Source organism: Macaca fascicularis, chromosome 11, assembly GCF_037993035.2.
Source record: "Macaca fascicularis isolate 582-1 chromosome 11, T2T-MFA8v1.1".
Lineage (NCBI taxonomy): Eukaryota > Metazoa > Chordata > Mammalia > Primates > Cercopithecidae > Macaca > Macaca fascicularis.
The window spans coordinates 20,305,802-20,594,159 of record NC_088385.1 but is presented as its reverse complement, the minus strand read 5'-3'; the positions used below and the strand labels follow the sequence as shown (position 1 = coordinate 20,594,159).

Below are 288,358 nucleotides of genomic sequence, written 5' to 3'. Positions count from 1 at the left end.
AATCAATGATGAAAGTGGGGTAGAGTAAGTACATTGCCCAGGGTCAGATCTTGTTTTGTATGAGTAAATCTCTTAGACACCTTTTAAACTGTAAAGAAGGGAAATGGAGCTCAGAGAAAAGCAGTGTCTCTCGATGGAAAAGAGAGAGAATGAAGATTGAGGCTGCTAGGATGGCTAAATCCCCATACAACTGCATAGGAGTTTACCCAGTCCTTGGCTAAATTCCAAACTGAACAAATCCAGGAAATCATTCTGTGAGAGATATCATGAGCATTTTGTGGCCATCTGAAATTTGAACAGAGAATTCCAAGGGAGACCATGGAGTTCCACCCTATCCAAGATAGATTGAACTTCAAGAAAAATATTCAGTGAGATGCCAGAAAGGCCCAGGGTTATGCATTAGGGATAACGTGTATGCTCTACGACAAAGGGAAAAACTGAGATAGACATCACCATAACATTTGTAAAATAAAGTGTGGTAAGATAAATACTAACTTTCAGTAAATAGACTGCCTGTCAGATCAAAACTCAAAGCTATTTAAAAGAAAATATCATCCAGAGTCTCAAAAATGTAATACCCCTGATGCTTAGTATATAAACAAATTACAAGACATACAAAGGAGTGGTCATGGAAACAGAAAATATGATAAAAGCACACTGTCACATGATTCTAACGTTAGAATTAGTAGGACTTTAAAAGAATTATTTTATATAGAAAGGCATGTTAAATAATTTGTATGTTATGAACAAAATAGATAAATATAAAATTTTGACAGAAAAATGAGTACTGATAAAAGGAAAAATCTGAATTCCAGATAATAATAATAGCCACACTGAAAAATTTTATTCAATGTTCTTAATAATAGACCAAACACAGCAGAAGGAAGGTTTAGTAAAATTGAGTCCTGATCAATGGAAATCAGCACCAATGAGAAAAATAATGAAAACAGAGAAAGACTGTCTTGAAACCTGTAGGGCAATATCAAACATCTAACATTCATCTAATTTAATTACCAGAAAGACAGAAAAGAGAGAATAAGACACAAAAAATATTTAAGAGATAATGGATAATTTTCTTCCAAAATTAGTGAAAAATATTACTTAGATATTCAAAAGGGCATGGATAAATTTTGACAGGTGATTGATATAACTCTTTTATATATTAATTATATAAGTTGATAGTTGCAAGACCAGAATGCATTTGTCAAAACCTTAAGAACTGTAAACCAAAAATGTTAAATTTTATTGCATTAAATGTTACCTTAATTGAAAATGAAAAAAAGTGAGAAACTTACTTTTCTGTTGATTGTGGAATAGGAGACCATAATTACCATTTTACTGTGATCAAATGAAACTTTATTCTAATTTAAGTAGAAAACAATTTTTTGAACAGATAAAGGCATTATTGGGCACTATGCATTTTTTCTGCCAGTAAGTGGACTTCTTGATACTGAAATCTTTCACAGCTTATGTAGGATCCCCGTAGATCTCTGTAAGATAGTGGAGTAGAACCCATAATCTCTATGGAGAGCTTGGATTCCAGAAGAAAGGGCAGAGCTACACATCCCCAGTGCTTCATGCTAATCTCACCAATCAAGTAAGATTTTTCTTTTGTCCAAGGATAGACTAAATGAGACTGCAAAAAAAAAAAAAAAAGTAAATTATAGACTTCCCTCTGCCAAGTGGTGTGAAATAAGTGTTCACCCCTAAAACACCATATTATTCTTTCTCTTGATGTTGTTTTATTATATAATGTTTTTGCATTTACTATTTTAGAAGTATACATCCTCTAGACTATGAGATTATAAAGATAAGATTATATTTATAATTTGTAACTTCAATATCTAACAGATCATTTCCAGCGGATAGATAAATGAATATATACACATCTGATTTGGAGGTAGGTACTGGTGCAACTGAATCAATGACTCACTGTTCTGTTTCTGATATTTTGGTACCTGTGTTAATCACTGGTAAGTATATTTTTATGTAAATGGTGAATGTAAACTCTTAGGAGCTAGCCTACTGAGACTCTGATAGTTTTACCTTTTCCAGAATGTAAAAGAAAAATGATATTAAATACATAGAATTAATATTCAACATTATTTTATTTGCTTTGACTCAATTTACACAGGAAAAAAATCCAAGTATTCCATTGCCTTTGATGAAAACTGTGTTAAGAATAGTAGAGTAAGTGTGTTTTGAAAATTTGCCATTTGTCCCAATAAACAGCAAAATATTAAAAAGAACACAACAACAGAATCTAAGGATTACAGAGGAATGATAGAGAATTTGGTCAAAATCCTTTTTTAAGTCCATGAATCTGTTCTACAACAGTGATGAAGAGCTCATAACGTTAGTAGGCTGATCATTCCATAAGTGATGTGCTCTATCATACGGTTGTATATTTAAGTAGAGGATAGCTCCTTTATACAATTCAAGATGCACGCTTGTTTTGTGTTTTATAGTAAAATAGGCAAAAAATGTACTTTGCTAGCAAATGATCTCTCTTAAGATGTTTGGAGATAATTGTCATCTTCCTCTCTGTGCCCTAAGTCTTCTTATCTATAGGCTAAACACTTCTGGTTTCTTCAACATTTCCACTTGAATTTCTTGTAGCTTAATTTCTGGAGATGCTACATCCAAGTCCAGTTCAAAAAGATGGAAAATATAAACCCTTAGATTTTTCATGCTCTGCCCCCTATTCTTCGCTCATAGTTTCAGAAATTTAAGCTCTTGAGTATAAAAAAGAACAAGTTTTACTCTGCTTTTACTTGTTTTTGAGGCAACAGGACTAAAATTTACTTATTTTCTTGTCAATCTCTTTCTTGGAGAGTCATAAACTACCAAATTCTGAAGACAAATTCTAATTACACAAGTAAAGGCTGACTGAGCTGCACAGTGTTCTCAAATGTTCAGAAGTAACTTGTAAAATAATCAGAAGACTGCTTGAGACACAGTGGCAATATATACAGTACATATTGTGGAGTGTGGAGATTTGGGTGTTTAGTATGTTAAAGATTTGAAAAATAGCAGAGAACTAAACAGTGAGTTGCAAGAACACAGATCTGCAAAACTACACTAGATCAAGTTTGTGTGTGTGTATATATATATACACACACGTATATACATATGTATATAAAATACATATGTAAGTGGTTTTGGAACTATGTAAATCAAACTTCACATTTTACTATAAGCAGCAAAAAGAAACCTGGTGGCACCATTAATGCTTCCTGGAAACGTTCTTAGCTTCATCATCCAGTTCACTGGATACATTTTCTATTTTCCACATTACGGCAGTAAACTGTGTTGCTGAATTTTCTGCCACTAAATAATCAGTATTCACATTCTTCTAGTTCCTAATAACAATTTCCTCACTTTCCTTTAAGTCCTCACTGACAGCCTCTTCAAAGTCCATCAGCTTTCTATTCAAAACATTAGTATTTCACTAGCTCTCTCGTAAGAGTCCTTGTAGCTTCTGATCATTGTCTAATTCTAAAATCCTCCCCCACATTTTAGTTTAGTAGTAGCTCTCCACTTCCAGATTTCCTAGATCTGTATTAGTTATGTATTGCTGAGTACTTTATTATCTTAAAATGTAACAGCCTATAAGAATATGAATTTATTATTTTACATATTTCTGGGTGGATCAGGAATCTTGTAATAGCTTTTCTGGGTGGTTTTAGCTCAAGGTTTCTCATAGATTGTAGTAAATATGTTGATTTAAGTTGAGCTTATCTGTTAGCTCAACTGAGATTGGAGTATCTGATTCAAACTTGGATCACTCGTATGGCTATTAACAAGAGATTTTGTATCCTCTTCACACGAGTCTCTCCACAGACTATCTTCATTTCTTTTATCTGGCTTCTCCCATTAAAGATTTTCAAAACAGCAAAAGGTAGAAATCACAATTTTTTAATGAAATAGCCTTGGAAGTCACACATAATAATTTTAACCATACTACAATGGCTGCATAGGTCAGTCCTACTCAATGTGAGAGATAAATACATCAGGGTGTGAGTACAAGAAGGAAGGGATCATTGGGGACCATTTTTGATGATAGCTTCCATATACAACTACTCTGTCTCAGTTCAATGTGTAAAAACAGCTGCCTCATATAATTTGTCAAGTTTTCTAGTTGTATGTTATAGGAGGATAAATCCCACAGGATGGGTGGAAGTGAAACGATGGTGCCATGTATTACTAAAAAGAACAGTATGGGTAGATCAGGTTATAGAAAGTAGAATGTTTGGACTCATACTTTTGAAATACTGTACAGACTTTCAAGTGAGCATTTTAAACTGTCTTTAAAATTTCAGATCTATAGTTCATATAAGAAGTTTGAAGTATATATGAAAATTTTGGACCCGTCAACATACTAACCATTATGCCTAGTGTTCCATTACTGGAAGACTAAGCATATGGGAGTTATTTATATCCTACTGCTCAAGGTCATCAGTAAGGTCTGATTTTTCACTCATGCAAAAATTTAAAAAAATGGCAACCTCCTGCATAATTGGGTTAATGGCCTTTAAAGCCATGGGTCTAAATGAGATCATTTTGAAAAGCAAAGAGATATGAAGATTGAGTTCCGAAGAATTCCAAAATTTACCACTGATGAGGAAGAGAAAGTTCTAGAAAGGATAGTGCAGAGTATCAACCAGTGAGGTAGGAAGAAAATAATGTTTGTGTGTAGTCCATGTAAATGTGAATAATTTTTTTTTTCAAAAAGAATAATCAGATGTGCAAATGCTGACAAGTAGGAAGAGGTCTGAGAATTGACTGTTGGATTTGAGAAGGAAACTCCTAGAAATCTTTTTATCCCAAAGCTGGGATCTGAAAAATGCATTTAAAATACCTGCTGAATGGTTGAAATGTACTGTTTAGCTGCATAATTTAATAGGTTAGTTTCCTTTCTCCCTTCTTCATAATTTCTCATTAAGGAATTGCACTTACCACCACGGTCCTCTAAACACCTTTCCATTCCAAGTGCTAACTTGGGGAGTCCATCTGCTGTCGCAGCTCGATGGTGCTAAAGTAAAGCTGGCAGGAGAACTGACAACCAGAGAGGCATATTCTGTATAATGTGCTTTTCTTCTGCTTTGGCAAAAATAGAATCTAAACTTTGGCAGGAAATTAAAGAAATTTTGCATTTTGGTTAGCATTTGTGCTTCTTACCTCAAAATATAAAGTAGGACACCCCCAGGTGTAGGTTGGAGGATCAAATACTTTGCAACACAGCCAATATTTTAAAATTCTTTAATTAAAAATAAGAAAGGAATGAATCTGAAATTATTCCTTGTAATGTCTTTAACACTAAAGCCAGAGGTATGCCCTTGTGTGAAAATTATGTGTACAGATGATTATCAGAATAATTCAAAAAATAATTAGGTTCATATAAATGTAGAATTGGGGAGAATGTGAAATAATATCTAAAAGGACATACATTAATGTTCTTATTTAAATCAAAGTTTATGTTATTCCAAGCTAATTTTCCAAACAACTATGCCATACTTATATGTGCCATTAAAATAAGTTTTAGAAATCCTAGTGTAAAATGTCATACAGCTGGAATCCACTGATACAGAATTCTAAGCTTTGCCTAAAACTATTCATGATGCAAAAGGGAGAAAAACAGAAGCTCACAGTTATATCTAATACTAAGACAATATAGCACCAAAATGTAGTTAGGAACCTCTATCTAAGAAAAGTACAGCCAGATAGAGAAAATTTACCTTTGACTTTGGCAGGTTGTTATTTTCTGGATTCTTCTATAAAGCAAAATCATTTGAAAAAACAGTGTGTACAGTTCTCATTTTTTCACTAATGATTTAGAGCATGAGGTTCTTGTACCAACTAAAGAATGAGATACCTCTCTATCTATTATATAGTTCTTTACCAAAAGTTGGAATCAATATCTTTGAGAGTAGGAATTAAAAATATACTTTCCTGCTCTTCCCTTGAAAGTTTCAATTAATATATCTGGAATTGGCTTAGGCATATAATTTGAAGGGAAAATAAAAACAAATCAATGTTAATTGGATTATTCTATGTATATCTAGTTTAAATCTGCTTTATCTCTTTAAAACGGCAGGAAATAAGAAAACTTTCACATTTTGTTTAGGCTTCTTCAAAATAGAAAGTAAAGGATAGTCAGAATACTGATCCATGTCACAAAATTCTATTCTGGCAGAGATTGCAAATTATAAAAACATTATTTGAAAGAAATATTATCGTACCATAATAGATTCTGGAAGTTGTAGGTCAAGTGAAGCAGAGTGAAAAACAAGTATTTCTAGAGGCAGTTTTAGCTTTTTAAGTTTTCTGTCAAATCAGATGAGAACAGAAACAGACACAGGGGACAGCAAAAAGATGACGCACATTGTACCAGAGGTGTTCTATGTGAAAGTCTTCTACCAGACCAGAAGTGATCTGAGATCTGTGTCATCAGCCTTCTCTCCACAGGATGATTTGAGAAGGGAATTAGATCTGCACAAAAAAATAACAGCCAACAAGGAAAACCATACATCATGCATGTTGAGTAATGCTGGCCAATAAAGAAACTTGCCTACCAACAAATAAAACTACAGGCTCAGTGAAGCTTTGTCAGTTATAAGCATCCAGGATAATGAGAGGAAGAAAATTCTTTTGAAAAATGTCTATTGCATTATCTAGAAGATAATTTTATAAGAATGTTTGAAATCTTTAAAGTGTGTAGTGCATAACATATAACTATAGATTTCTTTACAACAACAAAGTTTATGAAGATTAAATAGGAAATGGATGAGATGAAATGGAATTTGCATAGATAAAGATATTTGAAAAAAATAAAGACAAAATAGCAAAATTAAAATTTTGCTACTACATTAGGAGTTGCATATGAAAATGACCGAAAAAAAAATAAAAAGCAATGAGAGGAAAAGTATTATTCATAACAAAAGAGAATATGGTGACTATATGTGATAATTGATGTCCTTAAGAGGCCAGAATATAACAGTGACAATATTTAAGTGTCTCTTCATTTAAAATACTAGAAAGAATCATAGCAAGATGGCTGAATAGAATCATCTAATGATGATCCCCACAAAAGAACACCAAATTGAACAACTGTCAGTTCAGGAAGGCACCTTCAAAATCCGCCCCCCCACCCCCACCCCAGTAGCAAGTGAGCAATGAAAATACTTGGTTTTTTTTTGTTGTTGTTTGTTTGTTTTTAAACATAATAGTAAAAGACACATTGAAGAAGGTACAAAGAAAAACCTTGTATTCTCTATGCCACTTCTCCTCCAACCCCAGGCAGTGCAGCTCAAAGACAGCATCTGTGCACTTGGGGAAGAGATATGGTTTAGCTGTGTCCCCATGCAAATCTCTACTTGAATTGTATCTCCCAGAATTCCCATATGTTGTGGGAGGGACCCAGGGGGAGGTAATTGAGTCATGGGAGCCAGTCTTTCCCATGCTATTTTCCTGATAGTGAATAAGTGTCATGATATCTGATGGGTTTATCAGGGATTTCTGCCTTTGTTTTTTCCTCATTTTCTCTTGCCACCACCATGTGGGAAGTGCTTTTTGCCTCCCTCCACGATTCTGAGGCCTCCCAAGCCATATGGAATCGCAAGTTCAATTAAACCTCTTTTTCTTCCCAGTCTCGGGCATGTCTTTATCAGCTGTGTGAAAACGAACTAATACAGTAAATTGGTACCAGTAGAGTGAGGCATTGCTGAAAAGATCCTTGAAAATGTCAAAGTGATTTTGGATTGGTAATGGGCAGAGACTGGAACAGTTTGAAGGGCTCAGAAGAAGACAGGAAAATGTGGGAAAGTTTGGAACTTCCTAGAGAGTTGTTGAATGGCTTTTCCCAAAATGCTGATAGTGATATGGACGATAAGGTCCAGACTGAGGTGGTCTCAGATAGAGATGAGGAACTTGTTGGGAACTGGAGCAAAGGTGACTCATGTTATGTTTTAGCAAAGAGACTGGCAGCATTTTGCCCCTGCCCTAGATATTTGTGGAATTTGATCTTGAGAGAGATGATGTACAGTATTTGTTGGAAAAAATTTCTAAGCAGCAAAGCATCCAAGAGATGACTTGGGTGCTGTTAAAGGCATTCAGTTTTATAAAAGAAGCAGAGCATAAAAGTTTGGAAAGTTTTCAGCCTGACTATGCAATAGAAAAGAAAAACCAATTTTCGGGGGATAAATTCAAGCTGGCTGCAGAAATTAGCATAAATAGCAAGTAGCCTGAAGTGAATCCCCATGAACATGGGAAAAATGTCTCGAGGCCATGTCAGAGACCTTCACCACAGCCCCTCCCATTATAGGTCTGGAGGCCCGGGAGAAAAATATTGTTTCATGGGCTGCACCCAGGGTCCCCATCCTGCGTGCACCCTAGGGACTTAGTGTCCTGTGTCCCAGTTGCTCCAGCTGTGGCTAAAAGGGGCTAATGTACAGCTCAGTCTGTGACTTCAGAGGGTGCAAGCCCCAAACCTTGGCGGCTACCATGTGGTATTGAGCCTGTGGGTGCACAGAAGTCAAGAATTGAAGTTTGGGAGTCTCCGCCCAGATTTCAGAAGATATATGGAAATGCCTGGATGCCCAGGAAGAAGTTTGCAGCAGGGGTGGGGCCCTCATGGAGAATTTCTGCTAAGGCAGTGTGGAAGGAAAATGTGGGATTGGAGCTCCAACACAGAGTCCATACTGGGGCACTGCCCAGTGGAGCTGTGAGAAGATGGCCCCTGTCCTCCAGACTCCAGAATGGTAGACCCACTGACAGCTTGCACCGTGTGTCTGGAAAAGCCACAGACACTCAACGCCAGACCGTGAAAGCAGCAGGGAGGGAGGCTCTACCCTGCAAAGCTACAGGGGTGGTACTGCCCAAGACCATAGGAACCTACCTTTTGCATCAGTATGACCTGGATGTGAGACCTGGAGTCAAAGGACGTAATTTTGGAGCTTTAAAATTTGACTGCCCTGCTGGATTTCACACTTGCATGGGTGCTGTAACTCCTTTGTTTTGGCCACTTTCTCCCATTTAGAACAGGTGTATTTACCCAATACCTATACCTCCATTTTATCTAGGAAGTAACTAGCTTGCTTTTGATTTTACAGGCTCATTGGTGGAAGGGATTTGCCTTGTCTCAGATGAGTCTTTGGACTGTGGCCTTTTGGTTAATGCTGAAATGAGTTAAGACTTTGAAATGTGAGGACATGAGATTTCATTGTTTCTTTGTTTCTTAGTTTTGAAATGTGAGGACATGAGATTTGGAGGGGCCAGGGTTGGAATGATATGGTTTGGTTGTGTCCCCACCCAAATCTCAACTTGAATTGTATCTCTCAGAATCAAGGGACCCAAGGGGAGGTATTGAATCATGGAGCTCGTCTTTCTGTGCCATTCTCGTGATAGTGAGTAAGTCTCACAAGATCTAATGGGTTGGTCAGGAGTTTCCACTCCTGCTTCTTCCTCATTTTCTCTTATTGCTGCCATGTAAGAAGTGCTTTTTGCCTCCCACCATGATTTAAGGCCTCCCCAGTCATGTGGAACTCTAAGTGCAATTAAACCTCTTTTTCCTCCCAGTCTTGGGTATGTCTTTATCAGTTGTATGAAAATGAACTAATACAGGAAGGGAGAGTAAAGTGTGTGGAACTTTGCAATAGAATTCACTACTGCCCTGCCAAAATGAAACAAGACACTGGTCAGAACTCTGTGAGTGCTCATAGAAGGAGCATTTAGACTAGCCCTAGTCTAGAGGGGATTCTTCTGTCCAGTGTGAAGAAACCTAGTCCCAGCCCACTTCATCACCAGCTGACTATGGTGGCCTGGGGGCCCAAATAAATTTGAGTGCCAGCCAGGCCGTAATTGCTTCTATCCTTTAGAAAGTATTGACACTGCACTGATCTCAGAGACTGTGGGCCTGTAGTGAAAGATATACAGAAAACAGCAATAATTAGGGGATGGAGGGGGTGGAGTAAAAGTGTCAAGTTTGTAGTTTTAGTTTTGCAGTTTTAGTTTTGCTTGTATTTTTTATTCTTATTTGTGATTTGTAGAAATTTTATTCAAAGAAATAATAAGAGATAACTTTCTAAACCTAGAGAAATATATGAATATCCAGGCACAAGAAGGTTAAAGAATACCACGCAGGTTTTACCCAAATAAGCCTATCTCAAGGCATATAATAATCAAACTCTCTAAGGTCAAGGACAAAGAAGGAAACTTAAAAGTTGTAATTAGTTTAAATAATTGGTTATAAAATGTTTTTTGAAAGCCTCATGGTAATCACAACAAAAAACCTGTAAGAGATACACAGAAAATAAAAAGCAAAATATTAAAGCCTACTACCAGAAGACATCACATATACATATATATACACACACATATATATGTATATACATATATATGTGTATATATACACACACATATATATACCAGTCCACTTATCCATATACCAGCCCACCATATGCTATGCCACAAACAAGTCAAATTTTTTAAATGGAAATTAAGCATCTTTTCTGACCAAAATGAGATGAAACTATAAATCAACAAGAACAGCTACTTTAGAAACTGTAAAAATACATGGATGTCAAAAACATGCTCCTAAATGACCATTGGATCAATAAAGAAATTGAGAAAATTTTAAAGTTTATTTAAAACAAATGAAAAGAAAAATACAACATACCAAGACCTCTAGGATACAGCAGAACTAACACTAATACTAAGAGGGAAATTTATAGCAATAAATGTCTAGATCAAAAAAGCAGAAAAATTTCAAATAAACAAGTTTACGATTAATTTTAAAGAACCAGAAAAGCAAGAGCAAACTATGTCCATAGTGAGTAGAAGGAAATAAATAATAAACACAAAAGGGAACTAAGTAAAATTGAGACAAAAACATAGGAAAGATCAATAAAATCAATAATGAAAAGATACAATTGATAAATTTTAGCCAGACTAAGAAAAAAAGAGAAAAAATGCAAATAAATCAGAGGAAAGAAGAGAAACATTTATAAGTGATACAACAAAAATTTGAAGGATTATTTATTGGAGACTGTTATGCGTAACTACACATCGATAAATTCAAAAATCTAGAATACATTAATTTCAGATAATACCACCTACCAAGATTGAATGATGAAGAAATCCAAAACTTGAATAGACCACTAACAAATAATAAGATAGAAACAATAATAAAAAGCTTCTCATCAAAGAAAAACCCAGGCAGCCACTGATGGCTTCATCACTGAATTCTACCAAACATTTAAGGAAAAATTAATACCAATCTTAATCAAACTAGTCCAATAAATTGAACAGGAAAGAATAAAAACTCATTCTAGGGGCCGAGTGAGGTGGCTCACTCCTGTAATCCAAGCACTTTGGGAGGTTGAGGTGGGCGGATCACAAGGTCAGAAGTTCAAGACAAGCCTGACCAATATGGTGAAACCCCCATCTCTATTAAAAATACAAAAATTAGCCCAGAGTGGTGGCATGCACTTGTAGTCCCAGCTACTTGAGAGGCTGAGGCAGGAGAATCCCTTGAACCTGGGAGGTGGCAGTTGCAGTGAGCCAAGATCGAAACACTACACTCCAGCCTGGGTGACAGAGCGAGACTCTGTCTCTCAAAAAAACAAAAAACAAAACAAAAGAGTACCTCATTCTAGGATGCCAGCATTACCCTAATAACAAAACCAGACAAAAACAACAACAATAACAAAAACAACAGGGTGAAATCTCTGATGAATATCGTTTAACAAATTCTTTAAAAAAGCCTACCAGACTGGCAAACTAAATTCAATGAAATATTTAAAAGATCATTTGTCATAACCAAGTAAGATTTATCCCTGGGATGCAAGGATGGTTCAAAATACACAAATCAATAAGCATGATACATCACCTCAGCACAATGGACAAAAACCATGTGATAATTTTAATAAACAAAAAATTTGTTAAATTTGATTTATTCATTATAAAAACTATCAACAAACTGGGAATAGAAGGAACATACCTTAACACAATAGAGGTCATATGAAAGAAACCCAAACTAGTATTATCCTGAACAAGGAAAAACTGAAAGCCTTTTATCTTAGATCAGGAAGAGGACAAGGATGCTCACTTTCACCACTTTATTCAACATAGTACTAGAAGTACTAGCCAGAGCAATTAGACAAGAGAAAGAAAAAACAATATCCAAATTGGAAGGAGAGGAGCCAGATTATCTTGTTTGTGGATGATATGATGTTATAACTAGAAAAAACAAATGATTATTTCAAAAATTATTAGAACTGATAAATTCAGTAAGGTCGGGGATAGAAAATCAACATATAAAAATCAGTAGCATTTCTGTTTTTTTTATTTTTTATTTTACTTGAAGTTCTGGGACACATGTGCTGAATGTGCAGGTTTGTTACATAGGTATACATGTGCCATGGTGGTTTGCTGCACCTATCATCCCATTATCTAGGTTTTAAGCTCTGCATGCATTTAGGTATTTGGTCTAATTCTCTCTTTAACCTTTCCCCAACTCCTTGACAGGCCTCAGTGTTTAATGTCCCCCTCGCTGTGTTCTCATTGTTCAGCTCCCACTTATGAGTGAGAGCATGCAGCGTTTGGTTTTCTGTTCCTGTGTTTGCTGAGGATGATGGCTTCCAGCTTCATCCATGTCCCTGTAAACTACATGAATTATTTTTAATGGCTGCATAGTATTCCCTGGTGTTTATGTGCCACATTTTCTTTATTCCATCTGTCATTGAGGGGCACTTGGGTTGGTTCCAAGTCTTTGCTGTTGTAAATAGTGCTGCAATAAACATACATGTGCATTTATCTTTATAGTAGAAAGATTTATAATCCTTTAGGTATATACCCAATAATGGAATTGCTGGGTCAAATGGTATTTCTGGTTCTAGATACTTGAGGTATTGCCACATTGTCTTCCACAATCGTTGAACTAATTTACACTCCCACCAACAGTGTAAAAGTGTTCCTATTTCTCTGCATCCTTGCCATCATCTGTTGTTTCCTGACTTTTTAATGATTGCCATTCTAACTGGCATGAAATGGCATCTCATTGTGCTTTTGATTTGCATTTCTCTAATGACCAGTGATGATGAGCTTTTTTCATGTGTCTGTTGGCTGCATAAATGTCTTCTTTTGAGAAGTCTGTTCATATCCTTTGCCCACTTTTTGATGGGGTTGTTTGTATTTTTCTTGTAAATTTGTTTAAGTTCCTTGTAGATTCTATATATTAGCCCTTTGTTAGATGGATAGATTGCAAAAATTTTATCCCATTCTGTAGGTTGCCTGTTCACTCCGATGATAGTTTCTTTTGCTGAGCAGAAGCTCTTTAGTTTAATTAGACCCCATTTATCAATTTTGTCTTTTGTTGCAATTGCTTTTGGTGTTTTAGTTATAAGTTTTTATGACTTATATGTCTATGTCCTGAATGATATTGCTTAGGTTTTCTTCTGTGGTTTTTAGTTTTAGGTCTAACATTTAAGTCTTTAATCTATCTTGAGTTAATTTTTGTATAAAGTATAAGGAAGGGGTCTAGTTTCAGTTTTCTGCATATGGCTAGCCAGTTTTCTCAGCACCGTTTATTAAATAGGGAATCCTTTTCCCATTGCTTGTTTTTGTCAGAGTTGTCAAAAATCAGATGGTTGTAGGAGCGCTTTGTTCCGCTCCATTTGGTCTACAAATCTGTTTTGCTACAAGTGCCATGTTTTTTGGGTTACTGTAGCCTTGTAGTAGTTTGAAGTCAGGTAGCATGATGCCTCCAGCTTTGTTCTTTTTGCCTAGGATTTTCTTAGCTATATGGGCTCTTTTTTGGTTCCACATGAAATTTAAAGTAGATTTTTCTAGTTATCTGAAGAAGTCAATGGTAGCTTGATGGGAATAGCATTGAATCTATAAATTACTTTGGGAAGTACAGCCATTTTCACGATATTGACTCTTACTATCAATGAGAATGAAATGTTTTTCCATTTGTTTGTGTCCTCTCTTATTTCCTTGAGCAGTGGTTTGAAGTTCTCCTTGAAGAGGTCCTTCATGTCCCTTGTAAGTTGTATTCCTAGGTATTTTGTTTTGTTTGTAGCAATTGTGAATGGGAGTTCACTTATGATTTGGCTCTCTGCTTGTCTATTATTGGTGTATAGGAATGCTTGTGACTTTTGCACATTGATTGTATATCCTGAGACTTTGCTGAAGTTGTTTATCAGTTTAAGGAGTTTTTGTGCTGAGATTATGAGTTTTTCTAAATACACAATCATGCTGTCTGGAAACAGGACTTAAACTCAGCTCTGGACCAGGCATATCTGATAGATATCTACAGAACTTTCCACCTCAAATCAACAGAATATACATTGTTCTCAGCACCACATTGCACTTATCTTAAAATCGACCACATAATTGCAAGTAAAACACTCCTCAGCAAATGCAGAAGAACTGAGATTATAACACACAGCCTCTCAAACCACAGTGCAATCAAATTAGAACTCAGGATTAAGAAACTCACTCAAAACCTCACATCTGTATGCAAACTGAACAGTCTGCTCCTGAATGACTACTTGGCAAATAGCAAAATTAAGGCAGAAATAACAAAATTCTTCAAAACCAATGAGAACTAAGTGACAATGTACCAGAATCTCTGGTACAAAGCTAAAGCATTGTCTAGAGGGAAATTTATAGCACTAAATGTCCACATCAGAAAGCAGGAAAGTTCTAAAATTGACACCCTAATGTTACAATTAAAAGAACTAGGGAAGCAAGAGCAAAAAAATTCAAGAACTAGCAGAAGACAAGAAATAACTAATATCAGAGCAGAACTGAAAGGGATGGAGACACGAAAAGCCCTTTAAAAAAATCAATGAATCCAATAACTTGGTTTTTGAAAAGGTTAACAAATAGATACATTGCTAGCCAGATTAATAAGAAAAGAAAGAAGAATAAAATAAAAAATGATAAAGGGGATATCACCACTGATCCCACAGAAATACAAACTACCATCAGATAGTACTATAAACACCTCTATGTAAATAAACTAGAAAATCTAGAAAAAATAGATAAATTTCTGGATACATGCTCCCTCCGAAGACTAAATCGGGAAGAAGAAGTCAAATCCCTGAAGAGACCAGTAACAAGTTCTGAAATTGAGGCAATAATTAATAGCCTACGAACCAAAAAGCCCAGGACCAGATGGATTCACAGCTGAATCCATACAAAGAAGAGCTGGTACCATTCCTTCTGAAACTATTCCAAACAATAGAAAAAGAGGGACTCCTCTCTAACTTGTTTTATGAGGCCAGCATCATCCTAATTCTAAAACCTGGCAGAGACACATCAAAAAAAAAGAAAATTTCTGGCTAATATTGCTGATGAACATCGATGCAAAAATCCTCAATAAAATACTGGCAATCTGAATCCAGGAGCACATAAAAAGCTTATCCAATATGATCAAGTTGGCTTCATCTCTGGGATGCAAGGCTGGCTCAACATACACAATCAATAAACATAATCCATCACATAAACAGAACCAATGACAAAAACTGCATGATTATCTCAATAGGTGCAGAAAAACCCTATGATAAAATTAAACAAACACCTCTTCATGCTAAAAACTCTCATAAACTATGTATTGATAGAACATATCTCGAGATAGTAGGAGCTGTTTATGATAGACCTATAGGCAATATCATACTGAATGGGTAAAAGCTGGAAGCATTCCCTTTGAAAACTGGCACAAGACAAGGATGCCCTCTCTCCTCACTCCTATCAACATACTATTGGAAGTTCTGGCCAGAGAAATCAGGCAAGAGAAAGAAAGGGTATTCAAATAGGAAGAGAGGAAAAATCAGTATCATTTCTATATGTCAAGAGCAAACAATCTGAAAATGAAATCTTTTAGCTTTTATATAATTCCATGTACAATACCTACTAAGAATATGTAGGAATAACGTTAACTATAGAAGTTAAAGATCTCTACAATAAAAACTATAAAACATTCATGATGTAAATTGAAGAGGACATAAAAAATGAAAATATATCTCATGTTCATGAAGTGGAAGAATCAATATTTTAAAAATGTCTATACCACCCAAAACAATATACATATTCAATGCAATTGCTACTGATGGACCAAAGATGTTCTACACAGAAATATAAAATAATATTCCTAAAATTTATATGAAACCAAAAAGATCCAGAATAACCAAAGCCATCCTGAGCAAAATAATGAACCTGGAATCTTGACATTACATGACTTTATATTATAATGCAAAGCTATAGTAACTAAAACTGTTGTTACTGGCATAAAACCAGACACACAGAAAAATAGAATTGAGAGAATTCATAAATAAATTCATATATTCACAGTCACATCATTTTCAATAAAGGTGCCAAGAACATACAATGAGGGTAAGGACACTCTATTCAACAAATGATTTCGGTAAAACAAGATGTTTATATTCATAAGAATGAAAGTAGACCTGCATCTCTCACCATATTAAAAAATCAAATCAAAATGAACTTAAAACTGAAATATGACACAAGAAACTATAAAATTCCTCGAAGCAAACATTGGGAAAAGGCTTAAGGATCTTAGCATGGACAAAGATCCTTGATTAAGCATAGTCAATCAAAGCAAAAATAGACTAATGGGATCACATAAAGCTAAAAAGCTTCTGCACAGGAAAACAATAAAGTGAACAAATAACCTATAGAATAGGAGAAAATATTTGCAAATTATTCAACTGACAAGAAATTTGTCACCAGAATATATGGAAAACTCATACAACTCAATAGCAAAAAATATTCTGATTTAAAAAATGGATAAAATGTTTTAATAGACACTTCTCAAAAGAAGACATACAAATGACCAACAAGTATATTTTTAAATATTGCTCATCACTAATAATCAGAGAAATGCAAATTAAAATCACAATGAGAAATCATTTCCCCATACCTAAAATGGCTTTTATTATAAGGACACAAAATAACTGATGCTGGTGAGGATGTAGAGAAAAGGGAAGCCTTGTACACTCTTGGTAGGAACGTATATTAGTACAGCTACTATGAAGAACAGAATAGATGTCACTCAAAAACCTAAAAATAGAAGTGACATATGACTCAGCAATCCCACTGCTGGTCTGTATTCCTGTATTTATTACAGCAATATTCATAATAGCTAAGATATAAAATAAAACTATGTGTCCATCAATGATGACTGAATAAAGAAAATATGGTACATATAAACAACAGACTATTCATTATTTTATTAGAATGAAATTATATCATTTGCAACAATGTGAATGGAACTGGGGGATATTACCTTAAATCAAGTAAGCCAGGCATAGAAAAACAAGTATCATATGTTCTCATTCATGTGCAGTAGGTAAAAAGTTGATCTCATGATAGTACATGGTAGAATGGTGGTTAACAGAAGCACAGAAGGATAATGGGGAGGAAGGGATAAAGAAGGTTTGATTAATGGGTACAATAATACATAATTAGTGTATAGTGATAATTAACATTAATCAATTGTACAATTCCAAATAGCTAGAGGAGTGAATTTAGAATGTTTCTCACACAAAGAAATTCCAAACATTTGAGGTGATGGCTATCCCAATTACTCTGACTTGACCATTACACCTCTTATGCTTCCCTCTAAATATCACATGGATCCCATAAGTATAAACAACTATTATGTACCTTTATACATAAAAAATCTGAAAACCAAATAAATATGTTTTTAATATTCCTGACCTAAATTTTATGTTTGTTTTCAGCTCATTCTGTTATATTTTACTGAGTTCCCAATACCGTTTCATAGAGGCCAGGTTATTTTGCTTTCTTCTAATGATAAGTGTAAACTTTTCCAATGTTTCTGTCTAAATTACTTAGTAGGCAATTTTCCAAGGCTTGCTTAATTTCTTAATTTCTAAATCTTCAATATTGATGACATTTCAATTTACAGATAATTTTTCCATACATATTATATTTTTGCTTATTTATTGCTTATTTTGCAATGTATAAACTTCTCCTAAGAACCAATTAATTAACAGAAAATAAGATCCCACATCTTGCCTTGAAACTGTCCAGTGTACGTTTTGACTACCTGTGTGCGTGTGTTTGTGCGTGTGTTTGTGTATATTTAATAACTTTTTATATCTACCTTATAAACATTTTTCTTGGGAATATTTTGTTTTTCATAAAATTTTTCGTATTTATGGGGTATATGTGACATTTTGATACAAGCATACAATGTGTAGTGATAAGGTGATTGGGATAGTGATCATCTTAAACATTTGTCATATCTTTGTATTAGCAGCATTTCAATTTAACTCTTTTAATTATTTTGAAATACACAATATTGTTAACTCTAGTTGCCCTACGGCCCTATTAAACACTATATCTTATTTCTTCTAACCATATTTTTGTACTCATTAACTAACCCCTCTCTATTCCCCTCTCCACATTACGGGAAGAATACATTTTATGAAATGATTTTTGGTATATATAAAAATAAAATCAGATATGGATTATTTATTTAGCTTATTAAAATGATAAAGTATATATCCAAATGCCAATTCATCCTTACATTCAAATTTATACAGTCATGGATTTTTTTCTTCTTCATTCATACTGCAAGCCTGATTTTGTAATTGTGTATTTTGAATGCTTTAGTAGATATCTTCATTTATTTGAATATTTATAATACTTTATTTTTTATTTGTCTGCTTTCATTCTTACCAAGAAGGTATTGGCATATACCATCTATTTCTGACACACCTCTCCATAGTTCACCAACTTTTCATACCCAGAGAATTAGTGAGGCTTCAGTGTATTTGAATTTTTGAAAAGAGGGATATGATTTGTGTACCTATCATGGATGTTCCTCTTTAATCCAGACAAATGTAGTGCATTTATCTAAGATTCCTTTAGATTATAGGTTTTTAATAGTTTCTTTCCTTAATATATAGAGTGGATGCAAATTTCCTGTACTTGTAAATGTCTCAGTTTATTTCTTTCATAATTGTGTATGCATGCATTTACAATGGGAGGAAAAATGGGCAAAATACTGGACATCAAATCAGTGTCTCCTATCAGATTTTATTTCAATAAATCTTTGTTCATGTTTGTGATAATAGAAGTTTTACTCTTTTACTTAGTAAATTACATCTATTAAACTTATATCTCATATCTATTACTTTAAAAATATGTTACTTTAAAAACCCAGAGCTAAATAACAGAAACATTTTGAAAGTTTCCTCATTTCAATTGTTTAATACCTACGTATGATTATCCAATAATTTTGTACCTCTGGTCAAACATTTTAGAGAATCTTCTGACAAAAATATCCTTCTTAGGCTGACAAAATGCTTGTGTCTTTCCTTTAAATTCACACTTTTTACTACCTGAGTTAAAATCTTGGCCTCAGTTATGTGACCTTTGGCAAGTTATTTAGCCTCTTAGTGTCTTTGTTTTCATTTTCAAAGTGTGATACGAATCGTATCTATTGCCTAGGATTTCTATTAAGAGGAAATGAGATGAAAAATCTAAAACCCTCAGAAAACGTGGCACATAGTAAGCTGTTAAATAATATCAGTTGTTTATTGTTTGACCTTTAGTTAGAGTATTACAAACCCAACCACATGAGTTAGCACACCAATTATGAGGGATTTTTATGTAGTAAATATTTACGGGCCTATGTGTCTGTTACTGCACCCACTTCTCCCACATTCTTCTTAAACATTATTTCTTTATCCATATAGAAAATGTTTTTCTGTGCTCCCACGTGCCAATTCCTTTCCCTGGATTTTAAGAGTGGGGCCGAATGAGGCGAGACAGTCCTTTTCCCAGATATCAAAGTTGTAAGATGTAAAGATTGGAAGACTTTAAAGACCTGGTTTTATAACCGTGTCTAGAATGGAAAAGGTAACCATCATGCACAGAAAAAGCAAAGTCTAGAGAATGTGGGTCTTAATGGAGTCTGCACCTCTAGTGCATGTGTTTCTGAGGTTTAGCACACTGCTGTCCTTTTTTCAGCTTGGTGATTCCGTAAAATATTATATAATTATTCAACTCAGGTTTATCTTAGTTAACAAAAGTTGTCCATTTTTTTTTCTGTTGTTCTTAAGTAATCATAGTATTTATTTATTTATTTATTTATTTTGAGACGGAATCTCGCTCTGTTGCCCAGGCTGGAGTGCAGTGGCGCGATCTCAGCTCACTGCAAGCTCCGCCTCCCGGGTTCACACCATTCTCCTGCCTCAGCCTCCCAAGTAGCTGGGACTGAAGGCGCCCGCCAACACGCCCGGCTAATTGTTTTGTATTTTTAATAGAGACGGGGTTTCACCGTGTTAGCCAGGATGGTCTCGATCTCCTGACCTCGTGATCCGCCCGCCTCGGCCTCCCAAAGTGCTGGGATTACAGGCTTGAGCCACCGCGCCCGGGCAGTATTCTTTTCTACTTTTACACTGCTGTTGAATTTGTCTTCATTCGTCTTGGAGACCAGTGATCGATACAGCCTCTTCTTCAAGTGACTCTGCTTAAGCAAAAAGGAAGATTCACAGGTGCTTTAAGAACAGAGTGGTATCTTTTTTTTTTTTTTTTTTTTTGGTAAACATAGCATTTTATTAACAAAACGTTTACACCTTTCTTACAACAAAACAGTGATTTAGCATGTTATACTCTATAAAAGTGTATTATAGAATATTCAAGCCAAAACAATATTATTTAAAACTATGGCAAATCAACTTTCATTTGCAAACTATCTACTACGAGCATAGGTATGAAAACAAAAATCTTACAACAAAAACCAAAGGTCTAGTTTTCTTTTGTCAGCATCTAAAACAATACAGACATCATATGGTTTACACAAGCTTAGGTCCAGCCCAAGGTTAAGACTGCAAAAATAAAGTCTTCAAACATCCACAGAAGCTTGATAGCAACACTCGCCTGCCCAGAGTGGTATCTCTAGATAATTTCAGCCGTGGGAGTTGATTGTCTATCTTCTCTTTTCTCCTCTGTAGGTTTTTGAGGAAACTAAACTTGGTTTTATCTGCTTTGTGAAGAAACACATTCTTTCAGCTCCATTCCAGTGCAGCTCTGCTTAACTCTCTGGAACAATGACATTTAACTAGCTTTCATTCCTTTAGTCTCAGACAGACCTCTACCAAAACTAAACTTTCTTAATGACCTTCTAATTGTATCTGCCTTCACCTAATTGCCTGGGCTCTTTTAGTACCACTCCCTTCCTCACACATCATGGAACATCCAAATTAAATTGCCTTGAGGACCATGGATTTGTCAGGTTCTCTTTCCTTATTTGTTGAAAATAATATTAATATTTATGTGATAAATATATGTCCATTATTTATATGCTTGGTGTTAGTATCTTGGTTAGTAAATATTTCAATTATTTATATGGTTGATATTAGTATGGATAGTATTCTACATTTTGCCTTACATATTTTTACAAACCTCACCTATTTTGTGTTCCATATGTGTTTTACCTAGTGTACTTGTCAAAGATCAATACCAAGTTCTCATTGGGAAATTTTCTTTTAGTTTTTTTCCAACAAAGAGAAATTCTGAGGAAAGTTGAGACCAGATCTGGGTACTTCCTTCTCACATGCTTAGGCATGTTCAGGGGAAACTCAAAGCTGGCCTTATTTTTAATATTTTTTTTCTTATAAGTAAACAAGTAGCAATTTTATTGTACTCCACAACTTTCCAACATTTATTTCGTTTTTCTTGAGTTTTTAATTTTGCAGTCTCCTTGGGCTTATTAGTAACCTATGGAAAATTTTCTTATTATTTCCTCTTGGTAAATGGCAAGTATATTGAACTCCTTTCATAGTTTATATCATAAATTGTATAATTTTCTTTCTGTTTTCCAATCATTACCCTAAACCTACTAAAATTTAGATATAAGGTTTTTCTCTGGATTTTGTTTTTTTCCAGTAATATTTGACAGGATTATTTGAATCAAACTGCCAATGAAAAAAAAAGAATTTTTCTAGATAAAATATTAAAAACAGTTCTAAACAGCACTGAGTAGTTAAACTGATGATAGAAAGAGGCTAGACCACAACAAGAGGATAAACTTTACCTGGAGAGATAAGTATTAAATCAAAGAAATAAAGTATCTTTTGTCTTGAGGGCATTTACCCATAGTTTACATAAAAGTTCAAAGTGACACAAAAATTCAGCATCTTAGGAAACCCTCTTGACAATAACCTAGAAATAAAGTGACCACTCTTTTTTAAAGATGAGTAAGAATTAGATACTCTTATCTTATTATCTCAAACTTAAAATTACTAGAAGCTGAGCAAAACAGGTGAAATAAAATAAACAAACAACCTGTGGCACTACATATGAATGTACTAAATGTTCCAGTTTAATGACAAGCATACTCATATGGGGAAAAAAAATACCAACAACATGTTACTTACAAGAGACAAATATAAAATACAAAATACAAAATGAGTAAAAGTAACGGGATTAAAAATGGTATATTATGTAAACTGTATTTTCAAGCACTCATAGAAAATCTACCACAAATTGAATATATATATATAAGGACAGGGAAAAAATGGAACCCATATACCATTTTGGTGAATGGTGCCAGTCAATTTTGTCACTTTGGAAAATAGATTGGCATTATCAAGTATATTTGAAGTTGCACATACCCTATGGCCCAATAATTATATTCATAATATTAATAAGTATATATGCTTTTAAAATTCACTCACATGTGCATTTGGATGCCTATATGAGAAAATTTACAGCAGCAGTAAAATGACCAGAAACTTTAAACAGCTCAAACATTCATCAACAGTACAATAAGAAAAACAAATTATGGAATATTCATATAATGAAATATTAAAAGACAATGAAAGTGAACAAACTGCAAGTTAAATGATCATATTTCACAAACAAAAGTGAGAAAAACAAAAGCTAAAAACCAAAAATAGTAAAATTTTATTATGTTTATATAAAATTGAAAAGCAGAGAAAACCAAAGTAGAAATCAGAAACTATGGCCCCTGAATCAAATCTGGCCTTACATCTATTTCTGTAAATTGTTGTACTGAGTATAAATACATTCATACTTTTGCCTATCATTCTATGGCTATTTTTGTACTACAATGTCAGTGCTTACTGGCTGTTACAGAGACCCCATGACCTGCAATGACTAAAATATTTACTATCTGACATTTATGGAAAATATCATTCTCAGAACTAAACTATCATTTAGGAATGAAAATGTAAGTACTAATACGTAAGATAAAACAAAGAACATGGAAATAATAATCAAGTTTGATTTTTCCTTCTGGCATTTTATTAAAAAGGCTGGGATTACAAAAGGACACATAGACAGGCCGGGCTCGGTGGCTCAGTAATCACAGCACTTTGGGAGGCTGAGGTGGGCAGATCACTTTAGACCAGGAGTTGGACACTCGCCCGGCAAACATGGTGAAACCCCGTCTCTACTAAAAATACAAAAACTAGCGGGACGTGGTGGCGTACACCCGTGATCCCAGCTACTAGGTGGCTGAAGCACGAGAATCGCTTGCACCAGGTAGGCGGAAGTTGCGGTGAGCCTAGATCGTGCCACTTCACTGCAGCCTGGAAGACAGAGTGAGACTCTGTCTCAAAAAAAAAGGAAGGACACAGCAGCTCTGCACTGCTGCCAATGTTCTATTTCTGTACCTATGTTACAGGTACAAGCACATGAACAGATTGTTACATGAGCATTCATTTTATAAATGTCAAATTATGTGTATATTTTATGCATTGTTGGTAATTCTTTACAATTAATATCTTTAAAATATTTTAAAGAGAAACTAAACACATTTAAAAACTAAACCAAACCAAAACAAAAACATATATATAACATACCAAAGCCATATAATAGACATATATACTAGCTAGCATACATACTAATATGTATACACACACACACTAGCATATATGTGTGTGTGTGTATATGTGTACACTACTATATATGCTAGCATATTTGACAACAATACGACAATATGCTAGGACTTTTTCCAAATAATAACCCTGAATTTCATTTGATTGTTATTGGTTTTCCTGCCCTAATTCTGCACCTTCCACATTCTTCTTTCCAACAGGCAAGTAAAGAAATACATAGCCACCAATTAGTGCGTTTAACTTATCGAATAAAGCATGTATCGGACAGAAATTGAATCCTCTGCAAACTATTATAAATACTTATGTTTAGTAAAATATCCTGAGATGGTAAGACACCTTTTCTTCATTTTGTTATCCTGTTCTCTGCCTAGAAAATATAAATAAATTTTTGTTGAACTAGTGAAGCAAGCATCAGTCATTTATTTCTAATCTAAAGAGCTAGGTTTCTAAATATAGAGCAGACATTTGTATCCAGACAGCTCTATGTTTTTCTTATTTGCAAAATAGAGATAAATAAAGCTAACTACATTTACAAAGATATTTATTAATAAACATTGCAACACAGTCTATTAGACGTGTATGCAAGCAGGTCGATTTTTAAAATCTTTCCAGAATTTTTTTTTTTTTTCATTTTATAAACATTTTAATTGAGCCACTAGCATTGCATTAGAAAGACATGCTGGGTTGACATAAAGCTGGTTCCAAGTTTGCAGTGGATTGAAGATCGGAAGTTTTGTGGGAATGCTAACGTGCTGGTTCAGGGCTCCAAAACTTACATTTCTCCAGATGGAGCGTTGTTAATATTCTGGATTTGTGGCACTGCACTATTTTGAAACAAATAAAATGAAGCAGTAAAAAGTAAGTTTGTTTGCCATATGGCTGTTTATTTCTCTATGTAGAGCCTCACTGTGAAATATATGGCTCCGCAATATGGGACAGCCACATATTCACACCGGTGCACCTGCTTTTAGCATGAGGAAGCTTTCTTTTGATGACATTAAATTCATGATATCATGATTTGAAGAATTTTTCTCATCATTTCTCATCATTTTCTCATTATGGAGAGCGGTCTGTCTTATAAGACACGGAAAATGAGATTATACATTGGTAGGTTTTACCCTTTAAAATATATGTATTATTTAAATACGCAAAAAAGCTGTTTTAGGTAAATGAAAGACTACGATAGATAGAAACGGGACTGTGAATATTGTGAGAGAGGCTTGTGTTCCAATTCTACCTGTAACAGGGATTTCTAATGTAGCCCTGAGCAAGGAATGACATTTCTCTACCTAATCTATTCTACTTTTATAATTGGAATTTAAATAATAGAATTACAGAGTTATAGATTTCTCAAAATTTGATCTAGGTTTGCCTCCAGAAAAAATACAATGAGGATACCAAAAGAAGTATTTTCTTCCCTGAAAAGAAACAACTTCTGTTACTAATCAGTACAGTGATGTTTTCAGGGTCAGGGGTTAACCTGTTCTTTAGAACTTGCTTTCTCTTGTCCTACTTGAAAGTCGAGAAGAGAGTGACCTCTTACAAACCTACAGAGGATTTTAAAGTGCTGCTTTCAGGCCATAATAAGAGGTGAAGAGATTCTGCTAGGATAAACACTTTGCTTTGGTTTGGACCCAACACTCTCAGACAGTCACATACCTACAAACTCTTCTCAGATACAACTGTTTACAATTGTAAATGTGCTTTTCAATATCTTACTTACATCTTCCATCCTTTCTTTTATAAAAATGTCTGCTTTATTGCATACATTTTGCAATCCTTTTATAAGATTTCAACCTTAATACCTTTAAAACTTGAAAGTAGAAACAACTCATCAACAAGTATTAATTACTTGTATATATAATAGAAATCCTTGAAACAATAAAATACTTGAGTCTATAAAGTTAAACATCAAGCATATATTGTTTATTACTTAAGAGGAAAGTATGGTTAATATTTATAATATTACAATCTCTTAGTCTAGTATAGAAATAGGCTCAGGAGATTCTCCTGCTTCAGCCTCCCAAGTAGGTGGGACTATAGGCATGCACCACACCTGGCTAGTTTTTGTATTTTTAGTAGAGGCAGTGTTTTGCTCTGTTGGCCAGGTTGGTCTCGAACTCCTGACCTCAGGTGATCCACCTGCCTCTGCCTCCCAGAGTGGTGGGATTGCAGGTGTGAGCCACAGTGCCTGGCCAGTGGTTTTTTAAAATATTCTTTGACAGTCTCATTGTCATGTCAATTAGATCAATGCCTTTAAAAATATGTATATATACATCTCAAAAATAAAATAAAATAGTAAGCATTAAAAAAATAGAAACATAAGAAATAGAACTAATGTGTGAAAAAACGATTCAAAAAGAATACACTGTTGTAAAAAATAAGATCAATTTTCTTTTATGCTGTTTTTCATGTTATTAAAAATTCTTATGTAAATTTTGTTTTCCTTTACAATATTTCTAATACTTATCAGCTTCCATACTTCACCTTAATCAAACTGTTTCACTAGAAACTATATCAATGTGCCCATCTCTTGATGTTTTTGGATTTTATTGTCATGTAAGTGTCTTACTAAAGCATCTTAGGGTTTGTGCTATTTCCTGCTCAACAAGTCTGAGTAGCATGATCTCATTAAAAGAGTAAATCATCTTGAAATTCTGTGAGGTTGTGCATTAGTATCCTAGAGCTGAGATAGCAAAGTATCACAAAATGGTGACTTAAAACAATGGAAATGTATTGCCTCACACGTTTCAAAGCTACAAGTCAAGATGTCGGTAGAGGGTAGGGTTGGTTCCTTACAAGGGCACCAAGGGAAAATTTGGTCCATGCCTTTTTTTCTAGCTTCTGGTAATAGCTGGCACTCCTTGGGATTTCTGGGCTTACAAATGCATCACATCTCTGCCTCTATCTTCACATGAAGTTCTACCTGTGACTCTGTCTTCACATGGCTGTCTTCTTACAGGATACCAGTCGTATCGGCCAAGAGGACCACTTGACTTCAGTATAACCTCATCTTAACTAATTAACCTGCAACGATCTTATTTTCAAATAATATCACATTCTGTTGAACTGAGAACTGGTACTTCAACATATATTTTTCCAAGACATCAGTTAACCCATAATAGGTGTATATTCAGACATATCAAGTTAATATTATCAGAGAGCATGGATTCTGATAGAGCATGAATATATGTCATTGAAGGTGTAATATTAATTCCCCTACTTCACAACTGGTTTTTAAAAATTTGCTTAATAGCTAGAGAAATGAATTTGCTCCAATATATCAGTGACCTCCAGATTTCAGTTTACGCTGATCTTCATTGTCAAAGATCCATTTGGTTTTTGCACCTCTGAACAACAGCTTACATTATATTATTTGAATCCATATTCCTGCATCTTTCAAGTCTTTTTTAATGGTGCAAACTAGTGCAATTATCTCAAGAATGTGACACATATGGTTTGTTATTAGATAATAAGATGCTGTGATAAGAAGTTACCCTTAGTTTTTCTTGTCATCTATAGCCCTGATTGTCAGGTCAGGGGACCAATATGAGGATTCTGCAGGTTTCCAAATAACAATGTCAATGAGGCATTAATGAACTGAGATATATATATATATATATATAGTGGTTTGAGAATTTACTGGGCCTACTCTGAGATTCACCTGGGCCAAAATTCTACTTATCACTTCATCACTATAAGCCCTCTTATAATCTATAAATAATGAAAGAAAGATTTGCAGCATATAACATATATACCCCTTTTTCAAGAGAACTGAGTGCTCATTTCAATCACAGAAATCTCAGGTTGCCAAACAATGTGAGGAATCAAAGTTTGTATCCTGTTTGCAAGCTCACAATTTAAATTGCTAAAGTTTCATGAATGTTGGCAAAAGACAAGAGACTCCTGAATCAGAGACAAATAATTTTATCACTCAAAGATAGGCAGAAAACATAAGCTTAATATTTGCATTGGTTTCCCTTGCCCACAGTTCCCACCGGGCATTGCAGAGTCACCAACATAGATGCTTTGCCTGCAGTGGGTTTGCATCTCAATTAAGAAACACCAAACTTAAAATACCCCAGTCTTTCACAATGGGTTGCAAGCAAACCTGCTCAACCTTTGCCCCAGAAAAAAGATGTTATATTGCCAAAAAACGAGACACCCACGGAGAACTGTCCTTCAGCACAGTATGTGTTGAACTGTATTGTGTTGAACCAATGTATGAATTGGTTTAAGTCTGGAAAATGAGTGACAGATAATTACTTCCAATTGTAGTTACCCCAATGGGATTTTTGCTAACCAGACTCAAAAATTTTCCCATAATATAGGTAAGGAATTTTTTAAGCTGATGGTACTCCCAGATTAGTGTGTTTCTCAATGTAATTGTAAGGAAGAGTCCTCTGGGCCCTCTGGTTAGCAGAGTTAGCAGAAAGTGGCAGTGGGAGAGGATGAACAGGTACAACTTAATAACTCTAAATAGCATTCCTATTGTCTTAGTCTTTGGATTCTTTTTTTTTTTTCCACAATGGCAGAGAAGTCCTGGCATTTTGATCTAATTGACTACAGGCTACCATTGAATCTACATTTTTATTCAGACTGTTAGAGACATTTTCCACTATCTGAGCAAGCACATTCAAAGCCAAAATCCCTGGTAAGTGCATTTTTATGAATATATTAAGCCTGAAAATTCTTTTTCTTTTATTGGTGGCGGGGGGGCTACATTTCTTTTTTTTTTTTTTTTATACTTTAAGTTGTAGGGTACATGTGCACAACGTGCAGGTTACATATGTATACATGTGCCATGTTGGTGTGCTGCACCCATTAACTCGTCATTTACATTAGGTATATCTCCTAATGCTATCCCTCCCCCAAACCCCCTCCCAACAATAGGACCCGGTGTGTGATGATCCCCTTCCTATGTCCAACTGATCTCATTGTTCAATTCCCATCTATGAGTGAGAACATGCGGTATTTGGTTTTCTGTCTTGCGATAGTTTACTGAGAATGATGGTTTCCAGCTGCATCCATGTCCCTACAAAGACACGAACTCAACTTTTTTTATGGCTGCATAGTATTCCATGGTGTATATGTGCCCCATTTTCTTAATCCAGTCTGTCACTGATGGACATTTGGGTTGATTCCAAGTCTTTGCTATTGTGATTAGTGCTGCAATAAACATATGTGTGCATGTGTCTTAATAGCAGCATGATTTATAATCCTTTGGGTATATCTCCAGTAATGGGATGGCCGGATCAAATGGTATTTATAGTTCTATATCCTTGAGGAATCGCCACACTATTTTCCACAATGGTTGAACTAGTTTACAGTCCCACCAGCAGTGTAAAACTGTTCCTATTTCTCCATATCCTCTCCAGAAAATTCTTAAATCAGCATTAAGAATCAATTTCTACACTTCTTATATTCCTGCTTATGAACGTTAGCAAGATTTTGCAACATTTTTGACATCTAAGACATCTTAAAGATTCCTAGACATGAGACTGTCTCACTCAATGAATCTAGAAGCAACAAGGAGTATTGGGAATGGATCCTGAGAAGATGAATTTCCTTGTTAGGCAATTTGTGCATTGAAGGTTTGAGGATTCAACATTCTCAGATTTCTCTAAATCTGGTCTAAGTTTGCCAGTCCAAATCTTAGGTTCCCTCTCCTTTCCAAGTAATGCCCTAATCTTAACATCCGGTCAGACTGTGAATTTGACTTGCAACTTGCTCACATTATCCATGAACTTAATATTTGTTGTGTTCTTCAGATACTTTTTAAAAGAAAAATATGAGAGATTTTTAAAAAGATATAGGCACTGTGGTTCTATATTCTTTCCTTGAATGAGCAGTTGATGCCCCTGTGCTCATAATATACTTTACTTTTGGTAAACTTTTCCCAGTAAGATGGCACAACATCCCTTTAATCTTGTCTTCATGTCAATAGACTTGTAGGGTGCAGTAGCTGTTCATTTAATCAATACTTAATTCCAAAGCAAACCCATGTGATAATATTTGTGGTTATTATGCCACTGGTTTCCACAGATAATTGTTGTCCTATTTTCTGTTTCTATGAATGTTATCGCTGTGTTCAGTCTCTAGCAGGTGAGCAGTTGATTTCCATTCTCCATCTTGGAGGTCTGTTTCTTAAAATTACCTAGAATAAGAACTTCATCCGTCAGTGTTCAGTCAAGAAAAAAGAAACAATTCAAATTTTAAATAGATGCAAGTCAGTGCAAGGGATATTTTTAACAAAGTTAATACAGTTCCTGAGAACACTAATATGGAATGAGAGGAAATGTAATTGTAGCTTGATACATTGGCCAAGCAAAGCAATAATAAATAGCTACCTTCTTTTCAATCTCCAACCTCCTCTTAGTGACAACTAGTGGCTGAAACTAGCTTGAAATAATTTTTATTATTATTATTATACTTTAAGTTCTAGGGTACATGTGCATAACGTGCAGGTTTGTTACATATGTATACTTGTGCCATGTTGGGGTGCTGCACCCATCAACTCGTCATTTACATCAGGTATAACTCCCAATGCAATCCCTCCCCCCTCCCCCCTCCCCATGATAGGCCCCGGTGTTTGATGTTCCCCTTCCCGAGTCCAAGTGATCTCATTGTTCATTTCCCACCTATGAGTGAGAACATGTGGTGTTTGGTTTTCTGTTCTTGTGATAGTTTGCTAAGAATGATGGTTTCCAGCTGCATCCATGTCCCTACAAAGGACACAAACTCATCCTTTTTTATGGCTGCATAGTATTCCACGGTGTATATGTGGCCCATTTTCTTAATCCAGTCTGTCACTGATGGAAATTTGGGTTGATTCCAAGTCTTTGCTATTGTGAATAGTGCCGCAATAAACATACGTGTGCATGTGTCTCTATAGCAGCATGATTTATAATGCTTTGGGTATATACCCAGTAATGGGATGGCTGGGTCATATGGTACATCTAGTTCTAGATCCTTGAGGAATAGCCATACTATTTTCCATAATGGTTGAACTAGTTTACAATCCCATCAACAGTGTAAAAGTGTTCCTATTTCTCCACATCCTCTCCAGCACCTGTTGTTTCCTGACTTTTTAATGATCGCCATTCTAACTGGTGTGAGATGGTATCTCATTGTGGTTTTGATTTGCATTTCTCTGATGGCCAGTGATGATGAGCATTTTTTCATGTGTCTGTTGGCTGTATGAATGTCTTCTTTTGAGAAATGTCTGTTCATATCCTTTGCCCACTTTTTGATAGGGTTGTTTGTTTTTTTCTTGTAAATTTGTTTGAGTTCTTTGTAGGTTCTGGATATTAGCCCTTTGTCAGATAAGTAGATTGCAAAAATGTTCTCCCATTCTGTAGGTTGCCTGTTCACTCTGATGGTAGTTTCTTTTGCTGTGCAGAAGCTCTTTAGTTTAATGAGATCCCATTTGTCAATTTTGGCTTTTGCTGCTGTTGCTTTTGGTGTTTTAGACATGAAGTCTTTGCCCATGCCTATGTCCTGAATGGTACTACCTAGGTTTTCCTCTAGGATTTTTATGGTATTAGGTCTAACATTTAAGTCTCTAATCCATCTTGAATTAATTTTCGTATAAGGAGTAAGGAAAGGATCCAGTTTCAGCTTTCTACATATGGCTAGCCAATTTTCCCAGCACCATTTATTAAATAGGGAATCCTTTCCCCATTTCTTGTTTCTCTCAGGTTTGTCAAAGATCAGATGGCTGTAGATGTGTGGTATTATTTCTGAGGACTCTGTTCTGTTCCCTTGGTCTATATCTCTGTTTTGGTACCAGTACCATGCTGTTTTGGTTACTGTAGCCTTGTAGTATAGTTTGAAGTCAGGTAGCGTGATGCCTCCAGCTTTGTTCTTTTGACTTAGGATTGTCTTGGAGATGCGGGCTCTTTTTTGGTTCCATATGAACTTTAAAGCAGTTTTTTCCAATTCTGTGAAGAAACTCATAGGTAGCTTGATGGGGATGGCATTGAATCTATAAATAACCTTGGGCAGTATGGCCATCTTCACGATATTGATTCTTCCTATCCATAAGCATGGTATGTTCTTCCATTTTTTTTGTGTCCTCTTTTATTTCACTGAGCAGTGGTTTGTAGTTCTCCTTGAAGAGGTCCTTTACATCCCTTGTAAGTTGGATTCCTAGGTATTTTATTCTCTTTGAAGCAATTGTGAATGGAAGTTCATTCCTGATTTGGCTCTCTGTTTGTCTGTTACTGGTGTATACGAATGCTTGTGATTTTTGCACATTAATTTTGTATCCTGAGACTTTGCTGAAGTTGCTTATCAGCTTAAGGAGATTTTGGGCTGAGACAATGGGGTTTTCTAAATATACAATCATGTCATCTGCAAACAGGGAAAATTTGACTTCTTCTTTTCCTAACTGAATACCCTTGATTTCTTTCTCTTGCCTGATTGCCCTAGCCAGAACTTCCAACACTATGTTGAATAGGAGTGGTGAGAGAGGGCATCCCTGTCTTGTGCCAGTTTTCAAAGGGAATTTTTCCAGTTTTTGCCCATTCAGTATGATATTGGCTGTGGGTTTGTCATAAATAGCTCTTATTATTTTGAGGTACGTTCCATCAATACCAAATTTATTGAGCGTTTTTAGCATGAAGGGCTGTTGAATTTTGTCAAAAGCCTTTTCTGCATCTATTGAGATAATCATGTGGTTCTTGTCTTTGGTTCTGTTTATATGCTGGATTATGTTTATTGATTTGCGAATGTTGAACCAGCCTTGCATCCCAGGGATGAAGCCCACTTGATCATGGTGGATAAGCTTTTTGATGTGTTGCTGAATCCGGTTTGCCAGTATTTTATTGAGGATTTTTGCATCCATGTTCATCAGGGATATTGGTCTAAAATTCTCTTTTTTTGTTGTGTCTCTGCCAGGCTTTGGTATCAGGATGATGTTGGCCTCATAAAATGAGTTAGGGAGGATTCCCTCTTTTTCTATTGATTGGAATAGTTTCAGAAGGAATGGTACCAGCTCCTCCTTGTACCTCTGGTAGAATTCAGCTGTGAATCCATCTGGTCCTGGACTTTTTTTGGTTGGTAGGCTATTAATTATTGCCTCAATTTCAGAGCCTGCTATTGGTCTATTCAGGGATTCAACTTCTTCCTGGTTTAGTCTTGGAAGAGTATAAGTGTCCAGGAAATTATCCATTTCTTCTAGATTTTCCAGTTTATTTGCATAGAGGTGTTTATAGTATTCTCTGATGGTAGTTTGTATTTCTGTGGGGTCGGTGGTGATATCCCCTTTATCATTTTTTATTGCATCTATTTGATTCTTCTCTCTTTTCTTCTTTATTAGTCTTGCTAGCGGTCTGTCAATTTTGTTGATCTTTTCAAAAAACCAACTCCTGGATTCATTGATTTTTTGGAGGGTTTTTTGTGTCTCTATGTCCTTCGGTTCTGCTCTGATCTTAGTTATTTCTTGCCTTCTGCTAGCTTTCGAATGTGTTTGCTCTTGCTTCTCTAGTTCTTTTAATTGCGATGTTAGAGTGTCCATTTTAGATCTTTCCTGCTTTCTCTTGTGGGCATTTAGTGCTATAAATTTCCCTCTACACACTGTTTTAAATGTGTCCCAGAGATTCTGGTATGTTGTATCTTTGTTCTCATTGGTTTCAAAGAACATCTTTATTTCTGCCTTCATTTCGTTATGTACCCAGTAGTCATTCAGGAGCAGGTTGTTCAGTTTCCATGTAGTTGAGTGGTTTTGATTGAGTTTCTTAGTCCTGAGTTCTAGTTTGATTGCACTGTGGTCTGAGAGACAGTTTGTTATAATTTCTGTTCTTGTACATTTGCTGAGGAGTGCTTTACTTCCAATTATGTGGTCAATTTTGGAATAAGTATGAAGTGGTGCTAAGAAGAATGTATATTCTGTTGATTTGGGGTGGAGAGTTCTATAGATGTCTATTAGGTCTGCTTGCTGCAGAGATGAGTTCAATTCCTGGATATCCTTGTTAACTTTCTGTCTCGTTGATCTGTCTAATGTTGACAGTGGAGTGTTGAAGTCTCCCATTATTATTGTATGGGAGTCTAAGTCTCTTTGTAAGTCTCTAAGAACTTGCTTTATGAATCTGGGTGCTCCTGTATTGGATGCATATATATTTAGGATAGTTAGCTCTTCCTGTTGAATTGATCCCTTTACCATTATGTAATGGCCTTCTTTGTCTCTTTTGATCTTTGATGGTTTAAAGTCTGTTTTATCAGAGACTAGTATTGCAACCCCCGCTTTTTTTTGTTCTCCATTTGCTTGGTAAATCTTCCTCCATCCCTTTATTTTGAGCCTATGTATGTCTCTGCGTGTGAGATGGGTCTCCTGAATACAGCAGACTTATGGGTCTTGACTCTTTATCCAGTTTGCCAGTCTGTGTCTTTTAATTGGAGCATTTAGTCCATTTACATTTAAGGTTAATATTGTTATGTGTGAACCTGATCCTGCCATTATGATATTAACTGGTTATTTTGCTCGTTAGTTGATGCAGTTTCTTCCTAGCTTCGATGGTCTTTACATTTTGGCATGTTTTGGCAATGGCTGGTACCGGTTGTTCCTTTCCATGTTTAGTGCTTCCTTCAGGGTCTCTTGTAAGGCAGGCCTAGTGGTGACAAAATCTCTAAGCATTTGCTTATCTGTAAAGGATTTTATTTCTCCTTCACTTATGAAACTTAGTTTGGCTGGATATGAAATTCTGGGTTTAAAATTCTTTTCTTTAAGAATGTTGAATATCGGCCCCCACTCTCTTCTGGCTTGGAGAGTTTCTGCTGAGAGATCTGCTCTTAGTCTGATGGGCTTCCCTTTGTGGGTAACCCGACCTTTCTCTCTGGCTGCCCTTAAGATTTTTTCCTTCATTTCAACTTTGGTGAATCTGGCAATTATGTGTCTTGGAGTTGCTCTTCTCGAGGAGTATCTTTGTGGCGTTCTCTGTATTTCCTGGATTTGAATGTTGGCCTGCCCTACTAGGTTGGGGAAGTTCTCCTGGATGATATCCTGAAGAGTGTTTTCCAACTTGGTTCCATTTTCCCCCTCACTTTCAGGCACCCCAATCAGACGTAGATTTGGTCTTTTTACATAATCCCATACTTCTTGCAGGCTTTGTTAATTTTTTTTTCTTCTTTTTTCTTTTGGTTTCTCTTCTCGCTTCATTTCATTCATTTGATCCTCAATTGCTGATACTGTTTCTTCCAGTTGATCGAGTCAGTTACTGAAGCTTGTGCATTTGTCACGTATTTCTCGTGTCATGGTTTTCATCTCTTTCATTTCGTTTATGACCTTGTCTGCATTAATTACTCTAGCCATCAATTCTTCCACTTTTTTTCCCCAAGATTTTTAGTTTCTTTGCGCTGGGTACGTAATTCCTCCTTTAGCTCTGAGAAGTTTGATGGACTGAAGACTTCTTCTCTCATCTCATCAAAGTCATTCTCCGTCCAGCTTTGATCCGTTGCTGGCGATGAGCTGCGCTCCTTTGCCGGAGGAGATACGCTCTTATTTTTTGAATTTCCAGCTTTTCTGCCCTGCTTTTTCCCCATCTTTGTGGTTTTATCTGCCTCTGGTCTTTGATGATGGTGACGTACTGATGGGGTTTTGGTGTAGGTGTCCTTCCTGTTTGATAGTTTTCCTTCTAACAGTCAGGACCCTCAGCTGTAGGTCTGTTGGAGATTGCTTGAGGTCCACTCCAGACCCTGTTTGCCTGGGTATCAGCAGCAGAGGCTGTAGAAGATAGAATATTGCTGAACAGCGAGTGTACCTGTCTGATTCTTGCTTTGGAAGCTTCCTCTCAGGGGTGTACTCCACCCTGTGAGGTGTGGGGTGTCAGACTGGCCCTAGTGGGTTATGTCTCCCAGTTAGGCTACTCAGGGGTCAGGGACCCACTTGAGCAGGCAGTCTGTCCCTTCTCAGATCTCAACCTCCGTGTTGGGAGACCCACTGCTCTCTTCAAAGGTGTCAGAGTCGTTTGCGTCTGCAGAGGTTTCTGCTGCTCTTGTTATTGTTTACTCTGCCCTGTCCCCAGAGGTGGAGTCTACAGAGACAGGCAGGTTTCCTTGAGCTGCTGTGAGCCCCACCCAGTTCGAGCTTCCCAGCAGCTTTCTTTACCTACTTAAGCCTCAGCAATGGCAGGCGCCCCTCCCCCAGCCTCGCTGCTGCCTTGCCGGTAGATCACAGACTGCTGTGCTAGCAATGAGGGAGGCTCCGTGGGTGTGGGACCCTCCCGGCCAGGTGTGGGATATAATCTCCTGGTGTGCCTGTTTGCTTAAAGCGCAGTATTGGGGTAGGAGTTACCCGATTTTCCAGGTGTTGTGTGTCTCAGTTCCCCTGGCTAGGAAAAGGGATTCCCTTCCCCCTTGCGCTTCCCAGATGAGGCGATGCCTTGCCCTGCTTCAGCTCTCGCTGGGCTGCAACAGCTGACCAGCACCGATTGTCCGGCACTCCCTAGTGAGATGAACCCAGTACCTCAGTCGAAATGCAGAAATCACCAGTCTTCTGTGTCTCTCGCGCTGGGAGTTGGAGACTGGAGCTGTTCCGATTCGGCCATCTTGCTCCACCCCTCTAGCTTGAAATAATTTGCAAGGGAACAGAATTATGCTTGATTGCAGTGCAAAGCGGAATGTGGCAGATAGAATAGTATTCCTACCTTACCCCAAAGAGGTTCACATACTAAAATTCAGAACTTGTGAATATGTTATGTTTAATAGCAAAGGAGAATTAAGATTGCAGATGAAATTAATGTTTCTAATCAGCTGTCTTTAAAATAAGAAAAGTGTCTCTGTAGGGCTCAATATAATCACCAGGTTTCTTCAGATGTGTAAGAGTCATGCAGAAGAGTTAGAGTCAGAAAAGATACAAGGAAAGAAGCAAGTTTGAATTGAGCAAGTAGAGGTTCAACTCAACGTTGCTGGCTTTGAAGATGGAAAGAGGCCCACCAGGGCCAGGGATACAGACAGCCTCTAGAAGCTGGCAAAGTCAAGGAAACATAATCTCTTCTAGAGTCTTCAGAGGGAGCATAACCCTATAAACACACTGATTTTAGCCCAGTGTGATGACCATTTTAGCACAATAACCTCAAAAATTGCAAGATAACAAGTTTCTTTGTATTCGAAACCACTAAATTTGTGGTAATCTGTTAGAGTGACAATAGAAAACCAATACAAAGAGCAAGTAAAGGTATAGTATATGAGAACCAACAGGCAAATAACCCACACATCTAATACTTTTAATTCTTAGAGTATCAGCTCACAACATCTGTGCCTTGTGAAAGAACTGCCAAGTCCTTCTGTGTATGAACAGTAGGCTATGCATAAACCCTACTGGGACCAACCCCCTTTTTATCCACTCAAGTACATCACTGTAAAAGTAAAACTTTAGTAATAAATCTAGATTTATATTTTTAAAAGAAATACTTTAAAACAATTTATGTGGAATAATTCATACATACATATTTTATAAGACTGCTTTACAATAACTTTTCATCAAGAACATAAGGGCTACTTTCAAAATCATTATCAGAATCAACTATGGAAAGAGTACAGTGTGATAAGTAAGGAACAATTAGTAGAGAAAGCTCAGCTGAGGCAGCTGAATAATTTGGGGATAGCGTCAGATTAAGGGTCCAATTTGGTTCCTGTAGACTAGGAAATGTATAGTTTGTTTGTTTGTTTGTTTGTTTGTTTTGAGATGGAGTTTCACTCTTATTGCCCAGGCTGGAGTGCAATAGTGTGATCTTGTCTCACTGCAACCTCCACCTCCCAGGTTGAAGCGATTCTCCCAGCCTCCAGAGTAGCTGGGATTCCAGGCATGCACCACCATGCCCAGCTAATTTTGTATTTTTAGTAGAGATGGGGTTTCTCCATGTTGGTCAAGCTGGTCTTGAACTCCTGACCTCAGGTGATCCACCCACCTCGGCCTCCCAAAGTGCTGGGATTACAGGCCTGAGCCACTGAGCCCGGCCTGTATAGCTATTTTAATCGAGGTGGGTTAGCTTAGAACTTAGGCCATCAAGCCAGCCTACAACATATGGAGAGGATTCAGGATCAAGTTGAATGGACACTGTCATCATTTGCTTCAAAGGTATAATTTGTGCAGGAGAAGGCTCAAGCCAAGTTGGATGCTAAATATATAAGTTAAAAGTTATGTGCTCAGGATAATGGACCAGTGTCAGGTTGTAGATATCTAAACTGGAGGACATGAGAACACAGGCAGAAGTGGAGCACTCTTACACAAGCTCAGATAGATCCTTTTTTTTTTTTTTTTGAGATGGAGTCTTGCTCTGTTGCCCAGGCTGGAGCGCAGTGACGCAATCTCGGCTCACTACAAGCTCCGCCTCCCGGGTTCACGCCATTCTCCTGCCTCAGCCTCCCGATTAGCTGGGACCACAGGCGCCTGCCACCTCGCCCGGCTAGTTTTTTGTACAACCGCCCAAATAAACAAACAAACAAAAAAGGCAGTAATAGGAAATGAAATACAGAGTAGAAAACTAGACAACCAGACACAGCTTTTCAGGATCCCAAGAAATTAAGTGGTTTCTGTAATCAGCCCAGCTAGAATGATTGCTTTTTCTTCTGCTCTTAAGTAGTCTTGTTGTTGATAAAATGAGTTCACAGGGCAGGCTGTTTCTCAGAGCAAGGTAGGTACAAATATTTGTTGTAGAGAAACGAATCTCTTAATCTGGGAAGTAATTGTACTATTAATAAGAATTTATTTATTTTTTTCTTATTCCTGCAGTTAACAGATATTTAAAAATTGACACTATAGCCATTGAGCTACACACTAAAAATTTAAATTTAGCTCCTCTCTTCAAGAAATGTATTGTTGGTTAATTTAGGCATCTAGATTAGTTTAACCATCCTATAAATTGATTGTGTCTTTCATGGGCCTAAACGCTGACTGATATTCCTCATAGTTAAGTTTATTTAATTCTTATACTCTGTATAAAAAGCAAACAGCTGATCATTACTACCCAGACCATGTTCATGAAATACAGGAGAGGGTTTACATTTCTCTCAACATCATTCATCACCAGACATATTTTCTATTCTCAATTTTATTCTTTCTTTCTTTTTAATGAACCATCGGTGTTTTCCATGTCTCACTTGAGTTTTGGAACTTAAAATTGGATGTAAAGAAAATATGTTTATAGTGTATATTTTGATAATGACAGTCCAAATGTGTAAATACAGAACATGGGTCCTAGCTTATGTAAAAGGTGAAATAATGTATCTGGATTTCTGCTGATAAAACTTTCCAATATCTGTTGGAAAATAACATTGAAAACAGACTTGCAGGAAGCCTTAAAGTGCAAATCTGTAGGCTTTCTCAGATTTAGCAGGTTAAATCTAGAGTTAGTACTCCCTTGTGATACCTTGGCATTTTAGCATGTTAAAGATAAAGCACATTTAATGATCACAGGAGAGAGTGCAATTAAAAATGCAAGCTCATTTGCACTCCCTTCCTATTCTCTGGTTTAGCTAGAAAACTAGAGTAAACATCTGTGTATATAGTGCAATTTGAAGTGTAAGAGAAAATCATACTTCTAGATTAAATGATTCCAGTCCCAACTAGCTAGCCAGAAGCAGCATGAATGCAGCACTTCAAGTGTTGAATACTTCTATTTTACTTGTACTGGGTCATCTGAATAAAATCTGAACATGGCCAATTCAGTCAGAATAATCCAATTTAACTTTATACCTGATTGAAAATATGTTTCCTCTAAATTGTCTTAGTATTTACTAAACCAGGATTTTGTTGCTATGTAAATGTTTTCTGTCTGAAATATTTACATAAACTAACATAATTGAAGTAATTATACTAAAACCTTTATTAATTAAATCATGAAATTTCTATCTATCTTAACTCACTTTTGATACTAAAAAAAATACATAGATTTGCTATTTTGGCAAATTACCATATTTTGTCTTCCCATTTGTAATTATCAGAGCTAAGAAATTAAAATAATTTTTTTAACCCATAACAAAGTCACAGGAGAATTCCAGACAGATTCCTCTTGAGTTCTGCTGGAATTCTCCTGACATTTGCCCAAGAAAATGTAAAGATTGAAACCTGAATTTGGAACACTGAGCCTCAAACAGCTGACCTATTACAGCTATTTAAATGACAAATGCAAAATATTTTAGAAATAAAAAACAGTGGTGGCAGAGAAGAGGAGGGGTCAAAGTGGAGAGATCAGATGTCTAAAATACAAAATGCTTCCGATATTCCATTTTTATAAAAAATAGAAACATTGAATGTGCTAAACTAGCCAAAATACTTTGGAGGCATTTCATTTATACTGTGTGAATTTAAGCCAGAAAAATAATTTTAAATAATAACTCAAACTAGTGGTGTCATACACATAACCTCAGTGAAATCCAAGGAGCTATCTTGTGAGCAATTTTAAAATAAATATTTCATCATATTTTATCAAATAAAATATTTAAAATTCTGAGCTAGTTTATGTTAATCCCATGATTTAATTAATACATTAATACTATTCATTATTTGAATGTTTACTTGATAAAAACCATGAAAGATTAGAACTCTTAACTTACAAATAGTAATATAGTGTTCTTGAAATAAACTATTCCTTGGCATTGCTTTCTTCAGGTAATGCAAGTAGCCGCTTTGAGTCGTAGACAGTCATAGATACCTTTTCTAGGTATAATTATGAGGGGGAAAGACTTTCAAATATAGTTAAAGGGAAAAATAATTACTGTAAAAATTGCAGTTTAAAAATTAGATCATCACCCCTCAGATTACAAAGGATAACATTAAATGATCCACAGCTAATAATCACTCTCAACACATATAAATATTCTTCACAACTTCTCAATGTATACCCAAGGACTAAGGAGTTCATAAATGTTATATTAGGAAGCTTTTACTTTATAATGCAAACCATGGCTGTGACCCAAAGCAAGAATATACAATACTTTCCTGTTGGATATTCAGTCACTTTCATTCCCTTTGATGCTCTTTCCTCACTTTCAGGGAAGGAGCAGAGGGAGTTCAGGTTTGTGGCCTGCTCCCCTGTTGTCCTTCATTCTACAGGCACTGAAAATGAGATGAAACCTCCACTGCTCACTAGTGCACACACACACAATCCACTGGCTTTCATCAGTAACTTTTCTTCTTTATGAAAGTTTCCGTCAGAGAACAGTGCACCTTATTATACAGTCCATCCAGCTCCACTCACCATGGTCTGGTGTGAAATGAGGAATTACAGAAAATTCCACAAAAGGTTTCTTCATCTGTAAGATCCTCAAATGAGTGCTTTTTCTTTTACAGTGTTGAGGAGTAGCTGAACTGAATGAGTCTCCATGGGCATGCAAGAATTGGTAGATCATAAAGGTATCTATGGCCCTGATAACCTCTTTAGTTATTTTACTCCACCAACAGAACTGTTAGAGGGTGGAGTCAGCATCTTCATGATCAAAGTAGGTGGTTTTAAATATTTGCCATTAGATGAAAGTTTCCAAGAACAGTGAGGAAGAGTAGCTCTTATTAATTGTATTCATTTTTGTTTTTTGTTCAGTTTTTTCCTTTTTATGAGGTATAGTTGAAATTTTTCTAAAGGTATCAAAGATAAAAATTCAAGATATCACTGTTTTATACTTGCATCAACTTCTTTTGTACCTCATATAAATGTAAGCTTTTAAAAAGAAGTAAACGAAGGAAATAAAACAAAAACACAGCAACGATAATGCATAAGTCCAAATAACCTTGCTGAGTCATATAATCTTTTTCTTACTCTAAAAAGGAGTAACTATGAATGTGTTATAAAAAGTGTTAAATCTTCCAAGGAAACATCTACCTTTATTAGAATTGAAAAGGAAAAATATATCCCTCAAGATTAATCATTTGAAGTTCAGAAAAATTTGCAGAATAACCATAAGAAGTGCATCTCTAGTCTGGGATTGCTCTCACAATTTCTAATGTTCTTGCTTGTAAACACATTGTAATTATTTAAAACATAGATATTATACATGTATTGATTTAAAAATATTTATTTATTTAATACCTTCTATGTATTAGGCCTTCTCCTATGCAAGGAGGATACAAATGTAAAACATATAGAGCAGGAGATAGAAAATAAATGAATATACCATAGAATGACAGATGAGATATGTTGCCTCAGTATGTTCAAAGAAATACAAAGTGGTCAGTATACCTGAAGTAGAAGGATCAAGGGAGAAAGTGAGAAAGGTAGATAATGGATAATACCTGATCTTAGAGGCCATGGCTAGGACTTCAGGTCTTATATTGTGTATGATAAGAATACACTGCAGAGCTGGTAGAATGCCACCATCAGGTATATAATTTAATGGAGGTAACTTTTAGCTCTGTAGATACACTGTAGTTAGGCAAGAGTGGAAACAAAAGAACATCTTGGAGGGTATTGTGCTAATGTAGCACTATCAAGACAGAATGATGGCTTAATGTGGATTGGCAATGTTGGTGTATCCGTTAAACTGTTGCTCTCAATTCTCCCCTCCATGTAGACACTGGCAACTACCAATATGTATTCTGTCTCTATGGATTTGCCTATTCTGGATAATTCATGTAATAGAATAATGTGATAGATGACTTTTATGTCTGAGTACTTTCACTTAGCATATTGAAATTCATCCATGTGGGAGCCTGTATCAGTACTTCACTCCTTTTAATGACTAAATAATATTCCATCATATGAAAATACCACAATGAGGTTGTCTGGCCATCAGTTGATGAAAATTTGGGCTTTTTTCACCTTTTGGCTGTTATGAATGGTGCTAATATGAACATACATGTAAGTGTATTTGTTTGAGTGTCTGTTTTCAATTATTTTACATATATATCTAGGAGTTGGCTATCTGGGTCATATGGTAATTCTATGAAGAGTTGACAAACTGTTTTTCTTAGCAGTGGAACCATTTTATATTGCCATTGCCAATGTACAAGGTTTCCAGTTTTCTATGTCTTTGTCAACAATTCTTATTTCCTGGGTGGTTTTTTCATTTGGTTTGCTTTTGTGTTTTGTTTTTATTACAGTCATCCTGGTAGGTGTGCAGTGATACTCACTATGGGTTTTTGATCTACATTCCCCTAATGAATAATAACATTGAGCATCATTTCATGTGCTTATTGTCTATTTGTATATCTTCATGACAAGAGCCTGTTTACAACCTTGCTTTATTTTTCATTTTTATTTTTGCATTTTCGTTGTTGAGTTATAAGAGTTATTTATATTTTCCGGAAACTTGATTCTGATCATATATATAATTTGCAACTATGTTCTCCTATTATAAAAGTTTATTTTTACTTTCTTGATAATATCCTTTAATGAACAAAATTTTTGATTTTGATAAATCCAACGTATCTGTTTCTTTTGAGGTTCATCTTTTTGGTGTTATATCTAAAAATACAATGCCAAATCCACTGTCATAAAGATTTACCCTTACTTTTTTTTCTAAGAGTCTTATGGTTTTAGTTATTATGTTTAGATTTTTGATTCATTTGGAGTTTTTTTGATGTGATATAAAATAGAAGCCCTAATTTATTATTTTTGCATGTGGATACCTTGTTGTCTAGTACTATTTGTGGAAAAGACAATTCTTTCCTTATTGAATAATCTTGGCACTCATACTGAAAATCATTTAGCCATAAATGTCTTGTTTGTTTTGATCATTTAGCCATAAATGTCTTTTTTGTTAATCTTTGTCTTGTTCTTGATCTTAAAATGAAAGCTTTCTGTCTTTCACCATCGAATATGATGTTAACTATAGGTTTCTTCAAGAATACCCTGTTGAGGAATTTTTTTCTCTATTCTTAGTTTCCTGGAAATTTTTATCATGAAAATACCTTCTTTGAATCAATTGAGATTATCGCATATTTTTTTCTTCATTATGTTAATGGCATGCATTGCACCAATTATCTTACATTGCACTACCCTTTCATTCTTGGAATACATCCCAGTAAGGCATGATGCATAACCCTTTTAATATGCTGCTGAATTTATTCTGTTGAGAATTTTAGCATCTATATGCATTACAGGTATTGGTATATAGATTTATTTTTCTGTGTGTTGTCTCTGTCTGGCTTTGATATTAGGGTAATAATGGCCTTGTAAAATGTATTGGAAAGTGTTCCATTCTCTTCTGTTTTCTAAGACCTTGAGAAGAATGGGTGTTACTTCCCTTCTTGAATATCTGGTAAATGTCATCAATGAAAACATTTGATTATGAATTTTTCTTGATGAAAAGTATTCTTGTTAAGAAATATTCAATATTTTTTCTGTCTTCTCAAAGCTGCCATTGAAATCCTCTAATAAAGTTTTCATGTCCCTCTTGTATTTTTCAGCTTTAGAATTTCTATTTGATTTCATTATCTATTAGCATATTATATCATGTACTATAATTATTTATTGATTTTCTCTACTTGTTTATACATTAGTTTTCTCTTTTTTATAGGTCTTTGAACATATTTAAGAAACTTGTTTTGAAGTCATTGTTTAGTGAGTCCAAAGTCTATATTTCTTCAGATATAGTATTTTAAGTTTTTTCTATAAATGAGCAATATTTCTTGTTTCTTTTCATGCTTTGCAATTAAATAAAATCAACATTTTAAATATGATTGTGTGGTAATGTGGAAATTGGAGTCTTCCCCTCCTCAGGAGTTGTTTGATTGCTTGCTCTAAGCTAGTGTTCTTTATTTCCTTGAATTTCAGAAGCCAGATAAAGTGGTGGGGGGAAAAGAAGAAAGGAGAAAGGAAAAGTAAAGAAAAGAAAGAGAGACAAACAAAACAAAAAGGAAGCAAATGAAAAAATAAATAAAATCTCTCCCAGTTTTTGCTGATGACTGACATACCTTCCACACTTAGGCCATTTACAACTCTGCCTTACCTTTTATTTTCTGCTTCTAGTATGCCTAGAGATTAGAAAGAGGTAAAAGTTTAGGGTTTTTGAAGACTATTACAGAACATGCATCCTGCCCTGGGCATGACTGTGGCATTCTATATTCTTCATTATACATGGTTTGTTTAAATGCTCTAATTTCCTCCAAGCAACTCTCTTTTTCAGCTTTTTCTCCCCAGATTTGTTGCTTAATTCTATATCTTAATTTTAATCTTTTTCCATGGTAGCTTTGGGTTGTTTGCCTTATAGTGTTTTGGACAAATAGCCACTGCTTATCTATCCTGAATGAATTCCACGTTAGGCGAGACTAGGACAAGCACCTTGTGTCAGTTATTCAGGTAGGTCTAGAAGGGCTAAAACTGACTAATACAATTATTTAAGAGTAAAGTTGGAAGTCCTAGCAAAATAATCAGGCAAGAGAAAGAAATAAAAGGCATCCAAACAGGAAAAGAAGAAGTCAAACTATCTCTCTTTGCTGACAATATGATTCTATATCTAGAAAACTCTAAACACTTTGCCAATAGGCTCCTGGAGACTGATAAACAACTTTAGTAAAGTTTCAGGATACGAAAGCAATGTGCAAAAATTAGCATTTTTATGCACCAACAATGATTATGCTCAGTGCCAAATCAAGAATGCAATTCCATTCACAATAGCCACAAAAAAGATAAAATATCTAGGAATACATCTAACCAAGGAGGTAAAATATGTCTATAAGGAGAACAACAGCAACAACAACAACAAAAGCAAAACACTGTTAAAAGAAATCATAAATGACACAAACAAATTTTAAGTAAAATATTCCATGCTCATGGACTGGAAGAATCAACATATTAACAAATTAAACAAAAAGACATCAAACAAAATGTCTAGAAATAAATTCAACCAAGGAAGTAAAATATCTCTACAATGAAAACTCTAAACTATTCATGAAAGAAACTGAAGATGACACAAACTTAAAGGTATCTTGTATTCATAGTTTGGAAGAATATTGTTGAAATGTCTATACTATCCAAAGCTATCACAATGCTGGTAACACTCTTCACGGAAATAGAAAAAAAAAAAATCTGAAATTTGCATGAAACCACAAAAGAGCCTGAATAGCCCAAGCAATCTTGAACAAAAATAAGAAAGCCAGAGGCATCAGAGTACCTTACTTCAAAATATGGAATAAATATATAGAAGTCAAACTGCATGGTACTGACAAAAATATAATAATATTAAATTTAAAAACAGATGAAAGGAGCAATGGAAAAGAATGGAAACCCCAGAAACAAATCTAGACATCTACAGTCAGCTGATTTTCAACAAAGATGACAAGTACATACACTTAGGAAGAAATTGTGTCTTTAATAAATGGTACTAAGGAAGCTGGATATTCATAAATTTTTGATATAAGTTTTTTGTAAGATATGTGGTTCGAAAATATCTTCTCTCCCAGTCTGTGGGTTGTGTTAGCATTCTTTTTGCAGAGATTTTTTAGGCTTCTTTCTCTCTCTCTTTTTTTTTTTTTTTTTTGCTATTTTAGTTTTATTTTTTCCTTAATTTTTAATTTTTAAAATCCAGTAAAGTACAGATTACAGATTTTTTCTTTTGGTGTCTGGTTTAATTAATCTGTCTAAATTTATGTCATGTCTTTATACTTTTGAGATACATACAGAATTACTTATGAGTGAGATAACTTTTTAAAAGTTTTTCTTTGGAATAATTAAGCAAAAGGAAATTTGTTGGGAAGAGTTTAGCCAAAAGTTGATAAATGTCAAAATTAATCGAAGGGTATATTTGAAATTATGAAGCTATTTTTTTATTTTTGCTAGCCGTATTTCAACTATTGTTTGCTTAATTATCAAAATAATCCTATGATTTTGCTATTACTGCATTCATTCTGCAGATGGCAAACTCATACAAAAATAGGCAAAGAAGGTCAAACAAAAACATTAGTTGGAATTTTAACATGAGTCTTTCTTATCATATTTTTCGTAAAATCAGAATGATCTTAAAATATAAATATCATAAAGTAAAATCTCAGAGTTGTTTTCTACCAAATTTCTTCATATCATGGTTAAAGTATGAACTAAAATACCTGACTTTTAACAACACTTTTTTTTTAACCTCACAGGTCATAACTTCAGAAATACAAATACTATGTTCCGGTAATTTCAAAAATTTAGCAACAGAATTAGATATGTAAGGGTGTTTCTTTATAATTTCTATGGAGTTTCAGTTACTCTTTATATTTAAATTAACTAAATCATTAAAAAATCAACAATCTTAAATAAAATTTGTTCATTCTTGGATTCATTTCAATTTTATAGTTTTATTCTGGTGAGGTAGAACTATATTTTTCTGCCATTTTTCAACGATCGCTAAAATGAATCCACATATACAGAACTTTAACCTCTTTGGTTTTATATTATTTGAGTATAATTCCCAAATAATTGGGGCTCTTTCTTCCAAATGGTAATATATGAAATGCCATTAAAGAATGATATCCTTGAAAGAGCAAGAATTTAATTAATATTAATCCTCTTGTTTTTATATTCATTAATGTACTAATTGCTTTTCCTAACTCTTAGTTTTTACATCTGTAACTAAGTGATTTTTATTCCACATATGTACAATAAAAATCATCAGTCGGGAGACATCTGCTGACTGTTACCAAGTGTCAGACCTGTGAGGGAAATACGTACACTCAAAGAGGTTAATTTCTAGCATAGAACAAAAATATGTAAACAACCGTGTACTCCAGTATATGGGGAGTACATAGTACGCCAGTATGACAAATAGCATCATGAAAGGCACACTGAAAACACAGAAAAAGACATTATTTTCATAGAAGAAATAAGTTATTAATATCAGAATTAAATAGGACTCTTAGCTGATCTTGAAATAATGTGTGGATTTAGAAATATGCTACTATAATTATTAAACATATATTAAATATTTTAAAAGGAAGTATACTAGTTTACTTTTTTCTAGATTACTATATTTCAGCTTCATATGATTCTTGACGTTTTAAATTCTTTGTAAGCATCAGTAATAGAAAAAGATGTGTCATTAATATTTTATAACTATAGAATTATACTTTGCTAGACTTTGTTTCAAAAGACCAATTCAGAGCCCAGTTTTATTTCTAACCCAAATGGAAGAATGCCCACCTACTGAATCATCCAGACCATTTCCTGTAGTATTTGGTTTTGCATATTCTCAAGTAGATCTATTCAGGGTCAGTTCAAATTCGATTGCTAGATGTTAAAACATCACAGTGGAGTAAGATGTTAGCAAGATACCTCTTGTCATTCAGCAGAGATTTTCCTTGTATGGTAGATACAGGAATTTGTATTATTTTTTTAAAGCACATTATAACATTAACCCATTGTGATCCATAATCACATTCATTAACTATTCATAAAAGGGGCTTTCAAAGTGTTCATTGATCTTTAACTTTAATGGAATATACTCCCTTTATAAAAAATGTGCTGCAAATGCAAAGTAATTAAGTATCAAAATGTGGTCTGAAACCACTCAGTGGTAGCATCATTTTCTCACATCCACACAAGTTTGCAGTTTAATGTGTTTTTTATTTACATGTTAAACAGAATGCTTCTGGGAAAGATTTAAAATGAAATCCATAGCTTTTAGAAAATTAAACAATTCATATTGTTTGATTACGTCTTTTAAGTCTAATATTATACACAAACATTTAAGTTATTGTATTTCTCTTTTTCTTTTAGTGACGGCGTAGTACTCCACATTACAGATGTACCAGATGGTATTTAAAATAATAAATATCTTTGGCATTTAATTCTAGCTAAATATTAAGATAGTTCCTCATTTTTGTATAACACTGCGAATAATATATTTTATATAAATATTTGTGCATTTGTCTGATTGATCCTTTAAGATAATGAAGAACCTGTAAGTCAGACACTCCACTCACTTGTGAAGCTTTGAAAAAACACTGGCAAAGAGTAGTTGGAGCAAGATGGCTGATTAGAGCCCCCGCAGAGAACATTCCCTGCACAGGAACATCAAGCTGAACAACCATCCACATGAGGACGCAACTTTATGATAACCAAAACTCAGGGGAGTAAGCACAGTATCTGGTTTTAACATTGTATCAAGGAAAAAGACACTGAATAGTGTAAGAAGCATCATTTGATCATCTTAAATTGTGTACAACACCTCTCCGCCATCCTCTGGCAGGGCAGTGTGGTGTGGACAAAGTATCCCTATGCTTGGGGGAGAGAAAGCCCAGTGACTGTGGAACTTTACATTGGAACTCAGTGCTTCCCTGTCACAGTGGAAAGCAACACAGGGAAGATTCAGTTGGTGCCCATTGAGGGAACATTTAAACTGGCCTTAGCTAGAGGAGAATCATCCATCCTAGCAGTCAGAAACTAAGTTCTGGCTAGACTCACCACCATGGCCTAAAGTGCTCTGGAGTCCTTTTCAGTTTATTTAAGCCTCAAAATAGAACCCCAGGGTGCTTTAAGCCAGGGGGATGCAACTACTGGGCAAGACCTGGTGCTGTGCTGGGCTCCAAGCTGGTAGATTTGTGGTGGACACAACCCAGTGAGATACTAGCTTGAGTGGCCAAGGGAGCAGTGCTTGTATCATCCCTCCTCCAACTCCAGGCAGTACATCTGGCAGCTCTGGGAAAAGAAGGAAGAGTAAAGAAGACTTGGTGCTGCAACTTGAATACCAGCTCAGCCACAGTAGGATAAAACACCAAGCAGAGGTCTGAAGCTTCTATTCTGGGCCATAGTTCCTGTGACACATTTCTAGACCCACCCTGGGCCAGAGAGAACCTACTGCCCTGAAGGGAACGACCCATTTCTAGCAGAATTCACCACATGCTGACCAAAAATCCCTTGGGCACTGAATAAACCAGTGGTAGCCAGGCAGTAGTAACCATGGGCCTTGGGAAAGACCCAGTACCATGCTAGCTTCAGGTATGATCCAGCACGTTCCCAGCTGTGATGGTCACAGGGAAAAATTCCTTCTCCTTGAGGAAAGGAGAAGGAGAAGTAAAATGGACTTTCTGGCAACTTAGGTACCTGCTTAGCCACAATAAAATATAGCATCTAACAGATTCCCAAGGTCTCCAGTTCCAGGGTTCTGTGGGGTGATTTCTAGATCCTTCCTGGTCCAGAAGGCCCTACTTACCTGAACAGTGTCTCAGGCCTGGCAGGATTCACAACTTGCTTACTAAAGAGCCCTTGGGCCTTGAATAAACATCAGCAGTATCTAGGAAATAGTCACCACATGCCTTGTGTGAGTATCGTGCTGGCTTCAGGTGTGACCGAGCATAGTCCCAGCAGTGGTGGCTATGGGAGTGTATACGTCACTCTCCCTCCAACTCCTGGCAGCTCAGCATGGAAAGAGGGACTTTGTTTGGGGAAATGTAAGCGAAGAGAACAAGAAACTCTTCCTGGTAATCCAGGGAATTCTCCCAGCTCTTACGCAAGAACATGAAGTCATATTACTACAAGTCTGCAACAGTCAAAGCATTACTGGGCTTGGGGTGTCCTGTAATGCATATAGAACTGTAGTGACCAAAGACTTAGATCACAACACTCAATTCCCTTTGACTACTTGCAAAGGCTTCCCAAGAAAGACAGGTGCAAACAAGCCCAGACTGAGAAGACTATGATACGTATCTAAGTCTTCAATGACCAGATATTGATGAACATCCATAAGCATCAATACCATCTGGGAAAATATAACTTCACTAAATGAACTAAATAAACCACCAGTGACTAATTCCAGATTTGCAGAGATACGTGACCTTTCAGATAGAGAATTAAAATAGTTGTTTTGAGGAAGCTCAAATTGTAGCTAACACAGAGGAGGAATTCAGAATTCTATAAGAGAAATTGAAGGAAGAGATTAAAATAATTAAAGAGAATGAAGCAGAGATACTAGAGCTGAAAAATGCAATGACATAATGAAGAATTCACTAAAGTCTCTCACTAGCAGAACTGATCAAGAAGAAGAAAGAGTGAGGTTGAAGACAGGCTATTTTAAAATACACAGCAGGAGGAGTTAAAAGACAAAAGAATAAAAATTAATGAAGCACACCTAGAATCTAGAAAACAATCTTAAAAGGGCAAATTTAAGAGTCAGTGGCCTTAAAGAGGAGGTAGATAGAGAGATTGGCACAGAAAGTTTATTCAAACAGATAATAAATGCTATCCAAGCCCAGAGAAAGCTCTCAATATTCAGGTACCAGAAGTTTATAGAACATCAAGCAGATTTAACACAAATAATACCTCAAGATATTTAATAATTAAATTCCCAAAGCTTAAGGATAAAGAAAGGACCAAAGTAAAAAGTGCAAAGGGAAAAATAACATATAGAGGAGCTCCAGTACATCTGGCAGTAGATTTCTCGGTGGAAACCTTCCAGGCCAGGGGAGAGTGGCATGATATATTTAAGGCAATGAAAGTGAAACAGATCTCTTTTATTCTAGAATATTGTATTCAACAAAAATATTCTTCAAACATGAGGGAGAAATGAAGACTTTCCAAGACCAAAATAAATAAATAAATACATAAAAGCTAGGAGATTTTGCAAACATCAGACCTGTTCTACAAGAAATGATGAAGAGAGTGCTTCAATTTGAAAGAAAATGACATTAACACACAATAAGAAATCATGTGAAGGTACAAAACTCATTGGTAACAGTGGGTACACAGACAAATACAGAATATTATAACATTGTAACAGTGGTGTGTAAATTATTCATATCTTGAGTAGGAAGATTAAAAATGAACCTATCAAAAATAATAACTACAACAATGTTTTATGACATAGTATAAGATATAAACAGAAACAACAAAATGTTTAAAAATGGGTTCTTATAGAGTTTTAGTTAGTTTTCTCTTGTTTTTGCAATCAGAGTTACATTTTCATCATTTTAAAATAATGGATTAAAAGGTGTTATTTCAAGTTGAATGGTAACTTTGAATCAAAAAAGCTACAACAGACACATAGGAAATATAAAACAAAAAATTAAAACATATCACCAAGCCAGGCCCGGTAGTTCATTCCTTTAATCCCAGCACCTTGAACTCTTGACTTCACTTGAGGTCAAGAGTTCAAGACCAGCGTGGCCAACATGGTAAAACCTTGTCTCTGCTAAAAGTACAAAAAATTAGCCAGGTGTAGTGGCATACACCTATAGTCCTAGCTACTTGGGAGGCTAAGGCAGGAAAATCACTTGAACCTGGGAGGCAGAGGTTGCAGTGGGCTGAGATTATACCACTGCACTCCAGTCTGTGTGACAGAACAAGACTCTGTCTCAAAAAAAAAGAAAAAAAAAATAACACTGTCAGAAAAAAATCACTTTCAGAAAAAGGAAGAAGGAAGGCAGGTAGGAAGGTACAAAGACAGGAAGGCAGGAAGAAGGAAGGAAGGAAGGAAGGGAGGACCGTAAAACAACTAGAAAACAAGTAACAAAATGGAAGTAATATGTTCTTACTTTTCATTAATAACATTGAATACAAATGAACTAAACTCTCCAATCAAAAGACATAGGGTGACTGAATGGATCAAAATATGAGACCCAATGATCTGGTGCCTACAAGAAACATGCTTCACCTATAAAGACACATATAGACTGAAAACAAAAGAATAGAAAAGGATATCCCATGGAAATGCAAATCAAAACAGAACAGGAATAAAATAGACATAAACTATCTATTCTACAAACCAAAACAGAGCAAGAATAAAATAGACATAAACTATCATATCATCTATTTGGATAAAATAGATGTAAAAACAAAAACTATGAAAAGAGACAAAGTCATTATATAATGATGAAGGGATCGATTTAGCAAGAGGATGTAACAATTATAAATATACATGCATGCAACACTGGAACACACAGATACATAAAGCAAAAAGTATCAAAACTAGAGAGGGGTAGATCCCAAAACAATAACATTTGGAGACTTCAGCCCTTGATCTTTGGCACCGAACAAATCATCCACACAGAAAATCAACCAAGAAACATCAGACTTAATTTTCACTACAGACAAAATGGACCTAAATAGATATTTCCAGAAGATTTTATTCAACAACTGCAGAATTTATTCTTCTTCTCAGTACATGGATCATATCCAAGGATAGACCATATGTTAGGTCCCAAAACAAGTCTTAAAAAACTCAAAATAATTGAAATAATATAAAGTATCTTCTCTGACTACAGTGGAATCAAACTAGAAATCAATGAAAAGAAGAGCTATGGAAACTATACAAACACCTGAAAATTAATTAGTATGCTCCTAAATGACCAGTGAGTCAATGAAGAAATTAAGAAATTTAAAAATGTCTTGAAACAAAAGGAAAATACAACACACTAAAGTCTATAGGATATAGTGAAAGTGGTATTAAGAGGGAAATGTATAACAATAAACACCTACATTAAAAAAATTAGACAAAACTTAAACAACCTAATGATGTATCTTTAAAAACTAGAAAAGCAAAAGCAAATCGAACCTAAAATTTGTAGAAGAGAATAATACAAATCAGAGTCGAAATAAATTAAATTGAAATTAAAAAATACAAAAGATCAATTGAATGAAAAGTTGATTTTTTAAAAAAGATAAACATAATCAACAAAACTTTAGCAAGATTAAGAGAAAAAGGAGAGAAGACCTAGATAAATAAAATCAGAGACGAAGAAGAAGACATTACAACTGATACAGCAGAAATTCAAAGGATAAGTAGAGACTACCATGAGCAACTATCTGCCAATAAACTGGAATACCGAGGAGAAATGAATACAGTCCCAGACATATTCAACCTACCAAAATTGAACCAAAGACATCCTAAACCCAAACATATCAATAACAAATAATGAGATAAAAGCTGGAATAAAAAAAGTTTCTCAGCATAAATAAGCCCTGGGCCCGGTGGCTTCACTGTTGAATTTTACCAATTAATTAAAGAAAAACTAACACCAATGCTACTTAACCTATTACAAAAAGAATTAGAAAAGAGATCCTTCCAAGAACACTCTGAAGCCAGTATTACCCAGATACCAAAACCAGACAAAGAAACATCACAAAAATAAAACTATAGGTCAATATAATTTTTCATCTGATAAAAATTGATGTAAAAATTCTCAACAAACTGAATTCAACACCTTAAGAGGATCACTCATTATGACCTGGTAGAACTTACCCCAGGAACGCAAGGAGGGTTCAGCACATGCAAATCAATCAGTGTCATATATCATATCAGCAGAATGAAGCACAAAACCATATGATGCTTTCAATTAATACTGAAAAAGCTCTTGATGAAATTCAGCATCCATTCATGATAAAAAACCTGCCAAACAGGGAACATACCTCAATGCAATAAAAACTATATTTGATATTCTCACAGCTAGTATAATACTGAATGAGGAAAAACTGAAAGTCTTTCCTTTAAGATATGGAACTAGGGAAGAATGCCCTCTTTCACTACTGTTATTTAACATTGTACCAGAATTCCTTACTAAAACAATTACATGAGAGAAATAAATAAAGGGCATCCAAATTGGAAAGGAAGAAGTAAAATTATTTTTCTTTGTAGACAATATGATCTTATATTTGAAAAAAGCTAAATTTTTCACTGAAAATTAGAACCGTTAAACAAATTCAGTAATGTTGCAGGATACAAAATCAACTTACAATAATAAATAACATTTCTACATGCCAACAGTGAGCAATCTGAAAAATCAAGAAAGTAATTTTATTTAAGATAGCTAGAAATAAAATACCTAGGAATAATGTCAACCTAAGAAGTGAAACATCTCTACAATGAAAACTATAAAACACTGATGAAAGAAATTGAAGAGGTCACAAGAAATAGAAAGTGTGTTAATGTATTAGAATAATCAGTATTGTTAAAATGCACATACCACCAAAAGCAATCTACACATTCAATGCAATCTCTCAAAATATCAATGACATTTAAAAAATAGAAAAAATAATTCTAAAATTTATATGGAATCACAGAAGACCCAACATAGCCAAAGCCATCTTGAGCAAAAAGAGCAAAACTGGAGGAATCACATTTCCTGACTTCATGTTATATTATAGAGCTATTGTAACCAAAACAGCATGACACTGGAATAGAAATAGACGCATAAACCAATGGGATAGAATAGAGAACAAAGAAATAAATTCACGTTTTTGTAGTGAACTCATTTTTGATGCAGGTTCCAAGAACATACATTGGTGAAAGGACAGTCTCCTTAATAAATGGTGCTGGGAACATTGGATATCCATAAGCAAAAGAATGAAACTAGACACTTGTCTCTTGCCATATATAAAAAAGTCAAAATGGATTAAAGATTTAAATCTAAGACCTCAAACTATGAAACTACTAAAAGAAAACATTAGGGAAACTCTCCAGGTAATTGATCTGGGCAAATATTTCATCAGTAGTGCCCCAAAAGCACAGGCAACAAAAGCATAATAGACAAACCAGATTACAAGTTAAAAAGCTTCTGAACAGCAAAGGAAACAATCAATGAAGTAAAGAGAGACCCCACAGAAAGGGAGAAAATACTTGCAAAATAACCATCTGTCGAGGGATTAATAACCAGAAAATATAAGGAGCTCAAAGAAAAGGAAAAAATATAACCCAATTTTAAAAATAGGCAAAAGATCTGAATAGACATTTTTCAACAGAAGACACAGTGAAAAAGTACATGAAACAGGTATATGGAACAGATATATGAAAATGTGCTCAACATCACTGATTAACAAAGAAATAGCAATCAAAATCACAATGAAATACTCTCTCAACACAGTGAAAAATGGCTTTTATCCAAAAAAAAAAGTAAAAGAAAAAAAACCAGACACGCTGGTGAGGAGGCAGAGAAAGATGAACACTCATACCCTGTGAGTGAAAATGTAAATTCATACAGATACTATGATAAATATTACGCAGTATGGAGATTCCTCAAAGAGCCAAAAATATAAATACCATGTTATCCTGCAATCCCACTACTGAGCATATATTAAAAAGGAAGGAAATGAGTATATCAATGAGATGTCTGCACTTCTATGTTTATTGCAGCGCTATTTACAATAGCCAAGATATGAATCAACTGAATAAATGGATAAAGAAAATGTAGTACATACACAGAATCATATTGAAAAATGAAATCTTGTCATTTGCAACAAAGTGAATGGAACTGGAGAACATTATGTTAAGTGAAATAATCTAGGCACAGAAGGACAAATATCACATGTATTCACTCCTATATAGGAGCTAAAAAACTTGATCTCATGGAGGTAGACAGTAGAATGATGGTTAGAGAGACTCAGAAGGGCAGTGGGAGGGGTATATAGAGATTGGCTAATGGGTACAAAAGTAGTTAGTAGGAATAAGATCTAGTGTGTGAAAGCACAATGCGGCGAGTATAGTTAACAATGATTGCACATTTTAAAGAATCTAGAAGAGTGGATTTGAAATGTTCCCAACAAAAGAAATTCTCAATGTTTGAGGTGATGGGTATTCTAATTCCTCAGACTTTTATTATTACACATAGTATACTTGCATCAAACTACTTCACATACTGCATAACTGAGGTACAACTGTTACGTACCACAAAAATTTTAAAAATAAATAGAAGTATGCTTAGATTTACCTTTTAAATGACTATATGTAAACCCTTCATAATAAAAACGAAGGCAAAAAGAAAAAAAAATAGCTTTTAATAACAACAAAGAACTCTTAGAAAACATTGCCAGCTATCATTTCAAGTATTTGTTCTATTAGGCCATACATCATGATTAAGTACTCTAAAGAAAGTTTCTTGAAGACATTCGTGGTGATTATAACCTACTTATTTTCAAACCTCACTAATTTGTTTTTCAGAGGCCTCCCCTAACCTTTATTTGCTAACCCTGATAGTTTCTCATTACTCTTTTAATTTCAAAATCCTTAATGTTCAGGTTTATATACACTTGTCAAAACTCTTTGAAATGTACACTTTAAATGGGTTCAGGTAATGGAACATATTGTATGCCTCAATAAAGTGGCTACAAACCAAAATCTTTAATGTGTCTTATGTGAACATTTGCTGTTTGGCCCTTGCCTATCTTCTTCACATGATCTTAAATAATATATATGTCATGTTCCAGCTTCCTCTTCCTTTGATTTTTTTTTTTTACAACATTTAATACTACTGAGTATTGCTTTTTTTTTTTTTAAGACTAGTCAAGTGCAGTAGTGAGAAGGGAGGAGAGTATGACAAGAAATTCTGTCTGTTAATGTTTTTGAATAGTCATTTGAAGTAACTCACTACTTTCAGACCAGCCTATTTATTCTTTTTTCTTTTTTTCATACTCTACTCTCTTCATTTCTTTTTACAACTTTCTTTTAGATTTCCTCTAAGAAATTAGAACGTCCTCTTCATTCACTTATATTTACTTCTTATTCCAATTATTGTTTCATCTTCCTAGTCTTTCTCTAAGTACTTTTTTTGTCAGATGATTCATTTAAAATAAATGGATCCAAGTACTTTAAGACAGATATAATTAGACTTGAAGCTTAATACCAGGAAGGAAAACTATGTCATGACAAGATGGGCTTATTTTATGGTCAAGGTGTGTTAGATTGAGTTAATCTGATTCATCAGGGTGCATGTCAATTTTTGTATTAAGACCCTTTCGTGTAACAAACACTATGAAATCATAGAAAAGAGAGACAATTGCCAACAGGTTAAATAATGATAATATAGACATAAGGATTATTATAAGGATAGTAATCCAAGTTGAGTTGCTGAAACTAAATTTTCATATCTCAGAATGATGATTAAAATTTCTGCCTACCTTAGGTTGTTAGGAGGATTTAATGAGATGCCAGTGAAATCCCTTTGCAAATTATACAGAAAATAATGTTTTATTACTTTAAACAATTGAATCTTTAGGTTTATAATATTCTGAATATCAGTTAAAATAATGCCACATTGCAACTTCGTGTGAAATAAAAGTTCAGGGATAAGAATTCATTGAATTCTATCTACTTAATCAAGCTAATTAATTTCCATTTAAAGTTGCAAAAATGCTACATGGTTTTCAGCCTAATAACCTATTAAGTGACCCACATGACTGTTTTACTCTGTACATGTCTCTTTTTCTGTCCATATGTTTTACAATATGCCCTTCCTTTCCATTACCTTTATTTTTGCTTCTGTGATATTATCCACATAACTGACAGAATTTAAGCTTTATTTACTGTATTGTAAACTCCAACTTTTACTTTAACTGGAATGGATAGCTTTATGTTGGTTTTTTTTTTTATTCTTTTCTTTCCCCTCATTAATCACCCAGGGATAAAAACCTTTGAAGGCTTTACACAAGCAAAGGGCAGGTGATCTAAGAGAATCATTGTTGTTTTAATTGAGAAACAGGCATTTTCTACAAAGTTATTAACGGCCATGCTTGCATTCTGCTGAGAAACAAGAGAGAGGGAAACTCCTGAATAGCAACATGGTGAAAAACATGCTATTACAATTCATTCTCCAGGAAAAATTCAGGGACATGTCAGAAAACTCCGAGGGATGGCTGGAAACTCTGATCTCCACATGGTGACTGTGGAGACCACTGTGCACAGTGTCCAGGACCATCAGGAGGCTCCCTTGCCTAGTTTCAGAGGCTGAATCCTTGTGATCAATCAAGCATAACTTAATGAGTTTTGGTCATGTTCATGAAATCCTTCCTTACTCAAACGTCATTGAAGATAACCTCCTGTTTTCAGCCAAATGTTTGTCAGTTTTGTATTTTATCGTTTCATTTTCACGTATAGTTCGTGAGCATCTACAAGAGGTTAAGAAAATGAAAAACTGATTTGATTTACATTTTAAATAATGTTAGTTTATGTGAAAAATAGAAATCGCCAGCAGAGGCAGGGTGGGCATTCAAGGCTAGATGGAAGAGACCAGTTAAGAAGTTCGTCTCACTTTGGTTTATATGAGTTAACTATTTACACTTTTATATTGAGAATTATTTTAATTAAAAAAGTAAATCTTGCATTTTATCAAATCTGCTTTTAACAGTCACAACATTTATATTGTTTTCTATATTGATCTATACATGTGGTAAATGGCATTAATCTATTTTACATTTTGAACTACCCCTGTCTATTTGGAATGTAAAAACCATGGCCAAATTAATATTTTCTGTTAATATTTGACGAGGTTCTGTTTGACTCTTGGATTGATGCTTCAAAGTCTCACTTTTTCATCAGTGTATTATATCAGCACAGACTAATGGCTCTTTGATGGGTTATAATTCCATGCTGTCATTATTTATACTAATCCTCAAATTGCCCTAGTTTTTGGCAAGGAGAGCTCTTTTGGGCTGGCCCCTGTGTCCTTTCAATATTTTCCCATAATTTTTTACCACTTTCTTATTTTCTGGCACAGTAAGGTGATCCTGGTTCACCTTTAACTTTGTTTCCTAGGCTTGCAATTTGCAATTGATCCAAGGAGGTCTGGTTCCTTTAAGCAGAAAATGGAGAATTGTACTTGAAAAACAAGATCTGGTATTGCCTACGCTCATTGTTATAGAGGTATTCCTGCTCCAGTCACTCTCTGTGGACAGTTAGAAAACACATATTCATATTTGTACACACACACCTTTACATCTGTATTATTTTTATATCTATTCATACATACTGAAAACCATAATTTCACACTTACATTACCATTCCAATCCAATTCCATAGTGTTTATTTTCATTTTCTCCCTTTTCTTATTTGTAACTCTCTTCCCGGTGAGAAACCTGGCTTCAACCATCTTTAATATATTTAGGTATATGAGTCAACTGCCTGAATGAACTCATCACTGTCCCAGTGTGGATACCCTGTTCTCCCCTGTGAACTTTTACATGTAGCATAGTACCCCATGTGGTGCTCTCCTCACCCCCATCTGGTCCAACACTCTCCACTGTACAATAGCCACATGTGGAGGCCCTACAACTCTGTTGGTGGTCTAACATCCTGTGCTAGGCTGTTGTCCCTTGTGTATGCTCCCTCCAATTCAATCAGGTTGGCCTTTCCTTTTAGGCTCTCCACCAGGCCATCACCTTGATTGAGCTCTAATACCCTATTCCAGGCTTGGACTCCACAGTGGCACTCTCCTCATTCCACCTGACACTCCACATCATATCACCCTCCTCCCAGCTTAGATACCCTTCTCACTCTAATCAGGCTCTTACAACCCACAACAGACAGCATCCCTACGCAAGGGAGCTGCCTTCTCATCCTTGGCTTGAATTTTCCATACAGAAAAATTGTCCTCCTCTCCTTCACCCAACTAGGGCTTCAAAATCCCATGCCAGGCTGCTTCCCATAAGTGTGCATGCCATTCTCACCCGACTCAGACTCTGGCATCCTGTGCTCAGATTCATTGACACAACTGCATTGACATGCATCCAATGACAACATTCTTGCGTTTATCATGCTCTGGAGCCCATGCTAGGTCACCCACCTGTGTGAATGTCCCTCTAAACCCATCAGGCAGTAACAACCTCACCAATAATTAGTTCTTCCAATCAGACATCTTCATCACTCTTCTTAGACTTCACTACCCGATTCTAAGAGGCAATTATTTATTACATTTTATATTTACTCAATGTTAAATATTATTGGCATTTTTTTTTTGCACGTGGCCTCAAATTTTCATCCAGTATCTTTTGACAACTGAAGAACTTTTAATAATTACTATAAAATAGATGGGCTGAATTACACACACACACACACACACACACACACACACACACAACAAAAAACAAACAAAAAACTCTACTTCTCTACAGCTTTAACCCCTCTGGAGAGGGAGTGAGACAGGGCTGGTAAAAACACCATGAGATTTCCTCCCATTTAGAATATGGCTTTTTCTTAATTGGGCATTCCCATAGGTGCTGTAGATTTTGACTCCCTCTCAGATTCCTATAAGGTTATTTTCTCCTAGTTTCTAGTAGTGTTTGATATTTCCATGGGAAAACTGAGACTTGGATCTTCCTTATCTGCCATTTTGCTCATGTCATCTTTCATTTCTAAATGATACATTTAGTTTACAGAAGTGACTGGTTTATGTGAATTTATTTCTAATATTTTGTGTGCTGTTTTGAATTTTTAAAACTTTTATTCACTCTTGTTTTACTGGAGTGATTAAGTTTTTCTTACCACCACCATCACACTCCTTTCATCCCTCTAGTGATTTGAAAGTTATATATTCTAGTCTAAAGTGAAACAATCCCTTTAAAATCTTCCTTAATGAGGCAAGAGACTTAGACTTTTTTGAGCACCCCATAATTACTTATTCATATATAATATTTGTGCAACTATTTCAATTCACTTTGTTTTTATAACCAAGTATTAATATTAGTTTATAAAATTTACAATTTAGATTTACCCAAATATTTTCTAAATTAACTAACTTGTTCATATTGTTTCCATTACATAATTTCTTCCTAAAATATATTCATAAGAATTATCTAGAAATAAAAATGTGAGTAAAATTCAATCTCTACTAGTCTCAGAATATATTTATTTTGCTTTTTTAATATGATAATTTAATAGGCATAGAATTATATAGATTGGCTATATTATTTTCTTTTCTTCAGTATATTTCTTTACTTCAATAATGAATTTTTAAATTCATTATTAAAATATTTGTTGTCTGTTTTGTTTTATAATCTTTTATGTAAACAATGGACAAAAGTGAACAGAAACAAAAAATTCTGCTCGTACACTGCTTGCATTCTATGTGGGAGATAAATATTAAACAAATAAAGAAATAAGCTCATTACATTGGGTTTGCTTGACTGCACCTGGAATATCAAACCTTTTGTACTCAAAAATGTGTTTCATTGGTGTATTTAAAAATTTTTTAAAGAATCTGAGTAAACAAAATGTTTGTCTCTCCTTTCAGGTAATCTCATTTTATATTCAGTCTTATAGTTATGTCTTTGACATCCATCATTACTTCAAATAATTCACTATCTTATTTTCTCTTTTATTTGAATTACACTTAAGTATCTGCTGGACCTCTTGCTTCTGGCTGCTCCAGATTTCTTGATATATTTTCTACTATTTTATTTATGTAGTTTCTGAGCTGTCATCTATTTAATGTACTTCTAGTTCACCAACCTTCTTTGGCTGGGTAAGGTCATCTGTTTACTTGTATTTTCATTTAAACTGATAATTTAAAAGCTGAAATATATTCTTTATTTCTATAGTTTTTGCTATTATCTCCATTATTAATTTCATTTCATGTACTTTACTCAAATTGTATTTTTCTTTAATATTTTCATTCATTTTAATTATAATTAAAATGACTACATTTTATATAGTTAAAATGATTAAGGTATATTTTTAATTATCCTCATTTTATAACATCAAATTGTGCTTTTAATCTTTTTCTATTTTGTTCCATGTCAAAAGTTTCTCTATCCTAGTGCAATGTATATGTTTATATATGTGTGTTTGTAATTATACAACAATAAATTTATTTTAATGAGGCTTGATTTTTTTTTATCTGGGGAAGAAAAAAACAGGTTTTTGAGGAGTATTCTTCAAGTAAGTATAGAATTTGCTTCTGTTGTCTTGGTGCAAAAGTAATTGCAATTTTTACCACTACTTTTAATGGCAAGCCCAAAATTACTTTTATACCAACCTAATAGAACTACTGCTGACCTAATCCTTTTATGATGTTAATTTTTGGCTTAGAAATTTCCAGAATTCCTAATTCAAATACAGATAATGAAGACCTCAAAATGTCTTAAGAATCGGGATAGTGGTTAAGCCTCACAGGAGAAGAAGGAAAATCTTTTCTTCATCCAGAACTTTCACATTTCTCTTTAACATCTACCTGAGATATTGGTTCATTTTCTAACTGAAGCCATAACACTTTGAAGGTAATAGATTTACACAGCATTATCCATTCTAACATCTTGGCTCATCTGTCTCTGAGTGGACATTAAAACCAAATGCCCAGATTAGTAAGATCGAAATTCTTCATCCCCACCCAGGAAGCTCCAGCATTAGTTTGTACTCTGATTTTTAGTATTTCCTTAATTGTAGCTTGTGCATTTTTTTTTATTCTATCTTCTTTTCTTTTTTTTTTTTTTTTTTTTTTTTTTTTTTGAGACGGAGTCTCGCTCTGTAGCCCAGGCTGGAGTGCAGTGGCCGGATCTCAGCTCACTGCAAGCTCCGCCTCCCGGGTTCACGCCATTCTCCGGCCTCAGCCTCCCGAGTAGCTGGGACTACAGGCGCCCGCCACCTTCGCCCGGCTATTTTTTTTTGTATTTCTTAGTAGAGACGGGGTTTCACCGTGTTAGCCAGGATGGTCTCGATCTCCTGACCTCGTGATCCGCCCGTCTCGGCCTCCCAAAGTGCTGGGATTACAGGCTTGAGCCACCGCGCCCGGCCTCTATCTTCTTTTCTTAAAACATACACAAATTAAACAAAATATTTCTTTTTATATTTAAATAATTTGCTACATACGCCCTAGTTTTATTTGTGTATCCATTTGTTGGTTGGCTTATTTCATTATGGCTAAAAAATAAGCAACCATGGATTCACCCTGTCAACCTTGTGCATGTCTCCTGATGCACACATGTTAAAAAGCTCTGTGGGCTATGTACATAAGAGAATGATTGCTGGAATGAAGGCTATGTAAATGTTCAATTACATGTAATGCCAAACCTTTTTCAAAAGTGTTGTGAAAATATGAGCTTGTGTTTGTCTTTTATCTTTGGGATTTTCAGAATTTATATTTTTGGCCAATCAAAATGTATGGTCTTGGTTTGCATTTTCCTGATCAGAAATAAGTTTGAACATGTCTAATATACCTATATTTTTGGTTCCATATATTTTTGTTTCTAGTACATGTATTTCAGTTGTCCTCTGTGCATTATTTCATTAGTATTTTTCTCTTATTTTAATAATTTATAGGCGTTGCTTTTGCATTCTTAATATTGAGCCTTTGTAAGATGTGTGTATTGCCAGCATCTTTTCACAGTCTATAATTTTACTTTTCACTTCTTTTAAATTGTTTTATGAGGTACAAAAGCTTTTATGTTTAATAGTTAAATTTGTCAGTCCTTTATATCACATAAAGTCAGTGAAGTGTTTGAAATAGCATTGACTGTCAAGATGCTTTTGAAAAAAATGAGATTTCAGGTAACTTACTAAATTTTTTTCATAATTTTCTTGATGATATATGGGAGAAAATATACACAATAGCTGTACCTTTTAAATCCCACTGTTAAAATAGGTTGTTTTTTTTTCCAAAGTGAGTTAATGATGAAGCATTTTCCTGTGTGGGCTTGAGGGCACAATCTGTCTTCACGGGAAGCTTCCTCAGAACCACCAATGTGAACCCCTGAAGGTGCCTCCTTTTAACAAACCCTACAGTTAGCCTCAATATTAGGCTTAGATTCCTGGATCAGTTCCAATTTGGAAAACACACACTGCTTACTAAAATGTCTGCTGCAGTTTGAATGCAATGCAAAGTATTTCTTCACTTTTCATAAAACCTTCAATATGATCTCAAATATATTAAAATATATTTTAATCTCCAGGGTCAATGATGATGTTCAGGGTTGCGTATTCTTTTTCATGACATAGTCAAAATAAAACTTTGCTGTTTCAAAAATAAATACATAGTTTGAGCACATTCTTATTTCATTTAACCTGTATGTATTTACTGTCAAAAAGTCTTTAGGTAATTTTCAGATAGGATAACTGAGGTACGTAGGTAGATAATTGATTGATAGATATACATATACATATGTATATATACATGTGTATATATATACACACACTAGTAAAAGCATCAATTTCAAATGATCAGTTCTGGATTAGCACAATTTCTATACTGTATAACCTGAGTCTAAACTTTAGATTTATGCAGATTTACAGAGAGTTGAATATTCTAGGGCAACACAGAGAAAGATTGCAGATACCTCTTTCTAAGAGGTATCTTTCTAAATTAGTAATCTGACCTTAGTAGATCACCCATTAGAGCAAAAATCCAATATCAAAATGCATAAATGTTGTAAAGTACAATTCTACTAAGATTCTGTCCAGAAAATCAGAATCATGGATTGAAAAATGTTATTTGGGCTAGCTTAACAACTGAATTGATTGACTGTATGACTAAATGTATTGAGATAACAGAATGGCAGTCAAAACATGGACACAGATAAATATTTCATTTACGAATATATTTTGAATTTCTCAAAAAATTTTAACTATAGTATTACATTCATCTACTGATTCTTTTTCAAATACATAAAGTGGAATTACCTATACTTCACTCACTACATAACCTCACTTAGACACATGAAGAAAATCTTTCTTCGATACTAAACATTCTAAAAAGTAGCCCATTAGGAAAAAAGAATCCCTGGCATAAATGGGACGTTGGTAAACTAGATAATTTTTTTATTGGTTTGACTAGTGCTCAAAATCATTTTCTGAGTAGAAATAAGAAGAATAGCCTATAACTGTTTCTTTGCTCTATCTAGAGCAAGTTTAAACAGGCCAAAATAATCTCGTATATTTCTCTGGAACTATGCGAAGTTTCGATAAAACACAGGAGAGTAATTTTTATCAGGTGGCCCTATATTTGGCCAAAAAGAAAAACCTGTTCCCAATCTTATTTCTGATGAACATATCAAAACGATTGTTGTATGCCTCATCTTTTTAAGAAAGCATATGTTAAATAGGGCAGGCAAAGATAAACTTTAAAAGGATTGACTTGTCCTAACAGCCCATCTGTTTCATACTCCCCGCAGAGCACGTCTCTTTTCTGGGGTCCCTTTCAGGTGCGCTCTTACCTTATGTAACACTCTCTTTATTGTAAGTTCATGCTGTGACCCTGTCAGAATTGCTACAGCAGGGGTGACCTCAGTAATGACCATCCACAGCCTGCCAAGCTAACTTGGTCAGTGTTAGCTGATTAAACTTTTAACAACATCCCCTGTGCGATAAAGGGCAAAATGACAACTTTGCCCATCGTCAAGGTGTCTGTATAATAAACTAATTAGTAAACCACACAGTCTGTGGAGCTTTTAATGAGTGCTATCGGCTGGCCTCTGTAATAAAAACCCAGTCTGCCCCCTTTTGGGATTCAATTAAGGCACAGACTGTCATATGCTCGGTCTAGCTGATCAATGAATCCATTCCGACCTTTGTCGGAGCTGTTTGCAAGGTCAGTGGCAGTAGTGAAGAAAGCCGGCTTGGTAAAGGAGATATACCCAACAGCGGCCGACAGGCTCCAAGTCCAGTTGTTAATATCCTTGTGGTCATTTGACATCAGCAGAAGTTTCTCTCATTCAAAGGTTAGCTGAAAGAGAAGACGGCAATGAAAAAAATATATATTGGTATTTTTTCACAGAAAGGTCCTTCTGTTATTAAAAAATGATCATTAGTCTGTTAACATCTAGTTTTACCTTGCGGTATCTTCCTTTTCTTCACCCGGTGGAATAGATGATCCAAGTTTTGTTCTTCCAAATATAACTTATTGATTTAATTCTTTTCCAGAAGTGAAAACAAATGTAACCTTTATGAAATGTAGTTCTGTTTTTATGATTCAGGATGCTGAGGTTTTTACAACGGAATTAAATGAGAAAACATGATGTTTCTTATTAAAAGTCTATGAAGTCAGGAAATTTTTTATTATAATTAAATGTTTTTTGTACTTTATAATTTTGGATATTGCAGGATTCTTCGAGTCTACATCTCAAACCTTTTTTTTTACTAATTTGAAAATCCCCATATTTATCGCTACACAAAAATCTTCAAAAATAAAGTCATTTTTAAGATATTTAAATGATAGTTTGACTGAATATTTTTCTATTTTGATAAGTTACATAAGGAGAAAATAATTGTAAATTCTGTGGGTTGTAGCATTCCCAGACTTAATATTTGTGGATTTTAGAGTGATCCCAAATATCCATGAGAATTAGCAATCTATAATTTTATTTATACCCAGGATTGAAATGCTTTACTGTCAAACTGTGAGATGCAAAATCTCAGAGCTGGAGAGTGAACCTAGCTGACTGCTCAGCAGCCACAACCTAAAGTACCACTGTTGTTGTATATGCAATGAAATTTGAGAAGTCCTATAGGATATTGTTATTTATACTTAATATAAGGTAAAATATATTATAAATGTAATTTAAGATTTCAGGAATTTATATATAAAAGCATATGTCTATCAAGATTCTACAGTTTACTTTTTTTTTTTTTTTTACAAAATGAGCATTTATGTTCAAATTGTGTGGCAATGACATTCAAATTGAAACATTTTAAAGTTCAAACATTTCAATAAACATGTTTGCAGAAAATGAAGAGTCTAATTAAAATTGAATGATCTGCACCTTTGTTTGAGTAACATTGGTATGATTTTTAAGCATTATAAATGAAGATACCATGAAGTCTAGGAATTCTAACTATTAAAGGTTTATCGTAAGGGAATAGTTATACAGCTATAGAATAGGCAATTAGTAAAATATCCACTGCAGAGTTCATTTTAGTAGGAAACAATAGTGCAAAAACTAAATACCCAACCATAGGAGACTACATATTAAAAATGGTAAGTATGTACACTTAGCGAAATATTGTGCAGCCCTTAGAAATGATGATTCAGGGCCTTTAGTCATAGTCATAGAAAAAGATCCATGCATTTGTCAGTGAAGTGACCAATGTGAAAAGCAATATGCTTACATTTTTATTATGCCTATTTCATAGTATATATTAAATACATATAAATAAAATATATGTACGTGTATATTAGTATATTCAAGTACACATGTGTACATGAATATATCTGGAAATATACATGCATAGGTATGTCTATATATATGTATGCACAGGTATATATATATGTATGCACCATGTACATATATAGACAAATCAATAAATAATACATGTATATACATACTCATAAGGGTACGTTCCATTTTTTACATTCAATATTTTCTGATTTCTTCTAATTACTTTTAATAATGTTTTTATGAGGAAAATTTATTATTTAATATTTGCATTTTTTGAGAACAGGTCTTGCTGTATTGCCCAGGCTGGAGTGCAGTAGCATGATCACTGCAACCTTGATGTCCCAGGCCCAAATGATCCTCCCACCTCAGCTTCACGAGTAGCTGGGACTAGAGTCACATGTCGCCATGCCTGGCTAATTTTTTTTTAATAATTTTAGAGGCAAGGTGTCCCTATGTTGCTTAAGCTGGTCTGAAACTCCTAGGTCCAAGTGATCCTCCTGCCTCGGCCTCCCAAAATGCTGGGATTACAGGCATGAGCCACTAAGCACAGCTGTCATCAGGAAATTTAAAAAAACACGCATTCTGAAAAAATTTACTCAATTTAAAATAAAATTGCATATCAATTAAAAAATTAAAATAATTTTAAAAATGTAAAATATGAAATTAAATATCTGCAATGCATTTTTAAATTATAAATTATATTACAAATAAATATATTTTCCACTACATTTTTTCCATAATACTGTTTATTTGGTAGTATTTTCATATAAAATTTATCTAGAAATATATATATTTAAACTCAAAGTTTAGCTTGAGATTCAACATATATTTAGATGAAAATTTTATATATAACAGACTTAACTAAATCACTCAATCATAGAAGAGTAGACTTTCATAACTGGAATGAATTGCCTAGAAAACTGCCACCATTTTATTTAATCTCTTTGGAAGTGGAGTCCAGAGAGACAATGTTATTTCATTGAGATTATACTCAAGCACATTAGAAGCCAAAGGAAAAGTCTTGTGGCTTAGTGAGTTTAGGGTTGGGGGATGATGATCTAAAAGGAAGATATAATCGAAAAAAATTCTTGATTTTTGAATTAAACATTTTTAATTTATCTTTTACTAGGATCAACCCTATCTCTTAAACATAACCTCATACCCTCACACAACATATATATAAACATACACACACAGATACCAAGTGAGAATTAACTAAACAAATTAGTGTTTTTGTGATAACTCAGATCATAGGCATATATCTGAAAGGACATATCATCTCAATTTTCCACAGAGCTTAAGTTCAAAAAATGTTATGAGTGCAATTCTAAGGCATAAGAAGGAATGGTCTGTGCCTTATAAATCACCAATTTTTTTCAGTGAGAATGTTGAGTTTTTCATAAGTAAAGATGCTGCATATCTGGTTTGATCATCTTACTCATGTGACAAATAGACATCAGGTTTCTTCATCATAGATGCTTTTTAAATATTTGTTTTAAAAACTGTAGTTGGTCAGTTTGGGTTTAAATAAGTTGATATTGGGGGTAGGGGTAGGCAAAGGTTAGGGGGATAATGAGGAGAAAACACTTCCCATGTTCCCCAAACTAAATGTATTACATAACTTGGCATCAAATCGTGAGTTTATTATCTTTTTCCAGGTTGCCAAATTTCTGACTTAATTGGACTAGTCCTGCAAAATTATGTCTTTGGAATCTATGACTTTATATCGAAGTTAAGTTGCAGGATAAAGAAAAAAAGAACACAAGGTTTGCTAATTCAAGGATGTCTTAATGTTTTAAATCTACCAATATACTATTCAAGTAATTTGATTTCAATTGGGTAAGAAATTATATTTATACAAACTATTTAATTATTCATGCTCAACATATTGAACATTTTCATAAATACAAAATATAAACGTCCTGTGATTGCTCATGACAAAGTGACCTTTGGTGCCTTCACAGATACAATTTCCTTTGTGTTTGATATTATCATATTTCTACTCATACTACAAAGCACCTAACACAGTAAAGGTATGTTATAATTAAAGTAATAATAATGATAAATACCTGATTTTTGTTGGAATACTGATTTTTATTGGAATACTCATGACAGACATTACTAACACTGGAAGTATATTAATCCACAGAAATTTCTAAGCTTTATATTGTAAAATCAGTCCAGCTCCACTTCTTACAAGATATAGGAGGTAAAGGGAAATAATTGACTCTGTTTGCCAGATACTACATGAGACATTTTATAGCTATTGTGTCATTTAGGTCTTACAGCAATATTGTGAAATAAGTACTTATCATTATTTTTAATTAGAAGATAAAACTAAGATTTGCTCAATTATTAAATACTAGACTTAATTGATAATATTATTTTATAATTAAATGTGCCCTTTCAGATTTGCCAATATAATCAAGTATTCCCTGTAATTACTATATTAATTTTTCTATGTATATTTATTTAACTCCAACATGCGAAGTACTTAGAAGTTAACATTCTCTTCTAATAAGAAAAAGCTGGATGAACTCAAACCCAGTAACTTTTATTTGACCTACCAGAAAACCGAAATTGCAGGGCAAAATAACACCCTGAAATCTGGAGAGACACATGCATCTACAGAAATGTAACAATTGATATCTACTAACTTAGAGGAAAAGCCACTGATAAATGAGGGCACTTAAATGAACTAATATGGCACTTTAGACTTGGAGGAATTGCTGGAGGCTGTGGACTAGCATGAAAATGAGAAGCTCCTGGAGGATACAATCTTAGATCCCCTTACTTACATGGGTTTTCCTTTCAGGGACCCTACTTGGCTCTGACAGTGGGGGAAGAAAGTAACTACTGTCAAACTCTCCCAGACCTCCTTCTCCATTAAAAAAAAAAAAAAAAAAAAAAAAGGTTACCCTCCAGAGAAACATACTTTGCCAAAGTTCAATTCTCAAGCCTTTTTCTAGCAAAAGAAAGAAATTCCCTCCCACTCAAGCCCTCTTCAGCTTTCTTGTCTCTTCTAAGGGGGGAAAATAACATAGTCAACCAGATTCTGAAATTCCAATGAATGCATTGCAAACTCTGTAGCAAAAGAAGAAAGGAGAGAATGGGTGGAAAACGGTGCATTGCTGGGGAAACGGGGAGAAGGCCATGCCACTGGAGAAACAATTGTGACCATCTCAAGCCAGAGACACAGACCTATTAAAAGGCTGAGAGTCAATCATTAGACTATAGAATGTTCCCTCACCCTGCACCCTACCACCAACATCAGCAGGGCTCCAGTATAAAAGCAACACATTACATTTAGAAAAGCTACACTTCCTGATGGGTCCAAAAGGCTAAATATCAAGCATTGAGAAAAACACAAGGGCACTAGAGGAATTGGAAGCTGTACCTATAGTTACAACAATCATTAAAGATAGTCCTCTCCTTAGCCAGATCAATACAAATTCTCTCACCAAAGGCCTTTTTTTACCTCAGTTCCTTTTACTCATTACAACATTTGGCTTTCTACAAAAAGTTACAAAGCACGCCAAAAGGCAAGAGAAAACACTTTTAAGAGAAAATGTCATCATCACAAGAAGACTCAAATATGATACATATGTTGAAATTATCAGGTAGGAAATTTAAAATAACTACATGTTAAGAGTGATAATACAAAAATAAACCATTGCATTGCATAATGCAAGCAGAGAGATAAAATTTTAAGAATCAAAAGTATATACTACAAATCAAAAATACAGTAACAGAAATGAATGTTTTTTGTGTGTTCATCAATAGACTTAACACAACTGAGAAAAGAAGGGGAAAAGAACCATTGAACTTAAAAATAAGTAAATAGACACTTTCTAATCTTAAAGGCAGAGTTAAAAGGATGAAATATCAGAACAGAACATACAAGAACTGTAGAAAAACATCAAAAGGTATAACTATGTGTTATTGGAATACCAGAAGAAAACGAAAAAAGACAACATGGCAGAATGAATATTTGAAGTAATAATGGCCAAGTCTATTCAAAATTAATAATCTCCAGTAAACCAAAGATCCAGGAAGCTCAAAGAACATCACTCAAGGTAAGAACCAAACTACCCAAAGCAAACAAAATACTGACATGCTTAGGCATATCATATTCATACTGTAGAATACAAAATACAAAGAGAAAATGTTGAAGGAAGACAGAAGGGGAATAAAACCACTTGAACTATGGAAGAACAAGGATAACAACTGTAATGGTCTCTTCATTATAAAGCACACAATCAAAAATAGAATGGAGCAAAATATTAAAAATTTTTTAAAAATGATTAATTTAGAATTCTATATCCAGAAAAACTATTGTGCAAAATGTAGGAGAAATAAATATTTAGGCAAACAAAAACTAAGAGAATTTGCTATCAGCTGATGTTCCTTGCAGAGAAATTTTTTTACAAGTTCTTCAGGCTGAAGGAAAATGACACAGGACAGAGACACGACTCTGCATAAAGAAACTGCTTTCAAGAGGACTTATGTGGAGGTAAATCATATATGTATATATATTTACTTTTCTTATCATTAACTAATCTAAATGATAGCATTTTGAAGTAATAATAGTAAAGTGTTGGGTGGTTATAGAATAAGCTATGTGAAATGAATGACAGCAATGTCATAAATGATGGAAGAATGGAGAATACTCTGAGATGCTTACACTACATGACTACATGTGAAGTGGTATAGTGTTATTTGAAAGTGGACTAAGATTAGCAAATTATATACATAACACATGTATTTATATATTATAAAATGTATATATATATTATAAATTATAATTTTGTGTTAACAGAACAGATGAAATTAAGTAATATAAACTGTTCAATTGAAACCACAAAAGACAGAAAATGAGTAGAAAACAAGGACAAAAGAACAAACATCATAGACAACAGTTAAGAACATGTCACATGTAAGTTTAAATATATGAGTAACTATTACTAATGTGAATGGTCTAAAAACAGCAAGGAAGGGAAGATACTGTCAGATTGGATAAAACAAGACCCAATTATATGTTGTCTATAAAAACCTACTTTAGGCCGGGCACGGTGGCTCACACCTGTAATCTCGGCATTATGGAAGGCAGAGGTGGATCACCTGAGGTCAGGAGTTCAAGAGCAGCCTGGCCAACATGGTGAAACCCCATCTTTACTAAAAACACAAAAATTAGCCAGGCATGTGTGGTGGCGGGTGCCTGTAATCTCAGCCACTTTGGAGGCTGAGACAGGAGAATTGCTGGAACCTGGGAGGCAGAGGTTGCAGCAAGCCAAGATCATGCCATTGCACTCCAGCCCATGCCAACTACAGTGAGATTCCATCTCAAAAAACAAAAGAAAAAACCTACCTTAAATGCAACCACAGGTAAGTTAAAAGAAAAAGAAAGGAGAAATATATACCATGTTAATTCTAATCAAAAGAAAGCAAGTCTGGTTACATTTATTTCAGACAAAGCTGACTTTAGAATAAGAAAGATTACTGGGGACAAAGAGGGTCATTACTTAATCATTAAGAGATTCATTTTCCAAGACACCACAACCTAAATGTGTATGCGCCTACTGGAGGGTTCTTCAGAGAAATAGAACCAATAGAATAGATAGATGATAGATAGATAGATAGATAGATAGATAGATAGATAGATAGATAGATAGATAGACAGACAGACAGACAGACAGACAGACAGAGAGAGACAGACAGACAGATGGGAGGGGATTTACTATGAGGATTTGTTCATAGGATTATGGAGGCTGAGAAGTCCCATGATAGACCATCTGTAAGCTGGACAAACAGAAAAGCCAGTAGCATGTGGCTCATCCAATTCCAAAGAAGGAGGGAAACTGATTTTATTAACTCTCAGTTTGAGGCCAAAGACCTGAGAACCTGGAGGTTCACTAGTGCAAGTCCTGGAGTCCAAAGGCAGGAGAACCTGGGGTTCTGATGTCCAAGGACAGGAAAGAAGGGTATTCCAGGTCCAGAAAAAAAAGAGAGTAAATTTGCCCTTCCTTTGCCTTTTCATTCTGTGTGCTCAGCGGCTTCATGGTGTTGATTCACATTGGGTGCGGGCAGATCTTCGTTGTTCAGTCTATTGATTCAAAAAAAAATCTCTTCCAGAAACACCCAGACATACTCAGATATAATGTTTTATGACATGAGCTCTCAAGGTATCCCTTAATCCAGTCAAACTGACACCTAAACTTAATCATCACTGCACCTAAGAAAAAGAGGCAACACTGATAGAACTGAAAGAGTAAATAATCAAATACATTATCATTGTTGGGGACTTAACACCTCTCTGTCAGTAACTGATAGATCAGACAGGCAGAGATCAGTAAGAATACAGATTACCTTAACAGCCTTATCAATCACCTTAGCCTAATTAACATTTATACAATATTACATTTAACAAGAGCACCAAACATAATCTTCTCAGGTTCACATGGAACATTAATTAAGATAGATCCTATTCTGGGGCATAAAGCACACTTTCACAAATTTTTAAAAATATCATACAAAATATATTTTGAAACCATAATGGAATTAAACTACAATTCAATTAACTAAAAAAAGCAGAACAATCTCCAAATATTTAGAAATTAAGCAATAAACTGCCAAATAATTCACAGCACAAAGAAGAAACCTCAAAAGAAATTTTGATATATCTTTGTGAATTGAATTAAAATGAAAAGACCATTCCTCAAAACATTAGGGATCTAGCAAAAGCAGACTTAAAAAAAATTTATAAGACTATATTTATTTAAAAGCTGAAAGAATATAAAAATAAATAAGCTTCCAGAAAAGAAATTATAAAGTCAATAAATAATGCAAGGGCAATATACTAAAGTAAATTCCTTTCCTATATAACATCAATTAACAATTTCACTTTGAAATTTCAAAAAAACCCCCACCATTTATAGTAACAACCTTCCCCCCCCAGTCCCACAAAATAAGTACATGAGTGTGTAAATCTGACAAAATGTGGATAGAAACAATATGTTGAAAGTACGAAACAATATAAGAAAATCCAAGAACATCTAAATAATTGGAGAGGTATTCCATTATGTCAATTCCTTCCACCTGTGTCTATGAACATAATGCATTCCCAATAAAACCCCAGTAAGATATTTTTAAGATATCAAAACATTAATTTAAAAATGTATATGGAAAGGCAAAGAACCTGGGGTAGCCAACACAATAATAATGAATAACAGAGTTGGAGAACTCACATTATCTATTTTTAATATTTACCATAAAACTATGGTAAATAAGAGATTGTGTACTAGCAAAAGAATAAATACATAGATTAATGAAATAGAATTGAGAGCATAGATAAACTGACACAAATGTAATGAACTAACTTTTAATAAAGTTACTAAGGCAATTACATGGAGAATAGCTAGTCTTTTCAAAAGATGGTGCTGGAAAAATTGGATGTCAATATGCAACAATAAGAAAAAAAACTCAGAACCTACATACAGACCTTACATCTTACACAAATTTTAAAACAATAGATCATAGACACAGATGTAAAATGCAAAATTATAAAATTTCTAGAAGAAAACATAGGAGAACATTTAGGAGACTGTGGGTTTGCTGCCAAGTTTTTGATACAATATCAAAAGCATGTTTCATGAATAAAAACATTTGCAAATTGAATTTTAAAATTAAATTTTTTGTTGTATTAAAGGTGTTGTGAAAAGAATGAAAACACTAGCCACAGACTGAGATAAAAATCTCTGCAAAATACAAATCTGATAAAGGACTTATTTCCAAAATATATAAAGTTGTTTCTTAATGTTATTAAGAAAACAAAAGCACAGTTAAAAATGGCCAAAAGATCTAAACATCTGCCTCACCAAAGAAGATATACAGATGGCAAATAAGCATTAGATAAGATGATCAAATCATTTGTCATTGGGAAAAGGTGTAAATTGAAATACAAAATTAGATATTACAGCACATCTAATAGCATGGCTAAAGTCTAAAACTGTGACAAAGCAAAAGCTGACAAAATGTAGAACAACTGGAACTTTCATTTCTGATAGGAACTTTATTGCTGCTGGTAATGAAAAATGGTATAGCTATTTTGAAGACAATTTGGTAGCATCTTATAATACTAAACAATGTCTTATCTTATGATCCAGTACTCATGCTCCTAGGTATTTGCTCAAATGAGTTGAAAACTTATGTGTATTCCAGATCTACATATTAATGTTTATAGCACCATTATTCATAATAGACTCAAACTGGAAGTGACCAAGGTGTCTTTCAATAGGTGAATGGATAAATAAGTGAATAGGTAAACTGTGGAATATACATACACTGGAATACTGTTTAGCAATAATAAAAAATGGACTATCAAGCAAAGCAAAAACAAGGATGAAATTTTGGCAAAGGCAAAAATATAGAGAAAGTAAACAGATTAATGGTTGCCAGAAATTTGGAGAGAGTTAAATAGGTGAAGCACAGAAAATTGTTATGTCATTGAAACTATTTGTATGTGACTGTAATGGTATAGTCATCACACAATGTACTTGTCAAAACCTACACCTTCACAGAACAAAATGTGAGCCATACTGTATGCAAATTTTTAAAACTCACTTAAAAGGTCAGGGATACCAGGATAGAATGCAGGCTGTGATAAAAGAATCCAGCCTAACAAGTGCATGAAACAACATCAGTGAAAAGAGTTGGGTGAAAGTAACCTTGGAAATGAGTGGAGTCTAAAACTAAAGGCAAAGGAAACTGGACATAAGCACTTTACTCTAGCTGATAAAGTTGCTTCCCACAGGAGTATAGGATAACAATTCTAAAGCATACATAAACACATACAACACAATTTAATAAATGGTAAATAATGGAACCCAACTTATCACTGTTATAGTGGTAGGTTACTGACAAGAACCTGTTGACTAGAGTTGGAGACATCAATATAAAGTCATATTTATCTTAATGAGTATATATAAACAAGCGGAACACATTTACTGGTATTTATGAAAATGTAAACATGGATTAGTGTACACACATATATTACACTCTTCTGTCAACAGAGAAGTGTAGTAGCAATGACACCATGGCAGCAATGGGTACATCTAGTTCCCAGGTTTGAGATTCTAATATCATTTTCCAATAAAAATAACAATGGTTTTTTTTTTCTTTTCTTTTTTTTTTTTGAGACGAAGTCCCACTCTTGTCCCCCAGACTGGAGTGCAATGGCACCATCTCGGCTCACTGCAACCTCTGCCTCTCGGCTTCAAGCAATTCTCCTGCCTCAGCCTCCCATGTCGCTGGGATTACTGGTGTAAGCCACTGCGCCCGGCCAACAAGGGCTCTTTAGAGAAGTGGCTAGAGTCTAAGATATGAGCAAGTAATATGCAACATGAGCCTAGAATGTCTTATAGTGCCAAAAAGCAAGGAAGTATGTGCTACAAAAAGACAACAAACAAGCACCAATGGGAATATGTCAAAAGGACAAAAGACTCAAAGAATCCCCAATAGCCAAAGATGGAACCATATGAGCAACAAATACAATGCCATTGAATTATCACACAAAATATAAAATATCTATAAATCTATACTGATATAAATAAATAGATAGATAGATAAATAAATGGAGAATAGGCAAATAACCCATCAAGATGAATTGCAAAAACTTTATGTGGATAATCCACTGTCACGGAGACTGAGAATAAATTCCCTGTCTTTAAGTATAGGCTGCACATTACTACTTCTGAAGAATACATTAAAAACAAGGAGAGGGAGTATAATATGTCACAGTGGAGAAAACAGAAAAATTTGACCTTACAAAGATGATTAAGGGTAATACCAACAATGGTAGATTTTGCTGCTATAATGCACCCCTGATGTGATGTAAGGTGATATGATGAGAATGACAAATTAGCTCTTTGGTTTTTCTCTTAGAATCTATAAATCCAGTCTAGTCATGAGGAAAGTATCAGATAAATACCAACTGAGGGACATTCTACAACATACCTGACCAATAATCCTCAGAACCATCAAAGTCATTAAAACAAGTTAAATCTGAGAAAATCACAGCAGAAGGTGTTTAAGGGGAAGTAACAACTAAATGTATCCTGGATAATATCCTGGAGGAGAAAAGGGAAAATCTGTAAAAATTAAAGACATCTTAATAAATTATAAACTTTATTTTGTAGCAATGTTTCAATATTGGTTTATTAATTGGAACAAATATTCCACAGAAAGGTGAAATGTCAGTAATGTAGGGAACTGAGTGTGGAATATATGAAACCTGCCTGCCGTATTTTCACAATGTTTCTGTAAATCTAAAACCATTCTAGAATAAAATTATAATTTAAATAAAAGTCTAAAAAAAAAATCCATGGTAGCTAGACATGCAGGAAGGGAATTCAGAGAGATTAGACAATGTCCATATCATGGAGTATCATGAAGGCCATGTTATCACAGAGATATTGTGTACTCTGTTGATTGGAAGCCTTGGTGATGTTATGATTTTATTTCCATTTTAAAAAGACAACACAGGATCTTATGTGGCATACAGATTACTGGATGAAAAAAACTGAAAGTCAACAAACAAAGAACTATTTGAAAGCTACTAAAAGAGTTCCGAAGAGAAACACTGGTGGTCTTGATAAGTAGAACTGATGGGAGATGAAAGACCTATGGAATATGAGACAGGGTTCATGGGACAAGCTAACGATTTTTGTTCTGTGCACACTGGTGTAATAATGGTAGCATTTTCTCCTATAGAGACATTGAAGAAAAATCCTGTTTGAATGTGGGGGTTGCCAATTAAATATCACAGCAATTCTGTTAGTTTCACATCATAGCACCCATTTTTCTTACACACAGAGGAAAGGTGGCTGAGAGACACTGAAATTCACCAAAATTTTTACACTTAAAAGCATTACAGCTGAGACACTATCTCATATGAGTCCAAAACGTCTGATCTTTGCATATTTCACATTGTTTACTCTCTGGCATGGGGAGAATAAATTTCTTTCTCTGTCTCTACAATTTTCAAGGTAAAGTCTCTGTGGCTATTGGCCTACTAGCCTTTCAAAAACACGTGTGAAAACTTTCCAAATGAGAGGAATTCAGTAATATTATCTCAAAATCGACTTTCACCTTTTGGTTTCCTTGAGAATGCAAGGCAAAGGGGCTTAACTTTACTTCTAGCAAAGGAGGGAGAAATTTTCACCATCTTCTGGTAATAAAATAATATACAGGTTGGTATATGTCATTTGATTCAAAATCTAGGGCTGCATTAGCACTTCTGTGGGCCCTACTCACTTTTGACTTTGTATGCCCCTTCTATTAAAAGCATATTCGAAATTATATTTTACACTACAGTTGCAATAATAATATATTAATGTTACACCATAACATTTTCTTTGATGATCTACAGTACCTACAATGCCTAATAGGTAAGTCAACCGGGTTCATATCTCTGTGAAGAAGGTTCCTACAGTGTTAAGGTGATGAACAATAGAAGATATAGCTTACCCCAAATCACAGGTTCTAGAGTTTTCCAAATGAGAATTATTTCAATTCATGATGATGGTCTATAAAATCAATAACTCATTACAGATTACTAAAGCATATCCTCTGGCCCCCAGACTTTTACTAATATAGTTTTTTTTTTTTTCCAATGAGGGATGCAATTCTTCAGTTTTTTTAGATTAAGCCAGCATGTTTTCTTTCCTTAGATGGTTTGTGACATTTATATTCATTTGGAAACCCTGATTTTACTCAACTTATTAATGCTGTTGTTCGTATTTTATGATATTTTTCTCTTATCTCATTGTTAAAAGGAACAGGACTTTAAGAAAATTTGTGTGTATGTGTGCATTTCTTTCTTGCCCAAATATTATGGGCAAGAACTGCTTTCTCAAGTTTTAACTTACATAGTGCATCTGGGACACATTTTCTGCTCTTTTAGGCTTGCCATAAACAAGTAAGTTTAAATATCTCAAGCATTTGGTCTTTGCCCTAAATATGCTAAAGCAAGGGAAATATTTTTTTATTAATAATTTTACCTTTTCTAAGAAAGTCATCACATAAGAAGGGCAGCACATTAATTAATACATGTACCCAGAGGAAAATCAAACAGTTGAAATAATAAATGTGGACATGTCTCTGAATATTTGAATAGAATTTTATTATTTAAGTTACTAGCAAATTTAATCTGTAGTCTCAGGCAAGATAATGCTTGGAAGTGTTTTATTCTTAGGACTGAGAATTCTAGATACCTAAGAGTTTATACTTTTGCTCTTTAAAATGTATTTTAATAACTAAGAATGGAATAATTTTAAAGATGATCAATTACTACATTTTTAATAGAATTGATATATTGCACTGATGACGCAAAGACATTATTTTAAACACGTTATTGTTATATGTTGATATCCATATGTATTTTTAGGATCCCAAAAGGCACTTGGATTGTTTTATCCAACTTAAAAAGCTTCTAGACACTTGTACATTTTGAGGTGTTACAATACTTCCATTAGTAGTATAAGATCAATCAGGGAAAGGCGGTTTGTGGCAGAAAATGTGCTTCGTTTTGGACATATCGCATTTCGTTATTGTAGAGATTATAAAATTAAAAAGCATTAAATGAAACAAAGTAACATATAAGTTATCCTAGTCTGCCGACATGTCATGCTGAGTTTTCAAAAATGTTATTTGCAAATAAGAGTGCATCAGACTACCTGAGTAAAATTTATTTTAAAAAATCCTTTCTTCTTAGGCAACATTTGACAGAGTTTATCAAGGTCCCCAATAGCAACAATGTTGCTAACAATGTGGACTGTTAATTGCTTCAATAAATAAGCATGTAAAGTGTATATTTATATTTAATATTTCAAGTAAAAGTGACCTACATGAATAGAAGAAGAAAAATTTGAAAATGTATAGGCTGTTAATTAAATGACATGAGAAGGGCAAAATTGAGCAAGGCAAGTGGATATGTTTGAAAGATAGGGTTTTTTTTTTCCGTTTCTTCTTAAATTCTCTCTAATAAGGTTATCACTTTTATTTCTCAATTTATTGAAACTACTTGCATCAAAGTCACTGATTCTTCCACATTCATAAATCCAATTGTGAATTCTCAGTCCATATCTTATTCTACAAACAGCATTGGAACCAGGAGATCAGAGTTTCCACTCCCTGCTTTAGCACCAAACTCTTCAATTAGAATTTTTCAGAGAAATTCCTTACGTTAATTTTCTTTCTCCTCTTAACTTCACCCAGTATGAAACATTTAAATGCCACCCATGTGGTATAACTTGAACATCTCACTTGAATTGAAGACCCCTATATCTACCTGATTACTTAATATTTCCATTGAATGTGTCATAGAATTCCCAAACTTTGCATGTTGAAATTTTATGTATATTCACAAACTTGCTCCATCTATAGTGTTTCTTGTCTCAATGCAAAGACTGTTTGGTTCTAGTTAAGGCCAAAATGCCTTGAAGAAATAACAACTCTTCCTCCTCATATATCATATGCAACTAGTCAAAAACTGCTATTGAATCTACCTTTAAAATATACCCAGAATATGATTACTACTCACTACCCTGGTCATAGCCACCATCCTTTTTCCCAAGTATTATTGCAGTAACTTTATCTGTCTTCCTGCTTTCATCCTTGCTCCTTCTAAAATCTGTTCACTGCAGAACAACGACACAAAGTCATTCAAACTTAGTGAAACCAGTTCATTGTGTGTCTGTGTGAGAGTGGCAGTAGCGTAAGTGTTGAAAAATGTTTACGTCATTGATTTTGGTCTGTAATGTTAAGGTAGAGCCAACAGGATCTGCTGAAGTATCTGGTGAATGTTGTCAAGTGTAAGAGGTGTCAACAAAAAGAATGAGTGGCCTGAGCAAATAGAATAGAGTTGTCTCTAACTGAGAAGGAAAGACCGAGGAGAAGAAAATTTAAGGAGGAAAAAGATGGGCAGGAGTTCAGTTCTGGACACTTTAACTCTTAGAAGCATATTAAGCATCCAAGTGGAGATGTCAACGCATCTCTGGACAAAAATTTGAAGATTGGGAAAATAGATACAGTTGAATTTATAAATTTGGGCACTGATGGAGGAGAGGTTGCTTTTAAAGCTATGAGCCTTGAAACCAGGTCATTCTTTTGCTTAACACCTTCCAGTTGCTCTGCATCTCCGTCAAGGCCCTACACAATCTGGCCTCTCACTACCTCTCTAACTGCATCGCCTATTTCTCTATGGCTTTGCTCCTTCCACTCTCTCCACTGTTGTTGTTTCTTAAGCACATCAGGCAGACTTCCCACTGAGGGCCTTTGTAATGGCTGTTATTTCTCTTGCAGATGCTCTTTTCCCATCTCTTTCAAATTTTTACTCAAAAATTCAAAAAAAAAGTGATTGCTCCCTAACTGTTCTATTTTACATAGAAACCTTTTTCCAGACTCCCACTATCCTTTATTCCTTTTGCCTTCACATATAATTTGGGTATTGCTTAATTTATTGTCTGTACTCTCCCTTATTAATTATTAAATAGGCCCATGAGAAAACTTATGATTTTTTTGTTTTACTATTTAATTTCTTTTTATAACAGTAGGCAAAATCTCTCAATAAATATGTGTTGGACTTGTTGAATGACTATAGATCCATATGGTGAATGTCAATTTTAAACAATCTTGATGAAATTATTCTATGTGGGTTGGATGAGAGTATGAAACATTGTTTATAGAGGTGAATTTTCTGATGAGAATTCAAGCTAAAATTATAGTTATCATTATGAAAGGATTAGGTCAAATTCATAAATAAGAAGGACAAAGTGGTTTTCAACATTAATATCTCTTAATTAGCTACTTGAAAATAAAAATAGTTTTTCTGTCATCTCCTCTAGATATACTGATCTACAGGTATCTGTATTTTATTTTACTTTATTTTATTTTACTTTATTTTATTTTATTTTTTGAGATGGAGTCTCACTCTGTCACCCAGGCTGAAGTACAGTGGCATGATCTCGGCTCACTGCAACCTCCACCTGATGTGTTCAAACAGTTTTCCTTTCTCAGCCTCCCAAGTAGCTGGGACTACAGGTGCCCACCACCATAGTCGGCCAATTTTTGTATTTTTAGTAGAGATGGGGTTTCACCATATTGGTCAGGCTCATCTCCAACTCCTGACCTCAGATAATCCTCCTGCCTCGGCCTCCCAAAGATAGTTTTAATGCAACTTGTCCAAGGACCATGCTTTGAGTAAATGCCTTAGAGAAAGAGAATGGAAAGTTGAAAGAAAACTTCTAGGATTTGAGGGAAGTGAGTTCCCATTCTCACTAAGAGTCATCTTAAAAGTATGTGATTAAATAGCAGAATTAAAAATTTGATTTAGTATTAGAGAGTCTTTTTCTTCTTTGTCAGGACTGATAAACTGAGGAAGATAGACCATTTTATTCCAGGAAGAATTTAAAAATAGATTCTCATCTTTCTGCAGTGATTTTTATGATAGTCTATTTTAAGATATCAGATTAGCAAAAATGAATGCATTGTTCTTTTCAAGTGCTGTGATTATGACTTTAAATCTTTTTAACAGCTATGAAGGGATAGACTATATGTTTCATGGTAAGTTTTAAGTTGAGATAATTGATAATAGGGCCAACTTTTCTTTGAGCATCAAAGTGAATACAATTTTAATTCTTTTGAGCCTTCCTTCCTTCCTTCCCTCCTCTCCTCTCCTCTCCTCTCCCCTCCTCTCCTCTCCCCTCCTCTCCTCTCTTCCTTTGTCTTTTCTTCCATTTCCCTTTCCTTTCCTTTCTTGATAGCGTCTCACTCTGTAGACGAGACTAGAGAGCAGTGGCAAGAGGCACGATCATGGCTCACTGCAGACTCCACTTCCCCAGGCTCAAGTGATCCTCCACCTTCACCTCCTGAGTAGCTGGAACTACAGACATATGCCACCCTGCCTAATTTTTGTATTTTCTATAGAGATGGAGTTTTGTCATGTTGCACAGGTGGGTCTCCAATACCTGGACTCAAGCAATTCACCAACTTTAGCTTTACAAAGCTCTGGGACTGCAGGCATAAGCCACTGTGCCCAGCCTCTGCCCATCTTTAATGATTTTCTTTCTCTCTCTCTGTCTCTGTCTCTTTCTCATCAAGGTGTACATTTTTAGACCTAATCAAGGCCATATATAAATATAAAAATTTTTTTCATTTGTAAAATTAGTATTTTGTGCAAGATTTTCAATGGAAAAGACACTCCAGAAAGGTATAATTTTTACGATTTTAATTTAATATCATGATTGCTATGGTTAAAATGTGTCTCCCAAAATTCATGTTTTAGAAACTTAATCCCCAGTGCAAGTGTTGGGAGGTGTGGCATCATAGGAATTGATTAGGTCATAAGGTCTCTGCTCTCATAAAGGGATTAATGTCATTATCTCAAGAGTAGATTCTGATAAGCCAGTTTGGTCTCCTCTGGTTCTCTTGCTCTCCCCCAAACTCTCTTGCACTTCACCTTCTGCTGCAGGATAACACAGCAAAAAGGCTCTCACCAGATCTGGGTCCCTTAACCTCGAACTTCTCAGCATCCAGAACTGTAAAAAATACGTTTCTTTTCTTTATAAATTATCCAGTCCATGGCATTCTATTATAGCATCACAAAGAAGACTAAGACATTGACATTTTACATTTCTCAATATTGATGAAATAGAACGTCTATCACAGTAGTAACAGAGGGCAAAAAGAAGAAGGGATTGAGAAAAACAGTAAATTTTTGTTGCTGATGTTATTTTTCTCTTGACATTTTCGAATATATTTGCACTGTGGTATTGGATACTCAAATAAGATTTTAGCTTACTTCAAAATATTGCTGAACTAAATGTTTCCTTTATTTTCATGAGTTTTAAAATAACCAAAATGTAAACAGAAAAACTAGTCCAGGACCAGGTTCTAAAGTGGTCATTTTCTTATTAAAGATTCCCTTCAAGTGTATGTATACAGTTTTATTTAGCATTTCCAATCCCACATAAACACAAATATACACACCTTTTATCTCTAATTATACTCTGAGCTGTTTCAAATCTGTTCCTGTGTAATTGGGGCAGGGTTTGTCTGTATGACATTAACTAGTTTTTTTGTTTTTTTGTTTTTTTTTTTTTAAAGAACAGCAGCAGAATTTGAAGTGATGAAACCATTTTAATTTTAAACATCCAGCCTTATCTAAGACTTCAATTTAAGAATGGGAACCTGAAAGAAATACATACAATATTTTGTTGAAATAAATCTTTCTTTTCAACTTCCAGAAACATCATGAGATTACACAGCCTGATTTATAAAAGAATTTGGAGCAAGCTTCAGACTTTAAACATTCAAAACTGAGGTTTGTTTATTTCATTTTCTACTTACTAAAAGAAGAGTTTCTAACCTGAACTAAAGGCCTGTGCTATATGTACTTGAGGTACTGGAGTGCTATATGTGCTAACTAAATTGCGACTCTATTTTACCACTGGTGACCTGAGTGAAGATTCAAACTTTCTTCATGTTTTTATTTTTAATATAAATATAAAAATGCTAAGCTGCAGAAAATACTGAATACACATGGATTTAACCTCAAGAAGCTCTGTAAAATTCTTAAATGACATTATAAAAACAAGAAGTTAAACCTAAAGCATCCTCCTTAATATAATTTGAGAAAAATAAAATGTTCATATCTTATGTAAGATACCAGTAACTCCTTGTTAAAACGCTACAATGAGTAAGAAACATGCACTGACCAATTTAAAACTTTATTTTTTTTTTCTATTGAGGATCATGAGATAACTTGGTTAAATTTGTTAAATAAAACAGATATACTAGTCAGTAATTATTGATGGGTGTGATACTTTTGGCATGACTAACAGTTTACTCTTAAAGAGAAGGTTACTAACAGGAAGGGCAAAACACAGTAAGATATAATCAACTCAAATTAGAAAACTCTCTTCTACTGGAAAAAAAAAAAAAAGACTTTTGGTCACCCTAAGTTACAAAGTTCATGGTTTGGTGCTTTTAATGAGAAAAATGACTAATATTTATATGAAACTTTTCAACAGTTATTTCAAATGCTATTCCTCAAAAAATATCAATTTGTAACAGTATTATCTTTAAAAAATTCACATTCAAAGAGACTAGAGTTTTTATATCTAGTAAGTCACATATCTGATAATTGATGGAGAGAAATCTGAATGCCACTTGTTTGACAATAAATCCTGTGACCCATCTGGTGCCCAGTTAATTTGGATGCCTCTAAAGCATTTATTTCAGACCTATTTATAATTAATTTACCCCCTAAAAACTATTTCAATTTGCATCTGAAACCTATGACACATTTCAAGATATTGAATATATCCAACTCCAGGAGATGTAGAGTTGAGTCTGCCAAGGTCCTTCTTCAGAAAATAATTTGCTTCCCAGCTTGGAGATGTGTGCAGTTCTGTATCCGACAAGCACATGGGCATATACATGTGTGGCCATATGGCCCCATCTAGGGAATGCTGGTAATGGGTGAATGAATGTATAGCAGTTGGACTTTTCCTTCCTTCTATTTTGAATTCCTCTCTGCCCTTCACAGCAGTTACTCCCTAGTATACATCTTGCATCCCAAACTGTGTCTCAGAATCTGCTTCCATAACATCAGGACCAACTACATCATCTGTGGGGCCAGTGCAAGGAGGAATCCCAGGGACCCCTTTTAATAAAGCATCTGACTGCATATTTTTATGTTTAATTACTCACAGCTTTCAAGCCCTATAGTGGGACAAGTCCGTAAGAAAGCTCTCACTCCCTTCCTTGTTACCAGATGAGAATGATCAAACCACGCAAACCGAGCTCCTATGCAGAGGCTCTCCTCCCAGCATGTCTGAATCACAACAGAAACCAAAGTCATATTCCCCTTATTCACTCAAGCCATTTTGAACCTGCTTGGGAGTCTACCCTCCTGTCCCCAGAAACGCCCATAATGAGATTAATACATTCTCATACTCTGTCGGTGCATGTGTCAACATCTAAACCTATCCTGCCTTTTGCAGAATGCTACCAAAACACCCATGTTCCAAAATATTAAAAGTCTCAAGACTGCAGCAGCAGAGGATTGAACCAAATGCAAGGCCATTCTTAGCACTTAGCATGTGATCCCATGTACCTACACAGGTCACAAACATGGAGCCAGCCCTGGGTAAACCCAACCTCCAGCATCAGCTATCTCTTGTCTTTTTATTAATTTTGTGATCTCAGTTGGGGAAGCAAAATTCATAGTATTCATTTTTGGGGAGTCTGTTGTAGCACTCTTGTACCTACAGTTGCTTTTCCACTTTTCTCTTTTCCTGGTGTTTAACGCTGTGCTTCCACACTCAATTTTATGAGTTCTTGTAATTTCCCCAGTCTTATTACTAGCCCCTTTCTAAGAAAGCCCTCCAAGTGGAAGTGATGGTTGACTTATCATTCATGTATTCCATTCCCCCAAGTATAAAAGGGATATCTATCATAGTTATTTACGGCACTTATGTGTGTGCATTGTCCTACCCTCACCACCCTCCTTACACAGTCTAAATTCTACATTCTTACATACCATTTTGTGCAAACATTGCCAATAATTGTGCCTTTCTTTCATTTTATTATTCTCTCCTTGCAAAACTCTAATCAAGTTTAATTGTATTCTCTGGTACTCTGAACCTGGACATGGCTCACTGTCTCAGTTTAAAGTCATAAACAATAGTTTCAAGTGACTGTTAAATTTCCCTCTGTACTGGATTATCTTATAAGCATATCTTGTACATATATACTGTAATTTCTTCCATATTAAAAAGAAAATTTTCTAAATCTATATTTTCCTTTAGCTGTTACTCCATTGTTTTTTCTTAACTTTAAAAGAAAAACTCCTCCCATTTTTGCTTCAATCACCTTCTTTCAGGTGTTTGACTCTACAATATGCTGCAAATGCATTTATTGAGTTCACAAATGAGACCCATGTTGCTAAAAACAAAATTCTAGTGTCATTATTGACACTTTTCTCTCATATCTGATCAGTTATCAAATTATTTTATTTTAATTTCAAAACATATCAAATTTGGCTTTCAATACCCAAAATGATCCCGATTCAATCCACGCTCATCTTTTGATGGGATGATCTTTATTTAAAGCTCCTTAACTAGTCTCTCTGCTTCATTCTTTAACTCCATTAGCAGATTTTTAAGTCCAGACGTCAGAGTTATAATTTTTAAACCTAAGTGGACTTATGTCCCTTCTTATTTGAAATATTCATATTGCCTTCATCTCACAAATTTAAAAAGATCAAAGTCTGCAAGAGCCTAAAGGTAACATTTAACCTGGATCCCCATACTTTTGTGAACAAATATGCAAATACTCTACCTTTCCTTCCTTCTTTCCAACCACACTCACTTTCACATTTTTCCTCAAACAAGCCAAGCACACTCTTGCCTCAGAGTCTTTGTACTTGCCTGCTCTTCCTGGGATGCCTGATACCCTTGAGTAATGCTCGCCAATCTTTGGTCAAATGTCACTTTCTCAATGAGTCCTTCTAAGATCACTCGAAGTAAAGTAGCAACCCTTTTTCTGATTCCTAATCGTCAATTCCCATATTACTCTTCAGTTTTCCTCTTGCTTGTAGTATTTTAAAGTTTTTATCATTAGTATCTATAGATACTAATATATAATATCTATATATATACCATAGACAGAAAGGTCAAGACAGAGGTAAATTTATTTATTCTGTCTATTGTATGTCTCCTGTCAGTGGAATAAAAGTTTCATGATAGCAAGAATCTTTAAGTGTCTGGAGCACAGCAAATACTCAATAAATAATTATGAATTAATTAATCAAGGTATAACTGATAGGGCTCTTATAAAACATTCTTAAAGCTTTTTACAAGTTCTAACAACCTAAGACACAATTAACATTGTATTAGTGACTCGTTAAAGATTCCTTGCAAGGACAAATCCAAAGATTGAAGTATATATGAATCACTGAAGAGGTAGAACATGAAAATAATGTTTGAAATATGAAAAAAATACATGTTAATGAAATAACTCAAAATGTAGACATTTTATAAGCAGATGATATGTAATACTTTCAAAACCAATATAAAGCTAAGTGGAAAATGACAAGATAGTCTGAATTTGGTGAAATATACTGGCCAATATACTCACAGGTTACAATTCATCCATCATGGCTTTAGCTTATCATGATCCCAGGATACTCGCTGAGAAGGCAGCTTGTGATTTCTTCAGGAAGCTACCCTACACATACATGCGAGATGTATGTGTATGCCTGTGTATGTAAGTGTGTTTATATAAGGAGTGAGCGATGTATTGCAAAGGGAAATGGAGAACTTTGCACTTTTGTTATTAGGTTAAGAGACCAAATCTAGTCCACTTTTTAGAAATATCTTCCTCTTGTTTCAGGTTGTTTAAGCTTTCTTCTTAATGTTTTGGCATGGGTATGGAAAGGCTGTAGTCAAATATGTCATTGTTTGATATTAAAATATGGGTGCATTAATCTTACAATGACCTTTTCCCTGAACTTATTCCTAGAAAAAAAAAAAGATGCTGCATCTTTTGTAAGTAACTTCAAGGCAAGATATCATACAGCATTCAAATATAAGCATTTATCCAGTTAATCATCAAGCATTACCTACTTTCATCAATGTTCAGGAGCTTAATTCCAGGATTACTTATCCCAAAAAAAGCTAAATACAAAAATCAGAAGCACAGACCCAAACAATAGAACTTTTATATCATGATAATTAGAAAAGGAACCTATTACCCAGGATTATAATTAGTGACTAACATATTAAATGACCTTTAACATTTACCTTAAGCCCTGGATTTCTGGAAAACCAGCAAGGTTATGAATGCCATATTAGTGATCTTTAATCTTTATTACTGCTGTGGACAGAATTTTAATGATTTTTAAATAGGCAGTGGTCACTAACATATCCCTATTAAAATTAAAAAAAACTCATAAAAAATTAAATGGATTAAGACTTCAAATGTACCATCATCAAAAGTATTATCTAATTATGGAGTTCAGTGAACAGGCCAAGTGAAATGGTTGGTAATATTAGTTACTTGCCACGTGGGAATGCCCAGGATTTATGCACAAATAGATTCTGCTTCTGTTGCAACATAGTAATTAAGAATTTGTCAGGGAAATTTGACCCTCTAGGGTAGAAATTACTTTGTAAAATAAGAATGGCAGAGCACTAGTCTCCTTGCTGCACATAATTTAACTTGATTATTTATACATCAAAGAGAGTCTGCAGTGACTGCAGTATAATATTTAAGTAGAGGGATATTAAAGAAAGAAGCATCTAGTGAAATCTTTTTCCCAAATCTCCATGAGAAAATAGAAGAAATTTTCATAAAGCATTTCATTTTGCATATAAATTGGAGCCTAGATTGTGCCTGTGAATTTACTGCTGTCAAATTTAATTTTTCTTTAATTCTTCAGACCCAGATGTGAAAGGCTCTGTGTGCAGGCTGCAATTTTCAATGCTTACAGGTAGCTCCCGGATCGATAATGTGTCTTTATGAGAAATTACCATTAATGTTATTGAGTACGCATTTTGTTTTATAGGATAATAAGGTAATATGAAATGCCAATTCATTCATTAGAAGAGGGCTAAGTGCTTAAATGAAATGGGTGACAGGTCTGAAAAAAGATGTAGTAATGGGCAGGAAGGCAAGAATGGATTTTTAATGACCTAATATGTAAAAGTTAACCATGTTTTTGCATTTTCTCTTTATACATGATGTAATTTATAATATAAAGAAGTTTATTTAAGTTACAGAATGCGTTTTGGCTAAAAACCCTCTGCAAAAGTGAATAAATATCAACTAGGTTTCAGAACATTTTTCTAATGAGTTACTTTTACTGAGAACACAGCACCTAAATTAATTAAAAACAAACATTGCCATATGAAATCAATGCTATAAAAATCATCAGTTAATATTAGAATGCCACAAACAAGACCACATTTGATATATATTTAATATTTCTGTTTTTGAAGTATGGTGCTCACAAGAAAAACTAATCCTAAACTTAATGCAAGGGTATAATGCAAGAACATGACATTTGGGAAACTATGTTCAAAGTCATTGGAGATTAGACTAAAAAATGACTTTTAAAAAATCAGTTAAACTGAATGTGACTGTTAGCATAACTATTAATAACTTTTTATTTTGCCACTTAGGAAAACAAGTTTCACACCTTCTTGAGTAAAATAGTTCTGATTCAGCCCTATGCTGTTAAGCTGAGGGGCATTCTAATTATCTAGAAAGTTGGACGGACTCATTAATTTGATGCCTGTGATTTTATAAAGCACCAGTAGGCACTCTACAAGAAAAGCTTTGAGTAACTCAGTTAAACAAGACTTTTGGAAAAATATAAATAAACATATCTATGCTATTACATAATTTAAATCAAAATTACTTGCTTTTGATATCTTACTTAACTATATGTAATTCTGAAACCAATTTAAACTTATTGATGGGCTAAACATAGTTTTATGAACAAGATGTTATTAGGCCAAATATCTTCAAAATGAAAAGGACACTAAAATCTTTGAAGATGTTCCCAAATCAAACACTTAAGTACAAAACAACCAAGCAGGAATATTCACAGTTATAAACAAAACAAAGTAAATAGAACAAATGATTTTCAACATTATATGAATTCTTTTATAAATTTAAACAGTAAAAACTTGAATAAGCAAAAATGCATCCCTATTTCATTACTTGAGAAGCCAAATTGTGGAGGACAATATGGACTAATAAAAGTACAGAAGCTCTGAAGTCAGAAAACCTGTGATCAAATCCCAGCTCTCATACCCACTAGTGGTTTAAACATAAACAAATTATTTAACCTCTCCAAATCATTTGCTTTGTCATAAAACGGGCACAAAATCACCTAACTCATCAAGCCAATAGCCTTACATTGAAGTTGAACTTAAATCTGTCTACATCTGAACCTTAAGTGCTGCTGTCGCAAGCTTTAAGCACTGATGCCTCCGGTTTTAAGCACAACCTCCTGTCTTGATCACTCTCACTACTCTGGCCATAAACAACTTTACAGAAACAACCAGTTCCGGATTCCACCCCACCTCCTTCTTTCAGCTGAGCTAGACATTTCAAGGCTTGATGTATTCCCTTCTCAGCCTGGGTCCTGTTGCTTATCATCTGAACTATTTTCTCAATAACCTCAATACCTTGCATCCTTACCTTTACAGACATCTGACAGATAAAATTTCAATATTGAGTTAATTCCATTATCCACTTTCTCTACTCTAATGCAGAGGCTTGACACTGCTAGAGAAATGCCATCATTTAAACATTCATATGTCCACAAATTTGTATATTCCATCCTAGTCAATTTCTCAGGTCTTTGGCCTTCTTGGTCACTTGTTCTTTCTACTTCTTTCAGCAATTGTTTTACCTTTATTCTCAAGGTTTCTCCATTCTCTCATCCTTACTCTTAATAAACAAACTTCTATATTATTAGGGAATTTGATTTTATAAAACGTGAACTATTGGCTCTTCTGTCCGCCTCGCCTTCTGATTTTCTATATCCACTCTTACCTTCTGAGAGGATTATATACTTCTCTTCTTTATGACCAACGAACAAGCAGACATCTGTTCTTTATTTTCTAAATGTCCTTCAGAGTTTTGTTTCATCCGTTGCAATTTTTTCTTCCCTTACCATGGTTTTTCCTTTTCCTTGGCTTTACCCTTGCTTTCAAACACATATAATCTTTCTAAGCAATCCCTTATCCCAGGAAATAATAGAATTAGAAATACATTTATTTGAAAGTTAAATTCTCTTATTTTTGTCGATTCCTCTTTTCCCTTTACCTCCACTTTTCTTGAAATAAGATACTTTTTCCTTACTTCCATTTTTTAATAGCTGTAACTTTTTTACTTTCTCTATCATTTCCCTGAAACTATTTTATCAGAGTAGCCAATGATTTCCTAATTACCCACTGGAATTTAAAAAAAAATCTTAACCTACTAGAACAGTGGCAATACCAGTCTGTTTTTGTTTTTTGTTTGTTTTTGTAATCAAGAAACAAGATTTTTTGACTATTTTCCCCTCAATCTCCAATGAGTTCTCCCCTTCTGCCCACTCCTTAAATGTTGTCAACATTGATCTCTGGTTATTCTTACTCCACACACACTCCATGGAGGTGCCTTTTCCAATTTTCTAGTTTTAGCTACAAACTAATGTTTATGACTCCCCTTTGTATATTTCTAGTGCCAATATCTCCACTGAAGTTCAGATATCCACATCCAACTGCCTGCTAAATATTTTCAAAACTGTCTCAAAATTGTCATAAGTTTGTTTTTCCCCATTAATTGTTCCTGCCCCCGTAATACTTGCCTTTCATAAAACCACTGGCCAAATATAAATATGGGCTGTAAATATCACATTTTCTTTTCCTTACTCCAACTTCCAGGTAATCTCCTACTAAATTTATCACTAAGTTGTTTACACATATACAACCTTTCCTCAAACCATGCTGTCATTCTCCTCGTTTAGATCCTCCTCATTCCTAACTTAACTAATGGGTGCTAATTGTTGTCTTTGCCTGTGAATTTCTTCCTCCAATCTTACAAAGTTACCATTAATATCCCAAATAAAGTAAGACCTGGCCAGGTGTGGTGACTCGTACCTGTAATCCCAGCACTTTGGGAGGCCGAGGCTGGAGGACTGCTTGAGTCCAGGAGTTTGAGGCCAGCCTGAGCAACATGGTGAAACCCCATCTCAAAAAATACAAAAATTGGGCCAAGTGTGGTGGCTCACACCTGTAATCCCAGCACTTTGGAAGTCTGAGGCAGGCAGATCACCTAAGGTTGGGAGTTCGAGAGCAGCCTGACCAACATGGAGAAACCCCGTCTCTACTAAAAATACAAAATTAGCTGGGCATGGTGGAGCATGCCTGTAATCCCAGCTACTCAGGAGGCTGAGGCAGGAGAATCTCTTGAACCTGGGAGGCGGAGGGTGCAGTGAGCCAAGATCGCGCCATTGCACTCCAGCCGGGGCAACTAGGGTGAAACTTGGTCTCAAAAAAAAAAATTAGCTAGGTGTAGTGGTGCACACCTATTCTCCCAGCTACTCCAGAGGCTGAGATGGGAGGATCACTTGAGTCCAGGAGTCTGAGGCTGCAGTTAACTGAGATCCTGCCACAGCATGCCAGCCCAGGTGACAGAGCAAGACCCTGTCTCAAAACAAATAAATAAATAAATAACATAAAACTAAATAAAATTAAAAATAAAATGTGATCTGATCATGTCACCTGCCTGCTTTAGAATCCTTCAGTGGAATCCTGTTGTCTGCAAAATCCTTGCTATTATCTACTGTGCAGCCCTCCCTGTCCTATGTATCTCTTACCTTAACTCCTGCCATGCCCTGCCTCTTACTTCATGCACTTGAAATCAAATGACTTGCTGTTTTCCTCATGCTCCATACTGCTTCACAGCTCTGTGCTTTAACTCATGCTGCTTAACTGCCCTGAATGCACTTCCCACATTCTTTGCCTGGCTAACTCTTATTCATCCTTAAAACTTTAGTTTCCACCATGCTGTCTTCTCAGGAAATTCTCCTGTATCCTTCCAGTCTAAGTATAAATACTCTTATGCTCCCCTGTAGCTAATGCGTCCCCACAGCCTCACACTGATATGTTGAAATGTTCGTCTTTCTTACTCTACCAGATGTAAGCATCTCATGAGCAAGGGCCGTATGTTTTTCTTTGGGGTTAATTTATTTAAGATTCTCAATTTGCTGAAGTAAGACCAAAAGCCATTTTATTTCTCCGATGGCTGACACCAACTGAGTCAACACCTCCCACTTTCTTTTTTTTTTTTTTTTTTTGAGACGGAGTCTTGCTGTGTCTCCCAGGCTGGAGTGCAGTGGCCTGATCTTGGCTCACTGCAAGCTCCGTCTCCTGGGTTCACGCCATTCTCCTGCCTCAGCCTCCCAAGTAGCTGGGACTACAGGCGCCCGCCACCACGCCCTGCTAGTTTTTTTTTTTTTGTATTTTTAGTAGAGACGGGGTTTCACCATGTTAGCCAGGATAGTCTCGATCTCCTGACCTCGTGATCCACCCGCTTCGGCCTCCCAAAGTGCTGGGATTACAGGCTTGAGCCACCGCGCCCGGCCAACACCTCCCACTTTCACGCTCGGTCATGCATTCTCCGTAATGACAACTCTGTTCACTTCTGTAACTTGTCAATAATTTTAGCCATTATAAGAGCCAATTTCTACTTCCTAAGACCCAGACATATCTGTTTTAACATTTGCTTTAATATCTAATTAGACACTCTTTTTAGAAACACTTCCTCTTCTCTCCCCACACTGTCATTGCTTCTCTTTGTAACATTGACTATTTACAGCCATCCTCTGTGTTTCAAATATCCACCTGGGGCACATTCGATGTCACTTAAGAGAGATGTAGGCCAGGCGTGGTGGCTCATGCATGCAATCCCAGCTACCTGGGAGGCTGAGGCAGGAGTATCGCTTGAACCCGTGAGGCGGAGGTTGCAGTAAGCCGAGATCACGCCACTGCACTCCAGCCTGGGAGAAAGTGCGAGACTCTGACTTAAAAAAAAAAAAGAAAAAAAAGAGAGAGAGATGTAAATACAATAGAATGCATCCATCTAATTCCCTGTCAAGGGAGATCAGATGCGTTTTAATCTGTGCCCCAACATGTCTATACACACATACTCATTGCTACCAATATTAGTTTTTCCAAGTTTAGTAAATGATGTTGATGGCAGTGGTGACTTGTCTGGAGCAGCTGCTGTGAAGATGCTGGCTACAGCAGTGGAGGTGCAACTGGGGCTGCTTGCTCCATGGAGTCAACAGGGGCCAGGAACAGGTGGGAGCCCCGCCATCTACTAAGTCAGCAGGGCAGGAGCCCCACACCTGAGCGTGCATGCTGGTCCAGCCGGGGCTCTGGACCCAGACATCCCTGAACTCTCAGGGGCTCAGGGAGCCCCTTGCTCCTTGGGTTTGAAAGTACCTGCTCCCACTGCCTGGTCTCTCCCTGCTTCCACAGCTTGCTCCCAGGTGGAACAAAGTTGTGGCAGAGGCTTGGTACTATTACATCCCAGCCAGGTGTGCGCAGATTCAGGGCAGCCTGACACAATAGTCCCCTGCCACTTTTGGTCCCCTCCAGACTGCTGATGAGTGCCGGAGGGAGGCTGGTAGGGGGCAGGGGGAGGCTGAGGGTGGCTCTGCACAGGCCTGCAGAGGCTCCTCGGCACAAATATGCCAGCCTGGGCACCATGGATGGCATATTGACAGCAGGAGGCAGGCAGGTTCCTGAGTGGAAAGGGGCAGGTCCCTGGTAAAGTCCCACCTTGGAACGCCTGAAGTCTGGGGAGCTGGGCTGCCAGTTCCAGGCAAAGTCTGCTGCCAAGAGTAAGAACTTCATCGATGACCATTCAGCCAATTGGGTAGTGTGTTTTCCAGACCCACTCATGGCCACCCATGGACAAATTAGCACTGACTTTCACCCTTCTGAGCTCATAAAAACTCTCCAGACTCAGTCAGACTCAGACAGATGTTGGATGGACCTGCCTGCAGAAAGGAGTGACACACTTCTAGTCTCCTGAGAGCTGTTCTGTTGCTCAGTAAAGCTCCTCTCCACTTTGCTCACCCTCCAGTTGTCTGCATACCTCATTCTTCCTAGATGCTGGACAAGAACTTGGGACTCCAACCTGCTGACCACTGCTAGCAGATACTAGGCTAATCACAGTGAACCCAGCAAATAACATGTCGCTTCCAGTGGAACTTAAAGCTTTGAGCTTTAGCAAGCAGTGCTTATAAAAGTTATGGCACCTATAACTAGGCAATTGTACCAGTGCCTAGCATTTGTTTGGTTGCATAATTAATAATGAATCATAATCTGTGCAATGAGAGCAGGCAAATTACCTGATATCCAGAGGGAATTAAATACAGGTTTTTTCTTGTTTTTCTTTCTTTTTTTTTAGATTTTTAACTTATAGGAACTTGCCCACTTTTCAACTGAGTTGCAATTTTTACTTAAAATGACCCATTTTAAAGCTTTAATAAAAATCATTGTTATAAAAATCTAGATTAGGTTGAAATAACACACAACTCATGTTTTAGTTGCTTGAAACATTATAACAAACAAACTTGCTTAAGTCACAGTCAGTATGGAATTTAAAAGGCTGATATACAGAAGGTTGCCAGTCAGGGCACCAGGACAAAGAGAAAGTTGAGAAGCCGCTAACCAGCAATTTAATGCTACAACCTATCTGTCCGTAGCCAACTGGAAAGAACCAGTCACATGATCCATCAATTTGCCAAGAGAGCAAGGAATTACAATATTCTCATTTACAAAAAAAACCTGCATCATTAAAAAATAAATTAAATACCAAAGAGGCAAACCACTGCCCCCAATATTTTTTGTTTGTTTGTTTTCAGAGACAGATTCTTGCTCAGTTGCCCGGGCTGGAATACAGTGGTATACAGTGGAATACAGTGTGATCGCAGCTTTCTGCAATCCTGAACTCCTGGACTCAAGTGATCCTTGTATCTCAGGCTTCAAAGTAGCTTGGACTATAGGTATATGTTCCAAGTTCTAATGGTGGCCTTCAGTGCCTCATGGACCTTTTCCAAAGGCTTCTGACAGCCTTATGATCTACTCTATGATGTCAGAAAATCAAACGTTACAAATCTGAAACTTTCCTGTAATAATCAAAAACAAAACACTTTGCTCAAACCATTTTTATCTGAATTAATAATTTGTTGGGTAGAATACAAGGTATTTGAAAATAATAGGATGGCTAAAATCCATGTAAGTAGGAAGTGACTTAAGGCAGCATTTCTTATTCTGAGAATTATTAGTATGTCTGGCTGTATAATTTCTTTGTTGTTGGGGCATTCTTGTGTTTATAGCATCCCTGTCCTCTACCCATTAGTTGGCAGTAGCACCTCAGTCAAGTTGTGTAAATTAAAAACATATCTAAATATCGTCCTCTGGCAGGGCAAATTTCCAGGGAACAAAATTATCTCTTGTTGAGAACTACTGACTTAGAAGAACTTATTACAAGTCTGTTGGGGTCTGCATGTTTCCTAAACAAAGGAATGAACACACAAGACAACATAAGACAAGACAAACATGGCGGCCGCCCCGAATAGCGCACTCTGCTTTATTTTATACAGTCGTTTGTGGAATGTTGCCAAGTCACAAGACACATTGTTGTTTTTCTGACCTTTCCCTTTCTGGATTTTTAAGATGTTTACACATAAACAAGTCCCCAGGGTCTGCTGTTTACAGCTGGCTCCTTTGTCCTCCCTGTTTGCAGGGGAGGAACACCCTGCTTCGTTTGCAAGAGCAGAATGTCTCCTTTGCCAGCACGTAGTCCTCTACACAAGTCTAATGACCCTCACATGACTTTGTGTTGTAAACTAGCAATCCCACGGAATGAATGTCTCCAGGGCTTTCATCCTAGAAGAATCTCATCCCAGAAGAATTTCTTGTGCTACTTTTTCTAGATTTCTTCCCCTCTACTTCAGCAGTAGATATTAGGTGACCATGCTATCCTCACAACTGCTTTTAGTTTCTTGAACTAGTATAGCCAATGTATTTTCCTTGCAGAAGCCTGAATGGCTCCTCCATTGGAAGAAATCAGGAAGGGATAAGGTTGAGAAGAATTTTTAGTCAGTCTTATTTAAGCTGAAAAGAAAAGAAATCTTGACTTCAACTCTCTTAAACGTTATAGAAGTTTCTGATCTTTGAAAGCAGAAATTCCAGATGTAGGGCAAGCTTCTATATTGGAATATTGGTTCCATAGTATCAAAGGTCCTGCATTCTTTTCATTTTTCCAGTCTGACGTTCATAGGATGCCACTGGGAATTGGTGCCTACATTGATTTTAGGTGTTATGACATTAACAGATCCAAAGCAAGAATGGAGACTGTCTCTCTGTGGCTCTCTGTTAGAAGAAAACATTTCCGAGAATAGAGGCCACTAGAAAGAAGATGAGGAAACCAAGTTTATTCCAAGTTACCCCAAGTCTTGGGGTAAATGAATTAATAACTCTGTGCTTCAGTGTTCACATCTATTAGGTAAAGAGATTAGATCAAATGATCTTATGAAAACCCTACTCACTTTAAAACATTATTCACCTATGTGAATACTGCTTGCTTTCTTTAGTTTAAATATATGATTGGAATCATCTGAAAGTTAAATAGGTATTAAAGTGAGTTCACTTTCCCATTGCAGGGTGAAATTAATTTCTCTTGAGATGACTTCATGGTTGAGTTTTTTCTTACTCTCCTCTGTAAAGTGAATGGCTACAAGAGCCTGGAGTTGTTGCTAAGGAGGGAGAGAAGTTCCTCTGAGTACTTCTAAGGTCCCAGAGGCACTACCCATCTCCAGCTCATCCAATCAATAGCCAGTTAGAACTGAGGAGAAACAGTGTGTAAAAATTATGAAATCGATCTGTCGTGCCCCACTTGGGCCATTATTCACTCTCTGCACTTCCGAGGTTGTGAAGGGACCACTCAGGTTAATGGAAACACAGTGGCAGACCTGATCCCGTGTTTTCTCATTTCTCCTCTCTTGCCCTGGAGTGAATGCATGGGTCTAAGGGAGTCAGAGAGGCCAGGCAAATCATGATGGAAATTCCCATCGAGACACTGTTCGAAATTCATCAACACTAATAATGACACCTGGACACTCTACTAGTGGAAAAGAAACAATTTGGGAAAGTGAGAGGGAATTTTATCCTACAGAGACAAATAATGTAGTATGCATATCCAAAAATAGGAAGGGCATTAATTAAGTAATGGATAACCTACCTCAGCAAACATTTGTAAATTGAGATTACAATTGTTTGTCATGAAGTATAATTACTGACATTTTTGAGGCACTTGAATATTACTTATTTTTAAATGGTCCATCTAGAAAAGTGGGCGAGTTAATGCAAACATTTGGCACTTTTTAATGATTACTGAGTTTCATTTGTAGTTTTGTACAAATACTGAATATCATGATGGAATGGAGAGAGTTTTGTAAGTAAATAGATTCTAATATTAATCAGTTTCATAATGTTTAACAAGTAATTTAAAGATCGTAAGATTTTTTTCTTAAAGTTAAGTGGTTAGTGTAGAGTCTATGATCTTTTATGGATATAGAATTCTTAAACTATGATTATTTGATTTGTATTTAAAAGGAAAGCTTATTGTGCCATTTATCTCCACTACTAGGCATAATAAAACCTCAATTAATTCCACATTGTTTTGAGGCCTGCAAGTCAAAAGAGTGAGGTGAAATGTAAAACTGTTTTTAAATTATCTTACTGTAAAGCACAAAATAGTTTTTTTAAAACCTTCTTATCAATAATTTTAAAAAGAAACTGCAAAGTTCATAAAATTTCCTTTAGGGTTTCAAACAGAATCTCATCAAAGTAATCATCTAAACTTCAGTTGAATAAAGAAAAAACTGAAGATAAAGAATAAAATATGAGTCACCATATGTTAAAATAAATTGATCTTAGCCTCAGTTTCTGCTGAGGCCACAAGATGATTGATGTCAACATTCTAAAGTGAGGTGAGAGACAATCATGCAAAAGGCAGTTTAGAGAAATGGATTTCTAACTCTTAGCTCTTTTCACAATAAGGGCATAAAACTGGCAGGGTTTTGATTAGGCAGCGATTTCTTTAGAGAATGCTGTGAGAGGGAGGTTGGTGCTTCTCACTCTACAGTTGCATTGAAACTTTAAGAAGACTATTTAGCTTAATGTGTCTCCTGTAGTTTGATAGGCACAGTGGACAGTGTCTCCTCTGACTCATACTTAAGAAATCTGAAGCATGAAAGATTAGGTGTCTAGCTACCCTGAGAGCAGAGGGATCAACAGGTACTTTTTGAGATTATATATATGCATACATATATATCATATAAATTATCTATAATTTAATTTACTGTGTATGTATAGACATTATGTATAATATATTGTAATTATTCTTATTAAAGTATCATTTAGTGGCTCAAATAACCATTGTAACATGATATGTCCTCATGGTATTTGAAAAAGATTACTTATTTGGTGTTTGCTACACATGAGCCTGAGAGTAAGGATGGCTTAAATACTCAAAACCAAAGTTATGGTTTTCTCTCAAGGAACTTCCTGATGACTATGAAGACCAAATGTGATTTTTTGATAAATACTTTAATGGCCAATGTTTAGGAAATTCTCTCACATAATGAATGATTCTCCTTTAAGAGGCAGAGAAACTGAGCAAAAACATTTATGAAACAATAATCGATAACATTAAAAGTGAATTTGCCTGAAAACAGATTGTACTTTGTCTGGAGTATCATAAGAATAAACTTTTTAATGTTTGTAGCATGGCTGGCTGACCGACTTAATATCATGTGTTGGTGACTTTAGAACAGGAGACAGCAAAACACTAGAAGGGTCTGTGTCATTCTTGACCTGACTAATTCTCCAAGGATTATAATATGATTTCTATTAATATTTGTATTCTAAAATTTGTTTGGACAAAATTTGGAAAGGTTTGAGATATTTAGCTTTTTTTTTCTTTTCTTTTCTTTGGTTAATGCTCAGTTATGGATATTGGCTCCTATTTGAACTTGAACTCATACTTTAATATGCATGTGATATCAAGCTGCTTACAGTTTCTCGAGGGTACCATATGCTTTTTACATCCATATCTATGTACATGACCTACTTCTGGGTCTTTCTCCAGATCTTCATGGAGGCACATATTATTTCCAAAACTCAGCTTTTTGAAGATATTCTGATACCTTCATCCCCCAAATAATTTGTATTTTCAAATCTCTTTTTGCTCTTAAACATCATCACATTTTTCCATTTATGTTTCTCTACAAAAAGTTTTTAAGTAGACATAGCTTGTTTGGTTTTGTTTTGCTGTTTTGTTTTTTCTTTTGTTTTTACCTTCTCTATCACACCTCCAATTTGATTTTCATAACACGGCAGATATTTAAAAATTGTTTGCTGAACCGAATTAAACTAAGAAAAGTTAAGATTATTTTGCTTGTTATATTATTTTGAGAATCCATTTATGTAAAACTTTCCTTTTCAAAAATTATATATCGTATGCAATAGGTACTCCACATTCTAGTTTTAAAATGATAATTATGTACTCTTCATTAGAAATTCATTTCTTATATATCTTTTTTTTCTCAATTATGTAGTGACAACTTTATCTACGCCAATTTATCTTGAGAAATGTCCATAAGCATTATTTCCTTTATCTATAAATCCAAGGGTAGGGAAGTATGAAAATCAGTGAATGAATTGGATTCTGGTTCTTCAACCAGATGTTGTCACTCTCTTGCCACTTCCTCCAACATAAAATGGTAGTATAACTACCATTTCAGCTTTCAATTGTATCTACTAGAAAACAATTCTGGGGGGGAAAAATGACTCTGTTTTTATATGAAAAATGGCCCTTTACCCATTGCAGTTAGGCTTCCATCCGAATGCTGCCTACAAGAATCTTCCCCTGAAGTCATCGGGCTTCCTTCCACATTATTAAATTCAGTGTTTCCTTTCTGGCAGCATTTAACACAGACAGGAACTGCAGGTTTTTAACTTTCCTCCTGCCTGCATCGGATGCTTTAACGCAATCTTCTTTGTAAAATCCTCTTCCTCTAGTTGTTGTCTTCTAAATGTTGGAACCCCAAAAGCTTTGTCTGAATTGGACCCTTTTCTCTCCCTATGCAGTCTCAAATAACCTAAAGTCCCATGGCTGTGGTGGCATCTGCAGGCCAATGACTTCCAAATCTATCCCTTTTGACTTGATTGCTCATCTGAACAGCAGACTTGTACATCAAGGCCTGCTCTAATACTTTTATGTAGATATCTACTAAAATTTATCTCAATTTTTACTTGGCTCCCATTAACTTTTAATTCTTGACTTGCAAACTGGTTCCTCGTGTTTTTCACAGTCGTATAATGAAAATATCAAAAATATTTTCCAATCATTCTTGATCCCTCTCTTTCCTTCATTTTCTCTCCCTCAAATCTCCATCCCATCTTCAAGGTTTGTTCACTTAACTCCCCAAAACATATTTCATACCTGATGACACAATTTTTTTTTTTCTACTCCAAAAGTACTGCCCTTGCCCAAGTCAATGTTACTTCTCATCTAGGACTGCATCATTAGCCTTGATTTCCCTTTGCTACCAAACCCCATTACCTCCCCCTCCAGGTATTTAACACAGAAGGTAAAACAGTCTTACACAAAATAAGACATTTCATTGTCTTGCTCATTACCATTCAATGTTTTAGCTTCTGTGTGTAGAGTAAAATTTGCCTTACACTTGCCTTACAATTAACAATATTCTCACCTTACAAAGCTATATCAACACCCAGATCTTGTATCATCTTGAGATATTTTTCCTCCTAAAACTATACTTCAGGCAGACTGATCTTCTTCCTCTTTGAGTATATTAGGCTTGTTCTGCCCTCGGAACCTTTGCATTAGTCTTTCTTCTGCCTGCAATAATCTTCTGCCTGAATTTCACATAACTTTATCTTAGACTAAATATCATCTCCTCAGAGAGGAGCCCTTTGACTACCCAATCTAAGGCAGCCCACCATCACACCATTGAATCTTAATTCCCTGCCTATCTCTAAATAATGTGATATGTTGGACATATTTTCATGAGTCTCCTCTGAATTGTTGTTTGCTTTTCTTTTCGGCCTATTCCCTTTTAAATAGATATACCTGAGATTAGGGACTTTATTTTATTCAATGTTGTACAATCCAGATATAGAATAGTGTTTTTTCCATAGTAAATGTTTCTTAAGTACTAGATAACTAAAAGAATTATAAATATATCTTTGGGACAGTCACGTTTTATACTTTAGTAAAGGTTGATTTTTAAAATGAGTTTAAGCAATATGATATATATATTATATACAACATACAATGTAATATATAATGTGATATGTGATATATATCATGTCATATAAATGTGATATATGTGAAATATATCACATTAAAATATATATATCACATATATATCACATTAAAATGTATATATGAAATATATATAATATATACACATAAAATTTCTCAACTTTCATCTGAAAATTAGAGTAATTTTTTCCCCAAAATGCTTGGAGCTAACCATCTTTATCAGCACAGGCTGTGTATTCTAATAAATTACATATCTGATTTGAAACAATGCTTTCTATATAAATGTGAATATATATTTTTAATTGCCAACATCTCTGCTCATCTTAAAGTCACTTGCAAAAATCCCCAATTTCATGAAGAGGTAACCCTATATAGTAGTTAACATGGAGATTTTGGGGATTCAACTTATCTTCCATTTACCTCTTTTTGTGACCCTCAGTTGTTGACTTTATCAAACGTTTTTTGTTTTTCCTACTCATAGTTAAATTTAAAAACCCCAATAAAAGCATTGTGACATGCCAGCTTCTCTTTTCATATCTTAAATAGATAACATGTACATAAATATCTTTTTTTAGTCTGCTTTTACTTTTAAATGTAGTTAAAATAATTTTATTAAGTGCCCAAGAGACACTGGAGAAGGCAAAGATTAATTTAGGAAACCAATCCTTAAAATAAAATTTGTAAAGTTTATATAACCTAGGTACCTGTGGAAGAAACGATTTGTTCATTATTGTCTATTTTTTCCTCTCTCATAACAGAACCTTCTACTTTTAGTCGGACACCACCATTTCTGCCACATTCCCTTGGGAGAAATGATGTGTGCAAGTCCTGTCCGTTAGGAGATCAGCTTTCAATCCTCTGACTCTCCTCCCCATTCCTCTTTGGCCAGCAAATGAAGAAACTGGAGCTTTGCCTTTAAAGTAGAAGATGGAAACCATGTGTTGAAGATAGCAGAACTCCCCTAGCAGAACAGACTCCTTACCTCTTACACTAGAGAGAAATAAAATTTTTATCTTCATTAAGACATTTGACTTTGGATCATTTTGTTACAGGTGTTTGGACTGTACTCTAAATAATACCATTCCCCCAAAAATATACAAGTTCCTTTTGTCATGTCAAGTTTCAAATATGTGAGTAAAAATTGAATTTTAGAACAACGTCAGTAAGTTGGATATTGCCTATAATATTTTATTATTTTTCAGGATAAAAAGTAATGCCAAATGAGAACAGGATATGGCTGCAAATCAGCATGAGGGATATTTTCAGGGTAATGAAAATGGTCTAAAATTGGATTATGATGCTGGTTGCACAATTCATGTAAGTTTACTAAAAATCATTGAATTGTATACTTAAAATGGGTAAATTCTTTTATGTAAAGTATACCTAAATAAAACTTAAAAGAAAAATATTGTGCTTATATACTAATAAAAAGAAGCCAATAACGTATTAATTAGCTTTCTGGTTTATTTTGTTTTACCTAAGTATATTATTATTTCAAGGTCTTTCCCTGCTGTTAATATATTTAAAAATCAGGAAAGAGCTATAAAGTCAAAATTGGGGATACCCTTTCCACAGATAACAAACTTATTCACCACCTTTTGGATTTTTTTGGGGGGTCAAAGCTACTTTTTCTATTATGCATTCAATTCTACCATATAACTATATTTACTCACTCAAAGACTGCCTGCAATGATTTGGATAAACCAAGTAGCATTAATTCCTGTACAAGTCTGGATACATTAGACTGGATACATTTGGAGAAGTAATAGCACTAGTATAGCTTAGGGACAGCAATATGTAATAGAACAGGATGAGAAGAACAAATGTTTTAAATATAAATTTAGTTCTACTTTCAAACAATATTGTTTTATTTGGATTAGTTCTGCATTATAAACTAGTTAGCAATTTGAAAATCCAGTATAAGTTGGATGTCTCTAAGTATGTCCTTCAGGTAGGCCATAAAGCAAGAAGGATTTCAAACACATATTCTGTTTAGTCTCATATATATATATATAGATATATAGATATATATATATAGATAGATAGATAGATAGATAGATAGATAGATAGATAGATAGATAGATATAAAGTAGTGTCACAACTAGTGCTGGTATCTTTAAGCACAATGACTTCCCATATCTTCCAAACCCATCCATATGCTTCTACTGAAGCCTGTAATTTTATGATAATTCTACTTCACATATTATACAGTAATAATTTGCCTATTCATCTATTTTGTATTTATTTATTTTGAGACAGTTTCGCTCTTGTTGCCCAGGCTGGAGTGCAATGGCACGATCTTGGCTCACCGCAACCTCTGCCTCTCGGGTTCCAGCGATTCTCCTCCTTCAGTAGCTGGGATTACAGGCATGCACCACCATGCCTAATTTTTGTATTTTTAGTAGAGACAGGGTTTCACCATGTTGGCCAGGCTAGTCTCGAACTCCTGACCTCCGGTGATCCACCTGTCTCAGCCTCCCAAAGTGCTGGGATTACAGGTGTGAGCCACCACACCCGGCTTCATCTATTTTTCTTATTACATTATGAGCTCCTAAAAAAGGATAAATATTTTTTTAAACCATCGAAGCCCCTTCATTACAGGTGCATGACAGATAATATGCACTTGATAAATTCTTATTGATCTTACATGAAATTTCAAGACCTAGAAGCAGAAATTAGCACTTCTAAAAAATGGACAGCCCATCTGTAACTGAACTGAATTTGTCTCAAATTCACAACACCTGCTCCCCAATATTAAGTTTTTTTTTTCAGATTTCAAAAGAAATATTAAGACTTCTAAAAACTACATGTGTGAAGACAAGTACATTTTTTTTTTTTTTTTTTTTTTTTTTTTTTTTTTTTGAGACGGAGTCTCGCTCTGTCGCCCAGGCTGGAGTGCAGTGGCCGGATCTCAGCTCACTGCAAGCTCCGCCTCCCGGGTTCACACCATTCTCCTGCCTCAGCCTCCTGAGTAGCTGGGACTACAGGCGCCTGCCACCTCGCCCGGCTAGTTTTTTTGTATTTTTAGTAGAGACGGGGTTTCACCGGGTTAGCCAGGATGGTCTCGATCTCCCGACCTTGTGATCCGGCCGTCTCGGCCTCCCAAAGTGCTGGGATTACAGGCTTGAGCCACCACGCCCGGCCGACAACTAAATCTTAAAGAAATAAGTTAAACAATGAATCTCATTCCTGGAGATATATCCAGGATCTAAATTTACTTTTAAAGAATGAAGACAGTCAAGAAAATACTGATTTTGACTTGTCAGGTGTCATAGAATCTGAATAGTTCTAAATGCCTCTAAATGAACATCTAGATTTGATTCAGTTACAAATAGAAGCATTTCTAAATATCTGCTGTAATAGTTTAATATTTCTATTCTTATTTCATTAAGAATGTTTCCTTGCTTTCCTTGATTTTAAAAACTTGAAATGTATTATTACGTGTGTGTGTGCGTGTGTGCCCACATGTGTGCACATCACTTTCCTTATTCGCAAAGCAAGTGCTTTGTTCACAGTGAAAGTAAAGAGACAGAATGTGGATAATTCAGCAAATAAGATGATAGAAAGCACTTATTGGCGACGGGTCAGTGGCATCATCCACTGCAATGAAGAATAGAATTTTTATCAAAGTTCCTTGTCTCAGGGTAGCACTTCAAGAGTAAATCATATCACTGATTATAGTCTATAAAAAGATTTTGGAGGCTTCTAATGGAAGTAATTATTTTTTCCTGGTTCTTCTGTATAACAGTATTCTGACATACTGATTATCAATCATATTAACTTAGAAATAATATATGTTCAGTTAAGTTATAAAACTCTTGATCATGTCATATGAAGTCTACATCATCAATTACTGACTATTGGAAAGATTTTCTTGCTGTTATAAAAGTCAATACTAAACTACAGAAAAAATATATTTCATTTTCAGTGGCAATAAGTTACAATATTTACAAATAATACATTTTAACTACATAATATTTATTTTAACCACGTAATATTTTAACTACATAATGATCTGGGATCCCAGGAAATTAGAAATGTCTTATGACCTTGGATTATTCAGAACAGGTAACTGAATACAGTATTTTTTTCCATTTTCTTAACTTTATGGGGCTGCTTTTTAATTGGACTCTTAGTAAAGTCTAAGATTCTCCCAACAAAAAGACAGTCTAAAGGCCCATCGTTGATATCAAGCTACCGAGACCCTATTATAGATACCCGTATGTAAAAGGAGTTAACTCCACTTCCTAAGAAATACGTAATTGACCAAAAAATGTTGTAAGAAATAAAATGGATACAGGAGTGCTAAAGAACATATCCTTACTTTGAGATCAGTAACAACCAGTTGAAAGATTTTTTCACTTTCCTGTCAGCTTCTGTAGCATTGTAAGGATACTGCCTTGGGCTATGCAGGTAGCCTTGAGGTGACGAGAATTTTTAAGAACACTATTTGAACATCAAATATCATTGAAACACCGAATGCCAACTAAATAGAATTGATGCTTAAAAATACAAAATACACAATAGCTAACCATAATCAACTTAAATTGTGCCCAGCTATTGTTGACTGAAAAATGAATTTGAGGTTAGACTAACAGAATACATGCTAGTCCCAAATTTCTATTTTCAAAGGCCATTTATATGAAAGTACAAGCGTCCATCAGTTGGGGCACTTCAGATAAAGTATTTTATATTTAATGTACATTATAGTCAAGCCATTTGATCTTGCAAATAGTGACTACACATTGATCCTTAGAGAATACAGCTGTAAAGCTGAAAGCAATATTCAGGAAAGTTTCACAACATAGATTTTTAACTTTTCCTCAAGTTGAAACTCAGTATGAAGTAAGTTTTTGCAACTGAAGATACAAAAACAAATGACAAACCCTAGTGAAATATATATAAATAAATGCTCTTTAATAGTAATGAACACCCCTCCTAAGAGACACAATTTTCTACCCAGCTAAGTAACTGATGTGTGAGATAAATAGCGGAAAAATGGGGCAGTAAGACACAGGGAAATGTGTGTTTATTTGTCTCTCAAGAGTTGAATCGTACTTACTAGCTAGCTACTTGTGAATGATTAATGAAATAGGAGGAAAAAACACAGAGAGAAACAAAAAGGAGAAGAAAAAAAGGGGGGAAATGCCCTTCATTCCTCAGATAAGAGAGAGAAAAACACAGCAGTACCCATTGCCCAGAACAATATTATTTGAAAGTCTCTCAGCATTCAAAAGTCAAACTCGAGAGGCCAATGCTTATTTATTTACAGAATTTCACTGTTTATTTAAATGACTTGTCTTCTTTTTTGAACTTGAGAGATATTTGTTGCAAATTAAGGAAAAACACTTTTTTTCTGTCTGACTAAAATATCAAACTACTCTTGATGTTGTTTTCCCCAGAAGAAATTAAAGAAATTTCACAAAGTTTTGTTGCAACACTGAAAATTTAGATTTGAAAATTCAACACCACAGATGTAATCACAGCCAGACAGTAATTAAGCATCAGGCCAAATTTGGTCCTAGAAATGTGTATGCAGAATGTGTGACTTTAGTGGAAGTCTTCTGTGTGTTTTCAAGGGCAGACTTTGGTCAAAGGCTTATTGAGGGAACTAGGAATAAAATGCTTCTAAAGAAATAGGGCACCTTTGTTTAATAATATTTACTTATATGCAAATCTTTTCTTTTTAATTTAGATATATTGTGAGTAAAATTGTGACCACTTTCTGACATTTCCCATATTCACTGAAAGACAAACGCTCATTTTCATCTTCAGTTGTTTTACTATTGTGTATAACAGAAAGGATAGAAAATCCTCTCCATGAAAGCTTTCATTTTCAAATTGTTAGCATTTCTAGGATAGTCTCAGGATAGGTTTTGGGTGATATGGGAATATTTGGGAGGAAGGGGGGCATTCTCATTTGGCAAGTTTGCTGGGAAACGACCCCATGGAAGTTGCCCCAAATACTTATGGAATATTTTGGTTTTTTCTGTGGCTTTTAATTTACCTTAGTATTTGGCAGCATAAAGGGGGAAAATGCTTAATTTAAACTGTGCTAGGATATGATGTGAGATGTGTCTCTGCTTGCGTCTTATTTCTTTTCTGATAGAAAGATTTTAGCGCCACGTATAATAGCATTCTTGTTTCTGAATCTGAGCCAAGGGACCCTTTCTATACGAGTTGCTCTGTAAACTCAGACGAATATGAGCAGCTGGGCTGACCTTGAAAGCCAAATGCTCATTATTATTAATGAACTTCAGCAAGTTTCCTCACTTCTCTAGGCCTCATTTTCTTTCTTTATAAAATAAAGATAACAGTTATTTATAGCATCACCGGAATAACCAAAACAGTAACAAAAAATGTATGCTAAGTTCCTAGTGTCAAATATGTAAGAGGTTTTTAATTCTTACTGTTTTTGTTTCTCATTCACGTTGTTGTAATTGATGCATCATTATTGTGGCTCTTCTTCTTCCTCTTCCTCTTCTGATGATGACAATGAAAATAATCTAGGGTATAGACTACATAATTTGTATAGTGCTTTGTGTATTTTGATAGAGACATCACAAATAATTAAAAAGTCATGTGCATTGCCTAACATCTTTAGCAGTATAATAAGAAAGTCAAATATTTTTTAGAAATTCTAATAAACCACATATAATTTTTTTAATTTAATATTTTTTTACATGTCAGAATTTTTAAAACCTGTAGCCAGTGAATTCACTGTTCCTGGTTTCTGCCACATTTTTTCTTTCGCATTGAGAGAGGAATAGTCATTCAGATTTCCCTGAATCTCAGAGGGCCCGGTAATATGTTTTCTGTAAAACTCCTATGAAAAGTTTCCTTTTAAAAAAATCATTCTTTCTCCGAGGACTAATAGTGAATAAAAGATTCCACAGTGAAAGCTATCGGGGAGAGCAGCAAGTTGTATCCAAAATAAAAGTCATGCCCAGTCATTTGTGAAGTTATGATTACTTGGTGCCGAAATGGCTTCAAGTGATGAAGGACTGAGTCCTTTCCTTTTCTACAAGAACACATTTCTGTCTGGTTAATTATTGTTTCCTATTATTTTGCCTTTATTTTGTGATAGTTTTCAGTATCCACACTACCACAAACATCATCAGGCCTAGTACTGTCTGGCTAGATAAGAGAATGTGGTTTTTCTTTTTCTTTCTATTAAGCATTCTCAAAGTTTATACCACAATGTGAAAGTCAGAACCTGAAACCAACATTTAAAGGCAATAGTCATTATATACTTGGCCATGGTCACCTATCACGAACATTCACCAAAAAGAACTACCTTTGGACTATACTCTAAAAATTTAATAAGGTAAACCCTATTCTTGTTCTGGGTTTGTCAAGTAATTTATCAAAAGAATACATGTGTAAATTTATATTCCCAAAGGACAGCGTACCAGAGAAACAGAGAAAAACAAATTTGGCAACGAGATACCCTATATTCCAAGTCGACTCTGTTCATTACAACTAATCAGTTCAAAATTTTGGTTATAATCTACATAGCCATGACTATGTGCTGTTTTTCTTTAAACTAGTTCTTTTCTATTTAGAAAATCAAAAGAAAAGGCAGTTATGATGTGCAAAGTTAAGTGGTTCTCTATTGCCAAGGTAAAATTTAAAATTATGTTAATCACCAGCAGTTGTTAATTAAACTATTGCTCATTGGACCTTAACTCTAACTTTTACTCCATGTCTATAATATCACTTATTTTCTGTTAATGTTATAACCCTGGTAATTCTGAAAGATAAAGCAAGTGCCTGGCTCTATCCTTAAATGTCAACCGTTTAAGTGGTTTGACTTTTATTTTCTATTTACTTTGGTCAGTGTAAATTTCTATGGGTTTTGCTGGTTGGGGGAAAGGGGATTTGAGGATCTGTAGTTCTTGGTTATTAATATTTGACTTTGTTAGTGCTATCTATTTACTATATGACTTTGGGAAAAAAAAATTAGATATTCTTTCACAGCCCTTAAAATGCACGGGGAGTGTAATCACACATTGGGCCTGCAATCTCTATATATTGCTGTTCCCTTCAGTTTCACATTTAGGTAACAATGGTTTTTGATCTTTTATATATTTTATTTTCTCACTCCAGTACGTGTTTGTAGCATCAGGAATTTGTGTTTTTTTCCTTAAAACATTATATAGATTATATAACATTTTATACAGGAAATGTCGCAACGTGTCAGAAGCATGGCTAATCTATCCCAGAGTTTTAGTTTTAGACTGTGCTACCTGTAAGCACGTTGTAAGACTGCATAGGAACCTCAATGCCGCCATCCTCTGAGCTAATGGCACAGTCTAAATATCCCCTACGTGGAACCCAATTCTAGCAATGAGTACGGCAGAGAACAACTCTGGGCAGAGTAAATAGGATGTTCTCATAGATATTATTTACACGCTAAGAAGCTCTCTTCTCACAGAGGTCTAATTTACCTACCTGGAGTTGGCCATGGGAGGTAGAATGACAGAGCACAGATAAGTAGAGCCAGTGGGGCAAATCTGCGGCTCTTCCAGTATTCTGTAGTTCAGTTTTACCAGATTTCCCTAAGTGCCAGCCTGTACTTGCTTGGTGATAGAGCCAATTCATAAACCACAGTGCTTAAAAGGAGTTAGCTTTTCCTTGCTCTTCTGAGTGGTATATAATTACTATTTTTCAGTAGTTTGTAGTCTACAAGCAATCAATCTACTTTCTATCTCAGTAAAAATGTCTATTTTAAACACACCCAATCAGTCAGGATTTTCTAACCACAATCTAGAACTTTTAAGAGCTTTGGGCCCCTTAGTCATAGTGTTCAGCAGCATTCCTAGGTGGGTTGATGTGATCTCCACAAACAGTCCCACCAATCTCCAGGCTTACTCTTTACTGGAGAGGTAAGAAAGAGATAGTAATTTACAAAATTTTGCTAAGTTATGTGGGACAGAGAGAACAGAGATACCCTTGGAACTTTGAGAAGTAAATTATTCTCTGGGAGAAAATCATCATATTAGGAATGTAGTTCAGTCAATTTTTATTATTTTTGAGACAATGGCTCACACTGTCACCCAGGCTGGAGTGCAGTGGGACAATTAGGGCTCACTATAGACCCAATTTCCCAGGCTCAGGTAATTCTCCCCTCAGCCTCCAGAGTATCTGGCACTACAGGTGCCCAACACCATGCCCAGCTAATTTTTCCTTTTTTTCTTGTAGAGACAGGGTTTCACCATGTGGCCCAAGCTAACCTTGAACTCCTGGACTCAAGCAATCCACCTGCCTCAGCCTCCCAAAGTGTGCTGGGATTACAGGCGTGAGCCACCATGCCTGGTCATAAAGTATTCTTAATGGTCATCAGGTTCAAGGCTTATCACATTGAATTATGACAGTATGGCTGTAAATTCAAGTATCCATGTGAAAAAATATATATATCGAAAAAATGTATATCAAACGTTATTCTATAAAAACGCAAATTGCGCCTGGCTGGACCTCAAAATGGGTATGGAAAAAAGTCCTTAGCCAAGTCTCTCATGTTTTTTCAATCACTTGTAACCTGTTGCACACTTCAGGTACTTCTTGCATAGCCTTTACCCTCTTGGGTGTAGCTAAAGAAATAGTGGGGATCAAATAAAGATCACTTCATTTGATCCCTAGCAATGCACTCTTAGTTTCCATAATCAGTTTCCCTCATGTTCCTGCCAGACAGGCTGTTGAAAAAAAGAGGTTAAGAACACTTACTGTACTCCCTCTACTACCATTTTCTTATTTATTACATCCAGTAAGGGCTTGGGCAATTATAAAGGTTCTCTTTTATCATGTCCATTTGAAACCAAGGGAAGGGCTAACTCTCTCATTGACACTCAATGTTCATTCGAATTGTGCATGTCAATAACAACAACATAACCCCAGTGTATTAGTCCATTCTCACACTGCTATAAAGAACTACCTGAGCCTGGGTAATTTACAAAGAAAAGAGGTTTATTTGGCTTCGGCTTCTGCTTCTGGGGAGGCCTCAAGAAACGTATCATCATGGTGGAAGGTGAAGGGGAAGCAGGCACATCTTCACATGGTGGAGTAGGAGAGGGTGGGAAGTAGACACACTTTTAAACAACCAGATCTCGTGAGAACTCACTCACTATCATGAGAACAGCAAAGAGGAAGCCCACCCCTATGATTCAGTCACCGCCCACCAGGGCCCTCCTTCAACACTGGGGATTACAATTTGACATGAGATTTGGGTGGGGACACCAAGCCAAATCATATCACTCAGAATATTTAATATTTCTTCTAGTCACATTTTCTAATTTGTAGCATCACTCTCATCTCAGGACATCTCTATATAATCCTGGTTTACCTTTGACCATTTCTTCTTATGCCCCTTGGGAATACCTGTACAATGAGAGATTGTATCCAGTAATAGTATTGCATACAATTACTGGAACATTTAAAATCAAAAGGCTTTTAATGCCCCACTCTGGATAAGATGAATAGATATCAGTCTAGTAGTTTGTATTTTTTCAAATCTATGGCTTTAACTGATAGTGTAAATTCAGCTCTTTGTTTAAGCATTCTTCATTCAAAATCCTTCATGATTGGATTTGAATTTGTCCAGGAGAGGATATATTAACTAAATTGCGGGAGCACTTTAAGAGATTGAGGAGGAGCTAAAGTAGATGTTTTATCCCCTCAAGCATCTATAACATCCCACCAGCTCAAGGATGGCAGCCCCGTCAGTTTCCTCGTTTTTTTGTTTTTTTGTTTTTTTTCCTATTTTTCAATAGCCATCTGAACAACTTCACTCAGCTAAGTCAGTTATCAGGCCCTCTCCCTGCTTTGCTTTTCTTTCTTTCCTTTCCCCCACCCCCCATAGTAACATCTTTTTGGATGGCATAAATATTTTCTTCATCATTTAACCCCACACATGACCACTTAGCGAGCAGATCAATTGCTGTTTTGGGAATATTACTTTACTCCCTCCTATCCTGTCCTCCTCATCGAACAAAACTCCCTGGAGCATAGTTGATATATTTTTGCATCTACCAGGGTTTGTGCAAATAGCATTAATTTAAGTGTGTCAATCTAATCAGATATAGCCAATCCGGATTGCTTGCACCTATGTACTGTTTTGAAAGTAGTATTGCGGCCAGGCGCGGAGGCTCAAGTCTGTAATCTCAGCACTTTGGGAAGCCAAGGCAGGCAGATCGCCTGAGGTCAGGAGTTCGAGACCAGCCTGGCCAACATGAAGAAACCCCATCTCTACCAAAAATACAAAAATTAGCTGGGCATGGTGGCCCATGCCTGTAATCCCGCTACTCGGGAGGCTGAGAGGCAGAAGAATCACTTGAACCCGGGAGGCAGAGGTTGCAGTGAGCCAAAATCCCACCACTGCACTCCAGCCTGGGTAGCAGAGCGAGACTCCAAAAAAAAAAAAAAAAAAGTCATATTGCATCTGTTAGTAAAGGAGAGTGTAGGGAGGTTACCTCACTTGGTGTAAGCCTTCAGACACCTTATTACCCATTGTTACAAGGTATATGTTAAACCATCTGAAAGCGGCTTCTCACAATAGTTTTCCACCATGTGAAGTTGAGGCATAATCCCTTTCATTTAGTTGTATATAAAATTAGTGACATGCTCCCAAATCATTTTTTTTTTCTGATAATTCATGCTAACAAGAATTCATCAGACTTGTTCTTTGATTTCTTCATAAAGAACCTCAGCTCTAACCAGAGTAACCTCTGGAATCTGAGGTCACCTGGGTTGTGACTGAGTACAATGTCTTTATTCAGTAATTAGTTAAAAAAAAAAAAGTCTTTTTTTCTGTGTTTGATGTTTCACTTTAAAAAAATTAAAAGTCTGTCTTTTTTTAATATGTTTGGTGAGGACTGCTATCATCAGCTAGGGAATAGCATGGTTTTAGAACCTTCTTTAAACTTACATTATTTGTGTATTCACTTAGCTAATCTCCCTAGATCTAAACCTACTTCCCATAAATTCCATTGTTAAATCTTTGCCTCCATAGTTGGAGTCAAGGTTTTTGCTACTTCATAAGAAGAATACACAAGTAACTATTCCAGCAATGAACCCTCATTATTTTACACCTTCATTATGGAACCCTCATTTCTTGTTAAAAAGTGTTTGAGTGATCATAATTTACAGGTCTAAAAGTTAATCATGCCTACTCTACTAATCTGTTATCAAAAATGGTTGAAATATTAAATCAGACTGAGGATCTTAACCAGGAACAAGATCTACTTAGGACTCAAATGATACAAGCAAACATCAAGATATTCCTTGGAGGAACTCAAAATTTTCAAATTCAGCTCTCCAAAATATCAATTTTCTTCCAACCTGGTTGGCATTTTGGTGTAGGATTAACTATGAGGTTTATTAGCAATATATGCAAAAGTATTAAACACAAAAATTGGCCATTTCAATTTTGAAATATCCCTGCTTTGTATTCCACTAATTTGACAGCTTATGTAACTACTCTTCATTTTTTTCCAGACATTCAAGTTCCATAAACCATAAATCCTAGGTTTATCTACAATAAGCAGTCTAGACCGGTCAGGTATATCCACCTAAAACATTTTATAGATAATGACTCCTGGCATTTCTCCATTAATGCACTCTATTAATGTTTGCAAAGAGGTCTGTCCAAAGTCAGGTTCCACCCACCATTCCAGTGCCCCTATATGGAAGAAGTGTGCTACAGGCCTGCTGGTAATTCTTTCCTTCTTATTACTGGATACCCATGAACAATGAGGTTTGTTTCAGTAGTTTTAAACATTTCTGTCAAGAGTCACTTTGACCTTCTAAATAGACAGCCTGGAACAATTTCAAATTAGATAATAGTTTCAATCAGAATAACCTTAAACTGTTTTATAAAAATATTTGAGCAACTAAAACTCCTGACTGAATGAAAAGCCCTGTCATTTTACTTCAGTGAATACATGAGAATTATTTGTAATTATGAATATTAGCTGTCTTTTTTTCAGATCAAATCTTTTACATTAAAACCCATTAAAACACTTGGTTTTTTAAAACATATTTTCAATTAATAGTATAATTCCAGGTAATGGATCATAAACTATGAATTAGTGAAAATTTTAATCAATTCAAGTTTCTTATAATAGTATTTTTTACTTATTTCAATCTTTGGGAATTAGTTGCTTTATGAACATCTCGCTCTTCATTCAGTTTGCTAGAAAATGGCAGGATTTCAAAATTATTCAGCAGATTTTCCAGAGTGCCTTGTGATAAACCACTAGACCAGTAAGATGTGTCATAAATATACAAATAAATAAATTTATGAAACTTTATATTACATTATGATATACATCTCATGGATCCAGGGAACACATTAGCATATAAAAGATTCTAAAAAGTAACATTTCCCCAACTCTTTGACAATGAACATCCTTTTAACGAGCAAGCTGCTGTAGCGTCTTCCAGAACTATCATCCTGTGTGATAAGCTTTTGGAAATGGATAATCTCTCGAACTGATTTCCAATTTCCTATTCTAACATTCAAGGCTTCTTGACTCTCCAAACTTGTCTAGATGCCACATGCTCTTTTTCAAATTGACGAGTCTTCTCCTCGCTGTTCCTGATACTACCATTCAGTCTTTCCTTGGAATCCTGCCTTATTATTTTTGTTGCCCTGATATATTCTTCTCCTTCCTTTCTCCTTCATTATATTTTATACTTCCTTCATCCTTCAGGTCATGTTCTGTTCGTCTGTCAGGCCTCTTGGTTTTTGTGCTTCTTTCTGTCCTTACTGATGTCTGCTTTGGCTTGTTTTGATCTTAAATCCGTTCATTTCCCTTTCTTATGTCTATTCTATGTTGGGAGATCATCACTTTTGCACGCTACATGTTTAGGATCACTTTTCATTAGGCTTCCTACTATTTTTAGCCAATTGAAAGTCTGCTTATATGATTGTAGGGTAAGGGTAAATTAAGTGTCAGAGCTTTTCTCCTTGCTTCTTTAGCAATAGTTGTATCTGCTTCAAAGCTTCCCCTTCACCTAGACTAGTCTACCATGTATTGGCTCCTTTCGGGTGGCCTTGGTCTCTTCCTCTGTGTACTATCAATTCTGTCCTTTGATGATCAAGTAGAGGAGTGGTAGCAGCTTCTTGTACTTCCTAATTTTTGAGTTAGGGCTTCTCATGTATTTCATGACTTGTATTATAATCTCCTGTATGAAATTCCCTCTCTTTAAGAACATAGATCACTCCAAGCTGCTATTTCCTATTGTACCTTGGTTGATATACCACCCAAGTATTGTCTGAATTACCATTGGATAACTCTCATGTTATACTTTCCCATTACTTCTTTAAAATGTACATTGTCCATTTTTCTTTATAACGGGATTCCTGCACCATACTGCTTATGATAAAAATCTGCATGTAATACAAATTCACTGTGTAGAATGATGTTTTGAGATATGCAACAGGAATAGCTGATGATATCACCAATTTTTGTGATGTGAGACTGAAGTGGTAAAAATATTTTTGACATTTCTGATATTCTGATAACATTTCCAATCTTTTATTATATTAGTATATAATATAATACTATTTATATATATTTGCTTTGTATTGCCACAAGCAAGCTTGTGCACTTCTAATCTTTATTTCTGTGCTCTAAACACCAATCCTACTTCTAGTCAGTAATCACCTATTTCTTCAGAAAATTAGTAAATTAATTAATTCTCCCTTGAAATTGCCTCAGGAAACCAGAAGGGATGCTCTCTTTTTGTCTCAACATTTCCAAGGACATTGGCTCATTTGCTCTACTTGATGAACAGCCAACCATAATCTCTGGGTGAGTTATTCTTTTCTGTACAATGCAAAGTATAAAGAGAAGTTGGAAGAAAAGCCCACAACACAAACAATTACCACAATCATCACATTTAGGACCTAGCAACAAATTAGTGGACAAAACACAGAGCTTATCTCAGGTTTCTTCTCATCTGTCTTTCTAACCATCTCTACTTCTTTTTGTTTTTTCCTTTTTACTCTGTGGAAGCCAGAGAATCTACTATATGAAATAACAATAGAAAGTCTGAAATCACAGAGAAAGAGAGGCTACGGTAGATGTGCATATACAATTTAGATAATAAGTTGTATTTCTCCAAAGCATTCATTGAATTTTATCATCTTCTCTGTTCCTTGTTGATTCAGGACGTTTTTTAATGAGCAATATTTTTCTTCTGTTAGGACATGTTTCTGTTGCAATGAGGACTAATACAATAGGAAAATGAGTTTTGACTGCTTGCTATGTTGCTTGAGGAACCCTCTGCAGTTTCTTTCCCGAGAACCAGCGAATACATTTCCACATGGTAGCCACTAGGTGGCAGCAGCAATGTAAAAGCACCACCGGCTGTAACTCTGGCAAGTTACGAAGTTGTAGAGATTTTTTTTTTTTTTTTTTTGCTTGATCATTTGTGTTTTGTTTCTTTAGAAAACACACACACACACACACACACACACAAGGAAACTTGTATTACTTATGAAAAGAACGATTAAAAATAACAGTTGAATGTGTTCTGCTTTTTTATGCAAAGGTGAAAGTGGGCAGAGCTTAAATCAGGGACTCTCAAAGGTGCCTAATGCTTCCAGACAGTGAAGGTGCAAGGATAAACCAAACATCCTCTCAGGTATTTATCATCTAGACCAATTTTAACGTAGTATTTAACACTTGGGCTCTTATATAATATCTTGTTAAAAATAAGAATATAATATCTTGTTAAAAATAAGAATTGTGTAATAAATACATGTGAGAGTAACTGCATAAAGTTCTTGTTATATAGTGTGGATTTTATCTTTGTCAAAAAATGATCTCGTTATAATGACGAAGTTGCAAGTTCAAGAACTCTAGGATATTCTTGTGGCGAAGTCAGTACTGGTTAGATTTATCATATAGATTGTGGTGCCTACGATTCACATCACTGTTTATATATTTCTATCTAAAAAGTTGTCCTCAGTTTCTTAATTCAATAAGGCTATACACTGAACAGGTATAGGTACTTTTTACTTACACCAAACAGGTACACATAAAATATATGTCAATGAATAAATAGATTTGTATTTATTTTTTAAAACTATTAGCAAGCAAATCAACCACCTTTTGGGGGACAGAAAGTTGTATGATGTTAGAGCCACCACATAGACTCCAGCATCTTCCACAATATTCAGAATACTCTTAAAATATTTTAAGAACCATTACAAAGCTAGAATCATTAAACAGCACAGTAATACTACAAACATTTATTTTAATGAAATAGGACATATGACACACCTATGTAAAGTGAAATTTTAAAAAGACAGGTGATCACATTTACTATAATTTGCTATTTTTTCTCTTAAGCTAATGCATACATTTTGTAAATAAGGCCTACACTATGTGTATATATATACGTATATACGTACATACATATACGTATATATACACACACGTATATATATACACAATATAAAAATATTATAAAGGGCAAAAACCATAATTAATTTAGTTAAACCAAATCATGCTATTAATACCCAATGACTTTTTCAGTATCAAAATATAATTTGCAAACAAAGAAACATATAGTTTATTTTAAATAACATATGTTTTATTTTTCCAAAGGAAAGTAGTATGTAATTTGTTTAAAATTTTTTGTCTTAAATCTGATTGAATATTGGCAACATACACACAAATGCAAGGGGGTTGATTTGCTTGCTAGTTTCCCCATTATATAAGAGCCCAAGTGTTAAATACTACGTTACAATTGGTCTATGTGATAAATACCTGAGAGGATGTTTGGCTTATTCTTGCACCTTCACTGTCTGGAAGCATCAGGCACCTGTGAGAGTCCCTGATTTAAGCTCTGCTCACTTTCACCTTTGCATGAAAAAGCAGAACACGTTCAACTGTTATTTTTAATCGCTCTTTTCTTAAGTAATACTTTTAGTCCTGGTGTAGTGTTTCAGAGGGCTAAACTTCTTTCGCCCAATTTCTTCATAGAGTTGGGCACAAGATATGCAGTGGAAACACTGATTATGCCACAACTTAGCAAAGGCTTTGTTATAAAGAGTTCATGGTTTGAAGAGATGTTTTATTCCCATTGTGTTTCTTAGAATATATTCATCAGCATGATGTAACCGTGAGAATAGATGGGGACACTGAAAATGTGAGTTCCTGCACAAACCATTAAATAACTTCTGTTCAGTTTCTTTTTCTGAAAATTGGTACTTTGTGGTAAGTATAGTTTCAAGAAACCCAAGTGAAAATTTTAAGATTCACTATGTCTGAGGTGAATGAAGCTCTATATTCTTATTTTTAACAAGATAGCTATGAGGATCTGCCAATAGGCCATATTGTGCACCACTACTCCAATGCCTTTCAGCACAGCAAATCTGATGCATCTCTCCTGAGACTGTGCAGGTGAGTCAGACTAAGAATGCTTCATTCTTTAGGAGAGTAAAGGTAAAATACTGGCTACTGGCCCATTGTCAACATGATGCACTATTGAATTATGTGGATCCCAGCGGGTCCTTTATCAGTATAAATAACCCTTCTGCATCACTGGAATGCTGTATTATTTTCATCTTCTAAGGAGGTAACAGATATGAGAAGTCGCTAAAGAACAATAGATATAAGAAGTACTTTTTAGAGATCAAAGTATAAGTAACAAATATCAGGCTTTAACTTCATTTAGATGCATATTATGCCAACTAGGAAGTCAACACTGCCAAAGCTGTCATTTATTTATTTTTCAAATTTCCAAATATTTGCTATTGAGGGTGATTTAGAAAACTCTGAAGTTCCTATATATTTGCATAAATCCATGGGACAAAACTGCCTAGATTACGAAAGGAGTGGTTGTTTTTATTCTGTAACTTTATTAGTAAATATGTTACCAATTGGATAGCAAACATTTTCCAACCTAAATGTATTAGAAACGTATTTAATATGAAAAATACTCCTTGCAGTACTTCACGTTTAAATGCATTGCCACTGCATTATCAGTGAGGTTTCCATTGAGAGTATTGAGACAGAGAAAGAGAAAGAGGGAGCAGGGCACTGGCAGGGGCTTTGAAATCAGGATACAAGAAACGGCCATGGAAAAGCAACCGATTTTCATGATGGTTGTAAAACTCACATGGGTACTCATTACCCTGTACATTTATCCTTCAGTCCTTAATGAAGAGTGCAGTATATTTAAGCAGCAGGATATATTTTTGATATCCATGCTTCTTAAGGCAAAGTTGAATTAGCATGGGTGGACTGACTTAGTGAGAGGCAAACCTACCCCAAATTAGGCCAAACCCTTTGAAGAGATATGGAAATGAAAATGCAAAATCATTGTGAGAAAGGTGGGCTCTTTGTTGCTGCTTCTTTCACATTTCCTTTTCCTACATAGATTTTAAAAATAGCAAAGATCGAAAAGTAACAGTATCTTAAGAGTAACACAAACATCATAGGATGTGGCTTGGTCTAATGGACCCAGAAGAACCCTAGATACTATGCCTTTGCACTCAGCTTTCAACTTACAATGGAGGAGCACCCAGGTTTTCAGGTATTTGGGGGAATTTAATGGCATAACTCACTGTATTGAAAGAGAATCACACCTTCAAAATCTGGTAAAACTCTAGAAATATTCTCCAGTAGATTTTCAAGATTCTCAATAAAAGTGTTAATTATCCAAAGGCCTGAAGGCTGTAGGAGGTTACTGCAGGGATTCAAGTTTTCAGCTCTGAGTTGCAAGTGTATAGCTCACCTATGTTCAGCCATACTGAGCAGTCGCTAGGATTCTCTAGTTGTAGGTGTGAAGGAAGGAAAGATGTCAGACAGGTGAACCAGCTCAAAGCTTTAGACCTGAAAAACTGTAACAAGGATTGCTACCACAAAGCAAAATACAGAACATATATGAAGACTGTAAACAGCAGACACTGAAGTCTACCTGAGGGAGAAGAGTGGGAAGAGGGAGCAGAAAAGATAAATATTGGGTACTGAGCTTAATACCTGGGTGGTGAAATAACCTGTACAACAAACCCCTGTAACACGAGTTTACCTACGTAACAAACCTTCCCATGTGCCTCCGAACTGACAATAAAAGGTTTAAAAAATAAATACAAATCTGTTTATTCATTGACATATATTTTGTGTGTAGCTGTTTGGTATAAGTAAAAAGCACCTATACCTGTTCAGTGTATAGCCTTATTGAATTAAGAAACTGAGGACAATTTTTTTAGATAGAAATATATAAACAATGATGTGAATCGTAGGCACCACAATCTATATGATAAATCTAACCAGTACCAACCTCGCCACAAGAATATCCTAGAGTTCTTGAACTTGCAACTTCGTCAATATAACAAGATAATTTTTTGACAAAGATAAAATATACACTATATAACAATAACTTTATGCAATTACTCTCACGTGTATTTATTACACAAACTACAAATGATATTCCTTGTGTTTAAATACCAGTCTCTATTTCCTTTTCAATAGCCATACCCAGTATGGTTAAATGCAGTTTTTTCTAATATCCTCTTGTGAGAAAAATTCAATTGGGATATTATTTAAAATGTATTAGTTCCCATCAAGCTAGGTGTTAGGGAAACCATATATTTAACAAGAGAGTTAGGGGATATTTATATTCAAAGGAGTTTGTAAAATACTGACTAAAGGTTGAGAGCAGTGGCTCATGCCTGTAATCCCAGCAGTTTGGAAGGCTGAGGCAGGTGGATCACTTGAACCCAGGAGTTCGAGATCAGCCTGGGAAACATGGTGAAACCCCATCTCTGCAAAAAGTACAAAAATTAGCCAGGTGTGATGGCGTGTACCTGTAGTTCCAGCTACTCAGGAGGCTGAGGTGGGAGGATCGCTTAATCCCTGTAGGTCAAGGCTGCAGTAAGCCGTGATAGCACCATTGCACTCCAGCCTGGGCGACAGAGTGAGACCTCATTTAAAAAAAAAAAAAAAAAAAAAAAAAAAAAGTTGAATTACCTATCTAAAAAAGGAAAAAGAAATGCGGACTAAGGGAAGAGTTCTGATATAGTCTCCTTCTCCCATACTCTACTTTGTTTTTCTCCCACCCAGCTTCTAGTAGTTAAATGCCTTTTTGGTTATTCAACATGCAACCTTCTTCCCAATTAGGCAGAGTCAATATTGTGTGCAAAACTGGTGAGATCCTACAATCTGCTATTACTTTGCAGGAACACAGGGATCCCAGCAAATCTTACCCAACCTCAACATTCCAAAGAATAAAGAGAAAGTTGGACATTATACATCCATAAATCCTGCAGATTTTAGACTTTACAAACCAATCCTTTATGCTATTCCAAGCCTATTGTACAGTGCACATTGATCAACCTAGATTTCTACTCAGAACGGATGATTTGGCTCCCATGGAAAATTGTACTTTCCCCTATAGATTGTTGGTGGGAATGTAGAAAGTGCAGACACTATGAAAACAGTATGGAGTTTCCTCAAAAACTTAAAAAAATAGGGCTATCATATGATCCAGCAATTCTTCTTCTGGGTATATATTCAAATAAATTAAAATCACGACCTTGAAAAGACATCTGCAGCCCAATTTCCTAGCAGCATTATTCACAATAGCCAAGATGTGAAAACAACTCAAAGTCCATTGACAGAAAAATAAATAAATAAAATGTCACAGTTACACAAAATGAAATATTATTCACCTTTAAAAAGGAAATACTATAATTTGCAACAATGTAGATAAACCTAAGACATGATGCTAAGTAAAATGGGCCAGTCACAGAAAAAAAACAACAACAAAAAACTACTGCATAATTCCATTTAGATGAGATATCTGAAATAGTCCAACTAATAGAAACAGGGAATAGAATGGTTTGCAAGGGCAGGGAAGGAGGAAATGGGAAATTGTTGTTCAGTGGGAATGAAGTTTCACTTACACAAAACGAGTAAATTCTAGAGATCTGCTGTACAACGTAATATCTATAGTTAACAATATTGTGTACTTAAAAATGTGTTAAGAGAATAGATCTCGTTACGCATTCTACACACACACACACACACCCCCCACACAAAATAACACAAGGACATTTCTGGAGGTGATAGATATATTTGGAATCTTGATTCTGGTGGTGGTAACATGAGGGTATACATACATTCAAATTCATCAAAATGTATATGTTTTGTTTGTGCAAAATTTTTGTACATCAATTATACCTCAATAAAGCTTAACATTTTATGGGAAATTCTGCCTCTGTTGCAGCTTCCCGAGTCTCTTATTCAAGTGGTGAGGGCCTGTGACTACATTCACCTGGTATACTGAGCATTTCTTCATGACAGAAGGGGATGTTTTAATATTCTATTAGGTTTAGTTCAAAAATCTCTCTCCCTGAGAAGAAAAAGGGAGGATTTCTGCATTTGTAGTCCTTATTGATTGATTGATTGATTTTGCATAATGGAAACTACTTTAAGACTTTCTTGTACTAAATATGCTTCTTCTGTTGAAAGTACTTAATCTGTGCTCAGAAGCAAAAACAACATCTAGTCATTCTTACTACGTCAAATTCCCCTATTGTAGCTTCCATAGAAGATTGTACCTCTTATGTCACTTGTCACAGTCACAATCTTACATGGTGTGCGTTTATTCAGTGACCATCTCTCTTAACTACTAGCTTTTAATTTGGTTTTCAATGTGGGTAGAAACTATATCTTTCTTACTTACTTTCATAGCTTTAATGTCTCACAGCTTCAGGCACATAAAAATATAAAAATGTTACTAAGAACTCAAATGTTTTCAGAGTGTCATGAGCTCTGCTAAGAGGTTTATATGAATCAACTCATTTAATCCTAAAAACAATCTTATAAAATTATTACTATTATTATGCCCAATTTACTGATAAGAAAATAAAGGATCAGAGATGTAAAGTGACTCCTTCAAAGTCATACAAATGCTATGGGGTAAAGTAAAGATTGAAATCTAGGCTGTCAGTAGCAATATTTATAGAACAAATTAATAAATTAATGAATCCATGAATGGAGTTTTCTTAATGACATTATTAAATTTGTCAAGATCTCATAGGAAATTAGATTTGATACATTTCTTCAGTTGAACTGTGTGTTAATAAATTGAATGCTTTCCTTGGAAATGTAGTACTGGCTTATGTATTACTGTTATCAAATTACTATCTAATTTTAGACATGCATAGTAATCTGTCTTATTACAAAGAAATAATACACAAGAAATCTTTAATACCGAATGTCAAGACTGTATAGCCTCTGGTATCTATTAACTGTATATTGCTAAATGTACAGATAATACATCTCTCAAAAACCCCTGTGATGTGCACAAAGTTGCCAGTTAGAAGATAAAGTATTGAGGGAATATTTTTAAATGCTAAAACTGTTGACCATTTTGTATTACTTCTAGCAATTTTAGGAAATACGTATGATATTTTTCTATTTCCTCAAAGGGTGGCCATGAATAAACAAAAGTGGAGCGATTGATGGTTTTTAAGTGATAAATTTGGATTATATAAATAACTGATCTAGATATTCTCTATGTTTTAAAATAATTATTTTCATGAAAAAAGTAAGGTTAATAAATATTTTTAAATGGAAGATAGCTCTTATTGGATAATTTGATTATCTTCTCAAAATTTTCTGGAATATATCTACATTTTCAATTATTAATTGTTACAACTTTAGATGTTTAAAGCATGTGACCATGTGACTATTAGTGAGTTTTAATCTAGAAATCATCTTAAGAATTTGTTTAGTGTACAAATATGAACATTTTAGACTAGTTTCTGAAAAAAATTATTTACATAATTTTAACCAAAAGTTTGATTTGAGCCATTTATAAAATTGGATAAATACAGATTAAGATGGATAACCAAATTAATTCCCTTTGTCAATTATAGCAGTGAAATTCAATAGTTATTCTAATAATTTCCTTCCCAAATACCTTTCCAAGTCTTTATTTGATTTTGTGTTTATTGACCTGGAATAAAATGCTTTTCTTTTCACTATCTTATTGATAATTGGTTTCCACTTTTCCTGGTTTAGCTTAGGCAGTCCACACTATTCAAGGAAATATGAAGAATTGAGATATACATAGGTTGCCATATAGTAGAATCTTAATATCCAAGTACTCTCATACTCAGATTTGAGTATTTGCAAGAGATCAGGGGTCCACAGCCTAAAATAAATAGTAATTTTCCTGAGGCAGGTGAATAATGAGCACCGAGGGCTGATGTTTCAGAATTGAGTTCAGCCAACCACACAACACCTTTAGCCAATTGGAGTTTTTAAAAGTCTTTTTCTTATATTGCATGGAAAGTACTTGAGTAATATTAACACATATGGGGATTAGATGTGTTAATCTAATTAACACATTTCTGGAGATATCCCTTGATAACATCAAGAGTCTAATGAAGTTCAAAAAAAATGAATTTAATTGTAATTGTGATCACTTTCTAAAAAGAAAAAACAGAAAAACAACTTCTGAGTTTATTCTAGGATTCAAGTGATAAATTAACAAGCATGTCAAAACACTGAGTATAGATGTCGTGCATGTTACAAATAACCCACAGAGCAACTGCCTGGCCAGTTCATTTAAGCCGTACTCTGGCAATGGCTACACACTTAAGCTTTGCTGACTTGCCATGAAAAATTTTAAAAGCAGCTGGTTCAATGAAAATCTTGCACTGATGAGATCTCCAGGACTTTTAGTATGACCAAGCACTTTATCAACATAGTTCTCTAAAAGGGAATAGATGGCCTGACATGCAGACTTGTCAGAACAAACAGAATGAAGGGGGACAGCGTGGTTCAGTTATAAGGAGAACGCCTGACAACAGGAGGAACATCATGTGCTTTATTTTTTCAGTTTTATAAGGCATAGCTGTAGGCCATCTTTCCATGACACATCAACTTCTGGCACCAGGGAAATAATATGTGTGAGTTTAAAGAGATGTCATGATTTGACTTACAGGCCTGAACAACTTTCATTGTTAAGAATCTGGGGGAAAAATAAAAAAAAGGAGCCAGAGTCATTTAACTTGCTGGCAATCCTGCTCTCATTTGTTACAGGAAGAATATCTTGTTGAGGCAGATGGCCCAGAAGCAAAGCACTTTAAGGAAACACATCTTAACTAGCATTCTTCAGTCTCCAGGCTGACTATCTACTCTGTTTCACCCATTGCTATAACCCAATATCCACACCTTATGAAGTAGAGCTATGTGTTTTCTTTACAAATTACTCTTTTGCTTTACTCATTGTCCCCACATACACTACTTCTTTTTCTTTTGAATGTTAGTCTACTGATTCTCTGCATTTTCATGTGTTTCCTTTTCATCTTTCCTTGAGTTTCTCTTCTCTCATTTATTTGCATCTCTCCATTTTATCGTTACCAGGTTATATTGCTCTTCCCTCCCAATTAAATTGCCACTTGTCTAATTAAACGTCTAACAAATTAGGAGCACCTGTATGTATGCACATGCATTCAAATTGATTGGACTGCATTTAGCAAGCAATATATGTAGTCTTTAAACATATTTTACATAAATATAAATAAATGTAATAATATCCATTAATCCATCCAGTATTTACAGAGTACCTACTAGGTGATAGGTGTTATTCTTAGTACTAGGAATATTGCAGTGGATGAAGTTCCTGTGCTCATGAATATTACACTCTAGTGAGGAATTCAGACAAGGAGCAAATAAAATATAAAATAAAACATAATGTCAGGTAGTTATAAATGGTATCACTGTGGCTGGGGTTCCTATTTTAGATAAAAATCACCATGTAAGACTTCTTTGAGGCGGTGACTAATCAGAATGAAATACATAGCCCTTTAAGTATCTAGGAGAGCAATGGTAAACGTGGGTACAGTAGGCGTGCTTGCAGAATAGCAGGGCGAGAACAGGACTGGGGCAAAGCAAGATAGAAAACATGCGAGAGGAAACGAAGTTGAAAATATAATCATAATCCAGGTCATGTAGAGTCCTGAAAAAGACAAAAATCTTTGGATTTTATTATACAAAAGGTGGCAAGCCAAGGGAAGGTTTAGATCAGGGAGATAACATGATGTGTCTGTTACTATAAATGGATAATTCTGGTTGCCACAGTGAAATTAATCTGAAGAGTGGAGACAGGGAGACAAGTTAGGAGACTATTACAGTGAGCCACATGGTCAATGATTGGCTTTGGACTGTGTTGGCGACTTATGCAAGTGCAGGTGGTGAGGTCAGATTCCAGGCTAATTTTGAAAGAGAAGCTAAATGGGGCCGGGGGACGGGTGCCATGGCTTATGCCTGTAATCCCAGCACTTTAGGAGGCCGAGGTGGGTGGATTGCCTCAGCTCGGAAGTTAGAGACTAGACAGGCCAACATGGCAAAACCCTAGCTCTACTAAAAACACAAAAAATTATCCGGGTGTGGTGGCAGGCACCTGTAATCCCAGGTACTCAGGAGGCTGAGACATGAGAATCACTTCAACCCAGTAAGCCAGAGGTTGCAGTGAGTTGAGATCACGCCACTGCACTGAAGCCTGGGCAACAAAGTGAGACTCTGTGTCCAAAAAAAAAAAAAGAAGAAAAAGAGAGCTAAATTGATGTGCTAATTGAATCTATGTAGACTGAAAAAGAGAGAGCTAAATTGATGTGCTAATTGAATCTATGTAGACTGAAAAAATGAACACTTGAAGATCAGTTTAAGTTTTTAGGACTAACTGAAAATATGGAGTTTCCATTTAATGAAATTGTGAGAATTGACAAGAGGAGGTTTGGGATGAAATATCAAGAGCTTGGGTCATGTCAAGTTTGAAACATCTATACAATATCCTACATGATGTGTTATGTGCAAAATAGGATATACAAGTTCGGTTTTCAGGGCATGGTCATGTAATCATTATCCACTAACTAGCTTGATTCACCTCCAGAGCAATAAAAACACAAGCTTGTATTGTCTGTAGAGAAGAGTAAGTTTTTATCAACAGTCTTGCAAATTCTTACCATTTATCTTTTCACATACGTACACAAAAGAAAGAATTAACCATGTACTTAAAGTATATTATTATTCTAGCATTTACAAATGAATCATTTTAATAATCCATAACCAGATCACTCTTACCAGTAATACTGGGGCCTCCTCTCCAATAGGGGTGTCTAAACATCCAAGAAAAATTTGTACTGACAAAATAGTAAGTATGCTGCTGAAAATTTGATGAAAGAAATTATAATGTGATTTAGGACATTTACTTACTTTAATGAGATATTTCAGTTCTGTAGATTAAATAAATCGTCGAGGACATAGCCTGGTATATAAAAATATCACGAACTGGAAATTATTAGGTGTGGCTTCTTGGGATCTTAGATTTACTTCTAACAGTTATATAGAAAAGGTAACATTGTTCTTAGTGCTGAGTTTTCACTTCTGTAATTTGTGGATAGTAATATATTTTTTCTGGCCGGGCCCTGTGGCTCACGCCTGTAATCCCAGCAGTTTGGAAGACTGAGGCAGGCAGATCACCTGAGGTCAGGAGTTCGAGGCCAGCCTGACCAACACACAGAAACCCCATCTCTCCTAAAAATACAAAATTACCAGGGCATGGTGGTACATGCCTGTAATCCTAGCTACTGGGGAGGCTGAGTCAGGAGAATCGCTTGAACCCGGAAGACGGAAGTTGCAGTGAGCTGAGATCAAGTTATTGCACTCCAGCCTGGGCAACAAGAGTGAAACTCCATCTCAAAATAATAATAATAATAATATCTTTTCTATATCTCAGAAAAACAATAAAATAAAAATCTTGGAACAAAATAAAACTGCATAATATAGCTAATCAATCATGTTAACTATAACTAAATATAGATGAAAAAAATATTCTTTTTCTCTAAGCAACATTTCAGAAGAATATTAACATTATTTGAATCTTTTCAACAGTTCACTTTTTCCCTAAGAGAGAAGAATGCATAGCATATTACTTATTGATCCCATATCATACATAACTCACTTTAATAGTTATTTGGAAAATACACATTTGATTAACTTAGTTCTCATTATGGAGTTAACAATTTGAGGATGGAAAATGCTTGGTTATGTGCACGAATAACTGTAATACAAAACAATGGGAGACCAGAGCCACAAACTGAGTCAAACAAAAAATACCAAAGAATAAAAGACAATTTATTAGTATCCTCCCTTTGCCAGCCGATAATTCAGAGGAAACCAAATAAAACATTATCCAAAATAATGTATAATAGGCAATCACTTTCCTTCCAGAAGCATGAGATTTGATTACCATCTTTTTAACTTATATGAAGATAAATGTGGTCTATGGTCATAAAATCCCCTGGATGTTTGAAGAATCTATTCACATTATTCAATGAGATTACATTCTGTAGTAGTATATTCCATACGTTGATTGTATTCTGTTATATCATTTTAGTTTATTTGCTCCATATTTACTACCCTTCATTTCTAAGTATCCTTTTTTCTCTCTTATTACTGTAACATGGTAATAGGTGAAATTGATTCATCAACTACCATCATTCTTTTAAAATGCTGATCTTTTTAGCTATATTGACTTATGTTTTCTCCTCTGTTATAGAAATGAACTACTGTTATATCCTTGGCTAAATTCATGGGCTAGAGTCCCCTGAATGGAAATCTCATATTTAGGGGAGGATAACTGAGATAAAAATGTGTCCTTCCCATGAATGCCATTGCAGCAATTCTGCTTGCCTTCAACTCTTCTAAATTCTCTGTATGTGAGAAACGGAGAATTATCCTGTTGTTTGGTCATTGAATACAATATGAACTGGTGTTATTTTCTGCATAAACAGTAACTAGTCTTGAGAAACCTTCACAGTATTTCAATGAGGTTGAAAAAATATGCCAAATGTATTAAATTTAATTTAAAATGTTAAAAATTAATTATGTTTATATAACTCCCTTTTTCTTCTACCATCAATTTTTCTCACTATAACATTATACTGAATGCTCAAAGGCAGCATAACTCAGTATTTAAAAATCCAAATTTTAGAGTGGACTATTCTGCTACGACTAATGTGAGTTTTGGAAACCCATTTAAACTTTCTGTGCTTCAGATTCTTTACTTTTAAAATGAAGGCAATAATAACTCTTTACTGGAGTTGTGGTTAGCATGGCATGGGTTATTAGAAGTAACATGATTATTAGAGGGCCTCACCGTAGATCAGCTGTATTTAGTATTGCTAAAGGAATAGCTTGCTGCTGCTTTGTGAAAAATAGTATGATGGCAAGGTGAAAGAAGATTCATTAATTCGTTTAATTTATACTAAAGTGATCTTAGCGAAAAAGTACCAAAATGTTCTATATTTTGAATATTTGAGATATGCTCTGTATGCTAAACTAACAGTCTAGGAATCTGGAGTAAACGTGAAAATATACATTAATGCTCATTAAACAGTATTCAATTTGGAAACATAGTAAAATGCAGAAAAGAATAAAAAAGGAAAGTTTTTAAAATACTGAACTATTTTCTATCCAAAGAATCTGCTAAACACAGTATTTTTCCTCTTCCATATAAACAATCTAACCAGACATTCTGACCTGAAAGATGTATAATACAACCCTAAGAATAATTAAAAATTATCTTCAGTTTTATTTTTTCAGTGGATTATATTTAATTATATTTGACTAAGTCCTGCATGACATAGAGTTGCACTTTTTATTTACTGATCTTTTGCTAGTTAGAATAAAGCTGCCTTTCACTTTAGAGTTGAATTGCCAATATGCTTGCAAGTTTTTCTCCTGCATAACACACTGTAACATACTGCCATGGCTTGAACTGTTCTACATGCCTTTACTTTGATTTTACTCTTAGAGACTCGCCTTAGAGGGTACCTCCTCCAAGAGGCTTTTTCTTAAACATACAGATCGGTGTAGGTGATCTTTCCCATTTTTTCCTCTTACATTTATGTATAATATTCTACTTACTAGATAATATCAAAATACATTATGTGTTTATTTCCCTAATGGAATATAATCACCTTTATGTTGTACAGATTATTTCTCACTTATTTTTTCCAAAGAGTATCTAAGAGAATGTTCATGTAAAGTAGGGGAATCAATGAAAAGAATGTTATCTTTTTTAAAAAAAAACTGAACTTCCATGTCCTTGTTTAAAATTTGCATTTGTAAAGTGAATCCTAAATAAAGTCTGATCTTCAAAAGTGATCCCAGTTTTCAGGTTTTTAGTGTTCTGAATAAAAATTCCAAGAAGCTAATGATAGATAAGTAAAAATATATTTAGAACTGTTTTCATCAAACACTTGAATAGCTCTTTCAAAGTTAAAATTTAGATATTTGAGTCATTCTCCTCTTTCTTCCCTACATAATACAAATCTCACTATGTTGTGATGAATATTTCAAGTGTTAATTTGTACTGGGGTTGTTGTTAATATGTGCTTTCCATAGAGATCATCTAAACACCTGCTGCACTGACATTTTTGTGGCCCTTTAAAACTCTACCTGAGTTTTATATTTGGTATTTGATATTGGTATTCTCTGTTGTGCTTGCGATGAACAAAGTCAGGTCTGCTGCAGGGTTCTTCCTGGGGGGCATACGATGTTGCTGTTTCCCTTATGTCACCTACATTGCTATCTTGTTGCTGAACCTTTCCATTGTTCTAGGAAAACATATTAAATATTAAAACTTGTATTATTTAACCTATACTGATTAATGCATTTCTTATGGAACATGTGCTTCATTATAGCATTTACATTCCTCTGACTGGGCTGTTGGTAATAAATTTCTCATCAGTCCAGTAAGCTAGGTCCCTTGGATGTTTTAATATAGAAGAAGAAGGTATAGGTAGAAATTCAATTTTTCAAGATTCCTAGGAGAACACCTTCTTTTTCGTTAAAAATCAATTCAAACATTGGTGAAGAGTTACAATTGACTTTTTCTGCCTATTTATTGATATACCTAGCACAGTGCAAACACACATGAATAAATATTTGTTAAGAGACAATCAAAGGATAATAATAACTTTTGAAATACCTAAGACCCTAGAAATAATCATACATATACAGAATATAAAGATTTCCCTAATAAGCAACAATTAGATATAAAAATAATATTTTAGAGACACTGTAGTATATTGGATAGAAGAATATATTGGAAAACAGATGCCCTATTTGATGTATGACTTTTTGTCGTGTTTTACTTCTCTAGATCTCAATTTCCTAGTATGTGAACTGAAAAGCCAAATTGTCATGGAGATCCCATTTATTTAAACAATTCATGATTTTATGCCCTACCTCTTTTATTAAAATTCATATCTACAGGGAGGAAAATTTTGTGTATTTGTTACAGGCAGATATTTTTCTCCCTTAAATACAAAAGATCACATTAGATAAGGAAGTATTAATGGAAAAATTATATATACATACACACACACACACACACACACACACACACACACACACAGTGAGAATGGGGACAATATAGTATTTCCAATAAAATCAATCTCTTTTTCAGTGTGTTTTTATAATTTTTTTAATGGTTAAGAATGTCTCTCCAACCAAGAGTATAGAGGAAAGAGAAAAATGCTGATTTCTTACTCAGATTATTTTATATATTCCACAAAATTGTATCTGTTTTATAAAAAGGCTTAACATTTTTAAATTTCCTTGCTGCTCTATGCATTTTTGTTGTGTTTTGTCTGAGACAGGGTCTGTTTCTATCCCCCAGGCTAGAGTGCAGTGGTGCAATCTTGGCTCACTGCAAACTCCGCCTCCTGAGCTCAAAGTATTCTCCTGCCTCAGCCTCCTGAGTAGTTGGGATTACAGGCGGGTGACACCATGCCCAGCTTTATTTATTTATTTATTTATTTGAGCCAGAGTCTCACTCTGTGAGATTCACCCAGGCTGGAGTGCAGTGGTGTGATCTCGGCTCACTGCAATCCCCACCTCCCAGATTTAAGCAATTCTCATACCTCGACCTCCCAAAGTGCTGGGATTACAGGCGTGAGACACAGCGCCCGGTCTAATTTTTGTATTTTTTTTTTTTTTTTAATCAGTGATTGCCAGTGTTGTAATCTTTTTTTTTTTAAATGTATTTATTATACTTTAAGTTGTAGGGTACATGTGCATAACGTGCAGGTTTGTTACATATGTATACTTGTGCCATGTTGGGGTGCTGCACACATCAACTCGTCATTTACATCAGGTATAACTCCCAATGCAATCCCTCACCCCTCCCCCCTCCCCCCTCCCCCCTCCCCATGATAGGCCCCGGTGTGTGATGTTCCCCTTCCTGAGTCCAAGTGATCTCATTGTTCAGTTCCCACCTATGAGTGAGAACATGTGGTGTTTGGTTTTCTGTTCTTGCGATAGTTTGCTAAGGATGGTTTCCAGCTGCATCCATGTCCCTACAAAGGACACAAATTCATCCTTTTTTATGGCTGCATAGTATTCCATGGTGTATATGTGCCACATTTTCTTAATCCAATCTGTCACTGATGGACATTTGGGTTGATTCCAAGTCTTTGCTATTGTGAATAGTGCTGTAATAAACATACGCATGCATGTGTCTTTATAGCAGCATAATTTATAATCCTTTGGGTATATACCCAGTAATGGGATGGCTGGGTCATATGGTACATCTAGTTCTAGATCCTTGAGGAATCGCCATACTGTTTTCCATAATGGTTGAACAAGTTTACAATCCCACCAACAGTGTAAGTGTTCCTATTTCTCCACATCCTCTCCAGCACCTGTTGTTTCCTGACTTTTGAATGATCACCATTCTAACTGGTGTGAGATGGTATCTCATTGTGGTTTTGATTTGCATTTCTCTGATGGCCAGTGATGATGAGCATTTTTTCATGTGTCTGTTGGCTGTATGAATGTCTTCTTTTGAGAAATGTCTGTTCATATCCTTTGCCCACTTTCTGATGGGGTTGTTTGTTTTTTTCTTGTAAATTTGTTTGAGTTCTTTGTAGGTTCTGGATATTAGCCCTTTGTGAGATGAGTAGATTGCAAAAATGTTCTCCCATTCTGTAGGTTGCCTGTTCACTCTGATGGTAGTTTCTTTTGCTGTGCAGAAGCTCTTTAGTTTAATGAGATCCCATTTGTCAATTTTGGCTTTTGCTGCCGTTGCTTTTGGTGTTTTAGACATGAAGTCTTTGCCCATGCCTATGTCCTGAATGGTACTACCTAGGTTTTCCTCTAGGATTTTTATGGTATTAGGTCTAACATTTAAGTCTCTAATCCATCTTGAATTAATTTTCGTATAAGGAGTAAGGAAAGGATCCAGTTTCAGCTTTCTACTTATGGCTAGCCAATTTTCCCAGCACCATTTATTAAATAGGGAATCCTTTCCCCATTTCTTGTTTCTCTCAGGTTTGTCAAAGATCAGATGGCTGTAGATGTGTGGTATTATTTCTGAGGACTCTGTTCTGTTCCATTGGTCTATATCTCTGTTTTGGTACCAGTACCATGCTGTTTTGGTTACTGTAGCCTTGTAGTATAGTTTGAAGTCAGGTAGCGTGATGCCTCCAGCTTTGTTCTTTTGACTTAGGATTGTCTTGGAGATGCGGGCTCTTTTTTGGTTCCATATGAACTTGAAAGCAGTTTTTTCCAATTCTGTGAAGAAACTCATTGCTAGCTTGATGGGGATGGCATTGAATCTATAAATGACCTTGGGCAGTATGGCCATTTTCACGATATTGATTCTTCCTATCCATGAGCATGGTATGTTCTTCCATTTGTTTGTGTCCTCTTTGATTTCACTGAGCAGTGGTTTGTAGTTCTCCTTGAAGAGGTCCTTTACATCCCTTGTAAGTTGGATTCCTAGGTATTTTATTCTCTTTGAAGCAATTGTGAATGGAAGTTCATTCCTGATTTGGCTCTCTGTTTGTCTGTTACTGGTGTATAAGAATGCTTGTGATTTTTGCACATTAATTTTGTATCCTGAGACTTTGCTGAAGTTGCTTATCAGCTTAAGGAGATTTTGGGCTGAGACAATGGGGTTTTCTAAATATACAATCATGTCATCTGCAAACAGGGACAATTTGACTTCTTCTTTTCCTAACTGAATACCCTTGATTTCTTTCTCTTGCCTAATTGCCCTAGCCAGAACTTCCAACACTATGTTGAATAGGAGTGGTGAGAGAGGGCATCCCTGTCTTGTGCCAGTTTTCAAAGGGAATTTTTCCAGTTTTTGCCCATTCACTATGATATTGGCTGTGGGTTTGTCATAAATAGCTGTTATTATTTTGAGGTACGTTCCATCAATACCGAATTTATTGAGAGTTTTTAGCATAAAGGGCTGTTGAATTTTGTCAAAAGCCTTTTCTGCATCTATTGAGATAATCATGTGGTTCTTGTCTTTGGTTCTGTTTATATGCTGGATTATGTTTATTGATTTGCGAATGTTGAACCAGCCTTGCATCCCAGGGATGAAGCCCACTTGATCATGGTGGATAAGCTTTTTGATGTGTTGCTGAATCCAGTTTGCCAGTATTTGAGGATTTTTGCATCGATGTTCATCAGGGATATTGGTCTAAAATTCTCTTTTTTTGTTGTGTCTCTGCCAGGCTTTGGTATCAGGATGATGTTGGCCTCATAAAATGAGTTAGGGAGGATTCCCTCTTTTTCTATTGAATGGAATAGTTTCAGAAGGAATGGTACCAACTCCTCCTTGTACCTCTGGTAGAATTCAGCTGTGAATCCATGTGGTCCTGGACTTTTTTTGGTTGGTAGGCTATTAATTATTGCCTCAATTTCAGAGCCTGCTATTGGTCTATTCAGGGATTCAACTTCTTCGTGGTTTAGTCTTGGGAGAGTGTAAGTGTCCAGGAAATTATCCATTTCTTCTAGATTTTCCAGTTTATTTGCGTAGAGGTGTTTATAGTATTCTCTGATGGTAGTTTGTATTTCTGTGGGGTCAGTGGTGATGTCCCCTTTATCATTTTTAATTGCGTCGATTTGATTCTTCTCTCTTTTCTTTATTAGTCTTGCTAGTGGTCTGTCAATTTTGTTGATCTTTTCAAAAAACCAACTCCTGGATTCATTGATTTTTTTGGAGCATTTACGTACCCAGCGCAAAGAAACTAAAAATCTTGAAAAAAAAGTGGAAGAATTGATGGCTAGAGTAATTAATGCAGAGTAGGTCATAAACGTAATGAAAGAGATGAAAACCATGACACAAGAAATACGTGACAAATGCACAAGCTTCAGTAACCGACTCGATCAACTGGAAGAAAGAGTATCAGCGATTGAGGATCAAATGAATGAAATGAAGCGAGAAGAGAAACCAAAAGAAAAAAGAAGAAAAAGAAATGAACAAAGCCTGCAAGAAGATTATGTAAAAAGACCAAATCTACGTCTGATTGGGGTGCCTGAAAGTGAGGGGGAAAATGGAACCAAGTTGGAAAACACTCTTCAGGATATCATCCAGGAGAACTTCCCCAACCTAGTAGGGCAGGCCAACATTCAAATCCAGGAAATACAGAGAACGCCACAAAGATACTCCTCGAGAAGAGCAACTCCAAGATACATAATTGCCAGATGCACCAAAGTTGAAATGAAGGAAAAAATCTTAAGGGCAGCCAGAGAGAAAGGTCGGGTTACCCACAAAGGGAAGCCCATCAGACTAACAGCAGATCTCTTGGCAGAAACTCTCCAAGCCAGAAGAGAGTGGGGGCTAATTTTTGTATTTTTAGTAGAGACGGGATTTCTCCCTGTTGCCCAGGCTAGTCTCGAGCTCCCGGTCTCAAGCTATTCACTCGTCTTGGCCTCACAATGTACTGGGATTACAGGGATGAGCCACAGAACCCATCCTGCTCTATGAATTTCTAACATTTTTTAGCTAATGTTAGATAGCATTTTCTCATGCACCATTATATTTATAATGGCAAGTAAATGGTCACCAGACAATGGAAGAATGATCTCCTTTAAAAAGGACATGGGGACCACTTCTGCCTGACTGAAGGGTTTAGGTTTGAGGTTCTGGGCATATCCAACCAAATGCCAAGGATTTCCAAATGTAGATAAAGTATATCAAAATAACTTAGAAAATTTTGATTTTTTGTTCATTTGAATGAAAAAAATATGAAGAAGTTTCTAGGTCAAGGTGGAAAACTGAACATCCACATACATTTTTCTGTTTATGTAAAGTCTATTAAAACTCCACTGAAATTACAGTAAAGAAAATGTGCAAAATAATTAATAAACACAACATGAAGAATGGAAGAAAAGATAAAATTTTGATGATGAAAAGCAAATGTTTAAAGGTAACCACCTTAACCAACCCATGAAAGACAAACCGTAATCTGACAGAGCAGAAAACTGACCACTAACCTGATTTACAGAAAGGAATGTAAACAGGCTGAGAGACATTGGTGGCTCCAGTCATCACTGAAAATTCAGATGAAAACTGAGCTAGAAAGATTTCTGGGAGCCTGTTTAAGAAGTTAGATTCTCTGGTTTCCTCCTTCTCTTAGGCAGAACTTTGGAGTCTTAATCATTTAACAAGGCAAAATAGAAGAATTATTAGTGGAGGGCAGGTGAAATACATGGGCAAGAGTCTAAACATAAAACAAAATGATTAAATTAGTATTTACCCACTCAATGTTGAGAGCTTACTTTCCCCCCACTTTGTTCTCCCAATGCTGGCCACCAGAGTTTTACTCTCTAGAATAAAAGAGATGTGAGGACTTCTCCCTGTAGAATACTACCAGATAAGAGAAAAGGCCTAACGACATTAACATAATATATAGTGCAGCTGGTTATCAAACAAAAACCCCATAACCTTACAGCCCATGCTAAGTGCTTCCAATCATCTTTACAGGGACCGAGGATCACAACACACCTGAGAAAGTTTCTAAGAAATAGAAATAACAATGAAGACAGCAGTTACTAAACAGGAATAAAAGTTACATTTTATTAATGAAGTAGTTTAATTAGAAAACATTAATATCATCAGATAACTAAATATAATATGTATAGTTAAAATGAATATTAGGATTAAAAAGTGCTCTTGAAAATTAAAAACATGACAGCAGATATAAAAAATACAATAGGAAATTTGGCAGATGTTGAATAAATGTCCCCAGACCTTAGGGCTGAATCAGAGAAAGAAAACATAGAAAACTATTAGAGGCATATAACATTTCAATAATTACAGTTCCAGATGAAAAAAAAAAAAGTTGAATGGGAGGAAAATAATGACAATCTTTTAACTGTTTTAGTAGAATCAAAAAACTAAAGTTTATAAATAATAAGGGCCAATTAAGGGCACAGAACAATGGTTGAAAATTGGCCAACAAGGAAAATACTAATGCAGAATTTCATACACTGAGAACAACAAAGAGTCACTACAAGGCTCTAGAGAGATGTGGCCAAAAAAAATCTCACATCAAAGCCTAATGATTACACGACAGCACCAATGAAAATAATATAATTGGGGCAATGACTTCAAAAGTGTGTGTGAATATGGTTTGTACTCTTAAAATTTGTAAAGTAAAAATCTTAATCAGAAATGTGGTAAAATTAAAACATTTCAAACATTCCAGTTCTCAAAATAATTATTTCCACCATTTTCTCTGAAAGCAAGTAAAAAATGTAAGTCACATAAGTGAGAATAATAAAAAAAAGGAAATACACAGGATGTAGAGAACACAGACACAACTACAGAGAAACTCAAAGAAAAATATGGAAGATGAACGAGGGAGATTTCATAATGGGCAACTGTACAACAGGTATAAAGCAGGATAGAGATTAGAACTGTTCAGACATCTGAGAGAGATTTCACAAATGAGGTAAAGTTTTAAGGATAACTGTTGAATATGAATGCATTGGGATTTAGACAATTTAAAGAGTTTAGCATTAAATTAATGAAAATACCTACAAAATAATGAAAAAAAAAAGGAGAAAGACAATTTTAATTCCTAAGGAGGGGGGAAAACTATTCCGGACTAAAAATGTAATTATAACATAGTAGTTTTCTCTGGCAAGAACAGTATTTCTATAGTTCAAATAACATAAAATAACATAAACATTGGCTACTGAACTACCTAAGGTTTCTGTTACTCAGTGGTAATCAGTACGTGCTTTCTAAGCTCAAAGGAAAATCACATTTCCTGGTTTCTTGTAGTTGGGCAAGGGCTGATGATGAGTTCTAGCAGGTGGGTTGGGGATACAGGGTAGTCATGTCATTTCTGAGTTGAGGACATTAATTGTCTGTGTGAGCCCCTTCAGCATTCTTCTTCCCTGCAGAATTGACTGAAAAGGACATAGAGGACGCAAATATTGAATTATGGAGCTTCCGTCAGTCTTAACTGTTGAGACACCTGGAGAGGTTCCTGGACCTGCACTGAGCTTTGCTTCAGCAAAAAGTGAACCCTTTCCGTTTTAAGCCATGAAAATGTTGGAGTTGTTACTGCCGCAAAATCTAGCCTAAATCATTTTGTAAAATCCAAACTATAATATATTTTAATGGGAAGATGTGGGGATAGAAAATGTGTGTCTGTGTGTATGTTCTGTCAACTGGAGAATCACAAGGTTGATTAATTTGGAGAAGAGGTATTATTTCTTACAAAGGGTTACAGCCTGCTGGCTGGCCATTCCTAACAAGAGGGAAGCGTTGCCTCTGGCAGAAACCTGTAGCAGGCACTTAGAGGGAGGCAAGGTGAAAAGCAAGAATTTATGCTGAAGGTGTTGGCTAATAAACATTTTCAACAGGTTATAGGAGAAGCTATTAATATTTACTAAGGGGGGGATGCACACATGTGTGATAAGTAAACATGCATGTTACATGTGTTGCATGCTCATTTTGGGCCAGAGACTTAACATGTAAATGTGGTACAATTAGGTCCTATATGTCAAAACATAAAGCAGGGATGTAGAGGCATTCAATAGCCTCCGTAAAGGGACTAGAACCAGCCCATGGTCTGTGGTTTCTTACCAGGAAGAAGTTACTAACTCAGTCTCTTCACAAAAGTTGTAGTTACAGCTTGTGGAGCAAAGGGGTTAATTAGTATCTGGTGGTGGATGAGCTGTGATTGTTTCAATATTGCTTATCTGGAGATCAGTGCTGCTTAGCTGCTAGAGACAAAGAAAAAACCTTGTGGCAGTTAGAATGTAGTTTATTCTCCAAATGTAGGAGTGTGTGACTTACGCCTTGCCTGGCATGGCCTTAGGTCTTGTTTATAATTTGATATCTAAAACACAAAGAGTCCTTTTCATCAGTCTTATAATCACCATTTTAACATCAATATTGGTCCATTGTTGTGTCTGCCCCACAAAAGGTAGGAGGTGTAATGAGGCGTTCTCAACCTCCTGTTTCATCATAGCTAAGAATTCAGTTTTTAAGGTTACCCTGGATTACCATTGACCAAGAGGTGATATGTTCAATTCTTTGGGGGCCTTAGGATTTTATTTTGAGTTCTTGGTGCACACGTGTATGTATGTATGTAATGGCAACAGTGAAATGGTGGTAAAAGAAAGTTATCCTCTTCTATAGTAGAGGGCCAAAAGAAAATGGCTAAAACTGAAACATAAAAATGTACAAATATAGCCATTGTGTTTATATTCATGGAAGTAGCTACCAAAAATCCAGCCAAAATGATTGCAGTCCTTGCATTGCAGGTTTTCAGCAGGTGCAAATTTCAGTAACTGCTGTTTAGTTAAATAGCACCAGTTCCCCAAAACATGGTTCAGATTTTTGCCATGGAAATGTTGTAACTACAAACTGTAAAAACTTCACTGCTAGCTCATCAGTCCACAAGTTATTAACTACATCAGAGATGTGCATCATGATTAGTGACCAATTGTATTACTACTTTCAAAATCTGTTGGTGATTAGTCACTGCATACCTGTTATTTAGTTTAAGCACAATTGTCTTGTCTTTCAATGATAAACCCATGTGAGGTTTTACAAGAATTAGCAGGTAGGTGGCTGACAAAGATGAAAGTTCACAAGTAATGGGAAGTGATGAAACTGGAAGTGAAATTTGAATAAAACACAAATGAATTATAGAAATAAATAGCTGACTACAAGATTGTTGACACTCGCTGAACACTGTGTTCTGTTGAACACGGTTGCTATTGGATAGACTCTGAATGATATGGTTTGGCTATGTCCCCACCCAAATTTCATCTTGAATTATAGTTTCCTTAATCCCCACATGTCATGGGAGATTCCTGGTGGGAGGTAATTGAATCATGGGGGTGGTTACTCCTATGCTGCTGTTCTCGTGATAGTGAGTGAATTTTCACAAGATCTGATGGTTTTATAAGGCGTTCCCCTGACTTTGCTTGACACTTCTCTCTCCTGCCACCATGTGAAGAAGGACGCATTTACTTCCTCTTCTGTCATACTTGTAAGTTTCCTGAGGCCTCCCCAACCAGGCTAAACTGTAAGTCAATTAAACCTCTTTCCTTTATAATTTACCCAGTGTCAGGTATGTCTTTCCTAGCAGCGTGAGAACAGACTAATACAGTAAACTGGTACCAGGAGAGAGTGGGGTGCTGCTATAAGGATACCCAAAAATGTGGAAGCAACTTTAGAACTGTGTAACAGGCAGAGGCTGGAACAATTTGGAGGGCTCGGATGAAAACAGGAAAATGTGGGAACATTTGGAACTTCCTCGAGACTTGGAGGGCTGAGAAGACAGGAAGATGTGGGAAAGTTTGGAACTTCCTAGAGACATGTTGAATGGCTTTGACCAAAACGGTGATAGTGATATGGACAATGAAGTCCAGACTGAAGTAGTCTCAGATGGAGATGAGGAACATTTTGGGAACTGGAACAAAAGTTACACTTGCTATGCAAAGAGACTGGCAGCATTTAGTCCTTGCCCTAGAGATCTGTAAAACTTTGAACTTGAGAGACATGATTTAGGGTATTTGGCAGAAGAAATTTCTAAGTGGCAAAGCATTCAAGAGGAAGCAGAGCATAAAAGTTTGGAAAATTTACAGCCTGACGATGCAATAGAAAAGAAAAACCCATTTTCTGGAAAAAAAAATTCAAGCCAGCAGCAGAAATATTGCATAAGTAACAAGGAGCTGAATGTTAATCATTAAGACAATGGGAAAAATGTCTCCAGGGCATGTCAGAGACCTTTGCAGCAGCACCTCCTATCACAGTTCCAAAGGCCTAGGAGGGAAAAATAGTTTCCTGGCTGGGTCCAGGGACCCTTGCTGCATTCCTCCTTGGGAAATGGTGCCCTGTATCCCAGCCACTCCAGCCTTGGCTAAAAGGGGCCAATGTACAGCTCAAGCTGTTGCTTCAAAGGGTGCAATCCCCAAGCCTTAGCAGCATCCACATGGTATTGGCCCTATGGGTGCCCAGAAAGCAAGAATTGAGGTTTGGGAATCTCTGCCTAGATTTCAGAGGATGTATGGAAATGCCTGGATGTCCAAGTAGAACTCTGCTGTAGGGGTGGAGCCTCCATGGAGAACCTATGCTAGGGCAGTGCGGAAGGAAAATGAAATGTGGTGTCAGAGCCCCCCCCCCTCACGTAGTCCTCACTAGGGCACTGCATAGTGGAGATATGAGAAGAGGGCCACTGTCCTCCAGACCCCAGAATGTTAGATCCACCCACAGCTTGCACCACGCACCTGGAAAAGCTGCAGAGACTCAATGCCAGTTGTGAATGCAGCCGGGGCAGGAGTCTGTACCCTGCAAAGTACAGGGGCAGAGGTGCCCAAGGCTGTGGGAGCCCACCTATTGCATCAGCATAACTATATGTGATACATGAAGTCAAAGGAAATCATTTTGGAACTTTAAGATTGAATGACTGCCCATTGGAGTTTGGACTTTCACGGGTCCTGTAGCCCCTTTGTTTTAGCCAATTTCTCCAATTTGGAACAGGTTTATTTACCCAATGCCTGCACCCTATTGTATCTAGGAAGTAACTAACTTGCTTTTGATTTTACAGGCTTATAGGTGGAAGGGACTTGCCTTGTCTCAGATGAGACTTTTGACTTGAACTTTTGGTTAATGCTAGAATGAGCTAAGACTTTGGGGGACTGTCCCCCCGATGATTGTATTTTGAAATATGAGGACATGAGATTTGGGAGGGGGCAGGGGCAGAATGATGTGGTTTGGGCTGTGTCCCCACCCAAATCTCATCTTGAATTGTAGTTCCCATAATCCCCATGTGTCATGGGAGGAACCTGGTGGGAGGTAATTGAATTATGGGGTGGTTACTCTCATGCTGCTGTTCTTATGATAGTGAGTTCTCATGAGATCTCATGGTTTTATAAGGGGCTTTTCCCCCTTTTCTTGGCACTTCTCTCTCCTGCTACCACGTGAAGAAGGGTACGTCCGCTTCCCCTCTGCCTTGATTATAAGTTTCCTAAGGGCTTCCCAGCCATGCTGAACTGTAGGCCAATGAAACCTCTTTTCTTTATAAATTACCCAGTCTCCAGTATGACTGTATTAGCAGCATGAGAACAGAATATTACACTAGATATGCTGCCAGAAAAACTTAGTGAAGGAGAATTTTATTGATATATATGATGAAAGTACTTATGAAAAAAGGATGAAGACTCCCAAAGGAAGTGATGCCAGTAAAAACTTTACATTGATGGATCCTTTTAAGATAGTTCATGATATTGAAAATGCAAAAGGTGAAATATTTGAAGCTCACCCAGTTTGAGAAAGGATTATGACAATTTATAAAGGCACAGAAAATGCTCACTCCTTATCATCTGTCAAGCTACTCTTGAGTTTTTGTGAAGAAATAAATGTTAAATTACAATATTGTAATAAAATATTAGCTTCACTATTTTTCTTTTCTAATTTTCTTATATATCACTGATGATAAGGAAGTCTTTAATGTTTTGATGAACATTTTTAAAGGTCACAGAACAATCATCATTTTCCATTGGTTATTAAGATGGCTTACACAATGTCCCATTTCACAGACACTTTTATGATCAGGCACCGTCACGTTATGTGAGGACTGTGTGTAGTTGAAAATTGTTCCCTCCAGAGATTGTGAAATTAGGAGGAAAAGGAGATAGAGGACTTCCATTCTATGTAATAAGCCTTGTAGTACTTAGTGGTTCTTTCAGTGTAATATTCAGTAGTATGCCTATCTTTGATGAAAACCTAAATATGAATAAATATAAACTATTTTTAATAATTACAATGAAAACCATATTTAATGTAATATATTCTTTGGACAATGAAGAAGATAGGATCTTCTGTGGGCAATAATTTTTACATGCAATAATGATTGTTTCAGTTATTCAGCAGTGGCATTTGAGTTTTCTAAATTGTATAATTATAATGGTAATCATAATGGCCAATATTTATTGAATATAGTTTATGTATCAGGCAATAAGATACAAACTTCATGTGCAGTATCCCATGTGATCTTCACCACCATTTTATGAGGTAGATATTATTATACTCATTTTTTTCTTCAAAGTAGAAATCAGTGGTTAAACTTTCCCAAAGTAACAGAGCAATTTTGATGCAGAGTCAAGATTTGAAACTAAGAACTCTAACTTCAGAAATCTGGTTGTTAGTTTTTTAAGTTATGATTCCTTGCAATTGCTGCTGAATCTGGTGGTGACAGCTGTTGTGAAGTGTTAATCTATATGACAGCAATAACAATAACTATGAAATAAAAGAAAATACATTGATGGATAAATCCATCGATTTATTTAAAATATTCATTTAGTAGCTCATCAATTTCATTTTATTTGTGAAACCTGAGAGCTCCTGGAGGGTCTTTCAGCTCTTTCTCATAAGGTTATTTATTTCAGTTTACGTTAAAAATGAGTTCTTTTAAGTTACCCAGGTTGATTTGCCATCACTCTCAGTCTATTTTTCAGCCTAATAATCAGAAATATAAAGCCGGGAGGTAGAATAGTGGGTGAGCCTCAATGAAAACTTAATTAAATTCTCTATTGTTTGTCCTTTAAAAATAATTTATAATAGAGACACATTAATGTTTTAGAAGAAAAATGACTTTTAGACATATGTTTCTTAAACTAAGGAACACATTAAAATCACTTACTTAGATGGTTAACCGTACAATTTCTTGTCTATATCCAAGACCTAAAGAATCACAAACTATATGAATAAATCATGAAATTTCAATTTTTATCAAGGTCTATGGGTAATGCCTAGTATTTAAATTTTTTTTCACATTTCATTAAAGCAAATTTTACTTTATTTTTTAAGTTATAATTTTCTTTTTTTCATTAAAAAAAGTAAGCAGTGTTATTTAGCTATAATTGATATGCAGAAAAACTGCATCCATTTAAGCTGTATAATTTGTTAGGTTTCGACTTAAGTATATACCTGAAGAACCATTACCACGACCAAGGTAATAAACATATCTATCACCTCCAAAAGCATTCTTCTGCCCATATGTTAATTTGTGTGCTTGTTTGTTTTGTAGTAAAAATATTTAACATTAGATACACCCCCCCAACAATATTAACTCCACAACACATTATTGTTAATAATTGGCAATACATTGTACAGACATAAGTTCAATGGGTACAAAATTTCATTTATGCCCTGTAATGTCTAAGACTTGGTCTGAGGAATACCATTTCAAAAATAGAAAAATTGTATTGAAAAACCCATGACTACTTTGTTTTGTAAATGTCAAAAGTACTTTATAAAACATAATTTTAGGGAACTTTATCTAAACTATCGAAAAATTGAGATCCAGTGAGAGTCAAATGCAAACTTAATCTCCAACTTTTTCTGTAAAGATTGCCAGGTACATGGTATTCAATCGATGCATTAGTTACTTAGATTTTTCCTAAGTAAAATCTAAATGGTGGTTATAAAAATAAATGTGTAGAAGGGAAATTGCCTATAGTAAGAATTTTCTGTGCTGTTTTCTTAATAACATTTAATCTTTTTCATTTAAAAAAGTCCATTTCTTGAGTTTAGCTATAAATAATGGTTGATTTGTTTATAAGAAATAACTGTTTTGTTTATTTTAAAGCTACAATATTAAAATAAAACAGATGGGCGGAGCAAGATGGCCGAATAGGAACAGCTCCAGTCTCCAACTCCCAGCACGAGCGACACAGAAGACCGGAGATTTCTGCATTTTCAACTGAGGTACTGGGTTCATCTCACTAGGGAGTGCCAGACAATCGGTGCTGGTCAGCTGCTGCAGCCCGACCAGCGAGAGCTGAAGCAGGGCGAAGCATCGCCTCACCTGGGAAGCACAAGGGGAAAGGGAATCCCTTTTCCTAGCCAGGGGAACTGAGACACACAACATCTGGAAAATCGGGTAACTCCCACCCCAATACTGCACTTTAAGCAAACAGGCACACCAGGATATTATATCCCACACCTGGCCGGGAAGGTCCCACACCCACAGAGCCTCCCTCATTGCTAGCACAGCAGTCTGCGATCTAAAGGCAAGGCAGCAGCGAGACTGGAGGAGGGGCGCCCGCCATTGCTGAGGCTTAAGTAGGTAAACAAGGCCGCTGGGAAGCTCGAACTGGGTGGAGCTCACAGCAGCTCAAGGAAACCTGCCTGTCTCTGTAGACACCACCTCTGGGGACAGGGCGTAGTAAACAACAAAAGCAGCAGAAACCTCTGCAGATGCAAACGACTCTGTCTGACAGCTTTGAAGAGTGCAGTGGATCTCCCAACACGGAGGTTGAGATCTGAGAAGGGACAGACTGCCTGCTCAAGTGGGTGCCTGACCCCTGAGTAGCCTAACTGGGAGACATACCCCACTAGGGGCAGTCTGACACCCCACACCTCACAGGGTGGAGTACACTCCTGAGAGGAAGCCCCCAAAGCAAGAATCAGACAGGTACACTCGCTGTTCAGCAATATTCTATCTTCTGCAGCCTCTGCTGCTGACACCCAGGCAAACAGGGTCTGGAGTGGACCTCAAGCAATCTCCAACAGACCTACAGCTGAGGGTCCTGACTGTTAGAAGGAAAACTATCAAACAGGAAGGACACCTACACCAAAACCCCATCAGTACGTCATCATCATCATCAAAGACCAGAGGCAGATAAAACCACAAAGATGGGAAAAAAGCAGGGCAGAAAAGCTGGAAATTCAAAAAATAAGAGCGCATCTCCCCCAGCAAAGGAGTGCAGCTCATCGCCAGCAATGGATCAAAGCTTGACGGAGAATGACTTTGACGAGATGAGTGAAGAAGGCTTCAGTCCATCAAACTTCTCAGAGCTAAAGGAGGAATTACGTACCCAGCGCAAAGAAACTAAAAATCTTGAAAAAAAAGTGGAAGAATTGATGGCTAGAGTAATTAATGCAGAGAAGGTCATAAACGAAATGAAAGAGATGAAAACCATGACACGAGAAATACGTGACAAATGCACAACCTTCAGTAACTGACTCGATTAACTGGAAGAAAGAGTATCAGCGAATGAGGATCAAATGAACGAAATGAAGCGAGAAGAGAAACCAAAAAAAAAAGAAGAAAAAGAAATGAACAAAGCCTGCAAGAAGTATGGGATTATGTAAAAAGACCAAATCTACGTCTGATTGGGGTGCCTGAAAGTGAGGGGGAAAATGGAACCAAGTTGGAAAACACTCTTCAGGATATCATCCAGGAGAACTTCCCCAACCTAGTAGGGCAGGCCAACATTCAAATCCAGGAAATACAGAGAACGCCACAAAGATACGCCTCGAGAAGAGCAACTCCAAGACACATAATTGCCAGATTCACCAAAGTTGAAATGAAGGAAAAAATCTTAAGGGCAGCCAGAGAGAAAGGTCGGGTTACCCACAAAGGGAAGCCCATCAGACTAACAGCAGATCTCTCGGCAGAAACTCTCCAAGCCAGAAGAGAGTGGGGGCCGATATTCAACATTCTTAAAGAAAAGAATTTTAAACCCAGAATTTCATATCCAGCCAAACTAAGTCTCATAAGTGAAGGAGAAATAAAATCCTTTACAGATAAGCAAATGCTTAGAGATTTTGTCACCACCAGGCCTGCCTTACAAGAGACCCTGAAGGAAGCACTAAACATGGAAAGGAACAACCGGTACCAGCCATTGCAAAAACATGCCAAAACGTAAAGACCTTCGAGGCTAGGAAGAAACTGCATCAACTAACGAGCAAAATAACCAGTTAATATCATAATGGCAGGATCAAGTTCACACATAACAATATTAACCTTAAAAGTAAATGGACTAAATGCTCCAATTAAAAGACACAGACTGGCAAACTGGATAAAGAGTCAAGATCCATCAGTCTGCTGTATTCAGGAGACCCATCTCACATGCAGAGACATACATAGGCTCAAAATAAAGGGATGGAGGAAGATTTACCAAGCAAATGGAGAACAAAAAAAAGCAGGGGTTGCAATACTAGTCTCTGATAAAACAGACTTTAAACCATCAAAGATCAAAAGAGACAAAGAAGGCCATTACATAATGGTAAAGGGATCAATTCAACAGGAAGAGCTAACTATCCTAAATATATATGCACCCAATACAGGAGCACCCAGATTCATAAAGCAAGTCCTTAGAGACTTACAAAGAGACTTAGACTCCCATACAATAATAATGGGAGACTTCAACACTCCACTGTCAACATTAGACAGATCAACGAGACAGAAAGTTAACAAGGATATCCAGGAATTGAACTCATCTCTGCAGCAAGCAGACCTAATAGACATCTATAGAACTCTCCACCCCAAATCAACAGAATATACATTCTTCTCGGCACCACACTGCACTTATTCCAAAATTGACCACATAATTGGAAGTAAAGCACTCCTCAGCAAATGTACAAGAACAGAAATTATAACAAACTGTCTCTCAGACCACAGTGCAATCAAACTAGAACTCAGGACTAAGAAACTCAATCAAACCGCTCAACTACATGGAAACTGAACAACCTGCTCCTGAATGACTACTGGGTACATAACGAAATGATGGCAGACATAAAGATGTTCTTTGAAACCAATGAGAACAAAGATACAACATACCAGAATCTCTGGGACACATTTAAAGCAGTGTGTAGAGGGAAATTTATAGCACTAAATGCCCACAAGAGAAAGCAGGAAAGATCTAAAATTGACACTCTAACATCACAATTAAAAGAACTGAAGAAGCCAGAGCAAACACATTCCAAAGCTAGCAGAAGGCAAGAAATAACTAAGATCAGAGCAGAACTGAAGGAGATAGAGACACAAAAAACCCTCCAAAAAATCAATGAATCCAGGAGTTGGTTTTTTGAAAAGATCAACAAAATTGACAGACCGCTAGCAAGACTAATAAAGAAGAAAAGAGAGAAGAATCAAATAGACGCAATAAAAAATGATAAAGGGGATATCACCACCAACCCCACAGAAATACAAACTACCATCAGAGAATACTATAAACAGCTCTACGCAAATAAACTAGAAAATCTAGAAGAAATGGATAATTTCCTGGACACTTACACTCTTCCAAGACTAAACCAGGAAGAAGTTGAATCCCTGAATAGACCAACAGCAGGCTCTGAAATTGAGGCAATAATTAACAGCCTACCAACCAAAAAAAGTCCAGGACCAGATGGATTCACAGCTGAATTCTACCAGAGGTACAAGGAGGAGCTGGTACCATTCCTTCTGAAACTATTCCAATCAATAGAAAAAGAGGGAATCCTCCCTAACTCATTTTATGAGGCCAACATCATCCTGATACCAAAGCCTGGCAGAGACACAACAAAAAAAGAGAATTTTAGACCAATATCCCTGATGAACATCGATGCAAAAATCCTCAATAAAATACTGGCAAACCGGATTCAGCAGCACATCAAAAAGCTTATCCACCATGATCAAGTGGGCTTCATCCCTGGGATGCAAGGCTAGTTCAACATTCGCAAATCAATAAACATAATCCAGCGTATAAACAGAACCAAAGACAAGAACCACATGATTATCTCAATAGATGCAGAAAAGGCTTTTGACAAAATTCAACAGCCCTTCATGCTAAAAACGCTCATTAATTCGGTATTGATGGAACGTACCTCAAAATAATAACAGCTATTTATGACAAACCCACAGCCAATATCATACTGAATGGGCAAAAACTGGAAAAATTCCCTTTGAAAACTGGCACAAGACAGAGATGCCCTCTCTCACCACTCCTATTCAACATAGTGTTGGAAGTTCTGGCTAGGGCCATCAGGCAAGAGAAAGAAATAAAGTGTATTCAGTTAGGAAAAGAAGAAGTCAAATTGTCCCTGTTTGCAGATGACATGATTGTATATTTAGAAAATCCCATTGTCTCAGCCCAAAATCTCCTTAAGCTGATAAGCAACTTCAGCAAAGTCTCAGGATACAAAATTAATGTGCAAAAATCACAAGCATTCTTATACACCAGTAACAGACAAACAGAGAGCCAAATCAGGAATGAATTTCCATTCACAATTGCTTCAAAGAGCATAAAATACCTAGGAATCCAACTGACAAGGGATGTAAAGGACCTCTTCAAGGAGAACTACAAACCACTGCTCAGTGAAATAAAAGAGGACACAAACAAATGGAAGAACATACCATGCTCATGGATAGGAAGAATCAATATCGTGAAAATGGCCATACTGCCCAAGGTTATTTACAGATTCAATGCCATCCCCATCAAGCTACCAATGAGTTTCTTCACAGAATTGGAAAAAACTACTTTAAAGTTCATATGGAACCAAAAAAGAGCCCGCATCTCCAAGACAATCCTAAGTCAAAAGAACAAAGCTGGAGGCATCACGCTACTGACTTCAAACTATACTACAAGGCTACATTAACCAAAACAGCATGGTACTGGTACCAAAACAGAGATATAGACCAATGGAACAGAACAGAGTTCTCAGAAATAATACCACATATCTACAGCCATCTGATCTTTGACAAACCTGAGAGAAACAAGAAATGGGGAAAGGATTCCCTATTTAATAAATGGTGCTGGGAAAATTGGCTAACCATAAGTAGAAAGCTGAATCTGGATCCTTTCCTTACTCCTTATATGAAAATTAATTCAAGATGGATTAGAGACTTAAATGTTAGACCTAATACCATAAAAACCCTAGAGGAAAACCTAGGTAGTACCATTCAGGACATAGGCATGGGCAAAGCCTTCATGTCTAAAACACCAAAAGCAACGGCAGCAAAAGCCAAAATTGACAAATGGGATCTCATTAAACTAAAGAGCTTCTGCACAGCAAAAGAAACTACCATCAGAGTGAACAGGCAACCTACAGAATGAGAGAACATTTTTGCAATCTACTCATCTCACAAAGGGCTAATATCCACAACCTACAAAGAACTCAAACAAATTTACAAGAAAAAAACAGCCCCATCAAAAAGTGGGCAAAGGATATGAACAGACATTTCTCAAAAGAAGACATTCATACAGCCAACAGACACATGAAAAAATGCTCATCATCACTGGCCATCACAGAAATGCAAATCAAAACCACAATGAGATACCATCTCACACCAGTTAGAATGGTGATCATTAAAAAGTCAGGAAACAACAGGTGCTGGAGAGGATGTGGAGAAATAGGCACACTTTTACATTGTTGGTGGGATTGTAAACTAGTTCAACCATTATGGAAAACAGTATGGCGATTCCTCAAGGATCTAGAACTAGATGTACCATATGAACCAGCCATCCCTTACTGGGTATATACCCAAAGGATTATTAATCATGCTGCTATAAAGACACATGCACACGTATGTTTATTGTGGCACTATTCACAATAGCAAAGACTTGGAATCAACCCAAATGTCCATCAGTGACAGACTGGATTAAGAAAATGTGGCACATATACACCATGGAATACTATGCAGCCATCAAAAAGGATGAGTTTGTGTCCTTTGTATGGACATGGATGCAGCTGGAAACCATCATTCTTAGCAAACTATCACAAGAACAGAAAACCAAACACCGCATGTTCTCACTCATAGGTGGGAACTGAACAATGAGATCACTTGGACTCGGGAAGGGGAACATCACACACCGGGGCCTATCATGGGGAAGGGGGAGGTAGGAGGGGGGAAGGATTGCATTGGGAGTTATACCTGATGTAAATGACGAGTTGCTGGGTGCTGACGAGTTGATGGGTGCAGCCCAGCAACATGGCACAAGTATACATATGTAACAAACCTGCACGTTATGCACATGTACCCTAAAACTTAAAGTATAATAAAAAAATAAAAAATAAAAAATAAAAAAATAAAAAAACCACTGAAAAAAAGAAAAAAATAAATAAAACAAAGAAAAAACGTATTTATAAATTACGTACCTTACAAAGTCAATCAGAAAAAGACAAATTTTCCAAAGTCAAAATACTTTCATAACAACAATGTTTTATATGAATATCTATGTTAATATTTATACTCATATGCATTTCTCTATGCAAAAAAATACCAGGTTGAATAATTTATTTTTAAGTAAAGAGAAATATTAAATCCTTTAGTAATAGAAAAATGGTGAAAGAAAATTATAACAGAAGAAAATTTTGTATTTCCTAATATTTTAAAGTGTCATAAAATTCTAATTTGTTTCAGAATTGAATATCTCATAAAATAAGTGATTTAAATTTGTATAATGCTGAAAAGAAGTACTTAGAAGGAAATTTTGATTTAGTAGTGACTGTTTAAAGCATTTTGTTTCTAGAATATAGACAAGGAAATGACGTGTAAAGAATTGCTGCTATCTATAAACACATAGTCTCAGATTGTTAAAATTCCATGACAAATTTTTAAAATTAACACATTATCATTAGTTATCTATTAGGACTCTGAAGAAATTAAAATAACTTTATTATAGCGAGACTCATATATTCACTTTTAGCTAATTTTCAAAATGTTTCCCAATGAATTTTTAAATTTTTGTTTATGATTGACACATAATTGTACATGTTTATGAATTATGTTATGATGTTTCAATACATGCTTACATTGCCCAATGACCAAATAAGGATAGTTAGCATGTCCATCATCTCAGCTTTATCATTTCTCAAAAGAGATATTTGTTATGATGTTTCACCCACAAAGACCTTTTACTTCAGTTTTCATTGTTTTGTTTCACAAACCTGTCCCTCTGCTTTAATATATTATTATTCAAACTTCACCATTTGAGAAGAAAATAAAAAATAGATTTTTTTCATAGATAGGCTTCAATATTGCTCATCTAAACTTGATCATATTGAATAAATATGTATATATAATACATTGTGTGTATATAAACACATATCTTTAAACAATATATATTTTTGTGTATGTGCATGTATGTGTGTGTATATATATACATATATATATGTTTTTAATTTATGTCACAAAGCAATTCTAATCTCTTGGAATATTATGTACTCATCCCAGAGTTGGCCAAATTATTGCTTGTTTTTTCATTTTCATCAGTGTCATGGTAAGATAAAATACAGTCAGAATAAATGTGTCTAAGAATATTCCACTTACAGAATTGCTCTTGGCCTGAGTAAACTGTTTACTTTGTTTACAGGTAGTAACAATGATAATAACAATAATGGATGAAAAAACAGCATAACTAAAATTATTCGGTGTTTCTAAGATAAAAATATATTTCAGATCTAGGACAATCATATTATTTATGGCATTCAAACTTTTGGTATCTATGGTTACTGGGTCACTAAAGTGCTTAATGAGGCACGGCACTTTTGATAACAATAGTAACTAACATATTGATTGCTTACTTTGTACTGGGCACTATTCTTTGTTTTCTCATTTAATCCTCACAACTTCTCTGTGAATTTGTCATACAAATTATCTCCAGTTTGCAGATGAGCAAAGGGAGACCCAGAGAGATTTAGTAACTTGCCTAAAGTTGCATAGTTAAGTGGGTGAGCCCAGGACTCAATGCCAAAGCAGTCTGTGTCCAGACTCTTCCTAATTGAATATACTGGCAAAGGTATGTATATGTAAGTATTGTGTGATATATTTGTTATACATGTTTGTATATATTTGTGCTGAAACTATATAACTATTTTTACTATAACAAATTATTTTCATTTCAAACAGGTCAGAAAATAGAAAACACTGAACCATGAATTAGTTATCCAAGAAACCTGCAGAGAGAATGAAGCATTCTACTGCCAGAAGGGATTTCACAAGGATCTATGCTTATTAGAGTAACCGTCATTATTTTTAACCCAGCATTATGTAGTCACAATACAGTAAGTGTTAGTTATGCAAACAAAACACCATTTCATGATAGGAAATAAATGTGTGCTTTAGAATTTCAAAGCTCAAGGAAAAATGTACCCTTTATCCAATCAATAAACTGTAGTAACCTAGAGAATTCTGATACCCCAGTCCAATTTTTTTCATTCTTCAGGAAATGGCCACAAAAATGAAGCAAAATTAGTATTCGAGAACAACAGGATGTCACATTTTGAGAAAAATTTGTTTTATAATAAAGAGATAAATTATTCTTAAAAGGTATAGAAGGTTACAGAGATAAATTATGGTTTAAAGATATATGAGAAATCCAAGCAACTACTTCCAGATCCAGTGAATTTCAATCTTTGTCAATAACTAAATTGCATGTTATTGTTGGTGGATCAGAATGTTTAAAAGTGTTGGCGCTTATGAATTGGGATATATCCTTAATTCCACAAATCTTTAAAACTATACTAAATGTCTTTTAATTTATCTTTCTTGAAGAAGTGAATTCACTGTTATCGTCATAATGGCATTAACTATCATTGTAATAGAAAATGATCGAGATACATGCTGATCATTGACTTTACATGAAATATTTCTTTATAATTAGTAAATTACTAATATTCACTTGCCATACAGTTCAAAAACTATGAGTCAGAATTATTGCATATCAATTCCAATTTCCCTACTTTTAAGCATTGTGATCATGTTTTAGCTACTTAACCTCTTTAAACTTCAAGACTGATCATCTGAAAAACAGGGATAAACATTTTTATCTCTCAGTTACAGAAAAGATCAATGGAAAAAATCTGTAAAGCTACATGTAAAGTACTGTGTCTGTCACATAATAGGTGCTTAATAAATATACTGGTTTCTGTTTTACCAAATTTATCACAGATATAGGATGTTAAGCCAAAACAGAGGTAACGCTAACTTGTTTCAATGTGTGCTTTTTATGATTGACTTTTTAAGACACCAGAATAAAGATAATTGTAAATTATTATTTTCAACGCATCAAATACAATGTCACCTATTTATTTGCTTTGTGATCTATCTTGCTTCACTACATCCCATCACTATAACATGAACTTTGTATCAAGGGAGCATGCAATGGTCAAGAGAAGGATTTCTTGAAAGACTGGTTGCATCACTCCTAGAAAACATTTTAAAATTACTGCTCTGGTAATGGGTCAGAGGTATCTTCACACCCAAATAACGATTAATAGAGGATACATATAAAGCTGTTTTCCTTCCAATTTTATGTTTTCATTTTGTTGACAGCTAAATTTTCCCAAAGTTAAGGTATAATCTTATTTCACCATACTCATCCATGGTCTGAATCAGATTTTGAAACAAATTATGGATTTAGAGTTTAATCCAGTCCTTGGTCAAGCAGAGGAAATGCTACAGTAATGACCAAATCTCTCTCCAAGTAATGCTAAGCAGCACATTCTCCCTTCAGCAGATTCCTTCAGGAATCACCACTGCCTGGTGTGTGGAAAGTTTTGGAACACAGGACACATTTCTCCAACATCCCTGGGGAAGACAGAATTCTGATGCCCACTCTCTAATTTTCAATGGCCGGATAGGCTTTTCCCGATAATGTCCTTAAGCAATGAATTAACATGCAAAAAGGAAAAATTCAACTCCTACCACCATAAGATGACTGTATTATCTTAAGGCAGCTTTAATTCTCTCAGAGGAAACAGAGTAGAATGGAGCTAGGGAAACACTTAAAAGCTCATTATCACATATCCCCTCTTCACCCACAGAGCCCCCAGCCTGCCCATTATTGTCCTGCCTGTACTTTCTGTGGGACTTTGAAAAGAAAAGGTTCAAAGAGCAAGACTTTCAAGCTCCCCTTTCCATGTCAAACACTTTCAACTCCTGATTTCAAAGTGCCACTTCGTTGCTGTTCAAAGGCCTGTGGACTCATAGGGGGTGAGATTGGAGTTAAAGGTTGAACTACAAAGCTCCCTGCACTCACAGTCATTTCCAGCTTGGAGATACAAATGGTAATACAAACTCAAGCACCTATCAATAAAACTGCCAATATATGAAAGGAGGGACAGAAACATTCTAAATGGCCTTTTAAATTCCTTTTTTTCCCCAACCAGCTGCGTGCTGTTATCAGTCCGGATGAAAGTCTAATTGATATCTTGAAGTACTACTTTTCTCTCTGTTCCCATTAGAACTAGGGGGACTACAGAGGCAGCTGAGGGAGAAAAAACAAGAAAGAAAAAAACACCCACACACCCCAAAGAAGTTATACAAGAATAGCTAAAGAAGTCCCTTCTAACATCTGAAAAAAAAAAAAAAAAATCCTGCCCTACTCTAGTTGAGTATTCATCCTCTTCCCCTTCACTCTCTCTATCCTTTTTATCTGCCTGCCCACAAGATTTGGAGCACCATTAATTGGTCCTCAGGGAGGCTAACAGGCCTCTGCTTTTATGACTCAGTTCTTTGTATTGTACACATGTGGGCATCTCTCAGGAGATAAACAAAAGAAAAATGTGTGGAAAAGGGCCAGAAATTGCACAGGTCTAAACACTGAACAGGCCATTGTCTTGATTTACTGTTAATGCTTTAAATTACGAGGATAATTCGCATTCCCCACCCCTGGTGCCCTCCCCAGTCTGCTTAAGCTAATGTGCTTTTTCTCATTGTTACTGGGCCATCATCTGAGGAATTCTATTTCCTGTTTGAAATGAAACATCCTTACTCCTTCTTGGCCCCCTCCTCTTATCCCCCCCCCATCCTCAGCAACAAACGAGAGAGGTGGTCTTATGGGAAGATAAAAAGAATAGTTGATCATAAGAACTAACCTGGAGCCAATACATTGGCCTTTCGTCCCTTCAGCACTTTCTAAACCCTAAGCACCTGCAGCTAATTCTCCTGACTTCCAGCCCTGGCCTTAGAGATGCTGAGGTACAAACTCTGTACCGGCACTTTTTCTGCCTCATAAAATGTTTACATTTACTGGAGAAAAGGTGACCTCTCTTATGCAATGTGGCATTCCCTTTAATAAGGGTAGTAAGAGCTCATTGTAGTATTTACAGCAAGTTGTTTTCATATAAGAACTTGGATTGCTTTAATACAACTAGCATCTTAATTTAAAATTATCTTGAAAGTAAAATCAGGGTCAAAATTTAGCATACTTACACAAAAACTATTTTTGCTTATTGTATCATAAATCAAACCCAGAGTACACAAGGTAATATTCAGGAGTCAAAATGGAGATGTGGTGCCTACTACATAATCAGGCTAAGTCATTTAAACTTGCTAAACCTGAGACTCCCAAAATCTTCTGGAAATACAATTTCCATAAGAAATTTTTAAGTCACCTAATACCTGAGATTTTAGTCTATCTCACTAAAAACTATGCTTACATATACCAGTGTAAAGTATTTTATAATGTCCCTTTTCCTGGTCATCTCAATTGGATTCTCTAAAAAGCAGAGCCTGTGGCAAGAACTTGCATGCTAGCATTATATTGGAGGGGACACATCAGAGAAATAGCAGTGATTAAAAAAACTAAAATAAAAAAAAGTGAGAAAACAGTGGTAGGCATGAAAGGTGTCACAGTAAGGTTTAGGACCGTGTCAACCATAGATTCTAGAAAAGCACAGTGAGCTGTTATCTCTTGGGGTACCCTCTATGAGGCACTGTAAAGCTACAGCATTTTGAAACATCCCTTCTAAAGGAAGGAAGAGCCAAATCTTTATCTGCTGGTTCCTTACCTTCTGTTGGGTCTTATTGGTCAACATGTGACTTATGGGGCTTTAACTTTGCTGCTCCCAGGAAATGTTTATCAGTGCCTTCTATGAACCTACTAGAAAAAATAGAACTTTCACAAACCAAGTCCAGTCACCACGAAGGCATGGAAGTCTCTCCATGACAATCAGTGTTACATCTAGGGTATTCTCATTTGTATCCAGATAATTGGACCCCTTATGTGGGGTCTGATCATCTACTGAGGAAAGTTTTCTAGAGACCCAAAGGGGGAAGGTAAGGCATCTTCCGATCTATGTTTGGAAGTTCCATGGAGTCACTTCATCACATTCTACTGCTCAAAATTAGTCATCGGACTAGCCTGTATTCGAGGGGGCAGGACTAAATAAGGATGTGTACACCCAAAGGCGTAGTTCATTGGGAGACTCAGTAGACACAGTCTGTACGTTGAATATATTCACAAAATATAAGAACTCTGACTAGACACACAGAAGATGGCCTAGTCTAAACAGGTTCTAAATCATACCACCATTTTCCAAGAGACAGAAAATTGTGCCTCTCCTGCAGAATCTTTTAAATATATTTATGTTTATTATATAAAACCAAATATATATGTATAAAACACATATATGTATGTATGTTACATAAAACCAAACATATACATCTATAAATACACATATATGTGTATATAATATTCATTATATATACACATATTAGAATGTGCATGGATTTAATTATACAGTATGGGTTCAATCACTTCATAAATACTTTTGCTTTCTTCTGAAATTATTAAATACAGGCAATCTCTAGGAATTGTATATAGATATTAACCCTATAACTATTGTTATAATAAATTTTTTTTTTTTTTTTTTTTTTTGAGACGGAGTCTCACTCTGTCGCCCAGACTGGAGTGCAGTGGCCGGATCTCAGCTCACTGCAAGCTCCGCCTCCCGGGTTTAGGCCATTCTCCTGCCCCAGTCTCCCGAGTAGCTGGGACTACAGGCGCGTGCCACCTCACCCGGCTAGTTTTTTGTATTTTTTTTTTTTTTTTTTTTTTTAAGTAGAGACGGGGTTTCACCATGTTAGCCAGGATGGTCTCGATCTCCTGACCTTGTTATAATAAAATATTCTAGTTCCCAGAAGTTGACAACCACATTGTAAAACCAGTGTCACTTATGGAATTCTGCCACCTATTATAATAGCTTATTTTTCCTGAGTGTGGTATAAGTTGGGGTTTCATATGCATGATGTGAATGACTTTTTACAAGGATCATGGATACATCATTATTTTTAACTGGTAGAAGCCTCAGAAAGGTCAAATAATTTTATCCAAATAACTTTAACAATGTGTTCACAAAGTGTTAGTGCTACATATTGAACCCAGTTCTGACTAATTGCTAATTTCGTGCATTTTTCTGCTTCACCTGGTCTTTTGTAGGCCCAATAACATAAATATATACAGAAGATCCAATGTTACATTTGTCTCATGGGTCAGTTTATGTGAAGAAATTTTTAACTTTTACCTTTCTGTGAAGAAAATGGGTCTTGTACTTAGGAAAGCAAGAATATATTAATTCTATATTTCGTACCAGGTCATGTCATCCCTTACAAATGTTTTGATTGTTTTTAGGTATGGGGTATGTTTTTATTCCTCCAGCTAGATTTTAAACTTTGTAAGGGAGAGACTATTATTTCCGTTTGTCCTGCACTCTAACTTGCGTCCCCTTGTTCAATTTTTGACACATACTAGGTATTTATCAATTTTTTGCTGTCAAACCAAGTTTATCTTTTTATCTGATTATTAAAGAAATGCTTCTCACTAATCATTTAATGCATTGCATTTAGTTATAGAAAAAAATTATTATTCCGATTAACCATTTTCAAAGAAGCAATTCTCGGGTGATTATAAGTAGAGAAGGTCCTAGGGAAAACTACAATTATAAGCAGCTGCAGCATGAATTACATGTAATTATAGTTGATTCCTGTAAATAATTCTTTCTGTAAATTTCCATTCCAAAAGGATTTATTGCTTGGTAACAAAGGATATTTTGAATTAAAATATATTTTCCTAAATTTATGTAAATAAAATTATATCTATCAAAAAGGAGACAGTAAAAGGAAGAATAAGGGATCAAAGAACAGAATGTTTCCATTTCTTAGGTGCATTTCTTATAAGTCACAGAATGTGATTTTTTTCATTCTATCTCAATATGACCCTTTTTTTTTTTTTTTTTTTTTTTTTTTTTTTTTTTTGCTTTAGCTTGTCTGTAGACCAAGTGAAAATAAAATACAAACCCCCTTCAAAAACAAGCAAATAAAAATGTGGTATACTATGTTCTGCAGTAATTGTCAGCAAAACCTTATAATTCTATTTTAGTTCATAATAAGCATGTAATGACAGGTGGCTTCTGATGTGTCATCAAGGCAGTTGACTGATTCTTGAGCATTGAACATTTCCTGTTTTACTAGCAATTTTTCTCAATATGATGTATAGTTATTCTATCAAGTATAGGCCAATATATGCATTATTTATCAAATATATTCTAACAGAAATGACAAGAGTTGGTATATCATTTAAATCAATTTAACATATTAATACGAGTTCTTTAATTTTCATATAAAAATAACATTTGAAAAATATTATATGCTGAATGACTGTTTAAAAATGGGAAGAGTGTCTGCATTTCTGAATTATAACACAAAATTAGAAGAATACTGTATGATTTCAACTCTTTCCTTGCAAGGAGAGTTCACCTTCTTCTGAATTATAGCTTTGTTTTTCCACATAGCACCTATTCCTTACGCTTTGCAAGGCTATCACATTAATCTAATGTGGAATAATTTGTATTGTTTAGAGAAAAGCTGATATGCATATCTTTGTCTGATATTCAACATTTCTGAATCTCATAACTCTGGTATAAGACAAACTCCGTATTTTTCCTCAGAAAAATAGAGCTCTTTTAATTGTTAAATATTTTTTTCATCAAAACTTAGATCTCTTAAGAGTCTTTGAGCCCATGACAGCAATTCTTTTTGTATATAATCAACATTAATCTGAGTTTACATGTGAGAGCACACGCAGCATGTAGTTCCCAAATAATGTATTTTTTGTTTTATGTGTAAAAATCTTGCTCATAAATAAGGTACATAAGCAAAACAAAGGGAGACATATATTTAAACATACAAAGCTTCATATTCACCTCTGTATAGGACCCTTTATTTCACATCACATTATCAGGCAATAATAATCCACTTCTCAGAATATTAGGCAAAAACAATATGGCTCTGATGTACTTTTCCAAATTTTGTCTAATTTCCATAAAATGTCTGTAGGGTTTTGCACATCAAGATATCTTTTACTAAAAATGATTATGGAAATAGGTCATTATGTGTATTCCTAATAGACAGCAATTTGTTATGTTTAAAAACAGATTTTGTATTAATAGTTGTGAATAAACACTAAGTTATGAAGCACTTTAAATATAACCAATACATATGTTTGTACTATCCTGATGACACATTTCTAACAAACACACAGTGTGTATGCAACCTAATTAGAGCAGATATTTACCAAAAAAAAGTAAAACATTTAACTTAGATATCTGGTAGTAATAGGAGGTGACTCAGGGTGTATCAAAATGTGTACAATACCATAATAATATTGGGCTAAAAGCCCAAAGAATTATTGAAACAATGTCTACTAAATATAATAATCAACTACATATTTTAGATGTAACATGTATAGATATTCCATATATTCATAAATTTATATTTAAGTATTAATTTAAATATTCAGAATATTTAATTTCTGTGTAACATACATATATATGCAATGTTTGAACAACTTTCATATATACATATATATATTTTTAAAAGACGTGATTCTAGCTAATCTGGCTTCGCTGTCAGTAACAGTGAAAGATGTGTAAAACATCTATCCAATTATTTCAGCTAATATACAAGCATTAGGCATTCAAATTTCTAATTAAGAGACAACATGCCCTGTCAGGCATCTGCATGGGCTATTGAACATTGCCTAGAATGTTTCATAATTATTCCAGCTTAATAGTTCTAAAAACGTAAGCAACGTGCATCCATTGAAGGATAGTGTGGCTTATCACGTAAGAAGGTACAGCACACAGAACATGCTCTGGTTCCATGTATTCATGCTAGAGGTTTTTATTGGAACATGTTTTAATTAATTCTTGAGCAGAGAGAGGAATAGCACGTCACCAGTGAAAGTTGTTCAAACATTCCTTATTGAAAAAGAATCACAATGTGTAGGCAGTAATAGATGTACATTCATTGTAGGATTTGTATTTTGACTACCCTTCTCACTCCAACTCTTTTATAGCCTAGGATAAAAGCAGTTAGTTGGACCTAATTTTTTATATAAGGTTTGGTAAGATATCACAAACAGAAGCAAATAATAAGCCATTCTTTTCAAAAATAAAATCTGACCTAGGACATTTTATTTCTCATTTGCAAAATATTCGATTTGAGCATTGAGTTATAAAAACAATAGTCTTGACCGTTAGTTGTTTAACTTTTGGAGTACATAGAACATGAATGATCACTTTTCAGGTCAAAAATAGTTGGGTTAACCAAATAGGGTGACATGGAAGAAAATATTTATGCTATATGAAAAAAAATCTAACAGAAAATTATACTAAAAACAGACATAAATTAAGACCTATCTCTTTTAGAAATAAGAGTTGGAAAAAGTAAAGAGGAAATATGAACACATGATTAAATAAATTAACTCAGCTAGTGTTCTTTTTAATGGTGAAGGAAGTTAAACAATGCCTATTTGATGAACCAGAGTACATAAATATGACTGGCCTTAAAGGTATAAGTGTATTTTACATCAATATCAACCCAACATACATTCTTCAAGTGTCTGTAAAAGACAAGGAAACATAAGAGGCAAAAATCCGAAATGTGATCTTTAAACCAAGAAAATTAAAAACAGCCGACATGTAGAGTTTAAAAAAAAAAAGGAGAGAAAAAAATGATATCAGGATAAATAGAAAAAAAAGTGTTAAGGGAGGATAGAAAGAGAGAGAAAGAGAGAGAGAAGAGAAAACAGTGAAAGTGAGCACAACTTTCTAGCAGAAGATCAAAGATTGACTCTGTGGAGTGGTATCACATAGGAAATTAGCAATAGTACATCATCATAGAGAAAAAGTCTTTAACCTGTAATACTATTATTTCAAATTTCATAGTTTGGAATACTAGAAGGTTAACTTATAAAACAAATTTAGTAGTAAGAAAGTATACTATTTCTTTGCTACTTAATGCTAAAGTCCGTCTGATAATAATGCTTGATAGAAAATATGTATTTCTCTTTCATCTATAAATTCCTTTTTCACACTTTTTCTTGTCAGTCTAAAGTGGTCTCTAAAATCAATTTTATTATTTTTAGAATTATTTTTATCATAATTATGCAGTGGCATCAAATAAAATAGGCACATTTTGAATTGTCTCAACCTAGGTAGATACAACTAGAATAGACATAATACATCTTCTTTACTAGTTTCTCTTTGAATGGTCCACATCCTAGAATAAATATTTTACAATTAAAAACCTGGAATCTTAGTTTTAATAGCAATTTGAAAAGTGGAAGAAGATAATGTAAGCTTCTTCCTAAACCTACCTAAATACAAGTTAAAAAATTTTTAAAAGACTTTTAGAATGTCAGTATGAGGGCCTCCATGAACATATCCCCATCCAGGAAACAACTATAATTTTTGAAAATTATTTTTAAACCCAACCACTGAATACCTCTGGAAGTGCCCAAATGGCATACAGCAAATGAAGAAACACTTATGCAAGAAAAACTACCTAATCTTGATAAGAATAGCAAGAATCTATGACATTTGAATCACAACTCTTGCTGTCCTTTCAGTGACTTGAAGCTGGTAGAGTGTGCCCTAGAAAACAGGATTCCCTCATCCTTCAGCTCCTACTCATGGGATATGAATTTTTTTGGAACAAATAAGTTGCCAGCATTTGTTTTCATCCCTGGTACACGTTCCAAAGGCTATATTCCCGGCATGTGCATCCCAGCATGGCAAGTAATTTGGGGCTCATTTCCGGCACCCAGCCCCCACTCACAGGACAGATTCTCAACCCTAGAGATAGCAGGCAAAGTTACAGGGATCTGGATAGCCCTTTCCTGAGCTTACTCATTGGGCGGAAGTTCCGCTCCAAGAGAAGCAAACTAGAAAACCAGAGGCTATTGTCCCCACGGAGCACGCTGCTCCTTGAGAAGCAGATTATTATGCCTGTCCCCACTTTTGGAGCAATAGCTCAGAGATTTTACCCAGAAGGAGGGACAGTCCACAGGAACAGGAGAACTTCAAATATATTCCCAAGGGAACGTACTTTACTGGAAACACAGAATAGGAAAGATCAAATCAACGGTTGTTCTAAAAGAAAAGAAAATGGACATTTTGTTAATTAACATTAAGAGGAATCTGGCATCTCAACTGGAGAAATAAGATAAAGTAGGCAAGCTAGTTCGCCAGGGAGAACCATGGAAAGAGATAACTAATAAATGTTCTCTTGGAGTCTGAACAGGCCTCAAACACTATTTCTACAAAGAGGCTCATGTTTAATTGAATCAGGCCATGGAGAAATTTATGCCCCCAGGATATTGTTGAAACAGTAAAGCAGTCTTCAGCAAATTCATGGAACCTAAAAGCTGAGTATGGTACCAGAAAAGGCAGAGAGATCAGGGAAAGAGCCGAAGGTTCTGAAATGACTGTAATCTTAGGATGACTGTACATATGCCCAATGCTACATCCTCTGAGTAGCACTATCAGTAGCATGACCTCGAGGAGGAAATGGATTTCACTAAAATAGTCCAAAGCAGTCACTAAAGAAATAAACAAGAAATCCACAAGGACACTAATGACAACAAGAAGTAACCCTGGACACAGGAGAAGGAGTAGTATACAGAACTGTTACAATGTATACGTAAATTGTTTGGATTTCAATACAAAATTACAAGACATGCAATAAAAGAAAAGTAACCTAAAATCAGAATGTAGGTAACATGGAGACAGGCCATAATAATGGCTGTGAGAGTTCCACTGTTGAATTTAACAGAAAAATATTTCAAAGCAGATATTATTTTTTAAAATATTTTTAAATATCTAAGAAAATCATGCTTAAAGATGTAAAAAATATAATATCTAATAGAGAATATCAATAAAAAATAAAAATTAGTTCAAAAGGAAATGGAAATTCCGATGTATAAAAACAAAACTCACTGAAATAAACAAATTTACAAGAGTGACTTAACACTAGATTTGAGCCAAAGAAATAATCAGCCAACTTAAGACAGATTGATAGAAATTATGCAATGTGAGTAACAGAAAGAAAATAATGAATGAAAATAAATAGAACCTCAGAAAAATGTGGGACACTACTAAGTGCTGTAAAATGGGATTATTAGAGAGATAAAAGACAGATATTCAAAGAATTAATGGTTGCCAACTTTCCGAAGTTGATAGAAACCCTTAATCTACACCAAGAAGCTCAAATAATTCTAAGTAAAATAAATACAGCTGGGCACGTAATTTATTTTACAGGCTGTAATTTTTTTTTAAGGTCATGCCTGTAATCCCAGCACTTTGGGAGGGCGAGGTGGGCATATCACTTGAGGTCAGGAGTTCGAGGCCAGCCTGGCCAACATGGCAAAATCAAGTCTCTACTAAAAATACAAAAATTAGCTGGGGGTGGTGGCGTGTGTCTGTAATCCCAGGTACTCAGGAGGCTGAGGCACAAGAATCACTTGAACTCACGAGGCAAAGGTTTAGTGAGCCGAGATCATGTCACTGTATTTCAGCCTGGGCAACAGAGCAAGACTCTATCTCTAAATACATACATACATACATACATACATACATACATAGGTATAGACAAGCAAATACACTGTAATAAACATGCAGCAAGCCAAAATTGAGAACATTTTGAAAGCAGTAAAATAAAAATGACTCATGATATAAAAAGGAATCCTAAGAAGATTAACAGCTGGCTTTTCTTCATAGACTAATAGGATAGAAGACAGTAGGTGGCACATGACTTGTTGACCTTCTGCCTAGTTGTTTTATCCTTTACTGAAAGTGTGATATTGATTTCCAAGTATTGTTGATCACACACACACATGCACACGCACACACACACGTCTTCCTTAAAACCTGTTAGCTTTTGCTTCACGTATTTTAGAGCTCTGATGTCAGGTGAGTATATGTTTATAATTGTTATATCTTCCTGGTACATTGTGCTTATTTTTATCTCTAGTAACATTTCTTGGCTTAAAGTATATTTAGTCCAGTATTTGTAGAGCAACTTCAGCATTCTAATGTTTTTGTTTTGTTTTGAGACGGAGTCTCGCTCTCTCTCCAGGCTGGAGTGCAGTCGCACGATCTCGGCTCACTGCAATCTCTTCCTCCCGGGTTCAAGTGATTCTCCTGCCTCAGTCTCCCAAGCAGTTGGGACTACAGGCATGTGCTACCACACCCAGCTAATTTTTTTGTTTGTTTGTTTTTTGTATTTTTTAGTAGAGATGGGGTTTCACCACGTTGGCCAGGATGGTCTTGATCTCTTGACCTTGTGATCCACCCACCTCGGCCTCCCAAAGTGCTGGGATTACAGACGTGAGCCACCGCATCCGGCCTCTCATGTTATTTTTTGGCATAAAATAACATAAGTTTTTCCAACTTTTTACTTGCTATTAAAGAATTTTAATTTAAAGTCTGTTTTGTGTAGACAGCATATATTTGAATCATACTTTTAAAAATCCATCCCTAGAATCCTGTCTTTTAATTGGATTATCGAATCTATTCACATTTAATGTCATTATTGATATAGTTGGATTATCTTTACTATTTTATGGTTTTCTATACATGTCATGCGTTTTTGGTTCCTTTCGTTCTTGTTTACTGCTTTTTTTTTTTTTCCAGTAAATGAACATTTTCTAGTGCAATGTTTTAAATTATTTTATTGATTTTTCACTATATTTTTGTTATTGTCATTGTGGGTTTTGTAAGTTTTATCATATAATTCTTATGTTATCAGAATCTATTTCAGATTTCTCTAATTTCAGTGATAGAAATGTTACTCCTATATACCTTTAGTTTATTTTCCTATATGTGTTTTTTGCTATACATATTTACAGACCAAAAATATAGTAATAATTAAACTCTGTATAAATTTATGTATTTCAAGGATGCTGACCGAAGACTAGAGAACAAGTGTGTATATATATGTGTATATATATGTATATATATAACATATATAATTAACCTTATTTGCCATTTTTTATTTACTTGTACAGCTTTGTTCCAACCCTCCCCTTTGTGTTTTTATTGCTAAATATGCTACATCCCCTCTTTTCCTTTCTCCGCCATCGTGGTGTGTTCTTGCCTCCACTTCTCGCCATGTCTTCTCACAAGACTTTCAGGATTAAGCGATTCCTGGCCAAGAAACAAAAGCAAAATCGTCCCATTCCCCAGTGGATTCGGATGAAAACTGGAAATAAAATAAGGTACAACTCCAAAAGGAGACACTGGAGAAGAACCAAGCTGGGTCTATAAGGAATTGCACATGAGATGGCACATATATTTGTGCTGTCTGAAGGTCACGATCACATTACCATATCAAACTGAAAATGTCACCACTCTCTGGAGAGTTCGACGTATTTTCCTCTCTGAATCTATTACGAATGCGTTGGTTGGCTGGGTTCAGTAATAAATATGTGAGGCCTTTCATTTCAAAAAACAAAAATAAATAAATAAATAAATAAATAAATAAATAAATAAATAAATATGCTACATTTCTATATGTTATAGTCTCAACAACAAAATTATACCCATGTTGTTTATATAGATGTTAAAAAATCATTTAAGTAAAATATGCATTTATGCTGTGTTTTATAACTATATAAGTATATATAATTTTACATAATAACTCTTTTCTTTTGAGATGGAGTTTCACTCTTGTTGCCCAGGCTGGAGTGCAGTGGCCCAATCTTGACTTACTATGCCTCCGCCTCCCGGGTTCAAGCAATTCTCCTGCCTCAGCCTCCTGAGTAGCTGTGATTACAGGTGCCTGCCACCATGCCTGGCTAATTTTGTGTATTTTTAGTAGAGATAACAATGTATATAATAAGTTGGGAAGTGTTCCCCTCTTATTTCTTGAAAGCTTGTGAAGATTTGCTATTAAATCTTCTTTAAGTATTTGGTAGAATTCATGAATGAAGCCATCTGAGCTTCAAAAATGTTTGTATGGAAATTTTTTTATTACTGATTTCAGCTCTTTACTTGTTAGGAGTCTTTTTGATTAGTCTGCTTTTCTTGCATCAATTCAGATAATTTGTGTATTTCTAGGAATTTGTTCATCATTTAAGAAATCTGATTTGTCAGTATAAAAATTATACACAGTATTATATTATCTATTGCATTTCTGTAAGGTTGTTAGCAATATCACTTCTTTTATTCCTGATTTTAGAAACTTGATTACATTTTTGGTCAATCTAGGTAAAGATTTTTCAAATGTGTCATTCTTTTCAAAGGACCAATTTTGATTACATTTGATAAGTAATTTTCTTTATTATTTTCCATTTCATTATTTTCCACTCAAATCTTTATTACTTATTTCCTTCTCCTTGCTTTCAGTTTGCTCTCTTTTTTCTTCTAGTGTAAGGTAGAAAGTTAAATTATTGATTTGAGTGTCTTCTCTTCCTCCTTTTTCTTCTTTTTGTTCTCTTCTTCCTTCTCCTCGCTTCTTCTTAATATGTTTCAACTATAATTTAACCCCTAACTACCTCTTTATTTCCAAAGCAAACTGCAAAGCTATAGTAAGACGGTACTTGTGTCAGTAAGACACAAGACAGTGTTGCAGTGACATATATACTGTCATAGTGACATATATACTGACATATATATCGATGTTATATAATTGAAAGTCCAAATGTAAATCTGAACACTTACAGTATTGATTTTCAAGACAGGTGTCATGGCAATTCAATGGCGAAGTAATAGTGTTTTCTGCAATTAAAGCTGAGCCTACATACATGAAGTTGGACCTACATCACATCATATATAAAAGTTAACTTCAAAAAGATAAAAAATCTAAAACTAAATCTTAAACTTTTATAAGGTGTTTTAGGAAAAAAACATAGAATTAGAATTAGGCAGTGATTTCTTAGATATGACACCAAAAGCACAGGCAGTGGAATAAAATAAACTGGACCTTATAAAACTTAAGATTATTTATAGATCAAAAACCACAAAAAGTGAAAACATAAACCACAGAAGAAATTATTTGCAAAACAGGTACTTGATACGTTACTTCTATTCAGAATATACAAAAAACCACATAACTCAATAATAAAAGACCAAAAAAAAGGATTAAAATAGACAAATAATTGATTGGACATTCTTTCCAGAAAAATCTATGTACATGTCCAATAAGCACAAAGCACATGGAAAGAAACTGAACACTGTCAGCCATTAATAAAATGCAAATCAAAACTAAAATAATATGCTACTTCACACTCACTAGAATGGCTATAATCAAAAAGATAGATAAAAACACATCTTGGTGGTGGTGTGAAGAAATGAGAACTCTTTTTTTTTTTTTCCCCACCGGGTAGAGATTATTTCATCATCCAGGTATTAAGCCTAGTACCCACTAGTTATTTTTCCTGATCCTCTCTCTCCTCCAAACCTCTACCCTCTAATAGACCCCATTGTGTGTTGTTCCCTTCTGTGTGTGCATGTGTTACCATTTAGCTCCCATTTGTAAGTGAAAACATGTGTTTTCACGTTTAGTTTTCTGTTACGGTGCTAATTTTCTAAGGAACAGAAATGAGAATTCTCATACAGTACTGGTGGAAATATAAAAGAGTAGCTTCTGAGAAGGTTAAACCTAGCAATTGCACTGCTAGGTGTATCCTCAAGAGAAATTTTTAAAATGCCCATAGAAAAACTTGTGTAGGAATATTCCTAACAGCATGATTTATTATAGTCAAAAGTGAAACTAACCCAAATGCTCATCAACTGATGAAAGGGCAAATAGAATGTGGTATTTCCATACAATAGAGTGTTATCTGCAAAAAAAAAAAAAAAAAAAAAAAAAAAAAAAAAGGACTGATGCATGTTATAGGAATAAGCCCTGCAACCACTTATGCTAAATGGAAGAAGCCAATCACAAAAGATGACATATGACATGATTCTATTTACATAAAATGTCCAGAATAACCAAATCTATAGAGACAAAAATTAGGTTGGGGATGGTGGGAATGGACGTGACTGTTAGTTGTACATGGTTTCTTAGGGATGATAAAGATGTTCTGGAATTCAATATAGTGATAGTTGTACACTCAATGAATATATGAAAATCATTGAATCGTATGCTTTCAATAGATTATTTGTGTGGTATGTGAATTATATCTCAATTATTTTTTTAAAGAACATGAGAACAAAATGGAGATATAATTTTAGTTTCCGTTATAGAATAAAGACAAACGCTATTTATCTTTTGTCTTGGAATCAAATAAAAACTAGGAGTTAGGGACTAATACGCATTCCTAGATGTGGAGTAATCATGTAAGGCCCATTTTCTTTGTCACTCCAGATGGCATCTCTCAATGTCATTGTCTTCCTATTGCTGAGATAATACTTCAGTCTTAGATGTGTACGACCAAGCCGTAACTCCCCGTCTCCACTCATTACTAAAGCAGAACGAAAGATGTTCTCTAATCCAGCATCTTTCTACAATTTCCCTACAATCTGCTATGCTAAAAATTTGTACCCTTCTCAAGTCCTTTTCTTTTCTTTTCTTTTCTTTTTCTTTTCTTTTGAGACGGAGTCTCGCGCTGTCGCCCAGGCCCAGGCCAGAGTGCAGTGGCGCGATCTCTGCGCATTGCAAACTCCGCCCCCCCGGTTCACGCCATTCTCCTGCCTCAGCCTCCCCAGTAGCTGCATCTTCCCTTTTTTTTAAAAAAAGTTACTAATGAGCCTTTACTCAGACCTCAAATCAGAAAGCCCTTCCCAACTGCTGTATCCGCTTGATTTATTGTCTATGCCATTCAGTATATCATGATGTAAGCTCCAAAAAAATCAAGCATTTTGCCTCTCTTTGTTATGACTGTATCTCCAGTCTTCTAGAATAATGCTTACAGGCAGCTGGCATGAATTAATGAATCAAAAAATAAATGAATAGATTTCAGCTGACTTCATTCGTATACAAATGCTTGGGAAGAATAGCACACATTTAGTGTCATTTTCTTCTATTGAATTAATAGATTAATAGCTCATCTAATCTGGTTACTCAGAAAAAAATACTGTGTTTATCTTTTATACTCATCTAACAATAAGTAAAAAATAGGGAGCCATTTTCATTTTTCCAGCATTGACCCCTAAATTTGGGGTGTATCAATAATTTGTATTTTTAAAAAATAAGCATTTTTTGAATTTATATGTAAAATGAGAAATTTAATGCACCTAATAAACATGTTAATTTACAACATATGTTAAATATACATGTGTATGCTTGTATAAATTTATATATAAATTATCTCTCTCAAATAAGGTATATGATGAGTATGAGCCCATTTGTTTTAATGTTGGGTGGGAGAGAAAAAATAAAAAATAAGAGAAAAAGAGAGATGAATGCTTTCAGTCAAGATATTAAAAACAAATGCATTTGCTGTTATGTATTTTATAAAAATTGCAAATTTTCAAAATAACATTAAGGATTTTTTAAGCTATATCCACATAAAAAATTTAATTTGTCAATGAAAATTATTTTTTCAAATTTAAACAAAAGTATGAAGGTTTAATATTTTATTACAAAATTAATACTCTTTTGTGGTATTATTGTAAAATGCTATTAATATTATAATGTTTTGCAATCTCAGGCAATTGTTATTATAGTTAGAAGAAATGTATCCAACCTTAAAAAGGTTTAAATACATAATATAAAGACTAAGATAAAATATAATTAAATTAATTTAACATCATAAATGACTGACGAAATGACTGAGTGGGAGCTTTACTTTCAGAAATAATTCAAAATCAAAGGTCCAACAGGGGTTTCCAGTAACAGGTCTAATATAGAGTTATATACAAGGAAATACGCTATCAACATTGCCACATTGTCATCTTTGTAACTTTTTAACATTTCTTATTTTGCAGGGTATATGTATCCAGAGTATATATTTTGGCCAAATGCCACAATAAAGTAGTGTTAAAATTAATATTATCACAATAAAATAAATTTTTGGTATTCACCTATAATTATTACTTTTAATAAAATTTTAACCACAACAAATATTAAAATGTCAGTATTTGAATGAAGCAGAGGAGCAAATATTTATTTGTACCATTAGCTGAGATTACTCCTTAGATCAATGTACTGCACATTTGCTATTCTAAATAAATGCTCATTTGCAAATGAATTTGGTAGAGAAGAAAAGTATTTTTTTGATTTGCTCTGTCAGCATCAACTATTGTGCAACACTATTTTGCAATAAAGGCATTGAACACAAACAACAACAGCAACAAAAATAAACTAAGAGAACTTTAAGATCATTTCAGTCTTCTATTTAATTAAGCAATTTTATTCTATTTCTAAAATGATGATGAGTAAGATGATGATGCATTTCTATTAAACATACTCTTTTGAAGATTATTAGTGAGAGCTGGTATCTGTTTGAGGTATCTAATTTTTCTATGCCACTTTCATTTTTCTTCATTCTCTCTATGCTGTTCATTATATCTGACTCAAAGATGATTTGTCATGAATGTTACAGTAAATGATTTAGGATTTTCTTCTCTATGAAATTTTGAGATTGAAAGTTGATTCTTTGCTTTTTATCTTCATAAGATGTTAAAAAAATCTATCATAACTGTTTTCTGGATTCATACTCTAAATAGCTAAAATATGTATAGAATTTATATTTTGTTTAAAGTTAATAATGTTGTTTTCCCTATCTACATAACAATAAAATCATGAGATAATCTAACTTTTATTATTTTTTCTAGAATTATTATCTAAATTATATAAACATTTTGTTGGCTGAAAAGTACATAATCTTTCCAAAAATTTTTATATACTTCACTTTCTTAGTATTCATATTAACTCTCATTTCACTAATAATTTATCTATTTGAAAGTCCTTAATTGTTTTTGAACATACAATTAACAACTTCACCACTGTGAATTATTATAGCATTTTCTATTATAATTTAAACATTTATAACCAATAACTAATAGAATATCAATGCAAAAAGTGCCTTAGAACTAGTTTTACTCTCAATTGGATCTGGAATGCTTGCCTACATTTGAACATGCATATTCAGATATTAACTATATATAAAATGCCACACTTGCTTTTATCATTGACACTAGTACACTAATTGGCTATAAAAGTACCTACGTGATTGTACCTTCAATGATGAAATACAGTTCATAGGGGCTAGAATGGACATAAACTAGATATTCTGTGATTTGGTTTTCCAAAGCCTAGACCAGACACCAGAGCCAAAGCAATTAAAAAAAAAAAAAAAAAAAAAAAAAAACTAGATTTGAGCTGAACGCCAAAACTAAAACTACATCCCAATGCACTATTAGCCATTTTCTTAACTTTCTGTCTCAATCTAGCCTTAAGGACAAGTTCCTCACTATGAAAAGTGATCAAGTGATTATTTCCCAAAGGCTTTAAATGAGGTTCTTTATAGGCCCAGGAAAGGGGTCATGTGGACCTAGTAAATTGTTAAATAATGTGCAGCCAGTACTGAAATGTCAGCCCAAAGATAATGTGGGAAAAGGCAGCCAAGAAGAGGAAATGAAGCAACTGATTTCCAGAGCCTAAGAGTGTGAGAAACCAGTATAAAGCAGTAGACACTTTGATTGACCTTGACACTGCACATTTAGGAGGAGGACAAAGAAGACACAAATAATGAACACTTAACATATGGCAATCACTGGGCCAGATGATTTATTAACTGCAGAAAGAACTATGTAACTTATGGGCCCAGTGGAATATGAAAACTGGGCTGGAGAGGGGCTTTTCAAAAATTATTAAGAATTTCCATAGAGCATCAGTACAGCATTAAGCTAACTGCAGGGCTCCTCTAAGCACGGGGTGCTGTGCTGTGCGTGTACAGAGTTTCCATGTCCATGAAGCTGGCTCTGATGGTTTGTCACTGGTGCCGTCACAAATGCTATGCAGCATAGTCTTATCCCTCTATGGTTAGAAAACTGAAGCTTAGAAATATCTATTATAATTTTCTCAAGTTTACACACCATGCAAAGGACAAAAACAGATATAATATAAAAATAGTCTGTTTTATTTTACCAAATAATATGTTTTAAAGATGATATGTATAAAGCACAGTAGAGGGATTGGATATACCATCTTAAAAATATGTATTTACTGTTCATAGGCTGTTCATTTCTGATTATCTCTTGATATATTCTAATCCTGCGTTAGTATAGCAAACACACTTCCCTCTGCGACTGCCCTGCTAATAGTTTTCCAAATTAGAGGGTGGTTACACATCCAACAGATAGAATACTGTGCTACAGTCATGATAACGAGAGCAGTCTGAGTTTTTCAGCATTAGTATAGAGTTAGGACTCCATTATCAGCAAAGACACAGGACTAGAATGGTTGAAGCGGAAGATTCAATGGATTGCTTTACGGATGGTCCTCTAAAAGTTCATTAATATTGAAAGCCAGTGTAATTACTCTCACAAAATCCCATGATACTTGCAAATCTTATTTTTTTGCCAATTTTTCTTTTCTGTTTTGGAATAGAGAGGTGGCCTTTTGCCCACAGGAGTGCACCCCATGAATCACCAGCACTTGTACTGTGCCATGGAAGGGGAACTGCCATACTATTAATTTTTTTGAAGAAGGCAAATGAGAAAGGACATGCTGTTAATAACATGTGACTTTCCTCTGAACAAATTAGGTCCTGTGAGTTGTATAAGTGAGCAAATCTAATTTTAGTGAACAAAAGAAGCTGGGAGATGCTGAGTGTAATTTTTATGTAAAAATAGGAAGTCTCCAAAGACAACTCTCTTTAAACAGATGAATGCAAATTACCAAAGTCATCCAAATAGAGAAGGTTGATTTATGCATTTTCCATTGTATCTTTCAACAAAAAAAAGCTTTTTCTGTTTCCAAATAGTATGCATTTAGGGTAAAGTTTCACTTTACGCACCAAGAATGGCTGAGAGGAGAGAGCTCCAAAGCAGTCATGCAGAGAAATTGTTTCTCTATCTTTTTTTTTCCTAGAACACAGCTTCTGCCAAATAGTCTGTCCAACTGTCTACTGTATCCACTTTTAGCTACTTGAATTTTAATTAAAAATAAAAGTTTCAATGTTATGTATCAGAATATATGGTTAATTCTCCATTGGCACCCTACGTCTTCAGCAGAGGGCAGACGTGATAAGAGAAAAATCAAATTCTGCTTGAACATAGACAGCAGCTAAATTCCCAAATCAACACCAGCCATTTTAGAAGATGGGTCTTATTCCGTCACCCTCACAGCATTGTCAGTGCTTATTAGCTTAATTGTAGTTTTCAGTGCACCAATATCTTAAAACTGCCAGTGAATTGTTAACTACTAATACAATCCTTAGATGATTGTCTTGTTCAAGACAATATGCTACTTGTATGGTTTTCACTACTCTTACAGGATTTCTTCTCCTCCTCTCCTCTTTCCATTATGGGCCTTTCTATCAGTAGCTTTCATAATCTACAGCAAGAATGAAGGAGTATAATTCTCTCTCTCTATATATATATATATTCCTGTATGTGTTTGTGTGTTTTCATCCACATACCCATGCATTCACATATTAATTCAAGAAGCATTTAATGAGTGCCAGCTACTTAAACTAATCGCTCTTCTAAGAACTGAGGATCTTTCAGACAAAATCTCTCTTGGATCTTAAAGAGTAGCAAGTGACATTTGTTGTTAGTAATATTTTTTATTACTTGATTGGCAAATTTTTTTCACCCTAGTACTGTGCTTTCACCTTAAAACCCAGGCTTTCACCATATGTGACTATTTTGGAGACCTTCTCATGATATATGCTTCAAATTTTTTGTGACTCTTTCCCTTACATCTAGATTGCCTTTTTTTCCTTTTAAAATATGTAAATAAAATGTCCCCAATTCTCTATCTTTATTGGTTTATAATTTTAATTTTAAAATAAAACAGTTTCAGTATTTAATCCTGTAACTTACATGAAATTCACTGTCTACCGTCTCTCAAAAGATTTTTAAGGATAACTAGAATCTTAAATTTCCATGGTTACATCTCACTACAATTCCTTTTACCTCTGAATTCTCAGTATATACTTTTGTGTTAAATCCTATGGATCTTGGCCATTTTGTGTGTGTGTGTGTGTGACTTTACATATGGAATTTATTTCTCCTTCATTTTCTAAAGGTTTTTTTCAAGGCTTTAACACAAGTTTGGGTATAATTATTAAGAATAACTATAGCTTAAGCGCAGTCTAGAAACCAATTAAATATTCTCTGTGTTACATATCAATTATGGTAAAGACTATGTGATTCCTGCAATGAGGTAGAAATACTGGATTCTTCTCTTGGCCCCAAATTTTGTTTACTGACCTGTTGTTGGTCCATCTCTCTAGAAATCTTGGCTGAGCTTCAGGCCTTACATTCAGTATGTATTCTATCTTATTGCTGGTATTTCAAATGTATCTCAACTTCAAATATCTAGACTAAATTCATCATCTTTCTTTCCAAAACAGGCCTTTTCTCAGTATTTATTATCTGAGTAACTTGGATAATTTTGCTATTTGTTTGTTGCTTAGAAATCAGTAACCCAGTCCAGTCTTAGAACAATGTTATCTTCAATGCAACCAATAAACAGAAATTATAATATTTTAATCTTTAAGCTCTTTTCAATATATCAGGTGCTACAAATACATTGTTAAATAAAATAGATATTTAATCACTGGAGTGCATTGGTGCTATCTCACCTCACTGCAAGCTCCGCCTCCCAGGTTCAAGCCATTCTCCTGCCTCAGCCTCATTACCCAACCTCTAGACTTCAAAATCTCCCAGAAGATTCTTTTTTCTCCCACAAATACATTTTTTCTTTCAACCAAGGCATCCTATTCTGACATTGTCTTATTTTACCCGTGTTGTGCTCATTTCCTGCTCTACGTGCCTTCTCCAGGAGGCTCCAGCTAGTCATTATGCAATACTCTTGCTTCATCGTGATGAGGGAGCGTTTTGCTTCTTCTAATGCCCATTGTCATTTTGTTGCAACATCTGACTTCAGCAATTTGTCTTCTTGTCTCAGACAATGAGTGTAAGAAGTGGGTAGTGTAGAAGATGGAAAGGGGGAAGAAAGGATTAACGTTAAGCCTGAATGGTAAGAATCCTCTCTTCAGATCCCCATATGTAAATAATGTTTGCCCCATCAAAGATCTGTGTGTCTTTCTCATCCTTATATGTTCTTTTAAATTGGGATTGTGTGTCTGAAACCTCAGTGACTGAAATGTTTGCTGAATGAAGTAGCAAATGTCAACTTTCTGCTGGTAGGCATGTTCCATTATTAATTTGCTGTGATGTGTATTAGTTTGTAACTCCAACATGTGTTTTTGAGTCTGAGGGGTTCTTTGACTTTTGTCTTGTAGAAAACAAAACAATAACAACAAAAAAACTTTGGCTTTTTGTTCTATTTTGAATCGAAGGTAAGAGAAAGCAACTCACTGCCTCAGTATATCTTCCCTGACATCTGCCGGTTTCTCTAAAGCTTACTATGAGAAGGCCTCTCTCCTCAAGGGTTTTAGATATTTTAGATTGAGATCAAATTAATATAAATTGTATATAATGAAACGTGGTTTAAATACTTTAAAACTATTCTTTTAAAATTGCAAAATAAAGTTGCTATTCCTGAATCACTCAGGAAGATATTGAATAGACAGGCTTTATGTATTAGCTATATTACATATTTATAAATAATATATTTTAAAATCTTTTATACATTGAAATATATTATTAATTATAACATTATTTTCTTCAAAATACCAGAACACAGGAACTTAGGAGTTAAAATCGAGGGAAACTATATTTTTTATCCACTCGAAGTGACTCAATTTTGCAAAAGTATGTAGACAGTAGGAAAACATTCATACTTTACATGTTATATTAAAGAGGAACCATGAGGGCATATTAAATCTTATATATAGGTGCATATTTCCTTAATGTAAAAAGTTCAAATAAAATATCTAATGTATGTACTTTTTATTTTACTCCAAAATTTCATTGTTTCATTATATGAAAATAATGTACTGCATTTTATTATGTGATTTGCGTTTTCTGTTTCCTGTTTTTCTCTCAAATATGTGAAAATGCTTTGTGTCACTAATTGAATCTTCATCCCCATGTCTCATTAGTAGGTATTATTTTCAAAGATATATGTTTTTGTATGGAAGTAAAGATGTAAACTATTCAGTTCCCATTGTTTCTAAAACATCTTTATTATTGTCCATGTTCAAGCAGAAACACATCATTCAATTGTGCTAGTAGCATTTGCACAAAAAAGCTTCAAGCCCCAGTTCTTCCACATAACATTCTGAGGACTTCATGGCCCCAGTTCTCCATTTTTAAAATACAGTTAGAGGATAATTGATACCTTTCAACCTTTAACTTTGACAAAGAAAAAGAAAGTATCACCTAACCATTTTGTTGATATTTTATTTGTACTCACTTTTCCAAGAGGAGTTAAGTTAGATAAAAAGATTAACAGGATATATGCCTCCAGGCTGAGGCTACCCAGGATTGGACTCAATGTCTGGAGATCACTTCTGTGTTAATATGAGTTGAGTTTCTGATCAACAGTTATGCAGGGATATAAATGTCAAACATTGTACATGACACCCCCCCATGTCAGCCATTGTAAAGATATTCTATACTGCCAATATTTTAACATTAATCACTGTAGTTGTAAATTTGTTGAGTTGGTTTTATTATTTTCATAGTATACTAATTATTTTATTTATTCAACAAATGTTTATCAAGCACCTAGTGCAAGTTGGTCACTGTGGTACGTTTTGGGATAAAGCTTCTTACTTCATATGCCTGATACTATAATGGGTAGACACTAAATAATAAACAAATTAACACAATAATTATAAAACAAATACCCACAACATTGAACTGTAAAGTGACTGCCAAAGCTAATTAAAGCTAACTAGTAGTTTTCACATAAAGATCACAAAATATATTACATAGTGGGTTGAGCTATATTCTCTACCAAGAATATAAGCTGCAGAAAATGAAAGAAGCACATTAGGGAACACGGCTTTAGGAGTGTATTTAACTATCCCAAGGTACAAATAAGTACAAAGAGAAAAGATTCTTTCTTAATAAACTAGATTAAGAAAAAAGTTTTAGAAATATTTAATAATATGTATTAAGTATTTAATTAGCTTACTTGCAACTGATGAGTTTGTATATTGTCACCTGAACAATAAAAAGACAAAAATGAGGGATTTCATTCATATTTAGTTGCCAAGAAAATCTTTTAGACAATTTATTATTTTTGATGGTTGAAAAAAGGGAAGGAAGAAAATGATATCTTTAAAGTCTGAAGTTAAAGTTGGTTTGGGGGACAGTTAAGGAATATCTAATATTGATCATGTTTAAATCTCTCTACATTTTTATCTCCAATTTACTTTGTTGTTCACCATAATATTCTCTTCATTTCTACTTTCATTCTCCACCTTAACATTACTGCATCTACTAACAGCTAATAAAATGAATTGGTGAGTTGTTTTTTTTTTTATATCATTGACTTTGTGGTCTTTCCCTCTGTTCAGGCATTAAACAAATTACTCCTTCACAGAAACCATTAATTTATTTTCTCTTATTTATATTGATTATGAAATAATCAAATTATAGTATCAAACGGACCAATTTTAATTTTTTTAAAAGGCCTCAGATATATTCACAGTAAGAAGCTGTAATTAGTAAATCTGCAAATCAATGGTATATTTACGCAAAGTTGACTCAAAAAGGTTCTTTCATGTTAGAGAATTGATTATGCAAGTCTTCGCCCAATCTGGCCTTGTTCTCGTAGAGCATTAGGACAGTAACAAATGCTACCAGAGTTCACCGAAGCTTAGGAATCTCTTTTTAAAGATACTCAAAGTCATTTGGTAACATGAGAATTTAGAATGACAATAAAAATGACTAATTGAAAGGCAAACAATATTAGAGATAAACCCTTTTTTGATTTAAATAATTGATAAAATGTATGTGATATATTAGGCATTTAGTATCAAATCCCAATCATTTGTCATCAGTTGATTGACAGAAACTTAAAATAAAATTCTTATACTTGTGTTTAGATAATAGGTTTATTCTTGTTCTGGTTCACATCTCTTTTTTTGTATCTAGTTTCTACCTTAAACTGGTAAAATTATTTAGTTTGTTTTCTCTTTGACCCATAAGAATTGCCTATTTCTAGAATCAATTATAATAATATACATCTAATATCTAATATTGATATCTAGCAAAATGTTTATAATATAGAAACATTCTACATATGAGTAATTCTTAGAACATCTCAATAAAAGAAAAATAACCAAAACAGCATGGTACTGGTACCAAAACAGATATATAGGCCAATGGAACAGAACAGAGACCTCAGAAATAATATCACACATCTACAGCCATCTGATCTTTGACAAACCTGAGAGAAACAAGAAATGGGGAAAGGATTCCCTATTTAATAAATGGTGCTGGGAAAACTGGCTAGCCATATGTAGAAAGCTGAAACTGGATCCCTTCCTTACACCTTATAGAAAAATTAATTCAAGATGGATTAAAGACTTAAATGTCAGACCTAAAACCATAAAATCCATAGAAGAAAACCTAGGCAATATCATTCAGGACATAGGCATGGGCAAGGACTTCATGTCTAAAACAGCAAAAGCAATGGCAACAAAAGCCAAAATTAACAAATGGGATCTAATTAAACTAGAGAGCTCTGCACAACAAAAGAAACTACCATCAGAGTGAACAGGCAACCTACAGAATGGGAGAAAATTTTTGCAATCTACTCATCTCACAAAGGGCTAATATCCACAACCTACAAAGAACTCAAACAAATTCACAAGAAAAAAACAACCCCATCAAAAAGTGAGCAAAGGATATGAACAGACATTTCTCAAAAGAAGACATTCATACAGCCAACAGACACATGAAAAAATGCTCGTCATCACTCGCCATCAGAGAAATGCAAATCAAAACCACACTGAGATACCATCTCACACCAGTTAGAATGGCAATCATTAAAAAGTCAGGAAACAACTGGTGCTGGAGAGGATGTGGAGAAATAGGAACACTTTTACACTGTTGGTGGGACTGTAAACTAGTTCAACCATTGTGGAAAACAGTGTGGCGATTCCTCAAGGATCTAGAGCTAGAAATACCATTTGACCCAGCCATCCCATTACTCGGTATATACCCAAATTATTATAAATCATGCTGCTATAAAGACACATGGACACGTATGTTTATTGCAGCACTATTCACAATAGCAAAGACTTGGAATCAACCCAAATGTCCATCAGTGACAGACTGGATTAAGAAAATGTGGCACATATACACCATGGAATACTATGCAGCCATCAAAAAGGATGAGTTCATGTCCTTTGTAGGGACATGGATGCAGCTGGAAACGATCATTCTCAGCAAACTATCACAAGAACAGAAAACCAAACACCGCATGTTCTCACTCATAGGTGGGAATTGAACAATGAGATCACTTGGACACAGGAAGGGGAACATCACACACTGGGGCCTATAGTGGAGAGGGAGGCGGGGGGAGGGATAGCATTAGGAGATATACCTAATGTAAATGATGAGTTAATGGGTGCAGCACACTAACATGGCATATGTATACATATGTAACAAACCTGCACATTGTGCACATGTACCCTAGAACTTAAATAATATTAAAAAGAATACTAAAAAATTGTATGAACTCCAAAAAAAGATTAAATTTAATCTCTTTTAAAAAAAAGAAAAATAATTCTAAAACTTTATTAATGAGGAGGCATGACTTTTAAGTAGAATTAATCCAGTTTTCCCAGAATCTATTCAGAAAAAGTGTTTATAGCTTATCAGAATTAATTTAAGCCTTACTTGTATAGTTTTTATTTTTTACTTGTTTCTGGTTAATATGCCTGAAGAGCTGAGATCCAAAAAACGTAATTTCTGCCATAGAATCGGAAAAAAACAAAGCAAGACAAAACTGGTGAAAAAAAATCAAGTGTAGGCATTACAAATTAACCTTCTTGACCCTTTAAAGATTTTAGAGAGTTCTAAGGAAATATTTAATTTTGAGTAAAATGTTTTGTGACTAGGCTTACTTAGTTAATTTTTTAAAATCAGAATAACTAGATCAATTCCTTTGATGCATAAAATTATTTAATATCATGTTCTGCCTAAAATATTAAGTCTTTTGGTCAAGCTGATGTTGAACAATTTTTTCTGCCAACTTTGAGTAATAGATATTTACTGCTTTTTTAAGCCCCTTCTGAACCTATAGCACCAACAAGGAGATTATATTTAAACTTATTTATTTAAATTCAGCCAACATTAACTGAGCCTCCACTTTGTGGCTAGCATCGTGTTAAGTATCTGCAATGTAGAAAAGAAAATAATTACAGTCCATATGTCCAAAAACTTATAGAAATTAAAATATTAGTTATGTATGGCTGTTTAACAACTCACTCCAAAAATAAAATGACTTTAAATGACAATATTAATTTACTATATCTCATGGTTTCTGTGGGTCAGAAAATCAAGAGTGGCTACATTGAGTAGACTTGACTTGGGGTCTCTCATCAAGTCACAGTCAGATGTAGACTAAAGTGTCTGATAGTGTCCATGTAAATGGCTAAAATGTTAATGATGGTGTTTATGGAGTTCTTTGATTCTTTTCTCCTAGGACTGTCTCCTGGGTTGCTTGACCTTCCTCATGACATGGCACTTGGTTTCTCCCAGAGAAGATAAGTCAAGAAAGCAAAACAGAAATGACATTGGATTTTTATGACCTAGCCTAAGAAGTAAAACACCACCATTTACTTCGTATTCATTTTGTCACACAAGAACAACCATGATTCAATATGTCAGTAGGCTATACAGGAGACAGGAACCATTGGGAGCCATACTGAATGCTCTGTACTACAGGCATCAAAAGCAAATAATTACAAAACAGTACATCAATTCAACAATGGCATTATATGTAAGGTAAATACATAGGACAGAATAATAAAGTCACAACTGAATATGAAGACATGATAGAAATTCTAATTAGGTATTATACTGGAAAAACATAAATTTCCTCAATAAGTTGAAATAGGGTATATGCATGTTACGTTTTAGAAGTAAATATTAATTATTTGTTTTCTATTCAATACTTCACTACAAAAATAAGTTAAACTATACTATACTGCTAGTTATAGAAGATTGAATATGATTTCTTTAGTACAATTTTTTTTAGATTCTTTATTCTAGATCACAAAAACTTTATTGACACTTTTGTTTAAGAACATAGTGCTGAACATATCTTTAAGAGCAGGAAACCACAAATTATAATTTGACAAGAAATAGAATGGTGACTGTAATGAATAATTTACTGCCTTGTTTAATATTAATAAAAATTAAATAAAAGCTGAATATAACTTACAATTCAACACTTGTTTGAAAGAACATGATTTTTGTGATCATCAATTATACATCTAAATGACTTCTATTGATACATACTAATCAATACTGGGCATATTAGCAGACTGTGTCTTTGGAATAACTTCTATACCAAGCCTAATATTTTTCTGATAATCATTGATGAAATTAATACATTCAGATGAAAAGGTTTAAAAAAATTAATTAGCAGTATTTAAGAACAAATAGAAAATGATGCATATAAATATACATACATACATATATTTCACGTGTCAAGTAAGCATAATAAATCACAAAAACAATGATCATACAATATTGGAGGCATACACGATTTTTAAATTGAAGGTTGTAGTCAAATTGGTGAAATGGTTAGCCCAAGGTTATGTTCTCAGTTTGTACAATTAAAATGAGACCAGGTTTCTGTATTCTCATTCTTATTACTCTTTCAACAGTCAATTCTAATGAAGATGACAGCCATCATTTAAATACACATCATTAGGTAAAGAACATAAATGTCAATAAAACATTTTCTATTAAGTAGCAGGCTGATGGCGCCATAAAAATGAAAATTTTTCAAGTTGTAAAATATAGTCAAAGTCATAATGGAGTACATTAATATAGTTTGGCATTCTCTCCATATTCCTTAGTGAACTGAAAAAGAGCTTTAATTAAAAGCGATTTTGATTGCTTTACGTTTATACTGCAAAGGATATACAGTGTTTACCAAGAAACTGTTCTTTACATGAAACTGACTTAGATGTACACTACGTCTCAAATAGCTTCATTTATTTTTCTTTGAATTTTTAAAATGTGTTTAATTGGTATTTATTTGAATTTATGTCACACAGAGGGCTTGAATTTGTGTGTACATCAGTGGCATGTTAATTCCACTTCAGCCCACATGTGTTAGTCAATGTAGTAAAATGTACAGTTTTTACAAAACAGTACATATTTCAAGGGTTTGCCTAATAAACGGACTCAGAAACAAGGTGCAAACTTTGTGTTTTTACCTTTCATATTGCTTCATTCATAACACTAATATATTATCCTCCAAATTTGCCCAACATTATTCAAACTGAATTTTCTAAAAATAGAGATCTTCTGAGGGTTTTCTTGTTGTTTAACTATATATCCATGAATACTTTTAACTGTACGATATAAATTAGCAACAAAAACAATTTTTAAAAAAGAATTGCTGCTACTGATAAATTTAACTTCAAGGAAATTTTGTTTACAATGAGAAAACAAAATGGATGTTTCAGTCCTAAATCAGATAATTGTACTACCCTTAATCTTGAAAGAGCATTATTTTTTCAAAAAATTATAGATTAACGCTTAGAATTAATTTAGAAGATTTTTTCAATGTAAGTCAGGAAACACTTATATTTTAAGTCAGGAAACATAAGTCACATGCATGATAGAAATAATCTAAAATTAGATACCTATAAATAAAATATAAGTCTAAATCAATTTGAGACAAATTTAAAGACTAATATAAACTTGGTATCTAGCTTTGAGAAATATCCCTTTATTCTCTTTATTTTTTGTCTTGAGCATTAATATAGAATTTTGGAGGGAAATCACAAGAAAACTGAAGACATCTGTCCACCAAGAAAAGCATAAAAGCTATAAACTAAAGATAGACATATGATCAACTAACTGCAGTCTTCAAGTAAGCAGCTGTTATTTTAAAAAGCAGAAGTAGAGATACAGGGCACTAGGATCTCAAATAGAATTGAGATTTAAAATTATGCATAAGGAATTAACATACTTTAATCCTAAAGAAAAAGAAAAAAATATATTAAAGGTCATCATGACTAGAACCTTTACTTGGCAAAACGCTTGTAGTCCCACATCTTATCAGATGATTTCCATTTGTGAGTTATCCTTGATTCTAATTCTCATTTCATTGTAACAAAAAGTTATAACGAAAAGGAAAACTACCAATTTCAGCAAATCAAAATATAACTTCAAATATCTCCATCTCCGTCCTCCAATTCTTGCCTGAAGGAATTGTACATCCAAAAGCACATATACACACACTAATATAAGTACCACTAAATGCCATGCAGTATCATCTATGGGGAAAACACTGCCACTCAAGTACATAGAGTTGTAAATATTCTCATTTATATTTTTGTCATTTATAAACATTTCTGGTATTAGCATCAAGAAAACAAAGGAACAAAAATAACTGTTTCTAGATAAAACAAAACAGTGTAAACTTAGAATGTCCATGACTTAACATATTAAAATTTCTTTCTCTTCCTCCCTCTCTCCCTTCCTTCCATCCTTCTGTCCTTTCTTCCCTCCTTCCTTCTCTCTCTCTCTGATCTGTCTTGCAAATACTCTTCTTATCCCTGATCTATTCATGTGTTCTCACTTGGCAAGAACAAAGCTTTACCTTTATATTACAACAGCTAAAATAGTTTGCAGGAAATTCAAGTTCCTGGGAAATTTTTCATGTTCAAATACTTCAACTTTGTGTGCAGACATTCTAGGTACTGCTTTGGGTACGTTTATTTACCCATTCTGAATTGAGGTTGCCTCATCTATTTAATGGGAATAAAATAACAATACCTAGAGACGGCAGTTGTGAATCACACATTTTTTTGTACATCTTCTTAGTGTAAGATTAATAATTCAGTTTTAAACATATTATCCAAAGTTGCAACAAAAATTACAATTAGAATGCATTCTCCAGGTGTAAATTTGGCAATCAACTCTGAAGGGTTGTTTTCAAAAAGAAAATCCATGAATGTCAGTTATGTATGTGTGTTAGGATAATAGAGATGATGTATAAAATACATCTAATGCAAGCCAAGCAAGCTTTTAATTTTTGTTTCAGCACAAATAAAATCCCCATTGTAAATAAGAGTTATCTTCTATAGTCAGTGAACAAGAAAGAGTGACATACTTTTTAATCTAATAAATAAGTAAAATAATGCAATAAGAATATATTAGTTGGTCGATATTGTTTGTAAACTCGAATTTAAAACTCTTGATAGAATCATGTGTTCTAACATCTTACCCTCTTCAAGGAATTCCTACTACAACTTCAGTGCATTTAAGCACTTGCATGTAATGGGAAGCTCGTTTCCTTAAGACAGTGGTTATTGCATTATTAGACAATTCTAATTGCTGATACATTCTATCTTAAGTTGAATTCAAATATATGTTTCAATAATTTGCACTCATGAGATCTATGAATTCCCTATGGAGAAACAGACCACAGATTTACTTTATTTTCACTATAATCATAGTCCTTTAAGTATTTGAAGACAACCTCCATCTCTCTCTCTAGATATTCCTTCATGTTTTTTTTAAAAAGGATTTTAAAATACATTTTTTTATTTTGTAGTGTGCAGTCAATGTTAATTTTTGTTGTGATCAGATAGATATATATTGCTACAGTGACTTGGTTTTGTTAAGGGAAAAAAGAAGTAAGAACAATAATAATGGAAAGTGTGAAAAAAAAAAGTGCTGGTGTCCTCATTAAAATGTGATTAAATGTTTAAACTTCCAGTACATTAACACTGACATTTTGTCTTTTAAACAGTGTCAGGTAATGAAGGTCAACACAAGCAAGCATTCTGTTTCTGGCCCTTAGTTCGAAGCACACTGTACTTGGACTTCACAGCAGGGAACTGTCAAGCACCGTTCTCCTCTGTGCTGCTTCTCTCTAAGTACTAGCTTGCAGCTGGCTCCAGCATATGGTAGTGTATGGAGATATTTTCTGGGGTCCACTGCTTCAATCACTATTTAATGATTAATTACTGCAGTCTGATGCCAGGGTGAGACATTCAATGCTTCAGGTAAAAATCTTAACTATAGAAAATGACAGCAGGCAGGGTTTTGAAAGCTGAGTTAACTTTGTATTTCTTTTGATGAATTTACCCGATTTTTCTATCCACTTGTAAGGAGTGAGGTGAAAAAAGACAAAATTGTCAAGTAGCAAACGCCAACCAACAATGACAGGGGTGGTATTCAGCAGAATAGTCTATGATTGTCACTCACAATGAGAATAGTGCAGACAGATACACAATAACTAACTCTACTGGAAACCAAGCAAACAACTTTCAATTGACATTCCAAGATATAATGGCTCTGAGCTGTGAAGAGAGTCTTCTGACAATGTTCCTTGTAAGCAAATAAGGGTGAGATACGTTTTCTACCAATATATGTTTTTGAACTCCCGATACCCAGAAGAATGAGGGGACAATATTCTTTATGATGTATAATATTTAGCAGTAAAAGAAATAATTTGATAAAAAGACTACCCTGATATTAAAGTAGTATAATTGTGTATTTTTATCAGTAATTTCCTGTAACTCTGAACCATTTATATCGAAAGAAATTGTAGTTTAAAAATAGTACAGCAATATGACAGCTAATACTGACGTGAATCATGCAAGTTGAAAGATGAACTTTGTATTCTGATACATTTGGATAATAACTTACAGTAATCTGGTAACTATTAAAATGTTCACTAATTAATTTTTGTTCATAAATTTTAACTATTTCTGGTTTTCTTCAAAACCAGTAACAGTTTTCTTTTCTTACAATGTGTGTTTTTCTTCAGTATAGTTACCTTGAAACAAGCTCTAACTACTTTTAAGCAACAAGAAATTGCCAAATAACTATTATTCAATGATATTGGACATTATCCTTTGCATGTGGCTTGGTAATGGATAAAGAGATAATTAGAATGTTTTAAGGGTATAAAAGCAATTTATGCAGATAGGAATACAATACCTATTTGTTTACTAGATTCCAGAAGATCACCAATCTATAAATAGGTATTTATGAGTTTATTTAGAACTCAGAATATGTTTTTGTTAAATAATGTAATAAATATTTGTTATAATTCTAGGCTAGAGTGCCTAAATATCTTTTAGCAAAACTGAGCAAGTTTACATTTGCTATAAAGAGTAGAATAATAAATGTTACTGTGAGACAATATATGGTATTGCAACTATATGTTTAGTAGTATTTTTTTTTTTAATGTCTAGTTTTCAATTTTGGATTCTGAGATTATTTCTATGCCATTCAACATTCTCAGAAAAGAATAAAGATTTGCCTTTCACTTTCAGCTCTTTCCTTCAGATCATCTCACTAATGCCTATGGCAGTAAGAAGAGGATCTTAACGTCCGTAGTTTCAAATACGCGAGCATCTTGCGTAAGTCATGGGGTTACCTCTAAGGGACAGCTCTATCAGAACAAATAATACCAATCTCAATTCACTAGATATACAGAATTTTTTCAAAAAGAAATAAGGAAGAACTGTATTTCAAAATGACTTTGTTTTTTCTTGTTATGAATAGACATAGATCATCTGTTAAAAATTAAATATGGATCACAACAAACAGTAGAAATATGGCCTATTTGTATAACATTGGTCTCCTCAACATATAAATATTTTTAAAAATTTGCTAAAAATCATAAAATATATTAACTTTGTTAATGTACATTCACTTTGTTCCTGGTATCTGTGTTTAAACGATTTAAATATCTTTAACTTCATTGTAGAGTACTCTTCCTCATTTTAACAATAGATTAGTGAGTTCCAAGGGAGGTGGCAGAGATAGAACCTCTAAACTTCAAATACTCAGTTGTCAAAAATCGGTTTATATAAATTAGATGATTTAACATATTTTGACTCCTATACTGTTCCAAAATTAGCCACTGATATGGTTTTGCTCTGTGCCCCACCTAAATATCGTCTCAAATTGTAATCCCCACGTGTGGAGAGACAGACCTGGTAGGAGGTGATTGGATCATGGGGGGTTTCCCCCATGCTGCTATTGTGATAGTAAATTCTTGTGAGATCTAATTGATAAGCATTTGACATTTCCTCTTCTCTGTCTCCCTTTCTCCTACCACCATGTAAGAAATGCTTGCTTCCCCTTTGCCTTTGGCCATGATTGTAAGTTTCCTGAGGCCTCCTAGCCATGCTTCCTGTGAAGCCTGAAGAACCGTGAGTCAATTAAACCTCTTTCCTTCGTAATTACCCAGTCTCAGGTAGTATTTTTTAAATTTATTTATTTTCATTATTATTATTATTATTATACTTTAAGTTCTAGGGTACATGTGCATAACGTGCAGGTTTGTTACATATGTATACTTCTGCCATGTTGGTGTGCTGCACCCATCAACTCATCAGCACCCATCAACTTGTCATTTACATCAGGTATAACTCCCAATGCAATCCCTCCCCCCTTCCCCCTCCCCATGATAAGCCCCAGTGTGTGATGTTCCCCTTCCTGTGTCCAAGTGATCTCATTGTTCAGTTCCCACCTATGAGTGAGAACATGTGGTGTTTGGTTTTCTGTTCTTGTGATAGTTTGCTGAGAATGATGGTTTCCAGCTGCATCCATGTCCCTACAAAGGACACAAACTCATCCTTTTTTATGGCTGCATAGTATTCCATGGTGTATATGTGCCACTTTTTCTTAATCCAGTCTGTCACTGATGGACATTTGGGTTGATTCCAAGTCTTTGCTATTGTGAATAGTGCCGCAATAAACATGTGTGTGCATGTGTCTTTATAGCAGCATGATTTATAATCCTTTGGGTATATACCCAGCAATGGGATGGCTGGGTCATATGGTACTTCTAGTTCTAGATCCTTGAGGAATTGCCATACTGCTTTCCATAATGGTTGAACTAGTTTACAATCCCAGCAACAGTGTAAAAGTGTTCCTATTTCTCCACATCCTCTCCAGCACCTGTTGTTTTAGAAGAAAACCTAGGTAACACCATTCAGGACATAGGCATGGGCAAGGACTTCATGTCTAAAACACTAAAAGCAATGGCAACAAAAGCCACAATGGACAAATGGGATCGAATTAAACTAAAGAGCTTCTGCACAGCAAAAGAAACTACCATCAGAGTGAATAGGCAACCTACAGAATGGGAGAAAATTTTTGCAATCTACTCATCTGACAAAAGGCTAATATCCAGAACCTACAAAGAACTCAAACAAATTTACAAGGAAAAACAAACAACCCCATCAAAAAGTGGGCAAAGGATATGAACAGACACTTCTCAAAAGAAGACATTCATACAGCCAACAGACACATGAAAAAATGCTCATCATCACTGGCCATCAGAGAAATGCAAATCAAAACCACAATGAGATACCATCTCACATCTGTTAGAATGGCAATCATTAAAAAGTCAGGAAACATCAGGTAGTATTCTAACACATCACAGTGTTGTCACAGTTTAGCTCTGAAATGCTGTAAGTTGGAAGAGCCACAAGACACATTTCGGGCTTATGTTAGGTGTACAGGTAAAAAAAAGTATGAGCAATAGGTGAAGAAGAATATTTGGGACATGTCTATTTTACAGGAGCCTCAGGAGAGTCATGGCATAAAATGGAGAATTAATGATATCCATTAATCTTAATCCTTGCTGAATTATCCATGCAATCATAAAGTAGGCAAGTGCAGTACCTAACTACAAATGTAAAAAAAGGTACCAAACTCATTCAGCCTACTCTAAACCCCGAAATAGGAGCATTCCAATTTCATTTGGTTGATCTGGCATATTTATGTCCCCAATTTAATGAAGCCTGAAGAGTCAAACTAGTAGTGTTATGATGAGTTAACACCACAGCTTTGATTGCTCACCATCCAAATAGCAAAATTTTCTAATATCATTTTATGGGACTTAAAAGACATTAAACTAAATATGATTGTTGCTCTATAAAATGGTAGAATAGTTTTCCATATACTGTATATATGCAAATACCATATCCCGTCTCAGCCTCCAGTGCCCATACCCTTACAACTTAGATTGAATAATTATTATTGGTTTACATGCTTCTAAATCTTCCTTTTTTGTGTAACTAAGACAGAGCTAAGCTTTCAAAACAAAAAAAGAACCATGCCTTATAGACAAGACGATCTTGCTTAAAAGCTCTGCCTCATTATGCAAGGTCTCCTTTCCCATTTGAAATAAATTCATAATACATACAGAAGACAATGCATGTAACCTGAAAATTACAAGAGAATCTTCTGAATGTTAAATGTTTCATATACCTCTCATTCCTTCAGAGAAATGTTGGGCTGGGGTTGAGGGATTCAGAAGAGAAGAGAATTATAATCTACAAATACAAACTTCCGTGACTATATACTGTAGAGACATTCAATTTCTAGCTTTTAAGAGCAGCAGTAAATGTATAAATCATTATTTCATCATCCACTCGGGAATCCCCAGATTACAAATCCCTCTTGGCATTATGAATGTCAGTATAGACACTACAGAATTGCAGGAACTTCTTGTGAGGTTCGTTTGTTTCCCATATGAAAATCTATAACAATATGTATTTTTTTCTGTTTTCCTCTAAATTGGTTGGTGTAAACAGAATTGTGTAAGGCAAGTTTAGGAAATGGGCACAAGGTAAGGGCTGAATACCTAGCTGTAGGATATGTCTTCAGTTGTAAGCAATATCTTCCCCTTCCCCCACTCCTTGTGATATGCTCAGTAAACTTTCCTTTATGGCATTCTCCAATTTTTTTCACTGATATGATGACAACCATGACAATCGTATTTTATAGAGGTATGTTCTTTAATGCGCTGATGTGTAAAATAGGTTTACTGTACTTAAAGCTGCTCTTTACTGGCGAGACTATGTCACAATTACTTGACTATAATGATCGACAAAACTCAAAATAGCCTCACTTTGGATAAGCATCACAAGTTAAGATACATGTCTAAACTATCCAACTTTGTCAAACTCCCTTATCCTTTGTCTTCCAAGTAAAGATTCTCTTAAAAAAAAAAAAAATCCATTATTATTGATAGGACCTGGCTTTTGATTTTTCCCCCTCGACTTTCTCACTATTCCTTGACTCTGATTCTTAAGAGGGAATATTTATGTTGGATGTAAGTAAAATTAAAAATCATAACTTTCTGTTTTCTGAGTCTTAATAATCTTTTCCTACTTGAATTGTACTGGATGATATTGCATGCTCTCAGAAGTTAAAAATACAAATACTTTATATTTTATATAGAAAGTCAATGTTAGAAATCCTTGCACCAAAATGAAAACAGTCATCCAGTCATTCACAAATATACTGAGAGAACCAATGGAAATAGGCATCAAAACTGATAGATGCCAAGACACAAAAGAGTTAAATTTCAAAATAAATAGAAAGGAAACATACATATAGCAATTTTCACAGGGACATTTCAGAACTCTTGAAAACAATGGCAATGTTAAGGACTAAAAACAGGTCATAACAGAGAAAAGCAAGTATGTTTGTGAGGAAAATATACTTTATGAAAAGGCGTTTGTAAGAAACCTTTAGCTAAGCACATAGGATGTGTTGCTTCCAGGAATCTTTACATTTTACATTTTGGGGACAGAGACCAGGGTCTGACTCATGCCTAAGAAATCTAGAAATAAAATATTAACTTTTATAGTGGTAGGGTCAGGAGACTCCCATTTCAGTGCTATAGGACTCCACTCTGAAATTGTTGGAATGAGGAATGCAAGTGTTTTCATGCACTGGATGTGGGCCATATGAGAGGAAGTATTGTCTTGGAGTCAGTTAGGGTTCTATCTGCAAGGGCCACTTAGAGGACTGAAATACCTACAAGGAAGAATCTGGGAGAGAAACTCTAGGAAATCAGAAAGTAGTTCTTAGCTCTTCTGTATAAGGGATATCCGGGAGAGAGTGTTACAGAATCACTAAAGATTCTATGAAAGAGTCCCGGGGAAGGGAGAGACAGACTAGAACTTTTTGACAGTTGCAGAGAACACCAATAAACTCCCAAAGCAACCATGTAAGTAAAGATTTTTCCTTTGCCCTTATCATTTCTTCATATTTTGTTGCTCTGGCTCTTCAGGTGTTCCAAGATGACTAGCACAGCAGTGCATGGGGGTGGGATAGAGTTGTAAGAAAGAAGCTCGTAGCAGAGAATTCAAGAAGCAACAAATACCACTTTACTATTGCCAGTTTCAATCTGAAGCAGTCAGGCCCTAGCTAGTTAGAGAGGGAAAATATTTAATGCAACATCAAACAACAAATGCTTAAATAAAGGAACTTCAACCATGATATGTGCCCCCTAGTACCATTTTAAGATGATGTTTTGAGGATGAAAGTTAGACCATTGTTTATTTCAATGTGCCAATGAATTACCACTTTCATATACTTTGGTCAGCGCAAATATGTGCTCTGGTTTTACTCTGTAATTCTTAACGTCCAGCAAAAGCCCAGCTGGGGACAGAAAGCACCAACTATGACATTTTTTTTCTGGAAATACTTTTATTTTTGCCTGCATTATTAAGAACATATTTGCTGGGTATAGAATTATCGATCGGTAGGCATTTTTTTCCAGTAGTGTCCAGATATAATTTTAGTACTTTTTGGCTTCGATTGTTTCTTTGGGAAGTCTGCTATCATTATTGTTGCTAAGATAGTGGTAATATACTACTGTTTTCCCAGGCTGCTTTGAAAATAATCTCGGTTTTCTTTTTGTTTTGCTTTGTTGATTTGTTTTTGTGTTGTGAGCACCTGGCCTAATTTTTTAAATTTATTTGACAAATAAAAATGTATAAAATGATGGTGTACAACATAAGGTTCAAAAATACGTATACATTGAAGAGTGACTAAATGAAACTAACATATGTATTACCTCACATATTTGTGGAGAAAACAGTTAAAATCTACTCTTAGCAATTTTCAAATATAATATAAAACATTGTTATTAACTGTAGTTACTATGTTGAATAATAGATATCTTGAACTTATTCCCTCTGCTTAGCTGATATTTTGTATCCTCTGTCACCTGAATATCCTTCAACCTCAGCTTCTGCTATTGTGAATAATGCTGAAATGAATATGAGAGTGCAGGTGTCTCTTCAACGTACAAATGCTGTTACCTTTGGATATATACCCAGTAGTGGGATTGCTGGATCATATATTAGTTCTAGTTTTAATTTTTTGAGGACTCTTCACAGTGTTCTCCATAATGGCTCTCCTAATTTCCACTCACCACAACAACGTGCAAGGATTCCTGCTTCTCCACATCCTAGTCAACGCTTGTTATATTTTGTCATTTTGAAAATAGCAAGGTGTGAATTGATATCTCAGGTGTGAGAGGATATCTCTGTAATTTTAACTTGCATTTTCTTGGTGATTAGTAATGTTGAGCCTCTTTTCACATATCTGTTGGCCATTTATGTGTGTTCTTTGAAAAAATGTATATTCAGGTTCTTTGCCCTTTTTAAAATCTGTTTACTTTCTTGCAATTGAGTTATTTATTATACATTTTGGATATTAACCCCTTATCAGATGTGTGGTTTGCAAACATTTTCTCCCATTCCATGAGTTGCCTCTTCATTCTGTTGTTTTGTTTGCTGTGACAAAATAAAAATAATAATAAGTTTAATGTAATCCCATTGGTCCGTATTTGTTTTTGTTACCTGTGCTTTTGGGGTCATATCCTAAAAATCATTGCCCTAGCCTATATCATGGAGCTTTTCCCCTATGTATTCTTCTAGCAGTTTCACAGATTCAAATATTATGCCCAATCTTTAATTCATTTTTAGCTGATTTTTCTATAAGATGTGAAATAAGGGTCCAATTTCATTCTTCTGCATGTGGATATCCAGTTTTTCCAATATCAAGTATTAAAGAGAATAAATGAAAAATCAAGGGACCATAAATGCATGGATTTTTTTCTGGGCTTGCTATCCTGTTGCATTGCTCTGTGTGTCTGTTTTTGTGGCAGCATCATGCTGTTTGAGTTACTACAGATTTGTAGTGTATTTTGAAGTCAGGTAGTATTATGCCTCCAGCTTTGTTCTTTTTGCTCAAGATTGCCCTGGCTGTTTGGATGCTTTAGTGGTTCTATATAAATTTTAGGATTGTTTCTTTTATTTCTGAGAAGACTGTCTTTGTCTTTTGGTGGGGATTGAATTAAGTCTGTAAATCATTTCAGGTAGTATGCCCATTTTGAAAATATTAGTTATTTAAATTTATGAACGTGGAACATATTTCCATTTATTTGTATATTCTTCAATTTCTTTCAATGTTTTATGTTTTAAGTGTGCAGAGCTTTCACTTCCTTGGTTAAATTTATTCCTAAGTATTTGGCTGATTTTGCAGGATTCTGAAATGTAGGATTCTCAAATTTTATTGATTTTGCAGGATTTTGAAACCCCGCAAAATCAGCAAAATACTTAGGAATTAATTTGAAAATCCTACAAAATCAATAAAAATACTTAGGAATAATTACTAGGATTTTCTTGACTTCTTTTTCAGGTAGTCAATTTTTAGTCTAAGAAAACCTAATGATCTTTGTATGCTGATTTTGTATCCCACAATGCTATTGAATCATTTATCAGTTTTAACAACTTTTGGCGGATTCTTTGGGGTATTTTATATGTAAGATTATGCCATTTGCAAACAGACAATTTAACTTTTCTTCCCATTTGGATACTTCTTATTTCTTTCTGACATATTATTATGATGAATAGAGATAGTGGGTATCCTTGTCTTGTTCCTGATATTAGATAAAAAGCTTTTCACTTTTTACCATTGTATATAACTGTTAGCTGTCGGCTTGCCATATATGGCCTTCATTGTGTTGAGATACATTTTTTGTATACCTAATTTGTTGCGAGTTTTTTTTAAATTATAAAAGGATGTGGAATTTTGCTATTTTTTTCAGCATTTATTGAGATGCTAATATGGTTTTTGTCTTTCATTGTGTTGATGTGATATATCCCATTTATTGATTTTTGCATATTGATCCATCTGTGCAGTTTTATGTAATGTGCCTTTGTGTGATTTTCTTTAGCTTCTTGGAGTTCCTTGAATCAGTACTTGACACATTTCATTTGTTTTGTAAAATTTTCACCCTTACCTCTTTAAATTTTGCCTCCATTTATTTCAACTTTCCTTTTGAGGTATAAATTACATGTAATTATAGATCTCTTCATAGTTTATGTTTTCTGCACCGTTTTTGTACTATATATTTTCTTGTTCCTTCATGTTTCAATTGGTACATTATAAATTAATCAATAATTCTCTAGTTATCTCTAATGACTTAAAACAACCTATTGAGTTCTTAATCTCAGCTATTTTATTTTTTTCATATAATTTCCATCTCTTTTTAATGTTTTCAGTTATTTGCCAAAAACTACATTAACTAGAACATAGCATTCCTGATTTTATTTAAATGTATGTTTAATTATTTCAATCTTTTGATTAATTTTAACAGAGATAAAATCATTGATTGTTGACTCCTCTTATACATAGCTACCAAGCTCTAATGAAGAAAACACCTCATCTCAGGGAATGACACCTCTAAGATAAATGTTGCAGACTGTCACTCTTCTTAATGTTAGATAATGTTTCTGTGACAATCTTACATAATTACACATATGGTTACAGCCTCTTGTGTGTAGTAGTAATAGCAAAGGTTGTGCTTTTTTAGACCTGATCCACATGATATTCTGGACATAAATTAGTGTAATCTGTTTTTGGCATATCCTCCTTCTATTAAAATTTTATCCCCTGTTAAATATGGGATAGTATTCTTGTCAGAATAATGTCTAATTTACAAATAAAGGATAAACTATTGAAAAATAGGAGCTCCAATGAGGCATTAGTTACAATTACAATTCACAAATGTTTGGATAATTATTATTTCTCCGTCTCTAATAATTTTAAGTTATAATTCTTCATCATTTCACTCAGACTAACATAAGCCCTGAGATTTTGTAGTGATTGGACAAATTCCTTGTAATTTTAAAATAATGGAAAGAGTTTTTATATATTAAAAACGTGAAATGACTAAAAGTTCTAATAGGAACTTAAGTGTGACTGAGGAAGAAGTAAAACTGAGAAAGATTTTAATCTGTCCTTGACCATAATGTCTCCTATTAAATGAAGAAATATAGAGAAAAATAATAAACATAGCATTTGCACATTTGCAAGTAAATGATCATATGGTCTTCAACATTATAATACTTATTTGTCACTTGTTTTGCTCCTACTGTGTTAGGCATCATTATAATCTCTTCGCAGTTGTGTTAAGAGTATTATTGCTTCCGCTCATTTTGAAATGGAAAAATTAATGCTCAGAGACAATAGGTGTTTACTCCAGTTTAAACATTTGATAAAGGAAAATCAGTTCACCAGACCAAATTGCAATAGGCTAAAGTTTGTGACATATGCTTCAAAATCTAGAATCTAGAGCCAGTGACTTACTAAGAAAAATATAAATATGATTTCTTAATAATTTAGCTAATAATTTGCTTATGTGAAACAGTAATGTTAATATACCCAACATTTTATGTTATACTGTAAAAATACAAAGATTTTCTATGCTAAATTTTTTAATAATATATAATGTACATACATTTTAAAAAGACTAATTATAGGATAAAATTAAAATTTACAGTCTACACTGATTTAAATGTTATCACTTTAACTGCTTTAAAACACTGTTTTAAAATTGTGTGCAGTAAATATTTTCACTTAAAAGCAAATTTGCGTTAAGAGACTGTGGCTTCTATAAACTAATCGACTTCAAAAAATATAGTGCAAGGAGACAAACACTCAAAAATATTTCTCTACTTGGAGGCTTCCAAGTATATATCAAAATTATTTAATTAAAAATATAATTTTCATTGGTAAATTATATAGAAATAAGTACAATCACATAAAGGAACATAAAGCTATTTATTTCACATAACTGTATACATATCCAAGGGATATTTTAAAATATATTTGAGTGTTATTGGGGTGTGATAGTGATTTAATAAAAACTGAAAATATCGGGTAAGATACTTTAAAAATGCAAATGCCTTGACAAACCAATGAAGATACCATGCCATTAACTGAGGAATATGATTAACTCAACTTTCTGCACCTGAAGTCTAAAGAGGGGAAAGACTTAAGTTTGGATACAGAAATATATTAAAAATTATGCTGTTAATTAAAGAGTATTATTTGTGTATGTGTATGAATGTATTAGCTTTTACCTTTATATATTCTTCAATGTAACTTATTTCTACTTAAGACAAAAAACTTCCATATCTGTTTCTCTCAACATTATTTTGTTATTACTGCTTTTTAATTTTTTCTTTAATTTTACATTAAGTTATTGCTTCCCATACATAAGTCAGCATATTATCTTCAAAAATGTTGCCATATCTATCCATATTCATGTTACTTATAAGCTGTGCTTTTAACCTATTTTTTCTTTACATTTATTTACATTCATCACACTACATTTATTTAAAAACAAAATGCACATAACCCTCATACACAGAAATCCAGCATTACTTGCCATAAAACCATGCTCACATGAATAAATACAATGACCTTAAGATATATAAAGCAAATATTTAAAAATCATCAGGCTATAGATAAGTTCCTTAATGAGAAATAAGGCATTGTTTAGGATCAATAAGGAAATAAAGATGTTCCTACTCATTGTTAGCAGAGGTGGAGATGGATATGACACTCTTTATTAATAAATAGCTGCTTTTAGGTTTGATTTTAAATAGCCCTAGGAATGCTAAAACACATAAAAATGTAATAAGGATGATCAGAGTATTTTCCCACCGACTCTGGTAGGGCTGGAATCTTCGAATGAATGACTAACCAAATCATGTAATATGTGACGTTGAGTTTGAGAAGTCGTCTGTATTGTCAATATTTGTTTGTCTTTTCCGAATATATCTACATCTTTTAAAACTACCATATGCTTCTACGGTTGAATAAAACCCGAGACTCAACAAGTGATCCTGTAAGTCATCTAGGTCACATATCTATTTAAGTGTATTTAATACTAGTACTGAGTTCTTTCCAGGTTTACAGTTGGCTCCTGAGCTACCAGGATGTGCTGCCTTCATAGTTGCTGATTTGAAAACAGAGTATCCAGCTTTACTAAATCTCCCTAGAACATCTAGTAACTAGCTGGAGGTACTTAGTCTAGCTAAAGACCAGGCAGTCTTCATGACGTTTCTCTGCCTAAAAAAGTTTGGACAACTAGTACCAGTCCCGTGGGCTCTCTAGCCTGCCCTGGTAAGACCCTGCTAGCTTAGCCCTATCCTCATAATCACACTCTAGGTATGTACCATGAATACTTAGCATAAAGCTTAAAAAAACACATGTGCCTCACATTGGTCCACTCCTTCCATATTTTGTTTTTGCTTTATCATTCAAGTCATTTTGGGAACCTTATAATTTAGATATAAAGTATCAAATATTGCTGCTTATACTTTTTCTTTTTGACTTTATGTAATATTCTTTTTGTTTTTAGTATTTCTGTCAAAGTTATTCATCTATTTTCAGAGTTTTATAACCTAATTTCTCTAGTTTTTTGATTTTATAATTTACTTAGAGATGTGTGTGGGTGTGGGTGTGTACCTGTGTAATGTTTAGAAAGATATCCCTAAATTCTGAGCAAACTATCACAAGGACAGAAAACCAAACACCAAATGTTCTCACTCATAGGTGGGAATTGAACAATGAGATCACTTGGACACAGGGTGGGGAACATCACACACTGGGGCCTGTTGTGGGGTGGGAGGAGTGGGGAGGGATGATATGAGGAGAAATACCTAATGTAAATGACGAGTTAATGGGTGCAGCACACCAACATGGTACATGGATACATATGTAACAAATCTACACGTTGTGCACATGTACCCTAGAACTTAAAGTATAATAATAATAATAAAAGAATGATACCCCTGTGTAATCTTCCAATGGGATTGAGGTTTTCTGCCCCTTTGTATTTTGTATTTATCTGCACTTTCCTCCTTTGTCTAATAATGAGTATTTTTTTGTCATAATATATGTCATATTGTCTGTTCTTAATATGTTAAGCTATTACCATACAGTGACTAGTAGAAAGTCATCTCTTCTACTTTATAATATTTCAAACACAAGCTCGTGCTACGTTCCTACTCTTTTCAAACGATTAATTCAGACTATCATCAAATACGCATAAGTATGTATTCTGCCATTCATATTAATTTTAACTCTATTAGTTTGGATTTGTCATTTTCAATGACATTTCATCTCTTTACAGATACATTTTAAAAGTTATCTACCATTTAGAACTCTCTCATATGCAGAAAAGTTTCCATTTTCTGAACAACTTTTCTCTATTACATTAGATGCACAAAAATCATGTGACAAAATCCAACACTCATTCATGATTAAATACTATCAATAAACTTAGAGTAGAAATAAATTTATTCCACCTGATGAAGGTCATCTTTGAAAAATGTACAGCTAGCATTATACTTAATGGTAATCTTTCCCTGTAAAAATAGAAAAAGGCAAAGATTCCCACTCTTTCTACATCTATTCACCATTTTACTATAGCTTCCAGTCAGTATAATTTGGCAATAAGAAAAAGAAGACATTCAAATCGGAAGAGATAAATCTGCCTTTCTCCGCAAATGATATAATTCTGTACATAGAAAATCTAAAGTTATATACAAGAACTACTACTACAATAGTAATAGAACAACAGAAATAGTAAATTATTTCATCAATGTAGTAGGATGCAAGATCAACATACAAAAATTAATTGTACTTTTATATAGTAGCAATGAACTCTACAAAAATGAGATTAACTTCATTCAGTGTAACATTAAATAGAATAAAATGCTTAGGAATGAATTTAACAAAGTATACTCAAGATTTATACACTAAAAACTACAGTACATTTGTAAGTGATGTTAAAGAAGACTTAAAAACAGAGACAATACATTTTTCTGGACAGGAGGACTTAATAAGATGGCGATTTTCCCCAAATTGATTTATAGTATATTAAAAGCAATTTCTATCACAATCCCAGTATACTTTCTGGCAGGACTTGCCAAAATAACCTTGAAATTTACTTGAAATGCAAAAGACCTAAAATAGCCAAAACAATCTACAAAGGAAAAAAGCTGAAAGACTATACTTTGACTTATAATATTGTGTAGAGCTGCAGTAATCAAGACAGTTTTGTATTAGAATAATGGTAATCATACAGACTAATGGAAAGTAATTAAGAATCCACAAATAAACCCTGACATTTGTGATTGGTTATTATTTGACAATCGTGTCAAACTATGTCATGGGAAAAATCAGTATTCTAGATGTGCTGATATTGAATGTATACATGCAAAAATGTTAATTTAACCTTAACTTACAGCACCTACAAAAATGAATTCTAAAATATCATAGACCTAAATTTAAAACTAAAGTTATTTCACTTTCAGAAGAAAACTCACAGAAACATCTTCATAATCTTGGATGAAGCATATTTCTTAGATAAAACACCAAAAGCATGATATGCAAATGAGAAAAAAGGTCTATAATTAATTAAATTAATTAAATATAAAACTTGCCTGCTTCAAAAGACAATGAAATGGAAAGTTACAATCTGAGAGAATATATTTGCAAATAACATATCTGTTAAAGGATTTCTATCTAATACATGTAATACACACTTAGAACACAAAACAAACTGACCTTTTTTAAATGAAAAAATAATTTCAATAAATACTTATCCAAAGAAAATATACAAATGCCTAATAAGCACATGAAAAGATACTTAACGAATCATGAGGGAGAAGAAAATTAAAATTACTCTGAGGTACTACTTCTTACCCACTAGATCCGCTCTATAGAAAAACACAGATAATAACAAGTGCAGGCAAGAATATGAAGAAATTGAAACCCTAATGCTTTGCTTATTGGAATGTTAAATGGTGCATTCACTTTGAAATACAGCCTGGAAGTTCCAAAGAAAGTTAAATATAGTTGCCCTACGACCCAGCAATTCACTCCTAGTTATATACACAAGAAAAATGAAAATATACATTCACACTAAGACTTGCACGTGAATATTCATAGCATCATTATTTGTCATAGCCAAAGAATAAAAAACAAGTCCATCAAAAGATGAATAGAAAAAGCAAAATGTAACCTATCCATTCAAATACTAGGATAATGACAAGCCTGAAGGCCAATGGAACAGAACTAAGAGTCCCAAAATAAATCCTTATATTCATGATTGATATTGCAAAGAAACCAGGTGATTCCATGGGGAAAGACAGGATTTTCAGAAAATAGTGCTGATATCATTATACAATATCCTTTTTGTCTTTAGTAATTTCATTTGCCCTGAAATGCAATCAAAAGGAAGCAGGATTTGCTATATTAATGTCAGATAGTATGCATCACGTGTTTGTTCCACCCTTTTACTTTCAAACTGCTTATATTTTAAATTTTATTTTTAATTGAAAAACAATTGTATATATTTATCAGTTACAATGTGATGTTATATGTTTACATTGCAGAGTGATTACATCAAGCTAATCGACAAATCTGTCACCTCACATACTTTTTTGTAACGAAAACATTTAAAATCTACTTTTTAATCAATGTTTAAATATAATTGAATGGCATCATTTCCAGGCAATATATTCTTGCTCTACACATTTTGATCAACTTTTCTAATATCTGTATGTTAATTGGTACATGTAACCATTTAAATTTGATTTAATTATTGCCATATTAAAGTCTAAGTTCGCTATTTGATGTTTTATTGTGGTACATAGCTGTAACATGAAATTTGTAATTTAAGCCATTTCAAAGTGTGATTCGATGCCATTTAGTAGATTCACAATGTTGTGCAACAATTATAGCTATCTAGTTCCATAATATTTTTACCACCTCAAAGTAAAATTCCATACCTATTAAGCAGTCACGCTCCATCCTCCCCTCCTCACTGCCACTGCCAACCATTAACATCTATTTTTCTATTCTGGATATTTAATATAAATGAATTCATATAGTATGTGAATGTTTTTCTGGCTTCTTTCATTTAGCGTGATATTTTCAAGGTGTAGCCATGTTATTGCAGTTATCAGTACTTGATTCATTTTTATAGCTGAATGATATTCCTTTTATGAGTAAACCACATTTTTTCTATATTCATCAGTTAATGGACATTTGGGTTTTTTCCACTTCTTTTGCTAGTATGAATACTACTACTGGAAACATCTGTATACACATTTTAGTTTGAACAACTGTTTTCAACTCTCAACTCTCCACTAGGTTTTTTTTGAAGGTTCATCAGAGTTGAAAAGTCTTCTTGTTATTGAGTGAGGATGGGAGTTCCGGCTTCTCACATGGTCTGATACTATGGGGAGAAGAGACTTTGTAACACCCAGTGGATTGAAAGTCTTGGCTTCCTCCTACACCTCCTCTGAAATCACACCAGCATGGAGTTACAGCATCTCTGCTCTACTACAGCATCCCAAGGGTGGAAGTCTAGGCTTCTCACTGGGTTTTTGTTGTCATGGGTGGGGTCACAGGTTTTGTATGTATTTTTTTCTGTGGAAACATGAGAATAATTACTGTTTAAAAGTTTTGTTTTGGTAGGCTGCCTTTTTCCTGGTCTGTTAGAGTAAAAGCAGGCTTGTATTGGAGATGTTTTTTCTACACACCTGTCAGTCCTGGGTTGTCAACTTCATCAGCCCCACGTCTAGAATATATCGGGCAGAAAAAAAGTCCAGAGACCCTACCATCATGTTGTTCCTTGTGTCCTAACAACACTGGAGTCTGCTTTCTTCACTCCTCCTTTCAGAGGATAATTATTGTTTGTTTTATGTATAATATTCAAGGCTTTTGGTCATACTTAGCGATAGAGATCAAGAAACACATGTCTATTCTACCTTCCTGGAACTGGTAATCACTAATTTCTTTTTATTGCATTGAGAGATATCAATTGGTTGCAGGAAGTCTGAGCAACAATATGAGCTCTCAGAAGTTACTTCTCAACTCTTTACCTGTTCCAAATAAATAAGGAACTTACTTGAGACAACATACTTGAATGCTTTCAAATACAATTATGCACAACAAACTAGGTAAAAATATATCTGTAACATATTAATAGCATTGTATTAGTTTGTAGCCCAGGCATCCTATCTTAAAAAAAAAAAAAAAACTCACATTTTACAACAACACATTTCAAAATATATATGTAGGAACAATAAAATTATCCAGGTACCATAACTTAGTTAAATGTGGGCATTGACCTCAGAAAATGTCTATCTATATCAATATCTTATACATAGGAACTATAAGATGGTGTCTGAGCCTGAGTTACAACGCATCTATCTTCTAGTGGTAGACTAGAGCTCTTTGAATTTCTAATTCTAAATATGACATTTTTTCCATGATAAGGCTGAGCCTCCTGGTGGGTGTCAAGTTACCCAGCTATGGAGACACGGGGAAAAGGATCCTGGTTTGAACTTTTCAAACTTTATCAATTTCCCACCTACCACCAGCACTGTTAAGATACGTCTAATAACTATTTCGCAACTTTTCTGACTTAGATATTGAGTTTGAATGTGAAGTTCCTTGGGTTCTTCTGTAGTTACCAAAACTAGACCAATCAATGAGCTTACTCTTCATATTGCAAAAAATACTTCTATTGCTAAACAGAATCATCCTTCTGCATGAGTTGGTGACTTGGAACAATCTTTATATAAATAATTTTTTTAAAATTGATCAAAATAATAACTGTTCTTTGCCCCAGGATATGAAATCAGTTAAAAGTTTGCTGATATAAAGCTGTGATCATGTATAATTCTTAAATAAGCATCATGATATGCTTGCATTGTTAATAGCATTATCAGGTATTAAAACTCTACATTAACATTGTAAATAAGTATTAATTATATGCATCAATTGCTACATTTGAATAATACATGAACATGCTTTCATGCTTCTTAATTTTGATTGGTATGATTTTTAAGTACCCCTCAAACCTTGATGTGATTTGAGAATTTTAAAAATTATCCATATTGACAATTTCAAAAATTAGAGTAAATGTTTTTGTTCATAATTTTACTTTTTAACTAAATAAAAGTTGCTGCATCAAGTTTTAGTATCATTTTAAAATATGTCCTTGTAGAAGTTGCCATAAATGTCGACATTTTCAGCAGCATAAATTTATAGTGACACTGAATTTTTATGACACTATAAAAGTCCCTACTCATGATGACATCTATAGCTGCATTTTCACAGAAATATAAGAATTTGTATCTTAGACATGTGGTTAATCCTATCTTGTTTTTCAAAAAGAGAAAATTGGGGTAACAAATATTTCTGGTATCCCCAAAACAGTCACATATATGTAAAAGAAATTTAAAAATTAATTTTTTTTCCTTTAATGTTTGGCAGCCAAAGAATCTGTGTCTGTTACTTTTTAATCAAACTAGCTGGAGAAAAAAGGAAAAAATAAAAGGTTTAACTGGGAATTGGGCGAGTCCATTAAGGGAGGAATTAAGCAGAATTTTACTGGAAAAATGAGTGACAGAAGCAAAAATTTTATCATAAATATTCAGATAGTTCCTCGGCTACTGCTTTCTTAATTGGCCTAATTGATAGGACTACAGAACTAAAATATTTAGAGAAAAGGGCAGATAATACACATGTGAACCAATGTTTTTAAGTTTATTTGAAGTTGAAAGAAAAGGCAATATTTGTGATGGGGCAAATATATTCAGAATGTTTAGAAACTTCTGCTCTGGACATTTATATTGTCTAACCTTTTTTTTTTTTTTTTTTTTACAATTAGATATAATCGATAGCTGACTGCTGCTTCTTAAAAATATGGGTGGAAATGCTTCAAACAGAAATGTATAGAGGTTATGTGTTTGACGAACCAATGCTCACTAATCTCAAGCTATCAGAAGAACAGAAAAGTCGTGACTTCCAGGAATAAAACAACTTCCAGCAAGTTATTCATGCTAAGAGAAAAGTAACTTTAAACAGGAAATATTAAAGTATTGGTGACTGAAGGTGTTATGTGGAAGTAAGTTATGAATAATAGTTTAATTTTATTATAAGCAGTGTCCAGTTTCATTAGATTGATAGTATTGGTTTATACTATAATTTTAATTATAATAAATCATATCATAATACAAAACATGTAACAATCTAGTTTAAGATCTGCCATTATACCATTGTGATTTATTTTTTATGTGTGACTAGGCCTTTCCCATTTTTTGGCTGCCAGTTTCAACATTGTCTCCTTAATGGGCCATCTTTGAACATTTTAAATTCATATTCCCTATCAACCATTTGTTGCCTTCTAAGCATTTTGCACTTACTTTGTCTGTTTGCTAACATGTATCATATATTGCATAAAATACACCAGGAGCTCTAGGTGGGCAGATATTTAATCTCATTTTTATCTGTTCATGATATCCAACATAATGCTTAGTGTATAATAGGTATACAGCAAATATTGTAGATTGGAAGAAAAATAAATTTTACTCTTTTGTAATTGAAATATTGAGATATATTCAAATATGATTTCTTCACTGAAACGATTATATAATAAAATATCTTATTTTAAATTTCTTATTTAATAAAATTAAACTCTATATTTAAAAATGAGATAATAAACATTTATACATTTATATGTATTACAAACGAGGTACATAAATAGGTAAAATTTGTGTAATTCTTACTAAATAATAGGCAGAATTCTATGTGCTTTATAATCATTATTTTATTTACTCTTCAAAGCAGTATTATGAGGTAGATATTATTTTTCATTTATTTGAGACAGAATAATTTCTTTCCTGGAAAGAAGAAAAAAAAGGGGTGAGGCCAGGCATGGTGGCTCACACCTGTAATCCCAGCGCTTTGGGAGGCTGAGGCAGGCAGATCACAAGGTCACGAATTCAAGGCCAGCCTGGCCAACATGGCGAAACCCTGACTCTACGAAAAATACAAAAATTAGCCAGGTGTGGTGTCGGGTGCCTGTAGTCCCAGCTACTCAGGAGACTGAGGCAGGAGAATTACTTGAATCCCGGAAGTAGAGGTTGCAGTGAGCCCAGATCGTGCCACTGCACTCCAGCCTGGGTGACAGCGAGACACCATCTCAAAAAAAGCAAACACAAAAATAAAACAAAAACAAAAAAACGGGGGTGGGGGGTGAATGAGACACTAAACAGCAGAAACAGAGTTGTGACATGGAAAATAACAGAAAAAGAAAGGCAGGGGGAGAGAGAGGTTTTGAAAATTTTAAATGAATAGCAACATTTGAATAACATACATGATTTGAGGGCTATTTTTATGGTCAAGGGAATGTAATACAGATTTCAGTTTCTTTCTATTTCTATTTGGAAGTGAGTGAGTTGGTAAACAGTTACCTGATATTTCTTTTGAATATAGTACAATGCTAACATGAACTGCCATATGTGGGTTACACTGGAGAAGCAGTCTTTATTTTAAATAATTTCCTTGGTCAAAAATAGATAATTAAAAATGCAGCTTCGCCTTAAACAGTTTTTGGAACTATGGTTTTAGAAAGCAGAAGTTGCAAGGCATGAGGCCCAGTGATTTTACAAATATCCTTACAAGTCAGAGATAATTTGTCTACCCTGCTCTCTTGTAGAATTATCTTAGAGACTGTTGAATGTAACCAATGCAAAGTATTATGAATTCACAAAATAGAGGAAGTGTAATAAGACTCTTTACTAAATTGCAAGCCTTTGTTTGCTACTTTGTATTTCTCAAGAATTTCTGGTAATTTCTAGAAAGGGAAAAACGTGGAAGACAGGAGTGCATTTGTTCAAGAACTTTGCCTTGTTTACTGAGAAAGATCATCCCTACTGGATATTCTAATGCCTCAATAAGACAAAAAGCAAGCAACTTTGAAATTGTTGGCAGAAGCTATATGCTCCATTACAAAAGTAGAGCAATTCTTATAGGGTGCTCCACCAGAGACGAAGGAAAACACAAAGAGTCTACTGAAAAGTTTACTAAAAAGCAAGAGGTAGACAATCTTGGAAGCACAACAATATTGGAGATTAAATGACAGTCTTTGAAATCTCTCTCACACACACATAGATATATACATGCATATGTATATACACATACATATATATACACACACACATATATACACACACACACGTATATATATACACACAAACACACACACATATATATATATATAGAGAGAGAGAGAGAGAGAGACAGAGAGACAGAGAGCACACTTAAAAACTTACTGAATATCTTTGTTCTGTGACAAAATGCCTGACAGCCGTAGACTGGATATACAATTTGATCAGTAGCTAGCTATTGGAGTAAATATATGTCAAATACGCAATAATATGCCATCAGGAAAATAATCCACATGTGTGTTCAGATCTGAGGAACCCCTGAAGATGAATATTCAATGGGAAATTGTGATGAATAAAGTGGAGGTTCAGTTACTTCTGAATCTGATCTGCATGGTAGCAATTAAGGCCGAAAGTTTAGGGAAAACTTTAAGGGCATTTCAAACTCAAAAGACTTCTGAATTTTCTGTATTAGGAAACACATACAGGGATAAAGTGTTAAAAAGAAGCGAAGATTAAACAATACATAGACAAGATATAAAGGTGGGTACAGGGAGTGGGAGGAAATACAGATTGATTCTTCATCTTTTGAAATTAGATTTTTGACAAGCAAGGTAAGGTTCTTGTGCATGGAAATAAGGGAATTTCTCACACCCAATTATGAGATCTCCCAGAGTGTTGATTGAAGACCATACCTTTATTTAGTTTTCGTTGGTAAGTATGGAATTAGCTTTCCTATTGCCTTGTATACTTCGGAATATGTGGGATAGGTTTTGATGTTTAGGGGTGAGAGCTAAAACCAAACCACCTGCAGACAAACAGTTAAAGGATTCAAAACTATGTTTACATTAACATGGCTTAAGTATTTCACAATCTGAAGCCTGCATTAACATGAGTTTACTACTTGAGATCTTCCCCTGCCCCCAGCCATGTGGTTTCAATTGCTGCCATAAAGAATTATCACAAATTTAGCAGCTTAATACAACACAAATTTATAATTTCACAGTTCTACCAGTCACGAGTCTAGGTACACTATGGCTGAACTTTATTTATTTATTTACAGAGTCTTGCTCTGAGACCTAAGCTGGAGTGCAGTGGCAAAATCTCAGCTCACTGTAACCTCTGCCTCCCAGGTTCCAGTGAATTCTCCTGCCTCGGCCTCCTGAGTAGCTGGGATCACAGAGGGAACATTTCCATACTTATTTCCTGAGGCCGGCATCACCCTGATAGCAAACAGCAAGGATTGTTGAAGTCTTTATTGAGAAAGTCTTCTGGGGGTACTCCTATTCTCTTTTTCCACCACAGAAGGGAGTCATGGCAGAGGGGGTTCCTGTTGGTCCTGGCTATGGGGTGAAGGCATGTTCACAATGGTAGTAGTTCTGATGTCTGATGCCCAGGCATATGGGACATGATCATTGCTCTGGGGTTTGAGGCATGGACAAACCATGCTCTCACCACTGTGGGAGCATTGTTATCTATGTCTGTGGTATAAGAGTGGCCACAGAACCAGTGCCTGGAGCACATTTTTGTGTCCTGGATGCTGACACACATGTGTCAACCATGGTTCTGTGGTCCAATGTCAGGAGCACCTGTTACAGCAGCTATGGCACTAATGTCCAAAGTGCAGATGTGTAGGGTAGCTGTGAAGACAGAGTCTGAATCGTAGGTGCACACTAAGTGACTATGATTCTGAGGTTCAGTGTGTGCACATGGTTGGGTGTTGTGGTGGGTCTGACCCCAGAGTGGTACAGCAGAGACTGTTTCTCTGGAAGCTACAGTCGCAGCTCTTCGTCTGGTGTGGGGGACATGCAATGGTGTACACTCCAGAAGGTTCTATCAACTGGGATCAGTATCAGCAGAGACTATAAGTATCCTTACTTGAAAAAGTTGAGGATTTCTGTGGTATTGGTGAGGGCTGCTGAGGTCCTCTGATTGTCCTTTTCTTTTCATACTGGGGGGCATAAGGACAGGACTGCAGGGGCCAGCACTGTCCCTGCTACTGCCCACACAAGTTTTCTGAGAGCTTGCATATCAGCTTGCTGCCACTGGTACACAACTGGGGAGTCTGAGGACACACCTTTTGCCATCATCAAATGTGAAGTCACAGATAAAGAAATGTCCATCCGCAAAACAGCAGATTTCTCAGCAGAAAATTTACAGTCCATAAGAGAATTGGGTAATATATTCAAAGTGCTGAAAAACAAACAAACAAAAAACTGCCAGCCAAGGATAATATACCCAGCAAAGCTATCACTCATAAATAAAGAAAAAATAGAGGATTTTTCAGATAAGCAAAAACTGAGGGAATTTATCACCACTTAACTGGCTCTACAAGAAATGCATAAGGGAGTCCTCCACCAGAAAGCAAAAGGATGATATTTACCAACATGAAAACATGATAAAAGAGGGAGAAAAGAACAAAAGATATACAAAACAACAAGAAACCAATCAACAAGGCAGGAATGCATTCTCATCTATCAATAATAACCTTGAATGTAAATTAATGAAATTCTCTATTTAAAAGGCACAGACAGCTGGGCGCAGTGGCGCACGCCTGTAATCACAGCACTTTGGGAGGCTGAGGCACGTGGATCACCTAAGGTCAACAGCTCGAGAACAGCCTGGGCAACATGGTGAAACCCCATCTCTACTAAAAATACAAAAACATTAGCTGGTCATGGCAGCACACATCTGTAATGCAGCTACTTGGGAAGCTGAGGCAGGAGGATCACTTGAACCAGGGAGGCAGAGTTTGTAGTGAACCAAGATCATGCCACTGCACTTCAGCCTGGACAACAGAGCAAGATTCCATCTCAAAACACACACACACACACACACACACACACACACACACACACACACACAATTATGATCCAACTATATGCTTCCTACAAGAAATTCACATCACCTGTATAGCACATATAGGCAGAAAGCAAAGGGATGAAAAAAGATATTCCATGTAAACAGAAACAAAAATTTGGCAGGAATAGCTGTCCTTATATCAGAAAAAGATGTTGAGAACATTTTTTCAGAACTGTGTAAGAAGACAAATAAATAATTGTATAATAATAAATGGATCAATACAGGAAGAGGCTATAACAATTTTAAATATATATTTACCCAACACTGAAGTACCCAGATGTATAAAGCAATTATTATTAGATCTAAAGTGAGAAGTAGACTTCAGTACAATAATAGTTGGAGATTTCAACACCTCACTCTCAGCATTGGACAGATTATCTAGACAGAAATCAACAAAGAAACTTTTCATTTATACTGCAGATTATACCAAATAAACCTAACAGGAGTTTACGAACATAATACGTGATAGCTGTAGAATACACATTCTTCTCATCAGCACATAAAACTTTCTCCAGGATACCCATATGTTAGAGAACAAAACACATTTCTACTAGTTTTTTCTTTTTCTTTATAATGAATTTGTAGCAAATCACAGTGGAATAAAACTAGAGATTGGTAACGAGAGAAACTCTGGAAATGTGTAAGTACGGGGAAATTTTAAAAAACAAACACATGCTACTGAATTATCATTGAGTCAACAAGAAACTAAGGATGAAATTTAAAAAAATTTCTAAACAAATGGAAATGAAAAACACATCTAACCAAAACCCATGAAATATAGCAAAAGCAGTGTTAAGCAGGATGTTTACATGAATAAATACCTACCATTAAAAAGCTGGAAAGATTTTGTATAAAAAACTTAATAACATACCTCAAGGAGCTAGAATAATCAGAACAAACCAAACCCAAAATTAACACAGAAAAAATAATAAAGATTAGAACAGATCTAAAAGAGAGAGAGAAAGAGGGGGAGAAAGAGGGGGGGGAGAAAGAGGGGGGAGAAAGAGGGGGGAGAAAGAGGGGGGAGAAAGAGGGGGGAGAAAGAGGGGGGAGAAAGGGGGGCAGAAAGAGGGGGGGAGAAAGGGGGGAAAGAGGGGGGAAAGGGGGGGAGAAAGGAGGGGAGGAGGGGGGGAAAGAGGGGGGGAAAGAGGGGGGGAAGGGGGGGAAAGGGGGGGAAAGAGGGGGGGAAAGAGGGGGGGAAGAGGGGGGGAAAGAGGGGGGGAAAGAGGGGGGGAAAGAGGGGGGGAAAGAGGGGGGGAAAGAGGGGGGGAAGAGGGGGGGAAAGAGGGGGGGAAAGAGGGGGGAAAGAGGGGGGAAAGAGGGGGGGAAAGAGGGGGGGAAAGAGGGGGGGAAAGGAAAGGAAAGTAAGAAAGAAAGAAGAGAGAAAAAAATAGCATGCAAAGCATCAAGCATTGGGGTCTTGTAACATATTTCTGACGACCACAGAAGGGACTGTAGTGCAGAAGCTCTGACCCAACGGCCACTTTTGGGTAAATGTTAGGGTCCTGTAACATTTCTGGTGAACTACAAAAGGGACGATACTGAAGAGACCCCCAACCCAATCCAAAGGAAAATCATCTGTGTGCACCAATTGGCTGACTTTGGGTAAGTGTGGTACATATACCTGGGTAAAGAATGAGATTGGGTTAGAGGCCCAACTTTGAGGAGTTAGAGTCTCTCCTAAGAAAGAGAGGGTTAAAGTCTCTTGACTGACTTTGGGTTAGAGGGTCAGAGTCTCTTTTAAGATTTAGGGTGTTAGAGACCCCTCTTAGTAAAGTCTTTCTAGGCTAAGTATGGGTTTGGCACTGCAGGCTATGGTCTTTGTACTAATCAACCTTTTCCTCTTTGCTGCATGAATCAATTTCTTGGTTGCCATCTCTGTTTCACTGTCATTTTCTAGAGACTATTTAAATGGTCTTGGTAATTATAACATATTTGTCTCCTGTGTGCCTTCCGATTTTCATCCATTTTCTTGTGAAACATTGGGAACAAAAAGTATTGAACACTCCATCTCTAAAATTGCTGATTGGGATTTGGTATTTAACAGGTATAAGCAGTAAGATTAAATAGGCGTGGTTGTTTTGTTGCCACTATGCAAACTAGGTATGATTAAGAAGCACGAGGATGGAAATCAGGGGACTTTGCTTCTTGCTGTTTCACTTCATTTTACACACACACACACACACACACACACACACACACACACACACACACACACACTCTTTTTGGATCTGGGCAAACCAGCTTTGCTTGTCTGCTATTGCCCAGATCCTACTTGCTCTGGTCATTCCCATCTAAACCCTCTTCATTACTTTTGCCTTATTCAACATTTTTGTTGAAGTCCATGTTGTGGTTTATCTAAGATTCATGGCTCGGCTCACTTATATTATTTGGATAATGTGAAGATGAGAATTCAGTTTTTGGCAGAGATCCCCTTATTAATGCAGCTGGACTTAAAAACCACTCTTATCCTTTTTAGTGGAACTCGGCCAGTGTCGTAGGACTTGCACATTTGGAACTTTTCTTTCAATATCACCTGCTTCCTTCATGGGAACCACGGCATCGATTCCAAAGAACTCACCACTAGAATGTATGTATTCTTGAACATTGGGACCAACTTAAATTGAATGGGTTTAAGAAGAGAAAACTGGTGTTTCTACATAATACCGTTTGGCCTCGATATTATTTGGAAAAACAAGAGAAATAGCCTCCTACTGGAACTATGTCCTTTAATACTATACTTCAATTTGATTTGTTTTGTAAGCGGGAGGGAAAATGGGATGAAATATCATATGATCAAGCATTTTTGCTGCTTAGTCAGAATAAAACCCGGAAACAGGTGTGTGCATGTTTGACGAGAGGAAAAAGAGCTAGACATACTAGATGATCCTTTAATGCAACCCCCTCCACCCCAGGTTCAGCGGGCATTTTTGGGTGGAGCAGAACCTCCTTCTGTAAGCTCTGAAGGTTCAGATCTATCAGTCCTTTCTCCCTGGAATCCACCTGAACGTTCTATTGAGAGCCCTCTGTCCCCTCCTCCTTACCTGTCTAGTCTCACTCTATACCCTCCACTCCCTGAGGAACTTAATCCAGTGAGTACTACTCATAGTGGAGTCTCCTATCAACCTCCAAAGGGAAATCTTTGTCCATTTGGAGAGGTGGCAAGTGGGAAAGAAGGCATTGTAAGAGTATATGTTCCCTTTTCTATGTCTGATTTGGCTCTATGTAAAGAGAAATCTGGTAATTTCTCTGAAGATCCAGGAAAATTCATGGATGAGTTTGAGAAATTAACTCTGACCTATAGTTTAACTTGGCAGGATCTGCGGGTTTTGTTGTCTCTGCGTTGTACAGTAGAAGAGAAACAATGCATTTTGGGGATAGCTAGAACCCATGCAGATGAGGCACTGGCTTGTAACTCGAACCATAATATGTATCAGGCAGGAGATATAGCAGTTTCAGATCAAGATCCACAGTGGAACTATCAAAAAGGCAGTGAGAACTTTGGGAGGAGAGATCATACGGTCACTTGTTTGTTGGAAGGTATGAAGAAATGTTTGAAAAAGACAGCTAACTACGAAAAGGTTAAAGAAGTTTCTCAGGGCAAAGATGAGAATCTAGCTTTGTTTCAAGGGCATTTAGTTGAGGCAATCACAAAACATACTAACACTGATCCTGCCTCAAGGGAAGAACAAACCCTTTTGGGAGTATATTTTATAACCCAGTCTGCCCCTGATATCTGTAGGAAACTACCAAAAACAGCTATGGGCCCTCAAACTCCTATGGAACAGCTTTTGGATTTGGCATTTTTAGTTTTTAATAACAGAGACAAAGCAGAGGAAGCAGAAAGAGCAAGAAGGACCTCTCAGAAGGTGCAGCTCTTGTCTGCAGCCTTAAGCTCACCTCCCGCATAGGGCTGCCCTCCTGGCTCTTGGCCTGAACAAGGGAGGCTGAAAAGCTGGGCATCTGAGTTACCATGCCTTGGGCATAAATCAGTGTGCACACTGTAAGAAAACTGGCCATTGGAAGAGGGATTGCCCAGAGTTCCAAAGGGAGCCATAGGCACCCAAGCCAATGATGAATGAAATAGCCAGGCAAGCCCCAAAGTGACAGGGCCCATGATCCTCTGCCACAGCTCCCACTGGACAACGAGCCCTATCTCCAGAGGTTACCATTGGCATGCTAGGTAAGAATGTTAACTTCCTTCTGGACTGCTTACTCTGTTTTGACCCATGATAATGGGCCTCTGTCACCCCAAAACTGTATGATCACTGGGATAGATGGACAGGCGCATAGACACCATTTTACCTATCCTCTAAGCTGTCCTTCAGGGACTCTGGTTTTCTCACATATTTTTACCATGCCTGGATGTCTCTGGGCAGTGGCAGCAACTGCTCTTTTAGTAGATGAAGAGCCAATAAACTGGCTTGAGGACAACATTTGGAGGTTTTAACCCCACACCAAGAACAAGGAGTTCTAGAAGCTAAAGGACACCAGTGGATGACAGGTGGATGCCTATTGAAATGTTAGGCTTTGCTGCTAGACACTCCTGATGAACTCTTGATACCAGATGCTAATCAATGGAAAATAGTTAAGCATTTGCATGACTCTATTCATTTGGCAAGTGATTCTCTGTTTCAATTAATGTCTTAGCTTTTTATACGAAAAGGCTTACTTAAAAGAGCAAAGTAGGTTATTCGGGCCTGTGAACTATGTGCTCGGAATAATCCAAATAAGTAATCTTTACCTCCTCCTCTAGTAAGGCCTGTTCAACATAGGGAAACAGTCTGGTGAAGATTGGCAAATAGACTATACTCAGGTGCTCCCATGTAAACGGTTTAAATATTTATATTTGTTGACACCTTTATCGATTGGACTGAGGCTTTTCCTACCCGGTCTGAAAAGGCAATTGAGGTTTCTAAACTCCTACTAAAGGAAATAATCCCTAGATTTGGGCTTCCTAAAAGCTTATAGAGCGATAATGGCCATCTTTCACAGTGACAATTACCCAAAACATATCTTCAGCCCAGGAATTCAGCCTGGAGACTATAGTCTTTAGGGAAAATAGAAAGAGCTAATCAAACTCTAAAAAGGATTCTTGCTAAACTATGCCAACAGACATCGGAGACTTGGCTGTCTTTATTACCTGTAGCCTTATTATGGGTTTGAGTGGCCCCTAAGGAAAATCTACAGCTCAGTTCTTTTGAAATAATGTATGAAGGCCGTTCTTAACAACAGACCTCCTAACAGACACAGATACTTTCAAGCTACAGAATTAAGGATCAACTTAGGAAAAGTGCAAAATGCATTCCTTGAATATGGAAATCAAAGACTCCCTTCTTTCACTAAGGAAGAGAATCTTGTTATAACCCAGTTGGGAGATTGGGTCCTATTAAAAACTTGGAAGGAAGGATCCCCAGCAGCTAAACTTTCCCAAAAATGAAAGGAACCCTATCATGTTCCCCTTAGCACCCCAACTGCAGTTAAACTTCTGGGAATAAACAGCTGGGTCCACTTATCTCAAATTCTTAGGAAGTCCCACAGGCTGATAGAACAAAAGAGACTGATCCTATTTATTCCTATGAGCCAATCAGTGACCTCTGACTGCTGTTCAGAAGAAATGAAAGGGATGGGTAACATAAACATGGATTGACATCCTACTTTTGGGTACTAGTTGGACTTATGCAGAGAGTAAATCATTTACTGAATGGGCACAGACTTTAGCCTCTCTGCATAATCAGACAAACTATTGGGTGTGTGGATATTTTAATAGTGACCTGAGGCAGAACTTGTGCTTTGATGAAAATCAAATGTTGTGTGGATGTTCCAGACTATTCACATAATATTACCCAGGCTATGAACGTTCTTTAGACACTCATATCTCTGCCATTAATGCACTATCAGTTGACCCTATATCAGCTTGGTTCCAACAACTGCCCAGTTCTTGGAAAGCCTTCCTGTTTAGTTTACTTGGAATAATTCTACTGATTTTGTTTTGCTGTTGTGGAATATATTGCAGCTGTACTCTTTGTGTAGGAATGCAAGATAAGCTCACTCAACGCTTTCTTAAACTGGACATATTAACCTTGCAGATACCATTTTTTGTTAGAGTTACGAACAGCCTTCATCATACCAACACTCTCTGAACTTCTCTCTACTCTGAATGCAAGAGACCCTAATAGTTAGGCAGGAATATCATTTCCCCTATTCAGCCTGATGAAGTTATTCTAGACAGATGTTCATCCCTCCGCAACCCTCAGGATTAAGGGTCCTTTCGTAAATGGGGCAGTGGGGGCAGGGCCACAGGGGGAGAAGGGGAGACAAGTCAGAGGCATCCAAATCAGAGCGACTCCATTTTGAGTGAGGGCTAGGAAAATGAGGCTGGGACCTGCTGGGCTGCATTCCCAGAAAGTTAGGCATTCCTAGCCTCTAGATGTTTATGGTTGAGGGAACAAGTTAATAGTATTTACTAAACAGACCCAGACTTGGGAGTGTCTGGATATCCAGATATCTAGAGAACAAAGGCATTCTTAATTTTGCTTTAAAGGTAATAATATTGATTTTTGTAAAATATAGTAATTAAGAAAATTAATCATTTATCACAAACGCTTGTGGCAGAGTACATCTCCCCAACATCTTTTATTATCATATGCATATATACACACACATGGACAAGCATTGTACCTAGGGTAGACACATTCCTCCTCTTACTTTTGGGAACATCGTACTCTGTCTATGGAGTAGCTGTTCTTTCGTTACTTTACTCTCTTAATAAACTTTCTCTTACTTTGCACGCAGACTTGCCCTTAATTGTTCTGTGAGATCCAAGAACCCTCTCTCGGGTCTGGATTGGGACCCCTTTCCTGTAACAAAGAAAATTTGGGTTGTAAGAACATAAATAAAATTGGCAAGTTGACAGCTAGACTAAGAAAAAAAAGGGAGAAGAACCAAGTACATAAAATCAGAAGTAAAAAGACATTACAACTGAGACTGCAGAAATACAAGCCAGTAGAGTCTATTTTAAAGAAGTATATGTTAACAAATTAGAAAACCTACAGGAAATGAATAAAGCCCTGGCCATACACAATCTATCAAGATGGAACCAGGAAGAAACAGGAAATGTAAACAGACCGAAAATGAGTAAAGAGGTTGAATCCGTAAAAGAAAATCTCCCCCAAAGAAAAGCCCAGTACTGGGTGGATTTACTACTGAATTCTACCAAACTTTTAAAGAAAAACTAACACCAATTCTTAAACAATGCCAAAATTAAAGAGGAAGAGCTTGTTTCTAACTCATTCCATGAGGACAGCATTACCCTGGTACCAAATCCAGACAAGCACACACACACACAAACACACAAACACACACACACAGAGAGACAGACAGACAGAGACAGAGACAGAGAGACTACAAGCCAATAACCTTGATGAATATAGATACAAAAATCTTCAACAAAACACCAGCCACTCAAATCTAATCACGCATGAAAAAGATAATACTCCATGATCAAGCAAGATTTATTCCAGCAAATTAAGGATGGTTTAACACACACAAATCAAAAACTATGAAATTTCACATTAACAGAATGAAGTACGAAAATTATATGACCATCTCAAAAGACACAGAAAAAATATATTACTTGATATAATTAAGCATGCCTTAATAAAAGCTCTCAACAATTTAGGCATACAGGGAACATAACTCAACATAATAAATGCCACATATGACATAGCTAACCTCACACTCAATGTAGAAAACTGAAAGTTTTTCTTCTAAGAAATGGAACACAAGTTTGTCCATTTTTACCACTCTTATTTAACATACTACAGGAAGTCCTAGTCAAAGTAATCGGGCAAGAGAAATAAATAAAAGGCTTCCAAATTGAAAACAAGGAAGTGAAATTGTCTTCCTTTGCAGATGATATGATCTTATATATAGAAAAACCTAAATCATCCAATAAAAAACTCTTGAGATTTATAAATTCAGTACACTTGCAGAATACAAAATCAACACAAAAAATCAGTAGCATTTCTGTACACCAATAATAACACTAGCTGAAAAAAATCAAGAAAGCAATCACATTGATAATAATTACCAAAAAATATGTAGGAATAAATTTAACCAAAGAGGTGAAAGACTTTGACAAAGAAAACCACAAAACACTGCCAAGCAAAAAGAGAGAGACAGAACACTAACATGTTCATGATTTAGAACAATTACTATTTTTAAATGACCATAACTAACCAAAGCAATCTACAGATTCAATGAAATCCCTATCAAAACACTAATGACACTTTGCACAGGAAAGGGAAAAACAATACTAACATTTGGGACCATCAAAGACCTAGAATAACCAAAGCAATACTAAGCAAAAAAAACAAAATTGGAGGCAAAACTCTACCTGACTTTCAAATACACTACAAAGCTAGAGTAACCAAAACAGCATTGTGTGGGCATGAAAACAGACACATGAACAAATGGAATAGAATGAAGAACACAAAAATAAATCAATATATTTACAGTCAGATGACTTTTAACAAAGGTACCAAGGACATACATTGGGGAAATTGCAACCTCTAAAATGAATGGTTCCAGGAAACTGGATATCCATATGTAGAAGAATGAAACTAGACATCTATCTCTCATCATATAGAAAAAAATTAAATCAAAATGATTAAAAACATAAACATAAGACACTAAACTATGACTATGATATTATTAGAAGAAAACAGAGGAAATGCTTCTGCACATTGGCTTAGGCAATATTTTGTGGTTAAGACTTTTAAAAGCACAGTCAGCAAAAACAAAAATAGACAAATGAGACTAAACTAAAAAGTTTCTGTATGGCAAAGGAAAGTCTTTAAGAGTGAAGAGACAATCTATAGAATGGGAGAAAATATTTGCAAACTATTCATTGACAAGGTGCTAAAATCCAAAATATACTAGAAACTCAAACAAGTCATCAGCAAAAGAAAAATCAAATAATCTCTTTAAAAAGTGGGCAAGGACCTGAATAGACATTTCTTAAAAGATGACATAAAAATGCCTGATAATTATATTTTAAATATTCAACATCACTAATCATCAGGGAAAAGCAAATCAAAATTCATGATGAAATATTGTCTTACACCACTTAGAATTGTGATAACCAAGAAGACTACAAAGAAGATAAACTGAAAAGGATGCAGAGAAAGGGGAACTTTTATACACTGTTGGTGGAAATATAAATTAGTACGGTCATTGTGAAAAACAGTAGTTTTAGTTCTCTCAAAAAAATTAAAAATAAAACTACATATGATTCAGAAATGTCAGTACTGGATATTTATTCAAAGTAAAGGAAATCAGTACATAAGAGATACCTGCATCCCCATGTTTCTTGCAGTACCATTTACAATCACTAAGGTATGGAATCACCCAAAGTGCCCATCAGTGAATTAATGGATAAATAAAATGTGATATACATACACAATGGAATACGATTCAGTCATACAAATGAAATTCTGTCATTTACAGGAACATGGATGGAAGTTGAGGTCATTATGCTAAGTGGAGTAAACTAGATACATACATATATCACATGTTCTCATTCATATGTGGGAATTTAAAAAGTTGATCTGAGGTGGAGAATTGAATGATAGTTACCGAGGCTGGAAAGGGTGTAAGGGGGAAGAGAAGCTAGAGAGAGGTTGGTTAATGGGTACGAACTTACCCACTTAGGGAGAAGGAATAAATTCCAGTAAGTTTTCAGCTTATTTTGCTCAAATCCATCAGAGGAATCACTATCTATGGCAGATACAGCCCTACAAAATTAAACTTTCTTCTTAAATAATTAGACTTGGAAGTCGAAAGTATTTTGCGATCCATGGGCTGTAGAATGGTTGTATTAGTAGGCATGAAAACAATCTATAACTTTTGTACATCTCCATCAGAGCTCTTGGATGACTAAGTGCATTGTCAATTAGCAGTAAAATTTTGGAAGGAACCTTTTTTTTCTGAGCAGTAGGTGTCGATAATGGGTTTTAAGTATTCATTAAACCATGATGTAAACAGATGTGCTCTCATATAGGCATTGTTGTTTCATTTATAAAACAAAGTGTATTTAGCATGATTCTTAAAGGCTCTAGGCTTTTCACAATAGTAGATGAACATTGGCTTCAATTTAAAGTTACCAGCTGTATTAACCCCCAGCAAGAGACTAGCCTGTCCTTTGAAGCTTTGAAGTCAAGCATTGACTTCTCCTCTTTAGCTATAAAAGTCTTAAATGCCATCTTCTTCCAACAGAAAAATTTCCTGTTACATTGAAAATCTGTTTCCTGCAGCCACCTTCATTTGTGATCTTAGCTAGATTTTCTGGATAACTTGTTGCAGCTCCTATATCAGCACTTGCTGCTTTACTTTGTACTTTTGTGTTATGGGGGTGGCTTCTTTACTTGAACCTCATAAACCAACCTCTGCTAGCTTCCAATTTTTCTCCTGCACCATCCTTTCCTCTCTCAGCTTTTATAGAATTGAAGAGAGAAGGGACTAGCTCTGGATCAGGCTTTGGCTTAAGGGAACCTTGGGGCTGTTTTGATGTATCCAGACCATTCAAACTTCCTCCATCATAGTAATAAAGATGCTTGGCTTTTTTATTCATTTGTTCACTGAAATGATGATGTTAAATTTCCTTCAAGAATTTTTTTTTGCTCTCTCAACTTGGCTATTTGATCAAGTGTCCTAGCTCTCAGTCTATCTCAACCTTTAACACATGCCTCCTTTGCTAAAGGTAAAATCATTTCTAGCTTTTGATTTAAAGTGAGAAACATCAGATTCTTTCCTTCACTTGGATACTTAGAGGCCCTTCCAGGGTTATTAATTGGCCTAATGTTAGTACTGTTTTGTCTCAGGGAATAGGGATGCCTGGGAGATGAGAAAGTGGGAAATGGTTAGCCAAATGACCAGTCCAAACACACACAGAATTTATCAACTTAGTTTGCCATCTTCTATGGGCATAGTCTGTGGCTCCCTAAAACAATTACAATCAGGATATCAAAGAACACTGATTACAGATCACCATAACAGGTATAGTGACAACTAATCATTTTGAAACATTGTGAGAATTACTAAAATGTGACACAGAGTAGTGACTGCTACAAACTTGCAAATTATAAGCAACACAGTATTAGCAAAGCACAATAAAGTGAGATACAATAAAACAAGGTATGCCTGTACATAGAAAGACTTAAAGGCGGCAGGGCGCAGTGGCTCACACCTGCAATCCCAGCACTTTGGGAGGCCAAGGCAGGTGAATCACAAGGTCAGGAGTTCGAGACCAGCCTGGCCAACACAGTGAAACCCCATCTCTACCAAAAAAACAAAAATTAGCTGGGCGTGGTTGTGGGTGTCTGTAATCCAGCTACTCAGGAACCTGAGGCAGGAGAATCACTTGAACCCGGGAGGCAGAGGTTGCAGTGAACCGAGATGGTGCCACTGCACTCCAGCCAGCCTGGGTGACAGAATTAGACTCAGTTTGAAAACAAAACAAAAAAAACTCTTAAAGGCTCACTGAATTTTGTTAGAATTAATGAGTTCAGTGAAGTCGTAGGATACAAAAATCAACATACAAAAATCAATCATGTTTCTATATACAAACAATGCATTATAAAAAAGACATTTTTAAAATCTTTCATTACAGGAACAAAAATAATAAAATACTTAGGAATAAACTTAACCAAATAGGTAAAAGCCTTGCATGCTAAAAGCTATAAGCCATTGATGAAGACAAGACACATATAAATGAAAAGACATCCCATATTATTGGATTGAAATAATATTGTTAAAATGTCTACACTACCCAAAGTAATCTAAAGTTTCAAGACAATGCATATGGAAATTCCAAGGTATTCTTTGCATAAATGGAAAAATAATCCTAAAATTCATATGGAATGAGTGAAGACCTCAAAAATCATCCAACTTCTTGTGCAAAGTTGAACAAAAAGAGCAAAGCTGGAGGCATTCTACTTTGCGATTTCAAAATATACTACAAACCTATCTTAATTAAAATATTATGGTACTGGCATAATAATAAAAATATAGACCAATGGAAAAGAACAGAGTATCCAGAAATAGATCCATGCATGCACAATCAACTGGTCTTTGCCAAGTACATGTAATGGAAAAGGATTGTCTTGTCAGCAAATGGTGTTGGAAACTCTGAAAATATCACAAAATATAAAAATTTAACCCCAGATGGATTAAATACTTAAGTCTATGAATTGAAACCATACAACTACTGGAAGAAAATATAAAGAAAAATCTTCTTGGCTTTGAACTGGGCAATGATTTCTTGGCTATGACACCAGAAGCACATGCAACAAAAGCAAAAATAGACAATGGGGCTACATCAAACTAAAAATGCTTTATACAACAAAAGAAACCACAAAACAAAAAGGCAGCCAATGGAATTGGAGAAAACTTTTGCAAACCATCTGATAAGAAGTTAATATGCAATATTTATAAGAAACGAACACAATTCAATATAAAAATCAAATAAGCTGGTTAAAAACTGGCAAAGAACCAGAATTGACATTTTTCCTAAAAAAGACATACAAGTGGAAAACAGCTATATGAAAAGTGCTCAACATCACTACCATCAAAGAAATTAAAATCAAAACCACACTGAGGTATCACCTCATACCTCTTAGAATGCCTATTATCAGGAAGATGAAAAATAAGTCAAGAGAGATGAGAGAAAAGGGAATCCTTGAGTACTGTTGATGGGACTGTAATTGGCATATACATTATGGAAAACAATATGGAGTTTCCTCAAAAAACTAAAAGTAGAACTACTTTACTATCCAGCAATTTCAATTCTGAGTATATATCCAAAGGAAATGAAATCAGGATCTCAGAGTCAGGATCTCAAAGAGACAGCTGCACTCCCATGTTCATTTCATTATAAATGTTCAAATCATTATAAATATTATTTATAATATCCAAACAAGGGACAATATGGAAACAACCTAATTATTCATTAACAGATGGCTAGAAACTATGGTATTACAAAAATTATAAAGTTTCAACTATGTAAAGTAAATAAGTTATTGAGTTTTATTGTCCCACATAATGCCTATGATTAACAACACTATATTGCATACTAAAATTTGTTAATAATGTAGATCTTATGTTAATTGCTTAGTACAAAAGGAAAATTGCTGGCAAAAGGAAAATTTGGGGGGTAATGGATATGTTTATAACATTGTTAATGATGGTTTCATGGGTGTGTACTTGTGTACAAACAAAATGTTGTATTCATCAAGTATTTAAAACTTTTTGTATGTCAATAAAAGTGGTTTTAAAAAAAGAAAGAATTTAGGAGGCCAATGCGGGCGGATCATGAGGTCAGGAGATCAAGACCATCCTGGCTAACATGGTGAAACCCTGTCTCTCCTAAAAATACAAAAAATTAGCTGGGCGTGGTGGCAGGTGCCTGTAGTCCTTCTGTAGTTCCAGCAACTCAGGAGGCTGAGGCAGGAGAATGGTGTGAACACAGGAGGTGGAGCTTGCAGTGAGCAGAGATAGTACCACTGCACTCCAGCCTGGGCAACAGTGCAAGACTCCATCTCGAAAGAAGGAAGGAAGGAAGGAAGGAAGGAAGGAAGGAAGGAAGGAAGGAAGGAAGGAGAGAGAGAGAGAGAGAGAGAGAGAGAGAGAGAGAGAGAGAGAGAGAGAGAGAGAAAGAAAGAAAAGAAAGAAAAGAAAGAAAAGAAAGAAAAGAAAGAAAGAAAGAAAGAAAGAAAGAAAGAAAGAAAGAAAGAAAGAAAGAAAGAAAGAGAAAGAAAGAAAAAGGAAGGAAGGAAGAAAGGAAGGAAGGAAGGAAGGAAGGAAGGAAGGAAGGAAGGAAAAGAAAGAAAAGAAAGAAAGAAAAGAAAGAAAACTGGACACTCCAGAATGGGTCTTCTTTATAAGACTTGAAAACACATGAAGTGATGATGTTCCAGAAGCCCTGGGGGACATTGTTTACAAAGATGTTAAGTAAGATTCTGGTGAGAAGGTTCCTGGGAATTTCTAAGAGCTCTGAAAATTATAATGTTGGGCTAAAAATGGGCTATCTGGTAGCAAAGGGGAAGATTGGATAGATAAGTGATAGATACATACATACATACATATATACACAGATACATAGATAAGAGGAAAAGAGAGAGACAGAGTAAGAATAGACGAGTAGCATGTCCAGGGTTTAACTTAATTACGCCCCCCCCAAAAAGTCACAATCTCAGTTTCCAGATTTGAATCTATTTTCCGACTAAGGATTCACTAACTAACAAGTCAAAGTCACATCTTCAAGAGGAAGAATCTTACAACACCACAAAAAATAATTACAGTAATATTTTCTCCAAATCTTCGCTAAAGAGACACAAGTCCAAACATTAGTGAAACCACATCTTTTGAGGGTTACTTGATACAGGGATAGAGCTTATGCTGAAATCTGGGGACCTGAATTTTCATCTTTCACCTCCCATTACAGTATGGATCCCTAACAAGCAGGTAATAAGTCCAATGGTAGGCTAGGTCTTTTTCACAATGAATCTGTTGACCCTATCGATACAATAAATTCATTCCCCAAATTTATATTCAGAAAAGCATGCTTAAAAGTTTTCCAAATCCATCATATCGGTTCCTTGACCTAGAGAATAGCAGCTATTGTAGCAGGAAAGGCCAAAGTCAAGTCCTGAAAGGGTTCCTAAAGGAAATGACAAGAGATTCATTCACCCATTCTATACAACTTTACCGTTTTACTGCATGGATCACACAACGGACTAAAGGATCATGTACTGTCTTGTTTTCTCACTATTTTTTTCATTATGCCATATGCGCATGTAGACTTATTTTCCTATCATAAATTACCCCATTCCTTATTTTCAACCTTAATTGCCATACTCTGCAGTCTCAACCTAACATGCCAGTCTCTATCAGTATATCCAATAAATATCTCCTATAGTTATTTCACCTCAAGGTTCTAACAGTTTTATCAATGAAATGTTGCTCGTACTTATTTTTACCCATTCCTATTGGCAATGTTTTAATTTAGCTCTTTATTACGTTTCACTTGATTAGTAAAACTGCTCTATTCTTGCTTCTTTTACTCTCTTCTTATTCATCCTTTATTATATTCAGAATTATCTTTCTAAAACACAGGTGATTTTTTTCTACATTTACAAACTTTCAAGAACTTCTCGCTGCCCGCCGTATAAAGCATAAACACTTTATGAATTCAAAGCCCTTTAGAACCTGGCTTCGGTATAAATTTCCGATTTTTATCTCCCACTACTTCTTCCCATTCACCGTAATTGCTATGTTCTAGTTTCATTTATCATTGTTCAAAATACATTTTTTCTATATCCCTTTTTGTCTTAGTAAATCATATACAAACTTTAACCTCCAAAGTTCTAATACTATCTCCAATTGAAAGCATTTCTATTTCACTCTCTTTTCCCTTTTACTCTGCCTCTGCTTTCCCAACCCCATCGGTTCCTGCTCTTTTCACAGCATACCTGCACATAAGAGAACATCAAATTGAATTGATTTGGTAAAGTGATTATGAGTACAGTGTGTGCAGTTAGACAGATCTTAGTCATTCTTTGTGTACCACTTACATTTGAGTGACCTTTAGGAGGTCTCCAGCCTCTGTGCCTGTTCATTTTTTCATGATCAAAATTGAGGTTAAAATACGGTCTTAGTCCACTTGTGTTGCTATAAAGAAATACCTGAGACCAGGCGATTTATGAAGGAAAGAGTTGTATTTGCCTCACAGTTCTACAGACTTATAGTGCTGGTATCTGTTGGGCTTCTGGTGAGGTCCTCAGGCTGCTCACTCATGGCAAAAGACAAAGGGGAGCTGGTGAGTGCAGAGATCACGTGGTGAGAGAGGAAGCAAGAGAGAGGAGGGGCGACAGGCTCTTTTAAACAACCAGCTCTCATGGGAAATAGAGTGAAAACTCACTCATTGTCACAAGATGGCACCAAATCATTCATGAGGGACTTTGGGTTCACCCCCCCCCCCCAGTCCTCACGACCCAAACACCTTCCATTAGGCTCCACCTTCAACACTGGGGATAAAATTTTGACATGAGATTTTGGGAAGAAAAACATTCAAACTATAGTATTCTGGTCCTGGGCCCCCAAATCTCATAACCTTCTCACATACACAATACAATCATTCCATCCTGAGAGTCTCTAAATGTTAAAAAAAAAAAAAAAAGTTCCATCGTTAACTCAAAGTCCAAAGTTTCATCTGAGACCCAAAGTAAGTTCCTTATGGATATAACCCTGCGAGATCAAAAACAAATAATTTACTTCCAAGGTACAATTGTTGTCCAGGCATTGGGCAAACATTATCATTCCAAAAGGGAGAAATAGGAGGAAAATGCCAAAAGGAAGGGGTAACAGGTCCCATGCAAATCTGAAACTCAGTGGGACAGACATTCAATCTTGAGGCTCCAAAATAATCTTTGACTCCATGTCCCACACCCTGGTCACATTGGTGGGAGTGTGGCATCCTCAGGCCTTAGGCTGCCCTGCCCCTATGGCTTTACTGGGTGCAGCCCATGTGGCTTTCACAGGTTGAAATCTGGTGCCTGCAGTTTTTCCAGGTTGTAGTCTGACAGTGGCTCTGTAATTCTGGTTCTGGAGAGCAGTGGCCTTGCTCCCATAGCTCCACTGGGCACTGCCCTGGTGGGTACTCTCTGGGGTGGCTTCATTCCTGGGACATGGCTGCACTCCCAGGCTTTTCAATACATCTTCTGCAATCTAGGTGGAAGGCACAAAGCCTCCACTACTCTTGCATTCCAGGTGCCTGCAGACTTTACACCACGTGAAAGCTACCAAAGCTTAAGGCACGTGCCCTCTGGAGTGCAAGTCATTACCTAGGGCTGTTTGAGCTGCAGCTGAAGCCAGAGTTGATGGAATATAGGGAGCCTCATCCTGAGGTAGTGCAGGGATATAGAGCCTCATCCTGAGGTGGTGAAGGACAGTGAATCCTGTCATCCTAGGCCTCTCTGCCTGTGATGGGAGGGGCAGCCTCAAAGATTTCTGAAATGCCTTTGGGGCATTTTCCACATTGTCTTTACTATTAGAATCTGGCTCTCTTTCATCTGTGCTAACAAGTGGTTGCATCACAGCACCCTGGGATTTCTCTCCTGAAAATGCTTTTTTCTTCTCTACCACGTGGCCTGACTGCAAATTTTCTACATTTTTCTTCTCTTCTTCATTTTAGTCATAATTTCCACCTTTAGAGTATTTAATTGCTGCCATATCCGATTGTAAGCTGTTAAAAGCAGCTACACAACTTCTGGAAGGCTTTGAGGTTTAGAAATTTGTCAGATGCCCTAGGTTCATCACTCTTAAGTTCAGTCATCCATAAAGCGCAGGGCATGGTCAAAATGCAGTCAAATTCTTTGCTATGGGGTAATATGGGTGATATTGGGTCCAGTTGCTAAAAGATTTTCATTTCCCATTTGAGATTTTGTCAGCCTGACCTTTACTGTCTATATTTCTATCAGCATTTTGGTCACAACCACTTAGCCAGTATCTAAGAAGTTCCAAACTTTCTCTCATCTTTCTGTCTTCCTCTGGGGCCCCAACTCTTCCAACCTCTGCCCACTACCCAGTTCCAAAACCACTTGCACATTTTCATGTATCTTTACAGCAACACCCATGCCTCAAGACCAATGTTCTGCATTATTAGTTCATGTGTGTTGCTATAAAGGAATATCTTTAGCTGGAAAAATTTTAAAGAAAGGAGGTTTAATTGGCTCATGTTTCTGCAGGCTGTACAGGAAGCACGATGCTGGCACCTGCTCTACTTCTGCTGAGGTCCTCAGGCTGCTTATACTCATAGCAAAAGTTAAGGGGAGTTGGTGTGCAGAGATCATATGGTGAGAGAGGTTGCAAGAGAGAGGGGAGAGAGGTGGGAGGCTCTTTTTAACAGCCAGCTCTCGTGGGAAATAATAGAGAACTCACTCACTGTCTCAAGGATGGCACCAAGCCATTCATGAGGGATCCACTCCCACGACCCAAATACTCCCCAACTAGGTTCCATCTCCAACATCAAGGATTTAATTTTAACATGAGGTCTGGGGGACAGACAAGCAAACTATAGCAAATATATTCCCCTCATATGATTATTCCGAAGATGTCATGACATAATAGACATGAAGTAGTATGCCTCAATACACAGTAATTGTAGCTTTTTTGTTACTGTGTTCCTATATTTTATGCACATATATTTAATATTCATCACGTTTATATATTTATGCATAGACATATATGCAGATAGTATTTATCTGCTTAACTGTGGCCTGTTTTGAAGTTTCATATTTCACTCTTATTACCTCAATTTCTTGCAAAATGCTTGGAACAAAGAGGAACTCAATAGATATTTGGCAAAACAATACAGTTGTAAATACCTCACATAATTTTTAAGTTATACTAGGTGTTCAGTAAAGAATAGTTAGCTTGATGGCATATATATTAACCACACATGTGAATAAGATTTAATTCACTGAAGTTACACACAGTGAAATTGAGAAAGGGCCACCATATGCCCAAACACTGACATTGAACAAAATGAAAAGAACATGAAAATAGAGCCCCTGCTCACTCAGAAATGATGAATACAGTATACTGCTACAGAAGTATGGGATCATGGCATTGATATATACACTATTAAGATGTACAAGAAGTATAAGGGAGCTATATTAACGTAATTATAATGAAAAGGGAGCATAAGACTTTTCTTGAAATATGTCTAATTTTAAGGGCTTGCTCTTATGCAAGCCCTTAAATAGCCTTTGGAAAATATCTTATGTAAGATATTTTCCAAAACTTAGAAACAAATAGAAAAAAAATGTTTAATTTTAATTGCAAATCTACCCCCAGATATAAGTGGTAGGGATAAACATTTAAAAAATACTTTTAAGTTTACTGAAGTAGTAACAAGAATGCTTTCCAATTACAGTAACAAATAAACATATAACCTGAAAACCTTAGCAGTAACTCTTCAATGGAAAGAGGAGACTTCATATCAGCAGGCTTGGTCTGTGAGTGCATCAACATGAGGCTTCTCCTTTGAAAGTCTCTCCTGCTTAATATTTATATCATGAGAACCTCATGAGTGTTCCTGGGACATTCTCCCTCTCATTCTCTTAACACTTTTGTAAATTGTCTAGTTTGTCCTCTGATGCCACATTTCTCCTTACTTTCAGTAAATTTTGCTTAAGTAGAAGCATTTTTGGGTCCAATGTAACCAGCATTGTTGAAGTAGCATTTGTCTGATTAAAGTACACTTTCATATTTTGTAAAAGATGGCACAAAATTTCTTTTTACATCAAGTCACCCAGACATTGCTGCTTTTAAACAATGGGTAAATGTGCATCCATAAATGTGATACTGAAAGATGTTAACACTGAAAAATCCACTTGCGTGATTGAGGAAACACCCTAAATTGGTAATAACGCACATATATTTTCAAATTTATTCTGTTAGAAATTCTTTATGTTAAGCATAGCCCCAAAGGTATTGAATTACGGAGTCATTATAATGGTGACAGATGTTACCCCCCCCGCCCCCGCCCCTACATGCACACAAACTTGTATCTGTATATATTGCCCTTTCAGTCACATTTTAAATTTAAATAGTGTATTATTGGTTGGTTTTTGAAATTTTCATTTTAAATCAATGTGTGAAAAGGTTTTAATAATTAGGACTATTTAAAAACAAACCTCTTATCAAACATATGGAAATTTCTAGTTGGGCTGAACCAACACTATATTAGGGTCCAAGAGATTACCATCAGCAAGCTTCTGGCGGAAAAAGTTCACCCTGATCAGAATGGTAGTAAACGCTTGTTGAGAAGAGAGATCCAGAAAAAATAATTGATTTACTTATTCACATTACTTCCAAGATTCAAAGAAATGAGTGTAATTAAAACTCATAATGATTTATTGAAGGAGGTTATAAAATTTTGTCAGCAGAGTCACGTAAATTTAGGACAGCATTGTAGAGTCACTCCCTCCGCCCACTAGATCTTTGATAATAGCATTATTATATGCCAGGCACTATTCTAAACATCTCTCCTTCTCTTTATGAATGCATCTATATATTCATATGCACACATATACACATGTATGTGTATACATTATAAATATACTATATATAATCTATATATATAACCTTACTAAACTTTTTGAAATTTTTCTATGCTCGGTAATCTTTTAACAGAAGAAGAAATGGAGCCTAGAGAGATTAGGTAAATTGCTGCAAGTACCAGAGTTGGTAAGTGGTATTACTGTGTTCGAAGTCAGCCAGATTGACTCAGAGGCTTTAGTCTTACCACTACTCAGCTGCTAATGGTAGAACTAGTTAAAAAGAAATAGCATTCTGCTTTTCAAAGGCAGATTTTAACAAATCATAAAAATGTAATCAGAGCAGGTAACTGCTCCCAGGAGGGGTAAAACAGAGCAAAACTCATCTCTCCTTAATAATGGAGAGGAGGTTAACAGATCACAGCAAACAATGGACAAAAATTGTACTTGGAGGATTATAAGTGTATTAGTTTGTTTTACACACTGCTATAAAGAACTACCCGAGACTGCGTAATTCATAAAGGAAAGAGGTTTAGTTGACTCACGGTTCGGCATGGCTGGGGAGGCCTTGGGAAACTTACAATCATGGAGGAAGGCGAAGCGGAAGAGACACCTTATTCACCAGGCAGCAGGAAGAAGTGCCGAGTGAGGGGAAAGAGCCCCTTATAAAACTATCAGATCTCACGAGAACTCACTCACTATCATTAGAACAGTCTCGGGGAAACCACCCCCGCGATTCGATTACCTCCACCTGGTCTCTTCCTTGACACGTGGGGATTATACTTCAAGATGAGATTTGGGTGGAGACACAAAGCCTAACCATATCATTAAGTTGTTTTTTTCTCTACAGAAAACACGTGCTTATTTACAGGAACAGTGGGTTTATGTTCACAGGTAACACGAATTTCTGGGGACAACTGCAGAGGAATTAGAGTGCCCACATTCATTCTTCAGCAAGAGTCCCTATGGAGAACATTAAAGGATGTTTACTAAATCCTAAAGAAGTGCTAGAATTTTCAAATCTAGGAAGAAATGAAATAGGAAAAAATACTGTGAGGGGATAAGAACATTTTTAAGGGGTTTGGAGTGGTTTACAGATTGATACTCTTAAGAAAGATTGCACTACCTTAGGAGGAGCCAGAGGGGGGAAAAAAGTGTCAGATTCTAATTGAATACACACAGGACACTGCTCCTTGCAAAAATCTACATTTCCCTTTATTTACAGCAAAGCCTAGATGATTTGGTCAAGCAGAGGCAGGTGGGCAAGCATGCCACTGCATCTCCTTGTGAGCTGCAGCAAAAAGTGCTGGGAAGGTGCTCGCTCTTGTCAGTGGATTAGGGCGTGGCATCAATCATCTTCAGGTGTAAACCCTATTTCGTGGGATGTGTTAGAGAAATCCCAGGCTCACTAAAATCAGTAATTCAAAACTTTTTCATTGCTGCCTAAACCTACCTTACCCATACTCAATATAGCTAACAGTGATCCCCCTTATGCCATGAAAAAAGAGTCTACTGGTTACTACTGTTTCATTTTTTAAAATAATGTTCTCATGTGCTGTAAGTTTTCATGTGTTTGGAGTGTTCAGGTGAATTATGTTTACACAATCTAGCAATCTCTCAAAGTCTCATTTAGCTGTGTGTTTCTAGTACAATCCATTGCTTTGTCCAGTATTGTCAGACCAATCAAAATCAGAAGTTATCATCCCATGCTCTCAAAAACTCTTTATCATGGCATTGTTGGTTAATTTAGCATACTGAAGTGATTGTCCTTTTCCAAATAATAATTCCGAAAACACTTTTCATTTCACACTAAATTAATAATTTTAGTTTAATTATATATTGATGTTTGGAGAAGTAATCAAGTGGAGTATTACAGGCTGAAAAAAATCACAATAAAAGGAAAGAGGAAACTGTCCCCAAAGTGCTTCCCAATAGAGAATTCTATATTTAGAAAGAATTAAAGAAAGAATTCTAAATAAAGAAGCTATTTCTTCATATCTATAAAATATTATCTTGTAGCAAGGATAACTTTTATGAGAGGAATTAAAAATAAAGAAATTAGTAGCATACATCATTCTCAGTATTTTATTTATATGTATGTGTGTATTTTGTGGGGAATTGAGAAAGGGGAAAGCAAGACAGAATAGAGAACGAACTGTTTCATAGCACTGAATTTGCAACACTATAAGACTAAACAAATCACACTTATTTGTATTACAAGTAATTTTAACCAAATAAGTTGTTAGATTATCAGCTAAGCAATTGTCCCTTTTAACACAAGTTTGTCTTTCTACTAAAAGCAGGCAGAAGCTTTTTCAGCAGACAAATTAATATCCATGTTACAGAGTTCATATGCAGAGTTATCAGTGTTATGCTTAACTCAAAAATCAACCCACTACCTATAGTATAATTAAAAATTAAATATATCTTAATTATAGCACTAACTAGTAAGATACCGACAGTCATAATTACATATTGAAATTCTCTAGGCTCCGTTAATTACAAAATTAAGATATTTCAAAGAAATGTGGCAAAAAAATGTCATATTACTATGTAGTTTATTAATAAGAATGTTTCTATCCACTATTTTTCATGCTGTATTAACATGTGATATTTAACAATACCGTTTGACAGCTTTACAGGAAACTGCTCTTCTTAAAATTGGTCTACACAAGTTCTATTGTTCTCACTATGTAAATTTTTTTATTCTTAAACTTTTTTCACTTAAGAAAGCTAATTTAACTCAGAATACATATAATGTGCTGGCATTTCGTTTGTTTGGACTGCATCGCTTTGTCAAACTTAGGTAAAGATAGTTAAGAGAAAGATTCTGAATAATGGCTGCACTGAATTTTTTGATTATAAACAAAGGAAGAATTATTTAAAAGATGCAATCTCGTTTTCTTCCAAAGGTGAATATCTAATTGTGAACCTTGAAAGATGAATTATGCTAATGATACTTAGAATGGTCTTACTAATTTCATTAGTATAGATTAAGGCTCTAATTGATATTTAAAATGATAGCATAATTGTGTGCTACTCTGTAGAAACTAATTTATTTTTGTGCATATATCTGTATCTATTGCTGTGTTTATAAGTACATATGCATATACAGATAGATTGAAATAGCTGTAAGTGCTTTAAAATATATTAGAGGATTATCACAAAGCTTTGAGTTTTCAATGTTGTTTATATTGAACACCTGACCATTTCTCGTTTGCCATCATTAGCTGAGTACAGCTTTTGACCTTAAAAGGGTAGCATTTACATAGGAAAGCTCATCTTACCAGAATGCATCACGATATTCCCCTAAAGGAATAATACATATTGCAAATTACTAGAAAAAGGTCATTATTGTATTAAGTTAAATACTGCTTTAAAAAAAAAACCAGATAGGTATTAACTTCTGAGAGAGAAAACTTCAAAAATTATATGTTTCAAGCTTTTCCTAATCTACATAAGACTGCTTTAGAGCCCATTAAAATTTGAAAGTTTTATTTGCAAGAGTTTAATAATGTTGCATATTTTTAGGGATACACGTGCAGTACCAGGCATTCCTCATGAACCTAGTGAGTTACCTGCAAAGAGCCACAGAATCCTTTTAGAAAAATCTAGATTATTAATTTTTAAATAGGTTTTGAAACCATCTTTATTTAAGGTATTATAATCAAATATCATTGCTATATTGTCTAGAATAATGAGAGAAAAGCATCAGCAGGCTGCAGTAAAATCATAAAATGTGGACAATTGTGATTTCATCTAATAATACTTTCTAATTTCCAATAAATATTCTATAATCACCATATAGACCCTTACAGCTAAAATTATATTTTTCAAGTTTTGTTTGTTAGTTTGGTGATTTTGCAATTTATTGGTGTAAAAATGCAGCAGATTCAAATTTCTTATTTATATATGCAGTAAATATTTGATAGCCTTTTCAATAATATAATGCACTCAAAAGATTTCATAGTTGAATAACAAATTTTCAAATTGCATAAAAATGTAGAACGTGTGCTTAAGGAAAAACAAAGACCTTTTAAAGGAGGCTGATATTAATGGAATAGTAGAAAAAGGAATTGTAAGATTTGTTTTTTTATCTTAAATCTTAAACTGAATTAAAGGCACTAACCAATGAGCAGTGATTTTAATGAATGTACACTATCTTTAAATATAAATTTTATTATTCACTTTCAACCATTCCACAAATATTTATTGAGCACCTTCCGTGTGTGATAATCAAAGCCAGGGATTGGGAATGAGTGGCACAAGCCTCAAGAAACTCACGATTGAAAGGAGGAATTGACTAAAGAAGCATATTATTATGAATGTATGTGTTAAGGGTCTTAATACTGAGATGCACTCAGTGTAGAGTATTTACCACAGAGAGAATTGCAATAATTTTCAGTGATTTGTGCTGCAGTGAATCCACTGTCAAAAGTAAAAGAGTCTTTTTATTTTAGTGCCTAGCAAAAATAAGAAGTTGATAATAAAACAAAGTCACCAGTATACTTTACACTTCTAGCTTTCAGCTAGAAAAAAAGAAAAAAATCATTCAAGATTTAGACAGCAGTTTGTCCCTTGATTCTAAACTCGATGACTTTTCAAGTGGAATGGTGATATAGATATTAGAGGAATTTGAGATAATCATTAGATTTCATCTAATAATACTTTCTAGTTTCTAATAAATTAGAAAGAAAGTCATTCCACTGTTATTTTTGAGAAAAGCAACTAATTATTTGGGTAGTTCTAAGTCCATTTAGTGTTAACTATATAGAGCTGTGAAGCTGAGAATCTCTCTGTATCACATACACAGATACCACACACCTAACCCTTCCTAGCTCATGTCTCTTTGTTTTCTTCTGCCTTATATTAATGTCATTTTATTGTTTATTGTTTTATGGTGTTTTGCATGATCCTTAAATAAGCAATATGAATATCTGGGTTGCATTTTATTTTTAATAAATATATGTATTAGGATAATATTAATTTTGAGATAAATAAAATCGTGCTTCCAAAACAGAAGAAAAATATTTATTACAAAAAATTGCTCACATGAGTAGATGAGGTCCTATCTACTCAATCCTCACAGCCATTCCTGCATATGTTTATCACATTTGATTTGCAGCCAGTGATCTTAAACACCTTCAATCAATAGACATGTTACCAGACACAAACAAATCTAAATATTACATGAGCTTTTGCATAGATATATAAAGTGCACAATTCTGAGATTCACTTTGGTTTTCTCATCACTTAGTAACATCTATATTTTACAGCATTCTAAAAAATTTGTGTTATAGAAGTAATTTTGTTCATGTCTTTGACTTATATCCTTCATTGAGTTTGACTTCTATGATTTTCCAGATCTGTGACTCTTAGGCTATTATTTTCATCTTTTAAAGTATGTTCATGGTTTGGGCTGCCTATATATCTATGATTCAGCTGTGATCTGCATGACTGAAACTGAAATCTTTTTGGTGTGTCTGCATGTGGTACGATGTAGGCAAATAAACAGAGCTACTCACAAACACCAAAAAGTCAATGTAAGTGTAGTGCCTTGACTTGCAGACTCAGCTTCTCATTTAGACATTAGCAGATGGATAGCAATTCTTTAACATCAGATGAGACAGGTCGATTCAAGCGTATGAAAAGTCACCTTGCTAGGTCTGCTTTGCCAGAGAAGATACCTAGTTACAGATTCTACCAGTTGTCTTCAAATTATTATTCACCTCATTAGCATTTACTTGGCACATGCAATCAGCTAAACATAGTACTTAGCACTTGCCTCAAACAGTTTTAGGTTTGTAAGACAAAAGAATTCTAGCAGAAACTAGTATTATAAAATTCCTCATTTTTTGTCATTTTATATGGCAGAGAGTATGGCATGAAAAGTATATATACATTCTTTGCTAAATATATGTACATATATCTATATATATATTTGTCTATATCTATCTCTATATATAGATATAGAGACAGTGTGTGTGAGAGAGAGTGAGTGCAAATGTATGGAGACTGAGATTATTCTCAGTTCCAAGAGCAACAAACAAATGCAAAACAATTTTACCGGTTCTCTCAACTCATTTCTTCTCTGATGTTCAACTCCCTCCACAACAAGCTGAAATAAAAAACTGACATAAGTGAATAGAAGACTGCCAATATTAGAAATCCTGGTAAAATCAATTCCTTTCCATCATCACTAATATCCAGAGAAGTGTTATATAGCTCAAGAAAAAAGTAGTGTAAATAGAATAAGGACTAAAAGTGGAAAAGTACACATTATTTCACCTCGGCTTGGATGCTTAGGTGTTCCTACCCCTCTCTGTGCAAACTCATGACACTATTCAACTGTATAAGGCTCTCAATTCTATTCAGTGCAATAGGAACAGGTGTACACTACAAAATATAAAATTATTCTTCAAATTCTATTATTGGCATGCTAGCACCTTCTAAAATCAAATATATGGCCATTAACCTTTGTTCTGGTGCTTTTCTTTTCTTATTTCACATGTTATATACACATGTCCTAACTAAAATACACCCTAATGAACAACATTCTTATTGTTTACTGCAATAAAAAATTGAAGTCCTTTACAGCTTTGACACAAAATTGCATTTCTTAATGCGAGTACTGAGTGTTCATCTGCTAAAATTTTATTTTTTTTAATGTCCACTTTTGGTGTAGACATTTCTACTTAAAACAGGCATTTTCTAAGGGAAAAAAAAGCTAAACTGTCATGTTTTTAATTGCATCAGGAAATGTTATAGTTGTCACTAGTCTTAAAAATGAATATGTTACTGATGGTCACAAGATATACTATAGAAAGATGATATTAAGTGAATTAGCATGTAAATTACACAATATATGCACTATCCATATGATATGTAATATAATAGATAAAATATGCATTAAATATAAAGTGTATATATATGCAAATAAAAGTACAAAATACTATTTTTAAGGTAATATCTGTATGACTTCAGCTTCGAAAGAGGGCAGTGCCTTTGCCTGATTTCCTCCCTAATGTAACTTTTGCTGAAACCATCCTTAATATATCCATGTTCCTGACAAGAACCTCAACATTAGTGGTGGCAAATGTATGTAGGAGTGTGACAAACTTTACATTTATTTGTTTGGAGCCAAACTAAAGATACGATAAAAATACTGCTAAAAATGCTTACGATGTACTTAAGTAATTATTGTGTGCTCTATGAATATGTGGTAATACAATAGCTTTAATAACATATTTGCTGTCTAAAGACAACATTTTTGTTTCGTTCTGTGTAATAACAGTTAAAAAGTCAATAGAGATAATCATATACTTCAGAAAGAAGATACCTTTTCAGAATAGATTATTTCTGAAAAAGAAGAAAGTCCTTAAGCATTTTCAGCCTACATGTCAGTTTCAAACAAAAAAAAAAAAAAAAAAGAAGAAGAAAACACAAATGAAATCACCTGTAGATTACCTTGAAGCAATTTATACCAGTCATTCCTCAAGATTTACAGGGGATTGGTTCCAAGACACTGTCTACCCCCATCACAAAATTAGAAAATGTTCAGGTCCTGCAGATGAGCTAAGGAGGGTCAACTGTACATGGCAATCTTCTTTTTTCCTGACTCTTTTTTTTTTGTGAACTTATTATTTACTTACTAAATTGTATTTTTAACCCTCAAATTAATATTTGCAGCACAGTCAACCAAGAGCCTGTGCAGACTGGTGAGAAATATGGCTCACCTGACTTGTACATCCCTAGCTGAGATCTAACAAGGCAACACGTTGCTTCTTGTTTCAGCTACCTATCATACTATAAATAAGTGTCCTTTTTTGCAATGTATTTAATGTCAGTGTTTTTGCACTGTTATGGTTATTAGTGATTTAGATGTTTATAATAGACCCCAAGCATAGTGATGAAGCGTTGTCTAATGTTCCTAAACACAAGAAGGCTATGAGCGTTTTGTTATACGTGATTCCTGTTGTCCATGAATTCAATGGCAGTGAATCAACAATATATATTAAAGTTTTTAAAACAGAAACACACATAAAACAAGGTTATATACTGATCAGTTGAGGTAAAGCTTTGACCAAAAGCTGTTAGGAACCTAGCCCTGTATTTCTCCTAGGAGCAATTGTTCAATATATTCTCATCAGTGTTTGTGGCAGATTGTAGAGCATAAATGCCAAGAATAATAAGAGTTGGCTGTAATTTAATTTTAATTCTTTCTACTAATTCCATGGGACACAGTAACCTCTTTCCCACAATGATAGCGTGTGTCCATTTTAAACTCAAGTTAGTCTTAAACTCTGAAAACATCGCGGTGGCGTAGAACAAAGATACAATTTAGGTAGTGATGTAATGACAGTATACACATTTATACAGTATCCCAATAATGGCAAAATATTCAACCAATATTTTTCAAGTACTGACATGTGCCAAGCACTTTATTAAACACTGTATTAAGCCAAAATATAAATGATCTTTTTCTCTACAAGCTTAAGTGTTTGAATTAATCTTGAATAAGTTACAGGCATCAGTCAAATAATCACACAAATACATTGAAAAATTCTACTGAATTTCATGATAATGAATAGATGCACATAGCTGTGTAAATGTTTATACTGTGTTGAAAGAGAAGCCTGAGGAGTCTTTCCTGAGGATGTGAACTGGGCTGAAGTGTGGAGAAAGGAGTAAAAATGGGAGCTCAGTAAAGGAAGAGAAGAGAACTCCAGACAGAGGCAGAGATGTGGAGAAGCACTGGGTCAGGGTAAAGGGTGCATGGTGAACATCAAAGGGTGCAAAAAGAATGCTGTGGCTGGAGTTAAGGTGGCTTGGAGGAGCATGGTACATAAAGGGCCCGGAGAAGAACACAGAAGTAAATTTAAGCTTGTAAGGTCTTCAGGCAATTTAAGAAATGCATTTATTTCAGAAGCCATAGGAAGGCTTGGAAGGTTTGAATGAGAAAGATGGAATTATTAGACTTACGTTTTAGATAGATAGCATATATCACAGGGTGAGGAATGGATTGGATAAGTGGCAGTGTAGATTAGGTCAATTAGTTTAAAGGCTATTAACCATGGATCATAGAAGAAATGATCTATTGTGGGAAAGGGTGAGTGCTGGTGGAGATGGAAAGTGGACAAATTTGAAGGATATTCAAACACATGATTACAGTAGCTGTTCTGTAACACAATTATCACAATTCTGTAGTTGAAGACAGTGAAGCTAAAGAGGTTAAATGATTATTCTGAGGAGACAGAGCAAGAATGAGCAAAAGAGTAAGGATTACAATCCATTTGTTGTGACTCCAAATTCATTGCAAATTGATTCAAAGGTACCATATCCCTTCAGGGACGATTCCAAAATGAGAAAACTTATGTGAAAACATAATTCTAATCTCACCCTCCTACTCCAACAAGACTCAATTAAAAACTCAAGATTCAAATGCTCCTTTATGTGATAGGGAAAGACTTGTTAGACCTGTAGCTGGTTATTCTTTTTCTTTCCCTCATTTTTTATTCGTTAAAAACATCAACCTTTATTTTAGTTTCTGAGGGTACACATGTGGGTTTGTTGCATAGCTGTATTGCATGACACTGAGATTTGGGGTACGAATGATCCCATCACCCAGGTATGGAGCATAATATCCAACAGGCTGTTTTTTTCAGTCCTTTCTCCAATCCTTCTCTCTAGGCTCAAGTAGTTCTCATTGCCTGTTGTTTCTATTTTCGTGTTCATGTGTACTCCCACATGTAGCTCACACTTCCAAGCCACAACATGCAACATTTGGTTTTCTTTTCCTGCATTAATTTGCTTAGGATAAATAGGTTCTCAACAAATGTCATCAGGGAAAGATCAAAAACAACATCATGTCATGAGGAAAAGCAAATGAAGAGAAAAAAATGGGCTTTTAACTAATTCATGTATGTAAAATTTTAGAAAGATAAAGAGTTTAGAGTTTATTTATATATTTATTTATTTATTTATTTATTTTGTGAGACAGAGTCTTGCTGTTGTTGTCCGGCTAGAGTGCAATGGTGCAGTCTCAGCTCACTGCAACCTCCACCTCCCAGGTTCAAGCGATTCTTCTGCCTCAGCCTCCAGAGTAGCTGGGATTACTGGTGCCTGCTACCATGTCCAGCTAATTTTTTGTGTTTGTAGTAGAGACGGGGTTTCACTATGCTGGCCAGACTGGTCTCAAACTCCTGACCTTGTGATCCACCCACCTCGGCCTCCCAAAGTGCTGAGATTACAGGCGTGAGCCACTACACTGGGCCATGAGTTTATTTATATATTTTTTTGAGGGGACAGATAATTTCAGATATACTTTTATTCAACTTTTGCTTTAGACTTTATTTGGAAATACATTGAGACTTTCAGAAAAAATTGCAAGTATAGTACAGAGTCCCCCTATACCCACCACGTAGCATCATCTATTGTTAATATCTTGCAATATCTAGTCAAACCTATAATATCTTGAATTGTACAAACCAAAAAATTAACAATGGAACAATACTATCCCTAAAATGCAGACATTGTTTAGATTTCCCGAACGTTGCACCAATGTCAGGATTTAATCTATGATCCCACATTGTATTTAATTGCTGTGCCTTCTTCATCTTCTCCACTCTATCATAGATCCTCATGGAAAACTTCTTTCTCATATCCTTCTTACTTTTGGAAAGGATTATTTAGGTATTTCGTAGGATATCTCTTAATATGGGTTTGCTTGATGTTTTCTCATGATTCAATTGAGGCTATGAATTTTGGAGAAGCCTACCACAGAGATGATATTTTTTTCTTATCAGGTCAAATTGGGGGTACATGAGAGGAAAATGTCTCATTACTGCTAAAGTTAACCATTTAAGGTGGCATCTGCCAGGTTTCTCTGCTGTGAAGTAAAATTTTTCCCCTTTCCATATTATATACGCATTGCATGACTCCTACATCCAGTCCACATTCAAAGAAAGAGGAATTAAGTTTCACTTCTTGAGAAAAAATGAAAGAATATGTAGGCCTGTATTAAAATCACAAGAGTAATTAATAGACATTTTGGAAGAGATAATTAGAGGCTTTACAAATATCCCATTTCTCTTTCAACTTTTGCCCACTAATGTCAGTATTCAGTAGTGGATCTGGCCTGAGACATTTAGTGCTGTGGTATTCTAAAGGTGATTTTCCATTTTCCTCAGTCCTTCATTTATTAATTATAATTATATAAGGAAAATATTTTGTAAGATTTTTTTTTCCTGTGTGATATATTGTGTAAAGTTTGTATCATTATGTGTTACTCCTTCAAACAAGCATTTAAAAATGTGCAACTATTGTTTTCAGGACTTTGCTAACGGAATTGATGCAGCCAACCCATATTAAAGTTGATGCTGAAAAACCAAGGTGCTAGTATATGAAGACTAGCAGGCTCTTCAGACTAAACGAGTCAAGGGCTTTTGGTGGAAATGCCATGTTCTAATTTGCTTCCATCAGACAGTCTGGAAAACAAGAACAACCACTACTCCTACAACAAAAAAATGTGTCTTGGATAGTCAGGTGTTCAGCTACCATTGCTTCAGCGTAGAGTGGCAAACATACTAACAAGGGATCAAGGAATTAATTGTCCAGGACTTTGCCTTCTCATATTTGTTGCCATTGCACTGTGAAGGGGCACTGTGTGACCAAAATACACTTGTGAAAAAGCACTGAAATGGTATTTACTTCTAGAGAATTACCATGTCTTCTAGGAAAAAATTTAGTAAACTCTACCTCTTTAATGAAGGCAATAAAATTATCAGGAGCAACAAAAAAAGTTAAATGCCCAATCCAGATGGAAAAGAAGTGAAATTGGAAGAAAGTATGTTGTTAGTAAAAGCAAACAGACACACACACACTCACACACACATCACATCTATTAATGCATATAATTTTAGGTTTTACTTTTTGAAAAAATGTTTTCTCTACCTCCACTCTTAAGTTATGTAATGGTTTTGCTTTTCTCAGACGATGATGTTTTAATATGAATATTTTTATTTATTAGAGCTTAAAAAAGGCTGCTCATTCTGCGGTAGAAGGAGTGGGAAAGAAGTCTGAGAAAAGACTAATAAGGTCCCCATGCAGAGTGTATGGGTTTTTATCCGGGGTAGGATATAAATTCCTCGGTTCTGAAGTGAATGAGTAGACAGGGACCTAGAGAATTTAAAAGGATATCTAAAGATAAATTATAAGATTTTCTCTCTGATCCACTGTAAAACTTCTGTCCCTTCAAGAAACACTGAAGTAAGCTTCAAATTACTCTTGGAGACTTTTGAAGTTGAATTGACATTTCTTTGACTGATTTGTTCCAAGGACTCATTTAAAAGAAAGAACAGGTAGTCTTATGTTGTGTCAATTATACAAAGATGAGTTTTCCCAAGAACCTGATATGTTCCTGAAGAGTTCACAATAAAATGATCTCATTTTATTTACTCACAATAGTCTTCTACTACTTGCCAGTAGGGGCTCTCCACTCCCAATATGTTGGTTTCCTAAGAATTATTTTATAGAGACCATTCTTTATTTTGAGGTGCTCTCTACCAGTTTTCAGGCAATTCAAGTTTTAAACATTTCTTAAAGAGACTCTAAGCATCATAACAGCAGACACAGCTTTCCTTATAAATGTAATCCTTTGTAGTGATTAGGAAGAAGCCTGGCATGAGTTGTTATAACAGCTTCCTAAATTCAGCCCAAACCTTGCTTTCCTCCTGAGGCCTTTCCTTTTGACAATAACGCATGATGTTTCATTTCACCTTCTGAATTTATCGAGAACCTGAGTTTGCATGATTTTTTCCTGCCTATACAAATTTATTGATAATTGAAGACATATATTTGTATTTAACTGTAAAGTAATTAAATAGGTGAAGTGTTTTGCACAGCACCTGCCAGCTAGTAGGTATTTAATTTCTAAAATGGCTGAATATACATAACAGACTCCAGCGATACTTGCTCACTTGACTTGAAAAGAACACAGACAGAGGCTGAAATCAAATAGATCATAAAAGAGAAATATTAGGATATCTTGGAATTCAAATGTCACACACCTAAGTTTTATACTTTCCTTTCCAATTGCTGCTTTTGCTCTTTCTCTCACTTTGGAGTTTCTGAATATGATGTTTCCTCTCCTCAAGCAAATTTCAAAATTGGTGCAACAAATACTATGAGTCATGAAAATTATGAGGCACATTCCCATAAATGTAACTAAAGGAAAGCAGTTGTGAATTTTTCATACTGTTGCATAGTATCATGGAGAAAACTGACTAATTTCTCTTCCCAATTTATAGTATCCTCTTACTCACTAACTTCTGTTAGTTCACCTTCCATAATGTGTATCACATTTTTTCTGCCATTGTTTTATTTGAAACTCTCAACTGAATTACTAAAATAGCTCTTTTACTAGATTTACTACCTCAAATCTGTACTTTTTCATAAGTATTTTTCTTTTTTGAACTAGAATTTGCCTCCAAAAAGGCAAATCTCCTCACATCAATCCACAGATTTTGTGGCCCAATGTCTAACTCATTGCTCAAAGGGAAGATAATTTTAGGTCACTGAATATAAGTTTAACATCTCTGTATAGATGCATATAATCTGTTTCCTTATTAATCTGATGGATATTTATTAAGCAACTACTATATCCCAGGTACTGCCAGGTAAAATAAACCCATCTGTACCAGAGGACTTAGAGCCCGATGTTTGGATTTGAATTGAGCCTACTACCACATATGAGTTAGGTGACCTTGAGTTAACTTCATGAATCTTGGTTTTTGTTTGTTTGTTTGTTTGTTTGTTTTAATAATAGTACCTATCTCATTGTGTAGATGAAGACTACATGAGAAAAATGTGGAGCATTTAGCGTCATTCCTGACACACAGGAAGTTGTAATAAATGTTACCTATTACTATTATTGTTTATGAAACAGAACATTCCAAAATCAACTACAAAAAGGAGATATATATTCACGTGATAATTCTACTTAAACTATGAAAAAAAGCTAAACTCAACTAAATATTTCCATCCAATAATCTATAAAATTATTAATAATATACTTTAAAATATACATATGTAACATACTGTGTATATATGTAGATTTATACAATAATTTATAAAAATAATAAAGGTTCAATACATGTTTCATCACCCTGGGGCAAATATAACATATAAACATAATGTTTATATATTATACATATAAAACATAGTGTTTATATATTATATATAATTTATATATTATATAAATAGTGTTTATATATTATATTTGCTCCAGGGTGATGAAGCATGTATTGAACATTTGTTATTTCACCCATAAAAATAATCAAATAAAACAAGAAATTCTCCTGACCATGGCCTCACACACATAAGATTTTATGAAGAAGTTAGAGATTTTATTTGACACGATGAGCTATGATTCATTTTTTAACTGCCTTCCAAGACTATCAAAAACTCATAGACTCACGGTCTCAGGAGAGCCCAAGAGTAATCAAAGGATTATCAGGGAAATCAGGGCCCCAAAACTGTTTATATAGTTGTTCATGTGGTAATTACTTATCCCATTCCTGTAGAGTTTGGTAGAAAAAGCAAGTTGAGTTGTCACTTGATGATAAGAATTTCTCTTATCTTTCCAACTCCATCCACCTCTTCTTCTACCTGTCACTGAATTATTTCACATAGACACTATTTCTCCCTGCGATTTTCGCAGAAGCTTCTGAACTGGAATATTTGTTTCTTAGTGTCTTCTATCAAAATTAAACTCTACATCGATGGCAGAGAAGTGTTTTTAATGCAATTTAGATTATGTCACACTCCTGCTTCAAACCTCCAGTGGTTTTCCACTGTCTTTGGAATGAAATCTGAAGTCCTTCTAATAAAGCATGAATCACTCATAATTCGGCTCTAACAACTCACTAGCTTCATCTCTCAACACTACCATTTTGTATTGATGCTCCAATCTCTCTACATGATTCCTGAGTTTCCAAGCTCCTTTTTATTTTCAGGCCTTATTCTTCTCCCCAGTCTGTGTTCCTCTTCTACCTGACAAGGAAAACTATTCATATTTCAAGAACAAACATGTTTCAAGAATCTCCTTCTCTAACTCCAGCTTTAGTGAAAGTGACTATATGTCTCTAGAGGGTGAAAAGATTTTTTAAAAAACACATTTAATGTGTTTCTCCCTATAATTGAACTGTCTTTTTACTGGAGAAAGTATAGGTGTGTGTATACATGAAAAACTCAAACCTTAGGTAGACTTATATCCCTATATTCTTAACAAATCTTGGAACGCATCTCATCATTAACACTGGATTAAGATATGTAATCATTTGCATATCTTAAGCTATGTAAGATGTGTAAATCAGGTGTGAGACTATGTGTTTCAAATGCTCAGCACGGTACTTGAAACTCTTTGTTCAGCTCTTCATCCAATGGGAAGGTCTCTAGACTGATATGAATTTAAAGAAAGATAATTATAAAATAAAGCCATGACCAAGGAAATGGCTATTCCTAGTAGTAAACAAAATATATTTAGTGAGTACAATTGAATATATTTCTGTTCACATAAAGAAAATATAACTTCTGTATTTTGTATAAATGACATCCTTTATCTCACTAGACTTGTGATTAACTTGGGGTAGGGGTTGGAGTCAAAGATGTATTTCCAATTTAGCTTCTCAGTTCACATTTTTCTTAAAGTCTCAATAGACCTCTTTTACGTAAATGCCTCCAAGAAAGTGTCCAGATGCTTTGGACTTTGTATGACCTCAAGGCAAAGGGAAAGTGAGTCTCAAGTTCCTTATTGTCTCCAAGCTGTCCTCTAGAGCTCTGCTTTCTCTGTAGCAGAGGGTCTCTCTGGTCTGATAAGTGGGGCCGTTGAGGTAAAGCTAAAAATATATGTGCAGCTTGTTCTCTTGAATCAGTATACAGTGGAATTCCCTTGCTTTAGTAGCTTCCTTTTGACTTCAAAAAGATCTTCAGACCTCTCTGAGTCTCAGCTTCCTTCTTTTTCCAGGCTGTGTCTGGGATGGTCACACGTGGCCTTATCAGCAGGATCATTTTGACTCATGCTACAATGGCCCCCGTTAGGTATGCTAGTTTTTAACTCAGTTACTTTTTGTTTTCCTCTATGACACTAATACATTGCAAAGATTCCTAGGTCTGACAGGGAGATTTTATTTATAATCCAGCTGCCAGAGCCAGAGGAATGCTCACACAGTAAGTAAGGCAAACTGAATTTGTTACTCACAGACGGGCAGGAAGAATCGGCAAAAGCCTAAGTTCTATGGCAAGCCTGACCTCTGAAAATATGGAAAGAAAACTTCCCGAGGTCAGGAAAGTTGCCCAAGGTGAATGGAGTCTCCTCTGCACATGCCTGACTTTGCACTGCAGCTGAGGAACCCCTAAATGTTGCATGCTAGGTCTTATACCCCACATGCAATTTGGCTGTCTGAGTTTAAGAGTTGCGGGAACATCCTGTTCTAGGAGCAATGAAGACAAAGCTCAGACTGTTCCAGACAGGTCCTCCTTATCTCAGGATATTGCATTCTTGGAACATTCTAAAATTGTTCTGAGAACTATGATTAGGAGGCACAGAAAGCTGAGTTGATCAAGGCCATTCAGATCTTGTACTCCTGCACACATCACATAGGATTCTTTTCTAACACTCATGGGAGCCAAAGAAGGGTGAGAGTATTCTCTTTAAAATTCTGTGCTGTGCTTTTCATTCTAGTGCAGCTACCCTGAGTTAGAATAGGGCCACCCAGCATATTAATCTTCCCTCAGTGTTTCAAATGATGTTTCCAATAAATACCCTCTCTGCTTTTGGCTTTTATCGCCACCTGTCAAATTAAACACACACACACACACACACACACACACAGATGCACACATACACCACAATATACAGGAATTCTGGCTCAGTGAAGGGAGTGAGAACATTTATGTCAGCATGCTTGGTTTAAATACTTACATTTTGCGTATTCTTCCTATATTTCACTAGGTTATACATGTTCTACTTCCCGTAACTAATCGGTAGGTTTGGATAGGTATTGAATAGAATTGGACAGGATTACATCTTCTTTCTGAAGTGGTAGGTGGAAGATGGAAACATTAAGTTTAGCTTCAATGAAGGACTAGATTCAAAAAGAGAAACCTCTTACTGTGAAGGGAACACCCATTGAATGACATTTCAAAAATATTGTGTCCTTTATATAGGTATGCAAAGTAGTGGAGCTCAATTTATATAAAGGTAACCATGTGATTATGCAGGGAGGCTTTGGATGCTAATGGCATATGGGAATAATAGCACTGCTATCAGTTTTGTCATTAACCTTCTATCTTAGTTCAAGCTACAAACACTGCATATTTAAAAAACAAGCAATCAACAAATAAGCAAACACACATGCAGACACAGTCAACCTGGAGACCTAGTATTTCTACAATAGTTTATAGAATTCCTTTTTCAGTTGGCCAAAAAGTGGATTAAAAAGATAGACTCGTATGATGAATGAGCCCTTGCATTATTTTTTGAGCTATGTTTTATTATGTACGATACACAGCTACAAAAGGTCACAGGACTAATTAGTGGCAGGCTTATGATAAAAATCCAATGATTTGGACTCACCAGGAATTTTTGTCTAGATAAATTTCTTACTCCTTTCTCTTTAATTTTTTTGAATTCACTTATGTACAAGATTAGAATTTTTTTCTTTCATTCATTAAGCATAAAAATACTTAACTGCCTATGGCCTCATATTATCTATTTGAAAATTTAATTTCTGTGAGATGAGATCCCTACAGGAACATCCTATAGAGTTTTAGTTTTGTCTTCTTATCTACATGTAGTAATAATAAATAATAATGATTATATTGTCTTATTTATATTCTAATTTATGTTTGTTCTATTAAATGATTTCATATAAATAATTTAATAATAATTTATCTCTTACAAACTAGTGACCTTGACATATTTTTTCATAAAAATGTAGAAAGATAATAAGTACTTTCTTTGGATTTAAGCCCTGCTATGGAGAACTCCACTTAAAAATATATGTAATAGCAAATATTACTGAATGTCAGAACATATATACTATATTCATTTTGAAATAAATAATAGGATAATAGGTGTTTTTATATATTTGCATGGGTTTCTTGTTGGTACTGGAAGGTAAAATTCTGTGTTCATGTTACCATTTACATGATCTTATGTGTACAAAAGGAAGAAAAATGAGAAGAAAGAAAAGAAAAACTGTCTGATATTGTTGAATTAAATTAGAATATAATTATTACTTCATGTCTTCACAAAAGACATTTTGTAACATTTAAGATTTCTGCTAATTGCACAAGGTACATTATCATGCAAAAGAATGTTAGTGAAGGTTGAAAAGGACAAACCAAGTATTCTCGTACATCACCATAATTATGCAGCCCCATGTTCGAACAATTACATTTATGTAGACCCACTGTTAAAATCAATGTTACTTGTACAGCTAGTCCTTAATCAATGAAATCAGTCAATTTACCATGGTCACATCCTTCTTCTTAATTAAGACAGTGATATCTCTGGAGCGCAAGGTCTCAAAGAGATAAATAAGTACAGAGGTTGGGAAATGTCAAAGAGGTGACTCCCCGATTTTACTCCTGACGAACTTGGGAGGAAATAAGACAGTTCCTTCAGCTCAGAGAAGCAGCACAATCTTCTAAAGAGATGGCTTAGCATTCATTAAGAAAAGAGCAGGTAGTGGTGTCTGACAGAAATAGCACTAATGAGCAAAGAAGGTTTTCAACATACATATCCTTCATAGTCATACTCTGAATTATGAAGGTTGTGCCACCTAAGCCAATTTTAATTAGAGTGAGCATGGACCTCTTTGGACAGTTAGCCTTTCTTTCCAAAATCCATTTCAATATGGTGTCATTTTGTTGTCATAATCAAAATGGCAAAGTGATGGAATAACCTACTTAAAATGTCTGTGGTGTTAAAGCAGATATGGCAAACATCCTCTAATGACACATGTAATAAGGGTATTACCTGGAGGACTTTGACAGTATGCTCTCCGTTGTCATTGGAGCAGGAATAATGATAGAGGTGACGATAGAGGTCTTCAAAGATCCATTTTCAACTCTGTCCCACCAATGGACTATAAAAGTTTCATTTATTGGAAAGAAGAGAAATAGAAAAAAAACAGCTCTATTAAAAATAATAAATGTATATCTATTACATCGACTTTTAAAACATTTCACAAGGCACACTATCATTGCACTTTCATGCTGGTATTAGCCATCTTTTTCTGTTCTAAGAAATGCCCATGCCAGGCCAAGTGAAAATAAATGAAAAACAATAAATACATAATATTGATATATTTTCTTAAAAATAGATTTATCTCTTCACATGATAATTATTCAGATCAAAATAGGGAAAGACAATTTAAAATAAAAACTTAACTTCTTATTCAGACATGATTATATAGGAACACAAACGAGTGATGAACTGCCTGTTTCCCAGTAGCAAATAACATTGCAGAAACACGTGAAACATTAATGTATAATGATGCTACAAATTTGGAACAAGCATCTTCTATTATATTTATTAGCCTATATTAACTATATATATGCTAGAAAAAAATGGTGAGCATGGCTTTTATCAAGAAATATTATTACCACAAGTTTTCTTTTTCACTTTTTCTTATATTTCATATCAGAAAAAAATGCATATATTTTTAAGATGCATGAAATTGGTTGCTCTTAAAAAATGAAAAAAAAGTGCTATGAAATCATTCTTTCTACAAAGCTTTTTCTTTTAAATTTCATTTTATAACAAAAAGAAAGTGACTGTAAAATTTAGAAACCAAACTTTTCACACTTATATTATTAGTTTTAAACTAAATCCAATGTTTTTTCTTAGATCAACTACATTTTAATTACAGTGTAATTATGAAGCACTCAGTGTCGGGAATAGACTTATAGGGGTGTCATTCTCTCTGCTAGCAGTAAAAGCCATTCATAAGGAAGGAGCCCTACTAAAGGTCAGTCATCCCTCCATAAGAATAGTAATATGCATAGGAACTCAAGAGGCCTTACATATAAATATCTAAATAGTGAAAGGGTGATCAGTGGGTAGGATATTTACATAGCAAGAGACTCCAAGTCCTGAGACAACTCTGTTAAATGCTACTAAGTGGCAGGAAGAAAGGAAGTATTCGAATAAATTCAGTAAAGTGCACCTGAAGGAAAGGAAGAAAATAAAGACAGACAGAAAAAGAGTTTTAGCAGTCTGAGTGTGAGATTTAGTGATTAACTAACATAAATTGTTAACATCGATTTAAAAAATGATTATGTTTTTCTATTCTAGTTATACTTTTTCACTTTTGATCTTCATTGTAAAGATAAGGAATCAGTGGTAATGTAAACTATCTTACACTTAAACCTCTTAATCTCAGGCTGAATACAAAAAGCTTTACTGTCCACTATCAATTATACCTATCAGTTTGTGACCTATTAAATGGCTAGATCTGGTTCTGAGGACTTTTATGAGTAGCTACCAACCATGCAGAAAAACAACAAAAAAAGTGCTTCTAATCTTAGAACGTGCCAAGCTTAAAACTTAATAGTGAATAAATAGATAAGCAAAACAAAAGAACTTCTATACTAATCAGAAGTTTAGCTAGACACTGATGATTAACCCATCACTACCCACCTTGATCATCTAGCAATAGAAGTAGACTCACATTATTTGTAAATTTGAAGATCCTAAGCATCTGAAACATAGGATAGGAATGCATTACTCTATTGCACAAAGAAAGGCCTACTTAATTGTCAATCAGGTACATTTATGCCAGTAATAAATTCATATTTAAATAATTAGTAAAATGCATTGTCAAGTAAAAATCAAATTATAAGCTTTTATAAAATTTAGAGATTTAGAGACATAGCTTCACATTTGACAGATTGATTATTTTCATTAGAAGAATCATTAGAAGAAATGAAATAAACGAGTTTGTGTACTTTGGGCCCTACTGTGCTCAAGTAATGTAATTTCTGAATCCAATTAAAAATGCAGCCTCTGGACTACCTCTTTAGACAGGCAGATATTTTAACTTTCTATAGTGGATTTTATTCCTGATTCAAATGAAATCAGCATAAAACACATGTGTTTGTGTGTGTGTATCAATGTGGTTGAAAAATATTTATTTGACGCGATGGATTACTTATCAATTCTGTTCCCAATAGGGAAAATGATTTTTGTTTTAAGGTAAATCAATAAAAAAATGTTGAAGAAAACAAAGAGTTACTTTAGGCAAAAAGAGAGACGCCACCCCTCCCTTCCACACTGCTGAATCACTTTTGCCATAAATGTGCAGGAATCATGGGCAAAGCTTGTGGCCATGCACAAAGGGAATCCTATAGAGCTACTGCTATACAAAAATGGTGCTTATATAGCATTCCTGGCTGTTGGATACGACCTCTAAATCTTGCCTTCCACAAAAGTGACAGTTCCTAAGAAAGCCATAGATTTCTAGCATGTTGCAGTTTTAGTCCCGGTCAGGGAGGAAAATGACATTCTCTCTCCCTAAGGAATCTGCTTTGCTGGACTCCTGCCTGCCAGGAGGAGAATAGAGCTGATTATTTCCATCCCATTCCTTTCTCTTTTTCATCCTGTTTTCTCTTTCGTAAATGCACTTAAGGAGTCATTGATTTTTTTGTGAGTATGGAATATAGTACAATAGCACTATATCACCTGGTGCCATAATACCAAATTCTCTTACATTGTATTTCTCTCTGAATAGTCTCTTCCTTTTCCTGTTATTCCAAAGCTTGGTGCCTACACTTTTAGTGAGGATCTGTGTCTAAAGACAATAGGTCAGATTACAATAATCCAAGGATACTATTGAAACAGATGCTGACATTATAGAATGTTTTTTATTAATAATAACATGAGTAACCATTAAATAATTCTAAGGTCATTTGTTGAGTGTAACCTATGGTCACAATGCATCAGTTAAAAGTACAAGTACAGGGAAGCTAGTGGTTATACCTTTGGAGTATAAAAACTATTATGCAGCAAGAAATGACTGATTGTGATTGAAAAAAAAATTATTCAGAAGTTTAAAAGTCAATTCAACATAAAGATAAAGATATCAGAAATGCATTTTTATGAATTTACTCTCTTGTGTAAGGCCATAATATACAAGAAGGCACCACTATGGAACACTTAAGAACAGCATTGAAGCAGACTAAAACATCTTATCTGTTTTGTTTTAGAAAGACAGGAAATTGTAAACGACTACTTTCCAAACATCATCAGCATTTAGAATACTAAAGAGATGATTTTCTAATAGTAAACTAAGGACTGAAAATAATTAGTGCATCTTACAAATACATCTTAATCATTAGAAATAAAGAAAAGCCACCACAATATTTTAAATCTTCTGAAAGAATTCCTTAAGTTGTGTACATGATGTTTTTCTGTTTTGTGATAGGCAGTATTTGCCCAGTGCTGTTACTGGGGGAATGGTTTGTACATTCATTCTAAATATAAATGCAACATGCTTCACTCCATATAAAATTTAGATATTTTATATTAGCCCTTATTTAATTCAGATGAGAGAAAAGACATTAAAATTAATAAATATTATGAAGCAAATAAGCTGTGATGTACATAGGTTATGGGATGAAACTAAAATAGAAAAGAAGAGCCAGCTTCCACCTTCGGCAGTTTTGTGACATCAGACTCACCAGTTTACCAGCTCTAAACCTTGCTTTCTAGTCTGTGCAGTGAGAATGGGGCCTTACCGGATCGTTGTGAGGATCAATGAAATGGACATCAGGAAAACTCCCATTAAGGTAGGTGCTCAACAAGAGGTAGTATAACTAAGCAGAAATGTATTGAAATTATTGTGAAAAAATCATCTGTTGATGCTAGTGTACTATACAAATAAGTATTATTGACAGTTAATTTTTAATACAGAGTAAATATTTGTGCGACAGAAATATTCCTTCTAAGTAGGATCTGCTTTATTCATTTACTCAACAGAAAAAAAAAAGACTTTTTATAAATCAGGTTGAATTTTTGAATTATCAGACATTTGAATATCAGGAATCAAGCAATGCAATTTAAAACTAGCCTGTCTTATTTAGCCTTTTAAGAACATAGCAATTTAAAATCATTGTGGAAAGGAAAGGAACGATTACAGTGTACATGTTCTGCTTCTTGGATTCAATGAACCATGGGTTGAAAATATTTGGGAAAAAACAACTAAAATACTAATACAATAACAAAAAATAATACAAATTCTAAAAACCAGTACACTCTAACAACTATTAACATACCATTTACATTGTGTTAATAATTATAAATAATCTAGGGATGATTTAAAGCATAAAGGAGAATATGAGTAGGTTATCTGCAAATACTACACCATTTTCTATAAAGGACTTGTGCCTCCACAAATTTTGATATCCACGGGGGTCCTGGAACCAACCCCCTATAGAGACCAAGGAACAACTGTATTTTCAAAGCACTACTGTGTTCAAAATGACGTCTGACTGCTTCAGCTATCTTTAGTGAAGATGAGGAATAATACAAGTAAATATATAATACACTTGTTTGCGTAACATTCCTACAATGTGTTGACAGGCTTTTAAAAAATAAAAAATACTTCCTATTACAAAAGATAAAGAATGAAATAGACTGAATCCACTTAAAGAAGAGAAAGATTCTCTTTGAGATTCAGATTCAGTATTATGTTTAACTATTCTAAATCTATTTGCTTCGGTATTCAGAAGCTTTTGTGATAGGATCAGAAACTGTGAAATGGAAATTGTAGTGATTTAATATTTGGAAAAATTATAATAAATGTAAAAAATAGTCAGGATGTGTTTTCACAGTGCTTTCTGCAAAGAAAGAGAATTAAGAAGAAAAGCCAAGAAAGCTTTGGGGATTAGAGAAGATATTTTCTAAGTTTGAAAGCAGATGTTGTACCATATGTGCTTACCTGTTCTCTTTTTATTCACTTTCGCTGGATCATTACCAACCTGTCCTGCTTTTAATCCAGTAGAATTACTAACTGAATCACCAATTACTTCACCTCTTTATAATTCAGCTAACTATAAAACAATGCTCCTGGAATGGATTATAGGCAAGAAAAGCAAAGAAATGAAATAAAAAATAATATAAACACAATGATTTTTCTATTCATAAGATGGTAAAATATTATTTAATTAACAGAAACTTTAATTTTTTTTACCTACCGTTCTGTCTTATATTGCATGTATTAACAGAGTTATTTAAATTCCTTAATGTAAAAGGGCTCATATAAATTATCTTCTCAGGTACACATATGTGATGGATTTTTAAGATTCATGTACATGAAAATGTTAAACACTCATAGAAAATTCTTGTTGAACATGTCCAAAGGCAATAGACATTTTCACTTTTTAAAAACTACTTGTTTCAGATAAAAAAATCTCAGGATATGGTTCTGTCACAGTATCTATTTCAAATCACTCTGCCAATAGAGAAATTGTTTCCAGGAAATATACACAAAAAGATCCAATCATAGGCAAAACACCCTTCAGCCAACACATGTGACACAGTTCTTTCAGCTTTTTAAAGTCTTTTTAAAAATTAAGTTATAAAATACATGCCGATAACTACACAAGTCTTAAGTGTATAGCTTGATGAATGCACATACAAACAAATCAGTCGACAGAACATGGCGGCCCCACAATTGGCCTCCTTGCCATATAGTGTCTGCCCCCTTCCACAACCCCAAAGAAAACCATGATTGTGATCTTCTAGTTTAAAAAATTATTTGTTTCTGCTTTTTAAATGTAATATGGAGTCATAGAGCATATATTTTTATGCCTAACATTTATCATGCCTCACTATTTTATTTTAAAGTTAGTTTTCCCATCGTCCCTCCAAATGTCCCCATTCATCTATACTTACAAAGTCAGATTGAAGACTTTTAGATCCTTTTAAAAATGTAATGCAATTTTGAATAATTTTTCAATTTAAAAAGTCAATGTACATATTTCACATATAATATGAAATAAAACCAATTTATTTGAAAATGAAAATATTTTGGAAGACTTGGAAAATGAGTAGAATATAAAAGCCACATAAGAGATGTTTGAAAACATGTAAAAGACAGGCTATTAAAATTATTTGATGATGGAAACAAGGATAATCAAAAGCACAAAATATTTATTGATCCAGATGACTCAACACGTGGACCATCAGCACAGATCAACAGCAGTAGCTTCCTTTGGAAGTTGTCAGAAATGCACTTTTAGGCTCCATCACAGACCTCTTGCATCAAAAATTCGGGTGTTTCTGGTACATGCTAAACTATGAGAAACACAACTTCTGTTCTACACTTTTCAACTCATCAGGTACTTCTGTTTACATCTGCAATTTTTCTTAAAATTATTTCTAATCATCATTCCCAAAACAATGGATAAATAATCTGTGGCCGTGGACTCTTTACACTGACTTTGCCATTTCTCTGTTTTTCAGGTATGCTTTTAGGATTTTGCTTTATTCATACAATAAATATGATTTATTTCTTACTAAGTGACCGCCAGTACCTGTATTAGTTTTCCATGGCTTCTAGAAATTACCACAACAAATTTAGTAGCTTAAAATGACACACATTTATTTCCATAAAGTACTGGAGTTTACAAGTTTGAAATCAGTCTCGCCGGACTAAAATTAAGGTGTTGGCAGTGCTGGCTGCTTCTGAGGTTCTAAGGGAGAATCTGCTTTCTTGCCTCTTTTCACCTCCTGGAGGTAGTCTGCATTCCTTGGCTCATGGATTGTTTCAGGCATCATGTCGATTTCTTGCTTTCGTCATCACATGTTCTACAACTGCTTTTTGACTTTGTTGCCTCCCATTTATAAGAATATGTGTGATTACATTGGGCCACTGGATAACCCAGGATAATCGTTCATCTCAACACCCCTCAGTTAATCACATCTGTAAAGTCCTTTTTCCATGGAAGGTAAATATTCACAGATCCTGGGGATGAGGACATGGGCATCTTTGTGAGGCCCTTGTTCTGTCTACGACACTATGCAAGTGAGCTTATGACCTAGGGAAGTTGTACATTGAGTGAAAAATAACAAAAATCTCTTCAATTCATTCTAAAATGTTGGTAAGTGACATTGACAAATTATTCTTTATGTAGCTGAGTTGTAACTACTTTAACAAATAAAAATCTTGAGCAGAGATGGAAAAATTAATACGTTTGTTGTTAATTCTTCCCACTCATAGGTATTTGCAGCCACTGTATTCTGGGTACGCTCTTGTGATGCTTAGTCTATTGAGGTTTACAGAGGCTGATCACAGAGTATGAAAATGCCATTGTAGAAGACAGCTACGGTACATAAAGAAGACAGCAGAAGTACATAAAGCCATGTGTGATTTCCTATAAAACTTACTAAATATGAGAGCTGAGTAGAGTGAAAACTCACCTGAAATCTGAAATATAAGTATGTGTCATGGGAGTATTTTAAAAATGAGAATAGTATGTTGTAGGAGTCTTGGTACTAGGAAGCCAACTGTGTTCTCAAAATTTCAAGTTTACCTTAGATAAATGAAGTTTACCAGGTAAGGTGGGAAGTGGTGAAATGATGCTAGAGAGCTAAGCAGTTGCTATAAACATCCAATAAAATAAATAAGAAATTCAAACTTGAAGCAGAGGACTAACATGATAATTTAAGCACGGGAAAGACATACTGACGCTTACATTATGAAAGATAATTTTGACTAGTGGGTGAAGAGAAGATTAAAATGTAACAAGTTCAGCTGGGTGTGGTCGCTCATGCCTGTAATCCCTGCACTTTTGGAGGTCCAGGTGGGAGGATCACTTGAGGCCAGGAGTTCAAGACCAGCCTGGACAACAGATAGAGACCCTCCCTCTACAAAAAATTTAAAAAAAAAATTAGTCTGGCATGGCAGTGCATGCCTGTAGTCATAGGTACTCAGAAGGCTAATATGGGAGACTCACTTGAGCCCAGGAGTTCAAGGCTGCAGTGAGCTTTGATTGTTTCATTGCACTCCAGCCTTGACAACAGAGTGAGGCTCTGTCTCAAATAAACAAACAAAAATAACAACAAAAACATGTGGCAAGTTAATACATGGATAGTCTCTTGAATCAATCTAAGTGACAGATAAACAAATTCTGAACTGTAATGGGAATGGTGAAATTAGGGTACAGCAGGTGGGAAAATGTATACATTCTACAGCTAGAATTGACAGAATTGCATTTTGGATGGACTATATGATGAAAAAGATAAGTCAGAAGTGAAGTGTAGATTTATTGCATAAATATCCAAATACATGATGATGTTCTTAGTTAATATATGAAACAGAGGAAGAATAAAAATTTTTGAGAGAAAAGATGGCATAATGCTTGCTTTTAGTGCACATTGTACTTGGACACTTGTTCAACTAATATACCTTCTAATATTAGTCTTCCCTGATCTCACTCCTGGAAGTCTTTCATTGTTTGCAGTCTCAGTACTTTTTCCTTCGTTCTTTCTTCTTCTTATTTCCAGCATTTTGAAATGTATGTACAAATAGGCTAGAATGTGAACCTTTTGAGTGCAGTATCTCTGTTTAGTTCATATTTGTAATTCCACAGTCCATGGCTTAGAATCTCATATGTAATAGGCAATGAATACTATTTAAGTTTATCATCTTATTTTCATGACCAAATACGATATAAAGTCAGATAACAACGACAAGACAACACTTAGACATTGCCTCTAGCCTCCCATTGATTAACATCCAGTTAAAGAAGTCTGCCTTGACGTTAAGTAGTTAGAGACTGCTTCTGAACACTGGAGGTAGCTGAGATTATTTTTGAAGCTTTAAAATAGTTTTATTTGTAAAAGTAATTTTTTTTACTGCACCAAAGGCTTCTTTAGAGTTTTGTGTTTTATATCTGAGGTATAATCTTAACCTAGACATATTTGCGTTACTGTCAAACTACTTTCAAATTTCAATTTTAAGAGAATCATAATCAACACATTCCTTGTCTTTACACTTCATAGACAGCTTGATGGAGAGGAAGGTTTTTTGTTGTTGTTGTTCCTTTTTGGTGTAAGACAGAGCAGGGTTTAAAACCTACTTTTATGCTTATTAATAGTGTGACCTTGAGTGAGATTCCTAATCTCTCTGCACCAGTTTCTTTACCTGTAAGATGAAGGTAATAATATCTACCTTACAAGGCTATTATGAAAATTGAAAGTAAAATAAATTAAATTTATAGAACTGTGTGTAACAGATATTAATAAAATATTATAATAAGTAGATACTTTTCAGCACTTGATACCCCCAACAGAAACCAAAAATATACAAACTTCCTTCACTTTGTGAAACACAGGAAAATTTTATTCTAAAAATGGATTTACATCTATAAAACTTAAATTGCATTCTACATTTCAGTTAGAGCATAATATTTTCCCCTTTTTAGATAATCTAATGAAGTGGTTTCACTAATACCTGGATCATCTTACAGATACAATTTTGATAAAAGCAATAGTTGGTTAAGTACAGCATCAGACTTAAAAAATCACGATATAGGAAGTCAGTTTAAAAAATCTATCAGGATATAATGCTTAAAATTTTTGCTAACTTGCTTCTCTCACTCAAACAGGTTATAATGTTCAAGGCTAAAGTATGATCTATTGCTGAGTTAGTAATGACAGTCAAGTTTGCCAACACAATCACTGCACTACATTACCTAAGTCATTGCTCTGTAAAGTGCTTTGGGATACCTTGAGTATGAAGGGCTATATATCAAGTATATTATATTTTACTCTATATGGTACTTGGGTTTTGGCAATGCATATTCAACAAGCTGAATAAAAAGACCTCTAGTTGTACTTTATTAGTATTTGTATTCATTCACCACAGGTAAGTGTCAGCTCAACTTGAAGTAAAGGAAAGAAATTATGTTTGAGAGAGAGAGGAAGGATCTTTACCCTGAAGGTATAAACTTCAACTAAATGTGTACTCCTCTAGCATCCTTGACCTCAGAATTAGCCTACCTCTCCCTTGTCACTTAGAAACCAAAATGGGTTTCCTTTCCGTTCAAGAGTGATATATGAGAACAGGAAGCATGTCGTAGCCATTTATCATTGTTTACCCTCAGTTTCTAACACTGTGCTTGAATGAATGAATGAATGAATGAATGAATGAAGAAATGAATGATTTCTGCTGGATTATATGTTACCAAATTTTTCAGTAATGTATTTTTAAAGCAGCCCTTCAAATTTTAGTAAACAACCTCACTGCGTGTCAGAAATGTCCTCAGAATTTATCATGGTAACAGTTTACAAGTAGGAGCCATCTCAGAGCGAGGCTATTTAGTAGTATTTAAAGTTGTCCACCCTTGCTATAGGATTGTCTTTAGGGATAAATGACATTTTTAAAAATTATTTATTTATTTATTTTTTATGTATTTATTTAAATACAGAATCTCTTTCTGTTGTCCAGGCTGGAGTGCAGTGGCTTGATCTCGGCTCACTGCAACCCCCACCTCCCGGATTCAAGCCCATCTTCTGCCTCAGCCTCCCGAGTAGCTGGGATTACAGGCACACGCCACCAGGCCCGGCTAATTTTTGTATTTTTAGTAGAGGCGGGGTTTCACCATGTAGGCCAGTCTGGTCTTGAACTCCTAACCTCAAGTGATCCACCCGCCTTGGCCTCCCAAAGTACTGGGATTACAAGCATGAGCCATTGCGCCCAGCCAATAAATGACATTTTTGATGCACTATTTTCACAGGTGAAAATATGTCCCCAACCTGAGGAGATGCTAACTTTTGTGTTAAGTTATCCCTATCAATCAATATGTATGTAGGGACTGCATAGTAGATATATAGAAGACATACATACTTGAATATGCAAAAACATACAAAGTTGATATAAAATAAGTTAGCACACATATCTTAGAGTATTAAGAGATATATCTCTCATCTTTTGATTTTTGACACATTATCTTTCTTATGAGTGCAGCATCTGGAAAACAGTATGTTTGTCACTGTTTATGTATTTAAAAGATTTTCTTAAGTACCTAATATGTACTAGGCTCTGTATACAAGTGTTATCAATGCTTGATTAATTTAATAGATAGCCAGCAACAAAGAATAAAAGTAATAATAAATTCAGTTAAAGAATTGTTTTTTAGTTATAGGATTACAGGAGTTGTTCTAAGTATCAACTTAATCAAGTGGAATAAGAAAATGTGTTTCCAGATTAGAAAAATGTGTGTTTATTCCAAGCAGAATATCCAATTAAAAAGATAACAGCCAGCCATGGTGGCTCACACCTGTAATCGTAGCATATTAGGATGGTGAGGCAGAAGGCTTGCTAGAGTCTAAGAGTTCAAGATCAGCCTGGGTAACATAGTGAGACTATATCTCCACCAAAAATTAAAAATTAGACAGGCATGGTGGTGCATATCTGTAGTCCTGGCTACTTGAGAGGCTGACATAGGAGGACCCTTGAGCCTAGGAGGTTGAGGCCTCAGTGAGCTGTGAATATGCCACTGTACTCCAGCCTGAGCAACAGAGTGAGACCCTGTGTCAAAAATAGAAAAAAAAAAAAAGGGATACTAATGTAATAAACAGTGTGTACTAAATCACCTTTCTCTGACTGACCAGTTTCAATCATTGATCAGTGTTAAAAATATACTCAGTAGAAAGTAAGGAAACATTTCCATTCTTTTCTCAAACTTACCATCTATTTGTAGAAGCAAGATGTTTTGAGGTTGTCTAAATTGACACTGAATTACAGATTTAAAAGAATAATCTTTCAAATATTTGCTGCATGTCTATTCATAAGAAATGAAACTCGACTCTTGCCTCAAATCATGTACAAAAAGTACTCCAGATAAATGTTACAGTCAAATGTGAATTGTAAAACATTAAATTTTCTGGAGTAAAGCATAAAAGGAAAACCTTTAATATCTTTGCACAGGTAAAATTTCTTAACAATGCAGACAGTGCTTATTCCAAAGGGAAAAAATGAAAAATTGGACTACATTAAAATTAGACACATTTGTTAAAAATGCCACAATTAAAAGAGTAAAAAGGCAAAGCAATCTGAGAGATGATATTGCAATGTTCACATCTGAAAAATATACAGAATATAGAAAGAATGCTAATGAATCAATAGGATAACACCTTAGCATAACTCATTACAAAAGTAGTCAAAAGATCAACATGTAGCTCAACAAAGAAAATGTAGACCTCTTCGTTATTCATTAGGGAAATTCAAATTAAAATACAAATTCAACATGCATTGGAATGAAAGGTAGATGACAAAATGAGAAGCAGATGAAACCACAGCAAGTGTTGGAGAACATGTTGAACAATTGCAAGCTTCATAAGTTACTGGTGAAGTATAAATTTTTGCAACTACTTTGACAAAGTATATTACTTATTGAAGCTAAATATACCACATTTTGTGACACTGATGTTCTAAGTGTATGCCTAGCAAAACTGATTAAATTTGTTCGCCCAAGTGCATGGAAAACAAATATCTATGACAGTAGCATTAATATTAGGCAAAACTGGAAAAAAATCAAGTGCCCCCACAAAAAATTTTAATATATTTAAATAACTGATATATCATGTACTTCAGTGAGAATGAGCAACATGAATGAAACTCACAAACATGAAGTTGAACAAAAGAAGCAAGACCAAAAAAAAACCCAGTATACTGTGAGATTCTATTCATGTTAGGTTTGAAAATAGGAAAATTCATCTACAGTACTACAAGTCAGAAGATTGGTTTCTTTCAGTAAGTAGTGAATAGTAAGTAGCTGGTTACATGGATACATAGTTGTGTGTCTGATGTGAAAATTAATCTAGCTGGACATTTATAAATTGAACACTTTTATATGTTAATGTTAAACTTTACTCAAAAGTAAAGTAAGTGAGAGACAGAGAAGGTATTAGAAATTCACTAGGAGGCCAGTAAGGACTAGGTAGTTTAGCCCAACTTTATAGCTATCCATTTGTTTATTTATTTTTTTAAATAAACATATAGCATACTTTTATTATATGCCAACTATAAATAGTAACTTGTTTGATTTTCCCAATAGTCTAATGTGTAGTCTAATACTTGTAGTCCTCATTTTACAGACTGTGAAACTGAGGCACAAGAAAGCCAAACATGTAGGAAGTGGTGAAGTTAGAAATGAAATCCAAGCAGTACAGCTCCAGATTCTATGCTATTACTTTTTACAAATATAAAATTATTCTTGAATAATGAGGTAGTAAGTTCCCTGGGCTGCCGTAACAAAATACACAAATTTGGTGTCTTAGGAAAACAAATTTATTCTATAAGAGTTCTAAAAGCCAAAATTCCAAAATCAAGGTGTTGGCAGTTAGTTCATCCTGGAGACTCTGAATGAAATCTGCTCACACCCTTCTCCTAGCTTCTAGTGGGTTTAGGCAATTATATGTCTTGGCTATAGACATATAATTTGAAACTTTGCCTCTGTCTGTCTCTCTCCAATACTCGCTCTGCTTTTTCACTCTAAGGACATCTGTCATTGAATTTTGGTCCCACCCTAAATGATCTCATCTCAAGATCACTAATTACACCTGTGAAGATCCTTTTTCCAAAAAACGTCACATTAACAAACTCTGCAGATAGAACTTTTTTTAACCACTATTTTAACCACTTTTTTAAATCACTATTCAACCCATTACAGATGGAAACGTTTTATAAAGAACAGTGTAGTAGTCTAGTATAGATGAGGGTAACATAAAAATGGAGGAACATATGTAAAAATACCTGGGCAGTGAAGATTCATTAATGAATACAAGATAAAAGGTAAAGTGGGGAATAAGATATTCCTCTATTTCTCTAAATATGGTTGTGCCATAATGGAAAGAATGTTTAAAAATGATTAATCTGATTGCTTTTATTTATATCCTTTTTTTTTTTTTTTTTTTTTTTTGAGACGGAGTCTTTCTCTGTCGCCCAGGCTGGAGTGCAGTGGATCTCAGCTCACTGCAAGCTTCGCCTCCCGGGTTTTTACGCCATTCTCCTGCCTCAGCCTCCCGAGTAGCTGGGACTACAGGCGTCCGCCACCTCGTCCAGCTAGTTTTTTGTATTTTTTTAGTAGAGACGGAGTTTCACCATGTTAGCCAGGATGGTCTCGATCTCCTGACCTCGTGATCCACCCGTCTTGGCCTCCCAAAGTGCTGGGATTACAGGCTTGAGCCACCGTGCCCGGCCTATATCCTTTTTTTTTTTTTTTTTTTTTAAATTATATTCCTGAACAAAAGGAAGAAAGAAATATTTCCACCTGAATAGTGATTTATAATTAAAAGTGAATGCACCAAATGCAAGGGGCTGCCTATAAGGAGAGGTAGAGAAGTGAGAAACAGAAATAAGGAGAATCAGCTAGGAAGTGACTCCTCATATAAGAAAGAATATTTTGTATTTATTTTGAACTACAGGCAATCTAATTGTAACTACAAAGTCTAAGATACACTGCAAATTATTTATCTTCTTCCTACCTACCCCACCCCCTGTTTCATCACCACTATCATAGAATCAAGGTAAGAATAAACAACTTGTGTTTACTTGTCGTTGGTATGTGTGATCTCAGACTAAACAATGTCTTCCAATCCAAATAAAATGGTTGAAACTATTGGGTTGTTCACAAAACTGTTTAGGGGTTAATGTACTGAAGAATGAAAACAAACTATGAAGTAGCTATAGTAGAATGAATTGGATTTTCTAAAGCCAGAATAATTCCTTCATTCCTCTCATTCATTCCTTAAATGTATGATTCAATAAAAAGTATGAACATCTATAGATCTTTATTCGCTTATCCAACAGTATTTACTGATTGCATAAGGAATTATATTGGATGTTGGGGGAGAATCATAGAGGAAGAGAAAGAAGAATAATATGAACTGATGGCAATTGTTGTATATGTTATGTTATAGGCACTAGTCTAATGTTTTCCACTTATTTAAACCACAAAATAAGGGTAGAATTATTGTTTTCAAAATGCAAGTGAGGAAACTGACACAATAATAGTTTAGATTACTATCCCACAGTCCTATAACTAGAATGTGGCAGGGATAAGATTTGTATGTTCATAGTTTGTCTCCAGACTCCATACTTTTAACCTTTACACTAATAGTGCTATGTTGAGTATGGAATTTTATTTTAATAACAAATACTTGATAGTATCTCACTATATAGAAAAAAATGTGCTAGTTGCTATGGGTGAGAAAAGGAAAGATAATCTTCACCATAGATTGTGGGTAGTAGAAGAAGGAAGGGAGAGACTGATAGTAATGAAGCAAACTAAAACAAATGTGCAAGTTGTCAATTTACTGCCTCTCAGGCTCAAATCTTCTCTTCATTCACTGTTTTTGCAAAAATCGAGCTGCACCTTTTAAATATTTCTCCTTCGTTGCTGAAACTATGTTTTCTTTTGTTAGTAGAGTATAGAGAAACACCAAGAATAGTTTTCTCTTCTGATTCTGGTATGCTTTGGTTTGCTTGTACTTAACTCCTGCTGTGTAGCTGTCAGCAATGCATATGAGATATATCCAATGGAGATCAGGCGCGTGGATGCCTTCCCATCAAGTTTCCACAGAACACTGCAAGCAAATTCTCAGGGAGGCTTGCAGGCACCCTAGTTGTTGGCATTGTAGCCTAAACCAACCAGCAGGGGCGTTTCCTACTTGCCAATTTCAGCTATAATTTTGTGTCCACCTGCACGCTAGAGAAGTGTTTCCTGTCTTGGCTGACTTCTCTGACTGACAGGCTTTGTTTTACCTCCACCCCAGAGAAGTGTTTCCACCTTTCCTGGTGATTTTGGACCAGCTCTGATCCAGGCAACATAGAAAACTTCTCTGTTGTGCAGTGAGCTGCAACCATACTTTCTCCAACAAGACCTAAATCCCAGGTTTGGGAAGGGTCATCCTTCCAAGTTGACTTTTCCTTGAGTACTCTCCCCAGGGTAGTCTTCTGAGTTTTCTTCTCTTCTTTAAAGATAATTTGCCATTATCGTTAATAGTTATTTATATTAAATGATCCCTGTTCAAATGGATTGTGTGGTTTCTGTGTTCCGATCGAACCCTAACTAACAAAAATGGATAATTGAAGAGGATGGGTAGTGCCAATTATTGACTTAGTTAAAAAAGGGAAATATTTGTGTGACTCCTACCAAAAACTGAGAGAAGGAAAGAAGATTTTTACTTGAAATCCTGCCTAAAGACACGTTAAGAGGTTGTGTCTTATCCAAGTTTGATAGAAATAAATGTACTGAAATAAAAATTGGCCATGCTGGCTCCACAGCGTTTCTCGACCTTTTCCCACTACAATGCATGCCCATGAGTAAAAATGGCTCACTGTAGCCAGCATTTTAAGCCAAAGCTGATGAATGGTTGTGAAGGTGGCAGAGGAAGATCTCAGAGGTAATTCAGATGAATCAGATCAGAAAAGCGTGGCCATCACTCCTGGAGAATCACTCAAAGTGGGTGGTGTGGGGTGAGCAAAATTCAAAAATATGCAAACTAATTAACAAAAAGCCATTAAAACACACAAACACGGACATCAAATCAGAGCATATGTACAAGTATGTCGTTCCCTTTGTCTTCCAATAAGTGAAAATGTAAAAACATATCGATATTTTATTGTGAATTTCAATGCAACTTTCCTATGTATTCTTTACACTGTAAGGGATTCCTGTACGTTTCTTTCATGTCCAGTATTTTTTAAATGTTTAAGGTAAAAAGTAAAACCAATGAAAGTTTGCATTCTTTTTGTAGCTAACAATTTTTATTAATATGCCTTATAAGTGTATCTTATAAACATGTTTTGTTTTGTCTTTGTATACATTTTATTTTATATATAATTCCAAATGAGCTATAAAGTGTTTATTTCTGTTCCATGCCTTATGAAAACAAAGTCACATGCATAGGAAGCAGACATGTCATTCCAGGTTTTTTTTCCTTAATACTTCATGCTGACACCCCAAGGAAAAGCAGACCAAAAAGTTCTTTTCACCACCCTCATCTTTATTTTATTAATCATCATTTGATAACTCATCCAAATATTTCTGACAGAAAATGTTACATGTAATTTGAATCTCTTAGGTTAGAATTTAGGACAGTACTATAAATTTAGAAGCTAGGACTTCAAAAATAAACAAGAGGGAATCAAAGCAGGTTTGGTATGCCCTTATCGGTGACAAGCACATATCATTGATTTGTGATTCCATATGCATTCTTCTAAAACAACTTGTTAACTCTGAAAGTTTTCTTGGAAGGAAACCTATGTCTTTCTGCAACTTTCCTGCTATGAACAGTGTCAGATACACGCCAGTTGGTAAAGTCTAGCAATGATCTCCAAACTAAAAAAAAAAATGAGTATGTGCTATCAATATTTGAATTAGTATTAATATTAAAATTATACTATTTACAGTATTAAAATATTTTGTATGAAAATGTAAACTGGAAAAATGCAAGCTAAAATACAAATATAAACCTTAAAATTTTTCTTCTCATGTTCCCTGGGGCACATGTGTCCCCATTTTGAAGACCACTGACCAACAGGATTGCAGAGTAGAGGTCAGGTTAGTTCCGGGGGCATTATCAGGACATTCTATACGATTTGAATTTGTCCTGGTATGCATCCTTCTTCACCCTGTTTTTACTTGTCTCTTTTCTCCCCCATTCATATACACACACAAACATATGATCTAAAGTTTTTAGTTCCAATAGCTACTTAGGACAGGTCTGCATAATAGAAGTATCTCAAATAAGGAGTGATTATAGCCAAGAATAAGCACCTTGAAAGAAATGCATAGTATTAGCTCAGAACAAAGCACAGATTTAACAATGTTTCAGATTAACAAATGTTACGCATGTACGTATTTGCACTGAATTTAAGGTTGAGCCACCGGGAAATCTATGGATATACTGATATATACATCAGTTAAAGTTAATAATATAACCTAGTTAAATGTGCGTTTTTTCTTATCTTTGGTGCATTCCCATTGGGTCCTCTTTTAGGTTCAGCCAGATATTGCACCAGGAAAAGTCAGACATCGATCTTGTCCTGTATTAATTGTAAGTTGAGCGGATGGCTGCACATCTTTAGTATCCTTTTTTTTTAATGTTGTCATGGGTGTCATCTCTGTTTCCAGCTTTTTGGTTTTATTGCAGTTTTATTTTCTGTAATTTTCTTGAAATGTGAAAGATACAGTTCTGCTGTGATAAATGAGATGGAGAACCCATAGTTCATTCACTAGTTTGTTCATAGATTGACCATTGAATGTAAAGTATGTGATGCTAAGAACAATTTTGATGAGATCCATTGTTGAATGTGCAATGATTCATCCTTCTTTGTGAAGTTGTTACCTTTATGTCTCAGTGCTGCATCATTTTTCATGTTTCTCTTTTAATAAGTATTTGGAAGGACAAAAATCTTCCCCCAAAATAGACTAGGCTAAATTGCATACAAGTGAGAGATATTCACTAAATATATCAATACCTATATGATTGTACAGTTTAACTTCTCATTTTTAATGAGTTTATAATGCGTTATTTTTAGAGAAACAATCTTGTATCTCACTTCCATCATCTTTTGTTAAATCTCTTATCTCTGCTCTTAAGAGTTTCTTATCTTTGACAAACCATATGAAATACAAAACTCAGATATTATCTGATTTACTATGATTCAGTAAAAATGTGACCATTTTTCTGGAATGAAATATATTTATTTCATATGTATGTATATATATATGTATGAATTCTAATACATATATTTGAATTTCAAATATATGTATATATAAACTAATATATACATATGTACGATTATTATATGTCAATTAAAAAAAAACAAAACAAAAAGAAACTGAGTGACAAAAATAAGTTATAATTTGGGCATCCTGATGATCCATAATGTGTTCATTTCTGATGGAAAACTTACAAACCACTGAAAATAACTTTTATATATTCTCTGGACTTACATGCTTATGAAGACATATCTTAAAAGCTTGCAATTTGGTGATCAAGTTTTCAACTATAAAAGTGATGTCTTTTTTTGTTTGTAGTTTATTTGAAGTTTATTTGAAGAATTACTTTCCTTCCAAAGACCAAGGATGCTGCTTTTACCCTCTAATTAACCTTCTCCCAAAAATCTAACCTATTGACAATAAGCCATCAAAACCAAGTTCCTCTGTTAGAACGAAAGCAAGTGGCCTCTTTGAATCATTTTATAAAAAAGAAAATAAGATATATAAATACTCATTCCATATATATACATAATCCATATGCCTTGAGACAACAGATCATGCCAGTGTATTTCAGAGGCAAATGGGGAAAAGAAATCCAATCAACAGGAAAAATGCAGCAGTTATGAGAACATGTACTTTTAAAATTTTCACTAATGAAGAGCTGTCAGGGAATTCAGAGATCTTTCCCCAGTAGAGGAGACACTAGCTATGGCCATGTGCATGAAAGATGCAATGATTATAAAATGTGAAAGGAGAACATTGGTATGCTGAATGTTATGTAGAATGTTTGATTTATCCAAAAAAATCAACAAACAAAATTATCATAATCAAACTTGCAGATTGTTTTATTTGAAATCACGGAGACTTGCATTATTAAAATCTCAGTGGGTTTTTATGAAAATATAAATCATGTGAAAAAAATTACACACTAATTTTGTGGAAACCCATTACTTTCCAATAAGTAATCATGTCTATGATAAATTTAAAAAGCAAGGGATAAAAGAAAAAAATAAGCAAAAATATCTAGGATATTTCCTTTCACTTTCCCATACAGTGGTCTTACTAAGTACCTACCTTCTAGAATACTAATAGTACTCTAGAGGCCCAGGAGCTCAGAGAATTTTTCTAGTTTCCACTTGCTACCTTTTTCTTACTCTGATCCAGTAATCCAACTTCTTCTATCTTGTCTTGTTACTATTTCCTTTATTGTAAGACCCCTTCTGTCCTTAAGACATCACTTTTATAGTTGAAAACTTGATCACCAAATTGCAAGCTTTTAAGATACGTCTTCATAAGCATGTAAGTCCAGAGAATACATAAAAAGTTATTTTCAGTGGTTTGTAAGTTCTCCATCAGAAATGAACACATTATGAATCATCGGGATGCCCAAATTATAACTTATTTTTGTCACTCAGTTTTTGTTTTTTTTAATTGACATATAATAATTGTGCATAATTATAGGGTACAGAGTGATATTTTGATACATATATACAATGTGTAATGATCAAAACAGGATAATTAGCATATCCATCATCTAAAACATTTATCTTCTTTTTGTGTTGGAAACATTCAAAATCCTCTCTTCCAGCTGTTTGAAAATACACAATAAATCACTGTCAACTATAGTCAATCTAAAGAGCTATAAAACGCTAGAACTTACTCCTATCTAACTACTTTTGTCTCTGGTAATCAACATTTCCCCATCCTCTCTGCCCCCTATGCTTTCTAGCCTCTAGTAACTGTTATTTTTCTTCCTACTTCTATGAGAAAAAGAGCTTACTTATATCAATAATCACATGCGTATTTCTCTTTCTCTCTGTCTTATTTCACTTAACATAATGTCCTACAGTCTCATCCGTGTCGCTGTGAATGACAGAATTTCATTCTTTTTTATGGCTAAATAGTATTCTTTGTATTAAATACCACATTTTCTTTACCTGTTTATCTGTTGATGGACTCTGAGGTTGATTCCATTTCTTGGCTGATGTGAATAGTGCTGCAATAAACATAGGAGTGCAGGTAGCTCTTCAAAATACTGATTTCCTTTCCCTTAAATATATACCAACTAGTGAAATTGCTATATCATATAGTAGTCCTATTTTTAGTTCACGGAGGAGCCTCCATACTGTTTTCCATAATGAATGTGCTAATTTATATTCTCACAAATAGTGTATAAGGGATTATTTTTCTCTGCATCCTTGCCAGTGTTTATTTTTTAAATCTTTTTGATAATAGACATTCTAAATGGGATGAGATAATATTTCACTATGGTTTTGATTTGCATATAAAAATAAATATTTTCATATCCTTATTGATCATTTGCATGTACTCTTTTGAGAAATGTCTATTCAGTTTGTCAATTTTAAAATTACTTTATAATTGACAATTTAAAATATGTATGCTGTTGAATTGTTGGAGTTCCTTATATATTCTGAATAATAATCCTGTGTCTAATAAATTGCAAATATTTTCTCCAATGCTGCAGGTGTCTCTTCACTTTGTTCACTTTTTTTTCCTTTGCTGTGCAGAAGCTTTTTAGTTTGGTATAATGCTGTTTATTTTGGCTTTTGTTGTCTGTGCTTTTGAGATCTTATACAAAAAAAAAATTTCTCAGATCAATGTCCGTAAGCATTTCACTTGTTTTCATGGAGTAGGTTTGTAGTTTCAGGTATTAAATATTCAATATACTTTGTATTGATTTTTGTATTTGATAAGAAATATAGGTTTAATTTTACTTTTTGTCATATGGATATTTAGTTTTATCAGCACCATTTATCAAAGACACAATCCTTTCCCCAATGTATGTTTTTCTCACTTTTGTCAAAAATCAGTTGGTTGTAAACATGTAGATTTATTTCTGGGTTCTCAATTTTGTTCCATTTGTCTAGGTGTCTGTTTTTCAGTGAATGCCATGCTGTTTTGATTACTATAGCATTGTCATATATTTTGAAGTTGGATACTGTGATGCTGGAGCTTTGTTCTTTTTGCTCAGAATTGCTTTAGCTATTTGGGATGTTTCATGGTTTTATACAAATTTTGGATTTTTTTATTTCCATGAAGAATGTCATTGGTAATTTGATTGATAGTACATTGAATTTGTAGACTACTTTGGGTAGTATGATCATTTTAACAATATTAATTCTTCCAATTCATGAACATCCGATGTCTTTCATTTTTTGTGTGTCCTCTTCCAATTTTTTTCATCAGTGTTTTGCAGTTTTCAACATAGGGTTTTTCATCTCCATTAAATTTATTTGTAGGTGTTTTGTTTTTGGTTTTTTTTTTTTTTCCTAGCTACTGAAAAGGGAATTGCTTTGTTGATTTCTTTTTTAGATACCCAATACTGGTGTGTAGAAATGCCACTAATTTTTGTATGTTGATTTTATATCCCACAACTTTACTACATTTATTAATCAGTTCTAACAGAGATTTTTGGGTAGTCTTTAGCAGTTTTTATACATAAGTTCCTGTTGTCTGCAAATCAGTGACAAATTGTCTTTGTCTTTTACAATTTAGATGCCCTACATTTCTTTGTCTTTCCTAATTGCACTGGCTAGAATTTCCAATATTATGTTGAATATGAGAGGTGAAAGTGGGCATCCTTGTCTTTTTTCTTTTTCTTAAGAAAAGCTTTCAACTTTTCTCTGTTCAGTATGACTGTATCTATATGTTTTTCATATATGACTTTTATTGTATTGAGGCACATTCCTTCTATAACTAATTTATTGAGTATTATTATCATAAAGTCATGTTGGATTTTATCAAGTGTTTTTTCTGCATCTATTAAGATGACAATATGTTTTCCATTCTGTTGATGTGTTTTATCACATTTGCTGATTTGTGTATATTGAACCATCCTTACATCCTGGGATAAATCTCACTTTGTCATTTGTGTGTAATTTGCTAATGTGCTGTTGGATTCAGTTTGCTAATATGTAGTTGAAGGTTTTTGCATTTATGTTCATCAGGGATGCTGGTCTGTAGCTTTTTTATTTTGTTGTGTCCTTGTCTGGTTTTAGTACCAGAGTAATGCTGGCCTTATAGAATGAATATGAAAGAATTCCCTTCCTTTATTATTTTGGAGTATTTTAAAATAATTGGTGTTAGTTCTTCTTTATAATTTTGTTAGAATTCAGAGCAATGCCATCTAATTGTGGGCTCTTGTTTGTTACAAGACTTCTTTATTAATTGATTCAGTCTTGTCACTGGTTATGGTCCATTCATTTTTATTACTTCTTCCTGGTTCAATCTTGCTTGTGTGTGTCTAGGATTTTATCTGTTTGCTCTAGATTTGTTCAATTTGTTGATGTACAGTGGTTCATAAAGGTATCTAATGATCCCTTCTCTTTCTGTGGTATCAGTTGTAATGTCTCCTTTTTTGTTTCTAATTTTATTGATCTGATTCATCTCTTTTTTAAAAATCTTACTTAGTTTAGCTAATAGTTTGCAGATTTTGTTTGTCTTTTCAAAAACCAATTTTTTATTTGGCTGATTTTTTGTGGGTTTTTTTTTTTTTTTTTTTTTTTTTTTGTAGCTGTTGTTTCTTTTTGCTCTGGTCTTTATTATTTATTTTCTTCTACTAATTTTGGGTTTGGTTTGCTCTTGCTTTTCTAGTTGCATGTGGTATATTGTTAGGTTTTTAATTTAAAAATTTATATTTTTTGATATGTGTGTTTTTATATAAACTTTGCTTAGTATTGCTTTAACTGCATAAGTTTTGCTAAGTTCTGTTTTTATTTTTGTTTCAAGAATTCTTTTAAATTTCCCACTTAATTTCATCATTAATATATTGGTCATTTGTGATCATTTTGCTTAATTTGTATGTACTTATACAGTTTCCAAAATTCTTTTGTTATTGATTTTTAGTTTTATTCCATTGTGGTCAGAAAATATATTGTATATGATTTACATTTTTACAAAAATTTTTTATGATTTGTTTTGTGCCCTAACATATGGTCTATTCCAAATAATATTCCATGTCCTGAAAAAAAAGATTGTGTATTGTGCATTTGTTGGATGAAATGTTCTATAAATGTCTGTTAGGTTAATTTGATATGTGTTGAAGTTTAAATAAAATGTTTACTGATTTTCTGTCTATACAGTCTGTCCAGTGCTGAGAGAGTATTAAAGACACCAATTATTGTACTGGGATCTATCTCTCCCTTTAGATTTAATAACATTTGCTTTATATATCCGGGTACCTATTGTTAGGTGCATATATATTTACAATCGTTATATCCTCTTGCTGAATGTCATTCAATTTCTCAGCCAGAGTTTTTGTTGAGTTTAGACGTTATGCTCAAAACACACAATGAAGACAGGATAATCTTGAGACAACTGAATATCTACATTCAGAAGAATAAAACTGGATTCTTATCTCACACCATATACAGAATTTACCTCAAAATTGATTAAAAAGTTAAACATAAGACCCAAAACTATAAAACTACTAGAAGAAAATATAGGGGAAAAGCTCTATAACATTGGTCTGGGCAATGACTTCTTGAATATGACTTCAAACGCACAGGATACAAAAACAAAAATAGACAAATGGTATTGCATCAAACTAAAAAGCTTCTGCACATTAAAGGAAACAATCAACAAAGAGAAAACCTACATAATATAAGAATACACTTGCAAACTATATATCTAATAAGTAGTTAATATCCAAAATATATATAAAATATAAACAACTTAACAACAAGACAATAAATAACCCAACTTAAAAATGGGCAAATGAGTAGACATTTGTCAAAAGAAGACATGCAAATGACAGACAAATATATAAAAAATGTTTAACCTCACTAATCATCCAGCCAATGAAAATTAAAACCACAATTGGATATCACCTGGCACCTGTCAGAATAGCTATAATCAAATAAACAAAAACAATAATTGGTAAGGATATGAAAAAAATGGAACCCTCACAAACTGTTGGTAGAAATATAAATTAGTACAGGCATTATGGGAAACAGTATCAGGATTTCTCAAAAAAAATAAAAATAGCACTACCATATGGTTCGGTAATCCTACTACTTAGTATAAATTTGAAGTAAAAGAAATGAGGATGTTGAAGAGATATCTTCATGCCCATGTTTATTGCAGTGCTATTATTCACATTAGCCAAGATATGAAGAGAACTTCAGTGTCCATCAGCAGATAAATGGATACAGAAAATGTGATATGTATATAAAGGAATACTATTCAGGCATAGAAAAGAATGATATACTGTCATTCACAGGAACGGGGACGAGACCGGAGGACACTATGTTAAGTGAAATAAGCCAGGCACTGAAAGATAAATGCCATATGATATTACTCATATTTTGAATCTAAAAAAGTTGATCTCAAAGAATTAGATGGTAGAATAGTTGTTACCAGGGCATGGGATTATTGGGGAGAGAGGTTGGTGATATGTTGATCGAAGAACACAAAAGTTCAGTTAGATATTAATAGAAAGAATAAGTTCAAGAGATAGATTGTTAGTACTCACTTTCTGAAGCCTACTTCTGTCAATTCATCCATCTCACCTCTATCCAGTTCTGCGCCCTTGCTGGAGAGCCATTGTGATCATTAGCAGGAGAAGAAACACTCTGACCTTTTGAGTTTTCAGCATTTTTTCATCAATTCTTTCTCATCATCATGAGTTCGTCTAGTTTTAGTCTTTGAGGCTGCTGACCCTTGGAAGAGGGTTTTGTTGGGATTTCTTTTGTTGATGCTGCTGTTGTTGCTTTCGATTTGTTTGTTTTTCTTTCAATAGTCAGGTCCCTCTTCTGTAGGGATCCTGCGGTTTGCTGGGAATTCACTTCAGGCCCTATTCATCTGGTTCACTCCTGTGCCTGGAGGTGTCACTTGAAGAATCTGGAGAACAGCAAAGATGGGTGCCTGTTCCTTTCTCTGGGATGTCTGACCTCGAGGGTCACTAACCTAATGCCAGTAGGAACGCTACTGTATAGGGTGCCTGACAACCCCTGTTGGAGGCTCTCACCCAGTTAAGTGGCATGGGGAGCAGGACCCATTTAATGAAGCACTTTGGCTGTCCCTTGGTGGAGGGGGTTTGCTGCGCTGGGAGGAAACCTACTCATCTGGGCTGCCTGGATTCCTCAGAACTAGCAGGAGGAAAGACTAAGTCAGCTGGTCCATGGAGACTGCAGCCACCCCTTTCCCTGAGGGCTCAGGCCCATGGAGATCAGAGTTCTATCCCAGAGCCCCTGGCTGGAGTTGTTAGAGTTCCTGCAAGGAGGCCCCACCCACTGAGGAGGGATGGGTCAGGGTCAGACCTGAAGAAGCACTCTGGCAGCTGTTTTCCCCCACCCTGGAAGCTTAGTGTGTTAGGCAGCTAGCAGTCCCAGTGTTTGGCTGCTGCTCCTTCCCCAGGGAGCTCAGAGGGCTTAGACAGCAGGCAGCTACAGCTGTGGTGATGGCCACCCATCCCCCGAGGAACTCACCAGGCTTAGGTAGATTCTACCTGAGAGGCTATTGAGAATCTGCATGACTCCGTAGTTGGGTCCGTAGGCCCCAGTGGTGTGGGCTCACGATTGGGATGTTCCAATCCGTGGGTTGCACAGTTCCATGGAAAAATACGGTTTCCCAGGCTGGGTAGTGTGCTCACTCACTGCCTCCCTTGGTGGGAGGTGGGGGCTCCCCTGCCCCGTGTGCCTCTCCGGTGAGCCACATCCCACCACATTGCTCTTCCTTCGTCTCCGTGGGTAACGCCAACCGCCTAATCAGTCCTAAAGCCAGAACCTGGATACCTTGGTTGCCAGTGCAGGATTCTTAGGCTGTTTTGGCTCTTTTTGATGTGAGCCTCCGATCGCTGCTACTTCTAGTTGGCCATTTTGGCCCCACCCCTCAAGAGATATATTGTACAGCACGGGGAACATAGTGAATATATTATATTACTGAAAAATGCTAAGAGAGTTGATGTAAAGTTTGTCAACCACGTCCCTGTGAAGAGACCATCAAACAGGCTTTGTATGAGCCATAAAGCTTTTTAACCACCTGGGTGCAGTTGAACTGAGGCCAAAAAAGGAGTCAGCAAAGGAAGATGGGGTGGGGCAGTTTTATAGGATTTGGGTAGGTAGTGGAAAATTACACTCAAAGGGGTTTTTCTCTTGTGGGCAGGGGCGGGGCTTACAAGGTGCTTGGTAGGGAGCTTCTGATACTCATTATCCAGGAGAGGTAATTTCACAAAATCAATTGATCAGTTAGGGTGTGGCAGAACAAATCACGATGGTGGAATGTCATCAGTCAAGGTGGAAACTGGCTATTTTCACCTCTCCTGTGGTTCCTCAGTTGCTCCAGGTCATCTGGATGCATACATGCAGTTTTGGGCTCAGAGGCGTGACATTCCTGTCTACTTATATTAATAAGAAAAACAAAACAAAATAGTGGTACAGTGAAGGGGCAGTGACAATTTTTTGGGGGTGGTATGGAGAGATAATGGGCGATGTTTCTGAGGGCTGCTTCGAGTGGGATTAGGGGTGTCGTGGGAACCTAGAGTGGGAGAGATTAAACTGAAGAAAGATTTGGAGATAAGGGGTGATATTGTGGGGTTGTTAGAAGGAGCATTTGTCATATAGAATGATTGGTGATGGCCTGGATGCAGTTTTGCATGAATTGAGAAACTAAACGGAAAACACAAGGTCCGCATAAGAAAAGAAGAAAAACAGGTATTAGAGGACTAAGAATTGGGAGGAGCCAGGACATCCAATTAGAGAGTACCCAAAGGGGTTCATGTTTCCTGTGTCCATATGAAGAAACCACCAAACAGGCTTTGTGTGAGTAACATGGTTGTTTATTTCACCTGGGCGCAGGCAGCCTGAGTCTGAAAAGAGAGTCAGCAAAGGGTGGTGGGATTATCATTGGTTCTTATAGGTTTGGGGATAGGCGGTGGAGTTAAGAGCAATGTTTTGGGGGCAGGGAGTGGATCTCACAAAGTACATTCTCAAGGGTGGGGAGAATTACAAAGTACCTTCTTAAGGGTGGGGGAGATTACAAAGTACATTGATCAGTTAGGGTGGGGCAGAAACAAATCACAATGGTGGAATGCCATCAGTGAAGACTATTTTCACTTCTTTTGTGGATCTTCAGTTGCTTCAGGCCATCTGGATGTATATGTGCAGGTCACTGGGGATATGATGGCTTAGCTTGGGCTCAGAGGCCTGACAGTTCAGCTTAATTATCTGCTTGGTTGGCGAGTTTTGGGGCTCTATGCTTGAGTTTTTTTACGTTGTTATATACCAGGCCAGGTTGATTTAGGTAAAAACAACACTCTTCATTTAAAATATACAGAGTCCTCCTTTTTAAGTTGGAGGCTGAGCTTGGTGAGGTGTTTTTAAAAGACCCTTAATCCGTTCTACTTTCCTGAAGATTGAGGACAGTAAGGTGTATGAAGGTTCCACTGAATACCAAGAGCCTGAGAGATGGCTTGGGTGATTTGACTAATAAAAGCTGGACCATTATCAGATTGAATAGAAGTGGGGAGGCCAAATCGGGGGGGTTATATCTGTTAGAAGGGAAGAAATGACTGCGTTAACCTTTTCGGAGCTAGTGGGAAAGGCCTCAACCCATCCAGTGAAGGCGTCGATCCAAACCAGGAGATATTTAAATTTATGGACACGGGGCATATGAGTAAAGTCAATCTGCCAATCTTGTGTTGGAGTAAATCCATGAGCCTGATGCGTAGGAAAAGGAGGAGGTCTGAGAAAGCCTTGGGGGCTGGTGGCATGGTAGATAGAGCATTGAGAGGTGATGGTCTTAAGAATGGATTTTCATGAAGGGAAGGAGATGAGGGTGTGCAGGAGGCAAGCCAGAGGCTTGTATCCCACATGGAAGGGGTCATGAAGGGAAGGAAGAATGGACTGATCTTGTGAGGCAGGAAAAATGAATTTTTCATGATTTAAGCACCACTCCCCCTGAGTTGGAAAAGACTGGTAGAGCAGGTTTTCAGAAGAGTAGGTGGGAGTGATAGAGGAGAAAGAAAAATACTGGTCCTCTGGAGTGGGGGCTGGAATGTTAGCGGGTATGGAGGCATTGGCTATTTTTTTTTTTTTCTTCTTCTGCTGTCCTGTCAACATAGGCATTTCCTTTTACAATAAGATCAGGTTTCTGGTGTGATTTATAATGAATGACTACAGCCTTGGCCAGCAGGAGAGTAACCTTAAGGAGGGCCTTTATTAGAGAGGCATTGATAATGGAAGAGCCTTGTGTGGTAAGGAAGCCTCTTTCAGCCCAGATGGCAGCATGGTTATGGAGGATGTGGAAAGCATATTTGGAGTCAGTATAAATGTTGATGCGCATTCCTTTAGCAATAGGGAGCACACGAGTTAAAGCAATCAGTTCGACTTGTTGGGAAGTGATGGAGGGAGGAAGTGCAGCAGCTTCAAAAATAGAGGTGTGGGACACGACAGCATATCCAGCTTTAGCTGGTGAAAGTTGATTGGGTTTAGAAGAACTGCCATTGATAAACCAAGTGTGGTCTGGGTTTGGAGTTGGAAGAATAGAAATATGAGGAAAGGGGGAAGATTCTGTGTGTATTGGGGAAATATAGTCATGTGGTTCAGGACTTGCGTTGGGTGCTAAGTAAGAAGCTGGATTGAAATCGGGCCCATGGGTAATAGTTACTGTTGGAGTTTCAACAAAGAGTGAATAGAGCTGGAGGAGTCGTGGGGCAGACAATACACGTGAAAGGTGTGAGGAGGATATTAATGCTTGAAGGTTGTGAGAACAGTAAAGGGTAAGTGGAGCATAGCCTGTGATTTTTGAAGGCCTCTAGAAGTATTAAAAGGGTGGCTGCCACCACATGCAGACACGAGAACCAGCCCAGAACTGTGGGGTCAAGTTGTTTTGATAGAAAGGCAATAGGTCATGGGCCTGAGTTCTGTGTGGGAACTCCAGCAGCACAGCCTTATATTTCAGCTGTGTGTAAGGAAAAAGGATGGGATGAGTCGGGGAGTGCTAATGTGGAAGCTGTCTCTAGGGCCTTTTTGAGAAAGCAAAGGGAGAATGGGAAAAGACTTAGGGTCTATGGGATCAGTTAAGTTACCCTTTGTGAGCTTGTAAAGTGGTTTTGTTAGGATAGCAAAGCCTGGTATCCAGAGTCAGAAATCTGACAACGCCTAAGAAAAGGAGTTGTTTTGTAGAAGGAGCTGGGCTTTGGGAGATTAGCCAGACACGATCAGCAGGGAGAGCACATGTGTTTTTATGAAGAATTATGCCGAGATAGGTAATGGATGAGGAAGAAATGTGGGCTTTGGAAGGGGATACATGATATCCTTTGAGAATAGATGTTGGAGGAGCATGAGGGTGTCCTGTTGGGAAGATTCATAGGAGGGTCTATAAAGTAGAAGGTTGTCAAAATATTGAATAAGGTGAGAAGCAGATGATGGAAAGAGAAAGGACTTGACTGAAATAATTGGGGCTATCTCTGAAGCCTTGCGGCAGTACAGCCCAGGTAAGTTGCTAAGACTAATGGGTGTTAGGGTCAGTTCAAGTGAAAGTGGAGAGAAGCTGGAATGAAGGGTGCAAAGGAATAGTAAAGAAAGCATCTTTGAGATCCAGAACAGAATAATGGGTTGTGAAGGGAGGAATTGAGGATAGGAGAATATATGGGTTTGGCACCATGGAGTGGATAGGCAAGACAGTTTTGTCAATAAGGTGAAGATCCTGGGCCAGCCTGTAAGACTTATCCAGTTTTTGGACAGGTAGGATAGGAGAGTTGTATGGAGAGTTTGTAGGCTTTAAAAAGCCATGCTGTAACAGGCGAGTGATAACCAGCTTTAGTCCCCTCAAAGCCTGTTGTGGGATGGGATGTTGGTATTGAGTGGGGTAAGGGTGATTAGATTTGTAATGGGATGGTAAGGAGTCCCTCGGTCACCAAGGAGGGAGTAGAGGCGTCCTATACTTGTGAATTAAGGTAGGGAGACACAACAGGAGGATGCAAAGGAGGCTTATGAACTGGGGAAAAGGGTGGCAATGAGGTGTGGCTGTAGCCCAGGAATAATCAGGGAAGCAGATAATTTAGTTAAAATGTCTAGACCTAGTAAGGGAGCTGGACAGGTGGGGATAACTAAAAAGGAGTGCATAAAAGAATGTTTTCCAAGTTGGCACCAGAATTGGGGAGTTTTAAGAGGTTTATGTTGCGGTGATCAGACCCAACACCACGTCATGGGGGTGACAAAGTCCAGCAGAGTCAAATGATTGAGAAAAAGTTTGAGAGAGAAAGGTGGGACACCAGGGGGCCATCGCCATTGTGAAGTCTGCAAAGGCCCCGAGCTCTGGGAGCCCACGGTATTTATTGGTAATCCAACAAAGAACCAGGTGGTGAGAATGTGGAGGTCAAAAGGGCAGGTTGTATTAAGCACATGATTTACAGCTGTGATGGTTTAACATTTATATGGAACATGTTCTGCTACTTGAGATAATGGGAATAGGAGCCTAGGAAGGCTAGAAGCAAGGAGTCAGCAAGTCTAGACACATTCCAGAGGACATTATGCAAGCCCTGCCTCAGTTTCCCTCCCAACACTCAACATTTTCCCAACAGTTTAGAAGCCTGGCCATCAATATTCAGAACAGTTATGGAGGCAAGGGAAACAGGCCCTTGAAAAGAAGGTAATGTGGAGTGAGTACCCTCTGTATTGATTAAGAAGGGGACAGACTTACCTTCCACTGTAAGAGTTATACAAAGTGTCTGTAATGGTCCAGGAGGCTTCTGAGGCAATTGGCTGAGTCAGTCTTCAGCCACTAAACTGAGACCTGGGAAGGAGTCAGTAAGAGAGCCTTGGGCCAGAGTTCCAGGGGCTCTGCGAGTGGCTGCCGGGCGAGTTGGACCGTCTGATTTCCAGTGGGGTCCCGCACAGTTGGGACATGGTTAGGAGGAATCCCTGGCTGCGGGCATTCCTTGGCCCAGTGGCCAGATTTCTGGCACTTGAAGCAAGATTCTGGGGGAGGAGGTCCTGGAGGAATGCCTGGCCACTGTGGTTTAGGCATTTTGAAGTTGTGTGCTGGAGATATGATTGGGGTTTCTCCCACAGCAGAGGCAAGTAATTGCAACTCAGAAATACGTTGCCCCTTGGTTTCTTCTTCTCTATTATTGTATACCTTGAAGGCATAGTTAATTAAATCTTGTTGTGGGGTTTGAGGGCCAGAATCTAATTTTTGGAGCTTTTTCTAATGTCGGGAGCTGATTGGGTTAAAAAATGCATGTTGAGAATAAGACGGCCTTCTGGGCCCTCTGGGTCTAGGGCGGTAAAGCATCTAAGGGTTGTTGCCAAATGGGCCAGGAACAGGGCTGAGTTTGTATATTTGATGAAAAAGAGCCTAAATGCTAACTTAGGGAGAGGTCGGATAAAGAAAGGGAGCATTAACCTTGACTATGCCTTCAGCTCCAGCCACCTCTTTAAGAAGAAATTGTTGGGCAGGTGGAGGAGAGCTAGTCACAGAACAAAACTGTAAGCCGGACGGGGTGTGAGGAGGGGAGGTGATAGAAGGATTATAGGGTGGGGGAGCTGAGACTGGGGAAAAATTGGGACCTGGCTTAGCCTGGTGAAGAACAGCCTGGGGAGGTGAAGAGAGGTCAGATGGGTCTGTAGAAAAGCAGGATTCAAAGGACTCAAACAGGAGAGAAAGAAGAAAGATTTGGATGAGCTGCATTGGGGGCAGAGACTAGAGAGGGATTAATGTGTAGTAAAGAATGCCTGGACATCAGGCACCTCAGACCATTTGCCCATTTTTCGACAAAAATCATCCAGGTCTTGTAAGATGGAGAAATCAAAAGTGCCATTTTCTGGCCACTTGGAACCATTGTCGAGCTTGTACTGGGGCTTAGTGGTGTTGCAGAAGAAACTAAGGCGTTTAGGTTTTAAGTCAGGTGTGAGTTGAAGAGGTTTTAAGTTCTTGAGAACACAGGCTAAGCAAGAAGGGGGAATGGAGGGTGGAAGGTTGCCCACAGTGAAGGAGGTAAGTTGAAAGAGAAAGGTAGACACGGAGAAGGGGGTGATGAGCAGCCACAGCAGGCGTCCCTGCAATTGACTTGCCACCAAGGGAATGTGGGTGAATGACCAAAGCAGGTGACCCCGTGATGATCAGACACCAATGGAATGTGGGTGAATGGTCAGGGCAGGCATCTCTACGATGATCAGATACCAAGGGAAGACTATCTTCCCGAGTCTGTGACCGGCGTCGGAGTTTTGGATCCATGGATAAAATGTGTCTCCTTTGTCTCTACTAAAGAGGAAAAATAACTGGAATTGGAAGGACAGGGAGATTGAAGAGCAATGAGAGAGGCTGGAGAAGAGAGTGAAAAGACAGCTTACCTGATTTGAAATTGGTAAGATGTTCCTTAGGCTGGTTGGTCTGAGGACCTGAGGTAGTAGGTGGATCTCCTCACAGAGTGAGGGCGAGGACAGGGGACCAGTCTCCAAAGGAGGCCCCTGTCCCGGGTCTTCGGCACCAAATGTCACGCACGTCCGTGGGAAGAGACCACCAAACAGGCTTTGTGTGAGCAATAAAGCTTTTTAATCACCTGGGTGCAGGTGGAATAAGTCCAAAAAAGGAGTCAGCAAAGGAAGATGGGGTGGGGCAGTCTTATAGGATTTGGGTAGGTAGTGGAAAATTACACTCAAAGGGGGTGTTTCTCTTGTGGGCAGGGGCGGGGGTTACAAGGTGCTGGGTGGGGAGCTTCTGATACTCATTGTCCAGGAGAAGGAATTTCACAGGGTCATTTGATCAGTTAGGGTGGGGCAGGAACAAATCACGATGGTGGAATGTCATCAGTCAAGGCAGGAACTGGCTATTTTCACCTCTCCTGTGGTTCCTCTGTTGCTCCAGGCCATCTGGATGCATAAGTGCAGGCTTGGACTCAGAGGCCTGACAAAGTTTCTCACTACAAAAATGATAACTATCTTAGGTAATGTGTATATTAGCTATATTTAGTAATTTCACAATGCATATAAATTTCAAAACATGCTGTACATACTAAATACAATTTTATCTGTCAATTCTAAAAACTAAAAGTTATAATACTGTTTGATGTTCAAGACATATGTTATAAACAGTGTAAACTGATTTTATAGAGGTTGTTCTGTTGGAGGCAGGGAGAAGAGAAATGATGGTTGTTCTGTAGGATGCAGGGAGAAGAGACATGACATCATTATGGACACTGAAGAAGAATGTCCAAACCAGTGGTTTATTGGAAATGGAACCTAGTGATTTTACTTGTAGTTACTATAAATATTTATTAAAATTTTTTAAAATATATTTTTGCCTTGTTTAAATTTACCATAATTATATGGTAAATGTTTGCATTTTATATAAACAATTTGCTTTTATAAACAATATTCTTTAGATTTTATTCTTTTTTAATCAGAGAGATCTGCAAATACATTTTCAAATAAATTCCCTGGCATTCTGTGAGTTCTCAATGTTTTGAAACACAGTTATATAATTTTAATATAAGAACAAGAATACTAGTATAGACAGAAATATTCTTAACAAAAAGTCATACCATTACGTTTCCATCATGACATAATTCCAGGGAGACTGATGGATTGGAATTGTGGGAAAGCAATTTTCAACATTGCTGTTTTAATACATTAGAAGTCTGATAATGAGAGCTTATAAAAGATGAAGGGAAGAGAAAATTTGCAATCTCCTGTGTATGTTGTGACTTCACTAATGCCCATAGAGCTTTGTGTTAATGATATGAATACATCTTTACCTGTTATTTATGTCTTGATTTAGAAATAGAGATAGATGATAGGTAGATAGGCAAGTAGGTAGGTAGATAGAAAGATGATATATAGATAGATAACTACATCTTTCAAGGCTCCAAACACTTTAAGACAGATTATCTCTCCTATGGTCTGACACTCCCTGTCACTAAATGATAGTCCCCCAAAATCCATATGTTGAAGACCTAACCCCCAATGTGACTCTATTTAGAAATACGTCCTTTAAGGAAGTGGTTAAAGTTAAATGAAGTCATAAGATTGAGACTCTAATCCAGTAGGATTGGTGTCCTTTGAGGAAGAAGAGACACAATGACTAGGTGGTCACAGAACAAAGCCATGTAAGCACATAGCAAGAAATTGGCTATCTGAAAATCAAGGAGAGAGCCATCACCAGAAAAGTGATTTTGTGGCAGCTGGCACCTTGATTGTGAATTTCCAGGCTCCAGAACTGTGGGAAAATAATTTTTTGTTGTTTAATCTACCCAGGTGTAGTACTTCCCTCAGATGTCAAAGCCTCTCATTGTAACTCTCAAAACCTGGATCCTGTAAGATCCCTTATGATTCTGAACTTTACCAAATATGACTGAACTTTCCATTTCTTCCTAATCTGCTCTGAGCTTCGGAACTCAAAAGCTGTCATCAGGGTAATTCTCCTCTATATCAAATGTTCACCGGCATATTTCCTTCATTTTATAGATATAACTGAAACCTATGATTTCCAAAATCTATGTCTTCTCCCATAGTATTTGTGTGTGTGTGTGTGTGTGTGTGTGTGTGTGTGTGTGTGTGTGTGTTTTAATATGGGTTGTGTTCTCCACATCAAAAGTACTATTCAGTCCTAAGGCAAAGTTAGTGTCCTCTTAATATCTCTTTGTCACTTATAAACCACAGACTATCTCTTGTCTCTAAAACTCAGCAGTTTTTAGATATAAATATCCTAACTGTATGCCACTTCCTTTCCTCCTTTCCTACATTCTTTTTGAAAACTTACTTATTCAATAAAGATTATGGCATTGATTGACTCATAAGTTTCTCTTGCTAAAACCATTGATGTTTTTTATATCCACTCAGTGGATCTTTGAACACCCTGACTTTCTTGATGTTGCTTCAAATAAGAAGTTAGGCTATTTACCTCAAACACCTATTCTCATGTCATTTTAGAGCACTCAGGTTGCTGTAACAAGGTTCTGTACATTGGGTGACTTATAAACAACAGAAATTTAATTTTCCCAGTTCTGGAGCCTGGAAAGTCCAAGATCAATATGCTGGCAAATTTCATGTCTGGTAAGGGTCACTTTCTAGTTCCCAGACAGTGCCTTACTTACCACTGTGTCTTCAAACAGTATAGAGGGCAAGGGTCTCTCTGTGGCCTCTGTTTTTAAGGGAACTAATTTCATTAAGAGGGCTTTACTTTCATGACTTAACTACCCACCAAAGACTTTTCCTCTTAATACTATAACATTGGGAGTTCAAATTTCAACGTACGAATTTGGGATGAAACAAAAACATTCTTTCAAAACATGAAAGGTGTTAGACCCTAGATCTTATTTTTCTGTAAGTTGTAAATGATGGTTACTATGGAGGGAATACCTTAACATCAACCATAATTCCACCACTCCACAATGTCCATTTTGAACACCCAGTCTTTATCATATCTCTAGCTCACTTCCTAAATTAAGGCTTCTCGAGGTTTTAGGTTTT

At 35.3% G+C, this 288,358-nt stretch overlaps 1 protein-coding gene and 1 long non-coding RNA gene across 3 annotated transcripts; one reads left to right on the top strand and one right to left on the bottom strand.

Moving 5' to 3' along the window:
• Nucleotides 1-65,029: 65,029 nt before the first annotated feature.
• Nucleotides 65,030-278,016, bottom strand: LOC123567469 (uncharacterized). 2 transcript variants are annotated; one of them, XR_012419723.1, is made up of 4 exons: nucleotides 277,457-278,016; nucleotides 253,831-253,891; nucleotides 252,166-252,274; nucleotides 65,030-66,186 (listed from the first exon to the last, which is right to left on the bottom strand). It is a non-coding gene; the product is annotated as an uncharacterized lncRNA (long non-coding RNA). The 2 variants fall into 2 exon arrangements; XR_006690416.2 differs by having other exon boundaries at nucleotides 277,420-278,013.
• Nucleotides 168,867-169,305, top strand: LOC102118065 (large ribosomal subunit protein eL39). Its single transcript, XM_005570262.5, has one exon. The coding sequence runs from the start codon at nucleotides 168,920-168,922 to the stop codon at nucleotides 169,073-169,075; it is 156 nt and encodes a 51-aa protein (XP_005570319.1). The 5' UTR covers nucleotides 168,867-168,919; the 3' UTR covers nucleotides 169,076-169,305.
• Nucleotides 278,017-288,358: the final 10,342 nt, after the last annotated feature.

Coding starts and splice junctions, on each gene's coding strand:
- LOC102118065 (XM_005570262.5), top strand. CDS start 168,920: ATGTCTTCTCACAAGACTTTCAGGATTAAGCGATTCCTGGCCAAGAAA.